The sequence below is a fragment of the Hakea prostrata genome, chromosome 5, assembly GCF_041222555.1.
Source record: "Hakea prostrata isolate BN-2017 chromosome 5, UWA_Hpros_2, whole genome shotgun sequence".
Classification (NCBI taxonomy): domain Eukaryota; kingdom Viridiplantae; phylum Streptophyta; class Magnoliopsida; order Proteales; family Proteaceae; genus Hakea; species Hakea prostrata.
The window spans coordinates 16,252,984-16,500,408 of NC_142604.1; the positions used below are offsets into that span (position 1 = coordinate 16,252,984).

A 247,425-nucleotide genomic window follows, 5' to 3' on the forward strand; every position below is an offset into this window, starting at 1 on the left:
GAGCTGCCACTATTATGCTAGAAATACATCCATAAGAAAATTACAAGTTGGTTCCATGATCATGATGTACCTTTATGGGTTAGGGTATTTTCAAACTAATCCGATTATAGGTTTCAAACACTGGATCCGGAGAAGGAACTTCAAGACCAATAACAAAACTGCATTTTGAGATTTAAATATAGAGTTTGGATCTCTCATGAACTCCACTGAAGTTATTGAACCATACAGTAAAAGGTGGGGCCCAAATAAAATCCACTGAGATTTTTTTTCTCCAATATTTTTAATGGACCACACTACACAAGAGTACCCAAAAATGTGCAACTTATTAACATAATTTTATAATGTCTTAAAGTGGAATAGTTGCTACATTCTCATTTCAATCAAATGAAAGAGAGCCATGTCTAATTCTACATAAGAGTAGATTGCACCTATTCAAAACTGTTATGACTTATGATAGGCAGATATCATGAACAACTATTATTGCAAGCTATTTTTTTTTATTAGCAGTAAATTTTTAATTTGTCATTATTATTGATTTTTACTTTATTTATCAAACATTATTCTAATGGTAAATCTCATTAATTAGCAATTACTTGAATACATATTTATATTAAAGCAAAAAGACAATTCACCCTTAAGAATAAAAAAGGCCAAGCTTAGAGGATAAACTGCTTAATACCCAAGGATGGAATAACCCACGCAGAGGCTGGTAGAAATTGTTATGTGACAACAAACATGGTTTTTTGGTAATGATGTGATAACATAACTTTGTTTTGGGAAAAGAGAGCTTACATTGATAAAGATAAGTATTAAATAATTTTTTGTGGAAAAATAGGGGCAATTATGGGATTAATTGGATTAAGTGGGACACCTTGTGTCAGTCTAAAAAGCATGGGGGACTGGGTTTCGAGACATGCATTCCTTTAATAAACCTTTATTGACAAAACAAGGGTGGAGACTATCGACCACTCCAAGTTCCCTCTAGGCATGAACAGCCAAAGCAAAGTATATTTTGAGTTCCCATTTTCTTGATGCTCATATTCTTCAAAGGGTCTCATGGGGTTGGAAAGGCATTTTAGTGGGGAGAAATGTATTAAAACTTGGATTACTTAAATGTATAGGAAACGAACTGACCACCTGAATTTTCTATGAGCCTTGGATTCCCCTCCTCCCCTCCCCCTACCCCCTGGTGCCCTAATTGTCATAAATAATCTTCTTTGATTTTCATAATCTTACCTAGAATGTGAATTTACTTAAAGCTTGGTTTACTCCAACAACAAAAAAGCAAGCTATTCTTTCTATTCATGTATTATCTATTGATGTTACGGACAAATGGATCTGAAAATTTTTCAAGGATGGTTGCTTCCATGTTAAATCCGCCCATCATGCTGCTAGTAACTTCTCCTCAACCCCCAAAATGACTTCCTCATCCACCCTATACCCCCAATGGAATAAATTTTGGCAAACTCAAACTCTCGCAAAAGTTTAAAACTTTTCTTTGGAGAGCTGCTCATAATGGCATCCCTACCCATCAGTCCCTTTTCTACAGGAACAGAAGCCCCTCTCCCATATGCTTACTATGTGCATCTCAGGTTGAAACTGTTTCCCATGCTTTATTTCAATTATGACTTTGCACAAGCTTGCTGGAAAGCTTCCCCTTTAAGTATTGAAACTTTTGACTTCTTCAGTCCTACCATTCATGATTGATTGGACTTTTAGATGCTAAATCCAAATCCTCAAATATGCTGGCACATGTCTATTCCTAAACTAGTTTGCTTTGCTAGATTACATGGGTTTATCGCAATAATTTTTTTTTGATGATCAATAGCCTTCACTTTCTAATGCTATAGTATGGTTATGCAGGTTACAATATGAACTCCAATGGAGTAGTGTTACCTTATTTTCATCAATTTCAGATTTGGTGGGTCATTCAAGTCTTTATAATTCCCATACTTTTAGTATTCAAGGCTTTACTCCACTTCAAACTAGTTGCAAAGTTTTCTTCAATATGGCTTGGGATTGTGTAACAACACACGTAGGTAGAAATTGTGTACTTTGGAGCCCTATAAGTCAATTTGTGCTAACAAAATCCACTTTTTGTTTTGGTTTATTTGCTCTCACTATGGAGCTTGAATCTCCCAATAATAGTTTATTCCTTGTTTTACACCTTCAAATTACTCAGGTTGTCATCTATTTTGACTATTTGCCTGCCATCAAGGCCTTAAATGGTCAGGTCGTTGTTCTTGATTGGTCAAGTGATGGTTTAGTCCAAGATATCCTGCAACTTTCTAATGCTCTACAATATGTTTAGTTACTTTATGTAACCAAGGATTATAACAGTCATGCTAACTTCTTTGCATTGATGCTAACTTCTTAGCCCTCAATGCAAAGAAGTTCCAACTTAATCATGTCTGGTGGCGGTCCCCTCTAGCTTGTTTTATAAATCAAACTTACTTTTTCTCTAGTATTACACTGGAGGATCTAAAATAATTCTAAAATTGACAAAAAAAAAATTTACAATCAGATAAAGGATTGAACCAAGATATAGACAGTTAGGGCAAACAATTGATCATATTATTGGATTGCTAATATTAGACTTCATGAATATTATCCGCTCATTGAAGAGTCTTCATGCATATACATATCATGAAGATCACCTCATCGGTCCATCTAATTAAAAAACATTAACTAAGAATTAATTATTCTCTCTCAGATTTTTTAGTTGCATTAATTAAATTACCTTCTCTAGAGATTGAAAATTGAAACCTCCTCTTAAATGATGCCTATTGAACACAGATGGAAAATTGGTGCCTAGCTATGCAGTTGGAGTCATAGATAATACATCAAAGATTGACTAAAAGGTGATCAAGAAAACCTCCAACACTTTCGAATGCAACATAAACTAAGGGTTTCAATTTATACATTGTCGTTTATCAAAATTGAAATCATGTGTTATATGTCAAGTGGAATACACTTTAAAGTATGAATACTAGACTAGATTAACCTAGTATAAAATAGGTCAAAGGGTTTGATTCAACCCAGTTTAATAGCTTCTAATTTTTTGATATACTGATTCGATACCTAACATCTGGTATCAAAGCTAGCACTATATTATAGTTCGATAACAAAAAAGACTACCAAGAGTATAGTGAAAAGTCTACCAAGAATTTACATCAAAAAAAAAAAAAAAACAAAACAAAAACAAAAACAAAAAAAAAAAAACAAAACAAAAGACCACCAATAATATAGTGAAAATAAAAAAAAAGTTGCATGCGGCCCTTTGGAGAGAACTCCCTACCACCAAGAGTGTGAGCATAGTGGTATGTTAATATGGTGTGATTTTTCTTTTTTTTTTTTTTTTTTTTTTTTGGGTAGAAAGTTATCATGGTATGATAATTATATACATGTTTGTCATTTGGTATGCAATTCAATAATGATATAGAGTAAATTTATTCGATACTGTTATAAATAATATTGATTGTGGATATCCATCACCCCCAATAGACAATACTTCCAATTGAAGATCTTAACCACCTCAACATACAATCTTGGTAATTCACATTCCCATCTTATTTGAAAATTACAGTGATCTCAACACACAATGTTAGCAGTCAATATTTCCATTCTATGCACCTTATATCTTGGGTGGCAATCTATCTTTCCATATCAAGATTATCTTATTGTGTGTGAGAATCATATATTGTATTTATTTGTAGACTCTGATATTTCCATATCAGAGTAGATGTTTCTTCTACTATAAATATGTAATGCACTCAACTGAATGGACGAGTTCTGATTGAATTCATCTTGTCTTTCTTCTTTGTATTCTATATTTTCTCTTTATTTTATAACAGATACTACATTAACAGGGAAGGATGTTTTGGACTTCAGTGCCCATACTACATTGATTGTACTTATAAATAGAGGGTCCCTTCTCACCCAAAAAGAAGGGGGGGGGGGAGGAGAAGAGAAATAGAAGGGAGACTAACTTTGGGCGGTCTGAGATTTCTTCTCCTTCGCCATTCCTTAACTGTGTTTCTACATTTTTTACCTGCCCTGAAATTCTACTTCTCAATTATAATATTTGCATGCTTCACTTTGTTTGCATTTCAAGTGACTTGAAGCCATTCTTTTATTTGAAAAATGTTCATTCTCCCCCACAAGAGGGGTCAAGCAAGGAGATCCCCTTTCTCTATATATTTTTATTAATACGGTACTCTCTTGATGTTATAAAGAGGGTTGAACTGGGTGATCTGTTAAAGGGATCTTAGTGAGGAATAGAGCTCCAAGAATGACCCACCTATTGTTTGCAGATGATTGTCTCCTCTTTTCGGAGTTGAAGTTGGCAAAATGTGAACTATTTGAAGGCGTGCTTGGATGTCTATTGTCAAGCCAATGGACAAGAGATAAACTTAAATAAATCTATTCACTTTCAATTCCAACACTCAACCTAGATTTAAGAGATGGTTCTCCAAGCTGTCAAAGATTCCATATGGAGCGGGGCCCTCAAAATACTTAGGCTTGCTAGCCGAGATTGGAGTGGCAAAATCTGTGGTATTCAAAGAAATAGCTGAAAAAACAAGTATGAGGGTGAAAGGTTGGAAGAATAAATTATTATCACATGAAGAGAAGAAAGTGCTCATCAAATTGGTAGGGACGGCTGTGTCAAATTATGGTACATCTCATTTTTCACTTCCCAATTCCATTCGTGATACTATAAGGAAGGATATTGGTAATTTATTCTGGGGACAAAATAAGTAGGAGCATAAGGTCCACTGGATTTCCTAGACTAGACCATGTAGATCTAAGAAAAGGGGAGGGCTTGGATTTAGAGACCTATTCTACAAAACCCGACTCTCTTGGCAAAGTGGTAATTTATTCTGGGGACAAAACCCGACTCTCTTAGCAAAGTGTATATTGGTAATTTATTCTGGGGACAAAATAAGTAGGAGCATAAGGTCCACTGGATTTCCTAGACTAGACCATGTAGATCTAAGAAAAGGGGAGGGCTTGGATTTAGAGACCCATTCTACAAAACCCGACTCTCTTGGCAAAGTGGCATGGAGACTTTTTGTGGATCCTCACTCACTTTGGGCTTCTTTCATGAAGGCTTATTTTCCCTCTACTGATTTTCTTAAAGCAAGAAAAGGTAACAAGCCATCTTGGGCATGGAGGAGGGCACTAGTAGGGAGAGAGGTATTGAATGATTGTCTTCTGTTGAAGATTGGCTTAGCAGAAGATGTTATGATTTGGGATGACAATTGGGTGGGTCTAGCTGAAAATTTCAAGGTCTTAACTTCAAAACCAATCAATTGCCCTATCTTAAGGGTGACAGAGCTGATAAATCCCACTATAAGGGAGTGGAAAATTGACTTGTTAAATCATTATTTCATGGAGGAAGATGAAGGACAATCCGAAGCATCAAACTTAGTTTATTCCTATCACAGGAGAGATTAGTTTGGGGGGCCTCCAAAAATGGGATTTTCTCTTCCAAGTCAATCTATCATCTCTTGAATAACAAGAGGGTTCACAAAATGAAATTTCAACCTTTACCTTCTAGAGAGCACAAGTGGGAGCAAGTGCCTACTAGAGCATGGAATATCATATGGAAGAGTAAGACCATGCCAAAGGTGAAAAGTTTCCTATGGAGGGCGTGTGCGCAAGGTTTAGCTACTGGTGAAGCAATGAGAGCTAGGCAACTGAAGTCAGTTCACTCATGTAGAAGGTGTGGCAATATAGTGGAGTCTATAGACCATGTGCTATTGGAGTGTCATTTTGCTAAGTGGTGTGGTTTAGCAATACTTTCTCATATTGCTCCCCCCCAACAAATGAAAACCTTCAAATTAGTAGTTGGTTGGATAAATAGAATAATATAAATTTCAGTAGCAAACATGAGGGAAGACTAGCTTTTGTCCATTGTAGCTTCATTTGTTGGTATTTGTGGATAGCAAGGAATGAAAAATGTTTTAACAAGAAGATTTGGCTCCCTGAAGAAGTGATCAACAAAGCACACAAGGTTGCGGTGGAGTATTTAGAAGCTACTGGTATGGAGCCATCAATTAAAAGAAATGGTATTGGTAAGGTGCAAGAATGTATCGAAGAACAAGCTAGGGGCAACAACTGTGTTTTAATTCAATGTGATGCTTCTTAAGTTCTTGGGAAATTTGAAGGAGGTGTGGCGTATGTCCTCTTCAATGAAAATGGAGATGTAACGAATGCAATCTCGAAACCTATGGTGTTCAAACAAATCCTTGTTGGAGAGGCTCTAGCTTTAAGAGCAGCTATGGCATTTGCTCTTCATTGTCATGTGTCTCAGGTGTATCTCCAATCAGATTTTGAAGAACTCATTCAGCTTCTTCACAACTCCGACAAATTGGACTACCCTCTCTCTACAGCCCTAATGGTTGAAGATATCTTCCAACTCTCATGTGACTTCTCTTCATTTTCTTTTTGAATGTATTTTTATGAGTATAAAGGATATGCCATCTCCTTAACTCAAAGGGCTCTCACTTTAGCAGGAAAGAATGAGTAGCCAATTTTTAGCATGAGCTTCAATCCTTGTGGAGGCTCATCCTTCTGTTGCTCTTTTGAATGAAATTTCCTTTTACCAAAAAAATATTTTGAACCAGAAACCTGAATGGAGACCATAGTAAGAAAAGAGAGCAATAACCCTAGGACAATTATTGACTAGTAAGGCATCCATGCTACCTACAAAAGTGAATCGAGTCCACTGTGTCCGCTGACTCAGAAAAACATTCAAGGAAATAAAAGAAAGCATTAGGAAGGCATAATACTTGGTGCTCAATGGCAAAATTGGATTACCTTTCTTTTCTGGCAGAAAGTAGCAAAACTAGATTACAGGAAAACAGGAAAGAGTCTTTCTTCATCTTGTAAAGTACAGATACATCAACAATCCCCCAAAATTGAGATCCCCTTCCCAAGCTGCCCAAATCAAACTCAGATGAAACAAAATTGCTTATAATATAAACTAAAAGAACTTGAAAGAAGAAAAACTACTTGGCCCTGATTCAAGAGAAGTGAATGCCTGCCTTGTTAAACAACGAAAGCAAGTACAGGAAATCCACTTGCGTGAGCTTGGAAGACCTCTTCTCCTCAAAATCTCCCTGTTTCAACACACCCAGCACCTTTTCTTTGAAATCAGACACCTCAACTCCCGCATCACCATCATCCATCTCCATGTCATCATCACCTCTCCCATCTTCTATGTCCATATTGAGGTCCTCATTAGCCTGTGCCATAGCAGAGACATCCACAGCCATATCTGCACCCTCTGAGGACTCTTTATGTGAGAGCTGTAGTGACTGTAAAGTCTTGTAGTTCTTTTCAAGCAAAGAGAGGACAGATTTCTGCCTAAAAATGGAACCCAGTGTTTTATTCTTTCGGTTGAAACAAAGCCTGACTAATCCATCCCACTCCTTGAAACTCACTGGGGGTAGTGGTTTCCTTGGCTCAATTCTGACAACAGAAGAATCCACTTTAGGTGGAGGACGGAAGTTGTTTTTACCCACTTTAAGGAGATGGGAAACACGGGCCAGGAGTTGTGTGTTCACTGAAAGACGGCAATAAAGAGTATCTCCTGGCTGAGCAATAAGTCTCATGGCAAATTCCCTTTGAAACATGATGACAGCACACCTGAAGACTGGTCGATGTGCCAACAACTTGAAAGTGAGGGGAGAAGAAATTTGATAAGGTATGTTTGCCACACAGATATCAAAGTATGGAAGATCACACTTGAGCACATCTCCTTGTATAACCTGTAGAAAGTAGAAACCAAAGTAGAATGGTAAACTTTGATTAGTTTAGCAGTGCACAAACAGGTATACTAGCATTGTAGCAAACCAACAGAAGAAATCACGTTGTGGGAGATCATGAGGAAGATACCCCTATAAACATAATTTCACTTCATTAAAAACAGATGAGCAAAATTCAATACACCATTTTGTGAAGATAAGTTTGGTTGACTCAATGATATTTTCTTAGTCCTCCACAAAGATGATCAGTTCTGGAAGTGGCACTGCTGCTAGCCTTTGGGAATATAGAAATTTTTTTCAAATAATCCATTTAATATTTTCCACTTCAAAAAGAATTTATATGCTGAGTGATGACAGAGAAACAAATAAACAATCGTGACAAAACCAAATGAGATAGTGACAAATGAGCAATCTACAAGAAACAAATGAAGAGCCCGCTGATAGTCTCCAGTGGCAACCCTTCTTTGAGTGGTCATTAGAGGGCCCAGCCTTAAAGAGACAGTATGCGGGTCATGGGCTAGGTAGCAGTCAAACCTCAAGTGCCCACTTATGGAGGTTACAAGAATCTAAGAGGCAACCAGAGGATAAGGAAATAAATAATGATTAAACAATTCTTCAAAACATGCTCATGGAGAAACATCAGAAAAACATTTTTATGGAGAAATCATTCATCATAATAAATGAATGCATGATCATGGAATGAGGACTGCAACCCTTCTCAACTTCACAAACCCCCGCCCCCCACACACAACATACGCCCCACCCCACCCCCCCCCCCTCCCCCCCCCAAAAAAAAAAATCCAGTGAACAGATAAAAAGAAACATTGCCTAAAAATATATTTGTGAGACCTCAGGGCAGTAACTGAAGTCCTATGGTAACTAGCGAGAGGAGGGGGATCAAAAAAAACCATTTTAAGTGGAAATGAAGAAAGCAATCATAAACAACGGTAACATATTTAACATACAAAGCAGGTAATTGATACCTTCAGTCGATTGGGATGAGTTCCCTGAAAGCGACGCTGCAACTCAAGAACCATGCGAGGATCCAATTCAACAGCGATCACTGACTTACCAGCCTCAAGTAATTTCTTTGTAAGGTTACCAGTACCAGGACCGATCTCAAGGACGACATCTGTGCTCTTGATTCCTGCTTTCTGAACTATCGAGTCGACAAGCAGAGGGTTCTTGAGGATATGCTGTCCTTTTGATTTGTGGAAAGGAATGCCTCCCTGGAGAGTTGCAGCACGGGAAGGTTTTTCCTTCCTGATCTTTCCACCCGCCATGATTAAGCAGTGATTGGAGTGTGAATGGGAGACAGCTGAGAAGATAACAGAGCTTTTATCTTCTAGGCTTTTCTCAGTCAGGTGCTACCTGCAAAGCCCAGGCCATTTTAAAATTTTGGCTCAGAAGTTGGACGCTGATAAGCTTATATAGTTGATATTCAGTACAAAATAGGTGCATAATCAGGTATCACAATATAAGGACACATGATATCAATTTATAGCCAGAAAGAATAGTAAAGTCAATTAAGCAGATTTATACTATATACTAAATGTCCTCCCAAAAGAATGCCATAAAAAAGATAAACAGAAGTAATCCCTATATTAACTGAAAATTTTTTAATCTTGACTTCCACGATGATTATTAAACTCTTCTGATGGAATAACAATTTGCACAATGAAAAAAGATGTGCAAGTAATGCAACAGAATGAATTGACTGGGTAAATACCAGAATGGAAAACAAGATTAATAAATCCTTGGAAATATTGCCTGCTCAAATATCAGGGGTCATTGTAATGTCTAAGCCTGTAGAAGAAATTAGTAATTAAATAAGGAATGCACAGCAGAATAGAAGCAGTACTTCTCCATGGATAGCACAGGACTTTGGAAGGGCTTTCTGCAATTCCAGCGCCGATGATCTGCTGCACTCTGATCGAGCTCCGCCAGCTCCCTTCTCTGATGATCTGCAACACACTGATCGAGAACCGCCTGAACCTTTTGAAGCTGGTAAAGTTTCTCAGATCTGTGTTGATCACGCCTCCATTAACCTATCAACTCCTCCTACCTCCGCGATCCCTGCCATGGTTCGGGCTGGCTCGTCTCTGCCAAACTTTTCCGCCTCTCTCTTCTCCTAACAATACTACCCCTCTCTCCCAATCCCCTTGTTTTCCAAGCCTCAATTCCTCTTTCATTCCCTCTATGGTGGCCCATCTTAAAACTCGTCCCAAGCCCATTTTCTATTTTGGGCCCCTTCCTTGTTCTCATCCTAATTCCAACTTGCTTGGCCCATCACGCTCTTTTTATTGTGGCTCTCCCCCTAGCCCAACTCTCATGCCCTCTTTCCATAATTCTGAAGCCCAGACCTTAGTCTCTTCAGCCGACACTCACGTTTCCAAACCTCTGATTTGTGACCTAACCTCTATTGAGCCCGCTCCTGATTTTCCGCTCTCCCCTCCTTCACATGACCTTGATCGTGTTGAGTGTAGAAGGAGTAATCGTCCTATCAAAGGGCACAACCCGTTTGGCGAAGACTTCTTGGTTAGTCTCAAATCCTCCAAGAGAAAGAAGAAAAAGAAAATTTCTGCAAAATAGTTTCTTTTGGCCTCTGTGTGTCTATTCTTTTAATATATTATTTATTCATCCAAAAAAAAAAAATTCAATTTTTTTTCTTCTTTTTGGTAAGATTCTGCTTCTTTTTTTTTTTTTTTTTTTTTTTTTTTTTTTTTTTTTGGGGGGGGGGGGGTTGGTTTGGGGAAGAGCAATAGGTGGGGTTCTGAAAACCCATTTCCAGTTTCCTGACCTCCCAACAATCCAAACACTGATAGTACAGCTCTTGTGATTATCTAAGTATTGATTCAGTGAAAGAAATGGGCAGATTCAGACGAAATCTTAATAGAACCCCACTCAGCAGTTAGGTGAGTTACTGTCAGGGGATTCTCTACCTCGCATTCAGCAGTGAACAATTCCTGAGCCTTTCTGGGCGGTTGAAGAGGAAGAGGCAGACTTCTGGGCATTCTGGCACATGGACGGGTTCACTGGGGACGGAGAAGATGACGAAGAGGAATTGTTTTCACAAGGATAGCCACCGGGGTTCAAAGCTTAGTTAGAGAGTAGAAGAATCACTCTCAATTGGACTGTGATTGCATATTTCCCTCTTTGATTTTAGCTTCTCTGTTTCTTTTAAATATTCTCAGCACTTACAAGTGTTTAACTTGTGCTAAGTTGAACTTAATATGAGGTTGCATACACATAGATTAGTAAAAAAAAAGTGTCTTAAATGCATATAATGCTTGTATAATACATGTATTTGTTTTTGAAGTAGATTCATGCCAAATCATGTAGGGTGTTCTGGTTCTTTTTTTCTTTTCTCTTTTTTTTTGACACAAACCAGCTGTTTGGCACACTTTTTGAGCCTCATTGTAGAAACACCAAACTGATGTTTCTTCAATGAAAAAAGAATTGATTTTTTTCCTAAAAATGTGGTGGCAACAGATGTACACCTAACTCATTAAGCGCAAAAAGGTCAAATGAATATAAAACATAACATAATCCTAAAAAGGAGTTGCATTTCTTTCATTGTTACAAAAAAAAATAATAAGTAAATAAATTGGGTAGCATTGCCGAATATGATTAAGATCCAAAAATGTGCAAATAACACAAGAAACAGAAGATCTGCCCAACCTAAAAATGTGAATTTTTTTTTTTTAATTTTCTAAAAGAAAAAAATTGTTACCATGCATAGCCCTAGTAACCTTAAGATATCAATCACGGATAATGCCATCCAATCCCATCACTAGTCAATTCCTTTAAGCAAGTCCATCCCAGAGTCCAAATCCTCTACCTTGACGGATAGAGATATGTGCTTCCCTCCTTCTCCACCACACGTTAGGGGGGGCCCACCTTTGATTATTTTCTATCATAATTCAAAGGTGGGCCTCCCTCCAAATGTGTGGTGGAGACTGGAGAAGTGTGAGGGGTGCACAAACCAATACCCACTTCATCTCACCACTAAAACTTTATTTTCTTCATTTTATGCTCACAGGTACTCTCATCCATTATTTCTACAGCTGAAGAGGCCCAGTTAGTTCAGGGTATAAGTGTGAAAAGTAGAGCTCCGTCCATCACTCACCTCCTCTTTGCATATGACTATATTCTTTTCTTGGAGGTGGATTTGAACTATATCTGCATACTCAAACAATGTCTGGAAATATATTGTAAAGCTAGTGGCCAAGCACTATATGTCAAAAAATCCTGCTTGACTTTTAGTCCCAAGACTCTAAGGAGATTCAAAGCTTGGTTCTCAAGGGTGTTGGAAGTCAAATATGGAAATGGTCGGGGAAAATATTTAGGCCTGCCTACGGAGTTTGGGGTTTCTAAAGCAGAACTGTTCAAGGAGCTCACGCACAAGACCTATGGAAGGATAAAAGGGTGGATAAACTCTCTTCTCTCGGCTGAAGGAAGGGTTGTATTGGTCAAGTCTATTGCAAGGTCCTTATCTACGTATGCAGCATCACACTTCTTACTTCCCAAGTCCCATCATGAGGAAGTTAGGAAGACTATGGCTAGATGTATCTGGGGCCAATTTGAAGATGAGAGGAAAATCCATTGGGTTTCTTAGGATAGGCTATGCAAAGCCAAGGATCGAGGTGGGCTTGGTTTAAGAGACCCTTCTCTTCATAACCAAGCACTGTTGAGCAAAGTGGCATGGAGATTGTGGATGAACCCTATTCTTTATGGGCCAAGTTCATTAAGGCCATATACTTTCCTAAGTGTGATTTCCTTCAAGCCAAGGTAGGTAGCGCTCCCTATTGGGCTTGGAGAAGTCTATTGGTACGAAGGAAGGTTCTTCTTGATTGGGTAGGTATGGAAGGTGGTCTCTTGGAGTTTAATTGACAATTGGGAGGCCCAATGGATCCCCTCTCTTCTCTTATACAAAATTTCTTCTCCAAGCCCAAAACGTTGCCAAGTTGTGAAAGTGGAGGACTTGATAAACCCTATGTCTAGAACTTGGAAAGTAGACCTTCTTCAACAGTTGTTTTCACCAAATAAGGTCTTGGCTATAAAGAAAATCATAGTCCCTTTGATTCCACGGGAGGACAAACTTTGTTGGGGGTTGTCTACAAATGGCCTATTCACAACAAAATCTGCCTACCACTTGCTATTGAACCGATGAGATTGGCAACATGCTTGGCTTCCTTCTACGTCTAAGTATCATGATTGGGAAGAGATAAGGAGTAAAGAATGGAAGAAAATATGGCAATGCAAGACTCTCCCTAAAATCAAAAAAATTTTATGGAGACCTTGCATCGAGGGATTAGCTACAGCTGAAAATCTGAATATTAGAAAAATATCAGTGGACGTGGGGTGTAGATGGTGCAGTGAAGGGACTGATTCAAGCAACCACATCTTATTTAAATGCAGCTTTTCTAGAGCTACCTGGTTCGTTGCAAGCCTAGAAGCTATATTGAACAATTGCATCAATCCATCCTTACATTAACCAACCCGTGAAAGGATACAACCACATTGTGGGGGCCATTCATTGATAGGATTGCATATAATAGGCTTGGCCTCATGGGCACTCAAGACCAGTAACCAACCCATGAGAGGACATGAGAGCTTTCCATCCATTATATGTGGATGACCAATAGGGTTAAGAGAAGGCGTAGTCCGAGTTGGTTGGGGCATAGGATACGTTGACTCTAGATAGGGAATCATATTGAACCACGAAGGCGAGATGCATAAGGGGAGGTATCTGAACCTAGAATGATATGACTAAATAAGGATTATATGGCAACAACTCTGTGCCAAAATTCCCAATTCGGCACAGAATTCACTTTTTATGCTTATGTGCCGAATTGGGCAAATTTGGCACAAAATCTGTACTGAAATCTTGTATGGTTGGACACAGATGGGCATGTTTCTCTAGCCCATATTGGCACAAAACCTTGTACGGTATGTACAATTTGGCACATAAAATGGGCACTTTTTTTTATATAAAATAACTAAAATAAGTACAATACACATCAGTTAATACACAATTGATACACAATTGGTCACATAAAAAAAATTTCAGGTGGCATTATAATGTTTCAAGGGATTGGTGGGAGTCTCGCTATTGTCTTCCTTTGGTCTTCCTTTGGTCTTCCATTTGTCTTGCTTCATTTTGGTTGTTTTCAAGGGGAACATAAGGGTCCGATATGACTTCTTCAGGTGTCCAATCCGGGTTACCATACTCTTAAAACTTTTTGTTAGCAACTTGCTTGTCGCGGATGTAGTTATGAATAGCACAACAAACAATGGAAATTCTAGCTTGAGTACGTAATGTAAACCCGTGACGCATTTTAACCAAACTTGGAAACCTGCTCTTTAGGCACCCAAAACACCTTTCTATAACATTCATTACTGAAGAGTACCTGTGGTTGAAAAGTTCAACTACAGTCCTTGGCCCTCAACCTCTCCCCCTGAAATCTCGTAAATGATACCTATTACCCCTGAATGGTGTCAAGAATCCAGTCATAGTCAGGTATCCGGAGTCAACCTTATAATACTTACCTACGACAAATTAAGATAATAAAAGACTATCCCATAAGTTTAGATATGATGGAGGGTTAAAAAGAATCGATGAGGTAGTACACCACCTAATACAAATAATCCTATCACTACATATTTAATTAATGCTACATCCTTCTCTATGCTCTCCATACATTTCACTCCCCATTTTTGGGACTTAAACAGTTCCCTAAATAGTGGGTCATTTTGTCTTGTTTCCATCCCACATGAAGGGGATTTTTATTTACGGCAACAGCAGAGCTAGGATTAAGCCACATAATCAAAAAGAAATCAAACGGTTGTAAATATAAATGCAAATTTTGATTTTTACATTAAAAAGTTTAAAGGTTTTCAAATTCACAAATCACATCCCTTCACCAATTTGTCTTTGACGGACCGCGGTGTATGCATATAAGGTGTGAATGTGTGATACTTCGAAGGGTACTATTGTGATTTAATAGAATCTGAACCACATTTCCAGCGAAGTCGGCTGGAAAAGAAGTCGAAACACAAGGTTTTTAGGGATATCTGTTTCTAGTTGAGACTCAAGGTCTTGAAATTCTGAGAGGAGGTTTGAAGTTTTTAGGAGTAGTCGTGGAGGTGTTTTTCTCTTGGGAGAATAAGATACACAGGAATGGAGGAATAAAGGGACTCTGGCTTGCACCGACAAGATTTTCTATGCATTAATGTGGTCACCGTGAAATCTTCTTTGACAAGATAAGAGAGATTTCAGGTCATCATAGTATGTGCTGAAAGAAAATCTGGAGTTTCTCCTCTTCTTGAGTTGTTTTCTCTCCTATAAGTGAAGAAACCTTTCTTTTATCCATGGAGGAAAATCGAGTTCTAAAGTTTTCTGGGCACCTGGATCCAGGAGTTCAGACCCAGAATCTCTTCATTGCCACCGCCGAATCAAGTTTCTACTCATCGACCATCTCATATCTACTATCCCTTCTCCTCTTTTGCTTCATATCCATCTACTAGGATGCTAGGTTTCTATAGTGCGGTGAATATCCATCTACAGGGGATGTGATTTGGACGGTAGTTAGTATACTTTGAAGGTTTATGCTTCATATCCATTTACAGGGATGTGATTTGTGAATTTGAAGACCTTTAAACTTTTAAATGTAAAAATCAAAATTTGCATTTAGAGTTTACAACCGTCAAATTTCGTTTTGCTTATGTGGCTTAATCCTAGCCATTGGCAACAGCAGGCAGCTGCTGCCGCAAATAAAAATCCAAATGAAGGAGTGCTTGTCGGCACTTCTCCTATTGGTTCACACCATTGAAAAAAACTACATCCCCTCGAAAATGATGCATATACTTGATATAACCTATTAGGATGTCGGACTGATGTTGAAATTTTGACTACAACTAGGTTCCCACAATTGCAATTTGTATTGTTGAACTTCAAATAAGAACTTCAGACATCATTCACATTGGATGTTGACTAACTGATACAGAGGGGCATCCATATAATATACATTTCTTATTTGCTACAAAAAAGAATAAATGAAATATGGACAGTTTTTCTAAAAAGTGTAAACATAGTCCGACAAAGTAAAAGTGTAAAAGTGTTTCTTCACTACTATTATATAGCTCTATGACAAAGTAGATGAGTTGATGTGTACTATGTCTAGGAAATAAAAAATGAGTTGATGTGTACTATGTCTATCTTCAGTATCATAAAAATAGCCCCTTTTGTATCTTCTGTAGAAGTTGGAGCTTCATTGGCCTTGTAAGAGTAGGACCCATCAAATGTGATTTCCCTCGATTAGGATCTCATCCGTTCAAGGGAGATCAGTTCCAAGTTGGAGTGGGGTGAGGTGGATCTTCTTAATTGAATTACATGGCTGCAATAATAATTCAAGTGTACTAATCCAGTATATTTCACAATCCTAGTAGGAGTGCATCTATGTTTCCACTTCAAGAATATGATGTTTCCTAGAATAGCACACCCCTGGAAAGATATGGGCATTCTAAGCTAAATGAACAGCACAGCCCCTGGCCTAGGGAGGGACAAGTCAAGTGTACGCATCCTTATCTCTCTTTTTTTTCCAAATTCTTTCTATGAATTGAACCCATGATCAAGCATTTAGCAGGTGACAAGGCCAAACAAGGCATTTGGTTTCCATAGAACTAACTAAATAATAAAGACTGAACATCAACAGTTGGAGAGCTTTTTCACCCTGCACACAGTGGAAGCCATAGGGTGTATGGTTTCCACTGCCCTTGTAGAGGTTTGCACTATGATTTCTTAGTTTGCTATGTTTTTTCCAGAAGAATGGGGACAAAGATTTCAAGTTAATGCCCACCAAAGCCATAGTGTTATAGGTTGATTTAAGCCTGCAGAGCTGCAATTCTACATTTAGTTACAGATGATCCAGTTTGTTAAAAGGAAAGAAGAAAACTAGTATGAGCCGAAGTGAAAAGCAAACAAAACTACTGTTTGAATTACTGCTCTTGCATATCAAAGTTTGAAATGAAATACATTTTAGCATACACAACTCAGCAAAATCAGACAGCAAAACATGGGTGGATGCTCAATTCTGTCAATTGATACATTCAAAATGAAATTTTGATGGACAAGCAAACCATAAGGCTGATAATGACACTGACTTACTTAGACCATTCTTAGATATTCAATCATCAATATTGCTATAGAAAATCAAGATACCATAAATGCAAGAAATACAGAAATTTATATATGTAAACAGTTTAAATCACCTCATAGAATTCTGCAGAAATTTATATATGTAAACAGTTTAAATCACCTCAGTAGAAATTTATCTATTTTCTATTTTCAGTTGTTGGCTTTTCTGTCAAAATGAATCTAACCGACAACAGGAAGATTCAGGTCAGCGTATCAACATAGCCAACCATAGAATCTGGCACAAGAACGAATCCATAGAAAGCCTATCCGTGGAATTTGCCTCAGACTGTACGTGTTTCTTAGATACAATTCATGGTGCAACAGAATTGCAAAGGGAACAGATCATTAGAAATTTATATAGTTTCAGTTGTTGGACTTTTTGTCAAGAAACTGGAGATTAAAGAAGATACCTGGTGGCAGCGGTAGTATACCACAGAAGAAGAAGAGTGTCGGTTGCAGAGAGCTTGCCGAGTTGAGTGAGATGAGAGAGACGAGACGAGGGACCTTGCGAGCAGAATCCACAAAAACTCTTTGGTAACCAAAAGCTCGAACTACAGAGTAGGATCCACAACCAGCACATATTAGTCGGACATCAGAGCTCAAATGGGTAACCCCTAATTTCACTCCAATCCGAAGATAAAATCTTGGGGGAAAAAACAAGTAGAGAAAAACATACCGGGGGCGATATTGTTGAGAGACAAACGAGGACAGTCGAGATGCAAGGGCTCCTATTCACGCGAAACCAAACCCGACTTGATGCTCTTCTTCAACCTCCAATACAGAGCAGGCAGAGAAAGTCGAGAGCGACCAGCGAGAGTTCGAGAGAGTGAGCGAGACGAGAAAGAGCAGAGAGTTGAGAGAGACGAGAGACCAAAGCTTAGGGTTATCGTGAAAATTACATCGATAACCCTAAGCACTGTCTCGAGCCTCACTTGTGCCCCGCGTTTGCGAATAGAAGTGCTTAAAATTTTTGAATTTGTGTGCCAAATTCCTGGTTCGACAAACTCTCGCTGAACTGGCAGACAAATTTCAAACCGGTTTACCATACAAGTTTTTTGTCATTTATGTGTCAAAACAAGCAAATGACACATAATAATTGTGCTAGAATCGTTACCATACAAACCTTAATTGATTTGCATTAGGTTAGACTTCTCGCTAACACACGCCAATATTCATTCCAATGGTATGGTCAGAGAGTGGTGATCTAATCCCCAACCATAATTGATGAGAGGATTGTTATCCCTATACCTAGGTTGTGACGCTCAAGATTGGTGAGAGTCCATGAGAGGTTTGTCTGAGACTACCTAGAGGGGCTGGTGTTATATATTAATGCATGTCTGCTTAGATATAGACCTGCACTGGTTAGAGTATAAAAGCATTATTTCTTTGCATTTGCATAATCATAACACTTCATATTATATCAACATGTAACTATTATTATTCCATGTTTTGAATGATGGATATGCATATTTATTTGAATTACTCGCATGAGTTCTTTGGAACTCATCCCTCATGGAATTGTGTTTCAGATTTTATAGCAGATCCAGATGCCTCGACGTTTCAAGATCACGAGATGCGGATGACCATGCGTACAACACCAAATTACTGGAGTGACGACATGCAGGGACGTGTGCATGTTTTGACTATGAACACAGAGATTAGTGTTACGCCTAGGAAGATGGAAACTATTCATGAAATTGAGACATTTAAGTTTCATATCTATCATTTAATTAAAGACACATATTTGATGTAGACTTTAGGAGTTTGATTATTTCTTAGTTTCTTCGTTTTTTGGATAGATGTCTTAACAGTTTGTCTTGCTTTCGCTTATTATTTATGAGATCCTTTGACTAATTATGATGCTTTTACTTTTAATATTGGACTTTTGATTTACTCTTGCTCATGATTTTGTTATTATGTGAAATGGTATGTAATGTAACATGAAACCGGATCTTATGGCTGTGGATCACTCTTTTGAATATTTGGGTGGATGGATATCAGCTGGGTGGATGTGACATACACAGTGAATGAGAGGGGTATTCTTGTCCATTAACAATTCAAAATTTTAAAAATAAACAGAATATGGTCAAAAAGTAATGACGAATTTTTTGTAATATTTCAAGTTCATTAGTGCGAGCAACATGTAATATTGACCACATAAGTGGGTAACCCAAAGTTTGGGCCCAACTTAAGTGGGCATCATGAAAAAAACCTCATAAATAAATATATGAGAAAGTTTACGGGTGGGTCCTCTTAGTCAAGCCTTAAATCTTGTTGGGTCCACTTAGTGGGAATCCTTACATCTTATAGTGGTCCCCAATTTCGTGAGTCCATAACCATAATTTAAATGACCAAACAACCCCTCCTCATACCAATTAATAAAGCAACCCAGAGTTTGGGCCCAACTTAAGTGGGCAGCATAAAAAAAACTCAAAATAAATATTTAAAAAGTTTATGTATGGGTCCTCTTAGTCAAGCCTTAAATCTTGTTGGGTCTACTTAAGGGTGTCAATTGCGTACCTAAACCGTTAAACCATACCGAACAGTGCCATCTAAAACTGCACCGTACCGTACCGTTCAAAATTACCGAAACCGAATTTATTTGATACGGTTCCGGTTTTAGGTACTCATACCGTTGGTATATACCGAATCAATACCGTACAAAATTAAGGGATAAAAATTATAATTTTACAATTAAATAACTTTACCTTTACCCTATTCCTAATTCCTTATTTCAGTTTTTCATTTCATCATTTACTCATCTTCTTAGATTTACTTGTTTTGTCTTTATTAATTAAATTTACTTGTTTTATCTCTACAAATTTCAAATTTTATTGATTGATTGATCACAATTTCATCAAGATCTTAATGAACTAATCAAAATAGTGGCATAAGTTAATTTGTATCAAAATTGTACGGCACTAGATACCGTATTTAAATTGTTTTCCAGTACCGATTTAATACTGAAACCGTACCGTACCGTTTAAATTCGGCACGGTACGGTTCTAGTTTTCGGTATTCAAATTTAGTACCCGTACCGATTGACATCCTTAGGTCTACTAGTGGAAACCCTTACATCTTATAGTGGTCCCCAATTTCGTGAGTCCATAACCATAATTTAAATGGCCAAACTACCCCCATACCAATTAATAAAGTAATTTTACAAAAATATATCCAAATGCCTTGTTCTAAGAAACCATATACATGGGTGAAGAGTGAATTTTGTTAGAAAATTCATGCACCACCGCCCCGCTTGAAAATCACCCATTAAAAAAACAAACTGAAAAATCTAGGGTTTCTTCTAATTTTGTTGCGAATCAATTTCCCGTTGAATCGTCTCGAGCATCTCAATTTGGGGAAATTGCTTGCTGATGGAATTGCTAGAAAACACATCATAAACCCTGTTGGTGTAACCTAGAGGGGGTGAATCGATTGCAACTAGTGGATTGTCCCAATTTTGCGGTTTGTGCGGAAATACAATGTAAATTGAAAATTCAAATGAATTAATCAATAACAAGCAACCTAAACACATGATTTATATTGGTTCGACTATACAAGTCTACGTCCACTCCTCTCTTGGCCTCAAAAAGTATTTCACTAATGATTCTCTTTCAATACAATGGGTAGAGATCAAACCCTTACAATATTTATTACAGGGCAAGAGTACCCATTACAATCTTTGTTCACGGGCAAAAGCACTCAACTAATCTTTGTTCACGGGCAAGAGCACCCAAAACCAATTATAATCTACTTAGACTATAATTGAACAATTACAAAAGAATGATGTTACCTTAACAAAAGGTGTGACACTTTACCTCTTGTGTGAATGTGATGCAATGAGAGTTGTATGCTCAATATATGAAATGCATGCACCACCGACACCTTCAATCACCTCAAGCTTGCTTAACCCATGGTATATTCTTCAAGGATGGAGTGAGGGTGAGAAGCAAAGCACAAGGCTTTCTTGCAATTTGAGAGCTTAGGATCACTTGGGGAGTGGGTGATCAAGTGTGTGTGTGTACATCCTCCAAATGGGGTGAATTGGGTTTATATAGAGCACATTTGAGTGCCTAAACCCAATCCCCAACGGATAGAAAACGGACATAATTTTTGTTCTATTTTTAGCCCAGACGGATGTCCGTCTGACAAGATGGTAGTCTGTCTGCGGTAGCCGTTAGAAACTAGCCATTGGAGGCTTAGTTAAAACCAGACGGACGTCCATCTTACTTGCTATGATGTGTTTCTGCAACTAGACGGACGTTCGTCTGGTTCAGATGATCGTTCGTCTGCAGCACAACAGCCAATCAAGTTTGGGCTTTGGATTTAGCTTGGGTTTTTGGTCTTTCTGGTCTTTTTGGTCAACCCTAAGCCTCATACACCTCCTACTATGTCATAGGCCAGTCAAGTGACATGATATGCTTATGATTGATTACAATTACATGTGAGTGCATATGGATAATTTCATCTAAGTCTTGATCATTGAAGTTTTTGAGTCTTCTTGTACTCCATTCTTTATGATCATCTTCATTAACATCTTAGCATGGTCATATTGACTTAGACTTTATGTCCATCTTGGCTTGGGCTTGAGCTTGGGCTTAAGCATATGGCTTTGAATTTGAATTGGTCCACTTGTCCTCATATTGAACTAAAACAACACAACTCAATATAGCCATTAGTAATTTATGTTTGTTATCATCAAAACCAATGGAGGCTGATGTGGCAAATGCTGACATGGCATTTTCCAACAAACCCTAAATTCATATCCTAAAAGCATATTGTTCTTCATTAAGGTTCTTATCCTATTTAATTCATTTGCTCTTTGTCATTTCCATAGGTGAGTTTGAGCTCTAAAAGGCTTTTTTGGTCGGAATTTAACAGACATGCATCCAATCCTCTTTATTGATTCAATGGACAAAACTCAAGACAATGAATGGAGAAACGAGTTTGTTAATAAAATGGTTAAAAGACTACATTCCATGCCTTGAGTTTTATTTGATGAATTAGTAAAGGGGATTGGATGCACGTCCATTAAACTTTGACGAGAGAAGCATCGCGGAGCTCAACCCCACCTATGAAGACAAGAGAGAGTAGATGAATTAAATAGAAAAATAACTTTCATGAAGAACAATATGCTTTTGGGGTATAAATCTAGGGTTGACGTAGTGTTTTCTAGCAATTCCATCAACAAGCAATTTTCCCAATTTGATGTGGTTGTGAAATCTCGACATAAATTGACTTATAGCCAAATTAAGAAACCCTAGATTTGCCAATTAGTTTTTCCTTTTTTAATTTTTTATAGGTGATTTCTGGCTTGGTGGTAGTGTTGGATGATTCCTAGCAAGGCGAATGAAGAAAATGGGTGAAGGATAAATCCCTTACCCACTTATATGGTTTTTAAGAATATAGTATTGGGGTATTTTTGTAAAATTATATTTATTAACTGTTAGGCAGCTGGCTTTTTAGTTCATTTTTAACTTTTAAAATTTGAATTGAACTAATGGTTACTCATGGTGTTAAAGACCTCTATAGCCAAATGTAAAGTTTTCCACTAAGAGAACCCAACATGTAATTTAGGCATAAAAGAACCCACACATAAAATTTTCTAAATATATATAAGAAAGAAGCGTGTATCAACTAATACATTGCAAGACATGGGGAACAATATGGAAAAAATAAAATTTAGATACATATCAACCACTATTGTATTATGGGCCTATGATACCAATGCATATTAGGCTCGATACAAAATTATACGAGCCAATACTTTAAACCTTGAGTCATTATCTTCTAGAAAAAGTTGTGTTTGAAGATCGTCAATGCAACCATATTTTTTAATATAAAAAAAATGCAATCACATGCCCATCATTTAATATAAGGATAAATATTATAAAAAAAAAATTAAACACAAAATAAGTAATACTAGAATAATCATGTTAACAATGTAGGATGTCATACTTACTAATTTTTATCTTTTGTTATTTTTTGGGCATCCGGGCCCACCACGCGACCCCAAGGGAGATATATAAAAAATATAAAGGGACCCCCCGGAAGTGGGCCTTTAACCGCTTTAGGAACCCATCATTGACATACTTACTAATTATCTATTGTTATCACGATTGATTAATTATTGACATCACATATTTTACTAATGAACTTCTCATTTTTTAAACAAACTAATGTAGATAAATTTTAAAGTCTCAAATGCATTACACTTTGATTACTCAAAAAAACAAAAAAGTACCACTATTATTGGGGTAAAATGATTGACCATTTACTATTATGCTGTAAATTATATGGCACCCACTTGAAAAATTACAAGTTATTTATAGTTAAGTTTTATTGTTAAATGGTTGGTAAAATTACTTAAATGTCCTTACATTTAATTAAATCATTTAAAAATTAAATTATCAATATGTCCTCTAGGAAGTGAAATGACGTTATTATCCCACATTTAATACCCTCTCATACTCAACCCTTAGGTGGGTGAAGGAATTTTATGTTCATCTATTTTCTACCTACAAGTTATCCACAATTAAGTTTGCTGTTAAATGGCTAGTAAAATTACTTAAATGTCCTTACCCTTATTTAAGTCATTTAAAATTCAAATTATTCAAATGCCCTCTAGGAAGTGAAATGATGTAATTACTTGCATTTAATATCCTCTCATACCCAACTCCTAGGTTGATGAAGGGATTTTCTGTTCACCAATTTTCTACCTACATTTGGCCGAAAACAACCCACCACTGCTGCAGAAAACCACACCACCCCTTCTAGGTACCCGTGACCACCAAAATAGGCTCACTGGGACAAAACCGGTTGTTCCAACCTATTAACAGCCCTACAAGCTACAGGTGATGCACTTGATTAGAATCAAGAAACAAGTTTCTGAAATGTTGGATTCCATTGCAACAGATTGCATCCATTTCTCATTTTTCTCTTCTTCTTTTCCAAACAAGCACATTGTTGCCGCTGGATTTCCTTAAACGTCATGTTAATGAAGGCGTCCACATGCTCGATTCATATCACCTTCATGTTAAAAACCACAGATAACAATCTTGTGTTGAAATTATAACAAAGTATTGATAGATTATCTATGGGTTTTTTTTTTCTTCTCAAAACCCTATTCAAAATCCATACAAGAACTAAAGTGGGATATAATATTCAAAAGAAGTGTGCATACCTCACACCAGACGTATTGAAAAAGATTAATCCAAATCTTGAATACTAAAACCTATAAAGTGACGAATCATTCTCCAATCTCCTCGTCTTCCTTTTCGTACATCTTTCTTGTGGAGAAAAAATAGAACAAAAAACTTAAGTATTGGAGGGACCCCATCATAGCTATTTATAATAGCAATCCCAAACCCTAGTCCACTTCTACAATGGATTGATTTGGCCCTTCTCAAACCTAATGGCAGTACATTGGCTCGATATGTTGAGACCCTCATCAATTATTATCCCCAGTAATTAATCCAAGACCACATATTATTTAGGATAACCCTAACAGTCTCCCACTTGGGCTAGATTATTACTCTGTTATGATAAAATGATGTGGCTATGGAATCTCCATCACAAAATTTGTCATTAATCATTGATCCAATTATTAAGTTCATCAATCTCGGACAATAGTAGAATATATGCCTCATCATACGACATATGTTTTTCTATGAGTCACAATAGAATTTTACTTACTAACTAAACCATAATGAGATAAACAAGGAATATCCAACAATTTTGATCATGTAAACAACATTATTTTTTGTAGATCCTTTGTCACACCCCTGAATATTGTCATATTCATGGGTTGCCTTGAACATTGTTACATTCAATAGTGAAACATACATGTAAGCCCAAGGCCATGGTTAATAACCAATCCATCAGTTATGGCTAAAAACCACATATAAACAACGGTAAAATCACCATTTCCAAAACATCATGACAACGGAACACAATTAAATGCATGCATGCATCAAAACATCTATAAGAAAAATAATTCCTACATTACTCCCACTAAGTTTCCTACTAAACATATCACACCCCACCCGTTGGTATCGGTCCCGCTTGACAACCCGTGAGTCCGATTCATAGTCACAAGATCCACAATTTACCATCAATGATAATAAATGCATGCGATAGAAATCAAGAGCAAGAATAACCCAAATAATTAAATAAAGGGAATTACATTAGTTCAATACTCAAAAAGCATGAATCAAAGAAGTAGGAATAAATAATATGTCCCAAAATTTATAGAGTTTAGTGGAAGCAAAAGTCAAATTAATTATGATTGTTTCTTTGTGTTCTCTCGCGGGCAATGATATTTTCTTCTAATTTTGCAATGAAGGAGCCATCCAGCTTTCCTTCACTGACTTTTCAAAATGATGCACTATCTATCTCCTCTTGCCATCAATGGGTACTATAAGCGCACTCCAAGCATCGGTGGCTTCATGATATACATCTCCATTTCCCATTGGCACCTCCATAACTTCTTTACAAGAGTCAGTCTAGTCACAAGGAATTTCTCCTGATCCAATGTACTCATATGTATAATATAATTCAATATACAAAAAGGAATGAGTTCTAACAAACTCAATAAGGAAACACATCTCACACATATATCAACATTGTATTAGGTAAACACATATATAAATGATGGTATGCCAGTGTATGGATGCAGCTATAAGCTAACTATGCAAGTCTCTAACTGAAAGACATGCTTTAAGATATAAAACCAGCTCTCCTCTGGGTAGGTCTAATCACTTTGACCCCTCACGGATTGGTTACCTCTATTGGGATCTTGAGCAAGGAGTTCAATCCTCATCAATCAACCATGGCTGAGGTTTAGGTCCACACTCTCTCACCATGACCATTGGTGTGAGTACTGACGCATGTCGGGGTTTCTAATCCAATGCAAGGTCATACAATGACATACTACATGTAGTTCAAATACTTTCCCTATAGCACCAACCAACTCGGTTCAATATCCTTCTTTACTTAGGAATGAGAATCCTCATGGGACTGGCTACCTCTATTGGACTCCATTCCCTAACCTTATGGCCATCCACATATTATTGGGGTTGATGCTCTCATGTCCCTCACGATTCTCGGCGAGTCCTTGGACGCCCACGAGCCCAACCCTATGATATGCAACCTTACTAATGCATAATCAATAGCGGACCACTGAATTTTCACACGGACTGGCTACCATTGTAGGATGAGACAGAGTCACATCACTGTCATCACAAGTCATTTGGCTTCAATACCTGTACCGAAAAGGTAGTAGCATGTACGGGTACCTAGCCATGCAATCTAGACCTCCTAGGTATGTCATCCAACAACTATGAAAGTGCTGGGGGCATCAGTAAGCATTGTCCCACACCACAACCCCTAATATCTCAAGCAATGGATACCCCAATATGGATACCCGCCACCATAGTTATATCACATCATCAACCACCATCATATAACTAAGCATTCAACATCGCATAACAATTGAAGTATAACCAATCATCATTCCCAACACATAATTTAACTATAACTCACGTGAACATACTGTTACAACAAGTTACAATAATGCAAATACATTCAATGATACAATAATTCAATATAAATCATGTCAACACATATATGCAAGAATGTATCATTACTTGTAGAATTGTAAAAGCTTACTAAAGTGTAGTTAGACCTCACCCACAACAATTCTAGAGAACTTTAGAGACTACCTAGAATAAGATTATAAAAATACATTAAGGACAAGAATCAAAATAGAGCATCAATTAACTTGATTGGCCTACCGTGACTCAGCCGATCGCTTATGGTGGTTGGTTGGATAATTGACCACCCTAAGTGATCACCACTATTCCAAACAACAACTCAAGTCAAAAATTTTGACTTTTAATTTTTCAATTTTAATTCAATTTTGGGATAATCTAAATCTGAATCTTGTCATTAAGGAGCTAACATCACCATCACAATCCAAAGCCCTAGAATTTTAATGATTCAATAACCACATCACTCATTTAATCAAATCAATCATTTATTCGGATGCAAGGATCCGTTTTCGGATATGATCTAATCAAGATCATTGATGGAAGGATAAAATCATTGCAAATAACTTACCACCAATCAAGGAGGATGGATTCACATCATTCAAAGAGATGAGGAAAGGATATAGAGGGCATGAGATCAACTTACCTCCGAAAGATTCGCTAAACTGACGAGGGATTGGATATTTCTTGCAAATCACTTTTCCTTCACCTTCCCACATGTGTTCTTTGACTCCTAACTGTCCACATCAGTAATACCAAATATAATAATGAGAGAAAATGTTGAGGTTACTTATTTATAGTGGACGGGAGCAAATTAGGGTTTAATTCCCACAAGCAAACCTGGGAGGTCGTTTGGGGTGGTTGGTTGATCAATCTCCCTCCCCCCCATTAGCTCCATCTTGGGGTGCTTTATTCAGCTGGTTGATCCCCAATACTAACCTAATCCTAAACAACATGGGGGGATGTTCTTACTTTGATCTCATACATCTTCAAACACAACTTGACTCTGACTGGTAAACCACTTTCCTAGTCCATCAAGGAATCTACGGGTTCTTCTTCGGATTCCTAGTAAGGCATGTTCTTCATTGGTGGAATCTAGATCCATGGACTCAAGGTATGGATCATGGACTTCAATTCAGATACTCCACAATTTATTCCGTCTGGATCTTCAGATATCTTGGTCCGCATTACGAATCCCGAGTTAGAAATGTGGGGGTTATTACAAAACAAACATAAATTTAATTAAAAACAAATGATAAGATTAATTAAACTGTCAAATTACAATAATATGAATGAATAAGTTCAATTATCAAAATATATAAAAACTACTAAAGGAAATAGATTTCATCTCGTTGATTACTCTTTCTTCTCATCCTTAGTGTCTTTCTTCTCTAGCCAAGATTTACGTGCATTACAGTCTCTTTTAAAATGTTATTTTTTATCACACCGACTCACACCGACAACTCATAATACTTCTATAGTTATTATTTTCATTGTTATAGGGATGATACTTGTTTTTTTTGAAAGAATTTTGTTTGTTTTCAACCAGATTTATAGTCTCAATTTTTGTCATTTTCTTGCCTTTTTCTTCTTGAGCACATATGGAAATGTGGTCTTTCATTGTCTTTTCCTTTGTTTGCACGTTGAGTAAAATTCTAAGAGTAGCGTATGACTTTGGAAGAAATTTGATAGCAAGATGTACTATAAATTCATCTTCAATTGTTGTCCCAAATTATTTTAATTTATTTGTTGTATAATACATCTTCAAAATATATTCTCTAACACTTCTTGTACCATCAAATGTAGATGAAGTCAACTTGGACATCAGTTTTCCTTTATCATCATTTTGTGACAACTCAAACATTGTTTTTATCTCTATAAGATATTCTAATGTAGTGTTATTCATTTCCACACTATCACACATGGATTTAGGGATGAATTTTTTTCATTATTATTCAATTTTTATTGTTGGTCGTCATCTATTCTTTATGTTTTAGCTTATCCTCAGGTGTACTTGCAGTGGTAAGACTAACGGACTTTGGCTCTTTAAGAGCCACATCATAGTCACGCAATCCTAATGTAACATTTAGTTCATCTACCCATATTTTATAGTTGTTCACAGAAAGAGCAGGGATTGTAGCCAAAGCAGTAGCTTGAGCAAACATCTTTAGGGAAAAATAAATGTTCAAATGAGCAACATAAGTGAAAGCACAACAAAGATATTCAAGCAATTATATCATAATTATACGAAATAAGAATAACATGTCACCCTTATATATATACATGTATGAAAAAACACATCATACCAAATATGCTAAAGACAAAAAACTTTAGCCAACTTGAACCAATCTAATAATATCTCAACATTTGGGTTAAATTACAAAGCCTTACATTTAATATTGCAAATATTACGTCATAACAATAACTTTCAAAATTTTCTTTCACCTTTGGGGTGATAAGAAACTCCTAGAGTATGCTTTTCAAAATATCTTAATGTATTAGCCTACTTTTAAAAAACGAATGCAACAATAATCTTCGAAAATTTCATTATTTTTTGGGTAAATGAAATTCCTTAAATTATTATTTATTCCCATTTGAGTGCATATATTATCATTATTTAGATGATATTATTTTTTTGGCAAATGTCACCAAATTTTTACTACTATGACAGATAATAAGAAAGTGGCGTGATGCCACTTCGGTGGATTACATCCCTCTTATTATTTTCATCCAAAATTTGTAATCGGAATACAAAAATACACACAATATATTAGTATAAAACACAATCAACTGAGGAGTTAATACACAATCAAAAAAATTATTAAAAAAAAAACTTATAAAATCTAAGAAATTAACTTATTTAATTATGAAATAATATTGTGACGCAAAAATATATTTCAGAAATGTTTCTATAGCACAAAAAACTATGCAAAAATGTTTCCATAACACTTTTGTTTTAGAAAATTTGTTTCTGTTTAACTATTTATAAAAGCAAAACTATAAATAAAACCAAACATATTTTTATTAATAATTTATAGATAAAAAATTTAAAGTAGAACCAAATTGATTTTATTTTAAATCTTTCTTTATCACCTATGGGTATAGTAGAATTATCAATGGAAAGGTGCCAGCAAAATTTCGACAAGTCTAGATAGAATATATGGCAGGTGCCAACGGATTGTTGATAGAATCTTTAACGTGTATTGGCTAGTCAACGCCGATTCTCTACTCAGTCATTGAATTTTATATATATTCTTTTAAAATCCAATAAAGAAATAACTTTTTGAATAACTTTCCTTCTTTAACACGTCAACTCATACAATTTTTTATTGATAAATATTAAAAAATATTTTTTAAATTATATTTTTAAAATGTAATATTTTAATATCTCCAAATGTTCAGTCACATATGTACGTATACAACTTCAACTAGCAATTATTGATAAAACTAGAATTTTTCACCATCAGCATTAAAAACTGAATGCAAATATTTTAATTCAAATTAAGAAACAATTGATCGAATTAATCAAACCGATTTCAAGTTCCAATGTAATGGTACCTTGAGAAACATGCATGATTATTCAATTCGCTAGGGTTTGTGGGGATAAACAAATTTATTCAAAATGAAAAACAGCTTTCTTCCTTACCAAGCTCTACTATAATAATTATATATAATAGTTTTATAGAGAAACTAGTCTGGGCTTAAATTTCATGAGATAATTCTAACCCCCTAAACTTTTAACACATTATCAAGGAGTTACCAACTCAAGGGGGCAAAAACAAAAAAAAAAGAACGGACAAATGCTGATTTTTTCCCGCTTACACTGTGTCTTTTCCAGCAAATTTCAATCGAGATAAAATAAATAAATTTAACCAAAATGAACAACATAATTGATCATAACTGAAAAAATAATCATATAATCAATGATTATAGTTTTTAGGGAAGACTCTGATACTAATTGTTTAATTATCTATACATTTTTCTCAAAACTCTAATAAAATTCATACGAGAACTATAATACAATATAATATTCAAAAGAATTAGTGTATAGTTCACACCAAACATATGTTGAAAAAAATTAATCAAAATCTTAAATACTAAAACCTATAAAGTGAACAAAAGACTTAAGTAATTAGAGGGACCCTATCATAGTTATTTATAATAGCAATTCCAAACCGTAGTCAACTTCTACAATGGATCGATTTGAACATTCTCAAACCCAATGGCAGTACATTAGCCAAATACATTGAGACCCCATCAATTATTAACCCTAATAATTAATCCATACCTACATATTATTTAAGATAACCTTAACAAGTATTTCACAAGAAGTTTCATAATTTATAAGTTAATGAGTAATGAAATTGACTCACCTTTCACAAATGCAATGCGATTAGAAAGCCAAAGATTCTTTTGGCTTTGGTTGTAACTCAATCCACAAAGTTGTTTTTCAAAATGTTAATCAATGTTATCAATTTACAGAATGGAGACAGCCTGCCCCAGATAATCAAACATCCATCTAACCTTCTCCGTTCGCCCATAAATGAGAGAAAAGTTCCAATCCCAATTAATGGATGAAACTCAAAGATGTGCATTTGGGAAGCATCACACCATGGTGAACAACATATATAAATCTTTTACTCCAAATAAATCAACAAAGCTAGTTTGACGTTTATCAAACTTGGTAATTTGTTGTCTCTAAAGAACTAGAAACCCCATCATAGTGACCTGCAATATAATGGCTATGGTAGCAAACAAAAATCCGATCTTCTTCACCAAATTGATTTTTAACAGTAGCAGTCGCATTGAGATGTTGAGGAGGTGGAGGCTAGAGCCTGTTGAATTTGGCTATTTGAGGAGGTGGAGGCAATCTGATCTGTCTTGTTTTCGCGTCTTTCCACTGTCTTTTTCTGAGGTTTAGTTTTAAGTCTGCCTTGTTTTCGGGAAAACATCATCTGTTGTACACAGTTAGCTGCTAGGTACAACAGTGCATTTAGATGCCAAATAATAGACTGAAAATCAAAAAAATTACAAGTCTATTTTGGACTTTTTAAATTTCAGCCTATTGTTTGGCATCTAAATGCATTGCTGTACTGTGCACAACAGATGATTTTTTTTTCCTTGTTTTCGCCTCTTTGTAAGGATTCGGCTAGAGACAGATATATGTTTTAAGGATTCATTTGCTTCCAAATTAATCTTTTGGTTGGGATTGAAAGAATTTGCTTATGGTTTTAAAGAGAGAGACAGAGACGTACTTCTAGTTTTAAAGAGAGAGACCAAAAATGTAAGTAGAAGATGGGTCCTATCTAAAGATTGGATAAGATCATTTTAAATGACTTAAATGGGGATAAGGGTATTTAAGTAATTTTATCCACCATTTAACAACAAAACTTAATTGTAGATAATTTGTAATTTTCCAAGTGAGTGTCACGTAATTTGTAATATAATATTCTTCCAAAAAAAAAATTGTAGTATAATAATGAGTGGCCAGTAGTTTCCCTCTAATAATAATAGATGTGGTGTAAAAAAAATTCTTTATTTAAAAAAAAAAAAAAAAAAAAAAGAATTCTAGAGCACTTGTCTATTCAAGTTCATCACTTGCAAGTGTACCTTCACAACCCAACTGAAAAGTACACTAAAATTGAAACACTAGAGGTTTCTACATCGATTCCTCATGTATGGAATTTAAGAGACTTAGAATCCTCGATTGTGAATTTTCCTTTGATTTCCATTTTTTTCTTTCTTTTTCTGAGATAAGACCGTTGATTTCCATTGGTTGTTCTCTGATGATAAAATGAGAGCATATACCAAAATAAAAAATAAAAAATAAGATGAGAGCCATTGAATGTTCTATGACTTTTATCCATTATTTATTTATTTATGAAATGCCCTGTCCATTAATTCCCTGGGGAGATCGTGACCTCATTTTATAGGAAAGAATAAAGACAGACAGGTTAAGATAGCCAAAAAAAATTTATAAACAAAAGAATAAAGACAAACAGGTTAAGATAGGAAAAGAAAATTTAAAAACAAGGAGGGTAAAAAAGGCAAAAAATGGAGACATGCACAACATAAATGGCGACACCCTAACGCCATTTTTCCCGCCGAAAATCTTGAAAGCGGTGTTTTCTCCTTGCATCATTGCGTGTAAAGCCTTGAACGGACAACGGCCATGGAAATCTGCACAAAAATGTTTTCATACGCCCGCCATGCTCACGACATCGCTTCACCTCTTCTTCCTTTTAAAGTGTGCCGTCCACTACCGCATCGTATCTTCTCCATTGTTACTAGTAAACAGACTAAATCTTACTCTTTCCCTGCTCATCTGCACCTTCCTTGTTCTTCTCCCTTTGTCTTCTTCTCTGCTTCATCAAGGTCTCTCTCATCGCACTCGTACATTGACACTGACAAGATGGGCTCCTTGTCTGCCACAGAAGAGCTATCCTTACGTTATCCTTTCGCTCGAAGGGACGAATCGATTGTGGACGATCATCATGGTGTTGAAATCTCTGATCCTTATCGATGGTACTAAATACTGTAATGGAAGAACATCTCTTGCTCATTGTGATGTATTGTAAGTTGGGAACAGCTTCATTTTTCCTTCTGGTTTGTTTTTTGTGGTTAGGCTTGAGGACCCAGATGCCGACGAAGTCAAAGATTTCGTCCAGAAGCAAGCTAGTCTGACTGAATCATTGCTTCAAACGTGTGATACTCGTGAGAAGATTCGCCAACAAATTACCAAATTATTTGATCATCCTCGATATGGTGCTCCGTTTAAGCGAGGGAATAAGTATTTTTACTCTCATAACACAGGGCTTCAACCACAATATATCCTCTATGTGCAGGTTGGCTGCTCAAGCACAGGAGTTGTTAGGGGAAATGGGTCAATGGGTGTGGTGGGAAGCACTCTTTTTTGTCATTCTCATTTAGGATTTCTTCTTTCAGGATAGTTTGGATGGCAAAGCAGAAGTATTGCTTGACCCAAATGGGCTTAGTGACGATGGAACAGTTGCTCTTAATGTGTATGCTGTCAGTGAGGATGCCAAGTACCTGGCTTATGGGCTTAGCTCCAGCGGCAGTGATTGGGTGACGATTAAAGTTATGCGGATCGAGGACAAGACTGTGGAGCCTGATACTCTGTCGTGGGTGAGCATTATGACTTATCAATCCCCAAGTATCACCTAAGTACATGTAATTCAAAGACTGAAGATGAGATTTTTGCTGGTGGGTTTGCAGTTTGCACTAGATGTTTTTAACACTTTTTAAACTTGTCCCAGGTTAAGTTTTCATCTATTAGTTGGACACACGATAGCAAAGGTTTCTTCTACAGCCGCTATCCAGCTCCCAAGTGAGTTGTGCTTCTATTTTAGTACTCATGCTAAGAAGCTCAGATTGTTCTTACTGTTTTAGGATTTATGGCTCTGCAAGAATAATGTGTACCGTGTTGTAGGGAAGGAGAGCAAATAGATGCTGGAACCGAAACAAATGTCAACCTTAACCATGAGCTCTACTATCATTTCTTGGGTACAGACCAATCCCAAGATGTTTTGTGTTGGAAGGATCCTCAAAACCCAAAATATATGTTCGAAGCTCGAGTAATGGACGATGGGAAGGTAACATTCCAATTTTCTGGCGCCACTCTACATTAGTTTATTGTGTAATCTTGTGGTTTATAGGGTGGAGTACTTATTTGTCGAGGCAATAGTGATTTGATTGCTTTCTTATCGCCTGTATCAAAGTAGCCTGGAAAATTGACGGGTTTTTTTGGTACAGAGGAGGATAAATTGCTACCGTTGTCATCTTGAAATTTCATTTTCGAAATGGTCCTTATTTTTGCCTTGCCGTTTGGGGGAAATTTATGCAACCAGAGCAAGTCCACCTACACAGCTTCTTCCATTTATCACTAGAGGGAAAATAATGTTATTTCCCCCAACCCGAAGACTTGGTTTTCTGGTTTCTGTACTGTAGATACAGAGACTGCATGATGGGTTATATAAAATGAAATGATCAAGTCTAATTGCTTACCATCAACAATTGAAGCTGCCTTATGTGATTTCTTGGAAATCATACACAACCATAATTTTACCTGAAGATTGCAGAAATTTGGTGTACTGATTCTCCATTTTGACTTAATAATATGTTTTACTTTGCAGTTTGTTCTTCTATACATTGAGGAGGGCTGTGATCCTGTCAACAAACTTTACTACTGTGACTTGTCTTTGCAACCTAGAGGGCTTGAAGGTTTTAAGGAGAGAGATGAAATGCTCCCTTTTGCTAAACTTATTGACAATTTTGAAGCAAGTTATCGAGCTGTTGCAAATGATGGCACCATATTCACCTTTCTGACGAATAAAGAAGCTCCCAAATATAAGTTGGTCCGAGTGGATCTGAGGGAACCGACCATTTGGACTGATATCCTCGAAGAATCTGAGAGAGATGTGCTTCAATCAGCGTGTGCTGTTAATGGTAACCAAATTCTGGTCAGTTACTTGAGTGATGTCAAGTATGTTCTGCAGGTGAGAGAGTTGGAAACTGGATCATTGGTACATCATTTGCCAATTGATATTGGCACAGTTTTTGGGATTACTGGTAGGCGTAAAGACTCTGAAGTTTTTATTGGATTCACTAGCTTCCTCACTCCTGGTATTATTTATCGATGCAACTTAAAGACTGAGGTTCCAGAGATGAAAATATTTAGAGAAATTGTGGTCCCAGGATTTGATCGTTCGGAGTTTCGAGTTAATCAGGTACATTGAATGTGCTATTCACATCTTGATGATTATTAACTAGTGCACCCCCCCCCCCCCCCCCCACACACACCTCTCTTTTTCATGTTTTGGGAGAGGCTAATTCATCTAGTGCACTCTTTTGGTTGATGAATGATAAGAACTTATTAGAGAACTGGCTTTATAGATGATAAATAATTAGAAAGGAGCTAAGTATCTAAGCAGTCATTGCACTGAGGAACAATAAGAACCTGTCATAAACTTTCTGGTCTTGTAGAGAATAGATAATTAGAAGGTACATGGTACCAATGCCACAGATTATCATGCTCCATGGCATTCTGTGAAGGGCCATCTTACTATTCCAAGAAATGAAAGAACTCATGGTCTGCAGTCTACCAAGTGATGCTAAATTGAAGGCATATTTAATAAAGAAGAAGCCCATTGGGTCAGGCTCATCAAAGGCCTAAAGCTATCACCCAAATCAGCCATGGCTTTCATGGTTAGGACTATTTTAGTGGGTTAAAGTTAGCCACTTAGCCCACATATTTTTCTCTTCATAGTTTAAACCCAAGCCCAAGTCTAGTTTTTGAAAAGTCAATAAAAGGGGCTGTGGTTTAAAAATAAAAGAACTCATTGTTAAAGGAGTTTTCCTTTGTCAAGAGTTAGGTAGCAATTGAGTTATTAATAGACTTATTTAATTAAGAGACTTATGTAAGAGGTGAAGACACAACTCATCAATTGAAATCAAACTGCTTTGTAGCATTCATTCTCTGTGGAGAGTCCTTGTGTTTGATCAAGGTAGATTGGTGTTCGATCCAATCGATCCACCTTGCGGTGTGAAGCCCGGGTGTTACATTGTTATTCTTAATTCCCTTATGTTGTCCTTTGAATTTCTTCATCATAGTTCTGCCCCTGTTTTGAAGATCTATTCAGCCCATATTGTTATGCTATTATCCTTATAATGCCACTCTAGTTTCAGCCCTCGTTCACATCTGAATTCTATTTCATCTTAAAGTCGATCAAATCTGAAATTGATTCCTTGGGAAAGGTCCTATTTGGCTGTTATTTTGATCAATCAAATACAATACTACATTACCAAGGAATCTGGTTAACTCTAATATAAATTCTTCAGATTCTATAATTTGTCTCTTTCAGTATGCTTGTAAGACGGATCTTACGTTTGCTCATAGGTAGCTTGGGTGTTTTTCTTTTTCCAATATGGGACTTTCATTTTGGTGTACTTAATGTTGTGGAGCTTTGTGTTGAGAAGTTGGAGTGAAGGCTGGTTGATGGCCCATTTCTGGCCTTTCTAGAATGGGTTGTCTGCCATGAATTTTTGGGTTTCTAAAGCTCTGCTTCATCCTGTTGGAGATCTCCTTTTAATAACTCTTCTTGCGGACACGCAGGGAGAAATCTTAACCAGTGAGATTGATGTCGCCTCAATAGGATTGAAGGTCAAGTATTTGGAAGTAGGGTTCTTAGGTTTCAGATTAGGATGAAACCTGGTTATACTGTGCGAGAAGTTGAGACTCGAGAGAAGGGTTCAATCCCCAATTTTGGATGGTTGAGTCTCAATTCCTAAAATTATGGACTAAAGCGTCTGGGAGTTGGGGGCTGGGTTTTGGATCTAGTCTAGGGACTGTGATGGAGATATCCTCAAAATATTTATGAGTCCTGGTGACTAGAATGGCTGGAAAGTTAAATTTCAGGGGTTCGGGGTTTTAGAAGCCGTTATGGTTTTAATGGATAAATGAAGCTCTAACAAGGATCGAAGTGGATCGGGTGATTCTAGTTGGAATTTGTGGCCTGAACTGATGGCTATATATTTTGGAATTTAAGTTGAACATTTTTATTCAGAAAAAGGGGAAATTTTATGGATTTTTATTTGCAGCAGCCGCTGTTGGCTGCTGCCAACAGTGGTGATTGTGACACGTAATCAAAATAAGATCAAACAGTTGAGAATCAAATGGCGGGGGTTTACTTATAAATATTAGTTTTTATTTTTGCATTTTAAGGGTTTAAAGTTTTACTAATTTACAAAATCAGACCCCTCATTTACCTGACTCCCAAATCCGTCTCCTCTCCTCTTCACACCTTAAAATCCTATTAGCAACAACCTTTTGGGTTTCATTGGAGAAAGGAGGTTGAGCGGAGGAGATGGAGAACAAGTCGAAGCTATGGAGTTTCAAGGGGAAGAATTATCTGAACTCTGTTTCGGAAACCAGCATTAGAAGCATGCTCGGCAAGCTCCATTGAGAAGGGTTGGTGCTTTGCTTCAATTGGAGATGAAATTCTCCGAGACATCCTCTCGAGGTTACCAGCCTCGTCCTTCACGTCTTCTGCCTGCATTAGCTGCTCCTAGAACCGTCTCTGCAACCAAATCCTCTCTTTCACCCCAAGCTCCTATATGCTCTCTCACTTAACGCCCTTCTCGAGGTATATGTTCTAATTTGAAAATATTAATTGCCTTAGCATTCCTGATGTTCACATCGTCTTGTGAGGAACCTTCATCGGTTCTCTCTCTCTCGCAGACACTCATTCGATCCTTTTTATTCTTATTTTAGGTTGTTGTAAAAGAAGTTATCGATAAAGTTCTAGCAAAGCCGATTCGACCCCATTTTCCAATTGTGATTTCTAATTTAATGATCTTAGGAAGGGCAAAAATGAAAAAAGAAGAAAATAAACCCTTCTTGATCCGTTGATTTTAACTTTGAATTTGTTTTGGACACCTACCTAGTACAAAATGTCGATCAAATCTACCAAGCCTTAGCTTTTAAGTCTCGTGTCCCTAGGCTTTTGCCATTCATATCTGTGTGGGTTGCTATTGTTGTTGCCTTGGAATATTCATCAGGTTTTGCAACACTTTGGCCAGTTTCCATTCTTGAGGCGCGGTAAGATTCTTCATTTACTCTTTCTTCCACCATGGGGATCTCCAGTTCTATGAGAAAATCTGAAACGTATTTCTCCCTCCGATTTCTAATGAATTTGACAGTTGAATTCTTTTTCACATTGGGGCTTCTTCTTTTTTAAACATCTCCTCTGCTCAACCTCCTTTCTCCAATGAAACCCAGACTGGTTGTTGCTAATAGGATTTTCAGGAGTGAAAAGGAGAGGAGACGGATTTGGGAGTCGGGTAAATAAGGGGTCTGACTTGAAACCCAGACCAGTTGTTTCTCCAATTCTCGTTCTCAATCTGGTACTTGTTTTCTGGGCCCATAGTCTAGGTCCTTTACCAAATAAATCTTTAGAACAAAGGCCCAACACTGACATCTCTCAAACCTAGGTTAATTCCAAGGGAAAATAACTCAATTTGGTGCTGGATCTGCATATAAGAGATCCCCATACTGTCTTTTTATCCTTCAACAAGCATCTGATCGGATGCTTCAAATAAGTTACAATTTGCTGCCTTTGTGGTCAAGGTTTCATTGAGTTATACCATAAGTGTTGGTGTAGAATATCATTTTCCTTTTTTTCTCCACCACTACTTTTCTTCATCATAAAAAGAATCTCTCACTCTCATTTCCCACTTTTTTCTTCATGGGTCTATTCTCTTTTATCATCAGCATCATATTTATTCTTTCTGATTAAATTTTTGTTCCAGGTTTTTGTGGCTAGCAAGGATGGTACAAAGATACCTATGTTCATTGTGTCCAAGAAGAACATTCGTCTGGATGGATTGAATCCATGCTTGCTGTATGGTTATGGTGGATTTAACGTTAGCCTTACACCAGTGTTCACTGTCAATCGCATCGTTCTTTCTAGGCATTTAGGTGCTGTCTTTTGTGTTGCAAACATCCGTGGTGGTGGCGAGTATGGAGAAGAGTGGCATAAAGCGGGATCACTTGGAAAAAAGCAAAACTGCTTTGATGATTTTATTTCTGCTGCAGAATTTCTTGTGTCAGCAGGTTATACCCAGCCCAAAAAGCTGTGCATTGAAGGCGGAAGCAATGGTGGTCTTCTTGTTGCAGCTTGCATAAATCAGGTATGGACCTCTCAAGGATGACACGATTGCTGTCCATTCTTTGCACTTATGTGATACATAAGGAAAAGTCATCACTGAAATTGCCAAATTTTGTGTGGCAGCGACCAGATCTTTTTGGCTGTGCTTTAGCTCATGTTGGCGTCATGGATATGCTGCGATTTCACAAGTTCACTATAGGTTGGGTTACTCTTATTTTCATTGCTCTGTCTCCCTCTCTGTCTCTCCAATTGTTTGGTACTTACTGGCGAGTTACCTGTCGTTTTTTAGGCCATGCTTGGACTTCTGATTATGGTTGTTCAGAGAAGGAGGAAGAATTCCACTGGCTTATCAAGTAAGGAACCTTTTGTGGAAATTTTTTCTAGTCTTGGATGCCAATATTCATTGGTTTGATAGTATTCTATATCTGAGTTCTAAATTCTTGATAAATATTAAACTCTGTTGTTCCATATTATAATCCAGGGCTTATGAAATTCGTAGTCTCATATTTGTGAGACCAAAAACAATGAGTGGCATAAAGGAGGAAGGGGAATTGGGCAACTTAATATGTCTTTCAAACTGTAACCTGTGCTCATATCACTCTCAACCCCCCACCCCCCACCAAAAAAAACGAAAAGAAAAGAGGAAAAGTCAAGATGGAATCTCTTGACTGCACAGTTGAAGAAACTTTTTCAGTGTATAGTGTAGTTCTTTACCTGGCCATGGGAGGCCTCCCTAACATACCATCGAGGCAATATGAAGGGCTGACAGCTCCAATATGATGGTTGCAGAGAAAGGTTTACCCTCTGTATGCTGCACGTATTGCGCACTGCGAATCGTCCAAAGTTGGCTTTCCAATCATTTGCTGATGCTTTGTATCAGCATTTTTCCATTTAGGCTGATACCATATTGCTTGATGACTGGAACAACATACATAAAACAATTGAATGCTGCGTTATGGCAGATAAATAGGACTATGGCAGCCTTATATTTAGGGGCACAAATCTAGTTTCTCCTAACAGTACTTTCAGTATACCATTGTTAGTACAAGGAGTAATTTCTAATAAATGTATGGATGTACTTCATCTTGAAAGTTTTAGTTTCGGAACATTCCTTCTGTTGTCATTTTATGTGATCCATATTGTCATCCTATGAAATTAGAGGGGCACAACTATGACCTTTGTTTTAAATAACCAAGATAGGAAAAGAAAAGTTGAGCTTGGAAATGTATGATTCTCTTTTTTTTGTAACCCATTTAATTGTTCTCTTGTACTGAAGTCTTTATCCTGTAAGCTATTTAAACCTTTGGATGTGTAAGGCTTAGTGTGATTGTTCCTCTGTCAGAATCTGTAACATTATGAGCTGAGTGCACTTTTACCCTCTGTATGATATAATTCATAATTTCCAATTGTCTTTCTTCTAACCTGGCTAATGGTTATCAAGTACTGAAATTTTCACTATGTGAACTATTGAGACCTTTTGATGTGTATGATTTAATGTTATTGTTCCTTTCTCAGGTACTCCCCCCTTCATAATGTCAAAAGACCATGGGAAAAACTGCAAGATAAGACATGTCAGTACCCATCTACCATGCTTTTGACAGCAGACCATGATGATCGTGTTGTGCCATTACACTCATTGAAGTTATTGGCAGTAAGTTCTCCATTATCATAGCAGCTTTGTCACTGCTATATTTGGTTCCGCTATACATATGTGGAAGTCAAGTTTGCATTTCTTCATGTCCTCACACTTTCTCATCTTATTTGCCTTCTTTTCGATATCAGACTTTGCAGTATATCCTCTGCACAAGCTTGGAGAAAAGTCCCCAAATCAACCCAATTGTTGGTCGCATTGACTGCAAAGCTGGACATGGGGCTGGACGGCCAACCCAGAAATTGGTAACCGATTTGCACCAAATTAAAATTTGAAATAATGGGTAGTTCAAAGTTGGACATGATGAGTATTGGGTTTGGTTCTTAACTGCAGATTGATGAAGCTGCTGACCGCTATAGTTTCATGGCTAAGATGTTGGGCGTGTCCTGGATTCACTAAATGCCTGGGCATAGAAGGAACATTAAGATGCTCACAGGGATACACCAAAGGCATATTCTCTGTACTGCATGGTTGGAAACCCACTGGTTCTTGTTTATTTAAAACTTAGGAACAAGAAATCGAAATGCTGTACCATATCTTTTATCTTTTTCTTGGTCGAAGAAAAAAAAAGAAAAAAAGAAAAAGAAAAAGAAAAAAAGATATGGGAGAGCATTTCATACCATACATAAGATGAAGTGCTTTTTTTGTGTGTGTGTGTGTGAGAGAGGGAGGAGTTGAGTTACATTGAAGCCTTACAATATTTAAGTTGGCCTGCACTTGTAAATGCTGAAATGTTGACCTTAGGTTACATTTGTTTCCATGTAAAATATTGTATGTATAACTTTTCCTTGGAATATATGGGCAAGGAAATTTTACTTACTTGACATTTTCAGGCAGCTTCAATGGTGGCTTAGGCGTTTCTTGCCCCTTACAGTCTTCAACAACCCCCTTACCAAGTCACTTATCTCAAGGAATTTAGTACTCACTAAACCTGTCATCAACCCAAAGGGCAACAGAAGCATGGTTGAAAAATATAGTTTGAGACCTGATCGACCAAACTCTCTCCAAGAAAATGGGAACTCAAGTTTGAGCATGAATTTTTTCCGATATGGCTCCTTCCCTGCAAACCTAATTTATCTGTAGAATTCACAATCCAATGATGATACCCATAAAAGGAAATTGATATCCACACCCTTTGATGGGAAAGTGAGAAAATTTTGCTCATCATCAAGTGTTAATCAAGCATTAAAGATAAAGCAATTCAGAATACAATCTTTGATCATCACTTTACTGGCTGAATACTTGGTATGAAGAAATAGGTAGCTGCAAAAGGATAGGAGAGGTAGGGATGGCAGAGGGAGAGAGGGGATGAGAAACTTAGTTGGATCAGCTGTCTACATGGTTTACCAGTTAAGGTGTTATTCATTGTATTATGATTGTAGAGGCATCTTTTTGTGACGTTTGATTCTTTCTTGATGCCATTATTTTTGTTAGTGCACCTTTTTATGTTTGTCTCTTCATAGTGTTGTTTTGCTCATCCAAGCACGATAAAACAACTTACATGCATAATTAATCAAAGGAATTAACAAGATTGTCTCCAAGGAGATTATGTTGCCTTTCTTTTCATCATTTTAAAATCCCATAGATATATAACCTGTCAAAATGTTATAAATATGCGAAGGCAATACCTCTACAACCCTTGCAGGAAATAGAAATTGTTCCTCACTGGGAAGTAGTAATGTCTCTGCAAGTTAGTGACTAGAATAGCTTTTGCCCATAGGTAAGCTTGTTTTGATAAAATGTACTCTAATCTTATCACTGTAATCCCCATCAATGCTGTTGTGATGCAGCCATGGAAAATCAGAACCATAGTTCATATCCGGAGTAGACTCCAGGAGTTATATTGAAAACAGTAAAGTGATTCAGGGTGCATAGACTCAATTAATTGAGGAGTTTCACATAGTGAGTTTGTTTGGAACCCAGGAACAAACCCAACACATGGATACATCATCACAGAGGTTGCCAATTGAAATCAGTTATCCTGGTTCATGACCAAAAATCTGGGGTCCTGTTTCTTGTTCTGTGTGTTTACCTCGAAAGGAGGGGGATGTTCTTTTCTTGAAGCTTTTAGCCATATCTGGAAAGAATCAGTGAAGCCAAGATCCAAGGACAGAAAGTCTGTCTCTCCCTCTCCCTCTCTCTCTCTCTCTCTCTCTCTTCATCCCCCCTTTCCCCCAATTTTTATTTATTACTTTATCTTTATTATTACTATTTTTTTTCTTCCAGCAAGTGACTGGTTCTTTTACTCTTAACAGATTATAAAGTAAGAAGAGAAAGAGTATGGCCAATGGGCACGAGGTAGAGAAAAGAGTCCTTGAATTGGATAGCTCCCAAGGAGAACACTTATGAAGACAATAAATATAGTTACTTGAGGAATCATGGTTGTGGAGGCATCTATAATCATCAAGAAATAATCACAATGTATGCATTAGCACCCAGAATGAATGTTCTAACAGGAAATTTTATGATGGGAGCCAACGTAATCATGATATATGAATAAGCAATACACCCAAAAAGAAGGCCTGAATAAGAAATTCTCTCACACGAACCAACATCTGCACAATTTCCTTTAGATTGCAGTATTTTTTGAAACATCCTCCAATAAAGCACTAAAAAGACAGTCCTTCAAGCTTTGTTTTCTCCTCCAATAAAGCACTAAAAAGACAGTCCTCCAAGCTCTATTTGGTGCAGCATTTTCTCTATCCCAAAGCCACTATCTGCTCCATGGAAGCCCTTTTCTGTGTTTTCCTCTGAAAGGGATAGAAATCCTCCCAATTTCTCCATCTGCTGGGAAAATGCACAATTCCATCTAGGTCAATTGGGTCTATTCTCAACTTCTCCAATTTGACTCCTTTTGGACTATCTCCTTCTCTCCTATCCCCTCTTAGTAAACTCCTCCTCAGGCCTCTTGCTCTCCTTTTATTTCTATTCAATCACAGACAGTACCACCACCACCTCCTTTTGGCCTGACCCTTAGCACCCTCTGAAGATCCTGTATACCCTCTTTGGTTCCTACTTTGTGTACAGTTCTTGCATCCCTATGTCCATCCTCCTTGCTGACTTCATCTCTAATGGTGCTTGGTTCCCCCGTTCCCCTCCCTGAAGGGCTCACCAAGTTCCCCCCCCTCCATCTCTTTCCTCACGCGCACTATTTGGCTGCCTGCCTACAACATCTGGTACCTTCTCTACCTCCTCAGCTTGGAACCTCTTTAGCTCCCCTGGTCAAACCATCCCTTGGGCCCCTATGGTTTGGTTCAAAGGCTATATTTCTTGTCATGCCTCCACTGCTTTGAGAACCTTTAACCTTTACCTCCAACCCAATCTTTCCTCATCCATAACCACATCCTGTCTCTTCTTTGCATCCCTTTTAAATACTTTGTATGTATTGTTTAATAGTGAACGTCTTTTTTCTTTTTAAAATGTTCAAAATGCATGCCCAAGATTAATGAGAATCAAATGCTTTGGACCATAACTGTGTATTTCCATTTATTTCAGCTGAAAATGGTTCTTCTGTGCTGTTCTCACATTTTCAGGGCATGTTAGCATGGGAATGGATTGTTGTTCCACAGTAACTAGGTCCCACATTCAAAATCCAATAAAAGAGGGGGAAAAAGCAACAACAAAAGAAAGATAAAACCGATGCACATCTAAAACAAATCCCAACATGATCCATGCAAGCATGAAAAGTTTCATTTTCAATCTGGGGAAGCCTGGAAATGCAATTTACTACATTCTGTTGCTTGCTCATAAATATCCCAACTCTTATCCAACTGATCAATCATCTACCCTCTTCTATGATTTATTTCTGCACTCAAGCACCAAATTAAGCCCTTATGAAGAACACTCTGTGACCCAAATCGTATTGCCAAAAAGACTGTAATTGATAAAACTTTCAGGCCTCTCATTGTATGTACTGTAAATTGGTTGTCTTCTTACCCAATGCATACTGGACTGCTAACAGTAAACCTGTTCCAGGATCCTGGGGCTAAATTTTTTTTTGGGATGTCAAATGAGTATGTTAAAGAGAACGGATGCAGATGGGCGTATAGCCAGTTCCATAGTAAATTCCAGTTCTATTCATGAATGTTCAAGACTTCAAGCACAAATCAAATTCTTGAAAAATGTCCACTAATCTTTTAGTTTGCTAAGATTTTTTTCTTCTTCTTTAAATAGCACTAGCTCAGTTGATTCATTTGCAAGAGTTGTCGAAAGTTTTAATGAGACTTAAAGTTAGGCATGGATCTCACATGACAAACCATGTTTCTCCAAACTGAAAACTTCATTTTACATTATATCTGGAACAGAACATTTGTTAGATAATCGACCATAAAACATCTAAGAAGAGGGTGTCTGAGCATTAACATGTTCGATAAAAGCATTGGATGACTGGTGAGCAAAGTACTTTTGCTGGAACTTTACATATGGGTATCCAATAGCAGACAGGAAACAGGCAGGCTTTGACAGGGAAAGGATCTCATACCAAACTTGGTCATTCTCATCCATCTCAACTGAAAACCGTTCTTCACCAGCCTGCATTCAAATTTTCATGACACAATAAAAAAATTCAAAACATCAAAGTTGATACAGAAGCAAAAACATATGCTCTGAAGATTATGACAACATAAACGACAAGAAGGAATAGATAATACAAGATCCAATGTCCAATCCACTTTACAAAGAAGAAAAACAACGGAAAAGAAAGAGAACAAGGTACAACATGACAGAATTTTCAACTCCTTAAATGTCCAGGTCTACGGCCCCAGGCCCCAACAACATTCGTCAAAATTGCCCAGGTATTTTCTACAGTGAAATTTTATTGAATTAAAGCTGAAATCTGAGTGGGGAGAAGAGAAAGACTAACCAGCAGGTGACCATCAAGGGTTCCACTACCGAATCCAAAAGAAGCCTTGAGCTTCTTGGAATCACTACCTTCAGTAACATAGGATACCTGGAGAGGCATCAACATCCAAGGAAGAAATTGTTTGACACAGACGCAGAACTTCGTTTCAGTTCGTATTGGAGTATTGGGATTAACGAATGCCCAATTTAATGCAAAATGCCTGCAAATACATCGATGGAATTAACCAAATTTTAGAAATATGTGTCTTCCTCCGTCGAAAGAACAAACATATACAACAAGTATGTGATGAACCTCCAAGTCTGAAGAGCAGTCTTAGCTTTCTCATAGGTAGCGAGACCACACCCAACTGGAACACGTGAGTGGTTAATGAAAAAGCCGTCTTTTGCGAGCTCACCGTCTTGCTGAAGAGAAGAAAAGGGTTTAGCAGTTGCGCCTCTGTATTTGGGGTCGTAGTTGAAGCTGCCTGACCTGAGATTTTTGTAAACAAATTTTGCAGTTGAAAAAAAAATAAGCACAATTTCTTTGACGATGGAGACTGAATACTGAGAGATTGGAAACTCGCAAGTTCTCATTCATTACTTGTTAATGCAGTCTTTCTGATCTTTAAGAGAAGGGCAACTCCAAGACAAGAACACCATCTCTCTCTCCAACTCTCAATTCCGAATCAAATGGTTGAAGCAGACAAAACACTAATAGGGTCCAGGTCTACTAGAGTGGGAAATCTTAACCTGCAAACACATACGATTGTTGATAGAAGGAAGAATTAGGGCTTCGACCCAACGTGAAATTACAGTTCATGCATTTTGCAACGCGTGGGTGAAAATCACTCAACACCCACACAAATACAATGAAAATTATACAGATGTGGCAATGCCCCAATTAGAAGCTCAATTAAAAAAAAAATCCACTAAATTGTGGAGATAGGAGAAAATTGTGGAGAATTGATTTACTCGAAGCTCTCCTTTCGCCTATTGATAGAAAAAAAAAAAGTTTACCATCACATGAAAGAAGTCATAGGTTTGAGTTTCTCTGATCTAATATTTCCTTGTCCTGTATATAAGTAAAAAATATAAGCTTGTAGAAGTAAAAAATTGTTCGAGGCTTTGAGCATATAAGCTAGTTGCGGTTGAAACAAAAGTCTCACATACTTTCCTGTCACACATTGCTGCTGTTCCTATTCACATGGTTTGGTAAATATTGCTGCTGTTCCTATTCACTCATGTGATAGTGAGGAATCCAAAACCCATCTTATACATTATTACAGGTGGAGCTAGACAGAAACCATTGGATCTATAGAAACTTGGAGCTTAATTTTTAAGTATTGGAGATGAAACAGGAATGGAATACTGAGAAACAAAAGGGGATATAGGGCAAGTGAGATGCTGAGTTGGGAAATGAGAATAAGTCTGGGCTCTTTATCTTGTCAGCTTTTGTTAAATTACTTGCAGTTTGTGTGCTTCATTTTATTCGAGTAAGCACATCCACTGGTAATAACTTTTTGATTAAGGGCTTAATTCATTTTAGTGCTCTTAATTATTGTAACAAACAAGTCAGATGTCTTACGAAGATGCCTGTTTTGTCTTTCTTTTGAAGGGAGCATCTAAACCCATCTGGGTGAATCAATTTGGCAGCTCAGAAACAATCTCCATTGACCAAATAATCTATTCCCTTGGATAACATTTAGAAAATTTCTGAGTAAGATTTTATAACTTTCTCTACAACAGAAGCCAAAGATAGAACATCCAAAGGTCAGCTTGGCAATGACAAACTCCTCCCAGTGGGGATTCAATACTCCACCCCCTATTTCTAGTAAGAACCCTTCTCAAAAAAGAAGAAAAAAAAAAATCCAAAGATAGTTAAAGAAGACGGTTATACAGAGGAAAAATATACCCTGCATCCTTCAATTTGTTCCCTGAAGCAAACTATGGATGCCATCGATGATCCTTGAAGCTTCTCTTGACAATATGAAATGTTCAAAACTCAAAAGCATTTCCTAACGATAGCTTGGGTCTGGTGTTTCAAAAAAAGGGGGGGGGGGGGGGGGAAAAAAGGGGGTGACAATATGAAGAAATGTTCAAAACTTCAAATTAGTTCAATTTCTAACGATATGTTGGGTATGGATGTTTCAAAAACAGGGTAGTTGCAGAGAAGAAAAAATGTGACGATACGAGCTTAGAGAAGAAATTATCATACAAGCTTTTTCTAACGTCAAATGGTTATTAAATTATCAAACAAGCTTTGACGATACGAGCTTAGGAAAATCGACTGCAAACACTAGTTGAAATGGAATGAAAAAAAAAGTTCGTAAAGAAAAAGTTCGTAAACAAGAAACCGACCTTAAAAGATCAGCCGCCAGAGCTAAGAGCTCTTGCAAGCCTTAAACCAGATGAATTTGACCTCGAAGCTCGGAAATCTTTGTAAAAAATGTCAAATGAAGGAGAAAGCAGATGTTTTTAGTAATTCAGAAAGAACTCTTTCACAGCCAGGTCGATCAACTTCAGAAGATTGTTGTTCAAACTCACTGGTGTAAATCCTACGGCTCAAGAATGTCTCTTCCTTTTCTTCCTTTGTCGTTAGGAAAAAAGTAGCAATAGTGAACAGAGTGAGAAGCTGACAGGGAGGTTTGAGGAGCCGCCGTTAGAATATGGGGAATTTTTGACGGAATGGAGGCTTGCGTTAGGGTTGGAGAGAGATTGAAAGAGTTTTTTTTTATAAAATAGTGTGTATTTCCTATTCTACCCCATTTTAATTTTAAAATTTCAAGTGTACGCATAAATGAGGTGAATGAATTCTCACCCATAATCCTAAAAAAAAAATCCACCTATTTTGGAGTTTTTCTATTATTTTAAATAAAAATAAAAAAATAATTAATATCAAATAATTTAAAATAATGAACAATTATCATAATAAGAAAATAATAATTGATACAAAAAAAGAGCCTAAGAGGGTCTTTAATTAAATTTTTGGTAAAGTTTTGTCAAATTCGAATTGTCTCCCTCGACCTGCCGTCGATCACAAATTACAGTGGCCCATAGGGTTAGGGTGATAGTTTATTTTTATTTAATTTTTTTTATTTGTTACTTATGGTCCCCACATAACTTGTGGTTGTAATGCAGTCGAGGTAGCATAGAGTGTTGTTCTTTGTCAGAGGAGATGATCCACACTCGATTTTGTCCTTTCGGATAAATTTCTTAAGAGTTTAAACTTCTACTAAGTTTTCTTATAAAAAAAAAAAAAACTACTAAATTTTGGCTAAAGTAATTATATTGATATCTAAAGAAAACTTTTTTAGTAAGGGCGTTAAGTGGTAAGTAATGCCACTTGGCTTCTTAAAATTAAGTCAAAGTTCCGATTTATCGAATCCTTGTGGATGCAAAATTTCCCAACTTCATTTATTTGGTTGAGATTCACCCACAGTTAAACTTATGCGGATCGAACACCGGTTTAGTCAGAGCAAAGCCTTGTATATTGGGGTTGGCAACCCAAAAAAAGGAAAAAAAAAAAAAAAAATTTTTTGCATGTTTGGTTTTTTGGCTGATTAGTATGAGAATAATTGATACCTAAGCAACGTCAGACGAACAAAGGATCGGATTCTATAAGATTTTTAAAATGAATCAGTGTTAAACTTGTGCATGTTTGGTTCATTATTCGATTGGTGATTATGAGAATATTAACACTTAAAGCAATATCAGACGAATAAGAGATAAGATTATTTAAAATTAATCAACGTGCAAACTTATTTTGATATTGTAACATGAAGGTAGCATATCAATGGATTCACATCCTCTGTAATTTGAATTTTATTTGAACTCTAGTTTGTTGGGTACTACGTTGGATTACTTAAATGTATCCCGAACATGGCACAATCCTGGGCCCAAGACCCCGGGAATTGTAGGCTTAATCGCGTGTTAGACTAACCCACCATTGACCTGTAATTTGAATTTTATTTAAACTCTAGATTGATGGATTAACATCCTGTAACATTGGATTTCCTTAAGCACATGACACAATCCTAAGAGGGAATTGTAGGGTATTAGATTGGGTATTTGTCACCCTCTAGATTGATATGGGATCCGAACCGTAATTCATTTTCCCAACAAACACTCTAGAGTTTCAAATAAAATTCAAATTTAAGTGTGGATTTAAACTAAAATTGAAATTTAGTTTAAACTCTAGTTTGAGTAACCGTTGGATTACTTAAATGCCACATGGCACAATCCTAAGAGGGAATTGTAGGGAATTGTAGGAAATTTTTTTCCCAGAGGATGTGAATCCCTATATATCAATAATGGGATTCACATCCCTCTCGTAATTCATTTCCCCTACAATTCCCAATTCCCCTCATAGGATTGTGCCATGTGGTATTTAAATAATCCAACGATTATCCAATTTAAACTAAATTTGAATTTTATTTAAACCCATTCATAAATTTGAATTTTATTTAAACTCTAGTTTGTTGGGTAACCATTGGATTACTTAAATGCCATATAACACAATCCTAAGAGGGAATTGTAGGGAATTACAGGAAAAGGAATTTCAAAGGATGTGAATCCATATATATCAATATAGAGGGTGACAAATACGGATTCACATCCTCTGTAATTCCCTTCTCTACAATTCCCTGTAATTTCCTCATAAGATTGTGCCATGTGGCATTCAAGTAATTCAACGGTTATCCAATTTAAACTAAATTTGAATTTTATTTAAATCCACCCATAAATTTGAATTTTATTTAAACTCTAGTTTGTTGGGTAACCTTTGGATTACTTAAATGCCACATGGCACAATCCTATGAGGGAATTGTAGGGAAGGGAATTACAGAGGATGTGAATCCGACAAATACCTAATCTAGTGATGTTTGTGACCTTTGCACCAACCAGACTCAATTAAAGAATACCATTCCTATTTTGATTCAAGTTGTTGAAAATATAATTTCACAAGAGCCAATTGCCTATGTACAAAGCCATCAAGGACATTTCAGGTGCATACATACATTGAGTTGATCAACACTTACCCAAAGAAGGAAAAAAAAATTGATCACCATGGGACCTGTAGAAATATGGAATATTCCCCCTTTGGACTGGTTTGTGTCACTAGAACATCATCAGGATTAGATTCAAGTTCTCTATTAGCTGGGTTGTATGAATGGTCTCTCTTGGCTAGCTAAATTGCTAGTGATCCAAGAGAAATTTGTTTATAACTCTTTTTCTTATGTATATATATATTTTCTTCATGTGATCAACAAGGTGGAAAACTTTCTACGTCATGTAATACGAAACGTTCTTCTAAATGTAACGTGCCTGTCACTTCCATTTTCTCCTATCAGCGCATACATCATCCTCACTACAAACAAAAGAACCAGAACCCTATTTAAAACCAGAGCTTAGGCTTCTCTCACACATCAAAAAACCCAGACCACAGAGTCGTGCAATAACAGGGAAATCAAGAGAGAAAGACAGCAAAAATGGTGAGCAGCAGCCACGATAATCACCATTTCCTCCTTCTGACCCTTCCTGCCCAAGGTCACATCAACCCAACCCTGCAACTCGCAAAGCGCCTCCTTCAAACTGGCGCTCGTGTCACCTTCTCAACAAGCTTGTCCGCCTACAACCGCATGTTTCAGAATTCTTCTTCCACCCTCGATGGCCTAATCTTTGCTCCTTTCTCCGATGGATCTGATGATCTCTTCAAACCCGGCCGTTCCAATTACATGTCTGAGCTCAAAACCCGCGCCACAGATTTCATAACAGACCTTGCTGGCAACCTCGCCAAGGAAGGTCACCCCATCACTTGTATCATCTACAGCCTAGTTCTTCCTTGGGCTGCCCATCTTGCTCGTAAGCTCAGCATTCCTTCTGCTCTTCTCTGGATTCAGCCAGCAACAGTACTTGACCTCTACTATTACTACTTCCATGGCTATGAAGATGTCATCACCAGTGATCATATTGAGCTTCCTGGAGATTTACCTGTATTCACAAGCCGAGATATTCCTTCCTTCTTCCTTGACAAAAACCACTCAGCTCTTCAAACATTTCAAGAACAGTTCAAGACATTGGAAGAAGATCCAGAAACCACCACCAAGCAATGGGTTCTGGTGAATACCTTCGATGCCCTTGAGCCCCAAGCTCTAGGAACTGTTTCTGATAAGCTTAAGCTAATTGGTGTTGGACCTTTGCTTCCATCGGCTTTCCTAGATGCTGCGGATCCGTCCGATAAATCCTTCGGAGCAGACTTGTTTAGTAGTGGCTCTAAAGATTTCGTTGATCAGTGGCTCAACTCAAAGGCAGAGGGGTCTGTTGTTTATGTATCCTTTGGAAGCCTTGCCATTCTATCGAAGCCACAAATGGAAGCCATTGCTGATGGGTTGTTAGCAAGTGGGCGGCCATTTTTGTGGGTGATTCGAGGAGGAAAAGAGGACAAAGAGGAATTGAAGATTATGGAAAGGTTGGAGGAACTGAACCAAAAGGGTTTGATAGTGCCATGGTGTTCACAGGTGGAGGTTCTTTCTCACCCATCGGTGGGTTGTTTTGTAACTCATTGTGGGTGGAATTCAACTTTGGAAGGTTTGGTTTCTGGAGTACCAATGGTTGGATTTCCACAGTGGTCAGATCAACCAACCAATGCAAAGCTAATCCAAGATGTTTGGAGGACAGGGATGCGGGTGAAGGTCAGTAGTGATGAAGCAGGTTGCACTGTCAAGAGTGAAGAGATTGTAAGGTGCTTGGAAATGGTAATGGAAGGGGAGAGTGGGGAAGAGATGAGAAAGAACGCAAAGCGTTGGAGTAATTTGGCAAGAGAAGCTGCGAAGGAAGGTGGTTCTTCTGATAGGAACATTCGAATCTTCATGGAAGCGTTAGGTGGCATGTAAAATGTTTTTTTTTGGGTAGAAGGCATGTAAAATGTGATAGAATTAAAAACTTCATTTAGGGCTGTTTGGTTACATGAGTCTTGAGATTTCAAATATCTAGATATTTCAAATCTATAAATTTCAAATCTATGGAGTTATAATTTATAAAATTAGATGTTTGGTTGTGGAATGAAATCTGTGGATTCATCCTTAAAAACTATTTGATCGACGTGATTTTTGTGAATGTGCAAATGAATAGCTTTTTTGAAATCTCTGGATTTCACCCCTTACCCATAAATCTACAGATTCATGTTTTTAGTGTAAAAAGGTGAATATCTAGATTTCATGAATCTAAAGATTTTTACAACCAAACGAATATAATTCTCAGATTCATGAATCTAGAGATTTCAAATCTCTGGATTCATGTAACCAAACAGGCCCTTAATAATTTAATTTTTCAAATATTTTGTTAGCACCAAAGGATCTCATCCAATATGTTAATAATAGTAAAAAACTAAAAAAAAGCTTGCGCTCATCAAAGAGTAAAATAAATTAAAAAAAAGGGAAAGGCCTCAATAATCACAAGTACATGTTAGAGTTTATTGTACAAGGAACCTCAAATAATGATCGAAAAAGAAAAACTTATTTCACTTGGGTTCTTTGGTTGGCAGGATTCGTAATCTATATTTTTCAGCTTTCTTTGACCTGCAAATTCTGTCGGGAAAATACATAACAAAGATATAAGAAAAGGTTAATTTCTCAAACAAGAAAAACATTTCCACAAAGAAATGGCTCTCTTCAATTATTCACAGTTGCAGACTAGTGTCTTGAAGAACCAACTCTACAGTAGAATTGTAGGCAATCTTACTGAGTCTAGTCCCCAAAGAGGTCCCAAGGTTTGCTGTAAGTGGTGCGCCAGTGTAATTGAATGGTGTGGGAGGACGGTCAGGGAATCTGTCCTAAATACTCCCTTGATATTGAAATAATGAGATTGAAGAAGCCCAATCTTGGGCATCACAAGAGTGATGTTGTTTAAGGAAGCAGTGAATCGTGTTCCATTTTGGCAAGTAGGGCATGGATTCATTCCCAAACCATTGGTATAAAAGAGATGTCTGTCCACATTTAATGGAACATTTGCAGGGAAGTTAGGAGAGTCTAGAATCTTAAAGGAATGAATGAAGATGCTTTGTTTATCTATGCTCTGCAAACTCGCCTCTCTTGCAACTTGCATCTTTGACGCCGCCGACTAATTACAACTGCCTATCTTCTTCCACCGTCATCCTCACCCTTCCTTGCAACGCCACCCCATTCGGGTTGCGAATCTTGTGCAACTCCCCAAAATTTTATTGTTTTTTCTGCAATCCCAACCCCTGCCCCTATGATAGAAAACTAAGTGTGAGGCTTTTATCTCAACGACCTGCAGATGTGACAGTAACGATAACAATGAAGGTAGATGGGTTTTGGTTTTGAATTCCCTCTCTACTGCCGGAGAGAGGGAAGTCAACGGTGAAGAGAGAGAGATGATGGTGGGGAGGGAGAATGTGAGGGGAGTGAGACAATGGAGGTAATTTGATAAGGGTATTTAAGTCATTTAGTGAGTTAAATTAGGGGTGATAATATCATTTAACTACTCAAAGGGTATTTAGGTAATTTTCATTTCAAATTTTAAATGAGTTAAATGGGGGATAAAGGCATTTAGATTATTTTACTCATCACTCGACAAAAAACCTTAATCGTGAGTAACTTGTAATTTTGATAATGGGTGCCATGTAATTTAGAGCATATATATAATAGGTGGTCCCTAGTTTCACCCCAATAATAGTGGGTGCCGTGTAAAAATTTCTAGATTTTTCTTATTTTCTAGTTCTCATTGTAAGCCTTTGCACCTTGATAGAGAATGTAAAAAGGAGTACCTACACTCTTTCATACCGTTCCTTTTGTCTATGTACATAATAAATATCGTGTTCTCCTTGTCCTTCTTTTCATGCATGCATTTCTTTGTCTAGGTTTTTATCGGAATAGATCCCGTTGCATAAATATGTCCTTATGCTGGAATGAATCGCTATCATACTAAGAAGGTTTGTGACTTGGTCATATCATTCACTCACCTCTTCTTTTTTTCAATTGCCCTTACCAGTTTCCTTACCTCAACTCAAGCCATAAAATGTATCCCGTTGCAAGAGTAGTGTGTCCTCTCGATGTATTGGAACATGTCACCGTTAACAAAGGAGGGTTGATGTTCCCTCTCGATGTATTGGAACATGTCACCGTTAACAATGGAGGGTTGATGTTCCTTTACACTCTTCAAGGTTGATTTTTCCCTTAATATCTCACAGTTGGTGCCCTCCGCTACACAATGTTCAGACTTTTTATCGAGTGCGACCTATGCAAGCATTAACCCTATGCACTACTAGTGCAAGCACTAACCCCATCAATGGAGCGCCACCGGAGGCCTAGTATAGTCCACAGAAGCCGGTATGACTTATGCCCAGGCCAAAGACACACAACTGTCCAATGCAAGAAACAGAAGAGCAGAGGAGATTCAAACCTGGGACACGAGGTTTATCAAACCACTTTGGAATGAACTTGGGACCACTAGACCACCATTCCCTTGGTGGTTGGGGTTTAGTGTTACCCAATTATATGTACAATTAGGGGGCAAAAATTTACTTACATGTTATTTCGAGGTGATTATTTTCTTCCTGAGATTTATTCACAGTTCGATTAATACCTATTTCAGTGATTTACCAATGTTAGTGTAGTCCTACATTCATGATGATCCTACACTTAGGATCATCCCTTCACTCATCTATTGTACACTCTTCCCTCAAAGATCTTAGGGAATGACTCTAGAGCTTCATTAATCTAATTTAACTCTTCATTTTGTTAAGCTTTGTATGAATTTAATAATGCAATAGAGACTTAGCACTTTGTTTGTTCAGAGTGTAGTATCAGTACCTGAATCCTACACTCTTGAGTCCTACACTTGCTAATCTGATTCGTATTTTGCCCCCATTTCTAATCAAAACTTTGGGGCTTCTAGTTGTACGGCCTCACTAAGGTCAGGCTTCACTTTAACTCATAATTCCAATATGCTAATCAAATTGGACAAGCCTTAGTATCATTGACTGTAGGTTCTGTCTGACTGAATGGTCTAGTTGAACCATACACTCAAACCCTATACTTAACCCAACTTTAGTGTTTTGGTCCAAATTACCCTACAAAGCTTAGGGCTTTTGCTCATAGCTTTGGGTGATCCTTCAAAATTTAATCAAGATTTTTGCATAACATGTCACACCCCACCCAGCCGGATCCGGTCATACCCGAATACCCGTGGGGGTGATACACCGCAAGATCTAGGTTCAGTGACAAATCCATACAAAACATGATATAGCATAATTAAATGGACAAGAATAAATCAAGTTTATCATACTAAGTTATCAAAACTGAAATAATGGTTACAGTCATCCATTACTTCAAAATAAAAGGTATAACATCAGAGTTTTAAAAAGAAAAGAGAGTAGTTTTATTCGCAGCGGAAAAATAAACTAAACTTGTTCTCTAATGGAATCCAATCCAAAAGAACAATCTTGATACTGGCATGAAGCTCCATGTGCGTCCACTTCTTCTTCGGTCACTCCTTCAAGAAGATATACTAGCAACGAATCCTCCATTTGGAAGAAGTCCTCATAACCGCAAGATAATCTAATAGAAAAAGACATATAAAAGGAATGAGTTCAACAGAACTCAGTGAGGTCAACTCAACATTATATCACACATTCATTCTCAAGATTCCACACCACACATATAATATAAATATTGATAATGAAATTAATGACAATGATATGATATATGAATGATTATACTCCTAACTCTATCATGAAGTCTCTATGGTAGACACGCATTAAGTCATACACCAGTCTTCTTTGGGCGGTCTCATCACTCTTCCCTCACGGCACTCAAGCACGTCTGTTGGGTTCTCCGCGGTTGTTGTGTAATGTCCTGTCAAGCCATGGTTGGGGATTAGGTCACCACTCTCTCACATCACCATTGGTATAAGATCTGGCGCGTGTCAAGGATAATCTTAGGCCCAATGCAAAGTCATATGGTCTCGTACTACATATGGTCCGGATATTTCCCCTCACGCCTAGTGCTCTGTTGGTTCAATACCTTCCCACCTATGAATGGAATCCTCAATGGAGGCATCTGTTGGACCCCATTCATTAACCCAGTGGTCATCCACATATAATGGACAGGATGATCTCCATGTCCTCTCACGGGTCATTTCACCGGTCTTGAGCGTCCATGAGCCCTTATCTATTATATGCAACCCTACCTCTCTATGATGATAGTGGGCCTGCTTGACATACAGGACCCAGCCACTAACATCACGGGTTAACCGGCTTCAATACCCCTGCCGAAAGGGTAGTAATACTCATGAGGTCATCTAACCAAACACTTCTAGACATGCCCTAAATATGTAAATTAGTAATCGGGAAAGAGCCAAGGGCACCATAGGAATGCGTCCCATACCGCCTCCTTTGGTATCCTATGGCGGAAATGCCAAAATGGCATTCCCCATTCCCAACCACAATATAAGCAATCATATAATATCACTAGGGCAATGGGTGAACCCACAACCCTAGTAGAAAATACAAGGTAGAAGAAATAATAATATTTCTCCTCTCATACAATCACATTCCATTTCATAACAACAATAATAGATTTCAAAGCAAGGAGCAACATCAGAAGTAATAATAAACATAAATCATAGCAATTCGTATTTAACAAAAGACATAAAATAACCACAAGATAATACTAAAACAATACAAGATATCAATAATGAAAAGTAATCGACATCATTACACATGTAATATAAAGTTAAGTATATTCCTCACCTTTTACTTTGTTCTTCCTCCAAATCCAAGAATCTACTCCCACAAATTAGTGATTAAAGATATATTAACCTATTCATGCAAAATAAATAATTATCACAAATTAGAGCCAATTTGGGTTTCAAAGGATATCCTAAAATCTTCCCACAAAAACCCAAATCTGAAAACTAGGCTAAAAAAGGGTAGTTCTCAACCTCACTAGTGAATGGTCACTAATTTGCCACCAACTCGAAGTTTATAATGAAACAAAACTTTGGGAAAATCTAATTGGAAACAAAAGGATCCTACGGGTACCTTCAATTTTATTAAATTTGACCCATCTCAAAAAGCCCCAAACTTGACTCTCATAAATCACCCGTGGGTGACCTAGAGAATCAAAATTCTAAAATCTTTTGCAAGGAGATAAACCAATACTCCCAAACTCAAGGGAAACATTAATATAAGAAAATATAAGCATCTAGGGTACCTATCATTATTCCCTTTCACGGATCCCTCAATAGAAAAGAAAAGATATCACTCCCACAAACTAGGAAGGGACATTAATACAATAAAGGAAAGCAACCAAGATACCTAACGACCTTCTCTTTCAAGATTCCTCAAAAAGAAAGGAGAGAAAATACTCACAAAATTGTGAGTAAGAGAAGCATTAAAGAAAATTAACCTTTCGTAATGATTTTGCGAAGATTCGGATCACAGACACCTTCGGAAGAATGGAAATCGCTCCTCTATTTCGTTTATCCTTTTCTCCAAAGCCTCCGCCTCTTTCTAGCCTCCAAAAATGCGTTTACGGATGAGATAAAACATAAATAGGGTTTAAAAATCCGAATTTCCAATTTTGCCCCTAAATAGAAAATAGGGTGGGGGTTGGTTCACCTAAACGGCTCAAACTTCTGGCTCATGGTTGGACCCCCAAACGAACTCCGATTTTGATGATTTTTGGCTCGTTGGAAAGGTCTTCCGACGATCTTTGATTTGATATCTTATTTGCGTCAATCGGATTCTCCATCACTGATCTACAGATATTCCAAAATTACCCTTTTTACACTATCGAGACTAATCTTCTCTCTTTACTTAAACTTTAAGAGAGTTTTTAAGTCATTATAAGGGTCATTTACCAACATTGGTTCAATTTCCAATCCTTCGGGCTCGAATTGAATGGTCCACAATTGTCGCCGAATCAAGGCCCAGGTTCTCGGTCTTAAAACCACGGGTTAAAGGGGTAGAAATCTGGGGGATTTCACATTCCTCCCCCCTTAAAAGAAATTTCGTCCTCGAAATTGGGAGAATACTAGGCTTCCAAAGAGATGGAGATACATTGCTTTTATCTTGACTTTCTTCTCCCAAAATCTATGGGAAACAAATAACAATAAGTCTTTTGTAATAAAACAAGGAGTAAATCTGACATGCTTTGAAATCAAATCGAAAGTATGATCATGGCTTCATGAAGATTTCACAAGGATCATGGCGAAGATTAATATGAAGATCACAAAACTTTAAGAATGAAAGGAGATTGTAGAAGAGATGGTTGCAAGGATCAATATGTTGCAAGGATGCAACATCTACTTCATAATCTCAATCTCAAAGAATAAATCATAGCAAGAGTAGATCAATACAACACAAGAGAGATTAAAATTCTTTGATTGAAGAATAGGAGATGAAAAGCTTGAAGTCTTGAAACAATTAGAAGGAATAACAAATCATGAAGATCACACTTGATTTCTTTTCAAAATCATCATGTGGAGAATTCACAAGGTTATAGAGTATATGAAGATTCACTCTAAAACGACAGTGGATAGAAGGATCACCATGGGAATGACTTAAGATCACCCTCCTATCAAAAGGAATATAAGGCACAAGAAGAACTCGAAGAGAGAATATGTCAAGTTTGGGGTAAACTTCTACTAAACGAAATTAGGCAACTCATATGATAGAGAATAAATCGAACAATGTATATGGTAGGTATGCATTAGGCACAGCAGCAAGGTTAGGGTTAGGTGGGATTTTACAATCTCCCCCCCTTAAAATAATTTCGTCCTCGAAATTGAAAGCATACTTGAACTCCCAATAAGATGAGGAACTTCTTCGGGGTGTGATTGTTCCACCGAATTTTTACAAAGGGGATGGAAAGTACAACGAAGAATAGGTCTAATGGGTAAAGAGCTGACTTCTTAAACAGCTAAGAGGAACTCAAAACAACACTCATGGACACTTCATACAGATTATCAAAATCAACAACACAAGAAAACATTCATTCTTACCTATCTTTCTTTTCAATTTCATTATTAACAACATGATTTTTTTCAGAACTGGGAAATGCTTGCTGATATTGGTTAAAAACATGCCTAGGGGTGTTTAGAAACATGCTCCAACCAATTTCCGCACAAGCCAAGCTTCAACAAAAAGATTTCGCACACTTTGCACCAATTTCACTATTCACTTTACCAAAATCCCAAATTCACAAACACTTGTCCCATACATCCATCTCTTGTAATAACCACTAGCAAACCAACCAACCATTTGAGTTTAAGACAAGAATAAATACCAATTGAAGCGCTTAAAAGGTCCAAATTTTTTTTTTTATTTAAATCTTTTATTTTTATTATTATTTTATTATTTATTATTTATTATTTATTATTGGAAACTAATAGAAGTGCTTAGAAGCTTTCCAAAATTTTCTTTTTAATAAATCCCATGGGGGTCTTTGGAATAAGAGGGCCAAAAGAAAGAAAACTAATAATAATAATAATAATAATTTCAATTTTTTTTTTTTTTTTCCAAGAGTACTAGGGGTTTCTGAAATTAGGATCCAATTTTTTTTTTTTAAATAATAAATAAACACCCAGTCTTTGAAATCAAGGGCCCGAGAAAAAAAATGTTCTTTTTATTTTATTTTATTTTTTTTTATTTTTAAAGGAATCAAATGTGGTTTTTGAAATCACATACCCAAAAGAAGAAGAAAAACTTTCTTTCAAATTTTTTTTTTTTTTGGTGGGACCCGGGAGGTTTCTGAAATTAAGGGCCCAAAAAAAATGTTTTTATTTTATTTTTAATTTAATTTTGTTTATATACATATATAAATATTTATTTTTATTTTTTATTTTAAAAAACCCAGGTGTCTCTAAAAAAAAGTCCCGAGAAGAAACTCTTTTTTTTTTTTTTAATATTTATATTTATTTTATATTTAATATTTTTTAAAACACAGGTCTCTAAAAACAGCGTCCCGGAAAAAAAAAAGTTTTTTTTTTTTTTTTTTTTTTGAAAAACCATGGGGGATTGGGCCGGTGGCTTCAAGCGCCCGGCCACCCGCCCGGTAGGTCTCTGATTTTCAGAGACCTGCCAAAAGTAAATTTTTTTTTTTTTTTTTTTTTTTGAAAAACAAAGGGAGGTTGGGCCGGTGGCTTCAAGCGCCCGGCCACCCGCCCGGTAGGTCTCTGGAAATCAGAGACCTGCCAAAACAGAAATTCTTTTTTTTTTTTTTTTTTTTTGGGTATTTCCTTTCTGTGCGCGCGCGCGCGGGGCGCTGGCGTGGCCGTCTGCGCTGCGCGCGCGGACGTGCCTGCTGCGCTGCGCGCGTGGACGTGCCTGCTGCGCGCGCGCGCGTGCCCACAGCCCTTTTTTTTTTTTTTTTTTTTTTTTTTTCATTCTTTAACCTTTTTAACATTCTCTCACCCTCACTCTTGCCTTGGGGGTGGTTTTACTATACTTCTAGGTTAGATCTAACCCCATGCGATGCTCAAACATGATATTTAACTACATCTCCTTCTCGAAATCAAATACAAACTTTCTCCACACACTATCTTCGCTTATATGTGAGGTATCCTCATTGATTTCACATATACCATTCCACGAGCAGCACCCCTAGGTATCCAACCTTGGGTACGGGTGTCGCTTGACCCGTATCTTTAGACACTTCGGAGTGGATTTCACTAACACGAAAAACTGAGAGAGAAAAATTCGGAGAACTTCCTTCGTCCAAAATGCCTCAACCTCCACCCAAGCGTTAACAACCTTGACTCTACCTTCTACCATCACAGATGTACCGGGTAACTCCACTCGGCTTTATTATGTTTCAAACACATTTTATTATGCATGTTTGTCCACGCTATTTCACTTAATATTGGGTTATGATATTTTAGAATCTAAGTATTTTATCAATTATGCACTTTACTGTTTCATATGCTTTATTGTGTTTTAAGCTTTTGTTTAATTAATGACATTAATGACTTTGTGTTCCATATACTTATTGTATCTTATTCAAGTTGATTCATTATGCAACATTACAATAAATTTTCTAAGTTCATGTTGAGCCTATTATTCACTCCTATTAGGTAGAGTCATTTATGGATCGATGACTCAGGATGCCCCTACTGTATCATATAATGTTAGGACTTGTATGAACCTAGGCTCTGATACCACTTCTGTCACACCCCACCCAGCCGGATCCGGTCATACCCGAATACCCGTGGGGGTGATACACCGCAAGATCTAGGTTCAGTGACAAATCCATACAAAACATGATATAGCATAATTAAATGGACAAGAATAAATCAAGTTTATCATACTAAGTTATCAAAACTGAAATAATGGTTACAGTCATCCATTACTTCAAAATAAAAGGTATAACATCAGAGTTTTAAAAAGAAAAGAGAGTAGTTTTATTCGCAGCGGAAAAATAAACTAAACTTGTTCTCTAATGGAATCCAATCCAAAAGAACAATCTTGATACTGGCATGAAGCTCCATGTGCGTCCACTTCTTCTTCGGTCACTCCTTCAAGAAGATATACTAGCAACGAATCCTCCATTTGGAAGAAGTCCTCATAACCTGCAGTATAATCTAATAGAAAAAGACATATAAAAGGAATGAGTTCAACGGAACTCGGTGAGGTCAACTCAACATTATATCACACATTCATTCTCAAGATTCCACACCACACATATAATATAAATATTGATAATGAAATTAATGACAATGATATGATATATGAATGATTATACTCCTAACTCTATCATGAAGTCTCTATGGTAGACACGCATTAAGTCATACACCAGTCTTCTTTGGGCGGTCTCATCACTCTTCCCTCACGGCACTCAAGCACGTCCGTTGGGTTCTCCGCGGTTGTTGTGTAATGTCCTGTCAAGCCATGGTTGGGGATTAGGTCACCACTCTCTCACATCACCATTGGTATAAGATCTGGCGCGTGTCAAGGATAATCTTAGGCCCAATGCAAAGTCATATGGTCTCGTACTACATATGGTCCGGATATTTCCCCTCACGCCTAGTGCTCTGTTGGTTCAATACCTTCCCACCTATGAATGGAATCCTCAATGGAGGCATCTGTTGGACCCCATTCATTAACCCAGTGGTCATCCACATATAATGGACAGGATGATCTCCATGTCCTCTCACGGGTCATTTCCACCGGTCTTGAGCGTCCATGAGCCCTTATCTATTATATGCAACCCTACCTCTCTATGATGATAGTGGGCCACGCTTGACATCACGGACCCGACCACTAACATCACGGGTTAACCGGCTTCAATACCCCTGCCGAAAGGGTAGTAATACTCATGAGGTCATCTAACCAAACACTTCTAGACATGCCCTAAATATGTAAATTAGTAATCGGGAAAGAGCCAAGGGCACCATAGGAATGCGTCCCATACCGCCTCCTTTGGTATCCTATGGCAGAAATGCCAAAATGGCATTCCCCATTCCCAACCACAATATAAGCAATCATATAATATCACTAGGGCAATGGGTGAACCCACAACCCTAGTAGAAAATACAAGGTAGAAGAAATAATAATATTTCTCCTCTCATACAATCACATTCCATTTCATAACAACAATAATAGATTTCAAAGCAAGGAGCAACATCAGAAGTAATAATAAACATAAATCATAGCAATTCGTATTTAACAAAAGACATAAAATAACCACAAGATAATACTAAAACAATACAAGATATCAATAATGAAAAGTAACTGACATCATTACACATGTAATATAAAGTTAAGTATATTCCTCACCTTTTACTTTGTTCTTCCTCCAAATCCAAGAATCTACTCCCACAAATTAGTGATTAAAGATATATTAACCTATTCATGCAAAATAAATAATTATCACAAATTAGAGCCAATTTGGGTTTCAAAGGATATCCTAAAATCTTCCCACAAAAACCCAAATCTGAAAACTAGGCTAAAAAAGGGTAGTTCTCAACCTCACTAGTGAATGGTCACTAATTTGCCACCAACTCGAAGTTTATAATGAAACAAAACTTTGGGAAAATCTAATTGGAAACAAAAGGATCCTACGGGTACCTTCAATTTTATTAAATTTGACCCATCTCAAAAAGCCCCAAACTTGACTCTCATAAATCACCCGTGGGTGACCTAGAGAATCAAAATTCTAAAATCTTTTGCAAGGAGATAAACCAATACTCCCAAACTCAAGGGAAACATTAATATAAGAAAATATAAGCATCTAGGGTACCTATCATTATTCCCTTTCACAGATCCCTCAATAGAAAAGAAAAGATATCACTCCCACAAACTAGGAAGGGACATTAATACAATAAAGGAAAGCAACCAAGATACCTAACGACCTTCTCTTTCAAGATTCCTCAAAAAGAAAGGAGAGAAAATACTCACAAAATTGTGAGTAAGAGAAGCATTAAAGAAAATTAACCTTTCGTAATGATTTTGCGAAGATTCGGATCACAGACACCTTCGGAAGAATGGAAATCGCTCCTCTATTTCGTTTATCCTTTTCTCCAAAGCCTCCGCCTCTTTCTAGCCTCCAAAAATGCGTTTACGGATGAGATAAAACATAAATAGGGTTTAAAAATCCGAATTTCCAATTTTGCCCCTAAATAGAAAATAGGGTGGGGGTTGGTTCACCTAAACGGCTCAAACTTCTGGCTCATGGTTGGACCCCCAAACGAACTCCGATTTTGATGATTTTTGGCTCGTTGGAAAGGTCTTCCGACGATCTTTGATTTGATATCTTATTTGCGTCAATCGGATTCTCCATCACTGATCTACAGATATTCCAAAATTACCCTTTTTACACTATCGAGACTAATCTTCTCTCTTTACTTAAACTTTAAGAGAGTTTTTAAGTCATTATAAGGGTCATTTACCAACATTGGTTCAATTTCCAATCCTTCGGGCTCGAATTGAATGGTCCACAATTGTCGCCGAATCAAGGCCCAGGTTCTCGGTCTTAAAACCACGGGTTAAAGGGGTAGAAATCTGGGGGATTTCACATAACAACCCTTATTCTCATGATTTCTATGACTAAGCTTATTATTATTATTATTATTATTTTTGGATCGAGGTTCATCCAGGCTAGTTTGCGTGCACCACGATTACATTTATATATGCTGCCGAGTGGGTACGATCCCACGACCCTCCCCGGAGGAATGCGGGTCTTTAATCTTTACCGCTAAACTAACCCCTCATTGACTAAATTTAATTGTACGGAATTCCAACATACGTATCTTCAAATTTTCTAAGAATCTAACATGTTAATTATTAAATTTCATGCATAATTCCTACAATTAGAACATAGATCAACGAATTATAATCAAAATCAAGAAAGAAAAGCCTGCAATTTTACAATTTTCTTCTTCTTCTCTCTCTCTCCCCTTTCTCTTTTTGTTCTCCTAAATTTTCATCTTTTATATGATCTCAATTAATATAATATAATGTTGAGTAATTGTATTACAAATTCTACAAAACATAAAAAGTGAAATTGCAATACAATTGAAAGATGAAGATCCTTAGTCAATCCGGAGACAAGGTTGTTTCAAGTACTCTCCTCACATTTTTCTATCAATACATTTAGAGAGAAAGTCTATTTCTTAGCAATAATAAGGCAAATTAAAGGTAGACTCCTCTCCTAGACATATGGCAAAGGAGTTTGAGAGGAATCTAAACTTGATTGTATAGGCATTCTTCTCACCTTAGTTAGAGAGGATGTGAAAGGAAGATGGTATTATCGATTAAACCTCCTATTATATCTTGAATTTTCTTCTTCTTTTTTTAATTTTTTTTATCTAATTTTTTATTATTAGTTTATTATCTTTTTCGTTATAAAAGTCTCGTCCTTTCATTTGGCAGCCAAAGAGCACAAAACTAGATTACAAAGAGAAACCAACTATAGAGTGGATATATACAGGCCAATTTGTTATACACTACATTGACTAGCCTTCCTGCCTAGAGAATCGACAAGAACATTTGCCCGTTAGGGATACAAATAAAAGAACAAAAAAGAAAGGAAAAAAAAAAAAAACACACACACACACAACTAAGAAGATTACCCCAAAGTTTACTCTATCTTGTATGTTAATGCTTTATTTTTTTTTTTTGTATGTTAATGCTTACTTACGAGTCCAGATTGTCTCCCCAGACACGAAGTACCTTGTCCTCCCTCAACTATTGTTAACTATAAATTATAGGGACCCATAGGGTTAGGGTGATGAATTTTTTTAACATTTTATTATTTTTTTACTTGTGGTCTCACATAATTTATAATTTGTAATAGTAGGAAGAATACATTTTTTGGGTAGAAATCGAAGAATATGAGGGTATTATGATAAAATCAAACCCTTCGAGTCTCTGACCCGAAAAAAAAATAATGATAAAATCAAAGACACGCCGAAAGAAGCAAGTAGAATAATTACAGGGGTGTGGCAAAGAAATCCAACCGAAATCTATAAGATAGGAAATGGCGAAATTCTCGGTTGGGGGAGATGATGAAGACAATGGCGAGGGACCGAGCAGCCCCGTTAGGAAAAAGCAGAGGAGAAATGAACGGCAACAGAAAGAAGGCAGCGAAGCAGCAGAAGAAGAAGAAGAAAGGGGAAGGGTAACTCATGGTAAGGAACCGGACAGACATGTAGAAGATGGCATCTCTATGACCCTTACCGACCCTGATGTGCTTGACTGCACCATCTGCTTGGAACCCTTGATGGCTCCAGTCTTTCAGGTTTCGTTCCGCTTTCCTATATTTTTTTTAACGAATAATTTCACCACAACTCTTCCTTTTGCGGGTTAATTCTTTTCATTTGATCCACATGAGTGTCTTTTCCGGAGAAGTTTTGCTTTAAATTTCTCTACCTTTTGTGCAATTTTTTCCTGTTAAACGTTTGAAAATTAGAATTGAAAATTGAGCTACATGGGATCTGAAGACTATTTCTCAAATGTAAAGGATCACTCTGAAGCCGCTGATGGAGAAATTGAGTTGCTTCTTGATCTTACAGCTTTGATTTTAACTGTTTGGAGTTTAGGGGCTGACCCACCATTAGAGCTTGACTTGGTTTCAGATAGAATAATGGATGTCTTTAGTAGGACTATTGGCTCTAGGGTTCCGGCCAAACCCAGCACTCCACTACCCTTCAAGCTCTACTATCCCTCAAATCATATTCTTCATCAACTATCTACAGTTAGGTTGGGAACTTGCAATTAACCACTTAATATTAGATTTTATAACTTTAAGGTAGTACAGTTCTTTCAAGTTAAGTGAATGTGGCAAAAATTCACAAAGTAAGTTTTCATTCTTTTCTAAGGGCATCTATTGCCCTTTGGCTACTTTTACTTCTGTTGGTATCCAAACATAGATCAACTTTTGACCTGATTAGCTTCTTACATTCCTCTGCGTCGTTATTTTAGAACTGGTTTTCCATTTGGAGAAGGGTTGATTTCACCTCTGATTCTGAAACAGATTTAATCCTTTTCAGAATCTCATTGTGGAATCCCTGCATCAATTATCCATCCATGTTAAAACTTAATAGCACTTTATGACCTTGGCTTCCTATAGGTCTGTCATAGGACTCATCTACCTACTGGTAAAAATTCCGGAGGATTTTCGTAGGATTCTCTGGTATCTCACGGACTTCAGGGCTAAAGCTAGTTTCTTTATGGTGAATTCACATCTTTGTGTGTCAGCTACTCTTTATTTTCTATTCTATTTTGGATGGAAAACCTGATGACAGAAATAAGGAACCAGTAATCATGCCCTTCTTAAGAAATGTTAACTTGTTTTTATGTGGATAAGTTAGGAAGTGTATTTTCTGAATATTATATCCATCAATGATCTGATAGCCTTGCAGCAAACTGCAACTGTACGTATGGAAAGTATTATCTTAAAATATTTCAAATAGTTCATGCTTCAATAAGACAATAGATGGAAAAAACCTTGATTGCAAATTTCATTTTGGAAATAGTATGAATGATTATATTAATTATATGCCTGTACCCTAGTCCAAGCATTATAGTTTAGTATACTACAAAATATGCTTTACAATGGGAAGCCTGATGCCACTTTGTATACTAAATATATGGTGACTGAACTCAGTGTGACAATGGACACATTGCATGCTCTACATGCTGCAACAAGATGGCGAACAAATGTCCGTCTTGTTCTTGGCCGATTGGGTACAGCCGCTGCCTGGCCATTGAGAAAGTGATTGAATCAATCAAAGTATCCTGCCAAAATGCACAATATGGCTGCAAAAAAAGAGTTTCCTATGCTCTAAAACTAAACCATGAGGAGACATGTATCTATGCACCATGTGCATGCCCTCTTTCAGACTGCACATTCTCTGGGTCATCTGAACAACTTTCACAGCACTTCAATTGCAAACATTGGGCTTCTTCTAGACGTTTCCGTTACAACTGTCCTTTCCCTATTTCTTTAGACAAAAGTGAGCGGTTCCTTGTTTTCCAAAACGAAGAGGATGGTCTTCTTTTTATCCTCAATAACCGCTTGGAAACTCTTGGGAATGCAATTTCAGTAAATTGCATTGGAACCAACTTTTCAAAGGGAGGGTTCTTTTATGATCTTATTTCAAGAAGAGGAAGCAGGTATGTTAAGTTACAGTCCTACACACAGTTTTCTAAAGGGCAGGCTGAGGTTTCTCCCATGGATTTTCTACTCATTCCCAAGGGCTTTGATGGCTGTCATGTCCAGCTCAAGTTGGAGGTTTGTATCTGGAGTTCTAGAGAATTTGAATGAGCCATCACTTGCTCTGCTAACATTTAAGAACATATTGTATATCGATGTAAAATTGCTATTGTCTATGCTTAGTTTGTGGTAGCATGTGTAATAAATACCCTGTAGAATATTGTATAGAACAGCCTTATGTCTCTGTAATTAATGATGTTTTACTGTAAAAATTCTTAATTGTTAAAAAATAAACTCGAAACATACTTCTGTTGCAACTGCTTGTCATCCTTTGTTCCGCTGAACTAGTGATCCCCTGTTTAAATTGACAACTGCTCCCCCATCCCATCTTTCTTATCCTGTAAGAATCTCGAATGGTGATTTTTCAAGGTGTGTAATCTCATTCTTTTGTCTGAAAAGGTAAAATAGAATGCTTGAGACTTCCTTTACATGGGTTACACCCGCAGCATCTGCTAATTGTATTTGTTACCGACCAGGATCTATTCCGGCTCTCTGTGCCCCTGAATACAGTCATGCAGTGGATTTGGATATCAGAATCAGATCTTTACATAATTGGAAAACCAAATTTTGACTTGTCTATTTGAAAAACTAGGTCACTTGGTTTTTTTTAAACCTAGGCAAATGTGTTTATGTTTTTTCTGAATTTGGATGTAACAATCCGATTTTACGAAAAGAAACTCACATATGAATTCACTCTGTGTTTGCATCATTGGACAAGAGAAAGGAGCGGGCGAGTCAAGGGTTTCTTATTATTCAGAATATTGTTTTACTACTTAATTATCAATTAAATTCATGGAGTATGTCTTAATATGAGGAAAAGCGATTTTTTTTTCCTTTTTTAATAAAGGGACTTAATAGGAGATGTGGATATTAATATGCCTCAGCAAGAGTTGAATTCACGACCTCTTTATTTTTTTGTTGGAAGCTTAGGTTGCACGCACCTTGATTACATCATCAGGGGAACGTTGTCTGCAAAGATCGAACCCATGACCTCTCCATTGAGAAGTATGGATCTCTCCCACTCTATCAATCCTGCATTAGCAGGACCTCTTCACTAAGAGGTGGTGAAACCGGCAAAAAAAAAAAAAAAATAATAAAATATATATATATATATATATATTATTATATATTTTTGATAATAAAAAATTTTATATATTAACAATGAGAATATTACATAATAGGCAGAGAGCTATGCCCCTGCCCCAAGGAAATTCAAGTTGTATTATCGAATTCTTCTATTTCATGATTTGCATCATTACTAACCACAGGAGAAGGCTCCATATTGCTTGGATGAGGAACTGATACTATTGTTTGCATATCTACATCTCCCACAAAGTTGGAGAAGACAATTTATATTAGGATTGACATCCGAAACATGAATTGTTTCTCGAATCCCTCTTACCTACCTCAAAACACTCCATAAAGAATATACGCAATTCAATTGTTGGATTGTCAAAATCTTGCTTTAACAAAAGCAAACTATTCCTTTAGAGTCTTCCCATTAAATTGTGTTGTATTCAATCGCAACACAGAGGTACTCCACACTTTCTTAGCATGAGGGCAATGAAAGAGGGCAAGGTAAATGGATCTTCAGGACTAAACATGATGGACAGATGGCAAAGAGCTATATTCCTGTTAAACAAATTTCACACACAAACACACAAAAAACCGAATTAACCCATTAATCCTAAATACCAATGTATCAAGATTACCCTGGACCAAGAAAAAAAGCCAAAACGGCGAAACAAATTACCAAGCCGATAAAGCGAAAAGAAGACCCCCACGCCGGCATGGTGCATACAAAACGAACGAAGAAGGCAAGCGCCCAGAAAGATGCATTCGCACTGATGCTTCGACGATTGTTGTTCAATGGAGGTCTCTCCTCTCTCAACCCTACACAAAAGAAGAAGCAGCGCCATGGATTCTCCTAAGTACTGCCCTCTCCACCCCCAATTCACCATAATGGTCCCAACGGCTACCCAGGTCCTGCATCAGGCGACGCCCCCAAGCGCTGCAGCCCCGGCCATGTTCAGGTACGGATCACCCACCTGTGGCCCAGCAACAGCCCCCGCAACCGCGAGGACCGGACAACAAGAGGAAGACAACAAGCACGGGCATGGGTTTCAAAGGCCGGAACATTACAGGCATAAAATGAAGTCGGAACCTGAGCAGCACCAGAGAAGATACGCACGGAGAAACAAGCACCACACCAGGGGCGGAGCCAGGATTGAAAATGGAGGGGGCGAATGATATGGGCCAATGTAGGACCCACTGAGGTCCCATCTCAGAATATATTATTATATTAATGATAGCTCCATTAAAATTAGATAAATTAATAGAAAATCGATAGTGTGAGAGAGATAAAGGAATAATGAGAAAGAGAGTGAATACTGGAGAAGATTTAGGAAAATTCCAAAGTTGCTAACACCAAATTGTGAGACGGTGAGAAAAAAAAGAAAAAAGGAATAAAAGAGGAGATTCATGAGATAATAAATAGAAATTAAAATAAAGAGAAAATAAGGAGAAACAGGGATCGTGAGTTAGTAATAGAATTAACAATCCTAAAACAGGGATTAATGATAACCATAGACAGAGATTATGAATGACAGACCCATCACTATCTAAAGTTATTAAGGAGGGGGGCCAAATAGTGGATTTCACATTTAAAGATAGAGAAATAAGGAAAAAAACAAGGATACTACAACAAAAAACCGGGGGCCAGGCCCCTCCGCCCAACGGGCTCCGCCACGACCACACAATGGTAGGGAAGAGTGGGAATTGAACGAGCGAAACACCCCAGATATCTCAAAGGAAGCCCGCCCGGGTCAATCTCTATGGTTCCATCTCTATAAGTACGCTGAGCCACTGAAGTGAAAAATACCGAAATAAGCTCCAAGATTCTATCCAGAAAAAATGTTCGAGATGATTGATTAACAGAGAAGAGTGAACGATGATATCAACAAGGGCAAAGGTTGCAGCAATGACACAGCCGCTCGAAGAGAGAGGAGAAAGGGCGCCCACCAGGGCACAGCGGCATAAAGAGGTTCCAAATACCTATTACACCAAAGACGAGAGGTTCCAAAACCATGACACCGAAAGAGCTGGAGAGGAATAAATCTATAAGTATTTTGGTTATAGACAACGACCTACCAAACATTTGAGTGTGGTTTTTTTGGTGTGTGAAATTTTATTTGCCACTTAAGGATCTTCCTCCATCAATCGTTCCTGATTAATCATAATATATGTTGTAAGCAAATAAGTGCCATTATTCACCCACTATGTGGATAATGGCATTTATTCGCTTACAACATATATTATGAATGTAGATTGATGTGCCTTTTTGATCTCCTCATGTTTCAATTGGGTGCTTTCCTTGAGTGATATGCTTTTCCCTCCCTGTTTCTAGAGACTCTGTCTATGTTTCGCTCCCCTCTTTGGCACTTTGGTTATCATGGCATTGACTTTAGGCTCGTCAACCCCTTCTCAAAGATTCTCTTCTTTGAATTTTTATACCCTTCTTTATTTTCCTTATTCAGAGTCTTAAAATAATGATTACAAATAGAAGATTGGGCTTGGTCAAGTGGTTACAGGGTTGAGGCTGTTAACAGCCTCTGTGAAATTGCAGGGTTAAGGCTGCATGCATTATAATCCTCCACAGACCCCGCAGTACTGTGTGCACTCTTTTTATAAGAGTGATTACATGTCCTCCAATGTTCTTTATATTGCTTGACAGCCTCTCCACATGTCTAGACTTTGAGGAAGTTCAATGGCTTTATAGGGAGAGTGAAGAGTTTTGGGGAAATGTGATTATCAATGAGACACTAGCCCTTTATGTATAATAACGAGATACACAACAACAATAGTGCCTCTAGGGCAAAACCAAATAAAGCCCAAGTGGGATTCTACCCTTTTATCCATAGTAGAATACTCCCCCTCAAGTTGGTTCATAAATATCATACATGCTCAACGTGCATGCAAAAGAATGCAAAACCTCACCGCTAGCTGGCTGATCAGTGGACTTAAAATAAACAGAATACTGATTAGACCTTGTTCAAGTTCTTTGATGTGATGACAGTCAATCTCCATGTGTTTCTTCTGATCATGCAAACAGAATAATGATAATGCTAAAGCATCATAGGAAGTTGGACAGAGGCACTGAGATCTTGAAGCAAACCTTAAAGCCATATCAATGGACATGCATCCTCGGCCAGAAAACGAAATTCAGCTTTACCACTTGATCTAGCAACCATATCCTGCTTCTTGCTTGTGCCAAGATACCAGATTCCAACCAACATAAGTACGGTAACCTGAAGTTGATCTTCTATCATCAGGAGATAGCATAATATCCTGTTTCTTGCTTTACCACTTGTTCTAGCAACCATATCCAGTTTCTTGGTTGTGCCAAGATACCAGATTCCAACCAACATAAGTACAATAACCTGAAGTTGATCTTCTATCATCAGGAGATAGCTCAATATTATCTTTAAATTCTTAAGTATGCATATGATAACAAGGAGAAAAGAGGACTCTTTTTCTGGAGCAGACTAAAGTATTTCAAAATACAAAATATTGGCTCTATATGACTATATGAGTATAGTAAGGATCATGCATATGCTGACTAACCTTTCAAGCCATACTAACTGCATAGGTTATGTTGGTGATATGGGAGACTGAAATTAACTTGCCAACCAATCTTTTGGCATCTTCCCTTGTCAACTGGTCATTCCTTACTTTTGGGATGGCCATTAGCCTCATGTGGTCTATCCGCCGGCTTGCACCCAAGCATCCTAATCTCTGGTTATAAATCAAGGATATATCACAAGGACCTAATAGCCATATTACAACAGAGAGTTTCAACTCTAATTGTTGTTTAACGTCGCCTGCCATCCTGCTTCTCTTAGGTGTCCTGTGTATTTATTTCTATGCAATTAAGTCCTTGGTGTTTTGCGCCTGGGTTTTGCTCACAAAGAGCATCACTGCTTTGTAAATATCATGCAGGAAACATTCTTGTCCAATTTGAGAGCTTTGCAGCCACACCTTTGTGTTACAGCAGCATATGGGAACATCTTACCTATCAAGTTTCTGAATATTCCAACATTGGGTGAGTTGAAAAGTTGAGCTTCTTGTTTAACCTTTTACACTATTTCTATGAACTGCAATGCTTATTTAAGGCAAAACTTGTTTAATTTGTATTTGTGTGCTGCAGAATATTTGAATCTGTCCCAGAATTGGTGTTTTAGCTGTTGATGCCCTAATCCTGTTTTTAGAGGATTGTATGCAGTGGGTTGACCGAAATTAGATGGGCCTTGGCGGCTGCACTCCTGATTCTTGAAATGCTGGTTGAAATGAGTTCAGGTGTTCTTTGAGTTTGATGCAGTTCGAGTTAGCCAAATTATGGTTACTGAAGTCTTAAAACAATAAATCCATTCAACCTTGCAGGTTTTCTTTCTGCATATCTTGACGTGACAGTTTATTAAAGGTGCTTCACATGCATCTATATTGGGGCTTGAGTTTATATGGGATTCACAAGAACTCCAAGAAGTTGGTGGTTGAAGAAACATTAAAACTCAGTCTTCCCAAAGTTGTTGCTTTTACTTTGCACCTAACCATACTCTCTGCTATTCTTTGTATCATCAAGATAAATAGATGGTATTATCAGCCTACACCGCTGTAATGACGTGAAAAAAACTCAGACAATCATGCATGAAATGCAGTGACTTTTTTGTGGTTCAACACAGATGCTTACAATCCACTAGAGAGCCACAAATTTTTACAACCAGTAACCACTATACTACAAAATTTTCTACTAACAAGAAAAAAAAAATCTCTCTCCACCTTACTGTCTAGTGATCTTGAGGGTATCTTCTAAGAGAAATAATTATGTGCTGTACAAACCCTGAATCCCGAGCATACAATTTCACCCTTGAATGTGTATTGGGCTCAGAAGGGACTTGGTAAAACATATACAAGTGTAATAATTACTACACAGTCTCTACATAATACAAGAAACAAACCCCACAACCACAACCAACGTGGTCTATCAATAGGCTTCATGGGCAGTGCAATATTTTGAAGGAGTTAACTGCTTAACCTATAGAAGCTAGGCAAGAAAGTTGCTACCAGATCTTAGGGTTCAAGCTAGAAATGTAATTTGAAGTTGAAAAAGGTTGATGGGCTATGAAATCATACGTGAGCCATCAAATGAGAGAATCAATTTGATTAACAATCTATTGTCATTTCTATCATTCTGATTTTTAAATACTTCTAAACTCTTGAAACACCTTCCTGATGTATTTTATTGAGGAGAGGCTGATCTGTACTTCAGTACTTGATATGAATTTGTCAGCGATATTTTTCATATTTCATCTGCATGGATAAACTGGTGTATTAGTGGGATCAAGACACTTTAGAACTAGCATATTTCACTAACCAAATAGTAAATAATGAGGAGAATTAGGCTACTGGCATGAATGGAAAAAGTTGATGAGTTCTCAAATTGTAGTCTCACGAAAGCCTTTGGAATTAGTGTTGGGATTTGTTTTCGTCTATATCATTTAATAATCTTCTTTTTCATTATTGATTTACCACATTTTTTATTTTGATTTTTTATGATTGGTTCGTTTATTATCTTTAGGGATGTTTACTGGTCTCAGCCTGATATTAATTTTCTTGTTGTTTATCTGGATCCTGTATATTTTTATTTTTGATATCCTCTATCATGAAGCAACTAACGTGGGAAACATTGATGCAGACAAGTCACCTGAAGGGCTTATTCTATTTAAATAAGCTATGGGTTGGGATTCAGGCTTCAGCTCCAGGGGTTGGGACTCTGGTTCCATCTGTTTAGTTTGTGATTGATCAAAGTAGGAATTCAGGATTTAATTCATTAATTTAGTTAAGAGTCCTGTTTTGAGTCTATTTCATTTACTATGTCAGTTTCCTAGTCAATTTAACCTTATGCCTTACCATTTAGTGTCCATCTTTGAATCTTTTATGTATTTTTGTGGGGGAGGTCCTTTACACGAATTTGATTAGTGAGACTGTGAAACATGGTTTTGTTCATTGTGCTGTAAGAGTATGGTGAGAGACCAAAACAGGGTAAGAGAACATTCATGAAAGACCCTAAAGAGAGTGGGATATTTGACCCAACCCAACCCTTCTCTGTTTTTCATTTCTTTAGTTTATCCGTAGAAGTATCTTATCTTGTTCAAAATTCGTTGTTTCAGGTACAGTCAATATACACCCGAGTCTGCTGCCTCTCTACCGTGGAGCTGCTCCTGTTCAAAGAGCATTGCAGGTTTTCTTTATCCTCTTAAGATTTCTATGAAGATGTGTTCATTCCAAATGCTTACTTATGCAAACCTTCTGTTAACAATGTAAATAATTGCCTCTAATTTCTGAGCTAGGATGGTGTTAAAGAAACAGGAGTATCACTTGCATTCACAGTTCGTGCCCTGGATGCAGGACCAGTTATTGCCTCAGAAAAACTAGAAGTCAATGATCATATAAAGGTACTGCACGTAATCCATGTTTTAAATTAATGTCAGCACAACATTATCAGATGTCAGATGACTAAGACATGTTAGTCATTTTCTATGAAGTATATTTAAGAGTTTACTTGAGTCGCTTGATAACCAAAATGCTCAGCTTGTTCTCCTTTTCAATGCCATGCCTGAACTTTCGTCTCGGAAGCTCTAATTGTAATTTTCAGAGCTAAGGTTGGAGGCATTGACCTTCTGTTCCCCTGTTTAGACAATTGAAGTCTTCTTAAATTCTCACAGGTTTCTAATTTTTTTCTTCTTTTTACTTTGGGAAAAGTGCAAATACGAGAAAAGTGGCTGAGCTATGTTCAGAACTACAAGAAAAATATGGCACTTGATAGGGGCTTGAGGGACTGTTCTGCCTATAAGTTTGTGATTTCCTTAAATTTAGATTCATTCTCCAATTTCTCAAGCACCATCCTGAAACTGGCATATTTTAAAAACAAAGTTTAGATTTTTAAAGTCTTCATTGAAATCTCTCAAAATTGACAATCTACTTTACCCCACTAAGTTTTGGTGAACAGACTTGGGGACTTAATGCCAAGTTTATTCAGATGAACATTGAGTAAATAAATCTATGGATCATGAACAGAAATTTCTTTTATCTCACTTTTCATCAATTAAAGGTACCAAAGACTGGCTAGATTGAACCACTGTACAGCATGGTGGTTCCAGCACCTCTCTCTTGGTCAAATCTGATCTTGTTTAGGGGTGGCAACAGGTTGGGTAGTGTCAATTAGTAGCCTCCTTACCCTTTAAGGCTGTAGGTCTTTTACACGTGCTCTCCCTCAGCATCTGCTGTTAGTATTGTGAAAATTCGGAGAATTTGATGGGAAAATAGATGTGATAGGTAAAACATCATGAACGGTATAGAGTGTGTCAGATTTTGGGCTGGGGAAGGGGGATTTTAAATGGCTGTTGACTTATGGGCTTGTAGCGTGCGGATTATCAATTCTTGGGTAAGTATGGGTATGGGGCAATGGTTTCTTAAAGTACGTACAACTCTCCTTGGTTAAAGGGGGAAGGTGAGAACCCCTATTACCCTTAAGCACCTCATTTCCTTGTAAGGAGTAAAATACTTCCCCTTAACCTCCATACTTGGGTAGGGTAAGGTAGGTGAAAGTATACCTGTGGCTAGTTGGTTTCTTGTTGTCTGTAAATGAATAATATCTGTCCTCTCACTATTGATGCAGTACAGATCTTAAGCCATTATGCAATGTGTGCGTATGTAAAGTATGCTTTCAATGTCCTCATGTATGCTTTATATGACTTGAACTGCTGGATCTGAAGGCCTGAAATAATATACATAGAAGTAAACCATATATACCCATGGTTCAGTCAAAGATATTTTGCTATGTAGAGAAAATGAATGAATTTGGTAGTATTCTTTTTCATTTTTCTCTAACTCTAGCAATTAGCTTCGTCATCTGAATGCAGAATGTTTTTGTTGTTTCCTTCCTTTTTTAGCTTCAGTTTCAGCATTGCTTATAATTGCTTCATTTGATTTGAGTGTACAGATGTTTCTGATATGAAATATTGGTTCTTATCTATATTTTCATATTCAATGTATTTGGATGCTTGACATGCAGGCACCAGAGTTACTTGAATTGTTTTTTAATGAAGGTCTGCATTTTAATTATTCTATTTGTCAATATAGAAGTAACCTATATAGTGTATTCTTCTTTCTATATCCTTGTTTATGCAATAATGCTGTAAAATTCTTATTTTCCTGGAGGAATTGCAAAAAGTAAAGAATATTAATGTGCTTGTTGTATTCTTTTATTTTTTATATGCATAACCATGTCCTTACTTCAGTGAATCATTACTAATTCGAAATTAAAATGACCTTTTCACTGTTGCAGATTTCATCAGTTCGTTATTAGATACAAGTCATTGACAACCTGCTACTTTTTCTGTATTAATCAAGCACATTCTTTCTATCCATTTATGCTAGCGGTTCTTCAATAGCATTTCCCTCTTTTTAGAGTTTGACAAATTTTGCATGGATTCTCTTTCCCTTTTCTCATAGGAAAATGCCTCAAGCAAAGGGTTAAAGTATCCCACGATACCATAGGATGCTAGCCAATACGTATCCATATTTAACCAAACCGATATGATACATCTTGATACGTATTTCCATTGAATTATACTAAAATACATTAGCTAGAACGATACAATACACGACACAGGATGATACATCTCATAGGCACCTCTTTGTGTCTACCAGTATACACACTTTTGAGTATCTAGTTTGGAATAATGATGTAATCAAACTTCATTTAAAGGTTGCTACATCATCAATGTGGAATGACTTCACGAACTTTAATACTCTACAATCCTACCAAATTATCTGAAATATATAAATTGCCATGAATGCTAACTATGGCTAGATGAAATTCGAACAATTAAAAAAATATAGAATTGGATTAAGATTTACCTAGATGGTCTTTAACCCCATTTACCCCTCAAAATTGAATGTTCCATCTATATTTCATTCCCCTTGTAAGGTTGTCTAGATCTCACATTGACCAAAGTGATGACTTCTTGTACCATAATATAATTTAGAACGACTTTTCTTATCCTAACTTGTTTCCTTGTACCATCAAAGAGTGAGTTAGTGGCTATCATTGTTGTTGCTTTATTTATCAGAAAACAAACTTAAAGAGGTTATCTTTAAGTTAAGCAAATGATATCCAACATAAGATCTTTCATCAACTCTTTGCGTCATCTCCCGTTGAGGTTGGAGCATATAATTTTGATTCCATAAAGCTCAGAGCAATACAAGTCTATCTATCAGATTTCCATTCAACAGCTGTTTGACCTAGTGTAAAAATATAATTACTAGTAGATTTGTTGTTTCCATATCTAAGCAACAAGATGCATCAAAATTATCTTTCCAAAATGGAAGGATGTCCAGCTCAAAAAAGGGCATAGTTTTATATACCTCTATGGTATCTCATCAGCCTTGTGAGGTAGCCTAGTGCTCTTTATTAGGATTATTAGTGACTCAACATTGCATGCTTATTGTGTAGGCTATGTTTGGCTTAAAGCAGTTTATTGTATACAAAAGACTTCCAATCAGTTTAGAATGATCCAATTGATTCACAGCTTCACCGTTGTGCAATTTGAGCTTTTCTATAACCATATGGTGTGTCAGCCGGAATATTTCACTGTGTCACCATCTAGAAAATAGTTTCTCAATATAACAAGATTAGTTAAAGGTAATCCTTTATCCAGTGAAATTTACTTTAATACCAAGAATGGTGTTTACAACACCAAGATTCTTTATGTTAGATTCTTTTGCTAAAGTTTCTTTAACGTCACTCACTATGGAATATCAAAACCAAGAGTCAACATGTCATCTACAATCTACATACAAATAGATTATTACAACCTTAGTTGACACAAATATTTATAATGAAGGCACTTATCTGAGTTACTGTTTGAAAACCAAAGCTCTTTACTATTTTTTCAAAATTTTTATGCCATATTCAGGTGCTTGTTCAAGATCATTAAGAGACTAGATTAAATATGTTTCTTGACATACCCTTCAGGTTCGTTCATGTAGATATCATTTGTTAGATCTCCATTAATAAAGAATCATTGTTTACATCCATTTTTTGATGCACAACATAGTGGCATAGTGCTCAATAGATGCCAAAGCAATAAGAATTCTAATAATGACTAGGTCATAGACCAATGAAAATGTGTAAAAAATAATCCATTCTACTAACTTGAGTATAGCCCTTAGCTACTGATCATGCTTTATATTGGGTTGTAGATTAAGATTTAGTTTCTTATTCAAAAACTATTTACAACCTATACTCTTAGCCCCTTTAAGCAAATCAACTAGGGTCCATGTGTTATTTTGTAGCAAAAGAGTGCATTCTAGCAGCAGTTGCCTTTGCCACTAGCAAAGAGTCCTTAGATCTCATTGCTACCTTACAGGTAGATTAATCATATTTTAAATGTTAGGTCACATAATCCTCTCCAAAAATCTTGGGTATTCTATCTCTTTTGGATGTTTGCCTAGGTTCTGATTCAAGAATGATATTAGGATTAGTGTAAAAAATGATTGGTTTAAATTCCACAATTCTCTATAACCATTTCTTGTAGTCTTGGTAAAGTCATATCTTGATCTTTAAGCTGATGATTGATTCTTATTGTTAATTATTTAGGATCTAAACTTTTGATACATGAAACTGCCCTCGATATTTTGATGGATCTGCAGTAGTGAAAGCCCAACCCCAGGACGACTCTAAGGCTTCTTTGGCTCCTAAGGTATCCCATGTCTCTTCTTATACAAGTTGTTGGTATATTACACGGCTCAGGGATCGAGAGGGTTTGGGTTAAATTGGTACTAGCACCTGTTCATTTTTATTTCACGTTTCCTTTATAATTCCTGTTCTTTGCAAGTTCACACCAGAGTTGCTTTCATATGTCGTTCATGGTTAGGTTGGGGAGGCCTAGAGCTGGTATTGTGTCAATGAATTTGTGCTCAGGATTCTCCACTTCCATTTTACTTGATTGTAAAATTTTGCTATATTCTTTCATGACACATTTACCACACAGAGTTACTTTGCCATAACAACTAAAGCAAGAAGATGAGAATGTTCTTTTTGGATTTCATGACTACTTTTTTCTTTGAGGGAAAAAGCTTGGTGTTCTATGGCAGCAGCCCCCATAATTTAGAGGTCCATGTCATCTAGGGTCCATGAGATTTTCAAGTATCCACAATGATCTGCTGACTTGAGTATTCTCATGAGAAGGATGCCAGATTCTCATTAAGAAATTTTTGGATGTCAATTAAATAATAGCATTTGCTTAGATTGATTAGTGTTTAGCAGTTTATGCATTTGGGCCTATCTGAAGATTGAAAGAAACTCAGTGATTAATATTCTTTTTACCGATTTGTTGGAGATTGAATGTTGTATGATTGAAGATTGCATTTTTATTTAGGATGGTGCCATTATGTTCACTTCTTATCGAAATTCATCATGGGCCATATGATGCGGCTAAGAATATGTTTGAATAAACTTGTTTCCTGAATATGCAAGCAACTGTATTTTTATAGATAAATGTCAGTTTTTTCCTATGCCCTTGTTGAAGTCTACCTCTTCAATGTTCTAAGGGTGGCGACTGTCGTGCTGCCTACCAGCAGTACTGCAACACAGTATTTCCATTGCTTGATTGCAAGAACTATTTTATCTCCTCAGCCTTTTGGAAATAAAATGAAAAAGAGAAAACCTTTCGAAACGAAACTTGGACACATTTCCAGAGGCGTATCGCGAGATATTGAATGTCTCGCGATATTTTGATATCCAGCGGAAATTTACTTATTTTGATTTTGCCTAGGCATTTTGTTCCACGAAGGCTAGAGTTCACATAATTTGGCAAAATTTTGCAAAGTTTTGTTCCATACTGACAACTACTGAAGCACCAAACGACATGTCCACTAGCTGTAAATAATAGGAGTTGCATCATCTAAATAGCCAGATGATTCTCATTTGTTATCCCTGGTTTGATCATATATGATGAGGTCAGAACATGGCCGCTGTAGTCTTGAATATACCAACTGCATTTGCAATGTTTTGTTCTTATTTGATATTCCACATCTTCATTATTAGCATCTAAAAAATATCCATCTAATACAACTGTGCACCCGTAATTGCCTTGATGAAGAGAACCTAGAAGAAAGGAAATAGCAGCCTTTCTGTCTGTCCAATCTTTTACTAATCATGTTTTAACCATTTTAATAGTTTGTAGTCTGCATAAATACAATTATCACCTCCATATGTTTATATAATATTAATGGCAGGAAATATTGGCCTGCAAAGCTGATCTTGTATTTAAGGTCAACTAGATCAGTGAGGAGATTGGTAATGGGATGAAGCCAAATTTATGGCTGACTTGTTTGCACACCAGATGCGTAGGCCTTTTTTAACTGTGGTTGGCTGGAGAATCTTGCGGGCAACACTAGTCTTTTCTTGTGATAGACACGACATGACCCAAAAGCAAGTGTTCTCTTTTGCAGCTTACACCTGAGGAGTCATGGTTATGCTTCAATGAAGATGCATTAGTTCTACACAACAAGGTGGGATCTCTTCTTATTTTGATTTGGACATACTCACTAAAAATCACCTTTATAGGTTCAGGCATTTGCAGGTTGGCCTGGTACTCGAGCCAAAGTTTGCTCTTTTGACAGCAGCAATGGTCAGCATAGTATCCTAGAGCTTAAAATTATTACTACAAGAGTTGGCAACAGGAGCTGTATTCAGGATGGTGATGAGGATGGTGTGAATTTCGTTGGAGGTGCATTGGTTTTTCCAAGTGGTGGCAAATCTTCTCTTGAGGTAAGAGTTATCTTCTGTTAGTATTGTTGAAGGTAACACCTGATCTAAAACACTTGGAGATGGGGGGGGGGGGGGGGGAGTAAAAGGCAAGTTGTCACCAATAATGAGGACAAGGCTGCCTAGGAGACCTAGTCAATCAAGGCATCTTGACTCTGAGGAGACCTAGTTAATCAAGGACTTGTAGGAATGGGTCAGGGGCCAACTTTTAATCCTGGATGTCAACCTGCTGAATGTAACAATAAAAAAAGAAGAATGTGTTGTGGTATGAGCAATTAGGGAAACGGTTGCTAGATCCTTTTCATGGCTCCTGATTCTGGCACTGTGGTGACCTAATTAGGTGTTGGAACTTCAGCTTCCAGGGAAGAAAGTCGTGAGTGCAACTGCATTTTGGAATGGTTTGCGAGGCAGAAAACTGAAGAAATGGCGGTAGAAGTCTCCTTATCTGACAGCATTTGGATTGCTGGGGGTTCCTACCATACCCCCAAGAGGCAGGTACCTGAATTAGGGTTTAGGGTCATTTATACAAGCTTGTCAATCCAATATTGGATAGATTGGGTTGTCGAGTTGTTGACACTTCAAATTTTGTTACCCACCTCAACTTTATGACTTACCATGTTTTGGATTTTTTCCATTGTTAAGCACCGAGTCATCAGACTAATGTCAGCTGATTTGGCCATTCCAACTGTTGGATGGATGGCTGTCGTGGTGGAGGTGGTGGCCTCTTGTTGTATTTCAGTCCAAACACAATAATACCACTTGCACATTTTGTATCTCATAGGCCAAACTCCATAGTCGGTAATTTCTCGCACCATAGGTATGAATCTTTCAGCTACTATTTTTAGCTATCTATGTGTTAACCAAGTTGAATTTATCTTCCCATATGGTGCAATGCTTTTAGAATCTAACTAGTGAGATTAGTTAGAAGTATACTGATGGCCTGTTTGGAGAGTTTCTTCTCTATGCTTCCAGTGTAGAACTACCATGAATCTAGATTAGCTAACTTGCTATTTATGGGAGAAATTTCTTGACTTCAAGAATCAAGGAATCCAGATTAGAGTTGCCCTAACAATTGGTTCTTTATTTTTGATTTCCACGATAATCTCAGGCTATGGCATGGTTCAGGTAATTGGTGTCGGATCAGCTGTGTGGTCTAATTTGTATTCATACCTGCTGAGCCCATTGCTAGTACAATGGCGATTTGTCAATAGAATTTAAATACAGTGACAATGTTAGGAAAATTTCACATAAGATTGCTCTAGTCCTAGAAATAGTATACAGGGCGGGAAATCTAATGAGTTCTCTCCGAAATTTTGAGACTCCCATTTGTAGCTTCCATCATGTGTCTCTGTTATTTCTCTACTACTGTGTAGGTAGGAATTTCTGGGTATTCAAGCCCACCAACTTACAGGGGAAGATTAGTGATGAAATTGGAGAGTGAATTCTCCACCAAATGTCTCTTGCTCTATTCCAAACACTATAACAGTCATGGACAACCCCACTGGCCTAACTTAAAGGGTTTCCTTGACTTCCTGGATCATCTGCACTTCAAGGACTAGTTCCATAAAGCAGCTGAGTCTGGAATTTTTGAACTTACTTGCAATGGGTCTTACAAAACAAAAGTGAAACCTAAGGTTTTACATCATCATTCTGAGTTTAAATATCCATTTCAACCTTGGAGAGGCTCTTGGCTCCTCGGTAGGGTCAATCAAAGCATTCAATTACTTATTTAACCGAAACTCCTTATCAGGAATCCCAGTGAATGATCGTTGGTAAAATCCATCATGAAATACCTAACCACTTCCATTAACACCTATTGGAGGATATACTGTTCTGTTCTGCTCTTTTTCCAAGCTTAAAAAATGGCCCTCTTTAACCCAAATCGCTGCTCCAATAATATCTGTCTCAACCTACCCTGCTTCATTGTCCCTACACTTCACATGTATGGATGGTGTGCATGGGTCCACCCTTGCAGTTCAATCCAGTTCAGTTCAGTTCTAGTGCTCCATAATAAATGAATTCAACAATTCAGGCGTTGATGTGGCCCTTTGACTGAAATTTAATTCTTGCAAACCTGTTGGCTAGTGAAAGTTTTTGCACCACAAAAAGATTAAGGCCTACATTGAAGCTGCCATTGAAACTATTCCAGCTTTGAAGTTTGATGTGAAGGAGATCTAACTCAAAAAACCTTCTAGGCAGATCAATCTGTTCTTTCCTAATCAATATCAAACATGGAATTGATTTAGAATATCACTGGGTAAGAGTATGAACCAAATCGAGATTGAGTTGAACTGAAAAATGATGTAACCTTGTTGGCATGAATCTTGTTCTGAAAGATAACCTGGCCTAACTCTTTCACAATCCTTCTTATAGCCAACAGTACAAAAAGTTGAAACTGAAAGATACATTTTGAATGTGGATTAGTAGAACTTCTCTGATCAACTAGTGTGGAAGGCCCAGTTGATTGCGAGCATCATGTTTGGTCACTTTTCACTCCTTGACTTGTAGAGCTTGTGTCTTCTATTGCCTCGACTTTGCTGCTGCAATAAAAATTTGTTTTTCCAAAGAAAGAAATTCAGGAAGACTTGCATTTGATGCCAAAATTTGAGTGTAGAAACTGGTTTGATATTATGATTAGAAACTACTGTAGATACGGAATGGTTGATAAGAATGTTAAAAGATGGATTTAAAATAGCTCCCAAGGAGGGAGGACCCCTCATCCCCTTGGACCTCAACACAGTCAAAGTGGGTAAGTAAGCTCTGGTGTCTTTGTCCCTTCTTTTGATAAGCTCTTCTGATCTACTTTACAGCAGAGAGCTACTCAAAGTTCCCATCAGAAAGAAAACGTGGATGAGAGATTTGAAAGGAGAGTTAAAAAAACAGAGAAGGTAAAAACTTGCAGTCGGTGTTCTTAGTTTGAATTTCTCATTGGTCTCTCGATAATGTCCTTTTCATTCTTCATGACTGTAAGTCACTGGCTCACTGCTATGATTCTTCCAAAAAAAAAAAAAGTCACTGCTTGATTGACTGACATGACTTAAGATGCAGCTGGCCTGGTGTAATCAGTTGGCCCAGACTCTGCTCTGGATGGGTTGAATTTGTTTTGGTTTATCATTGGGTTAATCTGAAAAGTTTCCGGTTTAAGTTTGGTTTAGGCGGGACTTTTAAAACCCTAATTTTGATCTCTTGAATTTGCCAATCAAGGTTAGTTTCGGGCCTATCAAAAGCTCATATTTGATAATGATTCACTACAAAGCAACAAAATAATCCATAATTCTATATTTTTGGCTTACATTTATCAAAATTATCTTACAGGATGGTAGAGCCAGCCGAACGGACCCGGATCAAACATTGAACCTTGACCGGCTCCGAGACCTAACCCTAACTCTGGATTAGAAATATTTTGACCTTAACTCACTCTCAGGATTAAAAATACAAAAGGGGAATCACATGGATTTTGATGGAATTTATAATGCAAGCATCACCTCCTACCTTCTTAATGTAGGAAAACTGCAATCCTTTACCACAAATTGAATCTTTATGGATATTGATCTCAAGTTTTGCTTCCGACCATGTAGTTACTGTCTAGGATCATCTTACGGCCATTGGATGGTCGTCACATGGTTGAGTTTAAAATCTCTACCACTCGCTGCATCTCTTTTTTAAAAAAGTAGTTTTAAACAATGAGTAGTCTAGATTTAAACCCAATTCCGTGGTGACCATCCAATGACTGTAGGATAGTCTTTTGCATGAATTACACAGGACTGGAACAATTTTCATTAATCCTTTTGTGCTGAATTCCCATTTTCTTTTTCTTATATTTCTGGAAGATGTGAATGGTACCATTCATGCTATAGCAAAGGAAGGTCATGTCTTTGGCAAGGAAGATATCTGGCACCCTTTCTACTCCTTGGCTTCACAACCTGTGTAATCAGGAAGCATTGAAATCAAAGAATTTCAAATTACAAGAGAAAAGAAAAGGTCACAGAAACCCAAAAACCACAAATGATATGCTTTGATCACTACAATACAAGAAGTTTTGGTGAGCCATTCAAAGACCTATGATAACCTATCACAACAATTGGAAGATGCAATTTCTTGGAAAGAAGCCATTGAATGCGCGTTTTCTCTACAGTTCAGACGAATTAGATCCAATTTTTTACTAAATAATTTATGCCTGAAGATTCAAGGGTACAGATCAAATGAATCTGTCACATAGCTCATGCCCCATGAGAAATGGTCCAACACTTCGAAATTTTGGATTCTTGGACAGCCATGCATTGTGTAGATGTAATCATTAATCACAGCAACCTTGTACCAGTGGCCTTCATTTTTTTTATTCCTTTTCAATTAGGGTTTTGGTGAGTCACTTACCATTGATTTTGTGTTACCCTAAAAGTTCTTTTTAAATGGCATAGAGGAAAGCATAAAGTTGTAGAAATTGAATTGAAAGTCAAATTATTGGTGACAGAAACCCTAGAATCAGTTTTAATTAAAGTTTGATCATAGCTGATTTTATCAACCAGATCAATTTTTGGAACATAAGATGATAGAAAAATAATAGAAATATATAAAAAGAAATAAAGAGAGGTGGTAATAAGATGCCCTTTATTCACGTCAATGTGAAGAAAGTTTTGCATGTCACACCAGTAACAATGTAGAAAATGTAATGCAGAGTTATTGACCCTACATCTCATTGTCAAATACACATTATTCGAGTCTTATTGCAAGGACTTTTCTCATATTTATTATTGCCATGAAGTTGGCATGGTTGTAGAATATGATGGAAAATGCATCATAATATATTACTTTCATTCCAAATTTAATGACCACCTATAATCGGTTTGGTTGAAAATTTAATGTTGTCTTATTTAGATCCGGAAATTGACTAAATAACTAGAGAAGATGAATAATTAAGGAAGAAGTCCATAATTAAAAAAATAAAATAAAAATGAATCATATGGGAGCCTAAGTACCTTGAAGACGAAAAAAGAGACTTAGGATGTGTTCTTGGGGCCAGGTAAACACAGTCCCAGTCAAAGAGTTAGGAAACAACCTTAACTTCATAATCTCACTTGTTCCAGCGGTGCCACACTGCATAGTAAACCTTGCAACGTGCTCCACTGTGGAAATATTGTCTTCTCCAGATAATTTAAAGGTTCATTTGTTTTCTAAGAAAGAAGAACAAGTTGTATGCCGTAAATTTGATATATTAATATTCAGAAGGTATAATTTATTTATAGGCCCCAATGGGGTATTTATAGTTATAATTTGAACAAATTTGAGGGAAAATATATTTTAAGGGGTAAAAATTATTAGGGTATTGCAAGAAAAATGAAACTTTAGATCTATAGCAATGTTAGATCTGTAAAAGGAAATTTTGCCAAGGTAAGGGCAATCTCCAAAGGTAAGAAAAAATTTGCTAAGGTAAGAGACAATCGCCAAAGGTAATAGAGATCGGGTTCTGCACATGTCAAACACCAAATCTACGGCAATGTTAGATCTCTAAAGTAGAAGATTGTCAAGGTAAATGACAAATCTTTAAGGATAACCGAGATCAGTTCTTTGTAGGCCAAACGTCAGATTTATAGTAGACCTGTAAACGGACCGGATTCGGCTTGGATACACCAGTATCCGAATCCGAATCCGGCAAAAAGTTTAGAGAAGGCATCCGAATTCGAATCCGAAACGTTATCGGATATCCGATAAAATATCCAATTATTGATTGATAATTGTCACTTTTTACATTTTTTATTATAAAAAACTAATTTTCGATTACCAAATACCGGTATCCGAATCCGATTATCATCTATTTTTTTTAAAAAAATGTTAAATACTTTATTCTATCCGGATAAAAATTTATCCGGATATTATCCGAATCTGAATCCGGTTGCTTAGCGGACGGATACGGATATTTTTCGGTAAGAAAATTTTCGGATACGGATACCCTTAAATGAATACGAATGAGAATTCGGAGGCGGATTTCGGCTATCCATATACAGGTCTAATTTATAGCAATGTTAAATCTCCAAAGTGCAAAATTGCCAAGGTAAGGGATGGATTTTTTAAGGTAATAAAGATAAAGTTTTGCGCAAGTTTGAAGAAAGGCACTCCAAAAACGATCTGACTTTTTGAGTCCATTACAATATTCTTGAAGTAGACATTGATTTGTAGATATCTTCAACTTCCTCTTCGCATGTAGTTTTACACATGAGCAAAATAATGACCAAATCTCAAAGGAACCGGCATATATCTTTGATCTACCAACACAGTACCAAAGGAAATTCTAAAGTGATATGGTCCATGGTCCACCAAGGAAAGATAATAGTCCGAATGTAATTAGGAGAAATCTCAAAAAACACAATTTACAACCAATGATGAAATTTTAATGGCAACATATAAACAATTTGAGAGGTGTAAATAATAATTATAGTGAGGTTCCTAAAGAGATTAAAGAAGAATTAGTCAAGGGACTTAACGGGCAACACAAAGTAAAAGGATGTAATAGATAGAATAAGTGAAAGACAAGGACAATAATGTCCATCAGAAAAAAATTTCAGCAACGAAGAGAATCAATCTAAAACTTTAAGATATAAACAGCGGAAACAAAAAGAAAACTAGAAAAGAGAAGAAAACGAAATATAGAAGAGATGAAAATAAGCTGGGCTAAATGAACATCATATATGTAAAAATATTAACGGAATTGCTATGATAAGCTTCCATAGAAGGCAAAATGCTTCTCAAAATTGAACAAACCACTCTTTCCCATTCAAATGCTTTTCAGAAAGCTTGGAAATTTGAAAATCTAAAGATGCCAAGAGAATATATAGGTTTGTAAAGGAGAGTTAAATAGATAAAATTGGATAAACAAATAAAATAAATGACTGAGAAAAGGGTTCAGAAGGCTCATAACTCTTTTTTTTTTTAATTTTTGGTTGGGGGTTAGAAAAAGGTTTAGAACACAACTTTGGGAATCCCATATGAAGTATAATCGGGGAGGAGAGCGAAGGGACATAACATTTGAGGCAAGGGGATTTTAATTGAAGAAGTATATTTCTTGAGAGAACTTGTTAGGGCCTGTTTAGTTACATGAATCCAGGGAATTGAAATGCAATGAGATTTCAAATCTACCGATTAATAGTTCAAAAAATTAACTATTTAGTTAGCCACAAATCTATTGAAGTTCTTAGAGTTCTGTTGGGTTACTCAACGTGAATCCACAAATTTTATCAATTTTTACTTATGGTGGAATCTGTGGATTTCACCAAATACCCAAAATGGCTTAATTCACATTTTTAGGCAAAAAAGTAAAATCTTTGGATTCATGGAATCCATGGATGTTTTACAACCAAACATATATAAATATCCGATTCATTAATCTAGGGATTTGAAATCTTTAGATTCAAATAACCAAACAAGCCCTTAACTATTGACGGGATGTTTAGCTGGTAGTGTAATTCAACAGATATTATATAGAGGTGTTTAAAGAAAGTAGGCGAAGGGACAATAACATTTGCGGTTGAAGAGGCGTACCTGTTGAGAGAACTTATTAACAATTGGTGGGACATTATGTTGGTAGCATAATTCAAGAGATATTACATAGAAGTGATTTAAAAGAATATGTTTAATGATGGAAAGATGTGTCAGTCTAGTGAAAAAAATATACCATACCTGAATTGTTGTTTTACTTTTATATATAGTAGTATGATATAAGACATTCTTTCCATTTCCACTAGGTGTTATGGTAATATTGGATCATATCAACAAAGACTGATCCGAAAGATCTAGGGTGTTTTAAATAATTAATATGATGGATCATATGGTCCTACCTACCATCACAGCTGTGAATGATTGAAGGTATCTTTTGAGAAAGAAAAAAACTCCAGATTTTTAATATCCACAAATAATTCTTGTAACAAAATACTCCAATAGTGATGTTTTGCAGCAAAGTCTATCAATGCCTGTTTCAATTATTGACTATGTTAAGCTTTGTCAACTTGAGTTAGAGAGCTTCTTACGTGAGAAAAAGCCTGTATGATGCTTAAAGGGGAGGAACCCACTAAAATTTACTCGGTGAAGTGTATCCAAATTCATGAATAATAAAAAATTATTTTTTTGGTATGGTTTTTAACTCATCAGTTCTTTTGAATGCCGAATGACAGCTTGATTCAACCCTCCTTGACCAACAAGAAGCAGAGACAGACTTCCATGAAATATCATATGTAAATAATAGTGATAAAAGATGGGTTTTTGCTCATACATGGTTGTTTTTCTAGTTTCAGACATGCAACTTGACAGGTTCCATGGTCATCCAAGCTAAGAACGGCTACCGCGTACATTAATGGCCTCAAGCAAGGTTTTCAGTGTTGTTTGGCTGGCAATGGTTCTTTAAACAAACGGTAAATATGGACAGCACCACTAAAAGGCCATGATATGACATCTCACATTGGAAGGCGGCAGCATTTTTTCATTTGAGAACAGAAGAGAGAGACAGAGAGAGACAGATAAGATACAGAAGGAGCTAGCTATCTCCAGTGCCATTGGTGCAGAGAATGAAAGGCCCAAACCCTAGAAGTCTTAGTTTGAACAGAAAAAGAATGAAGCCAGGACATTATGGTCATTTAGCTGACAACGAAAAGGAAAATAGGAAAGGTAGGCACCCATATTTGAATAGAATCAAAGAAAACATAAAAGCACTTTTACAACAGTTACCCATTAAGCCCCCAAATATTATTACCAAAAAAAAGGGCAAATAATAGACCCAAAAGTCTTCTGGGTCTTACTGCCCCCTCATGACCCCTTTGTCTGAACACTTAGTTTGATCTGGGTTCATAAAAATTTGATTCTTTTTTGAAAATCTTTAATTGAAAACATACTAATTGATTGAAACACAAGTTGTTCACAGTTCAGACTTCACTCCTCTTCCTCCTCCAAACCCACCATTCTTTTCTTGTATAAATATCAATTAATACTACATGTATCTCCATAAACTCATCATTCCTCTCTTCCCAAACCGACCAAACACCTCTCTCTCTCTCTCTCTCTCTCTCCCTAGTTCCCAAGTTTGATATCAACAGCTTGTGTAGAGCCAAAAGAGAAGAAGATGGGAGCTCTTGACTATCTGTCGAACTTTTGTACTGTTACAAGCACAAGTACCAGGCACAAGCGCAAGCCAATGCAGGTATCATTAACTGCAACCAACCCTTTTGTTCTTCTGGTTCTTAATTTTCAATTTCTTTTCTATGCAATACCTGCTTTCTGCACCCATCCCTTTTCTCTCTATCCCTCTCTGGACTTCCTTTTGGATTGTTTTGCTGTTGTGTTCTATTTCAGAGATGTTATTTTGTTTCTCTTCCAGACAGTAGATATCAAGGTGAAGATGGACTGTGAAGGGTGTGAAAGGAGAGTTAAACATGCTGTCTCATCCATGAAAGGTTCCAAGAGCCTCTCTCTCTCTCTCTCTCTCTCTCTCTCCCTCTTTCCCCTAAAGTTAATATAGTTTGGCTTCTACATTCACAGAATGAGAAAATATATATGACCTGAATTCATTAAAACAGTATTCATGCTGAATCTATTTTAAAAGACTACATGAGATTGTGAAGTGGGTTTTCATTTTCTCAAGCAGACCCTTTGTTTTCCACCATGGTTGCTGCTTCTCCTCTTCCCCCCCCCCCCCCCCCCCCTTCCTCTATCTGAGGTCGGTTTCTTTAAGCAAAAGACAGAAAAAAAAATGATTTTCACACGAAAAACCATGAGAGGTTAGTTATGATATTTGGAGTCTAGTCTGGAAACAAATATAAACATAGATAAAAATTTCTTAAAATTTGGACTTTGGTTTTGGCTTTCTGTCGGCTTCTTAGATATATTTTACTCTATTGATTTTGTAACCTGACTTGGGGGCAGGTTAGGATCATTAGGTAAGCCTTGCTTCCAACTAGAGAAGCAGCTCTCTTGATCTTAAAATTCAAAAACAAAATGATAAAACTGGATTAGTACCAAAAACAGACACATAATTAAACACCACAAACCCATCTCAGTTTTTGCTGATTTTTGTTCATTTGATCTTTTTTCAGGAGTGAAATCCGTGGAGGTAAGCAGGAAACTAAGCAGGGTGACAGTTTCAGGCTACGTAGATCCGAACAAAGTCTTGAAGAGGGTTAAAAGCACAGGAAAGAAAGCAGAATTCTGGCCTTATGTTCCTTACAACTTGGTTTCATACCCATATGTTGCTCAAGCTTATGACAAGAAGGCACCAGCCGGATATGTTAGGAACGTAGTTCAGGCACTCCCTAGCCCAAATGCTCCAGACGAAAAGCTCACAACACTCTTCAGTGATGAAAACCCAAACGCATGCTCTATCATGTAATTTTGTCTGTGTTTAGGTTCCAAACGCTTACTTATATTTCATCTTGAGGTGATAAAATTTTGTATATGGATTATATATATCTAGGTACCTTTTTTCTTTGTCGATTCGTGTTTATTAACTTGCTCTTATAGTTTCATAACTGAATTCCATGAATTTACATCATTCATCAACAATGCAGTAATAACATCGTCAAGCTTCAAAGTATCATTACCAAAAAGTAATGTGGTCACAATGTGATCAAATGATTGAAATAATGATGCCAACAAGAGTAACGCCTTGTCTTCCTCCTTGATCTTCTCATCAAGAGCCAACATCTCTATCAAAATCCTGTTGAACTCATATAGGTGCTTGTCAAAATTTGCTCCCTCTGACAACTGAAGACCATATAACTGTTTTTTTTTAAAACAACCAATTTGTCAACGACTTGGACTTATACCTGCTCTTCAGCTTTGCCCATACTTCCTCTAGATCCGCCACCACCAATGACTTCACGAAGAACATTATCTGTAAGATATAACTGGATCATACTATTCGCTAGATCCCTCAACTCTTGTCACTCGCCTTTTTCATCGCCTCTGGCTTTTCTGATTTTTTCTTGAGAGCCTTAACCGTATGTTCCTGCGTAAGGATGTTCTTCACGCATTGTTGCCACAAGGTAAAATCGTTATGACCATTAAAAAATTCTATAGAGAAATTAGAACTCCTCACCGCCATATGATTTATGCCCTTCATACCTGTCATCAACCTAAAAGACTTGTCTGTTGATCTTCGTATGAACTTACAAAATCAATACCAACGGAGTGAAATCTCCTCGATCTGTCACTTCCACTGAGTTCGGAACGCTCAAAAACTTTAAAAACACTTAACTCCGTACAAAATATATTCACACAAAATCCTATGGAAGCAACATGTAGGATACGAATTCGGTAATAAAAACAAAAAAACAAAAAAACAAAAAATATATCTTCCCCTTTTTTTTTTGGTCTTTTCTCCAAACGAATCCTTTTTTTGGTTGCCAACCCCGGTTTCCAAGGCTTTGCCCTGACTAATTCGGTGTTCGACCCGGGTCGCACACCTGGCTGTGGTGGGTGAGTCTCCCAGCGGAGATTTTTTACATCCACAAGGTTTTGATACCGGAACCTTGCTTAAGCGGACCAAGCTACTTACAACTTGGACCAACCCCCGTTGATTTTTTTTTTCTTTTCTTTTCTTTACTCTCTTTGTTCCAAGTTCTCAACTTAGCTTCTCTAACTTTTTTTTTCCTTTTCCAAATCAGACTAATAATCATTATATTAAAACCACATTAAAAAAAAAAAAAAAAAAAAGCAATCTAATGATTGTCATCATCTGCACTATGCTGTACCTCAGGTAGCTTTATGGACTTTTTCATTAATAAGATCTCTTTGTCGACCCTTTCACTGATTGAGGTGTCTTTATTTGTCACTTGTATAATATTTGAATCCACTATGTTTTTTAGTACTTTTTATTAAGTAAAATTTTACATACTTTCTAAAATTATTCACAGAATGCTTGTTTTCAGGGCAAGTTATTTACTAGATGTTAGGAATCAAATTCATATCATTTTCTATTTGCTTAGTTGTTGTCTTCTTTTTTCTTTTTCTTTTTTGTTCTTTTTTATTGTTCACAATTCCCCATATATGGGGACATGTACATTTGCATTTGAAAAGTTTTCGTGTTTACTAATTGGACTTCCTTCTTCTATATGAACTATGAAGGTTATAGACATCTATTAATCTTAATACTTTTCCTATTTTTGGTTTTTGATACTCTTATGCCTCGAATGCATTTGAGATTAGTTTCATGACTTGCACCCATTGCAGTTCCTCTACTTGGATTAATTGGAAGACTGGTAATGTGGAAAGTCCCTAAGATAGAAGTATTGATATTATTCCTGCATCATAACTTAATTATATCAAATTTTCTCTTTCTTGGTTTTAATTTGTTCAAACAATATTTTTGTCCTACAGGATTTTTTTGGATCAATTCCTTGGGTTTATAATGTCGGAGGTAGTTCTATATTCATCGTCAAAGTCATTATTAATTTCTTCATATAAATATTCCCGTGCATTTGAACATAGGCCTCATCAAGCAACTCTGCTTTGGGTGTAGATATTTCCTATAAATATCAAAGGAATGGATGGAAGCCTGGCAACATTGGTGAACTGGATTGGAGCTTGTGCAATTTCCTTTTCTTTTAAGTTCCTTACGAACTCGAGTTCTTATTGCGAGTTCTTATTGTAAAGAGTAATCTTGATGAGTTTACATTTCTGGTGTGGAAGCAGTATTATTGACTTGACCAACCTGGTACGGTTTAAAAACTTCTGTGATTTGTTACTGCAACATAATCGATCCCTTGAGGTAGCTTACATGTTTGTCTGATTTTCAGGTACTTTCTACCTCTATGTAGCAATTATTATTTAAGCATCTGATTATAGCCAAGTTTCTGCCGGAAATGAAGGGAAGAACCTTGGAACTAATTCGAGCTGCCATTAATGGCTAGGAAAATGGACATAGCTTGAAAGGAAAAGAGTTGGGGCTAGCTTCAGTAGCTACCATTGAAACATTTTCCTTCTCTTTTGTTCTTTTCTTTTCTGGAATAAATTATTACGTAAATCTGCAGTGGTCTGAATTTGAAGAGGCCCCACATGATTTGTCCAAATTCAGCTTTGGTCTCAATCTCTTCTTTCCCTTCAATTATTGACCTAATCTTTGTTTTATTATTTTGCTGTCAGGTTGCTCCAATCTTTATGATTGTTTTGGAGAATCTACAATCCGTGGATTTTAGCCCAATCATGGTCTCCTCTTACCAATCAAAAAAAGACAGACACATTCACTTTTATTATCTTCTGACTTCTGTGGAGAAACCCCATAGGATATTTTCCAAGATTTCACTCTCTATTTTTACGTATACATTTGCATGTACGTACAAGTATACAAGTCATTTGAAGAGCTACATTGAATTTGAATTAATTTCTAGTTTGTCATTTACCTTCATGATGTACTCATCATTTGACAAGTAGCATCAATATATACTTGCCATACTTGTCATTTATAGAGCCAAAAACTCATTTTAATATCTACGGATAACAGCTAAAGAATTTGAAATTCTAAACAAGACCCACAGCCTACCTAGCTAGTGCATGGTGAATGTTAGAAAACAGCCATTAGGAGGCATTTAGCTCCTCTTCACCGTCTCTCTCACCTTCTATCCCATTTTTCCTCTTTGCTGAATCTGCTTTCCCTCATTGTTAAATACAACATTGAAGTGTTAGGAAGAGTGTGTTAGAACTCGCAGTTTCCGATAATTGATTTGAAATTTTAATTCACGACCTCAGGGCAAAACCTAAGTTATCATCTTCTGTTTTGGAAATTACTTGCAACTTGGATGTATTTCTTGTCTGCTGCTTCTCCTGTTTCAGCAAAGTATTTATGGGATAATTTATCAAGTATGGAATTACCATGGTAGAGATTGAACCACCACCACTTGCCACCGCCGCCATCTTCCCTTCCCCCAGTTCACAACCACCGCCACTTGCAACTTGGAATTTCCCACAGAGACGGAAAAATCGCAGAGGATTCAAGATTTTTTTTAATTTGGGAAAGAGAGAGGAGAGAGGAATATGTGGATGGATTTAGAATTGGGTGGCCGTTGGATTAGCTAATGCCATGTGGCACAATCTTAGTAGGGAATTACAGGGAAATGAATTACAGAGGATGCTAATCGGATCCTCAGTAATTCCTTTCCCTACAATTCCCTGTAATTCCCTCATAGGATTGTGCCACGTGGCATTTAAGTAATCCGTTATCTAATTTAAACTAAATTTGAATTTTATTTAAACCCATCCATAAATTTGAATGTTATTTAAATTCTAATTTGTTGGGTAACCTTTGGATTACTTAAATGCCACATGGCACAATCCTATGAAGGAATTAAAGGGAATTGTAGAGAAAGGAATTACAGAGGATGTGGATCTATGCGAATCGATACCCTACTCAAATTTATTTATTTATTTATTTTTTTGGGCAACCCGACTACCACTCAAACCAACTTATAATAAATAACTCCAAGCACATCACCAAGATGATGACCCTTTTGCTTTCATACATACATTACTACATGAGAGTTTTAGAGGAATGAACCGGCTCATCACTTAGTCATATTTGTACCTTTCATGTACGATTAGGTGATGACAGGTATCTTTTTGCTTTTCCTTATAGTTGGACACAGTTTGATCATCTCTCATGAGTCATGTAAATTCAAGGAATTCAGTTATGAAACTAGATCGAAGAAGATCAAGTTAATAAACACGAATCGAAAAAGAAAAAAAGGTTCCCATAGATATACATAATCCATATACAAACTGTTATAGACTCAAGATGAAATATAAGTGGAGCGTTTGGAACCTAAACAGACAAAATTACATGATAGAGCATGCGTTTGGGTTTTCATCACTGAAGAGTGTTGTGAGCTTTTCGTCTGGAGCATTTGGGCTTGGGAGTGCCTGAACTACGTTCCTAACATATCCGGCCGGTGCCTTCTTGTCATAAGCTTGAGCAACATATGGGTAAGAAACCAAGTTGTAAGGAACATAAGGCCAGAATTCTGCTTTCTTTCCTGTGCTTTTAACCCTCTTCAAGACTTTGTTCGGATCTACGTAGCCTGAAACTGTCACCCTGCTTAGTTTCCTGCTTACCTCCACGGATTTCACCCCTGAAAAAAGATTAAATGAACAAAAATCAGCAAAAACTGAGATGGATTTGTGGTGTTTAATTATGTGTCTGCTTTTGGCACTAATCCAGTTTTATCATTTTGTTTTTGAATTTTAAGATCAAGAGAGCTGTTCTCTAGTTGGAAGCAAGGCGTGCCTAATGGTCCTAACCTGCCCCCCAAGTCAGGTTACAAAATCAATATATCTAAGAAGCCGACAGAAAGCCAAATCCAAATATCATCACTAACCTCTCACGGTTTTTCGTGTGAAAATCATTTTTTTGTCATTTACTTAAAGAAACCGACTTCAGATAGAAGGAGGGGGGGGGGGGGGAGAAGAGGAGAAGAAGCAGCCATGGTGGAAAACAAAGGGTCTGCTTAAGAAAATGAAAACCCACTTCACAATTTCATGTAGTTTTTAACACAGATTCAGCGTGAATACTGTTCGAATGAATTCAGTATCATATTTTCTTGTTCTGTGAATTTGGAAGCCAAACTATATTAACTTTAGGGGATAGAGGGAAAGAGAGAGAGAAGCTCTTGGAACCTTTCATGGATGAAACAGCATGTTTAACTCTCCTTTCACACCCATCACAGTCCATCTTCACCTTGATATCTACTGTCTGTAGAAGAAACAAAACACCATCTTTGAAATAGAACACAACAGCGAAACAATCCAAAAGGAAGTCCAGAGAGAGGGGATAGAGAGAAAAGGGATGGGTGTGCGGAAAGCAGGTAATGCAGAGAAAAGAAATTGAAAAGAACAGGAAGAACAAAAGGGTTGGTTGCAGTTAATGATACCTGCATTGGCCTGCGCTTGCGTCCGGTACTTGTGCTTGTAACAGCACAAAAGTTCGACAGATAGTCAAGAGCACCCATCTTCTTCTCTTTTGGCTCTACACAAGCTGTTGATATCAAACTTTGGGAACTAGGGAAGAGAGAGAGAGAGAGAGAGGTGTTTGGTCGGTTTGGGAAGAGAGGAATGATGAATTTATGGAGGTACATGTAGTATTAATTGGTATTTATACAAGAAAGGAATGGTGGGTTTGGAGGAGGAAGAGGAGTGAAGTCTGAAATGTGAACAACTTGTGTTTCAATTAATTAGTATGTTTTCAATTAATTTTAGAAAAGAAAAAAAAAATGAATTTTTATGCACCCAAATCAATCTGAGTGTCCAGACTAAAGGGTCATGAGAAGGCAATGAGACCCAGAAGACTTCTGGGTCCATTATTTGCTTATGATTGTTATATTTGGGGGCTTAATGGGTAACTGTTGTAAAGTGCTTTTATGTTTTTTTGATTTTATTCAAATATGGGTGCCTACCTTTCCTTTTCGTTGTCTGCTAAATGACCCTAAACGTCCTGGCTTCGTTCTTTTTCTGTTCAAATTAAGATTTCTTGGGGGCGGGGTGGGGTTGGGTTTGGGTCTTTCATTCTCTGCACCAATGGCGCTGGCGATAGCTAGCTCCTTCTGTATCTTATCTGTCCTCATTCTCTCTCTTTGTTTCTCAAATGAAGAAATGTTGCCGCCTTTCACTGTGAGATATAATATCAGTCAGGGCATTTCATTGGTGCTGTCCGTTTATTTAAAGAACCATTGCCAGCCAAACAACACTGATAACCTAGCTTGAGGCCATTAATGTACGCGGTAGCCGTTCTTAAGTTTGGATGACCATGTACCCTACTGTCAAGTTGCATGTCTGAAAATAGAAAAACAACCATGCATGTATAAGCAAATACCCATCTTTTATTATTATTTTTTATGTATGATATTTCATGGAAGTCTGTGTTTCTTCTTAATCCCAAGTCAAGAATGGGGTGAATCAAAAAAACTGATCAGTTAAACCCTTTTTGCATAAATTTTATGGGTCGAATGAACTACAAGTAAAGAATAAACTTAAGATAACCTCAAGAAAACATATACATGACCTAAGCTTTGGGTTAAAACTTACCCTATGTTATTGTTGTTTGATTATTCGTAAATCACATGAGTTGATTCATTTATTTTTCATCTCTATCATTCATAGTAACTTGTTTTGATAGTAGTTTTCATGTCCCTACTACAATATTCAAGCCACTCGAAAATTGTTAGTAAACTAACTTAGTCTCTAAGTCACGTATGTTCTAGAAGAGCTTGATACATACGCAAAATTATCTTTATTTTCTCCCAGTGCCTTTTTGTTTTTTTTTCAAACCTCGTTTTCCTTTTTCACTTGTTGAATAAATTTCTTGAGTGCCTTAATTATTTATGGCATAAGATTATTGAGAGGCTGTCTTTCAATGGCATGACCTCATGCTACAACTATGACCAGCTGACTATATGGTGAAAATTCTTGTATACAATTACATATAAACATAGAAATCATACTAAAAATAATTAAATAAATGTATATGATGTATGAATTTGGAGACACTTAACCGAGTAAATTTTAGTTGGTTCCTCCCCTTTAAGCATCACTTAATTAGCTTTCTCTAACTCTAAGTTGGCAAAGCTTAACATAGTCAAATAATTGAAACAGGCACTTTGTCCCTTGTGGGCTTTTCAAACTGTAATTGGCTGGATGAACCCATTTGCCACCTATATGTGAAAATGGCAATTTCAAACTTCAAGTGTACATTGACGTGTGGTACCAACTAGGCAGGGTTAGTTGGTTATTGATAGACTTCACTAGCTGCAAAACATCACTATTGGACCATGTTTTGTGTTACAAGAATTAATATTTGTGGATATTAAACATCTGGAGTTTTTAATCTCATAAGATACTTTCAATCATTCACAGCTGTGATGGTAGGTAGGACCATATGATGCATCATCTTAATTATTTAAAACACCCTAGATCTTTTGGATTAGTCTTTGTTGATATGATCCAACATTATGATAACACCTAGTCGAAATGGAAAGAATGTCTTATATCATACTATAAAACAACAATTCTGGTATGGTATATTTTTTTCACTAGATGACACATCTTTCCATCATTAAACATATTCTTTTAAACCACTTCTATGTAATATCTCTTGAATTACGCTACCAACAAAATGTCCCGCCAATTGTTAACAAGTTCTTTCAACAGGTACATCTCTTCAACTAAAACTCTCTTACCGCAAACGTTATTGTCCCTTCTCCCACTTTCTTTAAACACCACTATGTAATATCTGTTGAATCACGCTACCAGTAAAATGTCCTGCCAATGGTTGTTGACAGGTTCTCTCAAGAGGTACGTCTCTTCAATTAAAACTCTCTTACCGCAAACGTTATTGTCCCTTCGCCCACTTTCTTTAAACACCCCTATGTAATATATGTTGAATCACGCTACCGGTAAAATGTCCTGCCAATGGTTGTTGACAGGTTCTCTCAAGAGGTACACTTCTACAATTAAAATCCTCTTACCTCAAATGTTATCTCCCTTCGCCCTCCTCCCATTAGCCACCCTTCTTTAATATCCCTTGAGTCATGCTACCAACAAAACATTCTACCAATCATTAACAAGCTCTCTCAAGAGGTATGGCTCTTCCACTAAGGCTTTTTTTGGTATCAATTCTCATTATCTATTATGCCTATTTAAAAGAAATAAGTACAAGAATTCATTATTGGTCAAGAATGAAAAATGATTTGGTGAATTTTGTCAAAAATAAATTATGGAATGAAAAATAAGTTTGGTGTCAAAATAAAAAATTATTAGTAAATAATAGTAAGCAAGTGATAAAAGAGGGGGGGGGGGAATATGGTTTTTATTAAAAAAATGTGTATTGACTATTTTACCCTCATCTTAACCATAAAATTTGAAGTAAACTTGTGCATAAATGAAGAAAATGAAATTCTCACCATAATTCATAATAGACAAAATGTTCATTATGGATTTTGAAAATTTTTCTTTTATTTAAATAAAAATAAAACAGATGCCAAACAACTTAAATAATGAAAATTTTTCATAATTGAGAATGATAATTGATACCAAAAAGAGCCTAAGATGCCCTTGCATTTCAATTTAAAGAACTTTTGACTTTAACATAGTGGAATCACTCTTTTTTAAGCATATAGGTAACATATTGGTAATGATGAGTTGAAAAAGAAATTCCATTATATGATGAAGCATAAACAAAGAGTTTTAATCAGAAGATTAGAGGGCCAGCCCCAAGAAAATAGAGAAGGGAAAACTGAAAAAAGAGCAATTCAAATTATTGCTAATGGATTCACAGAAATGTCCTGTGATACACATGACATGTTGATGCGAGGAGGGACAATGTAAGATCCTTCTACAAAACCCATGACTATCCATCTATTAACTGCTTCAGTTAAGTGAAGGCCATCCCAGCTCATGAATGAGGATGGATCCTCACAAACACTTACACCAGGATATCCACATGTTTGATCGACACCGTTACCACAACATGCTTCCCTAATCAATCCATTAAATCCTGCAAATGATATTTAATAGATAAGAAGATGAAGTTATCGAGCTTTTCTTCATATTAACATGTAAGCTGGGATTGTAAGCAAATTAGAAGGATACATAAACAGGCAGCAACCATACCATATGTAGTAGGAGACCTATAAAAGACCATGGAAGCATTATAGTAATCCGCATAGACGATGGTTGTATTAGGGTAGAGAGTTTGTAGTCTTTGAAGCTCTTTCTTTAGTAGACTATTATGGTATTCTGTGAACTCATTCAACCAATTCAAGCAACCAGTTTGAGGGTCATAATCATCCTTGTGTGGAGACTCAAACATGTTTAGAAAAACAACACTACATCCACTTGGTAGGTTCCCCGGAACAACTATGTTCACAGCTCCAAGATTGATTAATGTCTGTCTCCACAAAAAATTACCAGTAAAATGATAAATGGGAAGTAGCATCTTTTGCAGCCTGAAATGGTTAGTGATTATGATTTGAGGTGTTTGTAACTTACCTTGACGGCTGAAGAGATTTTATTGATGACTTTAGGAACCAAGGGTAGAACCGTTTCGATGCTTGCTCTTCGAAAGAGAGGATCATTGTAATCGTTCGCTCCAAACTCTCCAAGAACAAATAGAGATTTTCTAAAGAATTTATTGCAATCTGCAAATCATATGACAAACAACTTTATTGTTAAAACAAACACCAAGAAATATGAACAACCAACAATGGCACTTGTACTTAAAGTGGTCCAAGATGATTTCACTATATGTTGCGCCTGAATTTGAACCATTTGGCTTCGTTAGGCGCTGTGGCTAGTGTGTAATACATGTGGATGGAATATGTTTATTTGGGGTCATATCATCTCCCAGATAAAGAAAAGTCAAGAGTCAAAGAAAGAGCACTGATTCAAATCAAGATTTTTCTGGTATCCTATCTTATAATTACAAAAATCAAACAAAAGATGCTAGAATTAGATTGCTTGTCTCCTTGTAGATGGATCTCCAAGGTTTTTTAATGCTCTAAATTCAACTTGAGCATCCAAATTTGGATCAATCTGAGCAATTTTTTTTCTGAAAAATGTTCTAGAACCATGCCAAATGTGTCCGAAAAAGAAGCCTAGTATATTCCCGAGTTGAGCCCCCTGGTCTAGTGATGCTAGGGTTGTTCATTGGCTGGGACCAAGCCTTTGAACTTGGCACAACATAGCACAATATTATGTAATGGAAGAAGATACAACTGGAGATCTCTCAAGAACACAAAAAAACAGCCTAAAAACCCTAGTTTAGAAAAGTTGCTCGAAAATCCCACAATAAATTTGAATCGTCTCAAAAATGGGTCAATCCTCAAAAATTATGAGAATTCGAAGCGCAGATATATAACACTTAAAAAGAGTGAAGGCCAGCACCATAATCCAGAGATCATCAACCTTGCTATGTTTATGTACTTAAAGAGGTCAAGATAAAAACGGAGCGCAAGAAGTAGAATGATGAGTTGCAAACCAAAACATCAATGTTTGAAACTGGACCTAGATCTCTAAAGCAGACGGCTGATCATGTCACAGATAATGTAACCTCAAAGTACTCCAAATCATGTCGAATATGTAACATATCTTTTTTAGCTTTCTGTCATCTTGTATATATTAATTATCGATTTCCCCAAACTGATCAATTTGCAGCTCAACGATTAACATTGGTCTCCACCACAACTAGCTCACATGATGAAGTAGAGAAACAAATGAACTAAAGTTACCCGAGAAAGATTTGCAAAGAGAAGGCAATAACTTCTGGAACCATTCGAGCTGAAGATCCAGAGAGTAGTTGGAATAGTGGTTGAGTTTAAGCGCCGTAGCTCCTGAAACTGCAAAATTCACTCCATGCTTGAAGTCTCCACCACCAAGGGATGGGAGTAGCAATGGAAGCCCAAGAGACTGGGCTGCATTCAAAACCCATGCATAACCAAAACTTAATTAGAATTATTAATAAGTGCGTAAGCTGTTATTGTTCATTGAAAATTAGTTTGAAACGAACTAAGCAACACAATATATAAATCATTTCTTAAGATCTAATCATTATAATTTAGAGATGCACATAGCTAGCTAGCTAGCTCCCAATGAAATCGATGATGACTGATGAGGCGGCCGTTTGAGAATCGACCAGTGGGGTGATGGAAGTAGGTCTTCCCGTAAGGCAGCTCGAGTGCTATGCCACCTACAGTGTAACGATCGTTTCCAGTGTCAGCCAGTGAATCGCCAAAGTTGATAATGGATGTGAAACCGCATGCAAACGAACCAGAACTAGCATTAAGAATTATAGTCAATACAATTAGGAAGCCGGCTATGATCATCTTTGGGGACTTGGACGAGCAGAAAGGAGAAACGGATTGATCAGCCATATGTAGAGTTTGGTGGGTTTAAACTCTGGGTTTACTGGGTTTAATTCTGAGTGTCATCAATAGATCTCTGTATACATTTATAGTTGAGGAAACTTAGGAAGGTTGTACCGCTTCACCAAAAAAAAGGAAGGTTGTACCGTGCAATCATACAAGGTGTTTGGTGGGATTCAAGAGCTTAAACTTCACCATCCCTCAACTACAATATCCATATTATCAACATGCATAACAGTATGTAAAACAAACTAAAGGCCAGTGGAAAGCAAACATGACCAACGCTTGGTCTAAACTTGCTGGTTGCCAGACCGTGTTTAGAAGAAAAAAAAATTTCGTCCAATGACCGTGTTTAGAATTAACCTGATCATCCATGCATGCTTCAAAGTCGGCAATTATTGCATCTTTTTCTCGGGTAGATGCACCACAGCACCATCTCGTCAAAACATGTAGTTGTGCGTGTTGTTCAACTTTGGCTTCAATTTAATTGGATGTATAATGCTAAATCTATACACATGAATAGTAATTCCGTGATGTTTGTGTCCCAATGCAGTTTTGTTTCTCTTCAATCAAATCAAAAACCGATATAATAAAGAAAAAAGGAACCTTTTTGGTCCAAGTTCTTGAAAATCACGGATTTTTATTTGTGAAGAAGATTTGGTACCGTCATGGGAGATGGAGATGTATTCCACGAAGCCTCTTTTTTTTTTTTTGTAAATGTATTCCACGAAGCCACTTTTTTTTTGGTAAAAGTATTCCACGCCTCCTACCGATGCTTGGAGTGCGCCTTACATCACCCATTAACGGCACACCCATTGACAGCAGAAGTAGACATATTGTTAGGCATTTTGAGAAGTCCTTGAAAAAGAACTAGAGAACCCCCTTCCTTGCTTTTTAGAAGAGAAGACTTTAGCTTTAGAGAAAACTACTGGAAAGAAACTGATTTAGTTTATTATTTTTGCTTTCGCTAAACTCGATAATTTTTTAAACTTAATTTCTTTGATTCATTTTTTGGAGTATTTGGACTCATATAATCCTTTTGATTAATTATTTGAACTGCTCTTGCTCTTGATTATCTATTTCTTGCATATATTATTATTGATGATAAGACCGTGGATCCTGTGACGGATTGCACCCACGGGTTGTCGGGCGTAACCGAGACCGGCGGGTGGGGTGTGATAGAGGTGTATCGGCTACTGCCAATGGTGGTGATCGTGCCACGTAATCAAAATAAGATCGAAGAGTTGAGAATCTGATAAGGACAAAATAACACCGAATCGGGTTCAACCACGGTTGGGACTAGTCCGAAGATTGAACCAATGAGTAGCGTGAGGGTGATGGAACCCGACGGTTATGGAAAGAAACGTGCTACCGTGGAATTCGGGATACATGATCATGCCATGTAAGGAAATTACAACTGACTCCGAAAAAGGAGGGAAAACCCTATAATCAAACAGCCACCAAGAAGGATTATGAACAAATCCAACGATCGGGAATAAGAGGTAAACCCTATATAAACTAAAGTATCGCACAAAGCAAATGTATCTGAATTGTTTCCCTTCATTAACGTTATTCAATTAAGCTATGCAACTAGCCATAGCTCTGTGGTGATCCATTGCTAATTTAACCTTTGGAGGTGGCTTCCTGACTACGGAGTCGGCCCACGTCTAACCTTGTTTTGTAAGCAAGCATTAAGGAATCCGAGGGCTAAACAGTTTTTAGATGCATCATTTGGCATAGTCTGTGGGAAACGTTTCAAATAGCCATGGTAGACACCAGATCTACGATTCAAAGGCATCAAAATCAGAATTTCCAACCTCCTTTAGATGGAAATCTTGCTCCCCATAGGGAAATTGTGATCGTGAAGGTGAAATTCACGAAGAAGAAGAAATAACAGGAGGAGCTCGTTTGAACGACCCGAACGGAGAAATCCAGATGATTTCGGTCATTCAGAAGCAGATGAATCAAAGCCAACAATAGATGAATCAAATGCAAGTTCAATTTCTAAAGATGTAGGCGATGCTCAGAACGATGGCCAGACGCCTAGGAGCCCCAAGGAACCTGAACCTCCATGATCGTGAGGAGGCTAGAAGACAACCCAAAGGACTGAAAGGAGAAACTTCCCAGTAAGAGGATGTTCTCCTCACAAGGAAAGAAATCCAACCGAGGGCCAGAACTTTCGGCAGCCTCAAGAAAGAGACCTAAGGCCACCTGAAGAACACGGAGAATGCTCGGGAGTGAGAAGGACGGGAAAGTTGTCATGGAGAAGCAATCTAGAGGGACAGGATCGACCACAAGGAATCCGAATGGGGACCCTAAAGAGGATCGAGAGATGAGTATGAACGCACTCAACAACATTCCAACGATCGGACAAAGAAATCGTCCAAACGCCAAATGTAAGGGCAGTATCAATATATCCGGAATTGGCTAATATAAATCAGAAATTGGGACAACTCACGAAGGGTTAAAAGACTGATGAAATATACTCGATCAGAAAGACTCTGTTCGTTGAGGCTATAGCCATATACCAATTCCCTTATAACTTCAGCTCCCGACCTTCACTTTGTTCGATGGATGTGGGGATCTGGCAGCCCACATGAGTTACTACCAGCAAACGATGGTGGTTGCTAGGAATTCGGATAAGATTTTATGCAGAGTATTCAGGTCTTCACTAACGGGAGTAGCTCAGAAGTGGTTTTCAAACCAATCGCCAGGAAAGATAGATGATTTCGATGAGCTTGCTCAAAAGTTCATTAGTCGATGTCAGAGTGGAATTCAGGCCAAGAAGACCGAAGAGACTCTGCTCACCGCCAAACATGCAAATAACAAGTATATTCGAGATTATTTGCAAATGTTCAACAAAGAAACCATGGAGATCGAGCACCTAGATGAGCAAGTAGCCAAAACAACACTCTTCATGGGCCTTTCCAACTGATGACTTATGGAGTTGTTATTGCAGGATATGTCGACCACCTATGCCCTCGTCTAAAGATCTCAAAAACAGGCGAAAGAACCAGAAGTCCTTGACGACTAGCAGGGAGAAGTGAAGGCAGCCAACAAAGAGAAAAAAAAAGCTTCAAAGTAAGGCAAAGGCTCGAGAGTGCAAAACAATGATTGGGGAAGGCTCTTTGATTTAATTTTTTCATAATTATTATTCTTATTTCTTTCCTTATTTGTAAATCATTCACCATCTCCTAAAATATACCTCCCCTCTTAGACCTAGGTTTACACCTTCTTTTCTCTTTAGCTTATTTAGGTTTCCTCTAGTTAATTGATTGCTTTGTGGGGTTCTAGTTTTTAGATTGAATGTTTCGGATCAACTTTTCCATATAATGCAATGAACATTCAATTTTATGCAAGTGTATTTCTTTCTTTTGATCAGTGCCATTGCAATTTCAATTTCAATTTCAACGGATGTAACTAATTTGAATCGACACCTGAGAAAGAAAGATTGAATCATCCACATTTTGGAGGGAATAACTAAACACGTGGAAAGGATATATTAGTCAAGAAAAAGGGTTCAGAGCCATACTTTCGAGGATCAAGCATATTGTATAAAGCAACACTTAGCATTTATAAGGGGAATGCCAAAGGCTGACAAGACGAAGCTTTCATTAGACTTTTGAAGTAATTTTGGGAGTTGAATGTTACTTTTGAACTGATTTTGGGGGTCAAACGTTACTGTTGATATGATGGCTAAGCGTTTCCCCAAGATAAGGAGATCTAGTTTCAAATAGACTCGAATCAAGACTTGATTTATAAATAATTTATCAAAGAATCTCAAGCATGGGTGAATTCAAATTTGGCCACGTGGATAATGAACTTCAAAAATGAAATTTGAGTCAAACAAATAATTCCAAAAAGAAAGGACGATCCTGATGAATCCAATGTTCATTGATGAGCTCTCCTCATCATAGAAGAATTCAACATCAACTGATGAACTCTGTTGATCAAAAGATGAGCTCAAAACTGCTGACAAGCTCTATTGATCAAAAGATGAGCTCAGAATTTCATCAGGAGTTCATCTTTTGATCAATAGAGTTCCCTCGTGAAATAGGTGTTTTACCTCAGGGGTTTCGATTTTCTGTTGACTTGCTAGATGGTCCATCCAGATGTTTCTAGTATTCATTTTCAGCAATCTGATCTTGCCTTATAGGTAATGAATTTATTTCTTCAACTTTTTAGCAAATCATGATAAAAAATTTGTTATGTTTATCAAGTTTTGTAACTGAAGGTGATATCTCCAGTCATTTTCTTTAGTTATAAAATTTCTCTCCCTTACTGCTTGTATGAAGATAAGTTTTATCCAGAACACACTGTAGTTCAAAAGTTTGGTGGAGAACTCTTTAGTGCAAGGCAGGATTGTTCTCCTTTTAGTTGTTGCTTGGCGGGCTAATTATGCACCTTAGAAGTTACAAGGTGGGTCTGATTTTTTTTCCTCCATGCCAAATAGGAACAGATGCACACAAACTTCTCACGGAAAGTCTCCTCCATACACAGGAAAGGAGATTAAAGGTTCTGATCATCTAATTTTGTAGCATCTTTGCCTGGAATGAAATGAACCTACTTATATTGCCTTGTCCTTTCTATCACAGTGGACTACTACTAGCTACCCATTGAATTACCTGATTAACAGAAACATATAAGAATTCCACTTACACTTGCAATACTTGACAATCCAAATTCCATCTTCAGATGAACTTGTACTACTGTTATTCCTCATGAAGAACATACTGTTTCTTTCTTTTGTTTTTGGTTCTTTTGGGGCAGATTGTTCCAACCTTGGATTTAATTTTGAATCTCCCAATCTTGGTTCTAGTTCACCTGTTTCAGCACAAAAAAGTATGCCACCTCCCAACTTCCAGTGATTCTGAATCAACAGGGAATGGTGTGCTAACATGTTAGGCAAATGAACAAGTTGCTTTTTTTGAGCTTTGACTGCTACTCAATGATGGTGCAGATTAAACTAATTTCTTCTTTATTTTTGCAAATGAACAGGAGCGAATGAAAAACCCAATTTATGGAGGACTGAACTTTCATTTTTGACCATGCCGCTTATCACAGCTATAAAAGCAGCCTGATCAGCGAGAACTTGTCCAATTTCTGTAGTTGTTTTGAACAAAATGGGTGTAGAAACATAACTCATACACAATAAACAGAAAATACACAAGAGCTTTAACTTAAAGCCACAGCTAGCCGTTGAGCGTGTCACTCAGTTAAAAACAATCCATCTTCACGTCTGTAACATCAAGCTGCAATATCTCTGCTCTGCAGCCTAAGATTGAACCGATGCTGCAAACAAGAGGGATATACACAGGAAATGACGAAAGGATTTAGTTCCAGACAGCAAGCTAATAGAAGAAGGCCAAAAAAAAAAAAAAAAAAAACGAAAACCAAACCAGTCATAATCGAAGTAAAGGATTGAATCCAATTTTATTGAATAATACTTCAGTGAGATCATCTATAACTTTAAAAGTGGGATAATAAGACCTGCAGCTAAGCCCAACCATCTCATGGTCATCCCAAACAAAAGCAGAGAGACAGAACTGGTCTTATTACAGATTAATGAATACATCAACCATCTTTTTTACACAGGACAGACCTTGGCATAATGGTAAGGTTAACAATATATCATTGCACCAAGATATTGTTTGACTAGATGGCGTTAAAGGTCTAGTTGTAGAAAAATGAAACTAAAGGTTTAAATCATCACAGAAGCCACAAATATAAAGATGTACAAAATAAACAAGATAGATGAATTTGATCATACCTGGGATGGGTCCGTCCAAAATCTCCATGAACGAATTCCTTGATATATGTTCCAGCCTAAAATTGGATGTCAACAAAGTTTTCATTTAACAAGATTGCAAGATAGAGACAGGATGCCTAGATAATGTACAATGGTTACTTGTAGTTCCTAAATGATTTTTAATTGGATTTGTAGTTCTAGAAAATAATCAATACAATAGTGATACTAATAATATTCAATTATTGGAATGAATACACAAGGCCCTGGATTCACGAGACCACACACATGGGGAGAGAGAGAGAGAGAGAGAGAGAGGAGAGAGGAGACCCCAGGGCCCTAATAGGAAGCAATAGAAATGGCTCCTTTTGTGGTTAGGCTCATCGATCAAACTGATGACCAATGGACGCAGAAATCTAAAGCTCCTCTTTACTTTCTATGCCAGTACTTCACTAATGAGCAACCTTATCAAGATCAATATCAGTCTTACAATTGTATACACATCTTGGGAGGAAGCAGGGTCTTAAAAACCAAAATCAGGGATTATAATCTGCCTGAATAATTGGATCCAACAGATTATAAGCTTTTTTTCCCTTCTTTTTTTTCCCCTGAGTAAAAGCAAGGATCAGCCTTGGAATCGGTTTGACTCAACTGAAAATACCAAAGAAAATGACTTAGGAATCAGCCAATTCATTTCTGATTCAGTAGAACACGTATCAAAGTGGCTAGAATCTGTATTGTTATTGCTGATTCTGATCTGAACCAGCTGATCCCTCCTGATTCTTAAAACCATGGTACGAAGGCATGTGAGCATTAGTCAAATCTAAAAAAGATAAAGAGTTATCCTCCATCCAAATCACTTTAAATCAAGATGGCCTTTTATATTCATCCAAACAGAAAAAAGATGACCTTTTAAAGTGTATTATGTTTGCACTTGAAGATGTGAATTTTTGAAGTGACCACAACGTAGTTTGATATTCATGATGTCTTATCCCCCCCCAAACCATTTGGCATTCAAAATGTAACTTCAGACCCCAAAGAATAAAAAAGAGTTTTTTACTTATGACCTACTTAAGTGGGGGTGAAACTCTTGACTTCCCACTTAACTGGGAAAATTTACTGGTTGCCTACTTTCAACAAAACCTAAAATCATCCGTTACCCACTGTTAACTTCTGTTAATTTGAAATTGAAATGACTATTTTGCCCATAAGGGAGCAGTATGACCATATTACCCTCCCATACCAACCCTTATGTGGGAGAAGGGTCCCATCTTCTACCTAAAGCTTGCCTGCAGGAAATACCTGCCACAGCCGGCCCCCTGCCGGAAATCACCCACCACCATCCCTGCCGGAAGGAAAGAGAGATTTCCAGCATGAATCTGTTCATATTCAGATGGGGGGGGGGGGGGGGACAAGAACAACAGTGAGGGAGGAAAAATGAGGGTAACAAGAGAGGAAAGAGAAGACAGAAAGAAGAGAAGAATGGCTTTTACAAATTTGCGTTAATGATTAGATTAAAATGAGACATTAATGTTTTAGCAACACTGGTGGAGTCAGAATGATTAGAACAGCATGTTGGAACTGAGACTGAAATTTTAGGGTTTTGGCAAATTGAGGTTTCTGAAGCGGAATCAGCTAGCTGATATGGTTGCCAATTCCATTTACTTATTTGAGTTAATTTCCTCCCTTAAGTTCATATCTTTCTGCAATTAATTTATATTCGCCATTTCATCCTTTTTCTGGGACTTGAATGAAAAAACTCCCAAAAATTAAAGTTAATTGTTGCAGCTGAATTCAGAATCGATGGAGGCAAGGTCCCGAACCTTAAGATCCTTCAAATGCAAGGCTTTTGTTTTCCAGAAAAAGGTCGAGGGAAAGCAGAGGATTCGAGTTGGAGAAGTTTGATTGAGAAAACTCAGCAGATTATTTTCTCTTCAGACCAGTCTCTGGTCATGAATCGTTTGAAATAAGAACAGAATGGGGTGGGGGGAGAGAGAGAGAGAGAGAACAAGTGCTAACCCCCTTCAAACTACAGATCTCAAAGATCAATTTCTCCATCTCTACTGGAGAGTATTGGAATAGTAACATGGAGGAAGATTTGATGATTCTTGGTCATCAGCTCCTCCCAAAGATTCTTGGTTTAATTGATGGCAAAATAAGGTTTTCTTTCCCACAAGGCGACGAGGGATGAACAATTGATTACTGGGTTTCAAACGTAAATTCAAAAAAATCAGACATGAAAGTGTAAATAAAACACATATTTACAGTCATCCCCTTATGGGCAAAAATGTCATTTAAATTTCAAATTTTGAATTCACTAACAGAATCAGGGTAAATACTAACAGCGGGTAATGGATAATTTTTGGTTTTGTTGAAAGTGGGTAACCAGTAATTTTTCCCACTTAAGTGGGCGATAAGTATAAAACCCCCCAAAAAAAAAAAAAGGTGCCAGTGGGGCATTCTTGGGGCAATTGTGGTTGTACTATAGCAGCTGCTAGGTTGCAGGTTCAAAACATGAGAAACTTAATTACAAAAGATAAATAAAAGAAGTACCTGAGTACACAAATGTAACAGAAAATACTGAGAGCTTCCAGTGATCCTTTCAACTTTCATCCTAATATCATAACAAAGTCCGATCATTCATTCAGAATAAAAAGACATACTCCAGAATCAAATTAATAATTTAGAAAACATACAAGGAAAGACTCCTACCAGTGTATAATCTTTTCACGTTCTAAGGGGCTTCGACGATGAAGTACCCTAATTGGCGTTCTCTGCAAAATACGCTGAGCAAGCACCAAAAAGAATGAGGAACATTATCATTCTATTGAAAAAGACCCCCTCCCCCAAACACAAAAAGGAAATACATTGTAAACTAAATAAAATTAAAAAGAGAGAGCTCCACTTGGTGGAACTTAAGAACAGTGTGACACTGTGCTCATCTAAATCCTCCAGCTAGGGCAGATATCCCATTTTCGTTCACAAGCAACCCCAATTAAATGAGAAAATAGTTGAAAAATATGAAGGAACTGGAGAAAAGTCAAGTTCAGAAATAGAGACAGGTCCCTGACTTCATATTTTGTATATTCAACTCAATTCAGGTCTCTGACTTCATGTTTTGTATATTCAACTCAACGCAGCCTTAACTCAACCAAGTGGAGTTGGTACATGAATCCTTTCCCTCCAACCAGCTCCATTCAAAGTCAGACTTGTAACAAGGCCTAAGGTATGGACATCTTTCCTTGATATTTTCTAGAGTCATTTAGGTCTACTCCTAACCTTTTTAACTCCTTCAATCCGATCAAATTACTTTCCTTGTACCATTTAAAGGCCTCCACTGAACATGTCCATGCCACCTCAAACAATGTTGTTGCAGCTCATCATGTATTGAAGATACTCCAAAATCATCTCTAACATGCTCATTCCTTACATGGCCCTTTCTAGTTTTGCCACTCATCCATCTCAAAATCCTCATGTCAGCTACGCTAAGTTTATATATATGATATTAAGATGTTTCTTTACCACCAAACATTCAGCTCCATACATCATTACCCACATAGTTGTCAAGGTGGTGTCTTAGCATCCAAGTGCTTTGTTGGTATCCAGTCAGTTGGTGTCACCTCACTCTTTAACCCCCTTGACCGCTTTGAATCGCTTAGATGCCATGACAACTATGCTTACCTGTTATGTAACTCTCCTATAAAATTTTCTTTCAAATTCTGAAGGAATACATCTATCACATAACAGTCTTGACACACCTCTGCTTCATCCATTATATTCAATTCTTGGAGCATTCTATATTTCTCCTTATTTACACATGATTGAGCCCAGATTCCCAAAAGAATCATTTTGTGCTGCCCTCAATAAGAAAATATTGCAAATCCAGATGTAAGTATGTAATTAAAGTAAGCATCCACACATTAGTTTAAATGTCATGTAAACCGTTGCATAATTAGGTGCAACATCTCACAATTTCCATCACCACATTGCCTCTCCCCACCACCAGGGAAAGAAGAAGAAGAAAGAAAGAAAGAAAATGTAAGGGAGAAGATACCTTCCCCGAAAGTACTCGTGTGTATCTAAAGAAGGCACAAAATTTAGCTAGTTCAAAATTCTGCATGACACTCACCAAATCCTTAAATGAAGATAAAGACAGTAGGTCCTCTTCCTCAAGTGGGCGAGAAATCCACACAAGTGCTGTATATTGTTTCTACATGGAAGACAAAGAACTGTAACATAACTCAACCTTTCTAGTAATAGTAAAACATGACTATATGAAGACTGTAAACCTGTTTCTCTGCTTCTCCTTCCCGCATCAAATTCCATCCTTGATTCCCAACAACTTTGAGGTTTTTCACCACAACCTGCAACCAGATGTTCATTTTATGCACTCAAAAAACTTTATATGAGATAACTGAATCAGTTAGACCTTCGACAAACCACTAAACTCACCAATCTGTCTTCCAATTTGTTTATTTTCTGCTCCATTTGTTTGAGAGCCACATAAGATGGAACATCACGTGCATTACGTATTTCAACCAGGAAAGGCCGACCTGAACCCAACATCCGGACCTACATAAGATGTTATTCTGTCAGTCAGAAGGCAGTCACTAAGTTTCATACTGAATGCAAAAGAAAACAAATTTGCAGTACATCAATATCCTCTCTACCGGCAGCATGGAACTTGTAGTCATCACCTCGTAATATAGGAAGCATGTTACTTCCAATTATCTCCTGCAGAGTAAACAGCTTTCAGTACATCACAAATTTCTACATTTAAGATGCAACAATTTCTAAACAAAGTAACTATTTCACAATACCTCAACAGATGCTTGTCCCATTCTTTCATCATCGATAATCCACCGCGATTGACTCACATTTCTAGAATACTTCAATACAAACATTAGAGTGATTAGTTAAAAACTGACAGCCGCAGACAACCATTGCAGTACAAATGTTAACATGATAAGTTAGAAAAGGGCAGCAGTATTTAACAAATATAAAAAATTTGGAGAAGCTTAAAAAAGTTTCTTATAGTCTATTGAGATTTTGGGACTAATAGAGGTATGGTCCCATAGTTTTCTTGAAGTTGTCTGTCCATGTGTAGAGGTAGGTATCCTGAAGCTACAGAAAAGGGCAAGTGCTGAGAATTTTGGGAGTTAACAGGAGTAACAGTCCCCCCATTGGTTTGTTTTTGGTCCCTGGTGCTTTCAGATACTTGAGGAACTCACTCACATGATACTATAGGTTTTGAGCTTGATTCCGACAGAGTCTAGTGAACAGGACTAGAGAGGGGGAAGGGATCAATAATCCATAATTTAATACTCTAGTAGAATTCATCCTATTAACAATGTTCCACCTTTCAAATGGAATTCATTAATACCAAAAAATTATCTTCTGAAACTTTGTTGTACAATGTAGCATAAGCCTGCAGAGCCAGTCCTGTAGATGAAAACTACCACCAAATTTTTCTTGAAGTTTCGGGCAGAATGTACGTCAAAAGTATATGTAGTGGATATCCTATAAAAAGGTGATTTCAAATACCAAGGCGAGCAAGACATGCTAAAGGTGTGCATGGAAAAGTTACAGAAAAATGGATATCCTATGAGACATGCAAATAACAGTTTGGAAGCATAAATACCTTATCATGCAATATGAAATATTAATGAAGTGATGCACAACAACAATAAAAAAAGGGTAAAAGAGAGCACGAGAGAGAGATGGATTTGACTTAGAAAATAGAGATCAAGAACTTTTTTTTTCTCCTTTCCCTGTCCAAATATGTTTTGACCCATGATCAGAGCAACATAAACTCCTGGACCAGTTAAAAACTGAAGAATAGGGCAATATTTTAACCTCATTGATTCAACCCCCGGAAAAAAAAAAAATCAAGACGTAAGGAGTATATCTCACCTGAATCAGTCCATACCCCATACCCCATACCGATCCCTTGCTGGGCCATATAGACCCATATCGGACTGTATTGGGCCTATATTGAACTGTATCAACCCGTACTGGTTGATACAGTAACAATTTTATTTTATCTTTTGCTTTTATGCATCCTCTCAAGGCTTTCTAGAATCAATATGTATCTACTAAAAGAAAAAAGCATTGCAGCATGTGAGGCTCACATTACTAGGACTAAGAAGGGAAAATGTATGAAGCCTTCCTTGCTTCGCAGGAGAAGCTGCTTTCATGTTTTGAAGCCGCAACCGAAAGAACATATGGAGTGTGATATAATACCTTAAACCTTGGGTATGGTCTATACCAGTGAGAAGGTAGCCCATTTCCTTTAAAGGACAAGCACACTTGTTCTAAATCTTGTGATTTACGAAGTAAGCATAGTTGTCAAGGCGGCAAGGTGACCAAAGCAATTGGGGCTCCGCTTAGGTGATTAGGCGACAAAGCGGCGCTTAGGCGGCAATAAGGCAATCAAAGCGGTTGGGAAAAAAATTTTCAATTCAATTACTTTTACACTACTTTTCAATACAACTACTTTCTATACTAAGCTAAACAAATGTTGAATAGTCACATTCATTCAAAAAAAACAACCATTCAAGAATCATAATTATGAAAAAGTATTCAAAAAAAGAACATAAACATAAGTTCATCTCATCAAACCATGGTTGTCAAAGCATCCGCCTAGGCATTTATTGATTCATTGATTCTTGATGTTGAGTATGGCTCATGCTTCACATTTTGTTGTTGACGGGCACAGGGGGCCCGGCAGGGGTGTGGGGGTAGCGCCCCCAGAGCAAAAAATAAGTTCTATGTCACTTTGGGCCTTGGAGTTCCTTTGCAGATGGGGCGTTAATTAGGCGGTTGAAAAACCGCTTTGCCGCCTAGGCGGATGCTTTGACAACTATGGAAGTAAGGAATAAGAACAAATCTCACAAATCATCATCAATGACCCAGCCAGCAATTTAAGAACAACTGAAACCATATCTTCAAGATCAGTTTTAGTAATTGATTGATGGAGGGAGCGAAGGGAAATAGCCTCAAGTTTATCCAGAAAAGAAAATGAAACACGGAATATTATACCTTCAAGTACCTGCCGCCAATGTAGATGGGTGTCCTGTAGCACTGAAATGCCAAGTGACATGGCTGTTTGACCTAGAAAAATCCAAATGATAGAAATAAATACATAAACAAAACAGATCAAACTTTGAAGACATTGAGGGGAGTATGCAGCGCAACTCCTAATATGTGCACCCTTATGCCTGCTTTTGCAAAGAGGCTATTTCTAGTCTCAAACCCATGACCACTTGGTCACAACTGAACCTCAAAGATACAGATAAAATCAATAATAAGTATGTGTCTAAAAGCTAATGATGTTAGTCAACACACAGTACAATGTTCACATCAGCGAAGTTCCTGTTCCTCCGTGCAGACCTGAAAATTGCCTGATATGACGGGCTCTCGCAGGACAACTATAAGAACAGGAAGAAGGGGAAAGGGGGAAGAGATCACATAATCTAATTCTCACAAATAAACACTCAAAACTTCTAGCAATTACTAGATTTCAAGAAAACATATACAAGAGAAACAAAAAGACTCACACCATGGCTATAACAACTTGAAATAACTTAGCAACTGCTAGCCCCAAGTATCACAGGTGTATACTCGGACGCATAGGAGGGGACACATCAGATCACTTATATCTGAGGGTTCTAACCAACACCAACAACCAAAAGGGACAGGTGGTACTTGAGGATTGGGGAGCAGCCACCCATGCAAAGGGGAGCAGACATAAGTGGAGGCAAGGAATGGTGTTAGGACAAATGAAATACTAGGACTGGAGAGAGGAGAGAATTCGTTAAAGAGGGGGACTGTTATATTGGGGAAGGGAAGAAAGAGAGAGTAAGACGAAATTTGTAAGGGATGTCGCAAGGTAGATTTGGAGGGGAGAGCAAAGGCCTCTCAGAAGCTGTCTGAAGTGTTTTCTTAATGGTCTAATGAAGTTGTGTTGCTGAGCCTATGCTGTAATGGTTGCTATGTTCTACTGAATATTAATGAAGCTATTTTCGATGTTCTATCACTGCCATGGCTCTGCTTTGGATGTGTGTGAGGTGAAATATGAAGTGAGTGTGGTGTGTTTTGCTTTGAGATTGCATTGCTGTTAAGCTGGGATTTGGAAGCTTAACAGCAACTCAACTCCAACTCTTAACCCTCTCTTATGTAGGTATCTAAACTCAACACCAATTGGACCAGTTTTTTGGGGGGGTCAGGCCTCCAAAGCGTAGCGTGCCAATCTAACCAGTCAAGTGATTCTGCATCATCCATTAGACACTGGAAATTTTCACTTTAAGGACTCCACAAGAGTATTCTAATTTGATGATCTGCCAGTCTATGATGAAAATAAAATTACCCTTTCTGGTGGCAATGTGAAGCGTTGACAAAATATATGATCTGGTAACCCATCAAGGGACCTACGAAAGACTGCATCCGCTTCATTGGAAGATTGTTCCGAGAACTCTGAGTCAAGTTCAACCAAGCTATCTTCTGAGCCTGTTCCAAATTGTAATCATTATTGTATCCAAGGTTGGTAAAAGAATTAGAAACCAAATATCCTTTGAATCTAACTTCTAAATAAATTAAAATAAAATAAAAGGCATTATTTCCCCAAATAATATGAACTCCTAAAATTCTCCTAGATCCATGACTCAAAACTCATCTCATTTCATCTCTATCTAGAAACACAGTTGAGTTTGGACCGGTCCAAGGTGGCGTATCTGCATCAGAAATCCATTCTCTTACTAACAAAGAATGAAATCATAAGCAACAGTGATGCAAAAACCTTTTGTCGTTAAGTAAAGTGGAACTCTTCTGGTCTGGTGGATTCCTTTCCTAGATAAACAACCTTCAGTGTACCAACTTCTAGTTTTTAATTTCTACATGATTACATCTAATGTATGCAGCAAACATTCATTGATTGATTAGTCTTGGACATTTCCCTTCTAAATTTGCAATTAACTTTCCTTTTAAAAATTTATTGATCCATTCCCCTGAGAGAAGAGACAATTATCTAACTGCTCCTGTCAGCCAGATCCTCTTCAAAAAAGGCACTAGGAAAACAGATCTGACAACTACTAGATAAGCCAAATTTCAGGAAGAGGTGGCATTGAGGGTTCTGCAGGTACATAATTACATAAAAATCATAAAACATCGAATAAGAAACTAAAACAATGATCCAGGAAAACTTCTTCAACATGAATTTCAAGAAGCATGATTAGCTCTTCGGAGTTAGGATCACCAAACTGGGCATCATTTTTCCATGCAATACTATAAAAAATTGATTCAAAAAAGGTAAGGCCCCCAAGCATCTTCCATTTTTTCTTAAAATGAAAATCTTAGTACTGAAATGTCTAGTTGTATGGAGCACTAGATCCATGAATAATCAGGAAACTACTTGGTTTGGAAAACTATTGCAATTATTTTATCAAAACAGTACAATTGAAGGTCTCTCATTTCAGCTAGTTAAAAAAAGGAAATGTATACCAACTGCATGTAAGTCACAAAAATCTTGCCTTCTAAAATAGGAGAGGGTTCTCTGAGCAAGAGGCCTAGAGGAGCACACCAATAAAATGCAGTAGAATGGTTTTGTACACAGCAAGAAGGAGAGAGAGAGAACATGTTTACTTTAAAAATTTATGCACGTTGGAGATCTGTGCCATTTCATGTTGATTACTGACATTTCTGTTCCTACACAAGCCTATTTATTTTTCATTCTGGGTTCCACATCAGACATGGAAGCCTGTTGCTAGTGTCTTGTGAAAAACTGTATGAGGTATGGGATACCAAAAACAGCAGCCTTATCCCAACTAAGATCCTTTCCCTCCAACCAGCTCTATTCATGATCACAAAATGAAACCAGGATCAAGAACTCAGTCTTGAGGCCACTACCGGCCAGAAACTGACACTTGGGAATTTCTCACAGAAAACTTGATAAGGTGGTCTCCAGGCCTAGATGTGGATTTTTCTTTTAAATCTGTTTTTTTGCATACTGCCTATTTTGACCTTTTAAAGACAGTGCATGAACTACTTCCATTAAATTCAACTAAAATTTACTCGATAATAAACTTACAATTAGTCATATTACAAATAAAATTCGATTATAATTGAAGTACAAGAATGCTAATCACTCACACAAACCATATAACAAAAGGTGCTCAACAATTGCTCATCCATACAGAATTCATTGGTTGGTTCATTCCACAAGCTGCATACCACTGAATATTTGGGAACTGTTCCTCTGAATATGCCCATATGTATCCTGTGACATATTTTGGACCAACTGTTCTGATCACAGTTGTCAAGGCATCACCTAAGCGTCACCTAGGCGTCCGGGCAGTCTCAAGGGTGTGAAGTGACCTTTGCCTTATATGATGAGCATAAGGCGGTCGCCTAGGCATCGCCTTGAGGGTCAAGGCAACAGCCTTATTCGGTTTTTCTTTTTTTAACAAAGATGCTAAATCAAAAGCTATTAATTTTGATGCATATCTAACTACATTAATTGGAAGATGTATCAAAACTAAACTGCATAATAGATACATGGGATCACATACAAATAAAAGAACTAAAACCACTTCATCTTCTTCCTCACTTTGCATGCATGGCAGAAAACACTCAAAAAACTTAACCTAAAAACCCTACTCAACACCCACCTTCTTCCCATCGCTCGACTCCCCTCTCTCTTCTCTGGCAGAAAGTACAGCTCTGGTGACCTTCTGGTTACTTGTGAAGTCCCATTCCAACAGATTCTTGATATGAATTGAATAGTTGATGACAGTATAATACTTTACAATAATTATGGATTACTGATTTGATAAAAAAATTTATGCAGTACTTATGTAATTTATTTAGGACCTTGTTAATTACTATATGTGGTTTTTTTGCTATGTTGGATGACTTAAGGTAGCCTAATGTTAGGTTCCCCCCCCCCCCCTCAACTCTCTATTATATAGATATGATATATTTATGATGAACAAGAGTGTTTGGGTAGTAAACTGAAAATGTCATCTCAAACGCCTTGACCACCGCCTCGGCAGGCCCCTCGTTGCCTCACTGCCTCAACTAGCTAAATCACCTCATCGCACTGACAACTATGGTTCTGATCATCCATAACCGCCTATCTACAAGCCCCACCGTAAACTTGTTCGTAGCCCCAAGTTTACTAGTGTCCATCCATCATATGGCTTACATTTTTTAAGCAAAATATCTTGTAAGGAAATGGTTTCTATAAATCAAAATATTAGAAAAATAATTGGCCTATCAAAAAAAACTTGCAACTCTTTAGAGTCAAAGATCGGGCCAGTACAGCTAGCATACATAAAACTGCATGCGAACCCTAAGGACTATGACCTGATAATTCAAATTAGATGTAAAGACCTTGCACATAGACAGAAGTAAACACTATCTGGAGCTAGGACCACTACTGTTACTATGCTTGAATCAACAGACTATAAATAAATAACCCCTTAAATGCACATCCGGAGACCTAAATGGCGTGACAACTGTCTTATGATAGGAATCTGTTAGGACTACCTTATGGAGATACTAGAGCAGTAGTTAAACCCTCCAAATAACAATGAAAAGTGATACTAAATTATTATAGCTGCTGTGTGAAGATCAGAGCCTGAACCAGTACAAATCTAGCTATAACAGCCTGAGTTAGTTAACGATAATATCAAGGTTACTTGGAAAGACCAGAAACTGATAAAATCATAGTTGGTATTGCTTTGTGTAGCCATTAACATGTTTGTACAGCCTATAATAACCCTAGGACCAGGCTTGAAACTCATACTAAATCCACATGTGGAACATGGGCACAGATTAGTCCCTTTTTTTTTGGATGAATAAATAATTATATAAAGAAACAACTAGCAGTACAGAAACCAAGACAAAGGGAGCTCAAAAAGCTCAAATCAGATTTAGTCCCTTGATGCTTATATATGTGGAATGTATAATATAGCAAGATTTGAGTAAAACCAGACACCTGACCCATAAACCAGGTCCTAATAGGACAGGAAACAGCCTCACATGGCCCAGAATCTGAAAATCCTATTGTGAAAAATTCTCAGTGTAGATTCTGAGCTGGGGCTAAAGTTGCTGACTTGCTGAATCAGTGACATGACAGAATGCAAACGTATCTGAAAGTCACATGGGTTCAAATTAGCCATAGGTAATGTCGGACTCCTTAGCAAGGTTTAAAGTATCCCATGTGGCACGATACTAACCGATATGTATGCTTATTGGATATAACTGATAGGATACATATCGATAGGTCTCTATTGGATTGCACTAAAATGCATTGGCCAGTACGATAAGTCTCTTAAAATCATCTGGCCAATACTATAATTGATATTGATACTTTAAACCTTGGTCCTTAGGCCCTAAAAACATTAGACACATGGGGCAAGACCCTAGAACCCTAGCATTAACTCCAAACCAAGTGGTGCAATAATATATTGATTGGAAGATGTGTCTTGAACTTGTTGGGAACCTAGTAGCCACCACAATGCCAGGTAAGCAACCCTACCAAACTTTTATAAGCTGTTTGCCATGACTGATAGGGTACAACAATGTGAGGATGAATGTGTGGTTGCTTAGCTTATCTGCACCATTATATATAAATTATTGTACTATCATAGTATCATATGCCAAGGTGAAATGTTAAATGGAGTGCACTACATACGTCTTTCCACTGATGACAACAATGCTTATTTAATGCTGCCGCTTTAAATGGTTAACTGATGTGCTACATGATACCATGTATATCAACCCTAGAGCCATACGATGTGGTACCTAAATTGTAGTACCAGTGCGGACAGCATGGATGCTATTACTTGATCATGCTAATGGTTCCTGAGAATAATAGTGGAACTATAGACCTGGTTGTCTGACTTGTGTCAATGTTGTGATGCTAAAATTCTGACAAAATGCACGACCACATGGGGTATTGAGGGTAAAATGTCAATATCAGTTGCTTGTGTTTGGACTGTGAAGTCTGTGCTTGTGTTGAATACATGTGTGCATCTGCATTCTGTGGAACCCATGTACTACAACCCTTTGCTAGTAGGGGTTAGTTACTAGGATAGCCCTATGAATGGGTGATTCCAAGGGTAAAATTCTGGAGGACTTACAGATGTCGGGGTAACAGATGGTAAAACTCTAGAGCCTTCATATTAGCCAGTGAAGGTACGCAGTGGGTTGAAAGTCCAGTGGTAAAATGCCTGACTAATACTAGTGAGGCTATACATGTTTTGGGCCCTGGTAGTACATAGACAAACCTAGATATTGTGATTTGGATTTGTGTCTGTTGCATTGATTGATAGGTTATCCATCCCATTGATATGCTAGGCCACTTTATACTGTACAAGTGGTTAATGCTTTATACAAGCAAGGTCATCAATGAATATGAACATTCACATAAACAGGTTTGCAGGAAAACAATATGGTTGTAGCAAGCCTAGCATATTGCATCCTGGTTATCCCCTTGGGAATCAAAATATACCCCAGTTGCATCTAGCTTTGGTGCAAGCCAGAGCAGGGTGTGACACCAAAGGCATCTACCGAACATGGCCAGACCAACTTAAATGACTTTCTATTGCCTAATCTTGAATCAGCCCAAATCAACTCCAGTATTGTCATTGATCAAATACCATCAAGAACATTACATAAAAAACAAAGTTGTCTCATGAGTCATGATTCAGGTTGCAGAATCACCAAGGCAGGATGGACGAGCTCATGCTGCGCCACAGATGTAATGCATTTGATGATCATTCCAGGTATCACAATGACAGTGATAGCAGTAGGGACAATAACCTACTCTTATGATCAAAAGCATCATCAGCTCATGTATAAGGGCTGTGCTGGCAATCCTAAAAACAATCAATGCATTGTTTGCCAGCAATGTCCCAATGGCCAGTCTGGACCATGAAGTGACCTATGTGGAACATGGAATCTTGGTCTCAAGCCCTCTCCATGCATAACATGCAAAGCTCAGATGGAAGGTGGCTTTCCCTTTGGGCAATCCCATAGAAAACACTACCAATCTACCATCATAATTACAAGAAGGGTAAGTAGAAAGGTACATGAGGCAGAGAAGAGAGAAATCAGTGGTTACATTTAAAGGGGGGGGGGGGAGAATTGCAAGATCAAAGGGGTATAATAACAAGAGAGAAAAGTTGACTGATGAAACAGAAAATGTAGGCGAGGGTTGGCACTTGTTTGGGGATCTTACCCACCTTATATAGCTAGCCATCAATGCGCTTGTTTTTTTTTGGATGAATAAATAATTATATTAAAGAAACGAAAGCAAAAGAACAAGGTCTTTAAGAAGAACACCAAAAAGAAGAACTAAGACACCAGGAGACAACAACAATAAGCTTGTTCCTTGGGGTATCATCAATAGGGGGATGGGGAATAGCTAACAATCTAGAAGAAACATCAAAGTAGATGGCATTCCAAATCCTGTCTATAGAGCGAGATTTGGAAGATTGCGCTCCCACCAAAGGTGGTGGATCAAGGCACAAAACACTAGCTTACCGATCCGATCACAGATGGAAGAACCTGAAAAGTTTCTCAAAATCCAAGACCAATCTCGCACAAACCTTAGGAGCATCTCGAGCGGGGCCAAATGGAGGTAATGGCTTTTCCCCAGATAGATCTGGAGAAAGGGCAAGAAAAGGTGCTCAAGGTTCTCCAAACCGGACCAACAAAGGATATAGTTGGGTTAATGGGAATGTGGCGGCCTATAAGGAAGGATTAGGTGGGAAGGGCGAGGTTAAGGGCTCTCCAAAGGGTTAGGGAGTGACGGGGAATGTGATTTTTGAACCAAATCAATAGGGGCCAAGGGGCCAAGGGGCTTAGGGCTATGGGATTTGAGAAGGTTCTAGGCCGATGAGGTGGAGAAGGATTTGGTGGGGGAAGGTAGCCAAATGGTGAGGTCGCAAGGGGAGCTAGAGAAGGAAGGAAGAGATTCCCAAACCTGTGTGAGAATGGGAAGGGGGACAAGGATCCAGGATCCATTAGAGATGAAGGCTGCCAAGGGGGTGGATTTGGGGATGCGAGTGTTATAGACAGTGCGGGGGCCAAAGTGGTTAAAGAGAATGCCCATAGGATGCCACTATTCAAGCCAGAAGGAAGTGGAGGAGCCAGAAGAGATGGAAGTAGAAATAGCTGAGATGGCACGAGGACGAAGCATAAGAAATTTCCTCCAAACCCATGAAGGGTTGGAGCGCATAGAAACAGTCCATAAGGAGTCCAACCAGAGAAGAAAATAGTAAACCCACCTAACCCAAATAGAGTCATGTTTTAAGACGATTTTCCATATGAGAATAAGAAGGCAAACTAAGTTAACATCAGTGATCCGGTAGATGCCAAGGCCACCTTCAGAGGTAGGGCGACAGATGGAGGACCAATTGATCGACTGGATGAAGCGCGAGGCTTCCTGCCCTTTCCACAGCAAGACACAAAATAAAGATTTCATCGCAAGGATGGTGGACTTGGGAATGGAGAAAATTCCGCACCAATAGAGATAGGAGGACTGGAGCACAGAGCGGATGAGAACGACTCGCCCGGCAAAGAATAAAAGCTTACTCTTCCAAAGTTCCAATTTCTTGCGTATGTTGTCAAGCATTGGAAGGCAATGGTGACGAGTGAGCCGATCGGGAATGAGCGGGAGGCCAAGATAGACCACGGGAAAGGAGCCTGGCGAGAAACCCGAGAGTTGGAGAAGAGAGGCTCGAAGCTGCTCAGGGATACCAGAGAGGAAGATGGTGGATTTGCCGAGATTGACCCGAAGGCCAGAGAGGGATTCAAACTGCGAGAGAGCAAAGAAGATGGAGGATATGGACAGGTGATCCGATTTAGAGAAGATCATGAGATTGTCAGCAAAAGCAAGATGGGTAAGATTTATGGATTTGCACTTGGGAATGGGGGAAATGAGGAATTGATCGATTTTCGATTGAAGGATATGGGAAATGACTTCCAAGGCTAAAGAGAAAAGGTAGGGAGATAGGGGACAACCTTGGCGGATGCCAACACAGGAAGGGAAGAAGCCAGCCGGGGGTCCATTGGCTAAGATGGAGAATCGGGGAGTGGAGATACAAGAATCAATCCAATGGATGAAAGGGGCCAAAAACCCATGAAAGAGAGGACATCACTAATGAAATGCCAACGAATGGAATCAAAGGCTTTATGGAGATCAACCTTAAGGAGCGCAGCCGGGGAGTGGTCGGATCTATCAAAGCCGCGAACAATCTCTGCACAAAGAAGAATGTTATCCGCAATGCTGTGAACCAAAATGAAGGCCGATTGATTTGGGCTAACAAGGGAGGGAAGAGCCTTTTTTAGCCTATTCGAAAGGACCTTAGAGATGAATTTGTATATAAGGTTACAAAGGGAGATAGGGTGGAAATCAGAGAGGGAAGAGGTATCTTGTTTTTTGGGGATGAGACAGAGGAAGGTTTGATTGGAGGAGAGCTGGGAGGGTTAAAGAAGAAGCTGCAGATGGCGTGCGCTTGTTATTCTGACTTATTTTACCATTTTGCAATTTTTGTTTCCTTTCCTTTAGCTCACTTTTGCATAGTTTCACGTTCCAATATTTTTAAAGGAAATGAGTAAGTGGAAGTACTTTCACTGGATATTCTTCGGTCAATTGCCACCATTTTACAAGTACAGGAATCAGCTTAAACCTGGTGCATATTTTCATTAATGGAAAATCAAGGCATTATCTTCCTGGAATCCATAGTTCAAATGTAAACTCAGTTTCCCATAAATACAGAAACTAAGTGGAAGTACTTTCACTGGATATTCTTTGGTCAATTGCCACTATTTTACAAGTACAGGAATCAGCTTTAACCCGGTGCATATTGTCATTAATGGAAAATCAAGGCATTATCTTCCTGGAATTCATAGTTCAAATGTAAACTCAGTTTCCTATAAATACAGAAAGTGAAACACTATATCAGCAGCTCCCTGCAGACAAATGTTTTCTTGCACTTCACCAATTGAGTTGAAGCCGCACACTAATATGCTTGCATTAGAAACTGAATGCAATAACCAACCTCATAAAGGCAGTCGGGAAGGATAGTAATTCTAATCATGTAAAATAAGAAAAGGTTACAAAACTCAAATAGCTACTTATAGGGGCTAGAGCATGCCTGTCTTCCTTCTTTTGCTACCCTGATCCCTTTCTTGAAAATTCTGAAGCTTTAGTGGTGTTTTAGCATGATTGTACGTCAGACGAATACGGAAAGAGCTGACATCATATCTAATACCCTGCAAAAGATAAAATTACAAAAAAGAGCCAACAGAACAAAAGAGTGTACAACCATCACGTATAGCTTTCACTTTTCTAAAACAAGGTTGGGGTTGAATGGGCATGGAAAGTTGAGCAATCTAAGCCAAGGAATACTTTGATCTATCCTTTTGTTCAAAGTCTTTCTCCTTGACTGAGTAGAAGAGAAGGGCATTTGACATTAAAGGAGCATTTTTAATTACCAGCAAGGTTCCAAGTGAATCAATGATTGACAATTTCAATGCATCCTTCACAGAAGTGTTTGCCACAAGAAATTTTTCTTGGAACCAAGGTTCTGATCCATACTTCTTTTTCATATACAACCTACAAAGATAAGGGAAAAAATAATCACAAACTAGTTTTGAGAAACTACTCAATTATTTTGAAACACAACTAATTTTTCTTTTTTAGAGGACCAAAACAAAAAGGAGGAACTATGTCATAGGCATGAAACTGAATGGCAGGTAAGTTACATTAGCATACTTCATTTTCCAGGGAGATCATTACAAGATACTTCTGGAATACTATGATTATAACATTGTCAGTGGAAACTGATTGTAGCTTATCAAATTTACCAGAAATTTAATTCAACCACATAAAAAGTTCAGTGTCTCAGCAAACACAAAGGCTTTTTTATATTTTTTAGTTTTTATTTTTTTTATTATTTATTTTTTAAAATTGATAGACCCCCAAGTGGTGGGAACTCATGACCCCTTAATTATGAGATGTTGGTTCTTGCTTGCTGAGCTACACCCTTGGGTTATAGAAAGACAGCATTGAACAAAACAAGTCAATCCATCAACCATGACAATTCCTCTCAAAGAAAAGAAGTTTAAATTTTATAAACATAAACTAGCAGCAAACCAAAAGATAAAAACCTCATCTACTTTATTTTGTACAAATTCGATTTATGCCTGATCCATGTACCGGACCTCTAGTTGATCCATTATTTAAATTTCTAATGAAAATACTAGTAAATACATAAAACTTCAATAGAATAAGAGCATGGTAGGAAAGATATAGATAAAAACCTAATTTAAAAACCTCATCTAATTTATTTTGTGCAAATTTGATTTATGCCTGATCCATGTACTGGACCTCTAGTTGATCCATTATTTAAATTTCTAATGAAATTACTAGTAAATACATAAAACTTCAATAGAATAAGAGCATGGTAGAAAAGATATCTAAAATTCTGCGCATTGTACATTCATTATATTCCAAAAGCTCATTCTGTAACATTTTCTTTATTTTTATTCTTACCCTCGCCCTAAAATCCGATGATATGGATACTGAAATAAATCAATCAGCTGGTGCACTTGGCATCTTACCAAATTGCACGCTCATTTGCCAAGATAATTGGTGGCACAGAGACTTCGAGAGAAAAGCTTTCAGTCTGATGTCCTTCTTGCTTCACCAGTTCAGCAATTGATACTGCAAACTCAGTTGCAGTGTCTTTTTTAACCAACATTTCTTTCTCCTTAATATAAGCAAATTGGAGAAGGCCCAAGCAAACGCTGCAATATACTGGCCCATCTTCTGAATTTTGAGAAGCAAGTACACAATTCAAACTTTCACCATCTTTGGAGTGGACACCAACAGCACAATCACGAGAACCTTTTGATTCTTCAATAGATGAATGCAAGTGTGATGATGATAAGAGTGACGAGCATGAATAATCACAAGTAGGAACCCCAAACAATAGAAAGATACATCTCAGACATACCTGCAGCGTGATATACATGCCAGAAGAGCTATCAGTCACAGTCTATGGAATTTAGTCAGATGGAGCTGCAATTGATAACCTATTGACAAGAGAAAAAAAACAATAGAGGACTAGTTCTGCAGAATGTTGCCACGTTCTCTCTAGCTATTGGAATTTAGAAGATTAATGTCCGTAAACTTTTTGGCACAGAAGCTCACACAGTTGAGTGATGATAAATGGGGGGTCCAACTATGGTAATGTTTTCTAAATGGGCTAGTGTTCATTGCACACCATCCTTTGATTCAAATGCATTGAACATAATGTTTCAGTTTAGCCTGTAATACTGATGCATCAGGTTTCATGAAATGAGGTCAACCATTGGAAGAAAAAAAGAAATAAAATGCCAACAATAGTTGGAAAAGAGACCTGTATGCCTGTCCAACCATTAAGCCTCTTGATCTGCTAAAAGAAACAAGAAGCTTTTTTTTCCTCTTTTTCATGCAAAAATTAGAGATGCTGCTCCATTCGTTAGTTTAGCTCTAACTTGATATCTACGTGAAGGGAAATGTAAATAAGATGAAAAAAGAAGAGCTAGAAAGTAGTACATGAAGAGAGGATATATATAAAAAAATAATAATAATAAAAAAATTAAAAAAATTAAAAAAAAAAATTTATTTTCCCGGTGTACAGATGGGTTCAGTTACTGAGACATCTGGTGTAAATATAAAATCGATCAAATTATTTAAAATGATTTTATTCAATCACAACATAAATAACAGAATATGTATGATTTGCATATGCAAGAAGTTCAAGTTCACATCCATAAGTCAACATGTAATTCATTACTGTGAACATTATTTAAATGAACTGGTGTTTTACCAAAAAAAACAAAATTGAATGAACTTCTGGACCCATATTTGAGATTAAATAGTGTAAAAAGAAGATAACAATAGAAGTTTTTCTTCAGAACAAACAATTGGAAAGAATAGCGACACAAAATTCTTGATCAACTATAAGAAGAACAGAGGAATAAGAAGAAGAAGAAGCAGAAAGTGAACAGAACGAACCCCGATTGACAACAAATCGTTCACCACATGCGGGGATAAAGAAGGGATAGCTTCAGCAATGGTCTGGATTTCCTTCTTGTTGGTTTCAATCTGGGCTACTTCGGGTTCGGAAGCAGCGACGACTTGCGCCTCCTCATCGCCATTAACCTGCGAAACCTCGGTGTTGCTCGACATCTCAACTTTGAACTGAAAGAGACACCTTTAAGCTCTCTCAAGTCCCAACTCCCAAGTCTGCAACACTAGCAGGTAACGGCTTCATCTCCCGCTCGCTTTGCGATATTTAACTCTGAGAGAGATTTCTCACTTACTTAAGCGTCTTAACCACCCACGAATCACGATGGGCTCTACCTCTAGGCTCTACTGCCCTGACTCCATTGGTGGTTGGAAAACAAGTTAGAACCGTTTTTTCCACAGCAGGTGCAATTTTGGCCTGGACAGCCCAAATGCAGCGTGACTCGACCTGAGACGAAACTGGGTTAATCAAAACTCTGGTCCTGATTCCTGAACGCAGTAGGTTTTAGGGTTGAAATATTCCAGCATCAAGGTGAACCACTGGCCTATGGTTTTGTTTTACAAACAAATTATCAAGTCAGCTAAATCAAAGCCTGGATAAAAGTCGAGGTGAAGCTCTAGGTTAGGGTTTTGTTTTAGGCCCAATTCTACTCGAAAACATTATTAATATCCATGTCAGAATCAATGCCAAGATCAGAGGCACGGTGAAGCTCTAGGTTGGGGTTTTGTTTTTCACTTTGGCCCAATTAAACCTAAAAATATTATTTTCAAGGTTATGATTAGGGCCAAGATTAGCTTTAGGTTAAGGTTTTGTTTTACTTGGTCCAATTTGACCCAAAAACATTATGAATATTAAGGTAGGGTTCATGACCAAGATTACCGTCAAGATGAAGCTCTAAGTTAGGGTTTTGTTTTACTAGCTAGGCCTAATTCTAACCAAAAACATTATTATCAGTGTCAAAATCAAAGCCAAGATTATAGTCACAATGAAACTCTAGGTTACAGTTTTGTTTTACTTGGCCAGTTCGACATGAAAACATTATTTTCAAGATCAGGATCAAGGCCACGATTAGAGTAAGGGTGAGCTCTAGGTTAATTTTGTTTTACTTAGCCCAACTCGACCACTGAAGACATTAGGATTGGAGTCAGGGTGAAGCTCTAGGTCAGGGATTTGTCTTACTTGGCCCAATTCGATCCAAAAACACTATTATTAAGGTCAGGATTAGACTTTAGTTGAAAGCTACTCCTGGAAAAAGTGGCCTCAAACTTTAGTTTCAAGAATCTAAACTCAACCCTAACCAATTTGGTTTGGAAGTTGAAACATAGTTTTTTAAAATCTTGGATGGGATTGTATGATTTTAGCTAGGTCAATACTAGCCAATGATGGGTTAGTAAAGCGGTTAAAGACTTCCGACGAGGAGGTCTTGGGTTCGCACCCAACAAGAAATTAAATTTGGTCAAAAAAAAAAAAAAGTTAGGTCAATACTAGGGATTTAAATGGTACATTTGGGTAAATGCAAAAAATTACCCAATCCGTTTTTGGATGGGCTAGGCAGATTAGTTTAGTTTCGTGGTAGATTAATCCTTCTTCTTCTTCTTCTTCTTTTTTGGCTTGCCAACCCTAGTTTATAAACCGGTGTTCGACCCGCGTCGCACACTTGGCTGTGGTGGGTGAGTCTCCCAGCTGGGATTTTTGCATCCACAAGGATTCGATACCGGAACCTTGCTTAAGCAGTCCACGTTGTTTATCACTTGGATCAACTCCCGTTGGTGTAGATTAATCTTTTACAATAGATAAATACCTCTTATTTTTTAAATTGATTAAATTTAATGAAAATTCAGGAAAAACAATCACGAGTAGGTGAGTTCTTTTTGCATCCTTCTTCTTTTTTTTTTGTTGCCAACCCGGTTTATAACGGGCCCAGAATAGTGTGGTGGGTGAGTCTCCGGGCGGGTTTTTTTGCATCCACAAGGATTCGAACGGAACCCTTAAGCAGTCCAAGTTGTTAATCACTGAAACCGGGGTAAATTAGTCTTTACAAGAGATAGATACCTCTTATTTTTTAAATTGATTAAATTTAGTGCAGATTCAGGAAAACATCACGAGTAGGTGAGTTCTTGATGTACGTATGAACGTAGAGGTCGAAAAGTAGCGCCCGATTGGAGTTGTTGTGGGGGACTCAGCTAAGTTCCTTAAATGACCACTCACTGATAAAGGAGGTAGGACTGTACAGACTGCCAGGGGTGCATGCTAAGACATAGATGGCTAAAACTATAAATGAAATTGCCAATAGTGGTCAAATATGATAGAACTTGAGAATGATAGTTGAAATGTGCTATTCAAGAAACCCTGGATATATATCGAAGGGTATATATCGGTTTAAAACTAGCCCAATTAAAAGATAATGGGGGGAGGGAGCGGGGACTAAGGTTAGCCTAATGGTTTGGATTATACGGGACTAAATTAAAAATCAATATTGAAAATACCCAACCCAAATCCTAGTTTCTCACACATCAAACTACAAAAGAGAAGGATGAAGACTCCAAGAGATCCAACAAAAGTATGGATAGCACCAAACCACCCCCACCCCAAAAATAAAGAAAGATTCTATCAGGTAGACCAACTCACAATCACCCAATGAAATTGAATTTGTAAGAATTAAGAATATCAATTAAGACTTTTAAATTAAAATAATAAAACTAAATGAAATTTGAAAATTAAAAATTAAAACTAAAACAAACAAAAACACAACAACCCACGAGAACGCCAAAACAAATATGGATCATTAATTACATTTAAACAAACAAAAAAATAATAATATATTTATTTTATATGAAAAGCACGGGTGCCAAGTATGACCGGGCCAACTGAAGGCGAGGACCCCAATAAGCCAAGGATGGTTGGAGGAAAGGTGGGGTCGATTGTTCGAAGATGACACCCCTAATCGGTTATAATAGCCCAATCAACCAGTGGCACAAATAGTTATATAGGCAGGTTCCAATATTAGAGCCTCAAATTCTGTCACAAGCTTTTTCTCCAGCACAGGTGCCCAAGAATCTATGACAAACACATGAAAAATGGTGGCATCAGAAATTGGTAGGATTGATGCAAAATCCCCCATCAAGATGACAAATGAACCTCGGCCAAATTTCATGAATCGTCGATGCACATAATCGTCCCTTTCTGTTGACACTTCAACCAGTTTTATTCTTCAATTTCTAATTAGCTTTTTATAAGTTATACTGGCGTATACTACACCCAACAATACTAGGCATTAATGGCAACACCAGGCACCTTCACAAAATTTGTTATGTTGTGCCCGAATTCTTATGAAGATAGACTTGCACTGACATATTTTGGTGGTCGATCCGAATAACCCATTTTTGGATATATGTGGTAGAAACATAGAGCTTTACAGTACTGTATGACTTAACCCAATCGATCAACCCGTTTACCTGATTGATGTCTACCACATTATTGAGAGATTTGAAATTTTGGGTTAGGGTTTTAGATGAGGGTTGTTGTACTACTATTATTGGCGATTGGTAGTGAAATCTCCTTTTGTAATTTTTCCACATGGTGAAAAAGTTCTTCCTCTTCATCCGTGAACGTAGCACACCATATTTGTGTGTAAACTACGTTAAATCTCTATATGTTTGTTTTGTTTCTATTAATCTTTGTGTGTTCATTTTGTTTTTATTTTGATTCGCTATTTCATGGTGTTTTTTTTAACAAAATTCTATATTTCAATTAGACCATTTGAATACCTGGCAATTAAACCCATATAGCAACCAAATAGGACCCGAGGAAACTTTATCTTTTGGGGGATGGATTGGAGTGGAGGGTGGGGAAGTAAAGACACTAAATCATTCATCAAGATTTTGAAATCAGGCCAGTCACTATCCCCCCCCCCCCCCCCCATCTTTTTAACAAGCACACATCGCAATTCCTACAACCATTCTATGCTATGGGACATGTAAGGACAATAGGTGTACCAATCACCTCATGAGGCCCCAACCCATATAGGTCATTTCTATAGAAGAACCATGTTTAGTTCATCGGATGACTCAGGGTCGTTTACCCTATGTGGTCAAGACAAGATAAGACATGCACTGCTCAAAGACAATATTGAATCAGTATTCAGTAATCAATCTAGTGGAATTTCATGCACAAGGATGAGCTTTTGATGATCTTCCCATGCCCTGACATGGTGTAAAGCTTCTAAATCTAACATACACTTCCTGTCTCACTCTTTATCTAAAACCAAAGATCAGTACTTCCAAAAACATTTATATATAAGCAAGGTGGCGAAATCATCAGCTTATTCTTGAGAGCAGAATTTTTACATTCACTAATTTAAGATCAGTCTCATAATAGCTTCCTTAAATAAACTTGAATCTAAGATTTTTCAAAATAACCATGTCAAACAACAGGAGCCAATCTGATGCACCAACTCACCTGTTGGGTATCCTAAGAATTGAAAAAGGAAAAGGCTGAAAATATTCAACTCTTGATTCAGGAGTTCTGATGCAGTTAAGCACCATGGTAGTTCAGACGTAGTTTTGCACCAGTAGATTCACAGTGACGAAGTTAAATGGTGGAGAACAACATATCCCGACAGGACTGGCTTCTTTCGCTCTTTTACTTGTGTCTGGTATAAAACCCTGCATATTCCAGCTCAAACATTAGTCCTTCAATAACCAACACCCAGGGAAAGTACAAAAAAGAACGAAAGAGTACTTGAGCTTCCCAGGTATTTATGGTTATAGGTATAAGATAAAGCATGTTATAAGATAAAGCATGGCACCTTGTTCCATCAAGCCACATTTCTGTAATCAAGGTCTCGCCAGGGTACACATGTAAAAGAAAACGGCCGACTATGCTCTTCACTTTCGTTGTTTCTCCATTGCAAATACATTTGATGATTGCCCTAACTGCAAACCCAAGGGTGCACAAACCATGCAGTATTGGACGAGAAAACCTGCAAAAATAATGAAAGAAACTTATCTGGGTATTAATCACCATCCAATTCTTCCATCAAATGTTCAAGTATATGGAAATGAGGCTCAACAACGTAAGTAGCATGCAGGATCCAAGAGTCCAATTTTGAAGAGAACAGATAGAGAAGTTCATAGTCCAGACGGGTCTCCAGTATTTATTTCTAAAATAGTAAGTTCAAAGGAAACAATTCATCAGTCTCTTCTTTTATGTATTTATTTCTCTATTGCTTCCATCCCTCAAGCCCCCCAAAAAAAAACTTTTTTTTTAAAAAATTCTTGCTTAGACATGAATAAATATATATTATCTTGGTAGATATCAATGTATGAGCCGATAGATGGTCAATGAAATAAAATAAAAATTATAATTTTGTACTTAAAATATGACATCACCCCAGAAAGAGCATTCACATTCTAAATTTTATAAACCATAATACGCTGTTGCTAGAACATCCTCTAACCAAAGGGAAACACGTAACATAATAATAGTATAGAAAAACGAAAAGCGCATGCAAAACATATCATAAGCAAAATTTTATGTTCAAACCACGGTATGATCTTAAAAGGGACACAAAGAAAAGAATAATAGAAATTATTTCCAAGTATGATGCTTTACTAACCCGGCAATTCCAGCAATCTTAGGGTCTGAATGCAAAGGATTATAGTCACCCGAAAGTCTGTAAAGTAATGCCTGCATAATATCACATGGAAAGCTTCATAATTTTATTCTTTTCTTTTGGACCCAATAGCAATAAACTGGAAACAACATGCATTTCAATGTCAAGAAGGTAGGGAGAAGCATTTCTGAGAATGATCACAAGACAAATAATTGGAATAGAGCTTAGCACCAAAGAGCTAACAAAAGATCCAACAAGCAAATAAGAATTTGTTTTCTTTTTTCCCCTTTTTTCTGAAACCTCCAAAACAAACCATTCAATATGAAAGTTAAACTGAAGAAAAAAAAAAGGACTTCATATTTTAGATTTAAATAATGAATACTTTTGTGTTAAAATTGAGAAAACCTTGTTGTAATTGAAGTTGGAAGTAAACAATTGTTATTTGACTTTTGACTCTAGCATAACACACTTCATTCGATGATGTGCCATTTGTTTTGATGTAAAATTTTAGTTATTCTGAACACCAAAGTAACACAAATCCAAATAAAAAATACCGCTATTAGAAACAATGATTTAATGTGATTCATACACTAACAAAATGAGCTGGCTCCAAGGGTGCAGCTGAAGATGTTAAACTATGTAATGGAAGAAAGTTACAATAGAGATCTCTCAAGAACACCCAAAATGGCACCACAACCTCACCCAAAATCCCAAGCCCAAAAGAGGCATATCTACAGCACCAGCAACAAACCCGTGTGTTGTCCCTGTCCGGGCTTGAGGTGAACCACTGCTCTCTCCATGGTAATCTCAGGAACCTACAATTCAAGTATTCAACCTTATCCAATTTCCATTTCATCAGGTAAACACTGAATTCATTTCTGAATTCATTGATGTTGTGTTGTTCTCTCCAAGTGTAGAACGAGGGAAACTAATTTTGAATCAAGGGTCGACAGTTGCCCTTTGAATTCCCTAATAGTAGTCGCTACGTCTTCTGGCTCTTTCCTTTATTCTGCTCTCTACCAATTCCCCTGGATTAGACATGCTAATGATAACAGTTGATAAGAACCCTCTATTCGATCAAACAAAATATGAAAGATAACTCTGATTTTGATGATGGCACTCACCCCCTACAGCACTACCTATAGCAGAAGCTGCCCTAAACTCTCCACAAACAGAACCGATACCCTCATTCAACAACTCCCCCCCTTTTTATCCCCCACAATGGCACTCGGTTATGGTTAACTCCCACCCTCTCTTTCCTCCATGTGTCCTGCTCCCCAGGGGCCTACCAGAGTCCAATCAAACTGAGTAGGTTGTTAGGTTGGCCCACAACAGGGCAGGGGTGTGGTTTAGCAAAATAGCTTAACAGTGATATAGGAAGAGTGTTAACACAAAAAGAGGGGAAACCAATTAAGCCACAGCAACGACAAAATCAGATTTCCAATATTATTCAAGTCCTCTTAATTATTGGTTACATCACGTATTTAAATACTTGTAACAAAAGTTAGCCCTTCCCAAAGGAACCAAACTCAATGAATGAAGTAGATTTTTGAATCAAACACAATAACCTTATGTAATATGACTACATCAACATAATAAAGGATAAAAGAAAATGACCTAAACATTTCTGTGTAACAGCATCATATGCAATGGTTCACATGTTCTCAAACTATTGAGGTTGGCCTGCAATTCTACGTAAAGGCAGTCCAAGATGATCCCAAACTGGAATCGACGTTTCTCCCTTTGATTCTTTCTCCACATGGAGTCACCAAGAAATTTTTGAAAAGGAAAAAGAACTACATTTTTATATTATACAGATCAATCAGATCAATCACAATTATCAACGACAATATACACATGAAAACTTGACAGTCTCATAGATCTTATGTTTGAATACACAAAAATATCTGAGCATGAAGGAGTTGCTATCAAAATAATCATTTCCTCTATCATGTTCAGCAAGAAAAAGGTACATGCCTGTGATTGTTGGGTACACTCCTCATAAACAGCAACAGGTTGACTCTTTGGAATCTTAAAAGGTGAAATCTGGTTGGCAGGATAATTTGAGAATGAATACGGAGATGCTGGATCTGAGAAACCACCCGCACCCCTCAAGTAGACTGTCGACCTGCATAGTTATTTTCTGAATAATTCTAAATGATTTGCTAATGCAAAGGAAAATCTACAAAGTGTACTAACCGGTTAACGCAAAGTAGTTCACCAGACTCTTTCTCGTAAGTTGCAGTTTCCAACTCAATAACAGTTGCTTTACCTGGAAAGACAAAGAGATCACCGTTCAAAAGAAAGCTGCATGGCTGTACTAAGTAGGGATAATGAAAATTATACTCGCATTTTTTTGTTTCTTAGATCACCACTGTCATTTTCTTTTTCTTTCTCTCATTTTTCATAACTCTAGCTACAATTCATGAAAACAAAGTTACAAAGGCATCACATAGCATCCAAACTCCTTGATTGCTTTGGGCACCTTGGTTTTTTCACCCTCTTCAACACCATGGTTGCCTTCAACATTGATAACAGACTGAATATTGTACCAAGGAAGGATGTGTAATTAAATTTAAACTCAGGGGAGGTTCGTGTATTTTACAGTTTACCCCTTATTACAATTACAGTAATTTTTTACATTGGAAACATATAAGGACTAGCCAATGCTTGAGAAGAGAGCAGAGGCAATCTATAGGAACCAACTCAGAATGACAACTAAACCATATACCCACATCCACCAACCACCCAAAAAAAATCTAATGTTTCTTTTTCAGTTATTTTTGGAATCTGCCAAACAATTCTAGCAGATGTGCTACCTTCTGATCCATCCCATATCAGTCTACAGTTCTACTACAAAGTCTAGCAAAAATCGGTTATTTTTTTTGTTTTTTCTGATAAAGTGGAAAATCAACCACTAGCATCGTAAGATTCATATTTTATTTTTGTCAAATCAACTCAAGAATTTTTACCAACATTCTTTTCCTGGTCACACAAATGAAAAGAAGGGGGTGGAAGAGAGAGAGACCTTTGTCATGCAACCCAGCAACTGCTACTTTATTTTGTACCTAACCAACATTAAAGCATAAAGTTACACTCCCAGCTATAAAAACCAAAGGATGCGATGAGGGATAAGAAAATAAAAAAGAAGTGAGAGTATGGACTCTCAAATTTCACAACCCATCAACCAAACTAATATGCAAATATCAACTTAAAACAAGTGTAGACGCTGAATTTTTTGATTAGAGCTTGACCAGAAACAATTAAAAACAAAATTTCCTTGCCACAACAATAAATAAATCTCAGGCATGTTCAATATAGAATGTTGAGAATTGTGATCACAATTTCCACTGGACTATCTATTCAAAAGTTAGATTTGGACATCCATAAAATGATTGGATAAGACATTGGGAATTATAATAAAAGATTCATCATATTTCCAGATGATCTGAGTAGATGACAGCCAGGGAGACAAATAATTAAATGGAAGATTCCTCCCCCCCCCCCCCCCTTTCTTTTTCTTCCACCAGGAACTCTGATGCATTAAAAGAAGATCTTATTTAGATAAAAGTTTGATAGGACCAGAACATAACCAACTAAAAGTATCTATAAAAAAGGCAACTATTCATGGGTACAACTCACAAGTCCTCTACAGGAAAAGGTATCAACTGATTTCTAATTTTGGTAAATGGAATAAAGATAATCACCATACAGTGTCAAATGCATATGATTGGGTCAATGGTAGATGGCACTTCAAGAAAGGAGGAAAAACAAAAAAAGAATTTTTAGTCCAAGCTTGACTGCTTCCCATTACCTTGGTGAGATTGAATGGTGGTTATCACCATCATCTTTTTTATGCATAATAAAATCATATCAATCCAATAACTAATTCAACATCATGTGAACTTAAAGAGTAGAAAAAGAATATCAACCTGAGCCAGCTCAAGGTTTTATGACAATAATAAATGGACATAATTTTTGTTAATTCAGAAAGATAATTTTTCCATGTAAAATTATATGCTATAATAAATTGTGTACTTTTCTCAAATATGCAACTTTTTTTTCCTTTTTTCGCCGAGGATGAGATTTGAACAAATAAAAAGGTGCCCACATAATTTTGTTGCGATAGCCTATGAGACGCTTGGAGAGCAAGTCATGATGAGTTGGTATTCTAGAAACCAAGTCGTGGTTCCTTAATAGTGCAAGCTGTCTCAGAATAGAAAGTTCTGGCTTGGAGGAAAAGTAATTACAGATTTAGAAAGTATTGGGTGCACCACAGAATTTGAAAGTTACTAATTTCCTAAAAGCTTTAATTTCATATCTACTTTCCTTTTCAGAACTGGCTTTAGAATCTTAGGAAGTAAAATATTTTATTCTTGGAATGTACTCAGAATTAATGAGTGAGTAGGGCTGTAATCTGCATCTATAAATAAAGGTTTAGGGGTAAAGACGCAGACTATTCGAGCTAGTCTCTACCCCCTTGCATCTTCTCTTCAACCTCTTCTTTACCTTCTCTTTCCTCTTCTTCTTCAGCTTCTTTTCATCCAGTTTCTGGGCCTTTGCACCTCAGTGGAGGTTCTGGTTTGTTATATGGTATCAGAGCCATTCTACTAAGTTTGTGGTCACCTGAGTACCATCGTTTGGTGTTTTTTAGTGTAAACCGTGTGTGGCTGCAGCAGCCTTAAGCTGCAATTGTGGGTATAATGTTCACATGAACGAAATTTAAGAAGCCAAGTTGAAGTGAGCCAAAAATTATTTTCTTTGCGCAAAGGTAATGTATGCATTTATTCATGCCCAAGGAAAATCAAAGTACTTGAAAGAAGATTGTCCTGAGGTTGATTCAAAAGATATAACCACTATTTCCGCACATGAAACGTGGACTTGTGAAGTCGACATACTTTAGTAGAATTGTCATACTTACACATGCATGGGCTAATCTTTGTGATTAAGTATAAGTTTGACGGATCTATAGAGCGCCTTAGAGCGTAGCTGTTTGCAAAGGGGTATACTCAGACTTATGGTGTGGATTTTTTATTTATTTTTTTAGACTTTTCCCCCGTAGCATGTTTCAATTATGTGCATATTTTGTTGTCTTCGGCGGCTAATTTAGAATGGCTTCTTCATCAGTTGGATGTGAAAAATGTCTTTTTGTATGGAGACTTGGCTGAAGAAGTTTATATGGAGCAACCTCCTGGGTTTGTTGCTCGAGGGGGAATTCTACGAAAGTAAGTAAATTTAACAAGTCCATCTATGGGTTGAAACAGTCGCCATGAGCATGGTTTGAAAAGTTTAGTACAACACTGTCTAAAGTGGGATTTTTCCAATGTTATTCAGATCATTCTATCTTTATAAGAAAGACAACATCTAGAATTGTGTACTAATTGTTTACGTAGATGACATAATTGTTTATGAAAGTGATAATGTAGGCATTGAATGGGTAAAGAATTTTTTGAGTACAAAGTTCCAAATGAAAGACTTGGAGCATTTACATTATTTTCTTAGAGTTGAAATTTTTCGAAGCAATCACGGGATCAACCTTTCTCAGCAAAAGAATGTGCTGGATTTGCTGACTAAAACTGGTATGCTTGGGTATAAACCTGTTGATACACCCCGCATCTCAAACTCACCAAGGATGAAGGAGAGGATTTGGCGAATCCAAAGGTACAAACGGTTGGTAGGGTAGCTTACATATCTTACTGTAACTTGTCCAGACTTGTTATATGTTGTAGGTGTTGTTAGCCAATTCATGCACTCACCTAAGAAGCCTCACTGGGATGATGTGATGCATATCTTATAGTGTTTGAAGAAAGCTCTAGGAAAAGGGCTTGTGTACAAGAAAGATGCTTATTTAAAGTTGTGTGCTTATTCAGATGCAGATTGGGCAAGTTCACGAGACAATCAAAGGTCAACTTCTCGTTATTGTACTTCCTTAAGAGGGAATTTCGTTACTTGGAAGGGTAAGAAGCAAATCACAGTGGGTTGGTTCAGTGTTGAGGCTGAGTATCATGCTATGGCTTATATGGTGTCTGAAATTTTTTGGGTCAAGTCATCCCTAAAAGAAGTAGGGATTGAAATTAAAGAGCCAGTTGAGATGTTTTATGATAATCAAACAGCAATTTATATTGCTAGTAATCCAGTATTTCATGAGGACCAAACACATGGAAGTGGATTTGCATTTTGTGCAGGATGCAGTCATGAGAGGAGTTATAGCTACACCATATGTTGCTTTTGCTAAGTTGGAGACATCTTCGCTAAATCTTTACCTAGTCTAGCCTTTGTAGAAGGAAGCCGCAAGCAAGGAGTTGGTGATCAATACTCTCCAACTTAAGGGAGGGTGTTGCAATAGCCTATGAGATGCTTGGAGAGCAAGTCATGAAGAGCTAGTATTCTAGAAACCAATCCGTGGTTCCTTAGAGTGCAAGCTGTCTCAAAATAGAAAGTTCTTAGAGGAAAGTATCGGGTGCATTACAAAATTAGAAAGTTTTTAATTTCCTAATAGCACTAGTTTCATATTTTCTTTCCTTTTTGGGAACCGGCTTCAGACCTTAGGAAGTTAGTTTTTTTATTTTTGGAACGTACTCATAATTAGTGAGTAAGTAGGGCTGTAATCTTCATCTATTAATAAAGGTTTAAAAATCATAAAATAACTATGAATGCCTCATCTTGTTAGTTTTTCATGTTCAAATCAATATCCAATACTGGCACAACTTTGTGTTTGATAACTTCCAACAGAGATCTCTAAGTGCAACAGTGCAAATAATCTTCCAACCCCAAATGGTTCCAAGTTTGAATCATTGCACAGCATAGGAAGTTCTAATTCCTTTCAATCTGTGTCAAGTAGTCAATGAGATCAAATCCCCAAATACTAAAAATTGACAATGAATGTGCAAGTGCAAAGCCAAACAATTGTTAATAACCCATTCAGTGACCACCATTCAAATTTTTTGGGCAGAAGTCTTACACAACCACTTGTAGGCAATGGCTTGTGGATTTCTATGTATTGTTGCCCATGCAGCAGAAGACGTGGATCATATCTGGCAAAGGAGAAAACAATCAGTTTGTACCTAAGATCATAAGATTGTTGTGAATACCATAAAATTTGCTAAGAATGTAGATGCATGGTATAGAAGTATAAAAAAATGGAAGACAACAATCACATTAATAGGTAAACAAAATGTGATTTTACATCCTTCTCAACCATTGACTATAATAACGACTCACTGTATCCCTGGAAGCTCTTCGATATTTATAGCTCCATAAGTAAATAGAGCAGCAAAAGTTGGCAAAACCTGCAAATTAGTAGCAGTTATGGTCAAACCATAGAACTAAAATTTCTGCAGGGAGCAGCTTTTGTTCATGTAAGGTAGGATGCCTAATATATTGGATTCCAGTATTATTATGATACACAACAAAAGTAAAATCTGTCTGACTTAAATTTAGCCAAAGAATTGCAATATAATTTTGAAATAGGCTCCATCACTAGGTTCATACAACTGATCTGGTGGCTTTACCATTTTTCAAAAGCATTGAAATGTATAACAAGAAGGTAGGAAAAGAAATACTATGCTACAAACATGTTCAGTTGGAATTCAAGGATTGAAAGCGAACAAGAGATGAGACTAGGGCGCTGAAGAAGAAGAAAGGAGAGATGATGTTTAGAATGTTGTGTTAAAGAATTATCTTAACCAAACTTATTCCTTCACAAACAAGATGACGAATTACAGACACCTCCCTAAAAGGTCAAAGGTAGCGAGAGAGAGAGAGAGAGAGAGAGAGAGAGAGAGAGAGAGACCATAAGTCAACTAAACAATGAACTAGTTCCTATAGTACCCTGATTTCATAAACTTTAACATGTTCAGCATCAAATGATTGCATAAAAAACAATCAAAAAGGAACTCACAAGACCTGGATGAATGGCTGCCCATCTTCATGGTAAACATATTTCAGCTCTTTCTCATCCACAGCATCACTTACACATGCACCAATGCCAAGAGAATAGAGTGCTACATCTCTGCTTACAGAAGAAAAATCATCCGCACAACAGGTACATAGTTAAGTGCACTATCATAGGATGCAAAGAGCTCATCCTTCCAAACAATAAAAGATATATCAGCTAAGTTTCTTGAAGGTTGTACCTTTCATTATAGGTGAATGTTGTCTTCAATGCATTCGTTCATGCCACAAAAATGAAAAAGAAAATTCGTAATAAATAAGTGAAACTACTAGGAGCAAACTACTTTCTAAGGAATTAATCAATCCAACAAGAAGGACCAGGACCATTTTTAAAATGTTTTCAGATGCAAATAAAACATTGGCACATAACAGGAATTTGGTTAGTTCAAATCATGTTCTAACCATATATACATAATAATATTACTGGAGATATAAAAATAAACCGTACCCAACCTAAAGCAATACATGGAAAAGTCAATATGATAATGAAGAACTTTCACTTAGGTTCTCTTGTCCTCTGTCGAAGACATAAAAAATGGATATGACATCACAGGCAATGAATTTCCATTGGATTTGCATGACAATCAACGTTTATCTCAATTGCACACAACCCTCATAACAAAGCTGCCCGTTTCTTTGAAAGATAATTGGGTCATTCTTCAATGGCATATCAATATCATGTTGCAAGCAGCGAATGCTCCAAGCTTTAGCTTTGAAAAGTTCATTTTAATAATGGAGATTTTAACGATGATGCAAAATAGGATGCACCGCACGTATAGTCAGTCACTTAATTTACTAGGAAACTATCAAATCCGCATCCATGAGTGATTGTTCATTCATTTATCGAACAAAATTTTCACAGGGCAGATTGCCTGCTGACCGGGGGGGAAATCATCAATCAGTAGATCCGGTAAATTTAGAGAACGGGTTTTTCTAGGGCACTCGGATTCTCACCAGTTTGCTGTGAGAACTAGACATGTATCATACAATTAATCCATGAAAACTTCGGATTAGAGGAATATTATCATCCACTTCGATAACGTAAACCATTCAAAAACGCAAATTCTAACCTCAGGGAATTTGTGAGAGATGACCAGCTCAGGATCGAAATTACTTGAACTCCGCGCCATAAAAGCTTCCGATATTGTGACTTTCACAGGTCCAGAGAAATCGGCGCAGCAGCGAACTCACTATTTTCTTTACGTCAAACGCAGAACAAACATAAAGGGAGCTCGTGGTTGGATGGCACAAGAGACCAACACGTAAAGAAGGAAACTAGTTAACGCTAATGGGAATGCCAAAACCACCAAAGAAGAAGGCAACAAGTAGAGGACACTGAAATTATTCAAATGGGACGCCAACCAGGCGATCGAGAAGTATACTCCTAAGGTTTTTTATATTTTCATTTATTTATTTATTTATTCAACGAAAATACTAGGTTTGGATAATCACATTAACTTTGATTTTATTACTACTTGATCTCTCATGTACTTTCATTTAAAATTAAAATAAATAAAATTTAGAATAAAAATTGACATTTAATCTATTTTTATAAATAGGAATAGCATTGTCTTTTATTTTCTTAATTTCAATAAAAAACAAATAAACATTACATATTCAAACTTAAGTTATAATGAAAAAGAATAAACAATAATTTTGTAAGAAATATATTTTATTAATAATAAAATCAAAGTAAAAGAACAACAATAATTATCCCTTTTCTTTTCTATCCGACACCGCTATAGATTCATATCTCTCCACCCAGACAGGTTATTCCCCAATACTCCCATTTCTAATTCTCTCCACCCACCCTATTCATACGATCATATACCTACACTGAGATGTATAGGACCCACATAACAGGGCAAGATAGGCTGGTTAAAGAAATTGTCCATGCATGATTCATTGCTGTACTTTACAGGGAAATGCATGAAAATTGATACGAAACCAGATTTGGTATCTGTGGGTATCAAAAATATCGAACAGATTTGCCTATGAAACCCAGATTTGGTATCAGTGGGTATCAATAATATCAATAATCGAACATATTTGCCTACTTTTTGGTATAAGTTACCAATAATATCGAACACATTTGAATAATCGAACATATTTGCCTACTTTTTGGTATCAGTTATCAATAATATCGAACACATTTGCCTACTTCTGGACCCCTTGCTCACACTTCACAATCAATATCATATCTTCATACAGGCCTATTATTGATATCAGTGAAGTGAAAAATCGTCAAATACCACCCGACACAGACAATATGAAACCTAAACATAGAACCAAATCTAGTATCGTATCGGTCAAGTGATTTTAAAAGACATATCGTCCTGTATCGAGTATTGTATTGCTCTAGCTAATGTATTTTAATATAATTCAATGGAAAAACGTATCGAGATATATCGCATCTGTTAGGTCAAATATGGATACATATCGACTAGTATCGTATAGTATCGTGAGATGCTTTAAACCTTGAAAAACCTTATATCTGTATATGGAGTCAATGGACGAAGTACACACCCAATCGCATAAGCCGCATAACCTCCACAACTCAAGGGGACAGAGGTCCCAATGTCAAGTGAAAGCTACAAATGGAGTATCCATTAGAACTGAATGCCATACCCAACTTCAGTAAATCTCAAAAATCTTGAGCAGTTGAACCTCATTTTCAAGGAAACCTAGCCTACTTGCGAAAATGAAGGATTAAACCAACCTTCCTCGGCCAAAAAGGCAAAAACACAAAACCTCAAATTTCTAGTATGACCCAAATTACATGCCCTGCCATCATCCTCTTCAACTTAAATTACCTGTCAATAGTACATTCTCCACAAATAAATTTTTAAATACCAGAAGATCGTCCACCACAATTACATTCTATCTTCTCTTTTCCGAGGGGCACAAGTAATGATTTCATCAACTCTGAGTATCATCTCCGCAGCTTCAGTAGCAGAGAGTAGCACAGCCTGTTTCACTTTAAATGCCTCTGATATCCCAAGCTTCTCCATGTCACCCACCTGTAGATTGAAAACCAGGGAGTCATGATATATTCCAAAATCTTGAGACAAGCAATAGAGCTGACTATAAAATGAGAAAACAGAAGTACCCAGTAATGATGTACTGTGTAAAATTGATGGTATAATTTAAATGGGACCCATGGGAAATGAAACCTAGGAATCCAAGTCCAATCCCCCTTGGCATGACAAAAAATCAACAATCAAAATACGTCAATCACAAACTCGGACGATCGGGTCGTGATAACGTGGTTGTAGTTCCAACAATATCACCAAGACAAGTGTGAAAGGGAGTATCCCATGGTTACATGCTAGGAAGGCACACCTCTGTGTGCAGGCAAGGCATAGTTATAGTAAAAGAATTGTAGACAAACATTTCTGGTTTCCTATTCTCTTCCTTTCCATTGCCAACAAATTAAACTTACAGCTCCGGTGATGACATCAATGCCAGCCGTGCTTCCCTCCTTGTGATGCTCTGCACGGAGCTGAGCAATCAAATCTGCACTATCCAAACCTGCATTGTCTGCAATGATTGTCGGGATTGCCTGGAGAGCCCGGGAGAAAGCCTCTATAGCATGAGACCTTTTACCAGGAGTCTTCCGTGCCAGTTCATCCACATCCTTTGCCATCACCATCTCAGGCCACCCACCACCAAGCAAAACCCTGCTGTCAATGACTGTTTGTGACAGCACACACAAGGCATCATGAAGAGACCTTTCAGCCTCATCAAGCACATGAAAGCTGCAAAAATAAATAAATTATCAAACCTACAACCAACATCACTTCTAAACACAACAATGAAATCTGCAAAAATACATGGACCACCACCGCATCTACCCAACGAGACTTCTAAGTAATCAATAACAACTAAAAGCAGCCAACCAACTTAAATTCAACTGTGTTACGGAAGCCTTAAATCATAAAAGTTGGGGTTACAACAATGATGAAACCAAAAACCAGCAGTCAGAACTATAGAAAATTAACAATGTCTACAAGTAGAGACTGTAACATGATAAACATGAATAAAAGAAAGCATTAATCAGCACATGGTTGTCAAGGCGGCAATGTGACCAAAGTGATTGGGGCTCCGCCTAGGCGATTAGGCGACAAAGCGGTGCCTAGGGGGCAATAAGGCAACCAAAGCGGTTGGGTCAAAATTTTTCAATACAACTACTTTCCATATTAAGCTACAAATATTCAATAGCCACATTCATCCAAAAAAAAAAAACATTCAAGATCCATAATTATGAAAAATTATTCGAAAAAAGAACACAAACATAAATTCATCTCATCAAACCATGGTTGTCAAAGCGTCCACCTAGGCATTTACTGATTCATTGATTCTTGATGTTGAGTATGGCTTATGCTTCATATTCTGCTGCCGACGGGCACAGGGGTCCTACTCCCCGATGAGCAGGCGGGGGTCTGGGGAGGCCGCCCCGGCAAGGGTGTAAATAGGTTATATGTCACTTTGGGCCTTGGAGTTCCTTTCCAGATTGGGTGTCAATTAAGCGGTTCAAATCAAAGCGATTGAAAAACCGCTTTGCCACCTAGGCAAACGCTTTAACAACCATGAACCAGCATCCATATAATGGAAGCAAAAAATATCAACCAACAACAATGCAGTAATAGTTACGGAACCATCAGTGCACTATCTGATAGCATTATCATTAACATCAATAAAACAACTTAAACAAAGTCAATTAGAATAATGGAACCATCCTTTTCAAGCTGCATATAATAGACACTACCATAAATCATGAACAAAAATTGCCAAATTGTATGAACACCAAGCACCTTACTGAAGATTTTCGGTCACCATATTTTTCATAGTCTTGAGAAATAAGTGCAATTTCTTTTTTTATTTTCTTTTTGGATGATTATTTTATCATTTACCAAAAACCCCAAAGGGAAAAGAAAGATATACAAGGGGAGAAGACAGAAAGAGAAGGGGGGAGTTAGCATTTATCTAGTATGTTGGAAAGAGGAAGTAGACCCTAGGGGTGCCCAAGACAAGAGTGTGGGAGCAAGTGGAGACTATAAGATACATCAAAGTAGAAGGCATTCCAAATTGCATCCAAGGAATTAAAGTTGGAAATCCTCTTAAGGTTACGCTCCCACTGTAATTGGTGAACGGCAACAACAAAAACCATCTTACAAACAATATCACAAATAGAAGAGCTAGGAAAGGATCTCAGGATCCACAAGCAATCCCGAGCAAACCCGTAACAACGCCTAGAGCAAGGCCATATGATGGACAAGATTTTTCTCTGGTGGGAACTATAGATGGGGTAGGAAAAGAGGAGATGATCAATGTCTTTAGTACCATTCCAACAGTGTAGTTTTGGCTGACTGGAATGTGGCGGTCAAGGGATCATGTGCCCCAGAGTACGGGTGAGGTTCTTGGCGGAGGAAATGGAGAAGGTGCCCAAGGGGGAAGGGAGCCAAATGGTTCTATCATATAGGTTGGATGTAAAACCCAATTTTCAGGTTAGGGTTTCTTGATGATTTTCCTAAAATTAAGGGTTGCCTAGAATAAATGAATAGTATGGTTAAATTTGGGTTGAACAATTTGGTTAACACAAAAATATAGGAAGGTTAAGGTTTTAACAAAATTTACAATGGGATGGTTTATTTGGTAGGAGGGTATCAATATGGGATGTAAAAAAATAATGAGGGTGCAGCTATGGGTAGGGTATGAGATTTAACAAAACTAAATGGGATGGAAGGGGATTAAGTTTGAGGCTTAACAAAGAAATACGGGATGTATCAAATCTTCTTAGGAACCATGGGGTTGGGAGTGGGGAGTTTTAGGTTTTAACAAACCCAAATTGGATGATGATGTAATGGATCTGGGCAGGATCTTTTCTATTTCATCCTTGTTTTTCCTCTTCTTTTCTTTCTTTCTTTTCTTTCTTTTCTTTCTTCTTTCTTCTTTTTTCTTTCTTCTTTTCCTTCTCTGTTTTATGTTTTCTTGTTCTGCCGCAAGGAAGAGGAGAGAGAGCCTGAGAGGGTTTAGAGGGGAGGTGGGGCTATTGGTGTCGTCAAGCCTAGGGAGGCTTCAGCCAAGCTGCGGCAGCAAGGGTAGGGGCTGGGTATGCCTAGCAGAACAAACGAGGGTGGGGTTGGGTCTTGCGGGGGTTGCGGGAGGGCTGGGGGATGTTGTGACTGAGGGGGAAGGGGTGGGGAAAGCTTGCGATGGCAGGGGAGATTCTTAAGAGCTTGCTGGAATTTCTGGAAGAAGAGTGCTAGACAATGTTTACTGATCTTTGAAGAACCTGACTTAAAATCCGCCGTGGCCCCCTCAAACAGGAACCACAGTCCTCAACTCAATAACTCTCATTATTCAAATAATCAGACTTAAGAAAATACACAGAAAGAGTAGGCTCATTTACAGCCTACTAAAAGCCTCCATCCTACATGGGTTTCCTTTAGGCACCGTTTGTTTGCAAAAGTGAGGTGGGAAAAATAAACATGTGGGACCCATATGTAGTGGGGTGGGGGAATGATGTATCCCAGGGTTTAGGGATAGATTTTAAGATCTTCTAATTTGGAACCAAGTCACCAACACACAATTAGGGTTTATAGGGTGTCTCGGCTGAGGTAGAATATGGGTTTAGGCCTGCTGGTTTTGCAGATCTGACTGCCTTCTATTGTGGTTTCTACAACTAGAGTAGAGTCTAATTGACAAAACTCAATAGAATTCTGATTTCTGGAAAATTATGAAAATTGCAGTTCAAGGAAGAAGATGAATTGCAGGTTTTTGTTAAGCTTCAAAAATAAAGCTGAATTGGGGAAAATAAGATTAGGACTGTGTTCTAGCCTTAAGGGCAACGAAAAGGAAAGAAAAAAGGGGTCAATTGGGACTGGGAATATGGTTTTCCTATTATGGTTAGGACTATAAACGTGAGAAGAAGAAGAGGATGGGAGATGGCTCCTAGGGCTTAGGGAAGGGCTGGAATTTGCAGAAACCTAAAGGGGAGAGGTGAGAGTAATGTAGTACTGTATTTGATTGATCAAAACAGTAGCCCAATAGGACATTTCACAGGGAATCAATTTCAGATTTGATAGACTTAAGATGAGACAGAATTCAGACGTGAAATAAGGCTGAAACTAGAGTGGTATTATAAAGATAATAACATAACAATAAGGCTGAATAAATCTTGAAAACAGGGGCAGAACTATGATGAAGAAATTGGAAGGACAATATGAAGGAATTAAAAATAAAAATGTAACACTCAGGCTTCACACCGCAAGGTGGATCGATTGAATCGAACACTAACCTACCTTGATCAAACACAAGGACTTTCCATAGGGAAGGAATGCTAACAAAGCAATTTTATTTCAATTGATGAGTTGTGTCATCACTTTTTACATAAGTCTCTTTATATAGCATTCTAAAGAGACAAACATTAATGGTAACATCCAACCACTAGCTAACACCACCTACCTATTAATAACTCAACTACTACCTAACTCTTTGACAAAGGAAAACTCCTTTGACAATGAGTTCTTTTATTTTCAAACCATAGCCCCTTTTATTGACTTTTCAAAAACTAAACTTGGGCTTAGGTCTAGACTATGAAGTTCAACATATGTGGGCTAACTTTAACCCACTAAAACAGTCCTAGCCCATGAAAGTCATGCGCTGATTTGGATGATAGCTTTAGGCCTTTGATGGGCCTGACCCAATGGGCTTCTTCTTTCTTAAATATGTCTTCAATTCTGCATCAACTCTCCCTAGCTTGAAAACATTCGTCTCCAACGAATTAATGAATGACATGTAACGTTCATACAAATCGGGATCGAGTTTTTGAAATCATCAGCATGAATCCAAGTACTATCATGTCATGGACGATTATTTCATTTGACGAGGAAAGCATGGTATCCAGTGCCACGACGAGTGGTTTTCTAAGAGTCATCCAAAACCTCCTCAATGATGTCAGTGATTAGTGGCTTGAGTTGGGCAGCTTCAACATTTGTTTAGTGTCTCCATCATCAGAGTGGTGTCCTACATAAAGATGTAAGTCAACCACGTTGAAGACATTGCTTATGTTCATTTCTAACATGGCATCAAGCTGCAGTATAGGAAACCTATACTTGACTGTAATTTTATTGATTGCTCGACTGCCCATACACATACGCCATGAGCTGCCCTTCATTGGAGTGAGTAATGTCGGTACAACACATGGACTTAAGCTCTCTTGAACGAATCCTTCATGTAGCGACTCATCCACCTGTCGTTTGAATTCACTGTGGTCCGCTATGCTGAGGTGATAGGTCGGTAGGTTTGGTAACATTGGACCCGATACCAAATTAGTGGCATGCAAAATATCACTCATAAGAGGTAGCTTCTTAGGCAACTCATCATGAACCACCTCAGGAAAATCAGAAGGTAACTTTTTGATAAGTGGAGGGAATATCACCTTAGGTTGAGGGGTAACTTCTCTCATAACAAGAGCCAATACCAGCCCTATGTTATGGCTAATGTGAATGAACTCCTGGTGTTTACCTTTTGAGAGTCACCAACATACTTATTGAATGAAAGGTTGTTCTCCAGTGAAATAACTCTGTATGTGCTCTTCAAGGGTTGGTAGCACAACTGGAATCCTTTGGGGTCCTCTCCCTGTATTCATCCAGGTAGGAAAGTTGGCTATAAAGTGAGTTGGTTGGGATTCTTCACCAAGTAGAGGTTGTGGAGCATGAGTAGAGGCAACAACTCTAGCCTCCATTGCTGAGAACCTCTCTTCCACTTGCTTGTGGCTTGCAGTAATTTGGTTGCTCAATTGTTGCAACATCCCCATCATTGCTGCCATAAGGTCAGTATCCAATCCAGAAGTTTCAGTCCCTGTCATAGCTCTGATACCAAATAATGTAGTACTGTATTTTATTGATCAAAACAGTAGCCAAATAGGACCTTTTATATGGAATCAAGTTCAGATTTGATAGACTTAAGATGAAACAGAATTTAGATGTGAAAGAGGGCTGAAACTAGAGTGGTTTTATAAGGCTAATAGCATAACAAAACGGGCTAAATAGATCTTCAAAACAGGGGCAGAACTATGATAAAGAAATTGAAAGGACAATATGAGGGAATTGAAAATAACAATATAACACCCGGGCTTCACACCGCAAGGTGGATCGATTGAATCGAACACCAACCTACCTTGATCAAACACAAGGACTTTCCATAGAGAATGAAAGCTAACAAAGCAATTTGATTTCAATTGATGAATTGTGTCTTCACTTCTTACATAAGTCTCTTTATATAGCATTCTAAAGAGACATAAACATTAATGGTAACATCCAACCACTAGCTAACACTACCCACCTATTAATAACTCAACTACTACCTAACTCTTTGACAAAGGAAAACTCCTTTGACAATGAGTTCTTTTATTTTCAAACCATAGCCCCTTTTATTAACTTTTCAAAAACTAGATTGGGGCTTAAGTCTAGACTATGAAGTTCAACATATGTGGGCTAATTTTAACCCACTAAAACAGTCCTAACCCATGAAAGCCATAGGCTGATTTGGGTGATAGCTTTAGGCCTTTCGTGGGTCTGACCCAATGGGCTTCTTCTTTCTTAAATATGTCTTCAATTCTGCATCAGAGAGGGTATTTGCAATGGTATTAGGGCTACTCCTAAGGTCTGAAACTGAAGGGGAGGAGGTGGGATGGTTGCGGACAAAAAGGGAAGAAGGCTGGGGTTGGGGATGGGGTTACACCTACTTGTGAATTGAAAGAATTGCAGAAAACTCTCTGTAGAATGCTTGAACCAATGATTGAAGACCTTGAGGTTGAAGAAACAATGCACAAACCCAGCCGCAAGGTGTCCTCTAAGGATCCCAATACTTTCACAAGCCAATATTCTCTAACTCTATTTTCATTCAATGATCAAGAGTTCAAGACTGAAAATAAATTACGATAGAAAGGCTATTTATAGCCTAAAACAAAGGACTCTGACTCATACTGGGATATCTTGACTGTTAGGGTCCCGTTACAATTTAACTTGGACTCTAAAACACTTATCAAAAGGAATCTAATTACTAAGCGATCTTGGCCCTTGGATCTAAGATCTCACTTAAAACACTTTTAAGTCATCTAATTAAACACATGCTAATTAGATAACTAAAAACCTAAGGAACAAAATTACAAACAAACTAGACTATTTCAACATGACTTGACTCACAAGTAAACCAATCCCAAACTAACTCCAAACTTAACTCACCTTTGACTAAGTCAAAATACTCAAATTAAAAGGACTTTAACTTGTAATCGACTAGACAACATAACAAACTAAGAGTTGATCCAAAACCTTGGATCAAGGGGAATCCTTCCACACCCATATTGGGCCTCAAAAGAGGGGTTTGCAAAATGACCAGAATACCCCTGGGGCATTCAGCCAGCCTTAGGTGCACTTTTGGGTCTAGTTTTGGCCCCAATTTTAGGGCCCATCCCTGGATACATCAAGGAGTAGGAAAGCCAAGGAAAGGATTTTGTGGAAAGTCTCAAATGGGTCCTAATTTTGTTGTTTTCCTCACTTTTTCACAAAGTCCCATTAAATATTTGGGACTTTGAAAAGGGATGGGATGGAAAAAGTAGCATGCCAAATCAGTAGATAAGCTTCCTTAAGCTTGTCTACCAACTTTTCCACCCCATTGAACCAAACAAGTCATCCTTTAGGAATTCATGGAAAATTTGACTTTTTCAGAGTCAGCAAACAAACGATGCCTTATAGATTAGGATCCTGTTACAACTAATCTCAACCACCAAAATAATAGAGACAAAGATCTAATGGAATTTCCTTGAAAATAGATTCCCCTAAGACTCAAACACTACAGGAACTCTTCTTGTAAATAAAGAATGATAAGAGTCTGCCTTCAAAGAAGAATCCCAGAGACTTAAGAACTCATCTTTGACTTAGAAAAGAATTCTAGCTAATCAAGACTCTTTTAAAACTAAAATAAAATGGAAATTCGGTTTTGACCAGAATACCCTCTTTAGGGTTTCGGCCAGCCCTAGATGGGCCCACTTTAGGGTTTCGGCCAAGGGGAGGTCAACCCTGTTCACATCAGGGGGAGGGAAAGGGAGGTCCAAATCTGTGTGAGACTCGAGGGGATACCCAATGGATGCCAAGGGTAAAAGCCAAAAGGAGACCAAGGAGCCATTCAAGATAAGAATGGAGATCAATGGAAGGCAAGAATCTAAGCTGGATCAGCTTCCTCCAAACCCAGGAAGGTTAGACGGGAGGAGGCGGTCCATATGGTGTCAAGTTTCAAGAGGCGGTAGGGGAACCAATTAACCAACATGGAACCACTATTGGAGGCAGTTTTCTGAACTAGCTTCAGTAAGCTAGCAATATTGTAATCACGTATTCCACAGAATCTGAGGCCTCCTTCGATTTAGGTTGGCAAACTGCCAACCAACTAATGGGGTGGAGGAAGCGAGACGACTCATAGCCTTTCCAAAGGAAGGATCAAAAGAGGGGCCTCCATAGCTCTGGTAGTGGCTTTTGGGATGGAGAAGATGCCAAACCAATAAAGGTAGGAGGACTTAATGACCGACTTAATTAGGACTACCCAACAACGAAAGATAGAAACTTGCCCTTCCAAAGTTGCAGTTCCTTGCAAATGGTGTTGAGCGTTGAGGTACGATGGTGGTTGGTGAGCCTCCCAAGGATGAGGGCCTTTTTGAATACCATCAAGATGCTTTATTTTTGCACCCAACAAAATAGAAGCATCACGTTTGAAGACTCATTAACAAGAGATTCCACTTCCCCTGCATAGCTAGGTTATTATTTTCTTCATGCTGAACCTATGGTCCATACGTAAAAGATGTGATGAGAGAATCCTCTATTTTGCATAGAATAGCAGCACTGTAACACCATTACCAATGACCTAATTGTCAATCATTGCTATAACCATCAAGCACTCTATTTTCATGCTAATGGGAGGTCATACTCAGAATAACCAAGTCCTAGAATTAAGACCCAGGAAAGACTCAAATACACTGACATTTGGAATTTAAGTGCCAAAGTCCTTCATATGGATTATGTCATGGTGAAAAATAGAACCTAAAATATATCCAACATGGTGAAAAGGAGGGAACCTCAAACCTCAGAAACAAATCAAATGAATTGCAGGAGAAGGAAACAAGCAGCTGAAAAACACACCTGGCTCCTCTCAATACTATTGTACATGCTTGACCCATCTCAACCCCAGAGAAGTGAATCAACTTATCTTCACCAATCATAATTTCTTCAATGAGCTTGCAATGCCCAAGTTTAACCGACTCTGGGTTGTCAAATGTTGAAGCAATTTCACCGCCAGTTACTAGAGCCAAACGCTCTATCCCATCAAAATCAGCATGCTCAATCGCAAGGATCCCAGCATCTGCAAAGAGTTCCTCTGGGAAATTGTAAATCAATTGTCTATTTACAAAGCAATTAATCCCATGAGCTATAATCTTTTGAACCTTTTCTCTCATTTTCCCCTTTTCAGCCTCTTCAATCTCTGCAACCTTAGACATCGAATCAACACGAACACGTGCTCCATAGATCTTTACTTTATCTGTATCCATTGCAGTGTTTGCGACTAGAATCTTAGCATTTTCTATACGTTTCGGTTGGCCAATGCCAATCTTCTTGTCAAGGATAAACCTACACACAATAATAACAAAAGATGAGCAAAAATACAGAGTGGTGAGAATAAGAAAACAAGGAAGATTATAACTAATCATAAATGGGGAAATTTCTTACAGTCACTTTCACATTTTGAGCACACAGCAGATCTTATTTTATATAGACAAAAAGTGAACATCTAGTATGGGTTAAATATACAAGGGAAAGGCTACCAAGCCTCTTCAAAGATCAAACCCACTGTGTTGCTGCACCATTCACCAAGACAAGAAAAAGAAAGGATAAATAGATATCAGCAACAACTTCTAGAGGGATTATTTGAAAAATCTGTAATAAGCTTACCTTGGCCTGGGCCAAGGATGTTATATAGCTTGAACCAACAAGAAAGGAAAATTTTCTTATTTCCTCTTGGTGCATCATTCCACTTTAGTTAAGACAGCACCTTTACATTTCAGACAATCAATATCACCCCTAGATCACAAACATCACTTAAGATCAATTACATAAGAGATGAACCAATATGATGTATATGTATGTAATAAGTATAGAGGACATGCTACACCCAAGAAGAAAGGTCTATAATAAAAGACTAAGGAATACAAAGTGGACACCAATAAAACAAAAATGCTTTGTAGAAGCTCTCGTGTCTATAGATGCCAACTAGCAAGTCCTTTCACTTTTTATTTGGCTAATGGGATGTATAAGGTTGGCACTGACATGCATTTTTAACTAGTAAAAATTACTGCCCTGGGACCTCCAAGCCAGCCAGTCTGACCACACAATCAGGCATTACAAGTATATAACAACAAATATGAAACTACTATGCCAACTTTGATAACATAAAATAAATTTGAAGTAATTATCTCAAAGGGAGAAAGAAAAGGACAAGGAGTGATTAATATTTATACATATCCTAGAGATAAATAAATTTGTGATTGGAAAAATAAAATATTAATTTCAATTAAAAATTTAAAACAATAAATGTTATATGCTCTACATCCCCTACTTGTATCTTTGGAAGCTTCAAATTGACAACCTACCCTTCATCTAGAAATGAATCAGTCAAGGATCCTCCTGGCTTCTTAATGATTTGGATGGACTCTAAGTTTGTGCTGCCCTGCAATACCACATAAAAAATTTAAACAATTAACCAAAAAAACTGCCAACTTTAAACTGTGTGAACACAAAAAAGAACCACCAGTACCCCAAGTGAGATATTCAAGCAATGCAATACTAAGAAAAACATTAAGAAGCACAAAGGACATTAAAGAAGCATGCATCCAAAGACAAAAAAGATACAGAAGCCAGCGATGGACGCCAACAAATCTTGGCATTTTTTTACAATATGTTGGGCATGTCACCATATAGGGACACACCAGATCAGCTTGTCTAGCTGAAATGAACCCCACAAGAGAGAGGATAAAAGTGAGAGGAATAAATGTACCCAGAAAAGAGGTAAGCTAGCCATTCAGATTTGAAACAAAAGGGAGCTCAATCATGAGGAAACAAAAATCTAGCAAGTGCACACTGATGCAGGACAAGCAGATTTCTACTCTGGGGAAAAGAAAACTTAAGAGGTAAATCATTATTTGTTTCCAGCATACATAGTATGGAGGAAGACAGGACACTTAGTTAAGGAGGGATCAACTACTATTAAAGTTAAAAAGGTTAAGTAAATTAAAAACATTTATATTAGCTACCACCTCTATTGTCTTCAAGAGGCCTTCTTAATGCCCTTGTCTCGACCACTTTTGGATACATTAACAAAAAGAAGTAGAGCAAATAAAAACATCAACTAGACAAATCTATGTCTGGCTTGATGATAGGTGCAGCAGGTTTTAAAAATAAATAAATAAATAAATATAAATAAAATAAAATTGTTGCACATGTAATTTGGAGCATAGAAAATTAGTTTATACCTTAAGCCTCATAACAGCGTCCACAGCAAGTTTTGCAAAATGTTCCTTGTCCTGAGAAAGTATTTTAGAACTCAAAGTTGTCATCGCAATCTTCATCAAGTCAGATTTAAATTTCTCTGCAGTACAAAAGAGCAATAGAATGCCTTAGAATATCAACATATTCTCTACAAGTTCAACCATAAAAAAGGTAGCACCAGCATATGTGACAATACATGCAAGATATAAATGGTGAGGAACTTCTACAGCTCAGCCCCACAATATAAAAAGTGTAACAAAGCCCAAGAGTTTCCAATGCCTTGCAACCACCAAAGCATATTCAGCCTCTTATCAAGAATTTCCTCATGAAATTAAGGGCTCAATTACAAAATGCCCTAGAAAAAAATCTGAGAACAAAAGGAAAAATATTAAACTAACTGGCAGTCAAAGAAAGAAAGGGGGGAGAGGTGGTTGACTCAAAGCATTGCGACATGAAATTCCACATGTACCCAACTGCCATTACCTGCATCCTCTTTATTATCCATGACCTTCTTCAACAAAGCATCACGTGCACATTCAGCAGCCATCCTATAACCTAACAAGCCAAACAAAGAACATCAAAAACAAAAACAACAAATTAAATATATATACTTCCTAAAAAAGTGCAGGAACGAATATGGATTCACAATCTTTACACAAACTACATGGGGTTGGGTACAAGAATCCAGGTTCACTAAACTATATTGTCATTCACATACTCCAAGAAGAAAAGCATACTAAAACTCCATGTTCATCCAAAGCTCATCCAACTGAAATGACCTGTTGCACTCTTAACTAAAACTTTTTTGCCTCCATTTCTTATAAAGAAGTAGACATCTAGTATGCCTAAGGAGTCGTCTGTATCAGAGGGGCTTTGATGGTGTGAGTGGGAATCCTGTGGGATAGTTGTACAAACTTTCCCACTCCAAAGAGATTTTGGGTTGTTCATTTAAATGGAGCAGAAAAGTTAAGAAAGGACATCAACTTTTGGTTTGTCTGCCCATGTGGCATAAGGTTTTTCACCCCATTCCCTCACAAAGTCCCACCTCCTGGGATTTTGCTTTCACACCAAACTTTTAGGGTAAAAATAAGTGCAATAATAGGAGGGTCCCATTCCCACTAAAATCTCCACCACCCTCCCAAACTTACTAAACAATCCCATGGGATGGAGAGCCACTCCAAGACTTAGTCCTTGTGTGCAAAAGCTATAAACCTTAATTTGACAGCATCATCAGTCAATTGTTGAACCTTAATTAGAACATAGACTCCTCAAATTTCCAAGGAACAAACAAGCATCTTCAGTAGCCATCCCATGAAAATGGAGTAGCATGCTAAGAGTCTTAGGTGATTCCTCTCTCATGGATGGTCTTTCAATTCTGAATAATAGATAGGTTGAATATTCAGTCCAATCTGACATATTGAAATCCACGATACCACAAAAGAATAAGATGAAATGTGAACGATTTTTTTTTTGGTTTTTTTCACAATAAATTACGAAAACGACTCAAACACTTCAAATCAATTGAGAATGAAAACTAACAAGCTTTGCCTCCCTGCAACAGTGCCAAAAACTTGTTTGCAATTTAAGAATGCAAGAAAATAAAACCACAACCACACAGTATAGGGTCAATATCAGGGAGGTAGGTAATTAAGTTGTAACTTTCAAAATAGCCAAAGGGCAATCATCAAGGAAATGTCTCTAAATAAATCTAAACTAGCAAAAGAGGTAAGATAAACTAACAAATAGATTACTACGACAAACGGAATTAAGAATGCTAAAGTTGACAAAGATAAATTTTAATTAAAAGAATCACTTGGAATTAAGATCTACTATAGGACTAAGTAAAGTGGAAGATTAACATGTGAAATATGAATATATCATGGCATAGGTCCATAAGATATGTGGCAAAAGGACTAACATATCCTATGAGCAGTGCAATTAATCATACAAACCCAAAAACTAAAAACATCATATTATAACAGTGTCACAATAGCTAGAGCAGCAAGTATGCATATGATCCAACGGGATAACATGCATAAGAAGGCGGCAGCTATTGTAAGTCCCTTAGAATTATATCAATTAAAATATAGACATGTTAATTATTCTTTTCATTCTTCCCCCATGGCTTCACCTTATTCCAAGAGAATGAATTTAGTTAGCCATGGTGGGCAGGGGATAAAAATTAAAATGAAAATAACCATGAAATACACTAAAATGAAAGAGAAGTGTGAATACAACATTACTCAAAGAACCCAGTTTCACTTTAAAAACATATAAAACATTTCGCATGATCGCATCCAAACCTCAACCCAAGCTTCAAGTGCAGCCCAAGTTTGAACGCTAAATTACAATTCACAGCAAAAAGATAAAATCCTATACACTTTTTCTAAAAATATAATAAGTGTGAATTGCATATAATCCCCCGGATTTGCAAACTATTACGTTTACAACCCCTGAAATTTATTATATTACAAGTGTCCCCTATGCCTAACACCATCCATTTAAAATAGAAAAAGACATATTTACCCTTGCTGAATCTTCTTATAAATGAGAAAAAAATTGAAAAAAACACTTAAAAATCAGTCATGGTTGCTCTTCATCCTCCCCTCTTCTTTCTTTCTTCCCCTACCCCCCTTTTCCTTGAAAGGTGAAACAGTTTTGATGGTAGAGGGCAATTTGGGAATTTTAAAAATATAGTAGATGCTAAGTCATCACTTAACCCCATTATTCTAATTGTGGGGGAGCGTTTGATATATACTATGAACATAGGGGGTGTAAACGTAATAGAATAAATTCCACGCGGTGTACATGCAATAGTTTGCAAATTCAGGGGGTACATATATAATTTACTCTATAATTAATAAAATCCTCAACGCTTATTTTAAAACAAGAAACTAAATTAGAAAGCTATGTTATTCTATATCATGGATGACATGGGACCAATATCCAATATGTTTTGACAAACTCTAAATTTCTCAAAATTATCATCATGCCCTTGATTGTTAAAAAAAAAAATTGGCCAACTTTAGCATTCTTAACTTCTTACATAATAGTCATAGATTCTTTAGTTAATTTTACATCTTTTGGTACTCTAGATTAATTTAGTGATATTTCCCTGATAATTGTAATTTGGTATTTTGGATTAATGTACTACGTCCTTGCTATTCTTTTTTTTTCTTTTCCTTGCATTCTTAGATTGCAACTAGCAATACTGTGGGATAGTTGAACAAACTTTCCCAACCAACAGAAATTTTGGGCTGTTTGCTTGAATGGGTAGAAAAGTTGAAGATAAGAAAGGCCATCAATTTTTGGTTTGCCCACATGTGGCATAAGGTATTCCCACCCCCTCCCCTCACAAAGTCCACCTCCTAGGATTTTGCTTTCACATCAAATATTTTAGGATAAAAATGAAATAATAGGTGGGTCCCTTCCCACCAAAATCTTCATCGCCCTTTGATACATCAGCAACAACCAATAAGCTTTGTTCCTACTAAATGGGGTCGTCTACATGGATTCTTTCCTTCCAAAAAGCTCCAATTGAGGCCATACTAGATACAAGGCCTAAGTATGCATATCCTTTCTCACCACATCTCTTAAGGTTATTTTAGCTCTGCCCCTAGTTCTTCTACTTACTTCAATATGGATTAAATTGCCTCTCTATACAAGGCCACTTAAAGGCCTCCAATGAACGTGGCTATTCCATCTCAATCAACTTTTTCATAACTTATCATTTATAGGAGCTACTCCCAAACCAACTATAATATGATCATTCCTTATCTTATCCTTCCTAGTCTTACCACTCATCCATCTCAACATCCACACTTCTACTACACTGAGTTCTATATGATGCTTTTTAATAGTCCAACACTCTGTGTCGAACATCATAGCTAGTTGTACAATGGTCCTATACAATTCTCCTTTGAGATTTAAAGGAATATGTCAATTACACAAGATCCCAGACGCACCTCTCCACTTCATCCACCCCTTTTTAATTCTTTAGGAAACATCATCATCTATATCACCTTTTTATTTATGATTAAGCCAAGGTACACACTAGATACCTTGTCTTCATTCTACTTAGTTTAAAGCCTTTTGATTCCAAAGTTGTTTTCCATAATTCTAACTTGGCATCAATCCCTACTTGTGTCTCATCCTTCAAAACAATATCATCAACAAAAAGCATACAACAACGAACCTCATATTGAATGTCTTTGGTTAAATCATCCGTTATAAGTGCAAATTTATATGGGCTCAAAGTTGATCCTTGATGCAGCTTAACTATAATTGAGAATTCACTACCTTGTCCCCCCACCGTTCTTACACTTGTCGTTAAACCATCATACATATCTTTAACTATATACATATACTTGCAACATTTCTTTTCTCTAGTTTTTGCCAAATAACAATCTAAGGACTCCATCATAAGCTTTTTATAGGTCAATAAAAACTCCATCACCCTTTTATACTAAACAAAAATCCCATGGGATGGAAAAGTAATAGAAGAGTTAACTTTTCCCAAATTAACTTTCCTTCTCTCTCAACCCACTAACAGGTGGGTCCCATTCCCACAAAAATCCCACCCCACCTTCCACACTAAACAAGCGCCTCCTTAATGAAACTAATAATGGATTGTTCTATGCCAAGGCTTGGATATCTACGATATTGCCATGCATAATTAAGGTGAGTAATCAGCATGTTCTACCCAATCAAATTTACAAATCATTAGACAAGGTAGGGGTAGGGGTAGGGGTAGAAGGTAGACCACCACGAGAATAGCAAGACTAACACCTCACACCGGAAGTCTTTACATTCCACCAGGAAAGCTTCCAATGGGATAATGACCATGGAGACTCCATCAAGATGTATGTGTAAGCACAATTCTCAAATGGCACCATCTGTGATTTGAAAATTATGCAAGAAAAATTTTGTTCAGTACTTTAATATGTGCAGAAAAATTCAGATCTTAGTCACTGGTCTGGTAGTCATGAGCTACAAGCACAACTCAACCAGCAAAGTGAATCATATTCCGCCACTCAAATCTTTGAAAAATTAACCATAGTGATGCAAAATGAAGACCTATTACCTATTACCCCAAAACACATGACAGGATAAGAAAGATCAAGGTTTACTTTAAAATTTAGCAACCATAAATCATTTTAGTAACGATAATAGAGGTTAATGCAAAAGTTGACCTTGAACCAAGGAAACCAGCACAAGGTCAGTTGTGGTAGGATCAATTAAATAAAAGAACAAAACTAAATAATTGAAACTCTTTTATCATTTTTTACATATGAAAGAATATCAAAAGATAGAAAAGAAGAAGAAAGGGATATAGATGGGGGAGATAGGACTGGCAGCCCATCGTCCTCTCACCCACTGATCTCACCATTGATGCATCTCACAGCTTTGTTGGTAGCTCTTTTTTTTCTTTCTCCATCTCTGTCTGTTTATTTTTAGCCACATACATAGAATAAAACAACCCAATCCTACTCTAAGACTCTAAGTAAATAAAACTAATTAATAAACCTTCAAAATAGAAACTAGATTCATACAGTCCAACTAGTAACCCAATTAGGATTATAATCCAAATAGAAATAGAAAACTAATCATGTTTAATAATAATAATAACACCAAAAACCAACCCCCCTAGGCCAGCAGATCATACACGACAACAACTTGGCATAATGTGAACTCAGCCAGCATTAATCCAGATAGAAAACTAAATAAGTGTCCAGTAATAAAAATAACACCAGAAAACAACTACAAGCCAGCACACATATACGACAACTCAGTTTTATCTTAACTCAGCCAAAATTCATATTTGCCCCTAATAGGTCAATCAATTCAAATAGGTCACATAAGTTACTCACTAAATACGATTGTTCGAATGCGTAATTTTGCAGCAAGGGGGGGTGCAGAGAAGAAGAAGAAACCTGAAATTATTGTCATTGGGTGTATCTTTGTTGCAACCAACTTTTCAGCCTCCCTTAGAAGTTCTCCAGCTAAAACAACAACTGAGGTTGTCCCATCACCAACTTCATCATCCTGAACTTTTGATATATCTGACAACCTTAATTAAGGACTGCTTCAACCACACCATATGAGGCATTTATAATTCTTCAAACTTGTAGTAGTTTAACCGTTCTTAAATAGAGCTGAATGATCAGTTTCAATATCAATTTCCCCAAAAGCGTCACCAAGCACAAACTAGTCAACTGAATTACAAGCTACACAACTATTATTCAACATAGAAATAGATTGATACAAGCAATAACAATATGGCAACAGTATTATAATTTTCAGCACCCCAAGCAACATATCTAGGGTCAGCAACAAAAATTCAGAAGGATGAAACCCAGCTCAAAGAAATAGTCGATGAAACCAATTAGAGTTTAAGCAGTAAAGGATACCCACAAGCACTTTTGCAGCTGGGTTGTCAATATGAAGGGACTTCAGAATGGTAGCACCATCATTGGTAACAGTCACACTACGCCCCCTGCCTGCTGATTGTAGGATTTTATCCTTCACAAAATCACATTACCAAGCAGTAATGTCAGTCAAAGCACAAACTGGATCTCGTATCGATCCACATTTTTAACTGAAAATAAGAAAATAGGCTAAAAGTAATTTTACCATCCCTTTTGGCCCTAATGTAGTCTTCACAAGATCAGCAATTGCCATAGCACCAATGAAGGATGCCTATGTCAAAAAACACAAGCATGAATGGTCATGAAGAAAAAGTGACAAAAAACTGAAAGTTGAGAGAATAAGTATATACTTCCAAAGCATTGAGGATCCTACTCATTTTCAAACTATAAAGCAAGCTCTACTACATTGAGGATCTAATTCATCTTCAAAATATGAAGTACTTTATGCCTCATGTGGGCAGTCCAAGCATTGCATAAGAAATTTATAAGGATTCATGCCCTAAGGTAAGATGAGTTATCTCCCCACAAGGACAGGAAAAGATAAAATGGTATGAAGTCTCCCAAATATATAGATCATGAGACATTGTTTACTAGACATTATTTACTACGTTTCCTAAATGCAGACATGCAGTAAACATTGAAGGTAAAAATCCCTCAGTACAAACCAACTCCGTTTTTCATAGTAGACACGGATATGATAGTTCCTCAGTCAAATAAAGCAAAGAATTTATTCCCCAACGATCAGGTATTAACAAGTGTCGGCAAAATAAAAATACCACCACTCACCAAAAACACTAAAAACATAAAGCCGTTAAATAAATAAAGTAAATAAAAACAAATTTAAGTACAAAATGAATAGTTGATAAACAAATAAAGTAACTAAATTTTAGGACAACATACTAGCAAAGACCAAACAGAGTAGTACCTTAAAAAGTTACAAAAGGTATAGGATGCTTACCATTCTAGCACGCTCCCCTTTTTCTTCAGTAGCTTCATCTTTAAACAGCGAGTCAATCTACACCAGTCAACAAAGTGAATAAACACTAAAACCACTGCACATTGAAATAAATACATGAATTCAACAGAAGCTGAAACATACTGCCATGAGAAGGAAATATATAAGAGGTAGCCTGAAAGCAGCAGCTCCAATTAAGCTGTATAAGACACCCACACCTGTAAGTGAATCTGAAGTCAATATTTGAAATTATATACCAATAAATCAAAATTCACATCATCAAATGGAGGCGCCGATTTTTTAATTCAAAAAAGTAAAAGATCACTGGAATAAGTTCAAAATGTATCAGGGCAGTTCAAGTGCAATCACCCCCTTCCACACACAACCGTCTCCAAGCGGGTAAAAGTACTTGAAGAAGATAGCTCGTGAAATGCAAATACCTACGCCATTACAATATAGATAATACGATCTAGAGGCCCAAAGTAGTAACCGAATGAACCAACATTACAATGAACCAGACAATGCTTACGAAAACATATAACTGAGAAAGGTTGCAGAGGGAGCAGAAATTAACTAAACTTAAAAATCTTGTCTTTGAAAAATGACCAAGGCTAATCGAGAGAAGGTCACAAAGCAACTAATACGGAGAATGAGATGCAGAGAGACTGCAAACCAAGCTGAGCTTTGTGCAGCAGTCAGAAGATTACCTGAGTTCACAGAGGAGGCAAGAAGAGGAAGTGCAAGAAGATCTGTGGAAGAAGACGATTGGTATTGGTTGCTACTTGGTTAGGGTTTGGATCTTTTTTTACTCAGATGGCCCCGCCGAAGTTCATCACTCGGGCCTTCTGAAGCCGTTGGAGGTTCGATCCTTAAATTGGCCTAGGCCCTAGGGCAGCCTTAGGGTGAAATTGAATCGTCTTACGAATCGGTAACAGTAAATTTTTATTCTTAACAATATTTACGCGGCATCGACAAATAATTTCGAAATTACCTTAAAATACAAAGTTAAAGTATATCCAATTTAGAAACGGCCGGCGGTTAGAGGTTAGAGTGACGGCTCTTTCTTTTCCTCGTAGGCATGACCGACCGGCCCTCCCTGGGTTTGATCAGGTGACATCGTTCGATTTTGTTCCAAACTGTAATAAGACTATTCTATATAATTTTGCTAGGTCTTGAGTGATCTTTTGGCTTGACACTCGCTCACACTTTGGTTCTTAGAGAATACTAACGCCGTGACTTAGTGAGGGAGTCAATCCTATATTAACATACGTTTAATTCATATTTTATCCTATGATTATGCTTATTATGTGATTGTATGACTTTGTGGTAGGGCATCCATAAAAGAGTAGTAACACAAATTTACATTATGTTTATTACTTTGTTATTTACTTTCAATTACATTTATGATGATGATATGATGGGAATGGGAGGATAACGCATACATATATATATTCAATTCGGAGTTGTGGGTTTGTCTATTGCTCTTAGTACCTTGCATTTCATAGAGACCTTATATGTGCTTATGCTATAGATGTCTAGATGCATAGCTAGAAACCTATATCGTGTCATCACATTTTTTTCGATATTGAAACCAAGTGACCCGTGACAACGTCATTATAGCTTCAATACCCTTTTTTGAAAATTTCTGGACTATCCCAAGTTAGGGCTGGACGAAACTTAATACAAATGGTAGTTTGCTTGGAAACTCAGGAAGTGCAATGGCTGGTGGTGTGTTTCACGATAATAGAGCTATGGTCATCAAAACATATCAATTGTTCTTGGGTGTGAGAACAAATTTAGAAGTAAAGTTGGAGGTGATCATCCTTGGACTATAGTGATCTAGGCGATTGTGCATTCATAGGTTATGGACTGAAGCAAATTCGGTTGCTGTTGTGGTACTTTTTCAACAAAAAAACCGTCATTGGTGGATACTATAGCATTGAAGAGGGTTACAAGGCTACTTGGATAGCATATGATGGAGGATTTCACATTGCTACCGGGAAACTAACATGGTTGCTGACTATTTGGCCAGGTTATCTGCTGGGTTGTCATCCTTAGAGGTTGATACACAATGGACTAATTCGATAGTTAAGGAATTACAGTGGGATGCCTCTGATAGGCCTAGGTTTTTGTTCCAAGGCTTTCTAAGTATGTTTTTGGGATGCGGTTCTAGTGGAGTTTGTTTTCTCCCTAGCTTCTCTATTTTATTGAGAGTGGAACCAGTGAGATTGGGTGTAGTGAGTGCAATTGATGTTGCAAGCTAAGAGTGTTTGGTTCCTTATTTAACATTGAGTAATTATTGTGTACATATTTTTTGCTTTATTATAAATGACCTTTTAGAAAAATGATTGATAAGTCTATATAATTCACCTTCATATTATCATCTTATGTTACATCTTCATGTTACTTGTGCCTATAGTAAAATTGTCACTTAGTTTTTTATTGAGACATTAAAATAGAATTGTGAAACAACACATCTCACAAAATGATAATGTAATTTTCTTTTTACTAAAGATTTTATATGATGTGCTTAAATACAACTTATTAGTGGATATACACACCTAACATACTATTCTTTTTTGAAATTTTATTTCTTCAGTAAGAGTGTTAGTGATTTTCTCTCTAAACCATAGTGTAGAGAAGTGGGTTGTCAGCAAAGTGAGCATTAATCGCAAACAATAGACATGTAACATTCCCCCAACCCTCGTGCTACTACGTATATAAATGGATGGATTGGATGTTGAAGTGAAACATGTAACACATACAACTTAGTGTAAGGGGTGTGAGAAGAGTTGGAGAATTGGATATAAATTTGAGTACATTTTCTAAATCGGGTGGGTTATCTTTTCTTTCTTTCTCTTTTTTCCCCCTTTTGATAGAGAAACCTATTTATTTAGAAGCAACATGAGCTATAGCCATTGAATCCACTGAGAGAGGAAATGGGCCAAAGCTCCTTGCTAGAAAGAAGAAGAGCCCTTTGGGATAGGGAGTTAGCAATGTTGTTTAATATTCTATGAACATTGGCCTAAGGTGTCTAATATCTTATACAATAGGCATGACTTCCAATGGGCCTTGACGCACATGTGCTTTAACTAACCTAACCCGCTCCCTACCATCCGACTCTAACACTACTCTCATAGCATTTACCAAGGACGTAAAATGTTCCATTGTTACGGTTAGTCCCACATCGGTGCCTTACAAGCACTGATGTGGGCTGATATACCTTGGCAAACCCCCACTTGGTAAGCCGATTTTTCAGGTGGTGTGGAACCGAGGTTGTATCATCCACCCTGCATGGACACATCCTCAGCTTCTAAAATGGATTGGGTTTGGGCCGATTTAAACATGCTAGCTTGCATTCTTCTCTAGCATTTCTAATAATGAACCATAGCCCGCCCATACGTGGGTTATCATTTGTAAGGTCTTCTAGGTATGTATTCTTTTTATTATTGTAAGTAGAGTGGTGAGGGTATACAAAAAAAAAAAAAAAAGAGTGGTGAGGTTAATATTATTGGAGTAAGATTTTTTTTTGAGTGGCCCCACATAGAGTGTGAGTAAGGTGTGGCCATTATATTTTCCTTGATCAATGAATTGGTGTTGAATCATGTAAATTATAGTTGCATCTTGATTAATTTCATATTCTGTCATCATTACAATATCGACTTCATATGTATTGACCGGTGGGGGACGTGTTTCCACCATACATGGGACATTGAGAAACAAAACTTGTAATACTTCTGACATTAAATGATGTTGTCTTTATATTGACAAAACACTATTAAGATCTCTAGTGATAAAACATTATTAAGATCTCTTGGTTACTTGGTAAAGAAAGGATTAAATAATTTCCCTTAGAAACATGGTTGTTTGTAATGCAAAGAATTATTCTCCCCTTGTGTTAGGGTGTCATATGCAAGTAAGAATCTCACATCAGGATTTTAGTAACTAATGTGTAGAGATTTATCAGCTTGGGCACCCTCAAAGGACATGCTTTTGAGGTAGAGGTGCGGTTGAGTTTTACATGAATTGTTAAGAAATGGTATCAATCTAGATAAATGAAAAACAAGAGCTAAGAGAGTGGCATGCCCAATATTTTGGCAAAGCTAGGACACTTTGAATGCTCTAGTGTCGAGGGAAAGAATATAATGGTTTCATCTAGACCTGTAAACGAATCGGATTTGGCTCGGATATATACCAGCATCCGAATTCGAATAGCAAAACCGCTATCTGAATCCGAATTTGACAGATATTTAAAAAAGGCATCTAAATTCGAATCCGAAACTTTATCGGATATCCGATAATAATCCGATCCGATAAACTATCCGATTATTGATTGGTGACTGTCATTTTTTTATATTTTTGTTTTCCAATTCTCAATTTCCAATTACCGATTTCCAGTTTCCAAACCCAATTATTAGCCTCTTTTTTAGAGAAAAATATTTAATACTTTATCCTTTCTGATATATCCGGATAATTTTTGATTATCCGGTATCCAAATCAAATTATCATCTATTTTCAGATATTATCCGATCTGATAAACAATTATCCGAATCCAAATCGAGTTACTTAACGGACGGATACAAATATCTTCCAGTAAGAAAAATTCCGGATACAAATACCGTTAAACAAATACAAATGTCAATTTAGAGGCAGATTTGGCCATCCATTTATAGGTCTAGTTTTATACCAGGGGAAGAATCTAACATTGGACGTGAGTAGCCCAATATTGTTACCTCCATTGGGCAATAATGACTGGTTAATTCATCTCAGAAAGTTGATTACTTAGACAAAGGACATTTCCCATTAGAAGCAAGAGCTTATTCCAATAATGAATACTTTAAATAATAATCACAAATCTTTAAATAATAATCACAAAGGCTGTGATATTAATAATGTTATGGCAGAAACAAGGATACAACAACAACAAAAAAAATTAAAAAAGAATGTGACCACGAGTTAGGGTCATTTACACCTAATGGTGGGGCTGATTCTCTCCATCTCCACTTAAGCCGAATAAACCACTCCAGAATAAATCTGAGTCCATTTGGAGTATATAGCTTAGCTAAGAAAGCATTTAACCCAACCAAGTTACATACCGCTATCAGAGTGGCCTTGTGTGTCGTCCACGGGCCTTGCCACACATAAGTGCATTCCTTGGGATAGGGTACTCGTCCCTAATAGACTCCACAGGTGAGTAGACACGCAGATAAAATTGTTGCCCCAGGTACTGTCTTGCCCAAAACTCAGACCTCAAGTTCCACATTCCCACATTATCAAGTGCAACATATATAGCTGTCCATGAACTGGGATAAACCTGCAATTATATCAGGCACCAAAGGTTTAGATAAGCTAAGCTCCTGAGTTTCAACATTGAAGAATGTATATGAGACCAATGTTTATTAGTCTCTGTTTATGTTTGATTCAACTCTTGTCTGATTTATCTCACCTGGACAGTGCAACGCGCAATTGCATCCCTAAGATTGTATCCTTTCCTACTAGCTTGAGTCCACTCCCCTCCATCCATTCTGCAACACAATATTACACAAACCAATAGAGAAATGAGTAATAAGAAAAGGGTAGTAAGATCTAATGAAGTCCCATCATTAGGGTCCTTACCCAACAACGAAGAAAGAGTAACCATCCAAGTGCCAGCTTTGGACAATGTTCTCCTTGTTCTGGAACACAATTTCAATGTATGCTCGGAAATCAGCAGCCATAACTGATGTGTCTTGGTAGACTCCACCACCATATGGTTTATCTGAGATGCTACCAAGGCGAAATACGCCTCCAATCTTAAAGTGATCAGCAAGCTTTAGGGGTGTGTCAGCAGGGACAAAGGACACACTATTGACAGCATATCTCTGTTTGCCATTGACAGTGCCCGGAGAGTTGGCAAGAATTATTGTTCTTGTAGTGTTGATGAGGCCATAGTGGTATGAGCCTTGAGGGTTTGGCCGCGGTCCACTAGCTGTGAGATTAGTCCTGATTTTCAGAGCAAGATACTGATTAATGACAAAGCCAACAATCAAGGTCACACAGCAAAAATTTATGAGACCATGGCTTATTCATGTACCTGATAGAACGAGCTTGATTGAGGGACCAGTCAATTTGGGTTGTAGGTCCACCTGGGGGTGGGCCTTTCACAGGACCAGCGGAATTGCTGTAGCGGAGAATGGCAGTGCTGGTGAGGACCTGTGTGGTGAAACGTGTGGAGACAACAATGTAGTAGTCTTGAGCAGGCTGATCAGCAGTAACAAGAACAGAGTAGGACTGTCCAACATGGACGTCTAGGGAAGAGTAGGTGGTCTGGAGAGAGTGTGTGCCCTCGACTTCGACCAGCTTCAACTTATGGCCCTGGATCCGGAAGTTGAGCGAATTTTGCAATCCCACATTTGAAATCCTGAATCTGTAAGTTTTTCCTGCATGACAGAATGCATGACCACTAGGTTCAATATCCTTTCAAATTTGTGTTAGACCGGTTGGTTTTCAATTTTCTTCCTTTAGTTCCAGGTTTAATGGCTTAAATGGACCACAATAAAAGCAAAATGTTAACAGAACGATAAAATTGTATTATCCCGACCAAGTTTAGAATCTGTTCTAGGTTCTGCAGGAATGGCTCAACACCTTCACAACAGGCAATGATAGCAAGTTATGACTGAACCCATAACTCTGCCAGGCAATAGGGCCTTGGCAAGCTAACAAATAAGCTAGGTATGTGGGTACCCTGTGTAACTAAAATTGGATGTTTATTGCAAGGTTTCAGCTCAGTAAGTGGGTTCTATGAGTAGTCAAAATTGGATGTTTCAAGCAAGGTTGGACCTAGCTAGGTTCTTTTAGCCATTATGACTTGTGAAGATAGGATCTCTTTAACCATGGGCATCTTAACTCTGATTAGCTTTGGGAAGAGTATTTTCACCCCCATACACTAGGGGATGGGGGGGGGGGGTAAATGATAAAATTTAACATTCATAGAGATCAAGGTTGGGAAGGTCGTGACTCGTGAGGTAGGCAGTGTGGGTTTACAGGTTACGCCCCAGGTAAAATCCTGGTTACACAAATATGTCCCATTTTATTAAACCCAGGCAGATATGTCCCATATTGGATTGCTTCACAGCACATCTTAGAAACACCAAATAATACTCTGAAGTCATATTAAAAGATTCAATGATACCTTGTTCCACACTGAAAGAGATGGCATTGGATCCACGACCATTGATGAGGACTCCAGCAGGAAAAGGTATCCTATGACCAGCATCCAGGACTCTCTTCAAGGTCTAAAACAAACGCAAGTAGTATAAGTAATCCCAATCTTCATATTGACCATCCATGTATGCTATAATTATTTGAACCTTGCTTTTGTTCTGCGCATTTAATGCCTAGGACATGTTAAGCAAAACACTGGATTGTCTCAGATCAAGATTTCGACCAAAATTTCAATCTTAACCATTGAAAATCAATAGTTGAGATCGAAATCTCAGTTGAAATCTTGATCCAATAGTCTGCAGAACAGTCTTGCGCTTTAAATGCGCAGGACCGAAGCAAAATGCTAATTATTTTCCGTACAGAAAATTTCTAGAGTAAAACCGGTTATCAAGCATCATGATTCAACAATTCACTTAATTGGATTGAGCCGTTTAAACCGGGAGAACCGGACCGCTTCTGATCCATGTGGCACATGGTGGCCTGGTGGGGGGTTCAAACAGGTTGGCCCACCATCTCCGTTATAAAAGGACAAAATAGTGGGAATCCCTCCATCATTGTATAATTTGGGCTGCTGTGAGTTCTGCGGTGGTTGTCAGCTGTTACGGGGCCCACAGCCCGTACTCATTTAATGGCTAGAAAAGCACCACGTGGATACAGAAAAGACAAATGAGCTGGATACCAGTGATAAGAAGTCCAGCCGAAGCAGGGATGAGCCACTTATGATTCCTTTTGGACGGACTCGATTACATGATTGTCAAGTCAATAGATCCAGCTGTTTTACATAAATCAACAACTCAATTTGGACGGTCAACAGCCACCGACAGAACCATGTGATCCAAATTTACGCCTACTTTTTCCTTCCCCTTCTTCGATTTTCTCCCGCCATTTATTTTGTTTATTGATTGGCGGGAAATGAAATGCTTCATTCCACCGTACCCATCACGGGTTTTTTTTTTTAAGATAAAAAGGGGTTTTAACTCTTAATCTCTCCCGTCGTTTTCTGATTAACAACTCCTAATGGGATTAGGGCAAATTAAAGCTCGAACAGTTTGAAGTAATAAAAAAAACTGAGGAGAAGTGGATTTCCTTACCGTGTGGTTGACTTTGTACCAATCACCAATGAGGACGGTATAATCGCCGGCAGGAGTAGGGAAAGGTACCGGAATTAGTGGACGGCTGAGGATTCTGATACCACCAAAGCCACCGGCAGCTTTGTGGAAGGCGAGAGATGGGTAGTAGAAGAAGCTGCCGATCTGGTCCTTCACCTGCAACACGTATGTGAAGTTTCTCCCAGGAGGGATGGGACAGTTGGTTCCATAAACACCATCTTGCCATGAATTCCTCCTCTGCAGAACTCCGTTCCTGTAATATTTTTTCACCCGTTACAAACCCAGAATCAAAATCAATAATCAATGAACCAACTAAAGTTTGAAACATCACAATTCAAATTTAATGTTCATAATAATGCTTGTTTTTCTGGGTAAACATGTTCATAATAATGCTAAGATGGGAAAGATAACTGTTTGTTTGTGCCAGCCAGACTATGACTGTAACCCCTCTGTCTAGAATGATAGAACTTTTAGCCACACATTTCTGATGGTAATGTATTTGTCGTTTTTCTGTAATTTTTACAGGTGAGGAAAGAGCAAAACTCAGGCAACTTTACCAAGATATTTGTAAATAACTGCTATTTTAATGGTAGTTCCATTGGAGAGAACATAATAAATCAGCAGAGCAATGAACCCGTGAAAAGCTGAATATTGCTTTCTACCATCGAAAACACAAGAGTTCACGGACATCCGTTAAAGTTATCTTAAATTTTGTGGGTAGAAATGGTAGATACGCTTGGGACTTGGGGAGAACATAATAAATTAGCAAGTAAAGGATCCGTGAAGAACAGAATACTTAATTTATTCCATAAAAACACACGAGGACACTTAGCTCTGTAAGAGTTATTTTAATGGGAATTTTTTCTTTGGTGGGGTTGGGGGAGAGTAAAAAGGGACTATGTACTATTTTTTTTGGGTAATCGTGAGCCGTGAAGAACTGAATATGCCTTTCTTACATTAAAATGTTCACCGACATGATTATCTAATCTTTTATTCGAAGTTAAACTTTCATAATATGAGATTAATAATTTCATTTTTTTTAAGACTAAAGAGAAAGTCTCATTATAAGTTTAAATAATTATAAAATTACCTCTACAGATGTAACGGAAATTCACCTAAACTGAAAATGTCAACTAAACCTCATTTCAGGAAGAAAAAAATAAAAGACAACTAATAGAAGATATGAAAAGGGCAGTCATTACCACCATTCATGCCTCATGGATTGGAAGTCATTTTTCAAACCAACTGGGAGAAAGAATGGACAGAAAACTTTTTCCTTAGTCATACATGTTTAATTTTCAATTTATTTTTTGTTGCTTTGTCTAACGAGAAATAAGTGCAATGATAAGTTTGCTTTTAATGCTTATAGCTAAAAAAAAGGCTTGCTTCATTGTCAGCTAATGCTCATGAATTCAAGCTGGTAAACTGTCCCTTTAAAAACAAGTTAAAGCCTACATGCATTATGAGCTACCAAATTCCATCAACTATAAAGCCTAGATAAAGATTTTCTCATTTTTATCTCGTGAAAACTGAAGAGTACTTCACAAGTTGTCAGGTAGCTATTAAAAAGGAATGGAAAAAAGTAAGGGTGATGAATTGGAAATATAAGAGATATGGAGTAACAATTAAGATATTTTGACATTTTTGCCAAAACCAACCAAAGCTTTGCTACTTAGTGGCTTGATATTAATAGCTAAAACAACAAAACATACTAATTACTCTATGTTTAATTCTCCTATGCTCCATGATATTTATATCAGTCTAGCTAAGGATGCATTAATAATCAAAACTGCAACATCTCAACTGTAACTATTTCCCTTTAACATATATGCTTTTGCTTTCTCATAAAAAAAGAAGAAAGAATGTATCCTCTCTGTTCATTCTATGGAAAGATTCTGACCCTCTTTTATGTCTCATCCAATTGTCCAAGAGGAAATAAATTAAAAACCTCTCATCTACCTCTAGGGTTTGTAAGTTTCTCCTCTAAAGTGAAAACTCTGAACATATAAAATGAACCAATCCAGTAAAATTCATCTTTTAGTGACCACATTCAGAGCAAGATCTAGAAACGCATACTCCAAATGAAGTCAGGAATCCCCATCAGCTAGTGTTTAGGAAATATTATCATATAACCAACCATGTTGGCATTGGTCAGCACTGATTTGAATAAAGGAATATCCTTAAGATTGGGTAACCCAAGAAGAAATGGGTGCCTTAAGGTTAAGGGCACATGGATCACACTATACACTACTTGACTTTTACATTAGGTCTTCAATTTAGTGATTTTGCAGCCTGGAAACAGTGACGTGAGCTTTTGTTTTCTGGTGGGGCCACAGCCCATGGCGTTACCCTGTGGAAGTACACTCAGAGAGAGCCCAAACCACAGAGATCTAGTCAAATCTTAGCGGGAAAAACAGAATTTCTCCTCTCTCTCTCTCTCTGTATTTCTGAAAAAGAAAGAGAAGTAAAAACAAAACAACTCATCCCTAATTGACACATGATCGATCCAAGTCTGCAATCTTGATTAGGAGATGACGACAGGTAACATGGGAAGTTTTCTTTAGGCTCTATCTACTCCACTCATTCTCTTCTAAGAATCCGCCGTAATTTAGAGGAGTTTTAGTCTTTAATCACATTACTTAATAATCAGAATAAGCAAGAGAGAGAAGAAGAAGAAGAGAGTAGTGTTTCGCTAACCAGGAGATGAGGAATGGCTCAGGGAGACTGTTGAAGACGTTTATAATGAGATTGTCATTTGTGACGGAGTTGATATCTGGACCTGGAAATTGGCCGTTGATGAGAATCCCCTGCAATGCGATTCCAAAACCACAACATAAATCAATCACAGCAAGAGAAAGATTAAGATCAGATCTCGAGTTGAAACTGAAAGTTGTGAATATAAACTAACCTGTTGTCGAACACCTAGAGGATAAATGTCGCCATAAGTGATGTTCCAGGTAAAGAACCTGTAAGGATCTTCGGCGCCAACCAGAGCAATTAAGAGCAGATGGCGAAGAAGGAGAAGATGGCACGCTTTGCAGTACCATCTCTTGAATCTTGATACATTTTCTGAGAAAAAGCAATGCAGATCCACCAGAGAGGAGGAGGAAAGGGAAGAGCTGGAAGAGGGTTTTTGTTTCTGCTCTAATCAAGTTTTCTGGACTCTCTAGGCAGAAATTTAAAGGAGTGTGCAAGTGTGAATAAATGAGAAATTATTATTTTTGGTTAAAATAAATGGAACTTTTACGGCCTTGTGATGAGGGAAGTGAATGATGAGATAAGAATTTTATGAAAAAGATTAGGAGAGAGAAAATATTTTAAAGTGCGGTACAGACATATTGTTGAGGCAGTGCTGCAAGTGTGTGGAGCTGTAAAAGAAAAAGAAAAAAAAATGAGAAAACTTGGTGTCGGTTGGAGTTGTTTTTAAGAATTTCATGTGTGTTTTGCATTGAAGCGGTGGAATGCAAGGGTCCACCTGCTCCTTACCTTTGGACCAAACAAGCCTTGTCTCACATGCTTCTTCAGTTCTTCCCCCCTCTGTCATAGCTGCGGGGATTGACTTTAGATTTTCTATCACATGGATATTGGTTGGATTAGTAAAATTTAAAGTATTGGTATCGAGTATTTTATCGATTAAGTGATTTTAAGAGACAGTATCGTTTTTTGTGAATATATTTTATCGTTCAGACTATATTGATGTAATCCAATGTGTCCAATAAGGCTGTAACAAAAGAGATGAAAAGCATATTTAAGGTTTAAGTATCGGTATCGAGTATCGTATCGGTTAGGTAATTTTAAGAGACGTATCATCTTGTATCGAACATTGTATCGCTTTGGATAATGTATTTTAGTGCAATTTAATGGAGAGACATATCGTATCGGTTGGGTCAAATATGAATACGTATCGGCTAGTATCGTATGGTTAGATACTTTAAACCTTGGGCATATTCATATTAAGGGCTTTGTTGTGGTAAAAATAAATTTTACCATGTAAAATATTTAAAAATTTGTTTCTAATCCTCTTCGAAGGCTTAAGTTGAGTTCGAATTGCTGTTTTTTTTAATGTTGAAACATTGTTGAATGAGTGTTGGCCATGTTTAGGATTTCGAGCTCTTCGAAATGATTGGTTGTTGGCCAAAATCTTTTTGGGTTCTACTTTGCTATTTTGAATGTATTATGGGTATGGATGTATTTTGGTATTTTTTTTAAGTAGGTTTTTTACATGTATATATAATTTCTCACCGGGCTTTCAGGGCAAGAGTAGAGAAATGAGTAGGGTTGTATTTGCTCTTCTTCATGGTGTCTGATGTCCTTCAGTTACAATCATATTTTATCAAATATGTTCCTAGGTGTGTAAACAGTTTGGCTGACCACTTGGTTCGGAAGGCCACGTTGATTTCAGGTAAGAAGTTTTGACTATCTTCCTCTCCTTTGTTGCTAAGGATCTCAGGTCTTCACTCCTCGTGTAATCCCGGCTCTCAATGAAAGTTGATTTACCAAAAAAAAAAACGTATTTGCTCTTCTTCTTCATAATGAAAACTATTTATACCTGGTTGTGAATTTGTCGAGTGAACTATGTAAATCTTGCCTATGCATTTGGTCTTGCATTGCTTTGCTCCTGGGTTCTACATCTTAAAATTGGGTTTCATATCTTCGTGAAAGGTTTAGAGACTTTATCAAGTAATGCCCATGTGAAAGGAGAGTCCAATTTGTCTAAACTAGATTTGGTATGATTTTTATTTCAATTTTCAACTAATTCATAAAGTAGTATCCATGTAAATGGCTCTAAAATTTGGTTTCAGGGCGTGTTAGTATGATCTACATCTAGAAGTCTAATTTCGATTCTGAAATTTGGAACTTACTAGCTTTAGTGACAGTACATATATGAGAAAATTACTAAATTATGATTGAATACGTGTGATCCATCTAAAACTAGCTGTGCCCTAACTTTATCATGAAGCCTTCCCTTGTTATATTCATTTTTCTGATCAATTATAGTTAACATAATTGACACTTGGCAATGACTAATACCTTCTTTCTTTCTTTTTTTCTTCCCTTGTCTGATAAGTTTATGTATATAGGGTTGAGGATATTACATATGCCATCAGCAAAAAAGAACCCATAACTTCTTTACTATTACCAATACTTATTGATGAAGAGATCATGAGTTTAATTATCATTGATGGTATATATAATAATTCACCTTTTATAAGAATCACTCAGAAACTTCAAGATAGAGAAGTCAGATTTGGGTTCTGGCCTAATACCATATGAGAAATCAAAATGATGTTTCATTATTTACAAATTAGAATACGAGTACATATACAGAATTCATCGACCTCTCTGTTGAAATGTATGGATCTCTACCACTCTACCAATACTATATTGGCTAAGTATTAACTTTAGTAATATTTTATTTATATATAAAAGTTACCTTATACCAAAATAAAAAATAAAAAACATTTATTCGTTCCCCTTTGTATTAAGATTTATATTAATATTATAGTTTCTAAATATACAATAATATGCTAATACTATTGCATTAGATGGCCCACATGATTTATAGATGTAGCTAGGTTCCCATGCTGCCAACTTGCTCTAACTACATTAGTTTCATTGAGGAGTAGAGAGAGGAGTAGTGGATGTGAAGTAATTGCCACTTAAAAGTAAGATGTAGTTGAGACTGGGAAGTTGGAAGTTGGAAGTGGAAGGCGTGACAGAAGGAGCTCATGAATAAAAAACCCAAAAAGGCACATCCACTACTTCCAGAACTACTTACAGAGAAAATGAAAGCAAATCTCTGGATGTGTTCTCACTTCTCAGTTAAGAATTGCCAAAGTCCAAACAATCATTGGCATCTATTTATTTTGCAAAAGAGTCACAAAGCGGTTTTCTGGAACCTATCTTAGCTGTGCTCTTCATAGTTGATGCTAAAACAACTATATACAAAACCCAAATTTTCATCTCTAAATAACATGAATTCTCTATCATATAAAATAGGGTGGAGGAAAAGAATGGAAAAAAGTATGCTGATTTCAATAAAATTTTCAAAACTCACTTTATTTGATTTATCGGAATAAAAAATAAATAAATAAACTTCCTTAACTTAAGAAACCAGTTTGTTGATAGGTTAAACTTTTTTCAGCCCATGCTTTTTAAAAATAAAAAATTAAAAAAAAAAATCCCACCCTTTTGGCCTTTTGGGTGGGGTTTTTCAGAAAACTATATATATATTTTATGAAATCCACATATTTCATGTTTTTTTTTCTCATTTATCCTTCATTTTCTTTCTTGTTTCCCTACCTTGTTATCAGTGAATATTACATTTTCTTCTTTCCTACCCCATTTTTCTCTTGCAAACAAACAATTCCTATATCTGTTGTCCTCAAAGACCATGAGTTTCAATGAAGTGGTTGGTTTCTTGTTCCCAGGTTTTCCTTCCATGTCTTCTTCAGGGATTTCTTTGGTCTTTGGGTTGGTAGGCATTGACAATAGTAGGACCTGGTAGCAAAATATTATCTTCAAGATGCAAAGTAGAACTTATGGTGATGGACCAATAGCCCTATAATGATTCAAGTCGCAGGACCAAAGTGGAAGAAAAACAACGGAAAAACGAAGTACATAAGAGAATTTTGATGATGAATTGAAGCCCGGTCTTAACAAGACCTCGCCTCTGGGGCTCAGATTTAAACCCAAATGCATTATAGAAGCCTTGTAATTTATCAAAAAGAGAAATGCAAGTTTGCAAACAATGAATCTCATACCGAAAACTCTAAAAATCACACCATAATTGCAAGATTTCAAAGAATCATGTCACAATGAAGAGTGGAAGAAGGTGACAAGGAACACTGGCACAAAGATCCCAATAGCCTTAACCAAGGTTTAAACTTTAAAGTATTGGAATCGAGTATCGTATCGGTAAGGTGATTTTAAGAGACGTATCGTCCTGTATTGAGTATTGTATCGTCTTGACTAATGTATTTTAGTATAATTCAATGGAGAAACGTATCGAGATGCATTGTATCAGTTGGGTCACATATGGATACGTATCGACTAGTATCATAGGATACTTTAAACATTGGCCCTAACTGGTCATCGAAAAATGAACCAGGAAAGGCAACTAAAAAACCCATGCACCCAGTTCAACATAATGAAAAGGCACCGGTTCATAATCAGTACAGGCCAGGTGAACCAAGTCCTCTTTGGTTCAAGTAATAAGTCTCCAGTAAGATATGTAATGTAGCCCCTCACAAACAGCATCTCACATGCCTGAGTTGTTATTGATTCTGCAATCGTTGAGCATTAGCACAGGATCTCTCTGGTCCCCTGGTTGATCTCCCACATGAACAATCACTGAAAGAAGCAACAGTGGAATTCCTCTTCGATTCTGAGGTGCTTTCATTTTCAAAGTGAAAAATTAATCAGTTAGATCTTCTTCTTAGAAAGATGACAACAGATCATATGCTTTGAACCCTACAAGGGGTCTTTGGAGGACCTAATTTAAAATTCCACTCGTTTTTCTTTGGTGACACACAAGTTTCCTCCATGTCAATAAACACAACCTCAACGATTATCTCGTGAATAAACTTTTCTGATTCAAATTCTGAGTGAAACCATTCTTGTCTCCATTGATATCAACTAGCACTAAGAGGAACATACATCAGCATACAATAGCAAAAGGGAACAGTAGTGCTCTATAATTTTCTAGTACTAAAGCCTAAAGGGCTCTGCTTTCACTATTAAGAACAAGCAGGCCTGTTAGTTTAGAGGTACTCATGGGGCATAGGGTCCTCTAGGTGGGACCCATGTATTGGTGGGAGAGATAAATTAGGTTGAATGGTTAAGAAACTGGAAACGTATAAAGTTACTCAGTTGAATTGGCAATGGATTATGGTCTAAAGAGGCATCTGTTCTTGAGTTCGACTTGCCATGTCCTTTTTTTGGACAAAAAAAAAAAAAGAAAAAAAAAAAGAAAAAGAAAAATAGACTTTCCATGTCAGTGAGGGCATATTCATAGAAGTTGCACAGTTTTTATTCAATTCGCGTGACCAGATTTGGATGGTATAACAAAAACAGAGATGGGTATTCAGTTGATAATGACCAACATTTCTCAGGGAAAAAGTTGTAAATTTTCAACTTAGTAATAATGTATGTAATATCTTCTCTCCAATACATATAAAAAGCTGCTTTAAAGTTATACCCCAAAAAAAAAAGCGAAGGACATTGTGGGGGAGAGGGTTGTTAATATATCGTGCACTTTGCTTGTGTGTTTTTTTTTTGGTAATCCTTTGATTATATCCATCCAAAATCAAACCAACCATTTTTGAACCATCTAAGTAATGGGTCCCTCATAAATCATATTGTGTATGGCTTGATTCTTAAGCCTGACTTTGAAGATTAACTTGCTTTGACATATTTTGGTACAATCCAAATGACCTACTTTTTGAGACTTGTGGTGAGCCATCACTAATCTCTTGCTCAATAAGGGCGTGGGGGGATAACTTGACAATATGATAAGACCCAACTCGATGAGTCAACTCTTTTACCTGATTAGAACTCTTTGAATTTATACTTTTAAGTTTTCTTATTGAGTCATTGTGAAATTTGAAGATTTTTGTCTTAGGGCTTTGGATGAGAGTATTGGAGATTGATTGAGAGATCTTCATCGTAATCTTCTTCCTCTATAGTGAAAGATTTATGTTATCTATGGATATAGCATGTTGCATTGGTATGTTAGTTCTATATAAAGCGTCGAACCCGTGACCTCTTCCCTAAGAGGTGCCGATCATTACCAATTGAACAACCATTAGATGGTGGGATTTTCCATGACTTAATTTAGAGTAAATTACAAATTACATGCTTTAGTGAGGCTTAAACTCTAGATTGCATGCTTTAGTGCCCTAAACTAGTGATTGTACACTCTCAAAATTACAAGTTACACGTTCATCACTTTCCATTCTAGATTCTGTTAAGTTAGGAATAAAATGTCCATATTACCCTCATATGGTATAATGACCAATCTACCACCAGTTAAACCCTCTCACACCCAACCCTTGGGTGATTGAAAGAATTCTCCCTTCACCCATCTTCTACCTATACCTCACTGGAAATTGTCTGCCACTACTTCCGAAAACCCCTCCGACCCTCCCAACTAGTGACCACCGCCCTCACCATCCCTGCCGAAAACCAATTATCCATTTTTACGTGTAATAATTGCATAAATATCATAACCAAAATTCAAATTGCCAAGTAAAGGGAAGGAATGTTCCTCTTGAGTTGTAAACATGGATATCGTCGTTTTTCCTCTTCACCTTTTCGAATCAAGAAATAAAGAAAGGGCCATTCTCTCTGCATGCAATGGATCTGCTGCACCTGGCCACCTCTGGATCGTTGTCCACCATGGCAATGGCTTTTCTTTATTTATTTAATTTTTCAGAACTTTTTTTTTTTTGGTAAAAAGATTTTATTATTCAAGAGGAGAAGCCGAGGAAGGTGAACATAAGTCTACCAACCAAGGAGTGGATGCAGGCCAAACAGTCATGTCCTCAATGGACTGGGCCTTCCGGGCTAGGAAGTCTGCAACATAGTTGGCATTCCTAGGAATAAAAGAAAAGATACATTGTGAATAGGATGCTTGAGACGCATAATATCCGCAATAATGGGCTCGATCGCCATGGGTATAGGGCGGTCAGGGTGAAGAAGGATATTGACTAGTTCCTTGCAATCGAGTTCCACATGAACATTCTGAAGATCTTCCCCCAATCCAAGAAGCATGCCCGAGCGACAGCTAGAGCCTCCCCTACCAAAGCGAGAATGTCCATTTGTTTTCTCGGATCTTGCGGTGATAATATGTCCCCCATTGTCTCTAATAATGAAGCCCGGGCCCACCGTTGGCCTTCCTTTGGTAAAAGTGGCATCGTGTTGATTTTAAACCATCCTGGAGGTGGATCTTGCCAAACAATTTCCTCTGTGGGCCTTTGTGAAGCTGATGGGCTGGTTGCAACGGTTCCGCCTTGTACTTGGTTTTCACTCTCCATAAACATAGGTGAAACGGGCTTGTTTGCTTGCCAATATTCTTCATGGGCTGCTTTAGCTCTCAAGGCCACTTCTATTGGTTTCCATGATTTTCCTTTAATAGCCCACCCGTTTCTTGCAATCCATAGAAACCAGCAAATGAAAGTGCAGAGACTAACAAATTTTCTAGCTTCTTCTTTGTTTGCATGAGTAACCAAATAGAGGTTTACGAACCATTCAGCGAATTTAAGCTCTTGTCCAGGAGGGAGGAGAGTAGTTCAAATCGCTTGCAAACCATACAGCTCTTGCAAAATTACCAGTCCAACATGATATGAGTTGCATCTTCATCTTCCTCACATCCTCTACAACGAGGTTGAGTCAAGTGGTACTTTCTTTCTTTTCAAACCAGCAGCAGGTAGGGAGTCCTTCGCACATATTCTCCATAAAAAAGGGGTTTTGAGGGAGCACCAAATCCAACCAAAAAGGAATGGAGAAGAGGAATAATTGAAAGTGTGCATTGAAAAAGAGGAAGAGAAAAAGTTTGTCCAGAAGAAAAGAAGGGTGGGGGTGAAAATAAGTTGAGATCTCTCAGGATCAGAGAAAAAAGAAAACCAGGAGGGGAACACAAAAACAAAGAAGATAAAGATAGAAGACCCTAGAAGCATGAAGGTTGATGAGAGCAAGGAAGTCCTTGGAAAAGAGGAGAAAGATAGTGAATGGGAGAGGAGTAGGGAGGTGAGGAAAAAGACTAGAAAAGCGACAAGAGAGATAAAAAGGACAGGGATTAAAATGGAAAATTGAGGAGAGAAAGGAGAGAGAATGAGAGATAGAAGTCAAATAGTCATGAGTGAGTCAAGTATGAAAAGAAGACAGAGAAAGACAAAAGAGGCTCTTCTTGAGGAGAGGAGAAAAAACTGATGGAGGTAAAAAAAGAGAGTGAATCGAAAAAAGGATCTGAAAGGAGAAAAAAAAGGAAAAAGTGAAAGAGGGCCATTTAGACAATTGTTCTCCTAAAAAAAAAAGGGGGAGAGGAGGATTCCCCTAGAAGGGATGATTGAGCTAAAGTCCAAACCAACAATTATATGAATTGAGGTAATACTACCATGACGGAGATCCAATGATGATCAAAACCAAATTTTGTAAAATGGCTTTAATATAAGACATTCTAACGTCATAAGCTTTCTTCATATCCAATTTGAGTCCAACAACTCTCGCTCTGATGTAGTGAAAAAGTTCAGGAGAAGATATGGGAATGAGCGGATGGGATAAAGGAAATGAAGGGTTAATGAGCCGGAAGTATGTGTTGAGGGGAATGATTTGAGGAGAAAGGAAAGGGAAGTCGGTGGCGGGAAGGAACTTTTGGGATGAGGAATGTAGAAACATTGATGTTAGAATCCAAATTGAAATGAAAAATTTTGTAACAAATTTTGTAAGGTACATGAATACGGTCAAAGGTTTGAAAAAAGTGGGGAAGCATGGAGGGGCCTTCAAAGGCCATTGAAAAAGAGTGTTTATCTCTCAGAGGGCTCAAAACTCATGTCAATGGAGTGACTAGAGGTTGAATAGGTAGGAGATCTAAAGCACTTTGAGGTTGGTTGATTGGAAGGCTCGTGAAATGGGAAGAGGGTTGGGTGATTTTCTTGAAGATGTCCACATCCATCCTAATTAAGGATCTATAGAGCGTTGAAGGGTAGTAGCATGAAAAAAGGATGTATGCCACCCTTCTGAGCAGAAATGAGAACAAATGAGCTCTTCTTTGGGCTCGGAAGTAAAGTTTCAAGGACATGCACTTTCTCTTGTGAGTAACGTCCCATTAGTTTTTGGATAGTCTCCAGCTCACCTGAGAGCTTAGCAATGTTGGTTTGAACCTTCCCAAAAGTAGTTTTGTTCCATTGTTTGAACCTAAATTGTGTAGCTGCATGTTGAAATTGTTAGCGAGTCATTATGTTCCTTCTCCCATATGTCTTGTGATCTTGGGATGAGAGCAAGCCCTTCAAAACGAAAAGGTTAGACCTTTAGAATACCTCCTCAAGGTCGAAAATGGGTGTGATCGATCCTAAAGCCATTTCACAAAGAATTGAGGGAATTACTCAGAGAAGGGCGTGAGATTCTAATAGTGTCTTTCCCTTTTCTTCTATTACACCATGTGTATGGTGAACCTTTAAATTTAAGATCCATTAAACCAAAAACGTTTAGGAACTCTTTGAATCTAAGACAATCATGTGTATTGGATTGTAGGCCTCCAGCTTTTTCCTTCCATCCAAGATGAGCATTGAAATCTCCAACACATCCATTCTGGAAATCACAATGCTCAAGTTCAGATCAAATGGATTGGAGCGGATCACCGTAGACAAAAGTAGCATAAAAGGGGCAAACCTTGAATTGCAATTTCCGTGTCGATGATATGAGAATCAGCATGTAGAATATCTACTTTGCAATGTGGTTTCCAGAGAAGGGACAGGCCACAGAGTTACCTTTTGAGGGCACATGATATGAGTTATTCGCAAGCAAATACATATCTTTTGAACTCTATCGGGACAAGTTTTGGTCTCCATTAAAAATAGCACATCTGGTTTATCCAACCTATTAAGCATTTTCAGGACCCGCTTGGTGGTTGGAGTAGCCAAGGAACATTCCAACTTAAAAGTTTTGCTGTTGCCCGTGGAGATGGGGGAGGCAAAGGTCCACGGGCTCCACCCCTTAAAAATGCTGATGTGAATCATGTTCCATTGGGGAAGGGTGTGGTGGTGAGTTTAGACCATCGGATGATGGAGAAGAAGCAATGGAATTCTCCATATCAGGTGAAGTGGTCTCAATGTGGATGGGTCTAGACCGCTTGGTTTTAGCTCTCTTGCGAGGTTTCAAAATCTGGTCAGAAGGAAGCTTAGAGTGGGGCTGTGGTATGGATTGCAGGTTTGGGTGTTGGGCCATCGGGTTTTGACCAAGGTTTGCAGATGCCTCATTTAATGGGAGCACAGGGGTCTGTGGTTGAGCAGTGATAGGTTGAGATTGGCAAGGATGTGGATTAATAGTAACTCCCGAAAGCTGTGGCAAAATGGACAAAATACTGGAGGCAAGTTGGTCGGCGAACGGGGTGGGGTAATTGAAGCCGTGGTGTGCGGTAGAGAGAGGGTTGGTTGTCGTGTACTGTAGATGGGATGAAATGCATGGGCTGCGTGAAATATGAAGTTGGGCTGGGTTGACCATTGCACTGGGTTTCTTGTAAATTTGGGTAAAATGAGGGGTAAGGTATAAAAGTGTTATAAGGAAAAGGATTAAATGATTGCAGGTTCATGCTGTTTGGGGTAACTGTATTGGCCAGGTGTTGATTTGTTAACGGGGAGGTGATGATTTGATTCTCAGGCGTGGGTATGATATTTGAGTTTCCTGATGTGACAATGTGGCTATCATGCGACAAGGGGTTGTGGTGTGAGGGAATTGTAGGTTGAGGGTTATTGGTAGTACCTGATTCCGTATGGGGAGAATCGCCACGTGGCTGTACTGTCTATTGGGTGTGCAGTGGTTGTCGGGTGGAGTTTCCTTCGCCGGCTCCGGCGAACTGTATTGATGCCGCAGCTTGTTCGAGCAGAAGAGGAGAGGGAGGATTGCCACGAATGTCTGCCCCAAAAACGATTCTGGTGAAGTCCTCACAGAGTTCTTCGAGCACGCAACCGCATGTTTTCCGGTGAGCAGTTTTTTCTTCGAAGAGAATATCACAACGGGAATCATCATGGCCGATGAAACCGCAGTAAACGCAATAGATAGGAAGGCGTTCATACTTCAGTTTGACTGTGATAGGGTCTCTTGCTTTCCTCTGGATGTGTAGATGAGTTTTCAGGCGCTGAGATATATCAAAAGATACTCTAACACGCATGTACCTGAGTTGTTCGCCATACCGTATCCCATTGATGACCATTGCTTTTGCCGGATTGCCAATCATTCTTCCCAGTTGCAAGGCGATAGAGCTGATCGCGGAGCGCATAAACCGAACCCAGATGTTTGTGCTTGAAACCGCGCCCGATTCCACCGCTCAAGAGGATGATATTCCCACCGAGCCATGGGCTCTCCGGAACGTCATTAAATCCACTCATACGGAAATGGAAGAGATAGACATGTCGCGTGTGGGATAACATCAACGGGCTCGATTCTAGCCTTTAATAAGGCCCGAACCTTGGCCGACGTTGCCTCAAAAATTTTCCAACTAATGTATTCTGCGGGGAGAAGAGAAACGGGGTCCATCATCCAGCAGAGAGTGTCTATGGGCGAGAGGGTTTGAGAGGGAGGTCTCGGTGGGGTTGGTGGGTTTGATGAGGAAGCCATATTTGATGGGAAAAAACTCAGGTGAAACAGAAACAGAAGAGGTTAAAAAAATAAAATAAAAATAAATGGGATGATGAAGGAGCTGGTGATGTGAGAGAGATGAAAATCGGATGTTGAGGTAAGTGATGTTCGAAGAAATAAGGGAGGGAAGAAGGCTATGCCGGAGGAAACAGAGACGGAGAAGAGGCACTCTGGTTAGAGGAGAGGCACTCGCAAAAACGCGAGGAGCAAGAAAAATGTTTGTTGATATATTAATTTCAAGTGGATTCTTCATTGATTTCCACAATATGTTTGTTGGAAGTACCTATAGGTCCTACACAAGTTCTCATCCCTTTTTGCAATTTTTTTTTTTCAGTAGAAAAAAGAGGGGATGCAGTAGCGGCGACCTAGCGTCCCCCGCTGCGCAATGTTTGGACTTTTTATCCCTTTTTGAGAATTAGTCGAAGCGTCTCTAGGTTTGATCCCAACATATCTCTTATTACATTTTCGTTGTGTTTTTGTTAAATTCCGACAACAGGGACAGTGAGGGCAGTAAGAGGGTTGGATGTGAGAGGATTTATATGGAGTAAATAGGTCATTATACCATAACAAAGGAAATATGGACATTATACTCCTAACTTAATACAATCATGGATGGAAAGTGATGAGTGTGCAACTTGTAATTTAATTTTGAGAATGTGCAATATGTAATTTAGGGCATTGATAAGTAAAAAATAACAACCAACTAGGTCGAACCACGCTCGGTTCAATCACCCCGGTCGAGACCGGTTCAAGAATTAAACCTAGAGGTACCATAAGCACGAAGGAACTCGACGATTATAAAAAGAGACGTGATCCCACTAAACTTGGGATAGGCGGTCGTCATACTCCTAAAGAGGGTAATATGGACATTATACTCCTAACTTAACAGAATCTTGGATGGAAAGTGATGAGCTTGCAACTTGTAATTTTGAGAATGTGCAATCTATAATTTCGGACACTGAAAAGTAAAAAAATAACAATCAACAGGGTCAAACCACACTCGGTTCAATCACCCAATCAGGACCGGTTCAAGAATTAAACCTAGAGGTACCTTAAACACGAAGAAACCCGACAATTATAGAAGGAGATGTCATCCCGCTAAACTTGGGATAGGCGGTTGTGCTCTATATTGAAACCGTAACTAACTCGACATTGAGGGAGGAAAACCCAATAATCGGATGACTAATGATGAGACTTGTGAATTGATCCAACGATTGGCAGTTTGAGGTAAACCCTATATAAATCAATGCATAACATGAAGAGAAGGTAACTAAATCATTTTCCCTCTAATGTATCTTTTAATTAAGCTCTGTAATTTGTCAAAGTTTTGTGGGGGTGCACTCATTGACTAAACCATCCAAAGTGGCTTCTGACTGCAGAGTTGGCCCACATATGACGTTCATCTTGCAGGAACTCGAAGGCCTCCGACATTTGGACAATTTTTGGATGCATCATTTGGCGTCGTTTGTGGGAAACGATTCGAAAAGCTATGGTGGATACTAGATCAACACTTCAAAGGAATCATAATCAGATTTGCCCACCTCCTTTAGGTGGAAATCCCATTCCCCCAGCAGAGGTCCGTCATGAGAGATCGAATAACATGAAGAAGAAGAGGTAATCGGGGGAGGACGCTTGGATGATCAAAATGGAGAGATCCAGATGATCATAGTCATTTAGGAACAAATGAATCAAAGCCAACAATAGATTACCCAAATGCCGGCTCAATTCCTCGAGATGTAGGCTCTACTTCGAACGATGGCAAGGTGTTTGGGGGCTTCAAGGAACCCAAATCCTTATGATCAAGAAGAAGCAAGCCGGCAGGCTTGAAGAGTTGAAAGGAGGTGTTCTCCTAGTAAGAGGACGTTTGCCGCAAATAGATAGGAATCCAATTGAGGGGCAAAATTTTTGACAACCCCTTGATAGGAACTTAAGGCAGCAAGAGGCCAAAGGTGAACGTTCGGGAGGTACGAAGAACTAGGGAGCTCCCACGGATGGATGATGCCGAGGTTCAAGATCGGTTGCAAGGCAGTCAAATAGGGATCCTAACCCAGCTCGAGAGAGGTGTTCGAACACATTCTACCATGTCCCAATGTTTAGACAGGGAAAGTGTGGGAGCACCCAATGCCAAAGTTGTTTAGATTGATCGAAAACTGGCGGATAAAAACCAGAAGTTGGGACAACTTATGAGGGGTAGGAAGGCAAATGATATATACTTTGATCACTAGAAAAAAACTTGTTCGTGGACACAATCGCAGGGTACAAATTTCCCCACAATTTCAGGCTCTCGACCTTCTCCCTATTTGATGGGTGTGGAGACCAAGTGGCCCATATAAGTTATTACCAACAAACAATGGTGGTAGCCGGGAATTTTGAAGAAATTTTATGCAGAGTGTTTGAGTCCTCACTAACGGGAGCGGCCCAGTAGTGGTTCTCAAACTTGCCCTTGGGAAAGATAGCTAATTTCAACGAATTAGCTCAAAATTCATTGGTTGGTTCCAAAGTGGAATACAAACGAAGAAGACTAAAGAGACTCTTTTCACTATCAAGCAAGCAAATAATGAGTCCATTCAAGATTATCTGCAAAGATTTAACAAGGCAACGACAGAGATTGAGAATCTCAATAAACAAGTAGCAAAAATAGCTCTTTTTATAGGACTTTCCAACAAGCGTATGGAATTGTTGTTTCAAAATATGTCAACTAGGTATGCTAAACTTGTTCAAAGGTGTCAGAAGCAAGCAGAAGTCACACAAATCGTTGATTCTCAAAAAAGAGAAGCAAAGGCGGCCAATAAGGAGCAAAAGGCTTTTGAAAAAGGGCAAGGTTCGAAAGGACAAAACGAGCAAGGGAGCAAGGGACAATCTAGCTGGAGGCAACACTCACCCAATCATGCTGAATACACATCCCTAAATGCCTGCCGATTAGAAATTCTGATGTAGTTCAAGGATTGGGACATACTAAGGTGGCCGCCAAGATGGTATCCAAGCTCGAGGAAAGAAACATGAACAAGTACTGCCGATTCTATAGGGACTATTTCCTCCTCGTGATGCCTTGACCGAATGCTGAGGCCACCAACCCTCAACAGAGCTTCCATATGCCGATGGAAGTCATCAATGAGGACCTTGCAACCAACAAGAGATCAAAACAATGAACACAAAGTAGAATAGAGAGAATAACGATCATTATCGAACTAGAAATCTTACCTGATTAAAGAGTTTACAAACTCTTCGTCGGGCATAGAAATGAGAACCTCCCTATCTGCTGGCATCCAAGCATTCGTACTCCACTCCAAAACCAAGTTAGAGTCTCGAGAGACTCTGTCCCTCATTGTCAACTTCCATGGGGAGATGTATACACCCCCTGTTCGACCTTGCCCTTTTTGATGTAACGTCGTCGATGAGGTTGTGCCTCCTCTTCGCCAAGTTAACGTCATCCTGTGTCAACTCAGCTACATCGATCGAGGCCCTTGGGGGTGTGGGATGGAGCTTTTGAGGTCAGTAAGGAGCCTCAGGCTCCTTCATCTTTATCCTGGCTTCCCTATCTTTGGCAGCCTCGAACCCTTGATTCGCCAAAGCCTTCACGGCCTTGGGATTGTTTTTTGAGGCATTGCAGAAAGAAAAAGAACATGAGTTAGTAAAATGCAAGATCAACATCAAAACCAATATGACAAAGGATCGGGAGCTCACCACGAGTTAGACCCCACCATTGAAGCACTGCTTCGTACTCCATGGTGAGCCCATGGATTTCCTGACTACCCCAAATAGATTTTATGGTTTGAACAACGTTGTCCTCGTCGGGAGATAGGGTAAGGGGATGATTCACCTGGGTATAGGAAGTTTGACGGTTCCAGGTGATCGGGAAGTTCAGATCCTCGGGGGCACTTGGCCAGAATAGAAACCAATGACGCCACCCTTTATGATAAGAATGGCAACTACCTTCAACAAGGATATTGCCTAATTTCCCAGCTCACTTCTGGGACATTTGGAGATGAAAACCCAACTAGGAGGGTTAGATTTGCTGAGATAGTAAAATTGAGAAAAAAGAGGTAGAGAAGGAATGATTCCTAGCTCAAAACAAATGCCAATGAAGCCGATGATGTGACACCAGCTATTCGGGAGAAGCATCTCGGAACACAGGTCCTAGTGATTGAGGATTTCAGCTAACATGGAAGAAAAGAAAGGAAGTCTAACCCCACTTTTTAGGGTATCAACATAAATAGAAAACTCATCGGGAGGGTTGGAATTAACCATTTCATCAAGTTCGGGACCCAAAGGAGATAGGAAAAAGGGATTGAAAAATTGTCAGAAATGTCATCCACTTCGATAGGACGAATGTGGGAGACAAAGAAGCTAGCACCATTCGAAGGCTACTTAGACAATCAGGAACCGCCAACAGTTGCCTTCTTGGAGGCTTTGTGCTTTCGGGAAGTTGGAGGAGAAGCAACGATTCGACCCTCCATTTTCATTCCCTAGTTGTTCCCTATAGGTGGATTGGACGGAAGGGCCAGATTGGTTGAAGGCCGGTTAGAGCAATCATCCCCCTCAACCATTCGGTCGATAGAGTCATCTTTAGACATTCTCCCACTACTCATGATCAACAAAAGGAGTATGCCCTAAGAGTTTTCTAACAAAGAAAAAAGGATGAGGCCCTAAACCAAGCAAAAGTCTCAAACCCGAAGCAAAGAAGAGAGGAAGAAAAGGAGGAAAAGAAACTAAGCAAGGGAATGGAAGAACTCACTTGTTTAATTCTTAAATGAATTGAAGCTAGATCTGGAGGACTTGAAGGCATAGATTGTTTAAGAGCTTGTTGAAATCTTCAAGAGCAAAGGAACTCGCAAATGGCAAAGTGAAGAAATGAAATGAAGGTAAGGGGGGGGGGGGGTTTAAATAAACCCAAAGATGGATTTTAACAAACATGATCAATTCAGATTTACGATCGAGAATAGTTGATGGTTCGAGATCAAGAAACCAACAAACAAGATTAATCCAAGATCAATGGCCAAAAGTGGGTGACGGTTTGAGAAAAAGGGCGTCATGATGGCACCTATTCCCAATGGGCACATGGCATTAAAGGCGCGATTCGCAATGAGCAAATGTGGCTCGAGAGGATGTAACATGTGACAGTAAATGCGAGGTTTGGAGGATGGTTGAGAAACCTAGGATCATTTAAACGTCCACCTACTACACCCATGGTTCGTAATCGAGAAAGGCATACCAAAAGATCGGTCTCTTGATCCCGATCATTTGCTCTGGAGGGCTTGTGATAAGTAGAAAATAACAACCAACCAGGTCGAATCACTATCGGTTCAATCACCCCGTTCTTGTCAGTTTAAGAATTAAATCCACAGGTGTTGTAAGCACAAAGGAATCCGACAAATATAGAAGGAGAAGTGATCCTGCTAAACTCATGAAAGGCGATCGTGCTCTATATGAAAACCACCGCTAACTCACATTGAGGGAGGAAAACCCAATGATCAGACAACTAAGGATGAGACTTGTGAATTGATCCAATGATTGACAGTATGAGGTAAATCTTATATAAATCAAAGCATAACACGAAGAAAATGTAACTGAACCGTTTTCCCTCCATTGTATCTTTTAATTAAACTTTGAAACTTGTTTGAACTCTGTTGTAGTGCATTTATTGACTTAACCATCAGAAGTGGCTTCCCGACCGCAAAGTCGGACATTCATCTTGTAGGAACTTGAAGGCCTACGATGGTTGAACAATTTTTGGACACATCAGCACTAAAGCGTGCATCCTATACTTTATGCCTCACTCAAGCATGCGATCTGTAATTTACTCTTTTATTTAAGCAGTGAAAATGAAACCACTGGCATATTTGGATAGGCTGATGTGGCTTGTTCTGATTGTCCAGCGACACAAGCCAAATCCTCAACCGTCGGGTCATGACAAAATAGCTAAAACGGACAGCACAACCATGGATCCTCTCTTATCCTGAATGCGCTGCAGATTATCCACTCGATTTCACTACTCCAAACCGCAGAAAGAATCCATTCCATTGCCACTGGTCACCCACATTAACCATCCGCGACAAATCAAACAACCAGTATCTCCGCTTCCTCAACCATGGAAGCACTCGTAAATCCGTCTCTATCTCGGCTCAAACCATTCTCAACACCAACAACACCTTTTCCCCAATCCACAAAACCAACCAACTTCCTTCTTCCCCTCCTCCGTCTACGCTGTTTCCCTAGATTTCAACTTACAGTCTCAGCCATCAGCAATCAGAAGAACCCCCAATTAACTGAAACAGAGGCTACAGAGGGATTCGTAGATGAAAAAGAAGAAGAATACTACGGCGAAGTGAACAAGATCATCGGAAGCAGAGCATTAGAAGGTGGAACTGGAATGGAGTACTTAATCGAATGGAAAGATGGTCACACACCTTCATGGGTCCCATCCGGCAACATCGCCGGAGACGTGGTGGCGGAGTATGAGACTCCATGGTGGAACGCCGCCAAGAAAGCAGACGAAGCCACTCTCCGGCAAATACTTGAAGCCAACAGTGAATCCGAAGAGATCGGCTACGGAAGAGATATCGACGCTGTAGACGAAGCTGGGCGGACTGCACTGCAATTCGTGGCAGGTTTGGGGTCGGAAAGCTGCGTGCGGCTGTTAGCCCAGGCAGGAGCAAACCTCAATCACAGGGAAAACAGTGGTGGACTCACTGCCCTTCACATGGCGGCGGGCTACGTTAGACCTGGTGTAGCTCAGGCTCTGCTGGAGCTGGGTGCGGATCCTGAAGTGGAAGATGACAGAGGAAGAACGCCATTGGATCTGGCGAGGGAGGTTCTGAAGGCGACACCAAAGGGAAACCCAATTCAGTTTGCAAGGAGAATTGGGTTGGAGAGGGTGATAAAGGTGCTTGAAGAGGCGATTTATGAGTATGCAGAGGTGGAGGAGATAATGGAGAAGAGAGGGAAAGGGGATAACGTGGAGTATTTGGTGAAATGGATGGATGGAGGTGATAACCAATGGCTGATGGCACGGTGTATTGCAGAGGACCTGGTTAAAGATTTCGAGGCTGGACTTGAATATGCTGTGGCTGAAGGAGTGGTTGGAAAGAGAGACGTTGAGGATGGGAAGAGAGAGTATTTGGTGAAGTGGATAGATATGGAAGAGCCTACATGGGAGCCTGAAGAGAATGTTGATCCTGAGTTGATCAAAGTGTTTGAGCAAAGCCAAGGAATTGAGACTGTAAAAGTGGCAGATATTGTTGGATCCTGAAATTTATTACTGCTCCATTCTTCTTTCTCCTTTTTGCTCGGCTCTTAACCTTAAATTTTTTCCCCCTATTTCAAAAGAAACAGAGTTTTTACTAATTCAGAGGTAACTTGTACATAGATTACAATCTGTAGTACTTCCTGCTGGCATCATTCAAAATGAGGCAAGACAATGCAGATGGCAAGGCATCAATAGCGAGGTGTTTGCATGAATCCCGCAAGAAAATCAACACATAAGTTAGTCTCACAAAACACATTGACAAAGTTACAATTAAAAAGATGAATTCCTTGGCTTCCTAACCTCAGATACCAGATCCAGGGTTCTCCACGGTATAGAATACTGCTACAAAATCGATTGGATTGCCACCATAGAGTCAAAATTAATATCCACCTGTGTGAACCCCAACATCCGTGCCTTCTCCATATACATGCTTGATTGCAAGCAGCTCCATTCGATTAATATTATCATTCCAAATGAACCCCCAGCCATGGTAAAGCATGGTCTGTCTCTATAGTCTCTCGCCAACACACCGTATCCACCAATGCACTCGCGTATAGATCCATCATAGTTAAGAGCGATCCATCCAACTGCAGGCTGTTGCCACCATAAAGAGCGAGCTTGAGGACAGTCAAATACAACCTGTACATTTCATCTGCAAAAAAAATCACAATCAACTTTAATTTTTTCTTTGGATACGAATCATAAAGCTTGCTAAAATGCCAAGTTTATGAGTCACAATGAGACCTCTGAGAAATAATTTCAATAGGATGGGCGTTACTCTTCCCATATGGGACTTTCCTCAAAACCTAAGATCTGTTGTATTCATGATATCATTCTCTGCTTATCTCATGAAGCATTAGTTGTGAAGCCAAACAGAACAATACAATCACTAACTATAAGATGACCCCTAAATTTATGGGCCTGTTCAGAAAATAATGTTTATGGATCATCATTGATGTCCCTTTCAAATGATAGGTTGAGAATGAGGGGCATGACATGGCTACTGTCAAATATCACATACATGAAATAGAATTTGTGTCTAGAAAGCATTGTGAAACAAGAAAATAGATAATCGGGCTTTATAATGTTGTGTTTGGTTACCTGATTCCATAGAATCATGATTCCAGTTTTTAAAAACTGTTCGATTATCTTGGGGTTATGATTCTATTTGGATCCAGAAATCAGATGGAATCCTCATTTTTGCCTAAAATTTGGATTCTTTGGATTCAAGGGTTTGAGGTTGAATCCAAGGATTCCAGCCCTACTATATAAAATCCGTGAATCCCAGGAATCATCTTTATAAAGCCAAAACCATCAAACCCTTTTAACAAAACAGAGAGAGCTGCGATGAGGGAGCTTTGACGAGATGAGAGATAGAGAGAGCTTTCAACAAGAGAGCTGCGAAAAAGGAGAGCTGAAACCTCTTTCTTCAAGAGACAGAGCTGCATTGATAGAGTGGTATGTCAATCGATCTTCAAACTCTCTTTTACCCTCCTTCAAACTGTCGAATGTCTTAGCATTTAGGATTATATGTCTCCTTTGAACTCTTGGTTCTGGTCTTCCACTAGTGAAAAAGTGGCTGCCCTATTTTGGTTTGATGGATTGTTCTCTGTTCTTTCTTGCTTTCATATACCTTTTGTTGTCTTGTACCTTTTGAAGTAGATGTCCTGACAGTTTAGAACAATGTGACATCCATTTGTGGGTGGTTTATGACAACAAGCATCTTTGTTCACAAATTTATCATGTGCAGGTGAAGATTCCTTTTTTTCTTTTAGTTCTAAGAATTCTCTTTTTATCCTTATTATGTTGTCTCTCCCCCCCCCCCCCTTCTCTTCCCTGAGTCTTCCTGCAATTCCATTATTGGGTTTTTCTGTAAGTTAGGCAATTTGAAATCGGTTGAAGATATATTGGAAAGGATGTTTAGTGTCCATTGTAGGCTTGATATTGTCAGTTGTAACTCTTTGTTGAATGGGTACTGTCGGATTGGGCATTTGGTAGGAGCTTCTGTGCTTATGAATTGGATTGTGGTGGCAAACATAAGCCTGATTTAATTACATTTAATATTCTGATTAGTGGGTTTTGCAAGCATGGAACAAAAAGAGAATCTTTTGTGTATCTTGGTTTGAAGTGGAAATTTTACTTGCCAAATGTGGTTACCTATATATGATTATTAATATGTACTGTAAAATGGGAAATTTGAACATGGGGTATGCTGTGTTTCGAGATATGATGAGTGCTGGACTGCCTCCCAATTTAGTGACTTTTACTTGTTTAATTGATGGGCATTGGAAGGCAGGTAATTTACAAGTTGCTTTTGATTTGTATTGCAAAATGCTGAAGTCTTCACTCTCTCCTAATGTTGTTACTTATACTGCCTTAATTGGTGGTCTTTGTAAGCAAGGGATGTGTGAGAGCTGGTCTATTGGAAAAAGCAATGACATTTTAAGTTGCTGGACCTATTGTTCCATTTGAATTATCCCAAGACTCCTGGGCTTTTAGGCTAGAAATATGCTAACTTCTTGCATTAACTAACAAGTTCATAAATTGTTTCAGAACTTCATGAGCTGCTGCTCCTTTCAAGAGTCCTTTTGATTCTACTTTCTACGTTGAGGTGCTACTGCTTCTACCGCTCTTAGTCTACAAAGCTATTGAAATTGATTGGAGATTGTTAAAAGTGCTACTTTTGGCAGTCCAAATTGTGCTAATTTTGGATGGTTATATTACTATTATTATTTTTATTTTTTTTCCTGTGTGTGTGGGGGGGGGGGCTATAGAAACGTCAACAAAAAAAAGTTTTAGCTACAGCTTGTCTTAGTTAAACAAAATATAGAGAATAGACTGGAGGAGATTAAGCAGCTCATTAGCACTCATGGTTGTTATAACATAAAGCAAAAATCACGAATTCAAGCTGAAGCTCAGAAATCAGCCAAAGAAGTAGAAAAGAGAGAAGATATAAGATAAGAATGGGATAATTGGATTGATTTTCTCTAATGCTAGATGTGATGGCTTGGGCCTGCCGAAATCTAACTAGGTTTCCTAACCAAGATGAACTGGGTTTAGTTAGTCATATGTTCTCTAGAATTCTAGGAATTCTGTTTTGTTTTTTTTGGTAATGTTGTCACTTGTCACTTACTTTATTATTCTAATTATTTCAGAAGTCAGCTACATAGGATATTTGGTTCCTAATTCCTTTTATTTTCCTTATTTGATTTAGTGTCACTGTCCTAGTTGGATAATCTTATTCTAGGAGTCTTTAAACTTTCTTTATAGATGATATAATCACGCATCTTAGGGATATATTGGAAATATGGATTGAGTTTGTGTTTTTGAGGAGAGGAAGCCTAAGAAGAACAAGGGAAGGGAGAAGAGGCACGACAAAGCTCAACCTTTAATTCATGTTTTTATATTCAGTCATTCATATCCCTCAAAGAGCCTGCAATAGCCCTCAAAATCAGAAAAGAAATGCCTACATACTGTGGCTGTTTAAAACTGTCTACTGCACCACTAATAAAAATGGAAATTTGAAATACATGCAAGAGAAAGAGAAAAAAAAAAGGGGGGGGGGGAGAAAATGCTCCTATAAATAAACTAAAATAAAACTAATTTTACTGAAATAATAGAAATACAAAATAAATCAGAGCGGGAAAGGCTTGGGCTGTGACGGTGCCTTCTGTAGTGTGTAACTGGACGTGGACTAAGGCTAGTAGGAACAGCCCCCACATATCCTGTATAAAGGAAAATTGTTCAACTTTATTGTTGGCTTGAATTTTCTCCATGATTATCAATATGCAATTGCAGCAGTGCTTTTGCATTAGAGGTTAGTTTCTTAACTTCCAAGGAAGAGGATTGTGAAGTGTGGAAGTAATAAGGAAAACTAATGTTTAAGCTTAGGATCTTCATAGTCTCATTTTTGTGAAATTTGTATATTAATTAGTCATAATGTATTGTTCATATGTTCATCAGAGGAAACTGGTGGTATAACTAAGCATTCAGCACAATGTGCTGCACCAAGCGAGCAAAGGTTGGTGACATCAGCCAAACCAAAAAACAAGTACTCTTGATTCTTGTAACACATGCATAGTTGTCAAAGCGTCCACGTAGGCGCGCCTAGGCGGCAAAGCGGTTTTTGATCCGCTTTGTTTTGAACTGCTTAATTGACGCCCAATCTACAAAGGAACTCCAAGGCCCAAAGAGACATAGAACCTATTTTTTGCTCCGGGGCGGCCTCCCCGGACCCCCGGCCACTCACCGGGGAGCGGGACCCCTGTGCCCGTCGGCAATAGAATGTGAAGCATAAGTCATACTCAACATCAAGAATCAATGAATCAGGAAATGCCTAGGCAAACGCTTTGACAACCATGGTTTGATGAGATGAACTTATGTTCGTGTTTTTTTTTTAATAATTTTTCATAATTATAATTCTTGAATGCTTTTTTTTTTTGGATGAATGTGACTACTGAATATTTGTTTAGCTTATTATAGAAAGTAGTTGTATTGAAAAGTAGTTTAAAAATAGTTATATTGAAAATTTTGACCCAACTGCTTTGGTCGCCTTATTGCCGCCTAAGCACCGCTTTGTCGCCTTATTGCTTAGGCGGAGCCCCAATTTGACAACTATGAACACATGCTAGTTATGTACAAAATGTTCTACCTTCTAATTATTTAGTTCCTATTAAAATAAATTTATGGTTTGAACAATAAAAGGCTTGGCACTCTTGGACTAGTGGGAAATTCAAGCTTGAATTTGGGTTGTAATATAAATATATGAATCTTGTTCCCCCTTTTCTTTTCTTCTAATGATCTTAAAAAGATTGTGTTAAAAAACAAGTCAAGATGACTCTAGGAAATCTATACCATATATGCGTATATGATCATTAGCTTTGCTTTTATCATTTCAATCTGCACCATAGATGCTTATACTACACAAAACAGATATGATAGAAGTACAAGCTACACAACCTCACAAACAAGGTAAGACCAGAACAGCCGCGATCCATATGACCAACCGAACGAACATCTCAACGTCCCTAAATACGCTAAAATACAAAGCGAACAATACAATATCGTCAGACGATCGTCTCTTAAAATCACCTGACCGATTCGATACTCTATACCGATACTTTAAACCTTGCTCAAAAGCAGCAACTGATGCAATACCTGGCCTTGATTTCCAGAGGTTATGGGATGCAAAACAGTTCTTAATGGAAAAGAAACAGTTCGGTAGCAATTTTCTAAGCAACCATGGATGGAGACAAGAAGAATGTACTGGACAAGTATGTTCCAGTAGTGGAAGAAAGACATTAAGGGGTGTGGAAGGAGTGGCGCAAATATAAGTTCTTTTGTTGGTTTGGCGACATATGAATGACCTCTTTTGTTGGTTTGTTAATTTTTTTTTTTTTTTTTTTTAATTGGCTTATTTCAGGGACATTTAAGTATGTTGGTTTGTTAATTATGAACAGCTGGGTTATACCATTTCTTGTGCTAGTTTAAAGTTGACATATCTAATTACAATCCATAATTAAAAGAGTTCAGTGAACAGCCACAACTTTCATTGATGATTTACTTGTAACTTATCATTTATTTCCTAGACCAATATTTCATTCTTCAATTTCAGAAATAGTATTTTTGGTTCCTCCCAACGAATACTTCACCAGTTCAGGAAAGTGGCATTTTACATTGTGAGTACTAAACTGATAGGGAAAATAACCAGAAAACTTATGGATTCGGTCTGATGTATCAAAACAAGAAATGTGTTTGCTAAGATTATCCTACACAGTGCTTGAATAATGAATTGTCTCTTCTCTTTTTTTCTTTTTTTTGGGGGTACAAAGTTTGATTGCATCTGCATATGAGAGGAAGTTGCAGAACCTTCCTGTCAAGAAGGTGATGACAAGCAATAAGCTCCTTCTGCTGCTAGTCATGGAGCAAATACAATTTGGATCTAAGTTGAAGTGGAGCAGGATGAGTTAGGGAGGCACTGCAACATATTGTCCTGCCAAATCCCCTGGCTGCCTCATCCATTTCAGGATGGGAGTAGTGGATTGTACATAGGATAGGCTGAAGAAGGTCTATGCATGTAGATACCCGACATGGTACTTCTTGTAGAGTCTACTTCACTTCGTCTTCTCTATTTTAAACCCTGTTTAATTACCTGTTATGTATTTTAATGAAAGGGTTCATGCTCCAGTAACCAATGTCAGCTTTCACAAAACATCTCACATGTTCATTTATGTTAAATCAGAATTGAATTTCTTTAAAACATGTAAAATACCAACATGGAGTGTCAAATGAGTCCCAGTTCCCTTGAACTCTCCCATTTCTATTTATTACCCTTCACATGAAACTTGCAAAGCTTATTTATAAAAATCTTCATCAATTCCCCTGCATATTCTCATGTCTAAAATTCTTAAACATGAAATAAATGTACGCCTTTTTTATAAATTATTATTAATATTCTGGCATTTTATGGAACATCCAATAGATTGTATACTTCAATAATGGAGTGGGTTTGCTTTGTTTCTACAACTATGGATCATGGGATCCATGTTTGTTCTCAGGGTCTAAGATATGATGTCACAGATGATGAGTCAATGATTTGTGGAGTAAGACATGGTAATAGATTTCAAATCCTTACACAAATTTTAATCATTGCAGAAATCAAATTTTTAGTTTTTCAACTATAATAAATATACCAAATTAGCAGACTCAAAGTAATGGAATCCATGGAATCAGGCAACAAAACAGTTTTTCAGGCTAGTTCAGGATGGATTCATTTCACAGATTCAAAATAACCAAATGATTTTTCAGGATGATTCAATACACCGAATCAGGGAAACCAAATAGTTTTTTACCAGGATTCATTCCACAGGATCAGGATAACCAAACTGTTAATTTCAATGAACTAGGATTCCATAGAATTACTGAATTGATGCAAACATCCATAGAATCAGGTACCAAACGCAACATAATACATTCTTGAATCTAGACTCAGAATCGACTCCAGGAATGCGTACCAGATATATGCTAAAAGTCCAATGTCCCACACTGTTTGCTCTGTATGCTCATTTTTTCCGTTTGTTCAACGCCTGAATGCCCGTTGAGACCTCGGGTACGCCCAATTCCTAGCTTTGGCAATCCTCGATTCAGTCCCTCCAACAAGACACATGCTTTACACCATTTCTGCAAATTGAAATTCAGAAATCAAGGATGAATGTATTTGCATTTAATTGCAGATCAATAGAAGTAGAAAAGTTTCTTTTGTTTTCGTTGCTTGACATCCAAACATAGCCTCAAGGAAAGTACATCTCACCTGACTGGAAATATAACCACAACGTTCACAAGTTCCCTGCTCTGGCATTTTAGTTGACGTTGAAATCCTAAAATTTTCACCCGATTTGATGATATCAAGTATAGCTCTTGGTCTGTACTGAAAAGCCAGTCAATAAGATCACTGGGAACCATTTTACAAATTTAGGAATGCATACACCAAATTGAATTCATCCCCCCCCCCCCCCAAAAAAAAAAAAAAAAGACTATCTTTTTAGCAATAATACAAATTCAAATCTGGTCAGAAATGTTTAAAAGGATAATAACCTTATTCTTTCTAAATCCTTGATAAATTCTCGAGCAAACCCACGGTAAGCATTAGGGGAATAAATGCCTGCAGTTCATCAGGAGTATCCATTTTTAGTTACTGAATGATGCAATAAACCTTGTGGAGTCCAACAATAGCGTGCAGAGGTGCCTTTAATCTTTTTCCCCAAGGGATGGCTACTCACTAAAAACATTTAACAACCCCAGAAAATCCAGGAGAAATGTCTCTGTATATCCTCAGTATAAAGGCAAAATCAACCTCAAGGATTTTAAAATTCAAAGGTACTTGGATGAAATAAAATAAGATGAATCCATAACATCTGTGTTTGTGTTTGTGTGTGTGTGGGGTGTGTCTGTATTTCAAACACCAAGTTCCAAGAAACATAAACAAAGTATTCCTTTTATATAGTGAAGCAACAATCATAGAATATTTAAACCAAAATGAACAGATACAAAGCAATACACTTAAACATGATCCTCCAGATGTGAGCACCATTTTGGTGTGACATAAAAGATTATCCCCAAGTGTTAGAACAAATACCACAGTATTCATATGTGCCACATTGAAGATAAAGGGCCACATTTCTTTTGGCTAACTATTTAGTCAACTAAAAGTGGATCATTAGAGAGGTAAATACATGAAGGTTGAAGTTCAGGAACTGTAGAGGTCATATCAGAGTGGCTTACTTAGAATGTGGTTGTAAAATCTATGCATTCCTTTCCATGTATATTACATTTTAAGATACGTCAGATTACTGACTTATCCTCCACTGGCTAGGGATAAGATTGGGGATGCAGTAGTCACTTGTAAGGGAAGGGAAGTAAATTTTCAGCAAACTCAAGTCTCCCAAACCAGCTGCAGGCTACCCTACAAGGGAGCCCACAACTCAACTGCTCTTCCTTCAATTCTTAGTGATGTGAACAAGGGCCCTCCCCCTGGCCAAAACCCTGGTTTGGGCCCCCAAGACCCAACCAAGATGGTGCACTTACAACTGGCCAAACCCCAACAGGAACAAATTGATCATTTTTAGCCTTAATTAGCTGCAGATTTTATTTCTGAATTGTGGTCTTAATTTTCAAAGTCCAATCATGTATTAAAGTCTTAGTTTGAGGTAGTAGTTGAGTTTGTGTGCCATAGGGAGTCTTTCTTCTAAGTAGGACTTTTTATGATAATTAGGTCTTTTATTTCAAGTCACATTCTTTTGTTTTATGTGGCTGTTATTTAATTGTAAAGGGCATCCTAACTTATGAAGGAAACCCCAGTTGAGTCAGTTTCTAAGTCCTAGTTGAGTCTAAGTCAAGTCTCCCCAATAGAGATAGATTCTTTCTTTCTTGATGTAAGGCTATAAATAAGCCAATCTTTTCATTGTAAGTGTTGTAATATCATGCTCTTGTCAGGGTTATTATTGTCTTTTCATATTCTGTTTAGGACAGGTTAGTCTTGTGTATTTGTTCCAGGCGCTATATTGTAATATGGCTGAGTTGTATAAATGCCCTTCTTTAGGGTTTGGTTCAGTTAATCGATCATCTTTCTTTGTGTTTTGGTCTCTGGGTGTGTTCTCTCGGTGGAGCTCTGTTCTAGAGCTTCTAGGTTTGTCTCTCTAGTTGCTCTCAAGATGGTGAAGCTTTGGACTTCAGTTAAGTGCGGATGAAGCTTGTGTTCTAGTGTATCTACTCGCTTGGTAAGATCAAAGCAGTTTGGGGGTTAGTGGTTATATTTCACTCAGTCTTGCTGTATCTGTTGTGTTCTTATTTTGAAAGTGCTGAGAGAGGTCTGTATCTTTGTAAACCTTTTCTTTGATATTGGCTTAGTGCATGATAAATGAGTTGCAAGACTCATCCTTGGATGTAGAACCCTTGGTCCTAACCAAGTAAACCCTGCTGTCTCTCTTGTAAATGTGATTCTGCTGTGTATATTAGGTAGTTTTTCTTAACAGTAAGCCACTCAGCATTAAATAAAGGATTGAAAAACTTTTGTGCGAAAACAGGTTGACACCTTCTTGGGAGGGCCACAGCAGATTCTTAGCTTCTTGTTTTCAATTGCCACAATCATTCTTAAAGAACCAGCAGCTATCCTCATCTCCAGCAACTTCTCCAAGCACACACCCAGCCCCCTTCCCCTTCATCCCACACCACAACCATTGCAGCCCTCCCCCTCCCATTTTCTCTCTTGCACTACCTAGGAAACCCAACTGCACCCCACCCCATAGCAGCCCCTAGTTCCCCCTCCCCTACCCCCTGCAATCCTCCTAAACCTATCCCCCAACCCTGCTAGCCCTGACCCCACCCCTGGATCCAGCATCCCCCAACCCTCCAAACACCCCCCCCCAACCCTCTCTTTCTCCCTTGGTTCTCCCTCCCCTTTTCTGACTTGCGGCAACCAGAAACAGAAAAACAAAAAGAAGCAAGAAGAAAAAAAGAAAAATCCAAAAAAGAATTGCCCAAGACACATTCCAAAAACCTTAATTTTACCCTTCTTCCCAAATAATATCATCCCACCTAGGCTTTGTCAATTGAATTTTCCCAAATTCCCATAATAATTTTGGGTATCTCAAATCATCCCTTAGGAGCTTATCAAAAACCCTAACTCTTTCCCGTATCACTCCCTCTAATTTTAGGATAATTTTAGTTTCCCTATTCATCCCACATGAATTTAGTAAAACCCTAGCCTCTTTCCTACCTTCTCATTACCTTTCCCTTAGACTTCTAAGTTACCTTAGAATCACCTATTAGCTTTTGGAGACATCTGCTGGTTTGGTTGAAGATTCTAGGCAAAACCCTAAATTTTACGGAATTCTCCCAAGAAATCCTAACCCTAAAATTGGGTTTACGTCACTTAGATTTATTCAATAATTCAAGTATGATCTGTCCCAACCCAGAGTGGCTTATTTATAGCCTACATGAAGGAAAACACAGAAAAAAACTCTTGACTTCCAAAAAGAAAAGAAACTAGGACTCTAACTTGCAAACCAATTCTAAATAAGACTCTTACTTGACTAAAGACACTGACCCTAACAAGGATTCTGTCATATCTCACTCTAGAAAGATCCAATTTAGAAACTAAGAGTAGATATGGAATCCCTACAAGAAGTAGATTGAAACAAGGTGACTCTTTTACAATCTAGGAATCTAAACCCAACAAGGACTCTTCAATACCATACAAAATAATGACTCAAATTCAAAAACAAAAGTAGATCTAGGGTCCCACAAACATACTGGACCAAACTAGACCCTAAGTGGACTCAACTCAAAAATAGAAAAATTACCAAAACACCGCTATACTAGGACAGTTGGGTTGCTGGTAGGGCCGTATGGTGCCAGTAAACCCCTTGGGCTCTCATTAGGTGGTCCTAGATCTGGTTTACTGGCCCTCATTCACTCACCATATTAACATGAATTTTACTGCAGACATTTCAAACCCCTGGATCTTCATACAGTTCAACAGATCCTCCCCAAGTTTTGATGTTGGATTATTACCATTCCTTTTCCCTCCAGTCACTGGTAGTTTGTGACTGTTCTAATGGCTGGGTTGACTGCAATCAGTGAATTACTATATTGGTTCAAACTTCCTCATTCTGGGATAACAGTACATACTTGCAAACACAGTTTCTAATCAAAGATAACTGAAATTGAGAAGTTCTAAAGAAAGGGATTTGAACAAAAGTAAGCACCAAGCTCAATTCAAAAAGTCCAACTATACAAGGAAGGTCACCATACTAAAAAGACAAAAGACATTTGAATATAACTCAAAAGGAAAAAGGGAAGTATTTTATTACATTCAGTTGAGAAGTAGTCCAGCCTTTTGAAATATGCATACGTGAATATCTAGTCAAGGTATTGCAATACACATGAGAAGGTAATTTATGTACAGTTTATGAAAGAGCTTGATATGTACGATTTAGGTTAACCAAAAAAGGAAAAAAACGATATTAAAGTAAAACTGAAATGGCAAAACCGCATTGATGTAGCCAACTCCGTTAGTTGGGACAAGGTTTTGTTGAGTTTTTGGCATTATGCAGGATCTTCAACGTAAATAATATCTACTAAAAGGATATATAACAATCTCTTTCTCATAGGTATATTTGAAAGGCTTGCATCTTGGAATTGGTCCATCTTCACCAGTGATTATTGAAGTGCATCTACTCAATCTGCAAAGCAGATCACCATTAAGAAAGTTGAGTACATATAACAAACTTGAAAGTCTTTTATTGAATAATTACCTTGAAAATTTCTTGTAAATCAAACATTACCTTGCAATATCACCTCGTAAAATGTTTAAGAGAATGGTTTCTGCAATATCATCTGCATTATGCCCAGTAGCCACCTTGTCTACTTTTAGAAGTGCAGCACCTCGATCAAGAGCCTAAGACATTAAAATAAGAACAAACCAAATAAAATCTCTATTACAACTTTAGGTAACTTAAGTTAAATAGAAGAGTTCGAACAGAATACTTAAGACACTAGATTGAGGGCGTTCTTGGGAGGGAAGCAAATAATTTGTAGATGCTTATAAGACACAACTAAATTTCTGACTTCAAACCCCCAAACAAAGGGTACAACCCCACACCTATGGGAGCTTCTGCAGCTCCCAACAAAATGTCCCACGGATACACACACACACACACACACACAGATTATCCATCAACTTTAGGCTTCACACAGTGCATCTGCCATACTGAAAGGTCATGGAGCATGTTGATTTATTTCACCAGTTTACTTTTACTCATAAAGAATTAAATTTTACTATAAATTTCTGCAAAAGTACCTATTGGAGCAAAAGCACAGAAGGTAATACCATCAATAGAACCACCTGTGTAAATTTGAAGACATAAAACTAGTTCTCATACCTGACGACGAAAGACCCCACAAAATGTACAATTGTTCTTTAAGCCTATCATCTTCACTATTTCGTCCATCGTCCATCCATACAGATCCTTGTAGGAGACAACTTTCAGTGGTAGGCCATACTGGAGAACATATGAACACATGCACAAGTTCATTAGTGAACCATAGTGGTATCCAAAGCAACCAACCTTCCCCTCCCCCTTCTTTCACCCTCTTGCCCGAGAAAAACAATTCCCCTCTCAATAAAAGGGAGAGTAGGATAATAAGAAAATTAAAATTGCAAACACAGGATCTGAATTCTAGAATGATAAGCAGGAAAGTTAACAACCCAGAAATTACTAATCTAATAAAAGGCACTAAAAGTAATTGTGTAGAAAGTTATTTCTGAGATCCATGTAACTAACTATAACAACCAGAACCTTGGAATCATGAAATAAACTAATATATAGTAGATTCAAGTTAGAGGTGATATTCTGAGCCAAAAAAATAGTATATAGCTAATATTCTAGCATTCCTTTTGTCATACTTCTTCATACAAAGCTGAAAGAAATCACTCATTCATGCCAAAATGGGGGAAAAGATATTCGATTAATCATGTGAAGCAACTGGGTGGACATGGTAAACTGAGGACATGCTGGTAAATTACTGCATGTGAACTAGAAAAGGGGGAAAATTAATGTAGAATAAACAACATGAATGAGAAATCTAAATGATAGATCCCTGAAATAAACTACAAAAGACATAAAATGGACGCTTACATTAGAAATGTATTGGGGCTTATGGAAGAAAAGAAACATAACTTCTTTCCCTACAAAATGGTGGTTTGATTGGGCATGACTGGACAGAAAGACATTTGCTCAGAAATGGACCACATTTCTTGCTTTGAAGTAGTTGAAAAGAAAGTGGTTCTCTCCAATCTGAACCACAACTTTTTAGCATCAGTGAAACATGTCTTGGTCCTTTTGTTATTAGTCTAAGGTGTAACCTCTTTAGCTAATATATTTAGCTTTGTTCAATAAGGACTACAGACACATTTTTTTGTCTTTGGTAAATCCCACTTTACAGAATTTATCATACTCAAACCACCCCCCAACAACCCCCCCAAAAAAAAATAATAATAAAAAAAAAGCTTATGGAAAAGAAGGTAGTAAATTGAATGATTACCTGAATTTCATTTCTTTTGACAGTCTCCAACGAGTCATCCCTGTACCCCGTGATCCCTTCATCCACTGATAATAGGAAGAGATCCAGTCCGTAATTATGCCGACGATTTAGTTCTGACAACACATAAGCAAGGACAGTGGAATCTGCATTTTTTTTTGAGGAGGGAAGGGCCTATAAGAATTGAGGAACACAAAATAACAAGTTTGCATTGATTCTACTTCTTATCAGTAAGAATGAACATGCATCTCCTAACGAAACGATAGAGGCTCAGATAAATTGAATAATATTTGCATCATTTGAAAAATCAAATATCTTGAATTCTAAAAAGGGGGAAAATAGAGGGAGCATGCATCCCTGTTGGATTGATGGGGAAACAGAAAACTTGAACTTGTTTAGCTCAGAGTCGCACACCAAATGACATAAAACAATCCCCAGAGGTAGTAACAGAGGAAGTTCACTAAACCTAATTCATACATTTCACACTCAAATACTATGGAAAAAGCACTGTACAGAAATCAACAGACTCAACTGTTTCTACCATGCAGTTACCAGTGTAGCTAACATTAAAAAGAGAGTTATGTCTTCAATAATAAAGTTGAATTCGCAACCTAGTTAACCGTCATATTCAAAGGGAAAGAAGCCCAAAAACAGAGATTGCAACAATGAGAGTGAAGAATCTACCTTTACCACCAGAGGCACCGATGGCGATACGTTCACCAGGCTTGAAAAGCTGGTTGTCCACAATAACCCGGTGGATCTCCTCCTCGAAAACGACATAGAAACATTCCTTGCAAATCTATAATGGAGAGACTTGAATCAACTTTTAGCAGAAGAGTCATCAAACGATCAAAAAAAGAGAAGATAACCAACGAACCTGTTCCAGAGTTTTAGGTCTTTTGAGGGAGGGTTTCCTGAGATTGCAGATAGAGCAGAGCCTCCCAGGCCCCTTCTTCGACTTCACCTCCGTTTCGTCCATGACAAGTATGAGAGAGACGCCAGTAGTAGATGTTGGTGCTCTCCTCGCTTATGTCTTATGGTTAAGGGACATTTAAATTGGAAATATTTATCGGAAAATTTTCTCCGGTTTGTTTTCACGAAAGTAATTAACTATTTATTTTTCCGTCCAAAAACCTAATCACCTATTTAATAGATCATGTCTTTTTTTTTTTTTGGAATGAGGTTCATCAGGCCAGCTTGTACGCACCACGACTACATCCTTATTGCGCTTTTATATAATTAATATAGGTAGGGCTTCGCTCCTGACCCTGAGGGGATTTGAACTCTGACCTCCTATGTGGAAGTGTTGGTATTTGCCAACTAGCCACCCCTCGGGGTTTATTTAATAGATCATGTCATGGATGCAATCCCTGCCAAAGGTCTACAATCACTCTTGTTCCCACAGTTGTTGAAGACAAGACAGGGCCATGTTCCAAATATTTGTGGATGGCTATTGGGATGAGCAGTCCCAATTTGGTGGTCCTCGGTGTATTTTATGGGATTCAAATTAGAGATTTATAGCAATTCAATGTGTGGAGAGTGAGGGTTCATCTGTAGCAGTAGTGGAGATTGAAGTTGTTTGTGATTGTTTGATGATATGTCAAAATCTTTGGGTGTTTCAGATTTGTAAGTTAGATTTGCAAGTTTAACTCATATTACATGTTAGTTTTCAATGCCTTTCAAGGGCTTGGTACATCCTTGAGTAGGAGTCTAGTTGCTGAGATTTCTAAACTTGCTCTTATTTTTAGTTATCTTGTGTTTAACTATATTCTCAGGTCAGACAATATCTTTACCTTTGTGGATTTTCTTGTCTGGGACTCGGGTGCAAGACATCTAAACCTCTCTAGATCTAGTAGTTTCAAATCTTAAGAGGATTCAAACTCTGACCTCCTACGTGAAAGCGTTAGTGTTTTGCCAACTGAGTCACCCATTGGAGTTGATTGGAAAAAAATCCTCTGTTGTGCACGTCTCCCTGTTGTGCACGTCTCCCTGTTGTGCACATCAGTGTGGCACCACAATTAGACATATGGCGTATTCTTAATAAACGGCTCAGATTAGAAGGCAGGGTTTTAAATGAAAGTGACCCATCTTATGACCCATTTTAACAAAAAAAAAAAAAAAATCCGTCTTTGAGACCCGGTTCTAAATATGGTTTCCAAAGATTTATTTCCATCTTTCTCCCATCGTTTGTGATGTCAACTCCATCTTCTTCCCTCTTGTTCTTCCATCGAACATGAGGAACCATGGTGCATAAGAGAGACAGACAGCAACCTAATACTCAACACCTCAATTTCTCTCTCTGCAACTTTTGAAAATTGGAGCGTGTGCAGTGGTTCCTTCAGTATTGTTCATGGGAGAGGCTTGAATTGTTGTTCGTGGCAGAGATTATATGAGGAGGATTCGAAGAAGGCGCAACCTGTTGGGAAAAAGACTGATAGACGGTTCACTATTTCCCCTCTTGTGTAAAAGATCGACAGAGAAAAACAATACAAAAATGTATTCGTGAATAGTGCCCGTGTGAATAGTGTTGTGAATAGTGTCGGTGTGGGGCCCACGTGAATAGTACTTGTATGGGACCCACGTGAAATATAACGAAGGAAATAATCACAAAGGAAGCACCAACACAATAATATACGTGGTTCGGCTTTGCCTACATCCACGGGCGTAATGAGATCTTCACTATGAGAAAGTTGAAATACAACTTTTGTACAGTGCTTGGATTTACAACCCAACCCAACCCTGTATCCAAAACCGGATACCCCTGTACACCCTCTCTCAACTCACACTCTCAACTCTAGAGGAGTGTTCCCACACTTGGCTTGCCTCTCACTTGGCTTAGCCTCTCTCACTTGGCTTCACTCTCTTGCTTCTCTCTACACTTCTCTGCTTCTCAAGCAAACCTCCCCACCCCTATTTATAGCTGGAGAGGAGAAGAAAGGATGAACGTTGCCTTATCTCCCTTGACAATTTGTCAAAGGACTTACCGTCCATATTAATGGTTGTCTCCTTTGTCATAAATAGGTGAATTCGGTGGAGATAAGAGAAGAGAAGGAGAGCTCTCTCTCTCTCTTTAAAGTCAACATAAGTGGCTGAGAGAGAAGAAAACTCTCTCTACAAATGAGTTTGTCAAACTTTGGTGAGCCCTCCATTAATGAGGAGGACTTTACAAACTTCCCCTCCGACTCATATGGAGGGACAGATCATGCCTGCCGTGTTGCTGCAGTAGTTATGTTTGCCCTTTGGTAGTGCCTTTGTCATCATATCCGCTCCATTTTTGTCAGTATGGATTTTTTCAATCTGCAACTGCTTCCGTTCCAATACATCTCGTATCCAATGATACCTTACATGGATGTGTTTGGATTTATAATGCAAACTTGGATTCTTACTTATATGAATTGCACTTTGGCTGTCATGATGAATGACATACTTTTCTTGTTTCAGACCGAGTTCTTGAGTGAATTGCTTCATCCATAGCATCTCCTTACATGCTTCAACAACAGCGATGTACTCTGCTTCGGTAGATGACAAAGCCACACATTTTTGCAACTTAGATTGCCATGACACTGCCTCCCCGCAAAGGTAACTAGGTATCCTGATGTGGATTTCCTGGAGTCAATGTCTCCAGCCAAATCAGCATCTGTATATGCTTGTAACATAGGTGACTGGCTTCCAAACACAGAGAAATGTTAGTAGTACCTTTAAGATATCTCATTATCCACTTCATTGCTTCCCAGTGTTCCTTTCCAGGATTGGATAGAAATCTACTAACAACTCCTACTGCATGTGCAATATCAGGTCTAGTACAGACCATGGCATACATCAGACTTCCTACTGCTGAAGAGTAGGGAATGCATTTCATTTCATCCCTTTCTTCTTCAGTTGAGGGACTTTGTTCACTACTCAACTTGAAATGACTACCAAGGGGGGTACTTACAGATTTAGCTTTGCTCATATTAAATCTTTCAAGTACCTTCTGCACATACCTTTCTTGTGATAGCCACAACTTTCTAGTTGCTCGATCACGATAAATCTTAACGCCTAAGATTTGTTGTGCAGCTCCCAAATCCTTCATGGCAAAGGACTTGCTCAATTGTGTCTTCAACCTGTCAATTTTATTGACATCCTGACCAATAATCAACATGTCATCAACATAGAACAAAAGAATAATGAAATCTTCTTCAGAAAATTTCTTAACAAACACACAATGGTCTGATGCTATTCTGTTATACCCATGATCCATCATGAATGAATCAAACTTCTTGTACCATTGCCTTGGTGCTTGTTTCAAGCCATACAAGCTCTTTCTTAACCTGCAGACCATGTGTTCTTTACCTTTGACTTCAAACCCTTCTGGCTGCTCCATGTAAATTTCTTCCTCCAAATCTCCATGGAGAAAGGCCGTCTTTACATCTAGTTGATGGATTTCCAAATCCATACTAGCAGCTAAACTTAACACCACCCGTATAGAAGACATTTTTACTACATGTGAAAAAATTTCATCGAAGTCAATACCTTTCTTTTGCCTAAATCCCTTCACAACCAACCTTGCCTTGTACCTTGGTTGTGAGCTTTTCTCTTGGGCTTTTAGCTTAAACACCCATTTGTTCTCGAGTGCTTTCTTACCTTCAGGTAACTTTACCAGGTCATATGTGTGGTTCTTATGCAGAGAATCCATCTCTTCTTGCATAGCATTCAACCACTCATCTTTATGCTTGCTTTCATTTGCTTCTTCAAAGCATTCTAGTTCACCTGCATTTGTTAGCATAACAAACTGATTAGGTGAATACCTGGTAGATTGACGTCGTGGCCTGGTGGATCTTCTTAACTCAGGCTCAACTGGTGGTTCGTGAGCTGGTTGCTCACTTTGTTCACCATTTGTGGGACCATCACCTTCTTGAACATCTCCCCCTTCACCTTGCACCGATGGTGAAGTGTTTGGACTAAGGTCAATAAGATTGTCATTATCTGGTTGAGGCTTCTCGATCTTATCAAAGTCTTGGATCGTTTGGTCTTCTAGAAAGACCACATCTCTACTTCTGATTACCTTCTTATCAATTGGATCCCATAACCTGTAACCAAACTTGTCAGTAGCATAACCCAAGAAAATACATTGTTTTGCTTTCTCATCAAGTTTGGTTCGTTCGTCTTTTGGGACGTGCACGAACGCCCTACAACCGAACACCTTCAAGTAGTTATAGGATACCTCCTTTCCACTCTAGACTCGCTGAGGAACATCTCCATTCAAGGGGGCTGATGGAGATAAGTTGATTAGATGAACGGCTGTGCGCATTGCTTCTCCCCAATAGCACCTTGCCAACTTTGCATGTGAAAGCATGCATCTTATTCTTTCAATAATGGTGCGGTTCATCCTTTCAGCTACATCATTATGTTGTGGGGTCTTTGGAACAGTCTGCTCATGACGGATTCCATGCTCCTTCTGATACTCTTCAAATGCTCCACTGTACTCACCTCCATTGTCAGTACGGACACATTTAAGAGTTTTACCTGTTTCTCTTTCAACAGAGGCATGAAAAGTTTTAAATACATCAAAAACTTGATCCTTAGTTTTTAATGCATATGCCCACACTTTTCTAGATGCATCATCTATGAAAGTTACAAAATACAAAGCTCCCCCAAGAGTTTTTACTTTCATAGGACCACATACATCCGAATGCACTAATTCCAAAATTTTTCTTTTTCTATAGGAAGAAGTTCTATTAAAGGTAACACGATGTTGTTTTCCCTTTAAACAATGAACACATTGTTTTAGATGCGTACCTTTAATGTTTGGCAAAAGATTCCCTTTTGTGAGAATTTGCATACCTTTCTCACTCAGGTGGCCAAGTCTTTGATGCCACAAATCTGCAGTGGACTCTTCTTCTGCTGCAATTACCCCTGCTTTGCATATTTGCACTTGTGTTTTGTACAAAGTGCAACATTTGCTACCTCTTGCCATCACTAGAGATCATTTGGTAAGTTTCCATTGACCATTACCAAAATGGTTATGGTATCCCTCTTCATCTAGCTTTCCCCGCAGAGATTAGATTTAAACGGAGGTCTGGCACATACCTTACTTCCTTGAGAACCATTTGGCATCCGACATTTGTCTTGATGCACACATTACCTTTACCCATGATTTTTGAAATGCCATTGTTACCCATCTTTACTGTACCAAAATCACCTGATTCAAAAGCAGTAAAGAATTCTTTGTAAGGGGTAACATGGAAGGATGCACTGAATCAATGACCCAATCTGAGTCATGGCATGTAGAAGTGAGGCAAAACTCATCACTAGTTGAGACGATGATAATATCTCCATCTGAGCTGATGGCAGTGGTTTCTTTGTCTTCTTTGTCCTCACTTTGGTTCTCCATTCGTGCCTTAAGCTTTCTACAATCTTTCTTCATATGCCCTACCTTTTTACAGTAGTAGCATGTGATCCTGCTTCTTGACTTGGATCTTCCATGTGATTTCTCACGAAAATGAGGCGGTCTAGTTTTACTTCTCCCCCGCTTCTTAGTGACAAGGGCTTCACTGTGAGATGAGATTGAGGATTTTCTCCTTGTCTCTTCATTCAGTAGGCTTCCAGCTACTATATCCATTGTGAGCTTTCCTTCAGGAGCTGAGTTACTGAGGGAGACAACTAAGGTTTCCCGACTTCTCGGCAACGAACTTAACAATAACAAAGCCTCGCAACTCATCATCAAGTGTCATTTTCATAGAACTGAGTTGGTTAACAATACTTTGTACCTCATTTAAGTGTGCTGCCACAGAACTCCCTTCCTTGTATTTGAGATTTACAAGTCTCCTGATAAGGAATGCCTTGTTGCAAGCAGATTTTCTCTCATACAGACCTTCTAGCTTTTGCCATAGTGAATGCGCCGAACTTTCAGTGGAAACGTGATGATAAACAAAATCATCTAACCATTGGCGTATGAAACCAACGGCTTTTCGATCTAGGACTTTCCATTCCGCTTCAGACATCTGCTCTGGTTTTGACGATGCACCTTCTATGGGAGCATACAAGTCTTTGCAATATAGCAAATCTTCCATCTTGGATTTCCATATCATCCAGTTGCTCCCGTTCAAGCTGATCATCCGTCCTACGGCGCTTCCCTCCATCGACATCTTTTACGAACAGTCACGCGAACCAGGCTCTGATACCACTTGTTGGGAAAAAGATTGATAGACGGTTCACTATTTCCCCTCTTGTGTAAAAGATCGACAGAGAAAAACAATACAAAAATGTATTCGTGAATAGTGCCCGTGTGAATAGTGTTGTGAATAGTGTCGGTGTGGGGCCCACGTGAATAGTACTTGTATGGGACCCACGTGAAATATAACGAAAGAAATAATCACAAAGGAAGCACCAACACAATAATATACGTGGTTCGGCTTTGCCTACATCCACGGGCGTAATGAGATCTTCACTATGAGAAAGTTGAAATACAACTCTTGTACAGTGCTTGGATTTACAACCCAACCCAACCTTGTATCCAAAACCGGATACCCCTGTACACCCTCTCTCAATTCACACTCTCAACTCTAGAGGAGTGTTCCCACACTTGGCTTGCCTCTCACTTGGCTTAGCCTCTCTCACTTGGCTTCACTCTCTTGCTTCTCTCTACACTTCTCTGCTTCTCAAGCAAACCTCCCCACCCCTATTTATAGCTGGAGAGGAGAAGAAAGGATGAACGTTGCCTTATCTCCCTTGACAATTTGTCAAAGGACTTACCGTCCATATTAATGGTTGTCTCCTTTGTCATAAATAGGTGAATTCGGTGGAGATAAGAGAAGAGAAGGAGAGCTCTCTCTCTCTCTTTAAAGTCAACATAAGTGGCTGAGAGAGAAGAAAACTTTCTCTCTACAAATGAGTTTGTCAAACTTTGGTGAGCCCTCCATTAATGAGGAGGACTTTACACAACCACAGTGCATCCACCGCCAATTTCGAATTTCTATCTCGCATCAAAGGCATTCAAAAAGAAAGAGGAGACGAAAAGTGGAAAGATAGCTGGAAAGTAAATTAGCTTTTTGATTTGTTTCCCTATCTATACTATGTTTTCCATGGGAGCAGATCCCTCAGATTTTCCCTCTCTCTTTTAGCTTTCTGTTGATTCTCGCACCGTCTCCTCCGTGGATGGTTGATGTCTCCCAGTTTGAGTCATCAACGATTTGAATACAAGCTGATCAAAACCCCACGATCCGATGGAAATAAGAGAGGGAAAACAATACTGTTTCCAGAAATAAACACAGAAACAGAGAGCTAATCAACCATTTTCAAAAGTTGTAGAGAGAGAAATTGAGGTGTTGAGTATTGGGTTGCTTTGGCCAAAAAAAAAGAGAGTATTGGGTTGCTGTCTGTCTCTCTTATGCACCGTTCCTCAGATCTAATGAAAAAACAAGAGGGAAGAAGATGGAGTCCACATCACTGGAACGATGGGAGAAAAATGGAAACAAATCTTGGCAACCATATTTAGAACCCGGCCTTAAAAACGGGTTATTTTTTTGTTAAAACGGGTCATAAGATGGGTCACTTTCACTAAAAACCCTACCTTCTAATCTAAGCCGTTTATTAAAAATACGCTACGTGTCAAATTCTGGTGCCGCATTGCTGTGCACAGTAGGGAGATGTGCACAGCAAAAGAGCATTACAAAAAATAAAGGCCGACATTTATCATTTTGTCACCGTGTACGTCTTCTATATTGCCGTCGCAAAAAAATGGGAGACGATTTTGGGTACTGATTGGGAAATCATTTTTTGCGACTATTTTAACCGTCGCGAAAAATGATAGTTTAAGCAACGGGCATAACCCATCAAAATAGATACAAGTTTGGGCGACGATTACAAACGTCGCTAAATATACTAGTTTGGGTGACGGTTATAAACGTCGCTAAATATACAAGTTTGGGCAATAGTAATCCTTTTCTTTGACGACATTTAATGTGTGGGCAAATCGAACATTTTTTATCAACATATATTTAAGAACCATCGCCAAATATCATTATAGTTTTGAAAGGCTGTAGACCTTTGGCAACGATTTTGGAACCGTCACGGAAATAATAATACTAAAAAAAGCTATAATCATAATTATGGCCAAGAACCAACAATCTTGTTTTAAACACATTCATCCCCTTGATAATTTTATACAATGTTATTTGTTATTTCAAGAACTTAAATAAAGAAAGAAGTCAACACATGCTGTACAACACCACACCCAATAAAATAATTTAGAATCCAAAAATAAAATACATAGCTGAGTGCCTCAAGCTCTTTTCGGTATCAATTATCATTGTCAATTATGAGAAATTTTCATTATTTTAAATTGTTTGGCACCTATTCTAAATTTTATTCATTTAAAATAATAGAAAACCCCAAAACCAAAGAACTGCCAAGGATTATGATGAGAATTTCATTATCTTCATGTGTAAGTACAAAGTCTATAAGTAAGATGAGGGTAAAATAGCAATACACATTCTTTATAACAACCATACTTTTCCTTCTTTTCTCACTTGTTTACTATCATTTTTAACAATTTTTTATCTTGACACCAAACTTATTTTCCATTTCATAATTTATTTTCGATAAAATTCACCAAACCATTTTTCATTCTTGACCAAAAATGAATTCTTGTACTTATTTATTTTAAATAGGCATAATAGAGAATGAGAATTGATACCAAAAAGAGCCTCAGTTTGCTCGACAATTTTAGACATTCTCCTATTTCTTAAAACTGCAAATAGGATGGAATCACTTCTTTGATGAGTTAGGTCCTCAGAAACTCAAAATCTAAACAACTGCAAAAAAAGAAAACACATAGTAAGGATCTAATGATGGAGTTCCTGCTTGAACAAAGATATTTAGATACACAATTGCAAAGAAGTTTCAAACTATAACAGGGTGGAATAGCTAAGATATTATAACTTTCCAATATTTTCCAATATACTTTAATGAAAGTAACTCAAGCAATTTTGAATCAAAAGATCTTTTAAAAGATAGTGTCAGGTAAAAGGCAAAGTATGTTAAGGAAAAACAGATTCTACTAATAAAGGAATAAGTATGAAGCCCTAGAGTCGTTGGTACTTCAATTCTCTTCATGATCTTAAGAATTTATTGCCAGTCTCTTCAACAAAATTGTCAAATTTTTGGCTTCATTCTTCTCAATCCTAACCTCAAGTCTTCTAAATCTGCCTTAACCTCAAGTCTACCAAATCTACCTTGGACAATCAATATTCGTATTTAACTCTCAGTCAGTTCCTAAGATTGCTTATGCAGCTTAGCACTGGTGAATAACCTCTTAACATAGTACCACCCAAGTTTTGAAAAAGGAGATGAATGAGACAGGGAGAAGATGGATTCTTCTCCAATTCTAGCTCTAACAGTTCTCCGATGTAGCCTATTTTGAATGATGGCCAATCAATCAAGATCTTTTAATTTGGCTCATAAAAAACTCCTAATCATTTATTAGTCAACAAGGAATATAAAATCAAATCAGAAATTCAAAAAGATGTGAACCGAGCCATTCCTAAAACCACACAAGAAGCAGCGAGATCTGCAAGACATCGATCCAGTAAAGGTGTGTACTGATATTCTCTAATAGGAATCTTACCTCCAAGGCCTCAATAGTAATGTAACTTTGAGGAAGAAAGAGAGACTTTTAGAAGAAAAAAACAAGGTGTTGCAACAACTCAGTTGTGTGTAAAGTTTTTTTTCTTAGTACATATCTATTTATATCCAGTTTTGTTTCTTGATAGAAAACCAACAACTTTCTAGAATCACAGGATAAGGAGACATCCAAAATTCAAGAAAAAACATATACCTGAAAGAATACTTTTATATGGCTATAACTTGATCAGATTCTGGATTATGGAAGAATCCTATTAATGGTAAAAGTCTTTAAAACAGAACTCCAGAAAAGCAATTCTACATCAGAAATTTTGGTGTTCAGAACTGGTCTACTAGTTAAATGGATTAAATGGCAAAGAATATTACAAAGTAACTGAAATATAGACAACTATCAGAAATCAAAAACCAAAAAAACTATATAAGATATTGAAAATTTTGAAAATACACAACTGTAAGAAATTAATTGAAAGATAAAATTTTGAAGCCAGTAAACAAACTAGATGATTGTATTTTCTTCATATCCTTTCACCACACATTAAGAAGAGGATTTACTTCTATGCATTTATGATCCACTTTATCAATTCTCAAAGATAAATCCCCTTCTCAATTTATGGTGAAGGATGTAAGGATAACACAATCATTTACCCTAAAAAGATAGAGGATCCCAACTCTGAGTGGCTTTCACTCTTTGTTTTTACATGGTGGATAAAGCATTCATGGACTTCCACTCGGCCTTTCCCCTCATTCTGCTTCTACTCATCCGGATGTGAGGGTGCCTTCACAAAGCTGGGTTCCCCTGCCGGTGGAACTGGTGAAAATCAAATGCAATGTAGCCCTTACTCAACAGAATTCCAAAAGGGAGCATGCAAGTCCCAATGCATGATCATACAGGCACGACTCAGCAGGTAGTTCAATTCTTCTTACGCTCAAATCAAAGGCTCAATTGTTTAAGGTGAACCCTCCGCAACCAGAGGAAATACACTGTTAATGCTTTTTATCTTCAATTTTTGCTTTTATCCTAACTTCTAACATTTACATCTCCTTTGATGCAGTTCTTCAGCAGAATAATGAGTCTTCTGATTCCTTCAGAGGTTGGATCTGTAGCATCAAGGGGAAGAGAAGATGAAGCGAAAGACAGACAATATCTCATAGAAGAAACTAGCAGAGCAGCCAAAACAGCTTTTCAAAACCAAAAACAGAACAGAGACAGCCTGAAAATCAAGCCCAGTTTGGCTGAAGATGGCCACCGTAAAGAACGCTTTTCCATGATATGTTGGGTTCCGTTTCATGCTGTCTACAACAGACATGTTGGACACCTCCACTTAGAGAAAAACTGTCCAATGTCAAGCAGAATAATTTCATTAGTCCATTCTCCCCTTCTGCTTCATTGCATCTCATTGGCAGCATCTCTATTACAGTCACTTGCTGCTCTTGCTCCTTGGAATATAGCGTGATACACTGCCCCTGCTTCTCTTCCTTCTCAATCTTGAGCATTTCCTCCACTTTGTGTGTATGGAAGGGTAGGGGCAATACAAGCACTATATAGTAGAGGACCATAGGACCTGGTGCCCAACCATGCACCCAAACTGCTTAAGATCCTGTCGTAAGTTAAATCTTGAATGTTTACCACCCAGTTTCCCAATTATCCACAAATCTGGGGCTAAAGGAGATAACAAACAAATGAACAAATTAAAAATACATACTAATTTACTGAAAGTTATTTGGGTACACTATGTTCTACCTTTTCCCTACCTTCTTTACCCTTTCTCTCTGCTCCTCCCACCACTTACTTTTTCTTTTGGTGGGGGGAGATAAACTGTTACTTTATCAATATACATTTGGAGTCTTGTTCATGGTTTCTTTTCAACCCAGGCCCGCACTAAATGAGAAGGGGGGGGGGGGGAAGAGAGAGAATATATAGAGCTCCAAATAATGGCTGTTGTTGAAATAATTGGCATCCAACGCTTATACCATAGAAAAAAGGTCAGTCTGCTGATTCAGAATCCTCCTGCAGTCGCTGTCTGATATTGCGATTTGTCATCTCCATAAATTCCTGTCAAAGCAAAGACATCTTTCATTTCGAGCTCAATGACCAGTAAAACACACCATTGGAACTGTGCACAATGTAGAGCGTAAGCCATGGAAGGTCAGAAAAATAAGAAATACATACATCAGCAAGATCACTATTTCTGCACAGTTCTTCCACAAGATCTTCATTACCATTTCCATTGCTAGACATTTGGGCAGCACTTTCAACCACAGAACGGAAAACAGTGTCCGGTGGGTCGCCATGCTCAATACTCAGTGCCATCTGCTGGAGGTCAATCTGCTGCATAAACCAGTCCAAATCCAAAAGCAGTCAGCACGTTATGTTTTCCTCTATAACTATGCTTTCATATGGAAGGACAAAAAACAGCAAAAAAAAGCAACCACAGGGATCCGTGAAACCATAAAAATGTTGAAAAATAGGAAATGTGGTACCATTCATTTTTTGGTCCCAATTCCCCGGGGGGGAGGGGGGCGCTTCATGGAATATGAAATAAAGAGATGCACCCATTAAGGTCATCACAAAATATCGATAAGAAAAATGGGAAGGGCCATAAGAAAATGCATGTGCCACTTTTTGCAAGTCCTTGGTAGGTGAACTAGAGATGTCCAAACCTTCAGCATGTTTTGCACATAGTGGGCCATCTCAGACTCGAGCCTACATCTTCACACTCGTAGGCCGAATCACAGAGAGGGGCCACATATGAATTATACAGTGGACGAGAAGAATAAACCAAAAACTGGTGAAAAAAATATATAATAGAAGGAACAAGTAAGCAAGCACTTCAGATATGTGAACATCCAATGAGATCTAATTTGAATCTACATTCATGAATCAATTGTTGAAGAGATAACACTGTATGAGAACCAAATGAATTGCACAGTTGCACCACAGGCCCAATAAGGAGGAAAGGGTGATAATGGAACACAATGACATACACACTGAAATACCATCTACACGTCGTGCTAGGCTTGTAAGGCTAATTTCCCATTACTCAGAATCCAGTCCCTTGTGCAAAAAGAGGAAGGGCAATTAGAGATGTCAAAAAAGACGCACCTCAGAACTCGAATCATTTGATCTGCCATCACTAGCTGACCTCTGCTCGTTATGTTGTGGCTGCTGTTCAGGGCTGCGAGTCCATGGAGATTCTGGCTGGGTTGAACTCCTTGTAAAAGCATGGGATACAATTGGCATTACCTGTTGAAGCATCCTAGAGAAATCCATGCCACTGTTTTGTCCAGTGCCTGACCCTGAAAGCGAGTTGCTGATATCTTGGCTTTCAACATTTCGAGCAACCTGATTAAGTGTAGTCCTCATTGCTGGACTCTGTGTGATTTGCTCCAACATATTTCTCAAGAAGCCAGGTGAACCAATCCCTGCTTGTTCTGACACACCAGCTAATAAACCATTTATAGCAGGGCTGTTGAGAACCTGGGACATTACACTAGTCGCATCCACTTGACCATTAGATCCCTGCCCTTCTAATGGCATGCTCTCCGCAACCTGTCCAAGCGTAAAAGGCAGTTGCCCTTCAGAAGGACTACTTGTATCATTCCTATTAGCATTTGAACCCTGGGATAAAAGAGTCTGCAAAAGTCGCTGCCCATTGGCAACAGTCTCTTGATTTTGACTGACAGGAGGTACACCAGATGTTCTCCCAACATCTTTCCCTGGTGATTTTACACTTCGTCTCTGAGAACATATGAGAAGTTAGATTTATAACAAGACACAACAACCAAATAAGACCCATAATTCATAAAAAGTGAAAAGAAAAGCCATGTGTTCCCTTATGCGAGTTAAGTATGCTTATCAATCAGTCCAACTTAGCATCAGTTGTTCAGGCACAATCAGAGGTTCAGAATTCTTACTGCTTTTAAAATAAGACTAGTTAAGAATCACATGCAGATTCACGTGTTGATGTGTACTTAAGTATGAATGTGTGAAAATAAATTAATATGTTGATTGATCTATTGGTCACTGTAAATTGGAGATCAATTTATTTATGAGGTAGAAAAATATGAATTAACCCTTATAATTGCACATCATTCTTTTAGAAACTAAATTTTAATAAACTCCACCTTTTATATTGCCATTAGATGTAGCCAAATTTTTGTACATGAGCATCTAATTAGTAAAGGAAAACAATACAATCCTTACTAATACAATTAATGAGTGTTTAAACATTCAAAAGAGAAAGAAAAGAAAAGAAAATAAAATAAAAGAAAGGGAACCAAATTTTTTTTTTAATTATAATAAGAAATATAGGGTATCTAGATCAGAAAGAAAGGTAAAGTTTTTCCTATTTCATAGTACAACAGTATGGATTTAAAATTTTTTGTCTTAAGATGATGAATGTAAAATTAATTCAGAATTTTTTATGAGTTGAGTTTCCTACTTCTAAGTTTTTATAGAAGGACTTTCAGCACATTAATTGGTAATTTTAAAGCATGAAAACCATTAAAAATTTGATATTCCAATTTTCAAGTAGGAAAAATATGACATAAGGCTCGTTGGTGTAAATAATATGGGGTAAAATACAAGATGAAAGAAAGTAATGGATTAATTATCCCTACTTCTGAAAATAAAGCAATGGACAAAAAATGAATGTATTAGCTATCAAAATTTGATTTTATTAAATAATAACTACTATTAATGTAATGGCAAACAATGAAAAATGGATGCAATTAATATTAAGTAGTATTATAAATATGCAGTATATAATTACACTTTTAGGTATTAATATTCATTAAGCATATATTTTCAATTAATAAGGGAGGGCCTTGGAGGAAGTGAAAAAGTAGTCATGACTCTTCCATTCATGCTTTTATAATATTATATAATATATAATATAGTACGACATTCAGCCCCAATATATATATATATGGTATGGCATAGTTTTGCCAATCATCATACAAGAAAAAGCATTAAGAAAATATAAATTACATAGGATAATTCCAAGTCAACATTTCCCTTTTTTTCCAAAACAACCCTTTCCCCGGCCGTTAAGTGGTTTTCTCCTGCATATTATTTTATATGATTAATTAACTATATTTCCATGTATTTACAATTGTTTTATATCAATTTACCCTAATATGATATGAAAATGAATATGTTGCACCCTTTCCTTTAATTTCTCTAATTTTGGTGATTTTATATATTTCCTAACAAATTCTAATAAAGATTTATTACTTTTACATGTAGGAAATTATCAATCAAATCTGGGTATTATTGCAAGAGTCCTACCTCAAGTCAAAAACATAAAGAGAATGAGTCCTTGCATGCTTCTACGTTTTATTTCCTATTTAGGATTTGATCAAAGAAGGGAAAAGAGGAAGAAGAATCCAATTCAAATAAGAAGGATAGAAGAATCCCTGATTTTGAGTGTCTCTGTCCAGTTTTGATCAAGATCTTCATCGGATGGTCATATGGTGTCCGATCGAGCTGATTTTTGGAGGAGAGCTTCACGACGTCTTGGTCTTCAAATCCAACGGTGGGATTATGCATTGGAGATCTCTAAGTTAGTCCGATTTATACATCAAAACACTCCTTGGTTAAGTCAGATAAGAACTCTGAGTTTGATTCAAACTCTGAGTTTAATTAATCTATAAAAGGATAGCAAAGCCAAGGAAGAGCGGAGGACGTTTTTGGGAGCTTTGGAGGAGCGGAGAGATCAAACCAGGGGACGTTGGTTGGCTTTGGAGATCTGAAGCTTGGGAATAAGTTTTTCTTGATCTTCTTTCAATGTTCTTGAACTCCTCTGTAATGTTTTTAGTTTCTAGTATGAACTAATTTAGTTTTTCTAGGGATCAGATGTAGCCTATCTTTGAATTCCCACTCTTGAATTCATCAATATAATTTTGAATATTGTTTCCTTTGATTGAGTTTTTACTTCTATTCTTCATGCTTTTGATTAATTGGCCACTAATCAATTGATTTGTTAATCATAATGATCTGAGAGGGGATTTATGTGTCTAGTTCATTGGAGTAAAAGCATGAATTACATGTAGGATAGAGATATACTTACATGGTTTGTGTAGTTGTTACATGGGAATAAGAATTTAATGATTTGGTTGTTGTAACCACATAGAAATATAGTGGGTTAGCAATGAGGGAGTTTCTATTAGTACTGAGAGAGACTAATAGATAGGAAAGGAAGAATCAATCGGAAATATTCAAATTATAAAGAGGGAGAAAAGGGTGGGAATGCAGTTATGGTGAAAGACCAGGTCTTTAGAATTAATAATCTAATTAACTTTCAATTTGCAATATAGTCTGAATAATTATCTTTCTTATTATTTGTTCAAATAAAATTGGTATAATTAATTTGGTACTTAATCATAGTCTTGAGGGAGATTTTATCATTATATACTTGTACGACAAGAACTGCGGACTTTCACAACAAGTTTGGGGGGGGACTATTAGATTAATATCAATATCAATATTGCTAGTTTAATTTGAATTTTATTTATTTATTATTTATTATTTATTTTATTATTTTTAGTTGTGAATTGGAGTCTTAGGTCCATGATTTTGCATGAGAAGGAGAGGAAACGATAATTTACTCCTTTTGATCTGAAATGAAGAACTTGTCGAAGGAACTCAAAAGCAAAGAAAGATAGAAAAATATCTTCCACAGAGCAATGGATCTGAAAATAACCACCAGGAGTTGAAGCACCAAGGGAAGACTTTGGGAGAGTATGTTGAAACTGGAGAGATAATAGGACAGCTATAAGGCGCCACGAGAGAACAATTTGAAACAAGCGATCATTACAATGGTGCAAAATAATCAATTTTCGGATTGCCTAGGAAGACCCAAACTCACATGATGGGTCGGACAGGAACATTCAAGAGAATGGGAGATGATGCATAAGATGAGATTGTTCCCTTCATTAAGGGAAAGCAAGAGTTGGTGATAAACCAGGATCCATCACACTTGGGATCAAATGGCTAAAAATTTTGGTAAAATTCTTTCACCACAAGACGCTAGTTTATTAAAGATATTTCTATTTTTGAGATGATTCGAAACACTATTGAGGCATGGGAAAGATTCAAGGACTTGCTAAGGAAATGTCACACAGGAATAGAACAATGGAGGCAAATTCAGATTTTTTATAATGGTCTATCTAATTCCACAAGAACATTAGAGATGTGCAGAGGAGGATCAATCAGAACAAGGATCCAACAGAAATTTTTGATCTGTTGGATGTTATGGCCTCAAATGCATATCAAAGGCAAGGGATAGAGTTGCCCAAGAAGAGTTTTGCGAGAGGAAGAAAGATCCATGAAGATGGGTCAACTTGAAGCATTAACAAAGAAGTAGGGTTGTTAGAACCAAGGCACCAAACCCAAGGATAGAACATGTGAGGGAACACATAAGCAATGAATGTCAAATGGCTAATCCTTTTGAGAAAACAGTAGAGAAGAAAATATGTGGGGAACTTAATCGAGAGAACCATATTCAAACAACAACCAGTAGGAGAAACCATCAAATTTTGGATGGAAAAAAATCAAGAATTGAAAGAAAGAAAACAACAAGCCAATCATGAAGAAAGCTCCATGGGAAGATGCTATTGAGAAAATGGTACGCTTCTTCACAATTATGGAAGCAAGAGACCACCAATCGAACTTTTGCATCCATTAAAAATTTGGAAGTACAAATGGGGCAAACGCCCAGGGATGAATCAAAGGCAAAAGGACAGCAGAATAGAGAAAACAGAGAGTAGCAAATGCTATGAGCTCAAGTGGAAAAGTATTAGAGGAACCTTCAAGAAAGGAGAAGAACCCGAGGTGGTTCAGATGAGAAAAAGATGCAGAGGAATATGTTAAGGAGGAGGAGAAGCCAAAATCCAAATTGTTTAGAAACACCACCTATAATCCACCCATCCATATCCCGCGGTCAAGAAGAGAAACTGATAAGCAATTTTCTAAATTTCTGATGTATTTAAAAAATTGCATATTAATATTCCTTGCAGATGCTTTGGAACAAAGGAGTTATGTCAAGTTTATGAAAGACATTCGCTAACAAGAGGAAACTTGAAGACTATGAGACGTGGATTGACAGAGGAATGGGCTATTCACAGCTGAAGCTTCCACCAAGTAAAAGATCCAGGAGTTTACAATACCAGCACTATAGGAAATTCATTTTAATAAGGCTTTATGTGATATTGGTGCTAGTATTAATTTAATGCCTCTATCTATTTTCAGGAAACTAGGCCTTGGAGAAGCAAACCACACGGTCACCAAATGGCAGATAGGTCAATTAAATATCCAAGGGGAATCATTGAAGACGTCTTGGTTAAAGTGGACAAGTTTATATTTCAGCGGATTTCTTAGTATTGGATATAGAAGAAGATCAAGACATACCCATTATTCTTGGTAGGCCATTCTTGGCGACCGGGAGGACTTGATTGATCTTCAAACAGGTGAACTTACTATGAGAGTACAAGATGAAAAGATCACATTCAATGTATTCAAGGCCATCAAGTTTCCAAATGAATTAGATAACGCTCGAATTGATTCTATTGAGAGGTGTACAAAGGAGGTATTTCAAATAAGCTATCCAGTTGATCCAGTTGAAGTTTGTTTGGTAGGTGTGACAAATGCAGAAAATAAAGGAATTTTCGAATGTGAGATGCAGTTAGAAGCTTTATCACCATATATGTTGACAAATTCCAGAGGACCATGGCTAGTAACTTAATCACTACTTTGGAAGTGGCCAACCCCAAGTCACTCTTATCTTTGACCTAAAGTTGGGGGTAGTTGGTGCGAACTATGATGCAAGCGCGTTGGGAGGCAACCCAAAGTTTTCCCTACTATGATTTTTCAATTGTTAATTTTTTAGATTCGATGTTTTTGTTTCTTTTTCCATAATTTGTTTTTTAGGAGAATGAAAAGAAGGGGGATTTGGACTACATCACTCTTAAAGCTATGAATCAAGGGAGTCCCTTCACCTTACTTACATCTTGTTACATTTCTTTCCCATGAGCATTTAATATTTTGATTTTTTTGTTGCATTGAGGACAATGCCCTTTATAAAGTTGGGGGTGGATGTTAAGATTCCTTTCTATAGGATAAGACTCACTATGCTGAAATCTTTTCAAAACCAGAATTTTTCAAATCATTTCAAAACTATCTATCCGTGGTTGAAGCTTATTTGTCTAGTTAGTAGAGTAAAATAGAAGGAAGTTATGACATTAAATCTCTAGATCTTATTTAGTATTTCATGTTTTAGTTGTGTTCATCTATAATTCTTTGAAATGATGAGTTTGCTAAATATCGATGAGTATGTGAATCACTTTAACCTTGATTATGCGACCCACCCTTTGAGCACTAAACCTGCTATTGAGTTATTGTATTTAGAGATTTTCAAGTAAGACTACAATTTTTCTTGTTCAGTCAACATATTAGAATCCACCATGATTTCCTCGAGGCGAAATTCATGAGTGCCACTTGTTTAGGGATATGATAGAGGCCATTCTTCTTTCATTTAAATTTTTGAAAATATATATATTCTCTTCTAACTGCTCCACTTCTACTATAGAATGTTTCACTCGTGGAGATGTATATGGTTTATATGTTAGATCTCATTGGTGACTCTCCCAAGTCGTGTGATCCCTTGAATAGACCGAAGGTGATATGGATTGTTAAAAGCATGGTGAGGGTTAAAAGCATTGTGAGTAGATCTTCTTTGTAGTTGCGGGTCTCCGTAGATAATACCACTGAGTGAGCCTTTTGGATTCTCACTGGGTTAACATTGCACAATTGGAGCTTAGGGACAAAGGCCACCGCAACGCTTGGATAGATAGTTATTTGAGAGCCATGTTACGGGTGTAGGATATGTCTTGGACTGCTTCTTGGGAGATGTGTTATCACCTTGAAAAAAAAAAAAAAAAACTTGAGTATGAAATTGCTAATTTTTGGCAAAAGGAAGAAAATAAAAGAAAATTGGTACTTCAATGTTATCATCTCCATATATGTATTTCAGCTCTAGTCTACATTTCTTCCACCTTCACAAGTCCTCTTGACCTTGGATAAGTGATTGCTCTTCATTAGTGGAGAGAGGGATGATAGGCTGGACATATAAGAATTGACCTTGAAATTAGGGAGTTGTCGGTTGAATTTGGGATCTCAAACATGCATGCACTTGATTGGTTAAGGTATACACACACACACGGGTCAAACTTTTGATTTTGTGATCAATCTACTCATCTCTTATTTAGCTTATTTTATACATTCTTTCAATTATGGTTGAACTTGACTAAAATTGAATATTTAATCAAAAATGAGAGTTTGTCTGATCCTGATATTTGCTCGAGGACTAGCAAATGTTAAAGTTGGGGGTAATTTGATAAGTTGATTTCATGCATATTATTTTATATGATTAATTAACTATATTTCCATGTATTTACAATTGTTTTATATCAATTTACCCTAATATGATATGAAAATGAATATGTTGCACCCTTTCCTTTAATTTCTCTAATTTTGGTGATTTTATATATTTCCTAACAAATTCTAATAAAGATTTATTACTTTTACATGTAGGAAATTATCAATCAAATCTGGGTATTATTGCAAGAGTCCTACCTCAAGTCAAAAACATAAAGAGAATGAGTCCTTGCATGCTTCTACGTTTTATTTCCTATTTAGGATTTGATCAAAGAAGGGAAAAGAGGAAGAAGAATCCAATTCAAATAAGAAGGGTAGAAGAATCCCGATTTTGAGTGTCTCTGTCCAGTTTTGATCAAGATCTTCATCGGATGGTCATATGGTGTCCGATCGAGCTGATTCTTGGAGGAGAGCTTCACGACGTCTTGGTCTTCAAATCCAACGGTGGGATTATGCATTGGAGATCTCTAAGTTAGTCCGATTTATACATCAAAACACCTTTGGTTAAGTGGGAAAGGAACTGGGGTTTTGGTTAAACCGGGGGCCGCGGCAAAAAAAAAGAGAGGGGGGGCACAGGAGGTAATATTGATAGGGGGGGGGGAAAAAAGGGGGGCGCCCCGGCGGGGGGGAGGGAAAAGCAAAGGGGGGGGGTGGTTTGGGGGGGGGGGGTAAGTTGGGGGGGGGGAGAGAAAAAGAAAAAAAAACAGGGGGGTCTGGAAATATATAAAGACAGCTAGGAGGTTTGATGTTCCAAAAGGAGTAGTTTTCCTCAAACATGTCGACAATAATTGACTACCTCTCCAACTCACCCCCCCCCACACACAAAGTAAAATGGGAAAGGAAGAGAGACAGAGAGATCGGAAATATGGAACTCACCTTGGGTCGCAAACCTCCAAGCCCTAATCCCAAAGGAACGGGCTCAGCACTTTCTGTAGAATCACAGCCCTGGCTTGATCCTGTAACATTCTCTGAAACTAGTACAGATTTAGAGGGAAACACTGATTCTCTGCTTAGACAGCATGAAGAGCCTTCCTCAGGTTCAGGCTTCTTGTCCCCAGATTTATCAGCCTTTCTCAGCAGTTGGTAGAAACCACCAGAATAAATAAATGAAAAAGTAAAGTAGGCAACTGTTAGTGAATTGCTGCTTCAGCTGAACTTCAAAAAGAAATACTCAGAATTTGATCAAAGACTGGAATCCTCATTAGGGATATAGCCATAATTCAAGTTTCTTCAAACATATAAACTTTCCAGATCCTCATAATTAACGACATTTAATTTCCCGAATGTGGAAGTTAAGTCCACACATAAAAAATACCTGCAGCCCTTTTGCATCAGAAATGCAATCACGTCCAGATACAGTGGCCTCTTGAGCTTCATCAGCTACAGCGTGTTCCTGCTGACAATCCCCTACTCTATCTCCACTGCCAGATCCACTGAATGAATCCCCAATTGCAGAAGCTTCTGATTGGCCTGGCTACTTGAAGATATTAATTATCCATCACCCAGAAAATTAATTCCAGTTTTTCAGTAATGGATTTCAAGTTACCTGATGGAGCTTGATTTTCTCTCCTCATGTTATCAACAAGACCTCTAAGCTCCATATTAATTTCAGCCACAGCAGTGGTGAAGGAAAGTGATTCAGAGTTTAACTCCGCCATGGCACTGAAGGAATGTGATTCAGAAGGTGGTTGTGAAACAGAAACACCTGGACCAGAATGTGCTTCACTGGAGACAGTCCCACCAGAACCCTGTCCAGGGGCTATAGTGCTAGAGTTTGACGGCTGAGATCTTGGAATAGGTGGGTAGAAAAAATTTGGAACTTGATCTGCTGCATCTGTAGACGACCGGGATGGAACAACAGCTGCAATGACATTTCTCATAGGCTGTGCCCGCGCATGACCTGAATCACCTGCACCAGTCCCATTAGGACGCTCCCCTTGATTGCCTTCCCCAGTAGATGCCCTAGGACCAACTAATAATGCACCATGCGCAAGCGGCGTACCTATTTATCAAAAAAGGTGTAATATCAGTTTATCTGAAAAAGTAAAAGATTAAATGCACCTAATTAGTGCAATCTCTCACCTGCATGTATATGAATATTTATGTTTCTAAGGGCATCTCCAGGATTGGACGTGCCTACAGTTCCTTGATTTACAAATGTAGCAGGAGAAGGCCCAAAAAGGGTGCTCGTTTGAAAAGGAAATGGCTGGGGAAGAAAAAGGGAATAAATTAAACCATATTCAACAAAGAACAAGCACATAACTTGGAAAAGGTAAAAAGTTTAACTGCTCTAGACTGAACAGATGTAAAAGGTATATACAGCTCAGGTTCCACCATGCAAGCACACAGACAATACCCCGACAACAAAACGGAACAAACCATACTAAAATATTATCTATAAATAAACCCTTGCTATACCTCCCAACTCTTTCCTAGTAAGTTAGGACAAAGAACTACAGTTACGAGGGTAAATCAGCTGATTTTTGTACGAGGACATCTTATGGATGAGATCCACAAAAAGGTCACCCTAAATTTCCCACATCTGCATGTACTCAACATTTCATTATAGATAACCATCAGATAATCACTGGATTGTAGTGGATCAAGGAGACCGCCATAACATAAATCTATAGAAGGTTTTTAACTAACCTGAACCATTATAGGGTTTGGCCCAAATGGAGATATATAAACTGCAGGGCCAGCATTCACCCCAGATTCACCCTGCAGTTAATAAAAAATAACAAAATTAATCTTATATTCTCCATAGTAATTATTATAGTGAAGCAAGAAGAGAAAGTAGAAGACCATACTGGTGACTGCCCCATACGCAGTGTCAGAGTTGTGCGACCAAGTTCTAAAAGCAAAGCACCTAAATGTTGCATTGCTTGTCCTACTTGCAGTGATTCCGTCTGAATTTGGTTGCGTATAGCAGGATCAGCAGAAGCTTCTTCTCTTTCCAAACGTCCTGCAATATGCTACAGAGTTGCAGAAAATCATAAATTATAATCAGTTCCTAAAATGGATTGCTGAAGATCTAGAAATAACAAACTGTTCATTGAAATGGTCGGCAAACTCATTCGTTTAAATGACTCCTCCCCCCCCCCCCCAAACAACTTCCGCACGCCATTAAACAACATACCAAAAATCATAGAAACAACTACCGAAAATGATGATATAGATGTAATAGCAGTGGATAATAACCAAACTCAAGTCCTCTCCACCATCCAAAATGGAAAAAAGAAATGCCACAGCACTAGAAATCACAGTTTGTGATCAGTACTTACGCTCTAGTAATATTACAATCCTAACATAACCTTATAATTCTTGGGGACCACATAATGCCATATTCCCGTGACCGTCAATCCGTCATAACAGTAATTGGCAGAGTATAAAACTGAAGTACATATGGCAGAATGGGCAACAAGAGATTGCCGAATTAACACCATATTAGTCCTCTTCACCGAAAAGATGGGTTTGTCAAGATAAAGAGATCACAAGAATAAAAAATTTATAACCTTTGTTTCTTGATGCTATCTGTCACTTTCCTAAACAGTTAAACAGAGCATTTTTAGTAACTACAGATTAAATTAACCCAACTACATCAGTAACAGGAAATGTCCAAAAGAATCATAATTACTTATGCATAAAGAGATCTAGATAATATTTGTTTTTGGCGTTGTATTAATATATTTGAGCACTTTTTTCATTTTGCCCCCTTAAGTTGGGCTCAAACTCTTGTTTGCCCACTTAAGTGGCCAATATTTCAGTTTGCTCAATCTGGTGAACTCAGTTTGCACTCCCTGTTCACTCTATTGTTGGTGAAGTTTAGCCGTTCAAGTCACAAGCTTGACCATGGTTCGTCTCACCCGAGTTAAATAATAGTCAATGCTTGTGTGGTCCTCACCTTAAAAACTCTTCTTCTTAGAACGCAAGACTCAGTATGCGATTTCAATTTCAGGATTTTCAACTTTCAATTAGATTTCCGCAACAATTTTCTTCCATCTGTAATTTACTTATGCAATTGATTTCCTACATATCCTGCAAATTGAGGTTTGATGGAGACTCAATGGATCATAGAGCTTCCTCATTCCAACATGAGTAAATGCCCAAGGAAACGGCTCAGGTTAACATGGGATATGCCCCCCTCAATTCCAGCTCCCAAGGTACGATCCTGATGCAGAATTGACAACTTATACAAGGAAGAGAAAAGCCCAATGGTCAAGCCCATCAAAGCCTAAGGATATGATCCAAAACAGCCCATGGCTTGCATGGGCTAGGACTATTGTAGTGGGATAAAATGAGCCCATGGCTTCATGGGCTTGGATTACTTTAGTGGGAGAATATCAGCCCACTATTTTGAACTAAGCTCAAGTCTAGCTTTGAAAAGTCAACAAAAGGAGCTAGTAGGTGGTGTTGGTTAGTGGTGGGGTATAGTAGGTGGATATTTTCATTATTGTTTTGATTAGTGGTGTTGGGTAGTAGTTGGATGTTTCCATTATTGTTTTGACTAGTGGTGTTGGGTAGTAGTTGAATGCTTCCATTAGTGTTTGTAGTAGGTTTTTTTTTTTTGGTAATCACTATTTGTAGTAGGTAGTGTTAGCTAGTGGTTGGATGTTATCACTAATGTTTATGTCTCTTTAGAATGCTATATAAAGAGAATTATGTAAGTGGTGAAATGACAACTTATGAATTGAAATCAAATTGTTTGCTAGCATTCCTCCTCTTTGGAGAACCCTTGTGTTTGATCAAAGTAGGTTGGTGTTCGATCCAATCGATCCACCTTGCGATGTGAAGCCCGGGTGTTACATGTTACATTGTTATTGTCACTTTCTTCATTATAGTTCTGCCCCTATTTGAAGATCTATTCAGCCCGTTATAATACCATTCTAGTTTCAGCCCTCTTTTCCATCTAAACTCTGTTTCACCTTAAGTCCATCAAATTTGCAATTGACTCCCTATGAAAAGGTCTTATTTGGGTACTGTTTTGATCAATCAAATTCGGTATCTATATTAGATCCCCTCCGAAATATTGAGGGTTTTCTTTATAGATAAGAACCCCTTTACAAATAATCTCAGCCATCCAAATAAATATTTAAAGATCTAGTGGAAACTCCTTGAAAATACATTCCGACTCAAATACTAAAGGAACTTTTCTTGTAAATAAAGACTGATAAGAGTCCATCTTTAAAGAAGAATCCCAACGATTCAAGAACTTATCTTGAACTCAAATTAGGCTCCCAACTGACCAAGACTCCTTTAAAGAATTAAAAGAAAATTCTGAAAAATAAAATTAGCAACTAATTAGGGCTGGAATGGACCAAACTATCGCTCTTGGAGGGTTCAGCCAGCCCTAGGTGTGCCACTTTGGAGTGGCCTTGGGGCCCACTTCAAGGGTTCACCCAGGGGCTGAATTCTGGTTCACACCAGGACCATATGCCAAAGGTAGCCCTAGCTGATGACTCAGTGAAATTCTCAATCAAGCTGATCACCTAGTGAAATTCTCATCAGTTACCTTGTGTTTCAGGAGACTGATTTGTATGGAGAGGTTGGAGAAACACCCCCATTATTTGGACTCATATTTCCCTTAAATAAATATATGGTATCAAGCAAACCAAAAACGCCAAACTAAATGACACAAAATCATTGAGCCCTATAATTAAGTTGCTGCAGGATACATACAGAAAGTGCAGCTGCAGCACGACCACTGAGAAGCTGTTGTGCCCGTCGAGCAACAACAGCTAATGCTTCAGGTGTTGGTAGTCCTCTAGAATCAGATGGTAACTCCACCCTTGATGGATCCCAAAAATTTGTAGGTGAAAGATTTGATCGGTATCCTGCATAAAACCCCAGCAAGATTAGGAAACAGAAAGGCAGCCGCACTTATGGCCTAACTAAATAGAACATTTGGGAAGCTATTCACCATGAAGTGATAACGCCTGCTCCATTCGGTTAATAAACTCAAAGAGAGTGTTCAAAGAATCAGGAATGGGCTGAGACAACAAAAACCCACAGAAATAATTAGACAAAGTTGTTCACAATGTCAAAGAAAATTGAGGGGGAAATGGATTCTACCACTTGGAGTGGCGGAGGTATGGGTCCCCCAGCCATAGGGAATTGCAAAAATTGAGGCAGAGATAGAAATGGGTGATTTGGAGGTGTCTGCATGGGAGGGACTTGGTTTCCTGTCTGACTCCTGCTACCAAGATTATTTGTTCCTTCTGTTGCAACACCCTGAGAAGCCTGAGCAGAACCATTGGACTGAAGAAACAGAAATAACACCATTAGATTTGGCTCGACTTGGGTGGACACCATAGCATTATAAAGAAAGATGGAGGGGGAAACAGTGGTACTCACATTCCTAGTCCCAACAGCAGCTGTTTGGTTTCCAAGTCCAATAGAGTTCAGCACTGCCCCAATAATCTAAAAGTAAAGCAAGTCAGAATCATGAAGTATATCTTGCTGATAGATGTGAATAGCACCACGAAACAATGACATTTTCATCATTACGTGAAGCTCAGATATGAGACTGCCACCAACCAAGCAAAGAGCCAAAAGAGCATACCCGAGTCACATCAGGAACAACACCTTCGCCTTGGTCCCCAAGATTTAAGGTTCCAAGAAGTACATTATGTGAAATTTGTCCTGCCCGGTTGCGTGGAGCACCAGCATTAGCATCATTTCCTGAAAAGAAAAATAAAACCAGTTCAAAATAAAAATAAATCTATTAATACAACAAGCTATGCATTGGCTATTCCTTCACTTTAAAGGATGAATTAATACCCTGAACATCACTGTTCCCGTTGGCCACTCCAAAGCCTGTGCCTGACGAAGCCTGTGGCTGGGCAGGCTGTCTTGCTACTAAATGCAGTGTGTCCCCACCTTCCACATCTATTTATGGTCAAGGAGTACAAAAGGAGTACTACATATTGATATAATGAAAACCTCTTATCTCTAGGACAGTGATGTATACTAAAAAAAAAATTTGGTAAGCATATGTCAAACAAAAAATATCAAATGAAATAATCACCCTCACTGGGAAAATATCAGGTCATGCCACAAGCGCAGAAGTGCAAAATTACAAATGAATTTACACCCTGCGGGGTCTCAAGAAGAAAATCCCTTCGTAAAAACACATAAAATCCTGTAGTAACATGAGATAAAATAAACACTAACAATTGAAAAAATAGAAAATAAAAAAGAGGGAACAAACAAGGCATTAAACAGGGATACAGTACTCAGAGAGGAGGTGTTCATCCTTTAAGACCTTTCCCCTGAAAATCAATCGTTGCTGCCCAACAGGAACACCAATATTATTTGCTATTTTCTCCTTGAACAATGAAACTGGCATCTGAAAATGTTCAAAATGATAACATTTGAAATTTGGCACAAACAGCTTCAATTTCAAAGACAAAAAGGAATGCTAACAAAAGAATATATTCTAAAGAGAATAGAATAAACACAATTTTTCATAAGAAACCATTGTGTAACAAAATATCCTGCCTACTTTTAGTTGTCATTTTATGCTACTAAATTTACACAAACTAAATCTCCAGATGATCTACTGGTAATGTCTCTGAGAAGCAATACTTTGAAACCAGACCATTCGCCCACCCATTGCTACTACTAGGTGGTGGGTGAGTGGATCACTGAATCAATGATGACGTATGGAAGCCAGATACATATCAATGCTAACAAGCCTGAAACAGAATCAAAGAAATCCAAAGAGAGCAGAAACTTTGACAGGATAAAACTCTAAATGATGAACCATATGAAAGTGAAATTAGGATCACAGAGACTTATAAGGTTGCTTAAAAGGTATAAATATATCAAAGGAACCTAATAATTGGAAGTTGAAAACTGTATGGAAAGAATTTCACATGTCAAAAACAGCAAACACAAAACGGAGAAACTGGGCAACTCCATAACTCACTATCCAACTATCCAACAAACATAAAATGTATACTGAATGGAGTAGATATGAAGGAGAATAAAATAATTTTTATCAGCCCGATCTGATTATTAGATTCTTAAAATCTACCTGCTTAAGTCTAATCTATATTGTTGTCCAACAGTAGATATCAGAGATTAAATAGGTGATGGAAATCAAATGACGAACACAGATAGTCGAATACCGACAGACTTAACAACAGTCTCACGATGTAAGTATTAACAAAACAGAAAGTTAGAAGTCAACAACAAGGAAGTAGGTTGGAATGCTTGTTGGAAAAGGGTAATATAGGAAATAACGCAGAGAATAAAGAAAAGGAAGTCTACCCATTAACAATTCTGGGGGAGAAAAAAGGTTACTTTTGGTATAATGACTTGCGCGCTAGATCAAAATTGTGGCTATCCTGATTTGTGGCTTCATTTCTGCCATTAGATTGTGGAAAGTGGAAACACCAAAGAAACCCACCTGCCAACATCCCCCCCCCCCCCCCACTTCCCCTGAAAAAAAAAAAGGAAGGAAAAAGTGATATAAACAATAGGTATCACTACCTATAACCTACAGTGGGCAATCTTCATCCACCCTCCAATGTCTCACAACCTTGGTTCTCACTTTCTTCACCACAAGGTCTGAGACCGATTCACCGCAGCACACATTCATGTAAAGCATCATTTTCTCAAAACTCATGTCTATGGACTAGCTTCTTCTTCCTCCTCCGTCTATAATAATAATAATAATCCTCTCCTAATAGCTTAATTACAATGTTATCCCTTGTACTTATTTGAAATTACTAGTCAAACCTCAGACTTGTAGTTGTACTAACTTTAACTTTTGTCCCTCTATCGTTAAGCTCCGTTTGTTAAATAATGATGTGGCATCTTTAAATTTTTCAAAAACCTCAAAATAACCCTGATATGTGTTATTACTTATTCACCCATTGGCTTAAATTACAGAATTACCCATAAGTTTAAAAAACTAAATATAAAAAGTATATGGTTTTAAGACACAGGTGAAGAATACTCTTTTCACCCATCTTCTTCAATCAAACTCCAAAGTGGAATGAGCAATACACTGATCCTTGTGCCATCGTTACAGGTGGTGTGTTTCATAACTGCCACTTGCATGGAGGAGATAAGGACCGCGTGGGCGCGGGGGGGGGGGGGGGAGGAGAGGAGAGGGAAATCAGGACAAGTTACATGAAATCCTGAATTTAAGGTTTTTCAACATGTATCCTTTAGTTCATCTACGTTCATTGTGCATCATGCATAATAGACAATAAAGAACTTTTTTTTTTTGGGGGTAAACCGACATTACAGAATTCACTCTAAGTAGAAGCAGAGTAATTTCAGAATTAACAATCTATCAAGCCATTCATCCGAATTACTATCAGCATGCTTTACAAAGAAAATATGCATAAAGACAAGTAAGCAAGACATTACATTTCTATCAACATGGAAAGTATATATCTGCGAATCCAGAGTCTTCACATTTAGCTCAACATTAGATTCTGAATTCCCACCGGTACCTTCACTTGTACTTGCAGCATCAGAGAAATTTTTGTCCGCCATCCTACTGAAAAGTGGAGCAGCATAAAAATACGATAACTTAATTATTCATTAGCTAATAACAAAATATGGTAAATGGGCACGTTGCTACAAGGTTGTTCTGTCAACATTCTCACCAACCCTCCCTAGGCATCCGAATTGGAAATTACATGATCATTTACATGCACGAAGAAAATGTAATCGTTTCAACAATGGAAATCCAGACAATGTGTTCCCAAACAACTATTGCCCTCGCGGAGAATAATTTACAGAATGGTTCAATAATTCAACTATAACACGCAACTCAAGGGCCCATAGAGATTGATAAAATTGAAAACAGAGAGATATGAATGCGGATGACAGAGAAACATTACTTAAAACTTTCGAGACAAACAGCCCATTACCCTTCCATTTCAGAGGAATCAACCCAATAATTAACCCTTAACGTTTTGCAGAAAGAGGAAAAACACAAGAACGCCAAGTAACCTCAATTGACAAAAGATAGTCTAAAAAAAAATAAGGAAAATTTCTACCTCAAGTAATACAATCTCCGTAAATCGGAAAGAAGATGATCTTAAAGAAGGAGAATAGCGATGGTGGAGACGTTTCTCCTTCAGCTTCGCTATGGTAATTTGGTGAAGCTAGCAAACCCCTTCTTCCAATAACGCCTGAAGCGTTTGCAACACTGGAATGTACTAGAATCCCTGTATTTGCGCGATATGCAATCGCAGACATTGGGCTCTTGGATGGTGACGGTCCACCCAGTTTTACGGTCTGGTCCAGAGTCCTTGCATTCAAAGATGAAAAACATTCTGAGATTATTGACGGACCCACTCAGTTTGGGGCCGTGCTTTGGGTCCTGCGCATTAAACCATCAGGCCATACAATTTTGGCGATAGGATCGAGATTACGGTCGAAATATCGAATCCTACGATCGAAATTTTGGCTTGATGGTTATGTGCACTTAAAGCGCATAACTCAAGCTTTTTTGCTTAATTTGGTCAGGGTTCCAGGTGTTCCGGGATCGGATCAAACGCATTCGGACTTATATGCGCTCCCGGCTGTTACATGTAGCCCACAGGATTAAGGTGAGGGGTTTTTTTTTTAATGTTTTATTAATTTTACTTGTGAGCCCCACATAATCTGTAATTGTAAGGCTGTTGGAGAGCACCCCATCAAGGGAGATGATCCACACTATGGGATACGAGGGATCTCCATTGACTTCATTCCACCCTATTCGGACCCTTATTGACCCAATAGAAATTCATGGGAAGGCATAGACCGCCAATCAACCAATGAGCCAAATCAGGTATTAGATATTCTGGCCAGCCATATGGATCTGGGTGTGGGCCCGGAACACTGTTTTATGTCTGAATTTAATTTCTGAATTTTGAAGAAAGATTGATTTTTTTTTTTTTTTGGAATCGAATTTTGAAGAAAGATCATGTATTGTATTACCTTTCTCCGTTTGGATTTTTGGTATTGTTAAACGTCCTCTAATGATAATCAGACCTTATCTTTACTTTTTTTTTTCTCTATGTGAATTATCTTTACATCTTCTTACGGCATTGAAGTTTCAATTATAGATCATTTCAAAGTCATTGTGAAATGATACGTCACGCATCAATTAATAACTAGACTTTGAGGTTTTTTACGTTAAAAAAAAAAATGTTAAACTAGATTCAACCCCTTTAAAGAACCATATCTCACATTTATATATTCTAAATTATAGTTTTATCTTTCAAATGTTGAAAAATTCCCTAATTTTTTACTTCTTTTCTAATTTCCTTTCTTCTTTTAGTTTGATCACCAACGGCCATGGTTCAACAGAGTTTTCCTAATAGATGGGAAAATGATGGATGACAATATAGAAAGGGGATGGAACTTTAGTGCAATTCCATGGCTTCCTTTATCTAGTAATCAGCAATTCCATTGCTTTCTTTATCTAGTAATCAACAAGACCACATAGAGTTTCATAGAGATATTGAAAAAGGGGAGAGTTGAATTCTTGCTTGTTTTTTTTTTTTTTTTTTTAACATATTTTTCCAAATGGTATATCATCCTCAAATTAAAAAAAAAGGAAAAAAAAAAAAAAAAAAAAAAAAAAAAGAAAGAAAGAAAGCAAAATAGATTTCCAAACTTAACACAAAAAAGTGGAAGTTTATACTTCAAATTTAATAAAGAATAAAAAACGTAGATGTCCTGTCGAAGAAATTCCTTAACAAGAAAAAAAGAAAAGACCAAAGTAAGAGCAAGAAAAAGTTGATATTACACAAATGAAAAAATGAAGAGCAAATTGCACTGGCACCCCAAAATGGAGGCCCTAAAGCACTGGCGCCCACTTTGTGTTTAAAAAGCACAGACACCCCATTCATAAAACACACTAGTCCATTCTATTAGTGAAACCATTAATTCACTGTTTATATTTTTTTAATTCCAAAAATACCCTTATCAAAATTGAAGAGGAAAAAAATTAGCCATATAATGGTTGACACGTGTTGTATTCTCTCTCCTCTGCTTCTCTCCACTTCGGTTCCCATTTTCTCCGCCGTCTCCGCCGTCTGCACCCTTCCTCAATAAGCTCTTATTGCTTATTGCTTCATTTGCTTCTCGGCTTAGGCCGTCCGGCCACCAGACAGAGTATGGTTATGCATGGAAACTCTCTCTTTGTCACCGTCGCATTTGCCTTCGCCCTCCTCCTCCTATTTCTTGCACCATGTTCAGCTAAAGAGCCAGTTATCCTTAACTATACATTCACCACTTTCTTTTAATCTCAGGCCAACACCACATTTCAGATGGTGGGTTCTTCTTCCATCGGCACGGGAGCCCTTCAAATAACACCCAATACGTTTAACGATAACTACAACCTCTTAATTAAGTCTGGCCGTGTCATGCTCCCCAAACCCTTCAAGCTCTGGGAAGTTTCTTCTCATTCGTCAAGTAATAGCAGCAAAAACTCGTCGATGGAATCGGACATTATCGCCTCCTTCAACTCAACCTTCATCGTAAACATCTACCGACCACCAAACGGATCCGTCGGCGAAGGCTTCGCTTTCATGATTGCTCCAGATCTAAGTATCCCTTCGGAGAGTTATGGTCAGTGGCTGGGTTTAACCAATGCCACCCATTGACAAAAACCCACCCAACCAAATCGTCACCATTGAGCTTGATACGGTGAAGGAAGACTTCAACCCATATGATAACCACTTGGGTCTGAACATCAACAGCGTTGTATCGAACAAAACGGTGTCGCTGAGCAAGTTTGGGATCCAGATTTCGCCCGAGAAAGCAAAGAACTACAAAGTGTGGATACAGTACGATGGAAGGGCTAAATTGATGGAGGTTTACATGGCTCCTGACGAAGAATCCAACAGGCCCAGTGAACCGTTCTGAGTCAAAAAATAAATCTCAGGGATTATGTGAGTCAGTACTCGTACATGGGGTTCTCGGCGTCGACGGGTGTGATGGCTCAGCTTAACTGCGTGCTCATGTGGGATCTATCGGTCGAGAAAATCCCTGAGAAGATAAATCGGTGGTGGCTGAAGGTCTTACTCGGGGTTGGAGCGCCACTTCTGGCTTTGATGGCATTTGGGGTTTTCACTAGAGGAAGGGGGGTGCAGACGGGGGAGACGGCGGAGAAAATCGGAGCCGAAGGTGGAGAGAAGCAGAGGAGAGAGAATACAACACGTGTCAACTATTTAATGGCTAATTTTTTCTTCCTCAATTTTGATAAGGGTATTTTTGGAATTAAAAAAAAAAACGTGAATTAATGGTTTCATTGACAGAATGGACTAGTGTGTTTTATGAATGGGGTGTTTGTGCTTTTTAAACACAAAGTGGGGTGTCAGTGCTTTAGGGCCTCCATTTTGGGGTGCCAGTGCAATTTGCTCAAAAATGAATGAACGACGAGATGAATATTCTTTTACTTATCTTTTCTCATGATGCTGGCTAATTAAAGGAAGATAAAGAAGACAGGAAAAAAGAAAAAGGACGAACATTATTTTTTTCCCCAGAGACGTAATTGTAATTCCCAGTTGACAAATAATAAGGAATAAAAAATAAAAAAACATTGATGCTCTCTACTGTAGAGGAACACCTTTGTTAGGTAATCAGTCAATAAACACTTGATTAAGATGATTTTTTTTTAGGTTCAACACTCAGAGATTACGAGAGGGAAATCACATCCAAGGACTTTCAAATGTACATGGAAATGGTTTTTCCAAACCATCGTTATCATTATTACCTTTTCTCCTCATAGACATAAACCAAACCAAACCAAATATGAACAGTCCAAGGTGAAAATTTATCACGTCCAATTCTAACAATGAAATGGGTCATTCATTTCTTTACAGATGTGTGCCATGTGTCCCAACATCATATCAGGTAAATATCATTATGTAAAAACTATGGTATCAGTAATTCAAGACAGACTGAAAAGTAGTAACTAAAAGCAAATTTATATTGTACCATCTTCCTACCCATATTTGCAATATTGGTACGGTATGATATGGTTTCAATATTAAAAATGGTATCGAAAGTAATATGAAAACAGTGCGAGCATGGTTTTGGAATGTAAATGGTATGAAAAAAATAGTACAAGCATAGTTTTGGAATTTAAATGGTATAAAATGTACGGTTTTGATACGAAAACGGAATTATCAATATGATTTTGTATGCACTTTTGTTATAATACTTGAAATCGATGCCGTAATGTATTGAATTATAACTATTTTTGAACAAGATAGTTTGGTAGGGTATGATTTTATACATATGGTTTCAATTCCATATATGGTTCAATACCAAATTGACACCCTTAAAAGATCATATCCAAATGACCCTTTAACACTTTAAAATTTTTGAGAATCTAAATATAAGATGTAATTTTCAAAGGGTATATCACGAGTCTATGGGCTTTCAAAGGGATGTTTGCAAAAGAGCGGGAAAAAACCATAATTAGCATAATTAGTAATATAAATCATCATTTCGCATTAAATATTTTTTTTTGGATAAGTATTGACAATGTATATACGAGAATACAAAAAATGATTCAATAATTTAAGTTTCTTATGTTCTCAATGAGAACAACCAGGAATCTTGATACTTCACCCTAAAATACTATTTGTTTGTAAATATGGGGTGAGAAAAAAGGGTAAAAAAAATAAACATATGAGATTCATATGTAATGGGTTGGAGGAATATGAAAAGAAAATAAAAGATTTTATGAAAAAAGTTTAAAATGTGATCTCATTTTTGTTGTTTTTTATATTTTTTTTCACAAAATAGCTATCTAATTGTACTTGAAAAATATATGAGATGAAAAAGTTAGCAAATGCACTCAAGCTGTCAACTTTCCTACCTTAATGAACCACATAAACCACAATTTAAACTTTTTGCTCACCAAACTTACAGAAAATCAAGAATATGGATGTTCCTATGGTAAAGAGGACACCCTTTTCTATTGTACTCAGTTAGCACTTTATTTTTAAGGTACACAAATGGTGCCCGAAGAAAATAAAAAATAGTGATGTTCCTATGGTAAGGACACTTTTTTGTTTTGTAATCAGTTAACAAATTTTTTATTTTTTGTAAACAAACGGTGCCTGATTTTGTTAGGAATATTGATGTCTGTACGTACTCATATCATATCCATTTCTCAAAAGAAAATGGTGAGAAATGGACCATGAATTTCCTTGTAGATGTGCGCCATTATAAATAGTTTTCAATCATTTGATGTGAAGTTGATACACATGGCGCACATCTGCAAGGAAATGAATGGTCCACCCGATAAATTTTTTGCAAGGGGACACCCTATTCTTTTGTAATTAGTTAACAAATTTTTTTTTCTTTTTATGGGTAAAATGAGTTATCAGAACTAGACCGGTAAATGGATAGCCGAAATCCGCCTCCGAATTCGCATCCGCGGGGCATCCGCTAAGCAACCGGATTCGGATTCGGATAATTGCTTATTGGATCGGATAATATCCGGAAAAAATTTATTTGGATAGAGTAAAGTATTTAACATTTTTCTTTAAAAATGGATGATAAATGGATTCGGAAACCGGTATTCGATAATTAGAAATTAGAAATTTATAATTAAAAATATTAAAAAGTGACAATTATCAATCAATAATCAGATAGTTTATCGGATCAGATTATTAGCGGATATATGATAAAATTCGGATTTGAATTCAGATACCTACTCTAAATTTTTGCCGGATTCGGATTCGAATAGCGGATTTGCTAATCGGATTCGGATACTGGTGTATCCGAGCCGAATCCAATCCGTTTACAAGTCTAATCAGAACACTTGACTGATTATCTGAGAGGTCACATTCCAATCTAAGAGCTTTAAAATGTACATGGAAATAAAATATTTGTGTTGGTAAGACATGGAGATAGTTTGCCATTACTTTATTTACTGGGACATAAACCAAACCAAATGAGAACGGTCCAAAACCGTGAGACCAATACCTCCCCTAGGGATTTTGGCTTTTAGCTTTACAAAGCACTGGAGCAACTTTGTCATAATACGGGAAAACGATGGAAAACAGAATTGTAACTGTTTTTGAAAATATAGTTTGGTAGGATATGATTTTATATAGATGGTATCGATTTCATGTATAGTTTCAATACCAAATTGACACCCTTAAAGACAATATCCAAATGACCCTTTAACACTTTAAAATAATTTTGGAGAATCTAAATATAGGATGTAATTTTCCAAGGGTATATCATGAGTTTATAAAAGAGTGGGATAAGACCATAACCAAAGTAATATAATCACAGTCCATAAATACCTTTTGTTGGGAATATTACAAAATATATGAAAATAGAAAAGATTGAAAGTCTCTTGTCCAATGAGAACAACCAGGAATCTTGATCCTTCACCTCTAATATAATGTTTGTTTGTAAATATGGGGTGAAAAAAAATAAATAAATGTGAGACTCAAATGCAATGAGTTGGAGGAACATGAGAAGAAAATAAAAGATTTTATGAAAAAAGTTTAAAATATGGATCATCATGTCACATTAAATTCACTTCTTTAGCCCCCTTGTTGTCGTTGGTAGGAGGACACCCTTTCTTTGTATCGTTGACACTTTTTCTTTAGGTAAAGGGTAAGTATTAACAATGTATATATGTCCCCAAAATATTAGAAAATGATTACATTAAATAGTATTGAATCATTATATTCTCATTAGGAGTGGTCTAGACAATGAAAAAAATCAAGCAGGAATTCATTGATCAACTATCATCTTACTATTTAATATCTAGGTTTTTGTTTCTGTAGAATATGTGGGATTTTTAGGGAAATAGACCAAAACAACATTGAACCGTTAAAGATGGATGCCAATTGTTTTCTTGAGACTCAAATGTAATGAGTTAGAGGAAGATGAGAAGAGAATAAAAGATTTTATGAAAAAAGTTTAAAATTTGGATCCCACTATTGTTGTTTTCTCATGTAATCAATTAACAAATATTTTTATCATTTTTAAAACAAACGGCGCTTGATTTTCTTAGGAATATTGATGTTCCTACGTTTTTGAGGTAAAATGACCTTGTAATCAGTTAACTATTTGATTGAGATTTTAAAGATTATCTTTTAGGGGTACACCATGAGTCCAATCGAACAGATGCTTATCAGAGAGAAATCACATTCCAATCCGAGATGGTTTCCCAAAATAATGAAATATCTCCATGGAGATAGTTTCCCAAAATATCCTTGCCATTACCTTCTTTACTCAGACATAAACCAAACCAAATGAAAACGGTCCAAAACCGTCAGAAACAACTTTT

General features: G+C 37.7%; 13 protein-coding genes, 1 non-coding gene and 3 pseudogenes across 26 annotated transcripts; 7 read left to right on the top strand and 10 right to left on the bottom strand.

Annotated features, from left to right (window-relative positions):
- Positions 1 to 6,552: 6,552 nt before the first annotated feature.
- On the bottom strand, positions 6,553 to 17,854 carry LOC149015440 (ribosomal RNA small subunit methyltransferase-like). 2 transcript variants are annotated; one of them, XM_089155773.1, is made up of 4 exons: positions 17,648 to 17,854; positions 17,382 to 17,522; positions 8,756 to 9,143; positions 6,553 to 7,775 (listed from the first exon to the last, which is right to left on the bottom strand). In XM_089155773.1, exons 3-4 carry the CDS (start codon positions 9,053 to 9,055, stop codon positions 7,029 to 7,031), a joined length of 1,047 nt encoding a protein of 348 aa, XP_089011899.1. In that variant the 5' UTR covers positions 9,056 to 9,143; positions 17,382 to 17,522; positions 17,648 to 17,854; the 3' UTR covers positions 6,553 to 7,028. The 2 variants fall into 2 exon arrangements, with proteins under 2 accessions (XP_089011899.1, XP_089011900.1); XM_089155774.1 differs by lacking the exons at positions 17,382 to 17,522; positions 17,648 to 17,854 and having other exon boundaries at positions 8,756 to 9,456.
- A 14,780-nt stretch (positions 17,855 to 32,634) lies between these two features.
- LOC149015441 (uncharacterized) lies at positions 32,635 to 41,671 on the top strand. Its single transcript, XM_089155754.1, has 12 exons — positions 32,635 to 33,041; positions 33,142 to 33,361; positions 33,462 to 33,662; positions 33,794 to 33,864; positions 33,967 to 34,129; positions 34,670 to 35,263; positions 38,844 to 39,224; positions 39,326 to 39,401; positions 39,492 to 39,555; positions 40,718 to 40,853; positions 40,985 to 41,098; positions 41,187 to 41,671. The coding sequence occupies exons 1-12, from the start codon at positions 32,689 to 32,691 to the stop codon at positions 41,250 to 41,252; spliced, it is 2,439 nt and encodes an 812-aa protein (XP_089011880.1). The 5' UTR covers positions 32,635 to 32,688; the 3' UTR covers positions 41,253 to 41,671.
- Positions 41,672 to 44,621: 2,950 nt separating this feature from the next.
- Positions 44,622 to 48,358, bottom strand: LOC149015442 (outer envelope protein). 4 transcript variants are annotated; one of them, XM_089155785.1, is made up of 5 exons: positions 48,051 to 48,358; positions 46,294 to 46,442; positions 46,006 to 46,182; positions 45,715 to 45,913; positions 44,622 to 45,383 (listed from the first exon to the last, which is right to left on the bottom strand). In XM_089155785.1, exons 2-5 carry the CDS (start codon positions 46,350 to 46,352, stop codon positions 45,189 to 45,191), a joined length of 630 nt encoding a protein of 209 aa, XP_089011911.1. In that variant the 5' UTR covers positions 46,353 to 46,442; positions 48,051 to 48,358; the 3' UTR covers positions 44,622 to 45,188. The 4 variants fall into 4 exon arrangements, with proteins under 4 accessions (XP_089011911.1, XP_089011915.1, XP_089011912.1 ...); XM_089155789.1 differs by lacking the exon at positions 48,051 to 48,358 and adding an exon at positions 47,605 to 47,662; XM_089155786.1 differs by lacking the exon at positions 48,051 to 48,358 and adding an exon at positions 46,710 to 47,443.
- Positions 48,359 to 51,178: 2,820 nt separating this feature from the next.
- Positions 51,179 to 52,582, top strand: LOC149015443 (phloretin 4'-O-glucosyltransferase pseudogene; annotated as a pseudogene).
- Positions 52,583 to 66,097: 13,515 nt separating this feature from the next.
- On the top strand, positions 66,098 to 69,494 carry LOC149015444 (E3 ubiquitin-protein ligase SINA-like 10). Its single transcript, XM_089154927.1, has 2 exons — positions 66,098 to 66,448; positions 67,817 to 69,494. Exons 1-2 carry the CDS (start codon positions 66,188 to 66,190, stop codon positions 68,474 to 68,476), a joined length of 921 nt encoding a protein of 306 aa, XP_089011053.1. The 5' UTR covers positions 66,098 to 66,187; the 3' UTR covers positions 68,477 to 69,494.
- A 2,192-nt stretch (positions 69,495 to 71,686) lies between these two features.
- On the top strand, positions 71,687 to 83,515 carry LOC149015445 (uncharacterized; annotated as a pseudogene). The gene is made up of 8 exons (XR_016173392.1): positions 71,687 to 73,526; positions 75,652 to 75,722; positions 75,832 to 75,936; positions 77,556 to 77,589; positions 80,145 to 80,247; positions 82,001 to 82,060; positions 82,116 to 82,319; positions 82,657 to 83,515. The product of XR_016173392.1 is annotated as an uncharacterized LOC149015445 (transcript).
- A 7,832-nt stretch (positions 83,516 to 91,347) lies between these two features.
- On the top strand, positions 91,348 to 92,727 carry LOC149015446 (heavy metal-associated isoprenylated plant protein 21-like). Its single transcript, XM_089155981.1, has 3 exons — positions 91,348 to 91,497; positions 91,675 to 91,750; positions 92,390 to 92,727. The coding sequence occupies exons 1-3, from the start codon at positions 91,420 to 91,422 to the stop codon at positions 92,680 to 92,682; spliced, it is 447 nt and encodes a 148-aa protein (XP_089012107.1). The 5' UTR covers positions 91,348 to 91,419; the 3' UTR covers positions 92,683 to 92,727.
- A 4,288-nt stretch (positions 92,728 to 97,015) lies between these two features.
- LOC149015447 (heavy metal-associated isoprenylated plant protein 21-like) lies at positions 97,016 to 98,383 on the bottom strand. Its single transcript, XM_089155859.1, has 3 exons — positions 98,213 to 98,383; positions 97,959 to 98,034; positions 97,016 to 97,414 (listed from the first exon to the last, which is right to left on the bottom strand). Exons 1-3 carry the CDS (start codon positions 98,288 to 98,290, stop codon positions 97,122 to 97,124), a joined length of 447 nt encoding a protein of 148 aa, XP_089011985.1. The 5' UTR covers positions 98,291 to 98,383; the 3' UTR covers positions 97,016 to 97,121.
- Positions 98,384 to 101,584: 3,201 nt separating this feature from the next.
- On the bottom strand, positions 101,585 to 104,203 carry LOC149015448 (GDSL esterase/lipase At1g31550-like). The gene is made up of 5 exons (XM_089156532.1): positions 103,939 to 104,203; positions 103,562 to 103,744; positions 102,324 to 102,472; positions 101,946 to 102,222; positions 101,585 to 101,829 (listed from the first exon to the last, which is right to left on the bottom strand). Exons 1-5 carry the CDS (start codon positions 104,201 to 104,203, stop codon positions 101,585 to 101,587), a joined length of 1,119 nt encoding a protein of 372 aa, XP_089012658.1.
- A 4,633-nt stretch (positions 104,204 to 108,836) lies between these two features.
- On the bottom strand, positions 108,837 to 130,636 carry LOC149015449 (Pseudouridine synthase family protein). Its single transcript, XM_089155462.1, has 15 exons — positions 130,015 to 130,636; positions 128,574 to 128,968; positions 127,446 to 127,566; positions 127,106 to 127,223; positions 118,309 to 118,448; positions 116,982 to 117,053; positions 114,761 to 114,829; positions 114,594 to 114,674; positions 114,393 to 114,512; positions 114,230 to 114,304; positions 114,070 to 114,150; positions 112,653 to 112,726; positions 112,494 to 112,554; positions 109,965 to 110,020; positions 108,837 to 109,486 (listed from the first exon to the last, which is right to left on the bottom strand). Exons 1-15 carry the CDS (start codon positions 130,186 to 130,188, stop codon positions 109,411 to 109,413), a joined length of 1,713 nt encoding a protein of 570 aa, XP_089011588.1. The 5' UTR covers positions 130,189 to 130,636; the 3' UTR covers positions 108,837 to 109,410.
- A 3,340-nt stretch (positions 130,637 to 133,976) lies between these two features.
- Positions 133,977 to 144,964, bottom strand: LOC149015450 (enoyl-CoA hydratase 2, peroxisomal-like). 2 transcript variants are annotated; one of them, XM_089155548.1, is made up of 11 exons: positions 144,665 to 144,964; positions 143,777 to 143,799; positions 143,547 to 143,652; positions 142,863 to 142,930; positions 142,603 to 142,675; positions 138,670 to 138,709; positions 137,841 to 137,913; positions 137,619 to 137,769; positions 135,645 to 135,715; positions 134,835 to 135,008; positions 133,981 to 134,691 (listed from the first exon to the last, which is right to left on the bottom strand). In XM_089155548.1, exons 1-11 carry the CDS (start codon positions 144,722 to 144,724, stop codon positions 134,604 to 134,606), a joined length of 927 nt encoding a protein of 308 aa, XP_089011674.1. In that variant the 5' UTR covers positions 144,725 to 144,964; the 3' UTR covers positions 133,981 to 134,603. The 2 variants fall into 2 exon arrangements, with proteins under 2 accessions (XP_089011675.1, XP_089011674.1); XM_089155549.1 differs by lacking the exon at positions 138,670 to 138,709 and having other exon boundaries at positions 133,977 to 134,691; positions 137,619 to 137,761.
- A 1,087-nt stretch (positions 144,965 to 146,051) lies between these two features.
- Positions 146,052 to 166,305, bottom strand: LOC149015451 (T-complex protein 1 subunit beta-like). Its single transcript, XM_089154730.1, has 12 exons — positions 166,279 to 166,305; positions 165,716 to 165,789; positions 165,575 to 165,631; positions 164,822 to 164,887; positions 164,599 to 164,710; positions 164,122 to 164,250; positions 158,672 to 158,743; positions 158,173 to 158,288; positions 157,294 to 157,370; positions 155,789 to 156,274; positions 147,037 to 147,352; positions 146,052 to 146,614 (listed from the first exon to the last, which is right to left on the bottom strand). Exons 2-12 carry the CDS (start codon positions 165,719 to 165,721, stop codon positions 146,468 to 146,470), a joined length of 1,584 nt encoding a protein of 527 aa, XP_089010856.1. The 5' UTR covers positions 165,722 to 165,789; positions 166,279 to 166,305; the 3' UTR covers positions 146,052 to 146,467.
- A 4,044-nt stretch (positions 166,306 to 170,349) lies between these two features.
- On the bottom strand, positions 170,350 to 177,073 carry LOC149015452 (L-ascorbate oxidase homolog; annotated as a pseudogene). Its single transcript, XR_016173414.1, has 8 exons — positions 176,792 to 177,073; positions 176,581 to 176,690; positions 173,866 to 174,136; positions 172,743 to 172,845; positions 171,645 to 171,990; positions 171,188 to 171,553; positions 171,018 to 171,096; positions 170,350 to 170,885 (listed from the first exon to the last, which is right to left on the bottom strand). The product of XR_016173414.1 is annotated as an L-ascorbate oxidase homolog (transcript).
- A 17,065-nt stretch (positions 177,074 to 194,138) lies between these two features.
- Positions 194,139 to 195,579, top strand: CAO (chloroplast signal recognition particle component (CAO)). Its single transcript, XM_089154933.1, has one exon. The coding sequence runs from the start codon at positions 194,327 to 194,329 to the stop codon at positions 195,485 to 195,487; it is 1,161 nt and encodes a 386-aa protein (XP_089011059.1). The 5' UTR covers positions 194,139 to 194,326; the 3' UTR covers positions 195,488 to 195,579.
- An 11-nt stretch (positions 195,580 to 195,590) lies between these two features.
- Positions 195,591 to 210,127, bottom strand: LOC149015454 (cytoplasmic tRNA 2-thiolation protein 1). Of its 2 annotated transcripts, none has more exons than XM_089154936.1 (11): positions 209,961 to 210,127; positions 209,768 to 209,882; positions 209,087 to 209,229; positions 207,925 to 208,044; positions 207,328 to 207,440; positions 207,133 to 207,225; positions 206,854 to 206,894; positions 203,078 to 203,144; positions 202,794 to 202,905; positions 202,498 to 202,663; positions 195,591 to 196,123 (listed from the first exon to the last, which is right to left on the bottom strand). In XM_089154936.1, the coding sequence occupies exons 1-10, from the start codon at positions 210,060 to 210,062 to the stop codon at positions 202,508 to 202,510; spliced, it is 1,062 nt and encodes a 353-aa protein (XP_089011062.1). In that variant the 5' UTR covers positions 210,063 to 210,127; the 3' UTR covers positions 195,591 to 196,123; positions 202,498 to 202,507. The 2 variants fall into 2 exon arrangements, with proteins under 2 accessions (XP_089011062.1, XP_089011061.1); XM_089154935.1 differs by having other exon boundaries at positions 195,591 to 196,136.
- An 11,470-nt stretch (positions 210,128 to 221,597) lies between these two features.
- LOC149015455 (uncharacterized) lies at positions 221,598 to 240,351 on the bottom strand. 5 transcript variants are annotated; one of them, XM_089155333.1, is made up of 18 exons: positions 240,164 to 240,351; positions 239,526 to 239,658; positions 237,372 to 237,429; positions 236,922 to 237,029; positions 236,704 to 236,822; positions 236,496 to 236,561; positions 236,214 to 236,399; positions 236,062 to 236,131; positions 235,821 to 235,975; positions 232,952 to 233,116; positions 232,791 to 232,862; positions 232,224 to 232,347; positions 231,688 to 232,143; positions 231,457 to 231,611; positions 231,018 to 231,209; positions 222,810 to 223,445; positions 221,877 to 222,035; positions 221,598 to 221,759 (listed from the first exon to the last, which is right to left on the bottom strand). In XM_089155333.1, exons 2-18 carry the CDS (start codon positions 239,652 to 239,654, stop codon positions 221,691 to 221,693), a joined length of 2,919 nt encoding a protein of 972 aa, XP_089011459.1. In that variant the 5' UTR covers positions 239,655 to 239,658; positions 240,164 to 240,351; the 3' UTR covers positions 221,598 to 221,690. The 5 variants fall into 5 exon arrangements, with proteins under 5 accessions (XP_089011459.1, XP_089011457.1, XP_089011458.1 ...); XM_089155331.1 differs by having other exon boundaries at positions 237,372 to 237,489; positions 239,526 to 239,655; positions 240,164 to 240,350; XM_089155332.1 differs by having other exon boundaries at positions 221,877 to 222,032; positions 237,372 to 237,489; positions 240,164 to 240,350.
- LOC149015456 (small nucleolar RNA snoR80) lies at positions 238,421 to 238,543 on the top strand. Its single transcript, XR_016173807.1, has one exon. It is a non-coding gene; the product is annotated as a small nucleolar RNA snoR80 (small nucleolar RNA).
- Positions 240,352 to 247,425: the final 7,074 nt, after the last annotated feature.

What these genes read in the sequence shown, in the direction of transcription:
- LOC149015447 (XM_089155859.1), bottom strand. Translation starts at nt 98,290, where the DNA reads ATGGGTGCTCTTGACTATCTGTCGAACTTTTGTGCTGTTACAAGCACA. An exon ending in GCAAGCGCAGGCCAATGCAG is followed by an intron (nt 98,035 to 98,212) that starts GTATCATTAACT and finishes TTTCTTCTACAG; the next exon opens with ACAGTAGATATCAAGGTGAA. An exon ending in TGCTGTTTCATCCATGAAAG is followed by an intron (nt 97,415 to 97,958) that starts GTTCCAAGAGCT and finishes ATCTTTTTTCAG; the next exon opens with GGGTGAAATCCGTGGAGGTA.
- LOC149015440 (XM_089155773.1), bottom strand. Translation starts at nt 9,055, where the DNA reads ATGGCGGGTGGAAAGATCAGGAAGGAAAAACCTTCCCGTGCTGCAACT. An exon ending in CTCATCCCAATCGACTGAAG is followed by an intron (nt 7,776 to 8,755) that starts GTATCAATTACC and finishes TACTTTCTACAG; the next exon opens with GTTATACAAGGAGATGTGCT.
- LOC149015448 (XM_089156532.1), bottom strand. Translation starts at nt 104,203, where the DNA reads ATGGCTGATCAATCCGTTTCTCCTTTCTGCTCGTCCAAGTCCCCAAAG. An exon ending in AAATCTCTTCAGCCGTCAAG is followed by an intron (nt 102,223 to 102,323) that starts GTAAGTTACAAA and finishes TTGTGGAGACAG; the next exon opens with ACATTAATCAATCTTGGAGC. An exon ending in TAGGTCTCCTACTACATATG is followed by an intron (nt 101,830 to 101,945) that starts GTATGGTTGCTG and finishes TATCATTTGCAG; the next exon opens with GATTTAATGGATTGATTAGG.
- LOC149015446 (XM_089155981.1), top strand. Translation starts at nt 91,420, where the DNA reads ATGGGAGCTCTTGACTATCTGTCGAACTTTTGTACTGTTACAAGCACA. An exon ending in ACAAGCGCAAGCCAATGCAG is followed by an intron (nt 91,498 to 91,674) that starts GTATCATTAACT and finishes TTTCTCTTCCAG; the next exon opens with ACAGTAGATATCAAGGTGAA. An exon ending in TGCTGTCTCATCCATGAAAG is followed by an intron (nt 91,751 to 92,389) that starts GTTCCAAGAGCC and finishes ATCTTTTTTCAG; the next exon opens with GAGTGAAATCCGTGGAGGTA.
- LOC149015442 (XM_089155785.1), bottom strand. Translation starts at nt 46,352, where the DNA reads ATGGTGTTCTTGTCTTGGAGTTGCCCTTCTCTTAAAGATCAGAAAGAC. An exon ending in CAGAAAGACTGCATTAACAA is followed by an intron (nt 46,183 to 46,293) that starts GTAATGAATGAG and finishes CAAAAATCTCAG; the next exon opens with GTCAGGCAGCTTCAACTACG. An exon ending in CCCTTGATGGTCACCTGCTG is followed by an intron (nt 45,384 to 45,714) that starts GTTAGTCTTTCT and finishes ATTTGAATGCAG; the next exon opens with GCTGGTGAAGAACGGTTTTC.
- LOC149015441 (XM_089155754.1), top strand. Translation starts at nt 32,689, where the DNA reads ATGGAAATCTGCACAAAAATGTTTTCATACGCCCGCCATGCTCACGAC. An exon ending in TTGCAGCTTGCATAAATCAG is followed by an intron (nt 39,225 to 39,325) that starts GTATGGACCTCT and finishes TTTGTGTGGCAG; the next exon opens with CGACCAGATCTTTTTGGCTG. An exon ending in GAATTCCACTGGCTTATCAA is followed by an intron (nt 39,556 to 40,717) that starts GTAAGGAACCTT and finishes TTCCTTTCTCAG; the next exon opens with GTACTCCCCCCTTCATAATG.
- CAO (XM_089154933.1), top strand. Translation starts at nt 194,327, where the DNA reads ATGGAAGCACTCGTAAATCCGTCTCTATCTCGGCTCAAACCATTCTCA.
- LOC149015449 (XM_089155462.1), bottom strand. Translation starts at nt 130,188, where the DNA reads ATGTCGAGCAACACCGAGGTTTCGCAGGTTAATGGCGATGAGGAGGCG. An exon ending in TCACATTGCCACCAGAAAGG is followed by an intron (nt 117,054 to 118,308) that starts GTAATTTTATTT and finishes GGATTTTTCTAG; the next exon opens with GTCAAACAGCCATGTCACTT. An exon ending in TTGGCGGCAGGTACTTGAAG is followed by an intron (nt 114,830 to 116,981) that starts GTATAATATTCC and finishes TTTGTATTGAAG; the next exon opens with TATTCTAGAAATGTGAGTCA.
- LOC149015450 (XM_089155548.1), bottom strand. Translation starts at nt 144,724, where the DNA reads ATGGCGCGGAGTTCAAGTAATTTCGATCCTGAGCTGGTCATCTCTCAC. An exon ending in ACATTCACCTATAATGAAAG is followed by an intron (nt 143,653 to 143,776) that starts GTACAACCTTCA and finishes TTCTGTAAGCAG; the next exon opens with AGATGTAGCACTCTATTCTC. An exon ending in GAAGAGCTTCCAGGGATACA is followed by an intron (nt 142,676 to 142,862) that starts GTGAGTCGTTAT and finishes CTCCTTTGCCAG; the next exon opens with ATATGATCCACGTCTTCTGC.
- LOC149015444 (XM_089154927.1), top strand. Translation starts at nt 66,188, where the DNA reads ATGGCGAAATTCTCGGTTGGGGGAGATGATGAAGACAATGGCGAGGGA. An exon ending in TGATGGCTCCAGTCTTTCAG is followed by an intron (nt 66,449 to 67,816) that starts GTTTCGTTCCGC and finishes GACTGAACTCAG; the next exon opens with TGTGACAATGGACACATTGC.
- LOC149015451 (XM_089154730.1), bottom strand. An exon ending in AAGGGGAGCGTGCTAGAATG is followed by an intron (nt 164,888 to 165,574) that starts GTAAGCATCCTA and finishes TTTTTGACATAG; the next exon opens with GCATCCTTCATTGGTGCTAT. An exon ending in CATTAGGGCCAAAAGGGATG is followed by an intron (nt 164,711 to 164,821) that starts GTAAAATTACTT and finishes GATTTTGTGAAG; the next exon opens with GATAAAATCCTACAATCAGC.
- LOC149015455 (XM_089155331.1), bottom strand. Translation starts at nt 239,654, where the DNA reads ATGGCGGACAAAAATTTCTCTGATGCTGCAAGTACAAGTGAAGGTACC. An exon ending in CTTTCCATGTTGATAGAAAT is followed by an intron (nt 237,490 to 239,525) that starts GTAATGTCTTGC and finishes GAACATTTTCAG; the next exon opens with ATGCCAGTTTCATTGTTCAA. An exon ending in GCAGGCGTTATCACTTCATG is followed by an intron (nt 235,976 to 236,061) that starts GTGAATAGCTTC and finishes GGTTTTATGCAG; the next exon opens with GATACCGATCAAATCTTTCA.
- LOC149015454 (XM_089154936.1), bottom strand. Translation starts at nt 210,062, where the DNA reads ATGGACGAAACGGAGGTGAAGTCGAAGAAGGGGCCTGGGAGGCTCTGC. An exon ending in GTGGGGTCTTTCGTCGTCAG is followed by an intron (nt 207,441 to 207,924) that starts GTATGAGAACTA and finishes TTAATGTCTTAG; the next exon opens with GCTCTTGATCGAGGTGCTGC. An exon ending in AAGGATTTAGAAAGAATAAG is followed by an intron (nt 202,906 to 203,077) that starts GTTATTATCCTT and finishes TTTTCAGTACAG; the next exon opens with ACCAAGAGCTATACTTGATA.